The sequence below is a fragment of the Amblyomma mixtum genome, chromosome 7 (assembly GCF_055824585.1).
Source record: "Amblyomma mixtum isolate Tamu chromosome 7, ASM5582458v1, whole genome shotgun sequence".
Taxonomy (NCBI): Eukaryota; Metazoa; Arthropoda; class Arachnida; order Ixodida; family Ixodidae; genus Amblyomma; species Amblyomma mixtum.
Window position 1 is genome coordinate 45,193,358 of NC_143018.1, and position 227,994 is coordinate 45,421,351.

General features: G+C 46.0%; 3 protein-coding genes, 1 long non-coding RNA gene and 1 other non-coding gene across 13 annotated transcripts; 2 read left to right on the forward strand and 3 right to left on the reverse strand.

The window, feature by feature from the left end:
• The first annotated feature begins 21,178 nt into the window (after positions 1-21,178).
• Positions 21,179-24,444, forward strand: LOC149335881 (uncharacterized). Its single transcript, XM_089554581.1, has 2 exons — positions 21,179-21,272; positions 23,952-24,444. The coding sequence occupies exons 1-2, from the start codon at positions 21,258-21,260 to the stop codon at positions 24,288-24,290; spliced, it is 354 nt and encodes a 117-aa protein (XP_089410707.1). The 5' UTR covers positions 21,179-21,257; the 3' UTR covers positions 24,291-24,444.
• A 2,737-nt stretch (positions 24,445-27,181) lies between these two features.
• Positions 27,182-40,898, reverse strand: LOC149335882 (uncharacterized). Its single transcript, XM_089554582.1, has 5 exons — positions 40,617-40,898; positions 36,231-36,469; positions 29,148-30,615; positions 28,396-28,871; positions 27,182-27,554 (listed from the first exon to the last, which is right to left on the reverse strand). The coding sequence occupies exons 1-5, from the start codon at positions 40,896-40,898 to the stop codon at positions 27,182-27,184; spliced, it is 2,838 nt and encodes a 945-aa protein (XP_089410708.1).
• Positions 40,899-49,305: 8,407 nt separating this feature from the next.
• On the reverse strand, positions 49,306-90,462 carry LOC149335883 (uncharacterized). Of its 2 annotated transcripts, XR_016284119.1 has the most exons (4): positions 90,211-90,462; positions 53,748-53,857; positions 53,617-53,673; positions 49,306-51,680 (listed from the first exon to the last, which is right to left on the reverse strand). It is a non-coding gene; the product is annotated as an uncharacterized LOC149335883 (long non-coding RNA). The 2 variants fall into 2 exon arrangements; XR_016284118.1 differs by lacking the exon at positions 49,306-51,680 and having other exon boundaries at positions 52,706-53,673.
• axo (axotactin) lies at positions 64,457-210,228 on the forward strand. Of its 8 annotated transcripts, none has more exons than XM_089552418.1 (35): positions 64,458-65,079; positions 139,723-139,776; positions 144,092-144,429; positions 148,444-148,607; positions 149,608-149,778; positions 153,674-153,940; positions 154,621-154,727; positions 154,918-155,075; positions 156,637-156,785; positions 158,901-159,205; positions 161,379-161,515; positions 164,059-164,171; positions 165,631-165,861; positions 168,370-168,545; positions 169,574-169,716; positions 170,805-171,091; positions 173,287-173,463; positions 174,258-174,480; positions 175,384-175,488; positions 177,909-178,051; positions 179,250-179,504; positions 180,198-180,350; positions 182,298-182,483; positions 184,951-185,091; positions 185,207-185,360; positions 186,090-186,163; positions 186,219-186,316; positions 188,649-188,796; positions 191,600-191,772; positions 193,303-193,411; positions 194,518-194,703; positions 195,890-196,087; positions 196,997-197,085; positions 197,925-198,002; positions 209,812-210,228. In XM_089552418.1, the coding sequence occupies exons 3-35, from the start codon at positions 144,128-144,130 to the stop codon at positions 209,899-209,901; spliced, it is 5,490 nt and encodes a 1,829-aa protein (XP_089408544.1). In that variant the 5' UTR covers positions 64,458-65,079; positions 139,723-139,776; positions 144,092-144,127; the 3' UTR covers positions 209,902-210,228. The 8 variants fall into 8 exon arrangements, with proteins under 8 accessions (XP_089408550.1, XP_089408546.1, XP_089408551.1 ...); XM_089552422.1 differs by having other exon boundaries at positions 186,231-186,316; XM_089552421.1 differs by lacking the exon at positions 209,812-210,228 and adding an exon at positions 202,222-204,990.
• A 3,318-nt stretch (positions 210,229-213,546) lies between these two features.
• On the reverse strand, positions 213,547-213,630 carry TRNAL-CAG (transfer RNA leucine (anticodon CAG)). Its single transcript has one exon. It is a non-coding gene; the product is annotated as a tRNA-Leu (tRNA).
• Positions 213,631-227,994: the final 14,364 nt, after the last annotated feature.

Below are 227,994 nucleotides of genomic sequence, written 5' to 3' on the forward strand. Positions count from 1 at the left end.
GGAAATATATTTAATACACGTTTAAGGTAGGGAAAATGAAGGAGCCTGTCATTGTCGTGTGCCTCTTCCTGCAGGCAGCCATTAGGACATGTTAGCGACTTGCAGGTGCGCTGGTCCACTATGCGAAGCGCCTTGTAAAAGTGTGGGCGCAGAATTCAGGCGAAGACAGAACTGCTTCGAAGACGACCATGGCCTGACAGTCATGCGGAGGGCACGGAGCGGCAAGAACAGCCACGGCATGCACAACGATGTCACGGGCAAAATGTCCTCGTTTCCTACCCTCTTCCCTCTCCCCCTCAATTTAGAATCTTGTACACATGTTGCCACCACTTACACTCCGTAAAATATGCGGCTCTCTTTCCAGCCCCCTGCCTCCCGGCGAAACTTTTTTTTTATCTCTCGCTCAATCTCACCCACAACTTCTCTAAAGCGCAAGACTTACCAATAGCTGAGTCTGCCTTGAGGAACGTTTTCACTTAATTTAACTGGGTGCGACAAAATTTGTGATAAAGGTGAGATAAAATTTGCAACTATTGGTAGCAAACTTACGGGAGGACAATAAATGACTTGTGTATTGTATCAAATTGAGCCATGTGCAGGGCGCACAATTACCTGAAACCTGAAGTCAAATTGCGAAGGTATAGTTGTTTTACGTGGAAAAGAAAATGGACAAGGTTTTCGGAAAGCATGCGCGAGAAATAATGGCGCGGCAGCGGATCTATGACGGACTGCGCTTTTAAAGAGACGCAAGACGGGTTGTTTGCTGGTTCACAGAGCTAACTGCGATTACCGACAGAACAAGTTTCACAATATGTGAATAAATTATGGTTTGCTGTTTCCTCAGCATTCTTAGGAGCTTCGTAATGCTCTGGAGCATAAATGTTTTTGCTCTGAGGATATGGTGTAGACAACTGTAGCAGTACAGTTCTGGACCCTCTCCCCAACCATCTCGTCGTCAACCTCACCGTCCCACAAACTCTCCGTTGTGGGCCTTTTTACGCAGATCCTTTACTCTGCCTCGCATCATCGCACCAGGGTGTCCGCGAATGAGCGTGTGGATGATCTCTCTAAATCAAACCTCATTCGGGAGAATGACCACGCGTGTTTCGCGGCAAACTGTTGAGTCGGCGCTCAGGTAATCGCTTGGAACACACGTACACGAGAAGGAACAAAAATCGCCCTAATTCTCCACCTTCCTCCATTGCGAAGCGACAACAGGTACTGCGTCCCCCCGCGCACAACGCCCTCTCCCATTTGAGCGCCCACTAAAAGCCCTACACTGGTTGAGCTCGCATAGAAGAATAGCACAAAGGAAGAAGTCATAGAGGCTACGCGTACAATCATCGTACCATTTTCATTGACAGGAGCGGTTACCTAGTGGTTTGAGCCTCTGCATCGTATGCAGGAAGTCCGGTGTTAGATTGCCAGTGTCTCGGCCGGGTATCCATCGGTTTACCGGCGGTTACCAGCATTCTCTGGGATAAAATGATCGAGAAAAATGGATCCTGGCGCCCATCTTCTGCGCACCGTAAACACGTTAACCATGGAGCTCTTTACTCCAGCTGCCTTGAACCCATGAAAATCAAATCAGGATCAACAACAACAACAACATCGGCCGACAGGAAAACATCGGCTTTTTCGGTTGGGAAATACTACAACGCCGACACAATTCACCTCATATACAGCCGTCGTTGTGGAAAAAAAGAAAGAAAACATGATGCCATGCATCTCGTACGTAGCAACATGCCATCAAGGCCTCGGCCAGATGGGTGCCAAGATTGATCGCTTGGGTCGGGAAACGTACGAGACACACTGCATCCAGCGACGACCTCCACCTGATCGGGGACGTTCCCACCGCACACCTTGCCCCGTTCGCGGCTGCGGAAGAAAGCTGGTCAATTCTTCCACACACCTCAGGCCTTGCCTGATTGCTCGAACACCTCACTGTGTCTGTGTGCCATCGAAGAAAGCTCAGATACATCACCGGGAAAGGTGATGGTGAGCTAACGTTACTTTGTAATCCATACGTAGAGTGACAGGTTACCATAAGCTGAAGAAAGCACAGGACAGGAGCAAAATTTCCATACTTGACCTATTTCTTTTTGTTTACATCGAGACAAAGTAAACTGACTTGACCCTGTTCGGGTTAGCCATATTACATCAAGTCCGTGCGTCCTGAAAAGGCGTGGCTGTGGTAAAAACTGCCATGCATTTTCGCGTTCTCCTCCTTTCATCTTCCAGCAAGTTCTCTGTAAGCAACATTACAGGTTATATGCTTAATTCTCTGCATATTAAAAAAATGTTCTGTCTTTCATTCGATTCTTCTATTAAATTACAAAATCAAGAGCAGGAGATACGCGCTTTCTTGGCTTACTTTTCGCCCAGGCAATCACACCAGCCGCGCACTGGGATAGCGACCGGAAATGCGTCCTTTGAGAAGCCTGCACTGTCCAACCAACAACCAAAACAATCTTAAAAAATCTCTAACATTCAGCTCACGAGTATACAGATGCTCAGTCTAGTTTAAATTTGGTTTCATGCGTAGTATTTGCAGCGCTGGTCACCCAGAATCTAACTTGCTGGTCCTTAACTAGGTTGAGATGACACGCGAAAGCCGCAGAGTCCCCGTTTGCACATGGAAACTGCTCGCTTTTGAAACGCCGTCGTTTGCTCTAAACACTCATAGGGGGCGCGTATTCTCGTAATACCCCACGTACACTACAATGCACATCTGTCGCTTACACCGGTTTATTCTAAAAAAATAAGAACGCATCGGTTCTGCAGTCTGCGTGCCACTAGAAACAAGAGCCTTTCAACTGTGTTCCTGGTCACCTTTACAAAAAAATGGCGCACAAATAAAGGCGGTCTGAGCAGCCTTACAGGTTCGTAGATGCGTATAAAGCAGGTTCCAGCTCCCAGCACTCAATTAAGTCCAAATTTCCCTCCTTTCACCATGTGATAACTTTCTTTACTTAAAAGCGCATTCTGCTGCCTGCGTATACGTATGTAACTAAACATGCGTCATAAAGCGTTGCATGTTCCTGAAGGCATAAAGACCGGCAGCACATAGCATGGCGAAATGTAGTAGAGAAGGAACTTATGCATCTAAGGCTGCAAAATGTTTTTGGCGCACTTTCATGAAGACATCAAGTTTTGAGAAACATATGCTGATCAACATCGGCAAACCTGAATTTTGTCGGGCCTGAAGACAATATGAATAACTTTTAAAACTTTCAACGGACTCTCTAGTCCTGTCCCCTGCGCATAGAAGAAAGAGATAAAGCATACGGACGGCAGTTATAAGAGAATAAACACGGTACACTTGATTCACTCGTCGCTGGTGGTGATGGAAAGCCCTCTCTCCTGATATTCGCACCTTCGTGAGATGAAGGCGGTGAAACAAGTGTGCTCGGCCAAAACATCAAGAAAACGGAAGCGGTGGACTGAGCGAGAGAGTGACGGACTGTACGCGCGCGCGACACGCGTGCATCTTCTTTGCATTCCTTTTTGTTTTTGTTTTGCGTTTTTTTCGCGTCGCACGTAGCACGAGAGAGAAACGCGCGCTCGAGCGGTCATTGCGCAACCCCGGGCCGGGCCACTGCGGCGCGAAGAACGGTGGATTTCTCCTTGAGCGGATCCGTATATAACGGAGAACGCGTCGCCGAAGAGACACACAGATCCTCCCAGAGCTTCTCTCGAGCACCAGTTCGGAGCACCGCCAATCCAGTCACCATGATCAAGCTTCTGGTGAGTATGAAAGCCACTCCGATCTTATCTCCTTCGTCGTCGTTTGTTACCCTTTTAATTAGGACTTCAAAATTTTTTTTGAACACCATATTCGTACTCCTCAGGATGTTTTGCTTCTGCTTCATTGTACTTAAAGCCTCGATTCTTCAGTTACCAGTGTTCCTGACGTGCTGGTTAGAAAAAGGAAGAATATTTATGCAGCCACTTTTTAAGATAGTGTTCTCCCATTACTTGGTCGTCGTTGCAAGAATGAGAAAATGTGTAGTGCACTACTTCATCCAAGGAGCAGGTAACTGTCAGGAACACGAGAATGTAAAAGTTGTAAAAGAAAATACGAATGGAAAATTTTATGGTGCATGTCTAAGACGTGTGCTCGCGACGGAAGGAATTCTTTCTGATACCCTCTACTCTTTAATATGTAGCCTTAACTTCAAGGGAAGTTTATCAAGCTATATAATGATTGCAACTGCTGCATTTGAATTGTATGCACTAGTCGGTTAAGGGCGTTCTTAAGAATCTGTGACCGCTTAAACCCAACGCTTAGGACGGCTGCCGTGAACAATACAATACAAACTGCGAACTCCTCACCGCTTGTCGAGAGGGCTCTGTCGCCGAGTTCTATCAGATGAGAACTAGCAACTTCATGCAATGGTTCTTATGTTGTGCGACTGTAGTTTTACGTGCGAAGGTCGCACTACATGGCAGCGAAGGTGCGCCAACAGTGTGATGATTACTTTTCCGAGAGTAAATCGATAGCAGCTGATTGATTGAAACGATTACTAACCTCGTCCAGTAGACGTCTTTGAAGGCTGGCTTGTCTTAGCGGTGTGACAAACACCGCTTTCTTATTAACGCACTCTTCCGAAAATCAGATAAGGGAGTAACAAAGAGTACTCGGATATTGCACTACACCCTGTATAAATGCGTCCCATGGTTCTCCGCGCAGATCCTCCTCGTCGTCCTGGCTCTTGTGGCCATCTCGGCTTCCGTGGCTGCACCGCAATACTATCTCGCTAGCCCTTACTACGGCTACGGCTACCCCGCCGCCTACTACGGCGGCTACTACCCGCACGCCTACTACTACGGACGCTAAACGGCGCCCTGCCACCACAGCGCTGCGACAGTTCATGGTGAGTGAGCTACGAAGTAGCCTGTAAGATGCTGCAAATCGCTCCTTAGTTGCTGCACCTGAGCGTAAGTGGGCTAAAACTAAACTAACGATAGTCTGAATTAATGAGATTGAGCGTTCGCTCTAGTCCTTGCCCAGCTCCACCGACAGATGTCATAGCAAGTGCGGAACGGTGTACTTTAGTTACGTTGGCAACATTAGAGAGCTTTAGCAATGTGTTAGCATGCATATATACTGCCATCCTGTGCCTGTTCATGAGCTGTTCGCTTTAAAGGCAAGGATAACGGCGCAAGCGCAGCCGGCAGTTGGCCGGAACACTTTGCGGAAATGCTAAACTATAACTTTCTAGTTGCCATTGCCGCTGAACAGCCACATATGCGCGTCCTTACTTGGCTCCAGACTAAAATGGAAACAATGGCGATTGTCTTGTGAGTCATGCTGCAAAAAAAAAAAAGTGCCTGTTTCACGCCTCCTGTTGGGGCGTTCACATCGTTCCAGGACATTTCTCCGAAAACACGTCGGAAACCCTAACGCATCTGGTCACTGCCTCTGGCCCGCTGGAAGAAATGCCTCGTCCGCCGCGGCACTTTCATCCTCGAGCCGCCCACATTCGCCTGAGCTGTCCTGCACGCTGTTTTAACCACGAGTCTTTCTTCAACCTGGGAATTCGGTTCTGGAATAAAGCCGTTCTAACCAGTTACTTTCGACTGCGCCCTGTTCACTTGCAAATGAAAGAAAATCACCCTCATGGTCGTCATCATCATCAACTGGATCCCGTTCACTGCAGGATATAGGCCTTTACCAACACTCTCCAATTTCTCTGCATTACTCTACCCGCGGCCAATTCATCGTCAGAAATTTCCTAATTTAATTTCAACACTCGAATCTAGGCCGCTCTCGGCCAAGTTAGACTTCCGTTTTAATATATTCTGCTACCTCCTAAAAAGATGATCGGTTATTTTCATATTTCGACAAAGTTCATTTTCTCTCTCTTGATTCGCTTCAGGGTATCGTTAACTCGAGTTTATTCTCTTGTCCACTATGGCCTTTATTTTTTGTTGCCCTATTTTTTCCGTTCACCTGACATGCATTTAAAATGTCTCAAATGTTAACCTTTGTGGTATTTTAGTAGCCCACCGTGTCTTCTTCCCCTGTACTTGGTCGTTGTCTGGTTCGCTCTGTTTATAATCAATATCTGCCAAATTACCCAATTTTTCATGTTACTCCTTAAACCATACATTTCAAAAACTAGCTCCATTGGCTAGAGCCCATCTTGCATGCCCGAAGCACGGGCTGGCTGTGTATGGCTCTTACCGCCCTCGTGAGAGTGCGTAAGAAAGTGGTTCGCTGTAAGGAACTCCCAAGACTTATGTTTTGATCATACCTAAATATCAAGTGTAGGCCGTGTACTGTTTTGAGTGTTTTGACTGTAGGACGGAAACTGGGCCTCACCATTAGGACCTTTAAGGTGCATTTGAAGTAAATTCTCTAAATAAACAAGAAAATGAGTTTTTTTTCGCCCTGAAATTGTCTTATTTTTTTTGCTGCTCTAAGGCTGTCTTGCCTAAGAAATGCGAAAAAGTGGCTACGGGAATTTACGGGCCGAGGAAACCCTGCGGTCTAGGAGGAACACCGCATTGCTAACATCGCACATCACATAAGCGTCTTTTACATTTCACCGCCGTCTTATTTACATCGCTGCGGCCAGTATCGAACCCGTGACTTTGAGATCAGGAGCCGAGCGACACAGCCACCGGGCACTGCAGGGGCGGCAGGTAAGAGGCGGCGCCTGGAAGTTTAGCCCATCCTACTGCAAATGGCTGCGTAGTGCTACACATTGATTCATGTTTGAAAAATTTCAGCGAAAACTGTATTTCCAGACATGATGAACAGCAGCCTGTCACTGCGGCGTTATACTGCTTATTGGCGGCTTCTTCGTCGCACTAAATATCAGTCCGCTCTTCCAAGAAATGTCAAAAATACTCTTTATGTTTCGAAATTGAAACATATTGACGGCGGTTGCTCATTGGGTAAGGAGTTCTGCTATTGGACTCAGTGTGTACGGTTGAAGCACTGCCGCGGTGGCCACGATTAGTTGGAATCAAAATCCGAAAAAAAAAACAACCGACACGGAGATTTTTGTGCAGGGTAAATTCCCCCAGGGAGGTCAAAAGGAATTCGGAGCCGTCCCATAGCACAGTGTACCCTTAGGACGTAAAATTTTATTGATGAATTTACTGCCGGAGGGCACGGTTTGTTTCGATGTATTCAATTGTTTCGTACTTACATGTGACGCACAGAAGACGTTCGAAAAGTGTTTTCATACAGGAGAACTGCAGTGAAGCAAAGCACATTTTTGGTTCTGTTCCAGTGCTGGTTTATTGCTCAGTCATACATTAAATATGTTATGAAGAAAAACGGCTGCTTTCAGTGGAGAAATTTCTGCACAAATGCCGAACCTACCAAGTCACTTCCACCATCTGATGAGAAAAACGGGAACTCTTGTCTTGTCCAAAATTTTTGCTGGCTGGAGATTAAGCGTGCCTCTTATGGTTTCATGTGCCTTCTACTATTGTAACAAACAGTTACAAAGTGTTCGAACTAGCGCAAGAGCGCTAGCACTGTTCTTGAGGGGCAGTATTTGCAATCCGGATGACAACGTGAAGGTTCCCAAACGTTAATTGCGATCTGCAATCAAGCCATGCTGATACTAAAAGTTGAATCGTTGTTCTGTCTGCGAATTGTGTCATCTGTCCAGGCCCAACTACCGCCCTTCAGAACTGAATGTTACTACAACCAAAATATCAACTCGAATTGCAAATGCCGGCCCTAAGGTCAGTGGTTATGGCATATGGTCACGACGAATTAGCTGCAGCCTTAACTGCCTCATTACTTCCTAACGTCAAAGGGTTTAGATTTGCATCATCTCTGATGGACGCCTTGTATCTTTTGGTTTTACCTTTGAGCTGCAAAATAATTAAAATCTCTTTCTATACCTTACTGTCTCTTTCTCCTTAAATCTCTTTCTATAACTGCCGTCATTACCGCCCGACAGATTGTCAAAATTTCAAATTACACACATCTGAGAATCTGGCGCTTGCTGCCACCGCTTTCACGGCGTTTGCGCTCTGTGAATATTTTCAACCAAAGCGGTCAGCTGACGCTATATAAGACCGTGGCTGTATGCTTACAGTGGGCAATAATCAGCTGCCTGTAAAATATGAATAATTTTCGTTTATCCACTAAGACGTTTATCAATTACTCCCATAATGTCGAAGTTACCTATGCTAAATATTTCAAAATGTCACCCACTAGAGAAGGAAGGCCTGCTGGATGATCACTGTCTGCGAAAGCTAACCCTAACAGCAAAGGTAGCTAAATATTCTCTGCTGCTTGATTGTCATATTATGAAAGAGTCTTGAATTCTAGCCATTGATTTATTTCATGCACCTTAGGGACGCTTAACGTATCTTAATTCAGTGTTTTTAATAATGCAGTAATTCCAACCTTTTTCATAAATCACCTAGGTTTTAAAATTTCTGCAATGTACGGGGACTCCAAGTGACGAAGCATAGCAAACCACTAATTTTAATCCTATTTTCTTGTGCTTCGACATTACAAGGTTAATTTTTTCCACCGTATCTAACGGCTTCCCTTACGTTGTACGTGCAGAGAGGAATCCGAGCGCTTGCCGGAAGAAACAGCGTCGGTGAGCCGCGGAGTGATATCTGCGCGCCCCGACAGAGATCAGGTTTTTCCCGACTTTGCTCTGCATGCATAAAGTGTCCCCGAGGCGAGTGCTCACGCATTTGCGTAAGCTGATACGTGAGCTCCTAAGGGAGCAAGAAGAAAAAAAGAAAACAATACAAAGATAATTCAAGGCGCCGCCGACAGGAATGCCTGCTGGCAGACAGGCTGGCAGCGAATGGGTGTTTTTTTTTTTTTTTTCACGCGCTTTGCAGGTTATACTGTGGGAGCTTTTTCTCTTTCCTTTTTGCACTCAGCGTAAGATGCGTTTCGTGTACTTTTCTCCCGTACGAGGCACCTGACTTGAATATGCTTGCAATCCCTGCATGCGCACACTGAGAAAGTAGTCACGCGTGCTTACCGGCCAGCAGGGACGTCGAGTATAGCGGATGTGTACACAGCGTGGATTATACGAACGGCCAGAAGGACATCTGCGCTTTAAAACAAGTGGCCGTGACCTACGTGCCTTAGGGACGAAAAAGTTTAACTTGCGGTGTAAACAAGCCCGCCACTTTCCTAGCCTATAGGAATTGTTTATAAAAGCAGGGGAAGTGTTGAGGCGTGGAGCGGGTAAGCGAATTTTAGGTTCTCCAAACGTGCCTTCCAGGCTTACGCAGCAGAATGTCACGCGCAGCGTACATGTTGTGCTTATGAAGAGAAATTAATAGGCAGCATTAAGAACAACGCCCCTTTCACCCCGAGGAGGCAAGCAAAGATAAAGAGACAATGTTCTTTTGTAAGTTTAGGCGCGGCAAGGTTGATTTGCTTTTTAAGTACGAAGCCACGTAATATAACTCCACGTAACAATGTCATATGGCGAACACATTCAGGAGCAGGCACCCTGCTTATTAACTGGCGACGACTGAACGTGATCACCCATGTCCCAGTGTCCTTGTTTCATCGGTGCAAACGACTGCCCCATGAAAATATAGAAGCTTCAAAATGACAGCGCTGAAAAAAGTAAGAAAAAAATGACATGCTGCGAACTCTTTTGCCTCCTGCCTTCTTTTCAGACCCAACATGTTAAAAAAAAAAATCCACGGAGTGGCGCTAGTTGACTGTTCCTTGTTTGAGTGCTCTCGTAGACGCCTTCTTCCTTAGATGGCCTCACTTCCACTTCCTCTGCAGATAGCTCACAAGTTCAGTGGCCACGGAATCCTGCGCGCTTAGATATCCTGAACTTGCAGCTTAACCAGCTCTAATTAATTACATCCAGTTTCCGCGCTGCCAAGAAAGGCGTGAAGATTTGGTCGTCGACAGCTTAGTGTCCCCGAAGATGTCCTCGGCAAGCTCATCTCACAACAACGCGCTTTTGAACGAGGCTGGCTCCTTGACCTCATCCGTACGTGCTATGTGCATTTACGTGGTAGTTCGCATTACGTGTCCATTACACCTACAGTGAGGTTCTTTGCTAGTTGAAGTCGTATCGCACTTATCAAATACAACACACCCAATACGAAACATCCTCACTTATGATATAATAGCTTAAGATTCATATCTACGGCAAATTTTTAAGCGTGATAAACATTGGCGTGGCTTTATGAGCTGATTGCAGCTACCTCCGGCTTCCAAGCGGGATCTGTCTAGCGAAACTAGCGACGTGGTCTCAATTAGCGTCGAGGAAGCATAGACTTATGTTGTGCAGCTTGACTAATCCTCAATGGCAGGCGTATACTGTGTCTTCCCGCTCCTGTCTTGAGACGGAAAATGCAGTACATTGGAGGAAGTGTTTCGTCGGTGGCTACCGTGTGGGAGCTACATGCCACCAGGTCTCTCGCTTCCTTCAGGTCGCACGCTACTGCTCCCGAAAGGGCGTTCTCCATTTCTCACCCACCTGTCAACTTGTGCGTGCGCGTTCGCTGGGGCCGCGTGGTTCCCGCCAAAAGTTGCGGAACCAGGCAGATCCGACGACCGGGTGAGAAAGTTACGGATGGCGCCTGTCCGGCAATGATGCCCCGTTTTGTGAACCAGTTCCGGACCGGCCATCAATTCGTATTTCTTTCAACAGTGGCTGCATATGACTTCCAAGATTTCACTGTTAATGTTACTATATGCCTAAGCAGAAAACTAACGGTGAAACTTCACGAAAAACGAAATGTTCTTCATCACGGCGCGGCTCTCAACAAAAGCAGTTTAGAACACACATTAATCAGTGAATGAGGCCAAAACGCTCCAGAGAGCACGCTGCGACTCGAAGTTGAACAGAGTACGAACAGTAATAAGGAAATTTATTCAGGACACAGATAAAGCGTCCAGTCGGTTGGCGGCCTGTCATGTCAAAGCTATTTGGTCTTTCGATGAAGGAAGCTCGAGTCAGGTACTCCAGGAGTCAGGTTGGGGGTGAGGGTGGTGTGGGGATACGCAGAGGACGCTACAGTGCGTTAACCGATCACGCTAACTCGTGATATCCGAGGTACTGTTAAAGTAAAGCATTCATCCAACTGCACAGGAAACGAAGAGGACCTGCTTGAAAAAAAAGTATGGCATACTGACTCTTGATAGGTGCTAGGAAGAGTGGTAATGCTGCTGAAATGTGTTTCAAGCACTGGACCATAGAGTCCATTTCATAAAACCTAATGCTGCCTCGGTCAGCAGATCACTAAGGAGACCCGCATTTGAGCAACGCGAAAGCAAAACGTCCATATACTATATTGACGCCCGTGGCTGTTCTGACGTCCATGTGCTATATCGACTTCCACTGCTATTTTGACGTCTAAGTATCTTTTCGAGTTTTCGCGCGTTTAAATAATTAGATCAACCAAATTTTTCCCACGGCAATTTTCCCACACACTGTCACGATCACACTTTCACACATTTATCTTCAGAGAACGACGTAATCGTGCGGACAAAATTTGCGGACACTTTGCTGACGCGACATAACCATATAATGCTTTCGCATCAAAGGTGAAGCTTCGATGGACAAAACGAACGTATCCTATAAAACACTGCTCTGTACTTGCACTGCCTCAGCGTCAACCCCCCCCCCCCCCCCCCCCCCCCCCCGCTCAGCTGGGAGCTTCCATTTGGTGGGAGGGGTGGGGGGTGGGAGGTGGGGGGGCGCTCACCTTTTCCGGCGTGCAAGAACCGCAGCACGTTGCGTGTGCACGCTCGGCCGCTGGAGCGTGCCTGCGCACAGGTATGCGCGCACATTGCTGCCGCTTCGGTTCCTGGTCGTCCCTCGGCATCGCTCGTTCACATCGCCAAGTGGACGACGCCCACCGCTTCAGTCGCGGACGAAGTCGTCGACGACAGTGGAGGGGGGTTGAGGTTCCGCTCCAGAAGGGAGGTGCCACCCGCCCCTCCTTCCTTCCTCCGCCGCTGCCGCCTTTGGCGCTGGCTGCTTGTCTGTTTGCTCTGAGAACCTGCCCCAGGGCGACTTCTTTTTCCCCTTCCGGAAAAGAGGGGACTCACGAGAATCCGCGTTGAAGGCTCCGAACTGACAGCGTCGAGCTTTGCTGAGCGGTCTTTTTGAGACTAAAGTGGCTGTTTGGGCTTGGTCGGAGATACAGGGGCTTGTTGCTCCCTGTAGCTGCTCTTTTCTCTGAATAAATGTGTTGGTAGTCAGCGCCAGTCCTGTCCACTTCTTCGTTTGTCCTTGTCTTTTCGCGCTGCGTTATTTAAACATGGCCTTCTTTAGACTGAAGTATGTTACAAATGGGGACGAAAGCAGCTACAGATTTTTCTAGGCATACCCAACAATTCTGGACGGGAACATTTTTGAACGGGAAAGAGTTTATGAGCGCAATTTTGTCATGTATTGTAATATTTCACAATGACAATCAATGTATCCGCAGATCTCCCGTCGGCAGACTTGAATTTTTTTGCTATTAACGCTTTTGCAACCCGCCGCGGTGGCTCAGTGATTACGGCGCTCGGATGCTGACCCGAAAGACGCGGGTGCGATCCCGGCCGCGGCGGCCGAATTTCGATGGAGGCGAAATTCAAGAGGCCCGTGTACTGTGCGATGTCAGTGCACGTTAAAGAACCCCAGGTGGTCGAAATTTCCGGAGCCCTCCACTACGGCGTCCCTCATAGCCTGAGTCGCTTTGGGACGTTAAATCCTAATAAACCAACCACTAAACCATATTCTTTTTCCTATCGTCAAAAGTGTCCCCAATTAGTTTTCTATGGCAGTTTTAGTTGCTCGATGCAAGCGATGGAAACACTCCAAAAGAAGGATTCTGCTACATAATGGAAGAACGGACCAATGCTTTCAACATTTCCGTAAGAGTATTTTACATTTGTCGAATTTTTAAAATTGTTGTCCGAAAATGTTGCGCATGCATATTTATGAAGTAACCTTCGACTCGTTGCTCGTACTGCCGCGACCTGTAGCTATGAAATCGGCACACGATGAACACTCCTCTGATCTGTTTCCTCTGAGAATCATTAGCTTCATCAGGCATAAAGGGACATGCAGGAATGTAGCGTTACCGCACGAAGCCTGCGAAATCCGGACAAACGCTTTTAGTTTGCACGGCTGCCGCCATACGCCGCGTGGCGCTGAACATTTAAAATCATTGCTGTTTCGAATGTTCGGTACAATCCAATTATTTTCATAGGTCGTAGGGCTAGTCGGTGGGAGCGCAGGAAGCCTTTCATATAGGTGAAATTTCGCAGCGATGAGAAAGAGCTCGCCAAAATAATCAAGTTGTTGGCGCAGAACATCGCTGCATTTTCCAGTTTTCCCTAAATTATGTTAAAAATAGCCCCATTGACTTACACTTGTTCTCTACTGGCGGCCAATAGATGCCGCTAGTTGCTGCTGTCCGGGATAGCAGGGCATTCACTTTTTGAGAGCTTTGTAAAGTGACCAATAGTAAACCATCATTAAAACAAACTTTAAAAATAGCCATTTTTAAGGCGAATGCCTTTAATGCCTCATCGTTGTCGACAGAAGGTTGTGAGCAGAAGGTCGTCATCATAGGTGTCACGCTTTTTCTAGTCAGACCAAGAAAAGAAATATTTGTGCACGATGGGATTCGAATCATCATCCTTCCGTTCCACAGCCGAGCGCGCTAATGGCTACGCTACTTCCTGCCAACGCATGTGTAGTTCTGCTTGTCTCGGACCCTGGAAAGTGTTTGCAGAAAGGCGTCGAATCGGACGGATGCCTCCCGAACGCCTTCCAGTGTCTCCAGCATTTAAGATTCACAAACAATTGTGTACTTAATTAACATCTTAACCACACATGAGTGACACAAGCAGCAACCCCGCGCTAAAGGCTTTCGCCTCACCGCACTTCAGGTCAACAAAGTGCCCCCGTGAATTTTTTTGTTGTTGTGCCCATTGTTGCGTCATAATAACGCGGTCTTCCCGTCGGATATAAAAGGGGTAGGACTGGCAGGGGGAGAGTGAGACAGAGAGAGAGAGAAAACTTATATTTAGAGTAATTCGCAGGAGGCGGTTGGTCGGGGCCCCTAGTCCATCGCTCCACTAGCTGGATGATCCAGGCTTGGATGACCCGCTTGGATGACTAGCTGGATGATCCAGGCTTGCTGTTCCAGTTGTCGCTGGTCAATTCCTCCTCCCACGGCTCGTGCGTCAGGTGAGGCACTATTAACGTTTGATATACGGTAGGATTGGGAGGGAGCATTAAGTGGATGATCCGGGGCGATCGTATGGATGTTGAATAATACTGCATACACAACATGCTGGCCGCTCATTCATTCCTCTTATTGTTTTGCACTCTTAAAGAATATAAGTAATTATTTTTTTTTGAGAACATCGACTTCGTTCGGAGGAAGAATTAAGCACACTGGCTTCCATGCGGGAATTCAATATTTTCTGCGCTTTTTGAACACATACATACAACTTCGATATACAAAGTGTTTCAAGGAAGACTAAGTAAATTTCAATAATAAGCGTTTTGGGGTAAAAATATGGCTTTTGCGGCATAATATTACCAGTAGTTCGAGACACCGGAAAGCTGTTGAATTGTCTTAAGTAGTAAGTTGGTTAACTAACTTTTGATCATTAACTTTTTAACTATCACAGCTGGACAACTGATTGCACTTAAGAAATTTGTAGCCGGTCGTTGGTAATAGCCATATCAGTTATTAGAATTTCGAAAACGCGATTATTCTCGGTGCTGTAGCTGAACAAAATTTGGCTCCATTGTGCAAAAATACCTGCGCTTTCGAAAAGCTTGCTGCAAAGCAACCTTTCCGGTGCACGTAACTAGTCAAAAAAGCGAAATTTTGTCGAGCCACAGTGCCAATGGTAATCCCGTATTCCAAATTCTAAAAACTGATATGGAGTACTAACTACCGACTACAAAGCTCTAATTGCAATCAGCTACCCAGCTGTGATAGTTAAAAAGTAATTTATTAAAAATTAGATAACCAGCTTTCTACTGCAGACGGTTTAGAAGAACTTCTTGCGGTTAGATGGTGCATGTTGTAGCAAAAGAACTACAGCGCAACCAAGACGAACACAAGAAAGGACCACACAGGACTATCGCTAAAAAAAAACACACAGTACTTTAGCGCTAGTACTGTGTGGTCCTCTCTTGTGTACGTCTTGATTGCGCTACAGTTCTTTTGTTACTGCTATAGACGATTCACCGGTTTCGTAGTGTCCGCCAACATTGGTAATACTATATTGAAGAAACCATATTTTTACCTCAAAAAAGCTATTTTTGAGAATTACTTAGTCTTCTGTGAGACACTCTGTAACTGCCTCGTTATAATAACGAGGTCTAACGAGATAACCTTAAGGGAGCGGCTCTTTCCGTTGCTTTCTGTTCCGTGTGCGCACAGAGCTAGCTTCATTTGTTTTCACCGAGACAGCCACACGGCTTCATTCGTCGTCGTTACGCAAAATGCAAATACTTTTGCGCCCCAATAAGCACGGGTCATTAGGAATGCAGCGACACGCGACGACGCGCCTTCTCCGTCGACGTCTTTCCTCCCGGCGCACGCATTGTTTTTTTTCCTATTCTCTCTCCGTGGCTTCCGCCGTCGCCAGCGTCGGACAGGCCCGCCAACACAGGATCTCGAAGTCACGCGATTCAACTGTGAGAACGGACGCCATGGGGATACGAGGCGGCCGACCAAAGCGCGTTGCCTAACCTGTTGACGACGGGCGCGCGCTCGGTCGTTCTGTGCTTGCCCCGTGATTTCTTTGTTTCTTTTATTTTTATTCTTCGAATATATAAGGTATCATTTCACTTATGAAGCGTGGTCGGGCATTCCTGACTTTTGAGACCGTTGCGCAAAGTACTCTCGTAGATTTAAAAAAAAAATGCATCAAAAGAAAAGAAGAGTTTTTTTTTTTTGCCTCTTGGTCTCATAAGATCTTGTTCGTGGCTCGGAAATTTGAATTCTCCAATGCGAAAGGCTGGACACCCTGTTTCACCAGAAAGCGTTCCTCTGACCCGAAAGCAGCGCTGTGTGTTGAGGAGCTGGATCATTGCCAAACAGGAATTGTTTTCACCGCGGTCCTGTTGTTTACAACTGAAAATAACCGTCAATCTTCTATTGTTTTTCTGAACGACACTCATTTCTGTTGTTTGTGTCATTTATTGCCACTGAGCATGTCATTGCTGCTTGGTCACTAGTGCAAGTATCGTCTTGGACCTGCTTAATCTGCTTGGCATTCAGAGCATGCTGGTTCTTCAATCGCATAGCAATTGGGGCGCACGCGATAGCGGGGCCGACATGGGTGAACTGACCGAGATACGAGGCAAAAGTGCAGGAAACTGTATCATGTGTCCTAAATAGCACTAGATGAAATACGAAAGCAGGAAAAGAGACATGGCGTGAACGAAGTTCTCCGTTGACCTCTTTGAACTATTATTGGTCTTGGTCCCGCCCCGGAGGCTGGAAGATGGAACCGGGAAGGCTGCATTTCGATGGAAGCAAAGTGTGAACTCGTCAGTGTGCTGTGGGATGTCAGTGCACGTGTAAGAGCATCAAGTGGGCGATTTTAATATGGAGCCTATTACTGCGGCGTTTCTTATAGTCCTTGTGCCACCGCACTACACCAGACCACACCACACCACACCACACCACACCACACCAGACCAGACCAGACCACACCACACCACACCACACCACACCACACCACACCACACCACACCACACCACACCACACCACACCACACCACACCACACCAGACCAGACCAGACCAGACCAGACCAGACCAGACCAGACCAGACCACACCACACCACACCACACCACACCACACCACACCACACCACACCACACCACACCACACCATCCATACCACTGCCCACAAAACCGAACCAAACACACCACACCAAACACGCCCCACCATACCACACCGCAGCACAGCAAACCAAACACACCAAAGCACAAAACATCAAACCAAGCTCAGAACACACAGTACCGTACCACACATGCTGTACCAAGCTGAAACGAAGCTTTGTTGTTTGTTTTTGCAATGTACTTTGATAATGTGCCAATGTGTCTTGTTTATCACCGCCGGTACGCGGTGATCGTCCACCGTGAACCCACCTTCGACGCCAGGTCCAGTCATTCAGCAGAGGCACCGGGTACCTGCTACCTTCAACGGTTCGCCTGGTGAAGATTAGAAACAATGATCCTCACAGAAGTATTCGTTACGGACAACCGTTGTCTGAATAATTGTGGTTAGGTAACACGCTATACCTGTTGATAAAGAAAAGGCTGCTGCAAGCATCTGCGTTGAATCAATCAACGCCAAAAAAAATTCTTTGAAGTTTAGCAAATGCAATGGAAAACGAGACGAACAAACTCCAGGTGATCTAAAGAGGTGTTCTCTTAAGTGAAAGCTCAGAGCTGTAACCAGCAGTGAGCCACTCCCTACGAAGAACCGAAGTAACTTTCAAGTAACCCAATGGTTGCTGAAGGAATTTATTTGTCAATATTGCAAGCTCCACGCATATACTGTCTATGTCCTGAATGCGGTAATTTGCTGCTTAACTTACTTTTATGCTCGCCCTTCTCAACTTCGTAAACTTTTCGTGCTAATCTGCTATTTATGCGCCTTTCTTTTTTAGTAGCAATGCCCGCTTGACGGCAACGGCTTTAAACCTAGGTGGACACTTTATTGTCCATCTTGATGAAATTCTCGTCCTCCGAAACCCCTGAAAACGAGTTCTTATAGTACTTTTTTCCTAAGACTGGGGGTGAAGCAAGCGCACTAACCAATACTTTCGACCGCTGCTCAAGTTGTCAGCCAGATGCATAGCCACACAAAACTTCGGCATTCTGTATACGGCATTCTGTATACGGCATTCTGTATACGGCATTCTGTATACGACATTCCGTATTCGGATTGATGAAGTTTTATGCAAGTTCAAGTACGGCGTCGAAGTTTCGCGTGGGAAACCTGCTGCATGTCTGGCTGCAATGACGCATAATGACCCGTTAGCAGTACGTTAAAGGGACACTGAGGACTACTCCATACAATTTTCATTTTTGGTAAAAATTGATTTTGTAGCTCCTTCTGTGCACGTCAATGTTTGTCTGGCAGCAAAAGAAGCATCTAAAGATGAGAAAATTGCAGGTAAAAATTATTTCCCGCCAATCGATTTAAAAGGACTCCGTGATAACCGTTTTATTCAATGGAGCTAGAGCCCATCCTCCCGTATAAGAGTTGAAAAAACTGTGTGAACGCACCGAAATTCGTTTACGAGATCGGCCGGTGATGGCGACGCTTGTATTTCATTTTTATTTTTGCTTTTTCTATTTTACAAAAAAATTGTTTTCAGTTAAAGTAGCGTCTATGTTGTTAGAATGGGCTAATCTGTCGGTATAGGCCAACCTCAATTGGTCCTCAGTACCCATTTAATGTTCCCGAAATGTTCGCTGAGCTGAAAGATGCAGTTGGCTCAAACCATGACCAACCATTCTGGACAAAAGCGTTTTTGAACGAGAAAGAGTTCATGAACGCAATTTTTTCGTACATCGTAAGATTTCAATACAACATTCAATATATATCCGCCGAGCTCCCATCGACAGACTCGCAATACTTTTTTGCTATTAACGTTTTTGCTATCGCCAAAAGTGTTCCCCATTGGGTTTCTATGGAAGTCTTAACTTCTCGATGCGAGCGTTGGAGGCACTACAAAAGAAATATTTTACTTCATACCAGAAGAATGGACCATTATCTTCAAAATTTACATATGAGTACCTTACAGTTTCGAAATTTTCTGTGCATGAATGTTGGACATGCGTTCAACTGAAAGATTTTGTAATACATACAATGGTGCTTCGGCGAGTTTTTTTTTTTTTTTTTCAGCAGCGAGTTTGTTTAACTGAAAAGCTCGACCGCCACTGGGGTCCTATACCAGGGACCTCCACCTAGTGCTTGTAAGGATCAGTCCCTTAAGGGCTGATTCAAACATACCTCCTGTTCCTTCTTAATAAACGTTTTCACCACCGCCACCATTCAAGTGATCTTTCACTGTAATCTCCACAAAGGAAAGCCAGACCAATAATTCATATACGCTTATGCTCCCTGTACGCAGGATCATATACGGAGAATAAACGGGAACTGTGGCAGCACCGTGCGAACAGCACAGAGCGAAGACGAGCTCCATTCACTCTCACTTTCCCCCTTCCCTCTCCACGACGAGAGTGGTCCCCTCTGGCGAACAAGGCTGACTTGCCACAACGCGCGGCAAAGATAAATGGCCACTGCGGCTTCGGTTCCGCATGGCGGTGGTAAAGCCACGCCTAATGGAAATGGCAAACGCAGAGAAAAACGCGCGCGCGCACACACAATAACGTACCCACACACACTCATGAGCAGGCTTAGCTGTGCTGCTGGCCTTTTATTCTTACTGCCTAGACTGTGGCGGGAAAGAAAGAGAAAGCGGGCACAGGTGGTTTCCAAAAGCATACATGAGGCCCGCGTGTACCGTGATGACTCAAGTTTAAGCACCGCGCGATAGCGAACATCGCCTGACGACCGTGCTTTCTGCCCAGTGCTTTTTCCGCGAAAGACAGAGGGCTTATGTATTCCTTATAAAGAATTTACTTTTCGAAGCTAATGCTCCGGCCTTCAATGCTAATTGTATTCTATAAATAAGATCATGTGGGACTTTGGAAGACCATACCTTACGGCATCTAGAAACTACAAATTCCATAGCTTGTAGGTATGATTCAGGTGCTTGTAAATGCACGACCACACTTAAAAAAGGCATTACAGGAATGGCCCTCAACGTATAGGCGGTTCGAAGCTCGTCAAATGGAAACTTCCACTTTTTTTTCGAGCCCTACTCTTGCTCTTGTTTCTCTTGTGTAAGAAATAAATGCATTGATTGATTTATTCATCGAGTGATTCATCGATTGATTGATTGACTGCTGATTGATTGATTGACTGATCGGCTAATTGGCTGATTGATTGGTATGTAGCCCAGAATGTGTCTAAATAGTTAACTTTAAACTGCTAAAGAAAGCTTCGAGTTAATCAACCAATATTTCCTGGCTTACTAACGAGACTGCCTTCGGAATCAGCATAGTTGATCCTGATGATAAACTTCAATTCAATTCAATTCTTCCTTCTAACTGCAGAACCCAGACTTGCCCAAGTCATGAAACTTATAACAGGACACTAACACAGCACGCATTAATGGCACTTCAACAGCCGAGTGCACCGATAACAGTCGGTTAAATGTTTAAGTTTGTAAAATTTTATTTACGTAAGTGCACCCCTTCTTTTCATTTCTATTCTCTGAATTTTCGGCCTCAACCCTGAAACAACCTCGGACTTAAGGACAGCATTATTTAATAAATAAATAAATAAATGAATAAATAAATAAATAAATAAATAAATAAATAAATAAATAAATAAATATATATATATATATATATATATATATATATATATATATATATATATATATATATATATATATATATATATATATATATATATTGTTACGTGGCAGGAGACGTTCACACCCCGCAGAACACTGGTGCAGTCACACTGAACACAACACAAGCACAGGGCGCACCGGACGCCAAGACACAAGCCACCGCGCAGGATTCAGAGCCCGAGCACGCGCCAAGCGCCCTCTCACTTCGTCTGCCTCATCGTCTCTGCGTCGACCCGTAGCAATATATATATATATATATATATATATATATATATATATATATATAAATTAACTAATTGTCAGGCCAGGGCAACAGTCTGCGAGACATCGTATAGTAGCCGACAACACATATTCCTCTTTTAAGGGTAGGATGCTTAAATCCGAGTATATACAGCATATCCGACCGTTCTCCTCCGTCCTGCGCTCTGTGCACTCGCTGCTCCTCACCGGGCGAATTAAGCGTTTTGGGGCCCGCGTCTCGGCATCGCTGGTACGGAACGCTTGCTTTCCACCCCGCGGAAACAAGGGCGAAAGGTGCGCGCCCGAAATCATTGGGCTGCCCCGCCTGGCCCGCATTGGCTGGTCCTGATTCGTCATTCGCCGAGCGGGGGAGGACAAAAAAAAACAACAAAAACTTTCCGATGCTGGCGTCGGGTGTTCCCCCCGCATCTGCGTGCTGCTTTCGGGATCTGGCAGAGAAAGGCGGCGCGCGGTGACGGAAGCGCGAGGGACCGCTCCTGCTCCTGCTACCGCTGAGAAGACAATATAAGAACGACGGGTCCCAAAGGGTGCAAGTTGTATCATGAAGCTTGTTGCGGTGAGTTGGGCGTTTGTTTTGTGTTCTCGAATGATGCCGGTTATGCTCTTAATGTTTTTTGTTAGCCGCGACCACAGCGCGCTAAAAATTAACTTCATCGGGAGAACTTCCCTCGTGACAGGTTTATCCGGGACATCTTTGACTGTGACATATTTATATGGGGCTTTATTTGTTCTGAACAGTTTTGGCGCTATAATATTACGCCCACGCTCACCTGCTGTTCATAGAGAATGTTATCCTGATGGGCTATGGCCACAAGGATTAAGCGGAACAGGGAGCGGTGTCTTGTGAAAGTATAGTCCAATCTGGCACCATGCAAATCAGGTTTGTTTATTTAGAAGTGTAGCCGTTTACTTCTCCTTATGGTTCAACTACCTCCCTGATATATTCATCCCACGCGATGGCGAAGGGTCTGGCAGATTTCTTGAGAGCCGTACTTGGATGTTTTGTGGTAGCATACATACATAACGCCTTAACATTCCTTTTTTCTATATGTTACAACTATTTCGGTGATACGTGTATGGCGGACTTTCTCGGAGGCTAACAGGCCAGACGTTAAAACTGCTTGGATTATTTGCTGCCCGACTACTGTCTGGTCCTATCTTGCAGAGCTTATCGAAAGACACAACATTCCTATCAAGATGTGTAGACTGTTCCTGAGGTATGCGTAAGCAGCTAAAACAACAATGCTCCGGTGATACCGCATCGATTGCGCGCGGTAGTTTAAGATGAGGGGTTTGATTCCTGGCCACTCGATCATCTCCACCGTTTTCTCACCATGGCTTCCATAATGTGCTGCCGATTAGAGCCTTCTGCCCTCTTTAACACTGCACTAAGAATCTGCGTCCCAATTCTCTGCATTCAAATTGGCTCTTTCTCCAAATTATCCGTTTCATGCGCCTTCTGGTCCCAATTCTTTTGTATTTGATTGGTTTGAGCCCGCAATAACACTGTAAGGTGCGTCCTCCCTAAAGTTTGGTTTTTGCTTTTCTTTTTCTTCTACAACGGGCCTAAACACAGGGAGAAATGTCTGGTAATATAAAAAAAATCAGCCGATAAAAATCAGTTCTTTTTTTTTCTCGTGGTTTTACATTAATGATTGAAAGTAAGAGGCTCTAGGACGGTTATCTCGATGCAACATCTAAGCGCTCTTGAATTTTGGATTCTTTTCAAAAAAATATACTTGCGTTCAAATCTGTTTCTTTGTAAAAAAATAGATTTTATGGAGGCTGTCGTGACTGCAAGGCTGACGTTAGTTGCCTTTAAAATGGTTTGGTTTATGGGGTTTAACGTCCCAAAGCCACTCGGGCTATGAGAGACGCCGTAGTGAAGGGCTCCGGAAATTTCGACCACCCGGGGTTCTTTAACGTGCACTGACATCGCACAGCACACGGGCCTGTAGAATTTCGATGGAGGCGAAATTCAAAAATAGTGGTGCAACAGCCCAAGTTTGCGGTGTAATCGGCCAAACATGCTCCGCATCCATTCTCCTCAACATCCCAAGAACGATCTCAATATCTATATCTAATTCTTATCGCTTTTAAACCCGCAATGGCTTCATTGCCAAGGGCGGAAAAGTTTAAAACCTTGAGCGGGGCGATATTAGGGTTTATGATCTTGACGATGATGATGATGATCAGCCTGGTTATTGCCGAGGGTTAAGACTGCGGCTCTTGTTTCAGTGCATCAGGTTGGAAGGAGAGGGAGGCTGAGAAAGCAAGCCCTATTGAAAAAAATCTGCAGGTTTGAGTAGGTCAGTAAATAGGATGAGGGCACATTTGATTCGGTTTTATAGGTTCAACATCTGAAAGCGACTAAGGCTGAGGGACGCCGTAGTGGAGGGATCCGGATAAATCGGACCACCTGGGGTTCTTTAACATGCAGTGACATTGCACAGTACACGGGGCTCTAGAATTTCGCCTCCATCGAAATGCGACCGCTGTATTGGGATAGAACCCTCGACTTTCGTTTACTGTGCGATGTTAGTGCCCGTTCAAGAACCCCAGGTAGTCGAAATTATCCGGAGCCCTCCACTACGGCGTACCTCAGAGCCTGAGTCGCTCTCAAAGGTTACACCTATAAAAACAAACTAACTAAGCCATAATCTTATTTTCTCACCCATTCAAACCTATATACTTTTTTTTTTCAGGAAGGTGGGGAGATATAGAATTAAGAAAAAAAGACGCGTCTGTCTTGGGAGCGATTGGAAGTAGTAAGGACATCTAGAGGCAAAAATGGAGAATTGATACACGAATAGCAAAATGAGATCTTTGCCCAGGGAAGCTCAATAATATAGCGCAGGTTAATTTTGCTCAGAAGATCCGAAGCCGCTCCTCCAGAAGTTTTAACCAACCCCTCCTGTATTTCCTCTCCAGGAGCTAATCTCGGGTTTTTGTGTTGGCATTTCAGTTTCCTTGTTCGCGTTTCATTTGTTGCACATAGTACAGTCATGGACGAAAATATACGAGATGCGGGTTATAGGAAAAAAAAATTCTGCGTTACCTCCCTAGTCAGTCAGCTGGTGTTCGTTTCAACAGATGAAGTACACATGGCCCCTCATATTTAAGATTTTCAATCTGGCGGTCTCCATTGCTTCATATCTTGTTATCGACGCTGTACGTCTGGTGCGCAGTATTTCTTCTGATAATATTTCTGTCTTTATTGTTTCACGCACTGCAGCAGACTATAGCCTGCCTGCTGGTGCTGTTGCTGCTGACAGGCACTGTAGCGTTCAAGACGAAGAAGCTCCTGTACCTGGGCGCCCTGGGCCACGCCGGTCTAGGCGGCCTTGGCGGGCTTGGTCTCCTTGGTCTGGCAGGTCTCCACCACCACCACGGTCGCGGACACTACGGCCATGGCTACGGCCACGGCCATGGCCACGGCTACGGTCATGGCTATGGCTATGGCTACCCCTCGTACGGATATGGATATGGATACGGAGGGCCCTGGTTTGGCGGCTACGGCGGCTACGGTGGTTACGGCGGTTACGGAGGTTACGGAGGTTACGGATGGTGGTGAAACCGCATCACTGGGAAATCTGTGCTTCGCGCAAGCGATTGACTATGTAGCATACACTGTGTAATGTATCGAGGTGGACTTTACGGATGGCCTGAATTCCTAACGGTGGCACCAGGATCGGATTGCATCAGACCAGGACTTTAGGGATGCTTGCTCGTACGCCATTAGCTCTGTGTCATTTTGTTCTTTCGCAGTGCAATAAAATTATAAACTGTTTTCAAATAAAAATGAACAGTTGTAGTACAAGGTGCAGTCTCATATTAGAAGCCTGACGGAATTCCGCTGTACGCGGTCCTGGGGTCTAGGGTGTGTCTTAACTGAAACGCTCCTATATCATTGATAAACGCCACAGAGTAGGAATACTTTATATTCGCGCTTTGGCTCCAGCCTTCGGTTATTTTCAGAGCACATTGATCCCAGTAGTGCTGTGCAACGGCTTTAAAATGACTGACATACCAATTATGCCTGCTTCGCGGCAAGCTATTCCAACGCATACCTTGAGCTCAAGCTGAGTCCCTAGCGCTAGAGAGCACTTTTGCATGCGTTCGCGTTGGCCTTTAACATCTTGGCGCATTTAGCATGAATTTCCTATTAAGCTTAGGTCGTTCATTAAACGCAGCAATACCGGACAGTGCAAAACTTCGTCATTAGACGCAAGAAACTAAAAAGAATGTTTACTATATTCAAATCGGGAGCGAAAGCACGGATTTGTGCTACGTAGAAGACGACGGTGATCAGGCAGTGCCGCGGGACGGAGCAGATGGAAGTGGATTGAGACAACGCTCTCCAATGCACAGGGCGAGAGTGTGGTGCAGTTCGCAGTTTAACACGAAGTGTGTTGCCTGTGGCGATAGCCTAGTGGCCTCGCTGAGCGGTCCTTAAGAGATCTATTGGCGCAGCAGCGGGCTCGACTCCCAGTCGTTGATCATGGATATTGATTCGATTTGTTTTCCTTTTTCATGGTATGACCTCTAACTCAGCTGAAGGTCAAAACTAGGCACCCGGCGATCGAAGCGCGAGGTCCCGTAGTGAAGCTTTCGCTTCAAAAGTATCCTTGAGGCCAGCATCCTAGAAAAGCATTGCTGTTTACCATACGCGCCTCTACCGGACCTTCCATAGCAATACATTTAAATTTACGAATTACTTGTGGTTTATACCACTACGAATGACCTTTATTTATTTTTATTTATTTATTAGTACCTCAAAGGTCCACTAGGGGCATTACATGAGGGGTGGGCATACATATCATTGAAAAAAAATCAGTGATGAATGATTTGAAGTATTCCAGGCCAGGATGGATGAAAGCTTCAGCGGGGAGGTCGTTCCAGTCTCTTGCGGTCTGGGCGAAGAATGATTTTAGGTGCGCAGAAGTAGATGCTCGAGGTGTATGAACAGCTTTCGGATGACTGATGCGAAGTGAAAGGCGGTATGCAGGGGTGATAACGGATTGGCTGAAATGCGAATGATAAAACTTGTGGAAAAGGCAGAGTCTGGCTATTTTTCGACGGGATTCAAGGCTGGGGAGGTTAGCTTTTGTTTTCAATGCTGTTACGCTCGTATGATATGAGTAATCAGAATATACGAATCTTATCGCGCGGCTCTGGACGTACTCAAGGGTTTTGGCTAGGTTAATTTGTTGGGGGTCCCAGATTGAGCATGAATATTCAAGTTTAGGACGGACAAGAGTTAAATAGGCGGACTGTTTTACGGAAGCAGGTGCCAAACGCAAATTACGCTTTAGATAACCAAGAACACCTTTCTGGCGACAATTACGCAGTATTCAAAAAGTGTTCTATAAAAACACTGATTCTGCGTAGAGTGGGGGGAAAATCCGAAACGTTGTGGTTTAGAACCTTGTCCAGAGCTTTCGTCGAAGCATTAGCAAAGCCAGAGTTCACACCTCACGTAATTTTCGTGGTGGATGATGCGCATGACGATGGTGCCCGTGAAACTGTGGCATTGTGTGCACGCAGATACACGACACAGCATCCCTGGAACGTACGCCATGGATAGAGAGCGATATGAAGGTCTTTAGGAACACCCATGGAGAGGACGGAGGAAATGATTTATTGTCAAAGGGTCGCACGTTGTGTTAGAGTTCTGCAGCAGCGCTCTGTGAGCATTGTTTGCTGAATCCTCGGGTGTTGTGCACACAGTAAAATAACCCACTCACACGCACACACAAGCTACTTTTCCACTTGCAGTAAATGTCATCGCACGCAGCACAGAAAAAGAAAAACACTGTACAAACACAGTCCACGGTCCCTTCATACGTCTCGTAGTGAGTCGAAGTCCTTTTCTTGGTAGTAGCAAAGCAACACTGCCCCTGGAACCGGGGTCATCGTCATTGATCACAAGACGGCATTGAGATTACGTTAGGAGCCTCACTTGGGTTGGTCTGCGGGTTGGTCTTCCTTTCGCACGAAGTCTTACGCCTTGTGTTTTGTGTCTGCCACGGCCTTCGTGCCTTTACCATGGAGGAACACCTCGCACTTGATATTTAGGCCTTTAGAAGGAAAAAAAAACATTTTCACGATGGAGACGACGTCACAGTCCTGAGTTCCACTGCGTTGGGAACGGCAAAACCAGCGTGCAAGGCTTGTCATTGAGCAAGTGTAAGATTGGTGGCATTTTACCCTTGCTCACCGCTTAGATAGCGGGAGAAAGTTTGTCAAAGTCCTCTAGTTACGTACAGTCTTTAAACTAGTTTCCCAAGTCTGCCTGCCCAATGAACATTAAAACTACCATGGACATCCTGCGCGCGTTTGGGACGTCCACAGGGCGTCAAAGGGAGTTCCAGTGGCCATTGGGTGCATCCTTAGTCAGTTCAGACATTTCTCATTATCTAAAAATGAACCCAAGATACGTTTTTCTTCCACGAAAAACACCCTTCACTTGCACTTCTTGCGCTTCACCTTTTTCACTTTCCTCACTAGCTTCACTTTGCGCCTTGGTTTGCGGTCCTCCGAGTCACTCTCTGAAGACGTGTCGCTGGAGGACGCTTCTCTCCGGCTGCTCGTCTTTGCGGAGGCCTTTTTACTGGGCGATGACTTGTGTCGTTTTTTGGTGTTGGCTTTCTTCTTCTTTGAGGCCTTGGTGGAAACATCGCCGCGTCTTTTTGAACTGCCAGTCGGCGTAACTGGGCTCCGGTGTGACCGCTTGCACCCCTTGGCCTTGCCGCGCTTCGGAGGCGGCGATTGAGACGAGGAGGACGAACTCTCGCTCTCGTCCCCAGATGGCGAATTAATCTGGCGTCTTGAGGGCCTGCAGAAGCCGAGTGTAGGGCACTTTATGAGTTGTCTTGGACATTGTGCAAAAAAAAATCATAATAACCGCTACAACGAATATGTGTGTTCTATAAGAACATGAAAAACCTAAAAACGGCATTTTTTTTTCTTAAACTGCTGCAGAGGTTATAAATAACCAATCCAGAAACATTGACCATAAGAAGTCTGACATTGGTGAAAACAGCGCGAAAGAAGAAGCCCGAAGGCGAAACGAGGAAGTGACAGGAAAGAGCGGTTTTCACCAATGTCAGAATGGACCAACTAGCCCAGCAAAAAGTTCTGCTAGATTACCATAAGAAGGTTTGTGGCTTATGGAGGTTTAAAGTCCCAAAGCGACTCAGGCTATGAGGGACGCCGTTGTGAGGGGACCACCTAGGGTTCTTTAACATGCACTGACAGCGCACACTACACGGGCCTCTCGAATTTCCTCCATGAAATTCGACCGCCGCGGCCGGGACCGAACCCGTGTCTTTCGGGTCAGCAGCCGAGCGCCATAACCACTGAGCCACCGCGGCGTCTGATTGACCATAAAGTGATACACCTTCTTAGCATTACCATTACAATAATTGTGCATCATTGTTCACAGTTCATCGACATTGCTACCGTCTACTGCTCATATTTAGCTAGGTGTACCACCTCGAAGCAAAAAGGCAGACTTAGCAGGTTAACTAAGGAAGTAGTTCCAGAATGCGACAGTCTATTCTGGAGCCTGACTTTGCATAATATCGCGGCCCTATGATTGCATAAGCGCGCACCAAAGCTGTTACGTTTAATATAACAGTAACTGCTTTCGCAGGCGCTAAAAAAAAATCACTCACTTTCGGGTTGTCTTTGATGCGTCTGTCTTGGTAGTTTTCTCGACAGACTGCTTTGGCCTCTTAGTTGGCTTCTTCTTGGGTTTGGATGTCTCCAAGCTGCTACTGCTGGTTTCAGAACATTCACTCCCACGATGGTTTCTTGGAGTAGGTTTAGCTGGTGGCGGTGGTCGCCTCTTTTTTTTCTTCACAGCTCTCAGGGTCGCCTCCGCTAATGACTCCGCTGAAGCTTGGTACTTGACAGAGGAGCTGCTTGCAGTAGAAATATCCTGCTTAGCAATCTGCTTGCGTGATTTCCGGTCTTCCTGGCCTGTTGTCTTAGTGCCTTCTCTATCACTAGAGACCAACGACGGCGTAGCCTCAGCTTTGGCGGGTTGAACTGTCTCGGAACGAGCTTGCGAAGTCGGACGAGCGTTTGTAGATTGTTCGCTCGTTGGCGCTTTCGTGACCGTTTCGACAGGGGTGGGATTTTCGCCGGGCTGCTCTCTCTTCATTGGCTTTCGGTGCCATTGTGTAGATTGTTCGCTCGTTGGCGCTTTCGTGGCCGTTTCGACAGGGGTGAGATTTTCGCCGGGCTGCTCTCTATGCATTGGCTTTCGGTGCCATTGTGTAGATTGTTCGCTCGTTGGCGCTTTCGTGGCCGTTTCGACAGGGGTGAGATTTTCGCCGGGCTGCTCTCTATGCATTGGCTTTCGGTGCCATTGTATAGATTGTTCGCTCGTTGGCGCTTTCGTGACCGTTTCGACAGGGGTGACGTTTTCACCGGGCTTCTCTATCTTTATTGGCTTTCGGAGTCCTTGTGAAGCGTTGAACATCTTAAGGCTCGCAATATTGATGGCAGGCTTATTGATAGTAGTCAATCTCTGATTTTCACGGACGCAGAGAACCTTCGTTTTCGAAGATGTAATTTTTCTTTTAGAGGTCTTTTTGCTCTCTCCTGGTGTAATGGTCCTCGCTTTCGTTGAAATCGACGCTTTGGAACCTTCAGACGCAGAAGGTGTCTTGTTCTTTTCTGTCTTCAACTGTTCCATAGGAGCTAGCGTCACTTCCACGGATTTCATTTCACCCGAAGCACCACGATTCGCTGGCGTCTCCGCTGCTTTAGTCCTTGCAGTATCCTCATACTTCTTTTTGCTTTCATCTAAGGTCTGTTTGTGTCCTCTGATATTTGGGTAACAAGTTTGCAGCGAAAAGTCAGGTAACAAACTGTGTGGTTCTGACCTTGCTGCCTTTTCATTCCTAACTGCATCATTCTCTGCCGACTCTTTGGCCGATAGTCCAGAGACCCCAGCGTTATCATTGACAACCGTCACTTGTTGACCACCATCCTTGGAAGCAAGAGATCGCTTGGAGTCGTACTTAACACTAAGCTCGTTCGTGTTACTTTTGGGGTCACGGTACCTATCGGCAACTTTTCGTCCGCCTTCGTCATTTGAAACTTGTCTAGACGATCTTGACCTGAGTGGGCTGCTCGAACGCTGCGGCTGCTCTTCGCGGTGATGGCGATGGTCACGGTGGTCGCTCAAATGCGAGCGGCTTCGGGACCGTGACTCACGTCGGTCGGAACAACTGCGCGACCTCGACCGGCAGTGAGACCCACTGCGATGTGAACGACCAGACGAGTAGCTGCGAGACCGAGTATAGGACCTGCTGTAAGATCGGCTTCGAGAGTGGCTGTGACCGCGGCGGCTACTTGTGGACCTCGAGCGTGATCTAGACGATGACCTTGAACGCGACTTGTCCCGCGAGCGCGACCGGGACCGGCTCTCTGAGTACCGGCGAGACCTGGAGCGCGACCTGTGGCGTGACCCCGACCGGGATCGCGATGAGTAGTAGCTGCTGTAGGAGTCCGAGCTGTACGACCTTCTGCGACTTCGGCTTCTGCTGCGGCTTCGCCCGTGCCGAGACGAAGAAGACCTCGGGGAATAGCTGTGAGCCCTGGTCGATGCCAGGTCGAGGCGCGAGTTGAACCGCATCGGTAGCGCCTGCTGCTGCTGCGCAACTTCGAATCGCGCCCAGTCGCCGGGCACCTGAGCTTTTTCGAGGTTGTTGGCGAGCTCATTGATCTTGCGACGCATGGCCAGAAGCGCGTTGTGCAGCCGTCCGCTCGAGTGGTTGGCGATGCGCTGTTCGTTGTCGTCGAGGCCGATGCAGAGCTGGCACTCTTCACAGATGTTTTGCTTCTGCTCCTTGACGGGTTCGTTGGGCCTGCGGTCCAGGTACCTGGGACAAAGCGGCAAGCCACACAGCAAGGCTGTGAGAATAAATCTCAGGTGCCACTCTTGCTCATGCGGCGTTCGGCACAAGTTTAAAGCACGCAGTATCATTTTTTTTTCGGCGCCGACTCGAGGATTGTAAGCGGAGACGTGAGAAGGATGGCCAACATCCTTTGACTATTCTTTATCCCACGCAGCACAGGTAATATGCACAATATTGCGAATGGACGGCTTCACTCTGGTCTTTTGTAGGACTAGTATTTGCCAATACGTAACCAATATTGGGTCGATTATTGTGCTGCATGGGATGTGGAGAAGGCAAGCGAAATTGAAGATGCTATGTCGGATGGTACTCTAAGCTTATTGTACCGTTCGACGGTCTATGACGCGCTTTACAATGCCGTCTCACGCATTTGTTGTCCGTTTGCGTGATGGGGCGCCTCCGTTATATCCGATGGCATCGGTTACACCGTAGCTCTCAGAAGTAAGCCTACTCGCGAGCGCTAAATTTTAAGTTTGAAGGAGGGATTTGTGTGCTGCGTGCTTGAAAAAAAAAAAAAAACTTGAATACCGGCGTCCAGAAAGGGAAGCACAGCGTAGTGTTAGTATACCCTGAAGAAAGGAATTGTGGCATTTAGTTCTTTAACTAATGCTCTGAAGACAACAGAACGGCGCGATGCATGACCGCTGAGGCAGCGCGAGCAACGCCTTTGCCACGCCTATGCACCTGCTTTACACTGGTGTCCGAAATTATCTCTAATGTCTCCGCTCACTTTTCGCTGTCAAAACAAGGGAAAGCGGAATGGCTCCGAGTCTCCCGCGTTTGAGTAACAAACCCTTTATACGCGATATTATGCGAAAATCCAAAAGACCCGAGCTTTGTGAGCACGTCGCTCACAAAGCTCAAAATGCTACATTGCGGAACCAAACATTAATTTATCTCTGTTGTACTAGTGCGGTCCCAACTGTGTGCATAAAACTGACGTGCACTGCTGTTAATTCGACGCGCACGATAGCCACCTGTCGTCGAAAAGACCCAAGCCCAGTAGCTGGCGAGAGTATACTGCTGGACACATCGCTCGATTCAAACGGACACTCAATTACTGCTGGGTAGCGTCTGACGGTACTTAAAAGCGCGCTCGGCACACCATCGGACTGCGCTTTAACGTCGATTGACTCTAGACGGAGACTCCAGAAAGTGCCAAAAGAAATTTGCTGATAGGAAATAATGCTAACTATTTACACACGCAGAAGTTGTGGAACAGGGAACTCGTCAGCCACTCGTAATGAAAGCTTCTAATTACCTGCCTCAGAAGTTCTCTCTCTTCGCTCAGTACTACTGTACTGTGCTGGCCTGGGGACTCGCACGTTGGATCACGAGAATCGCGCCAGATGTTCGGCAACTGATTTGGCATTATGCTAGGTCGTTTCTCGCACCTTACGCTGCTTAGTCTCTTTTCAGTTTGCTCACTTCATGGAAAGTTTGTCGATGGGTGCGTTTTTTTTACGACGCGACAAACAGCGTGCTCAGAAAAAGAGAGAGAGAAAGCACGTGTGCAGTATCAAACGCTGGAAAGAGCCTGCAATGACGACTCAGAGACAGTTTATGAATGGAGAAGTGGATTGAGTGACGTTAGAAGTCGTAATATTGTTTGTTTTTTTTTTTTTTTTCGCCGGGTTCTTTTCATGGTCGGCGTTCTGCCCTACGAGGCTATCACCTATTGCGTGACTTCGCAGCTACGGAAAAATAGCTCGTGACTGTATTCTGAAGTCGCTTCATTAGGAGCGACTTGTCTTCCTCTATAGCTGTCAACTTGTCTCTGTGTGGTCTGCTGCACATTAACTAGCCTTTCACTTCGGCAATGGAAATATCGCGCCACTAACGCAAGAAAGGAAAGTTGAAGAAGCGTGACTGTGGTGCCTCAGTGAAGTGTTGCACGCGTGTCTACCGGCTCTATGAAGCTCATTCCTGGGACAGCCTAAGTGTCAACCGCTCCCCCAGTCTGCAGTAAATCTCTCAGTGAGTGCATGCACTTACAATTTTTTTTTTTCAGGTAGTCTACCATCTATAGCCTCTCTAGGCAGTACGTATAGACTATCGTAATTTCTTTAAGTGGTGAGCCAAAACCATCACCCTTGTTTTCATACTACTTTTTTCTCAGTCATCACGCTTCTTAATGTGTTTCTAAATGCCAATCCTTAATTTAAACTCAGTTCATGAGACGCCTGGTGGACGCCATGATGAATTGGACAGTCTTAGCACTTCCAGTGCTGTGTCGTGAATCTCAAGTTCTGTTGTAAACCTGAATCTCTAAGGAGCAACAATAAGTCTGCATAATATCTGAGTCTTCGAAGTTTCGGGAGCGGTGCAGAATACTTTGAGATAGGCGACCATAGATTTACCCAGATGTGTCAGGGGTTCTCTTGATGGCTATAATTTGGGAGCTTGACGTCCACAGCATTTCGAAAATAACCCGTCCTAAGAAGGGCTAGCTTCAGAAGACTAACATGCAGAAAATTTCCAAGCACACACCATATCCTTCAACAACCTTCAACCACGGTTTTAACGCTTACATGATCGCTTCAAGCGACCGCTTAGATGTTTAATGATGGAAAAATAAGGATTTGTTTTTTATTGCAGTAAATATTTCCTATGGCGCTCCCCAAGAGCGATATCTAAACCTCCCCAAAAAAGTCTTCGTGCATATTGGGCTGCATTCATCACACACACACAAAAAAAAAATTAAGCGGGAGTGCATTAAAATACAAGGGCAAGAAAATCACAAAAAACGTACAAACCACAGAACAATGTCCCTACTTACAAACTCTCTGGCAAGAAATAAGCATTACCGAGTGATAGGAGGTACTTACTCTGTTTATTCGAAAGTTTTCTCGCTAAAGAAGACCCGAGGTTAGTGGGTGGTACAATTAGTTCACATTCCGAAAAGAACAATCTTTATTCTATAACAACAGAAAGGTACTCATACAAACCACTGAGCGAACGGGTGCATTGTATGGGATGTCTCTACTTACCGAGGCTCACAGTTGACGCCTACGCGTGACAAGATACCAAGGCGTTTTTCACAGTCATACGAAAGTATACTACTTATTTTAGCAACAAAGAGCTAAATATACCTTGCGGCATACTATCGTACTGAACGATAACACCAGTGAATGGGTTCTCTTTCTGACCATTTTCCCTTAGCCGAGAAGTCTGATTTCTTTGTTCACGGGCTAAAACATTGGAACTTGGGTCGAAAAAAATTGCTACATTTAAAACAACCAATTAGGCCTCTTCGCCGCCATCTTACGAACTAAAAATACTCATATTTGAACAGTGCAGTGAGACATGGATGGAAGCAACAAGAATACACACAGGCGCTGCTCTTGTTGCTCTCGGTTCCTATCTTTTTGCGTGTTCAAATAAGAACTTTTTTACAACGAGGTGAGAACCCGAGTTTATCTGCAGACTTGCAGACTAACAGAGCTTTGCTATTTTTATGAAAGAACAACATAATAAAAATGCAGGTAATAATTGTTTACCTATATTTTACTTGACACCTCTGGCCCTTTCGGCAAGACTTGCACGACCCAAGGACATGTGCACTTATTCGTAGGCAGTTTTTAACACAGACCGCTGTATTTAAAGCTGCTACTTGCCCTAAACTTGCGGACATTATCTTCGAAGAGATGGCGGGCATGATAAAGAAATTAGTGAAAGAAGCTGAAGAAGGAACGCCTGAAAAGCCTGTTTGGTCGAGCGCATTTTCAGATATATATATACTTGAACTGGACTGAGGTTTACATCTCAGGAATTTTCTAGCAGGCAACAACGAATTCTATTTTGCTCTTGGATGCCGTGCTACAAATTGAGAAGTTTATGCCCTTTGTGCATTATTTGCCTGTTGTTCACCGATAGTGCCACCTCAATAATGCCGAACTTACTAGGGACTTTCAGATAGGGTGGCGCTATCGGATAGGGGCATAGGTGAATAGCGGGGGGGGGGGGGGGGGGGGGGGGGGGGCAAATGAGCAGGCTCAGGACAATAACCAGAGGGAGGGGCGTTGTTTTTCATGCATCTAAACAGAAGTTGACGCTGTTATTATTGCACAGTTTAGACAAGGGCTGCGATGGCGCGCATTTTCTTGCTCTCAGGAAAGGTTCCAATTCCGGCGTTAGTCTTCTATGCAGAGGATTTCGGCTCTATGTGTGAATAAAAGTGTTCTGCTGTGTTTTCGGCTGCTGTCTGGTGGAGTGAGCGGCTTTTGTATTTGAAACTTTTCCTCTCTGCGACATGCGAAAGTACTCCGTCGCCAAGCAATTATGCTACAAGCAGTAATTAAACGTCTTTTTTATTATTCAGACCGGATTTAAAAATGAAATAATCAGTGTATGAACTATAGACGTGAAGTTGACGTTCGAATAGAACGCAAGCAGAAAATTACATTTCTCTTTTGAGGCTTCGCTGGGAGGCGCAGTTCAGACCACCAACGGCTAAAACCATTGGGAAGGTTCAGCCCAATAATTGTTCATTAAGTTTAATGGGGTTCGGCACGGAGTTATATAGAGTATTCATTTCGTGGACGAAAATGGAAGGAGAGCTACACCTCATTCTTTTCTTTTCTTCTTCCCAGGTATTTTTTATTTATTTTTTGCTCGTACTTAGATGCCCAGTTTGATCTGAAATGCTCCTGCGACTGCGGGGAAATCAGCAGCGATGAAAGCAACGTATGCCGATAAATTGCAGGCTAAGGGAACTGTGCGTAGGCTATAAGGCGAAAAACTATGCAACCATCAATTTAAGGTCTAATGAGCAGAGGTTCCGCCCTTACAGTGCGCGATTAGGTGCAGTGATGTTATGGAGGTTCTCAATAGAAGAAAAAACAAAAGCCTGTTAGTGTAGCTGTCCAGCATGTTCCATAAAGCAATTTTTTTCGTTATAGCATGACATCAGGTCTTTATACAAAGCTAGGCCCCACATTTTCAGCTGCCGAGCCACGCCTGACTGGACTGATTAGTATCGGCGCCGCTAACAAGCCTCCTCATCACAATAATATTGACGACGTCAACTCGAGACTGTAACCGAAAACATGCTGCTTGCATTGCGTCAACATCAACGATCATCATCCCAAAGTCATCGAATGAAGCATCGTAGCAAGCTTATAAGCAAGTCTGACTGGCTATCACCGCTGTCAACGCATTGCATCGACTGAGTATGGGCAGGTAGCTGCTGTAGTGCGTTCAAACGGATGTTAAGATGAACTGACTTTTACGGCCCAGCTAACCTGCACCGAAGTCACCCAAATACAAGAAACAAGGCTTCATTTTGGGAGCCACAGCTAAAACGAAGTGTCAGTTGAAATGCTCGGCTACAACCAGCACAAAGACAACACTCAGGTTCTACTCCGGTTTAAAAAACAAGTTTTTACAAACAAACGATGCTATTGGTTTTCTTCTTACCCACATAAAAAATTTCCATCGTATAATGAGAATTAGACAACTTACAGCTTGCGGAATTTATTGGCTAGCATAACTTGCAATCTTTTCTCACGGACTAACTACAGTGGAGCTCAACTCGGGAAAGGCAAAAGGCTACAGCTAATAAAACACGAAGGACTCACTTCTCGATGCGTGTGCGACGGCGCTTGAGGCGCTCGACGTCCCTGATGACGGCCAGCGCCTCCTGCACCTTGCCCTTGTTGCCCAGCTCTTCGGCCTCGACGAGCTTCTTGTCGACCAGCTCGCCGTAGGCCTTCAGCTCGGCCTCCTTGTCGCCGATGCGGCCGTTCCAGGCGTTCGACTGGCAACGCGTCAGGCGGCCCTTCTTGGCACGGTCCATGATCTCGCACGAGCGGATCACCTGGCAGAGAAGGAAAGGAAATAGTAGTTACGTGCATTGGTGCTCTACCCATGGTCAATGCACGTCCGCAATAATTGTTTTCTTCCGTGTTACTTGATGCCAGTTATGCTCAGAGTTTGCTCTTGTGTGCTCAGCTGGATTCCTTTCGGACTCGTGCTCTTAGAGGCAGCGTTTTTCCGCATACACCGCACGTAACTACTCATTTCGTCGTCATCTGCGCCCAGACCGCCCAGAGCAACGCGTGTGTTGCTGTTGTAGTGTATATATCAGAACAGAGAGCGCGCTACACTACATAATAAATCGTGTGGTACACCATAGCTCCCGAAATGTCATGGGTGTGATCACGGGACATATTATTAGAAAACATTCGATGAAAATTTTAAAACATGCGCCGAGGCTTAATAAATTGGGCATACAGCAGCTGCGCCAATTGTTTTACGTTGTGGAGTTTTTCTTGCGAACACGAATGTGCGGGGTACAGGTCCTAAGATGCGTTCACGACCGAGAGGACACGCCTATATTTAATCGAGATGGGGCTGGAAGCCGCCTACTTAGTACCGCGTTTTGTTTAAGTTGAACGTATGACTGACTAGCAGTTTGGCGAAGGTGTGCACCTTCCATACGTTAAAGGGACACTGAGGAGAAATTGAAGTTGGCTTGTATCGACAGAATGCAAGCTCCTGATTACTAAAACGCCACTCATACTGACAACAAAGCTCTTGTAACGTAGAAAAGAGCAAGAACCAAAATACAGGTATCGCCGCCACAGGCCAAACTCGTAAGTACAAGCGTGATGACGTCATAGGACAAAACAGTGTTGCTAGAACCAATGGTTCTAGCAACACTAGACCACGAGAAGCCACGAATCACTGAGGCGCACCCAATGCATGCGCAAATCTCTTTGACGTCGCCAGATGGCGCCACGTACCCGGCAGCTACGCGCGCGCCTGCAGCATCGGGACCAATCAGCGCCTGCTCACCGGCGGTAGGCGGCCTCCCGGTATTCCGCTAACGGTAACAAGGTACACGGTATGCTAATGGTGTCTATTTGCTAGAATTTCGTTGACGACTTCGAGAACGGGATCCGTCGTAGCGCTGGCAAAACGCCGGTGCAAACGTAAACGAAGCGACGGTAGCGACGGCCGCAATAGCCGATAGATGCCTTCAACGTGCGGCCGGCAATAGCTTTCTTTTCGGCTGCTGCCAGGCCGCACTGCTGGCCGAAAGAAATCACGGAGTCTGCGTTACGTCATGTGCATGTCATGCTTCACGTCACTTAGTCCTGTGTCGTCATAAGAGAATCCCAAGTTTGAGTCAGAGCGGCGGGAAAAACTTTTTCAACTTCGAATCCAAATTTCTTAGAAATAAATGCATCTTTCGCTGCCGGCCAAGTGGCAACAAAGCCATGAAATGCCGAACTATCGGATTTTGCTGTAAAAAAACATATTAATAGAGCTCTCCTCACTGTCCCTTTAAGCGGCGATTTGCTCGTTTTTTTTTTTTTGAGAAAGAGCGGAAGAATAAACGGCAAGAAGGAAGAATTGTGTTTGGAGACATGGGGCGTGCCAGTGCATCGCCAGACGATAGACGTGCGCTGGGAGGAGAATCAACGGCGTTGTGATTTTTATCGAGAAAAAGAAGAAGCAACAAGGAGGCCTGGAGGCTGTCATTCTGCTACATCGATCACGCACATGCTTCTAAAATGTTTGCAGTGCGGTAACTCGAAATTGAGTTTATAAAGACACTGCTCTTGCGTTCTGTCGAGCCCGTTACTTTCAGTAAAAACAATACCTTCAAAAACAATTACGGATCTCTAATCGTGCGCACAGGTTGAAACCGACGACCGGCTCCTACTTTTCCGCGCACTGTTTTCAAAGCGTAACCGCTTGTACAGCAGTTTTGTTGTGTTTAACAGTTGTGAGCAGAGGTACGTACGTACGGAGGCATATGGTGCCTTCTTCCATAGGCGTGCACAGGTCTGTCGATGAGGGAGGGGGTGGCGGAGAGGATGTTTAAGGTTACGCCTGTTCATGTCCCGTGGGTAGAAGGGAACGTTACGGAACAAAATTTGCGCTCCTGCCTTGATGGTTATAGGAGGGCCGCTGCACCATTCCCCCTCTCCTCGCCCCCCCCTTCCCCCTCTCCTTTTGTGCGTGCCTATGCCTTCGTTTAAGAGGTAAAACGTAGTGATACTCTCCCTCCAGTTGTGTTCAATTCTTACCATTCACCTGCCGAAATGGTTGAGCGGGGACGTGGGCTCTTAAAAAGGAGCAAAAATGATCAAAATGAAACAGAATTTGATTAAAATATGCATTTCATCGCTTTCCATAGATGTAACTCCACATCCTAACCTAACGCATATGTCGTGATACAGACACTTATCGCTATACAGTCATGTACAGGCCTTTTCTACTCGGTGTTCATGGTTGAAATGTGCGTACTCTTAGTCACCTGAGGCGGGCGCTTGTTTGAGAACCGCACCTCTCTTATGTAGGCTCTTGGTTTTTTAAAATATTGTTTTTCCAGAAATGAGTTGCTGCATGGCAAAACTTATGCGACAAAGGTGTATGCAAGCGGAAAAGTGATTTTCAAGGGCCGAAGGCACAGCTACATGGACGTCGCAATTACGAACAATGGGTTAATATCGACCTATTCGCGCAAAGAAATATCAGTACTGGAGCATTTTTGCAGTTCGCAACCAATTATTTTGTAACATTGCAATAGTAAGCAAGAGCCTTCACCATTAGGCGACGTTAAATCATTTTCACTGTCTCTGGGCTGTGCGCCCCTCATTTCTGACAAAGGCTTGCACATCAACTGCGGTGTCTTCGTAAAAACCGAAGAGATCGACCAGTGTGACACACTCATAACATGAAGCCGATTTGCTAACCGAAATTATTCAAGCAGCAAAAACCATTTTGGGCTATCAGTGGCATGCCATTCCGTTTCAATGAATATCCTGAGAGCAATCACATAGGATCACCTCGAATGCTGGCATCAAAACATCCATGTAAAACCAGCGGTAAAAGTTAATTTTGCCGCGAAACTGACCTCATCCGAATTGTCTTTTGACTCGCTCTTCAGATTCTTCAAATTTCCTGACGGGATACAAGGCTGCAACTTGAGACTGTCGCAAGAAGAAAATATACGGTATCACTGCCATTTTAACCCGTCTCTGCATGCCATTGAACATGAACCGGATTTTCAGCTTGTACAGTGTTGTTCAAATGTTCCTGGGGCACAAGGTCTGCTTTCGAGCATTTTAGTGGAGCAATTACGAGATCCTCGAAGCTCCAAATCTCTGCAGAAGATAGGAGTAGTCTCATCAGGACTTTTGAGGACCTTAGCAGTAGCTTTACAGGCGCAGTAACTGATCGACTATACTGCTCAAAAGCAGGTCATGTTGTGACCCGGGAACTTTTGAACAAAACTGTATATCCAAAAGCTTATCGCTTGAAGCGCTTGTTTGCACACGTTTGTGCACGATACAAATAGGCTAGTTAAAAGATTGGTCGTGGGGTGCCGCCACTGTCAGCTAGCGCCTAGCTCGTCTACGGCGCTTCTAAACGCAGTTGAAAGCGACTTGGCCGCCATGCAGAACTTAATTAGCAACTCATTCTAGTTCTACGAACACTGACCGGCATGCTAATACTACGGCCGCACCACTCCACGACGGAATTTGCGTGCATGTGGGGCAGATAGGCTGACAAGTGACCCTACTTGTATTAACGGTAAGTGTGTTGACGAAGTGGAAGAAAAAGAAGTGAGAAGCATAGAGAAGAGGAATCGGTTCTCTCAGTTGTTGTTGTTCTCAGTCCACCAGCGGCCCCCAGAACTTTCATGCACAGGCTATATCGTGATAGAGGCATGTGCAGTCGCACGCCCCATGCCAGCGAGGTCACAAGTCCAGCAACCAATTCGTTTGTAGACTGTGTGCGATAAAGTGACTTGATGCATTTGAATTCAAAGGTTAATCTAACTACGGAGGAGTCTGTAGTCAGCAACTTATTATCCCTTGGAACTGAACAGAACTGTTGCATTGGCTCTCGAAATTGCGCAGCCAGGCAGGAGTGTTTGGGATACATAACCACCGCTGCAATATTGAGCCGAAAATAAAACAAACGCGAAAGGGGTAAACAAATAATACCTTTTGGAGGTAGGTGAGTACAGTGAGCTCGTAGAAACGGTGCTGGTTGGAGCGGACGGTCTTGGAGCTGCTCTCGTAGTCCGCCTTGAGCGCGTAGTTGTGGATCTTGGAGCAGGCGCCCATGGACATCTTGGTGCCGGCGAGCGCGTCGTGAGGACACAGGCCGAGCAAGAAGCAGCGACACACCTTGGGGTCCGAGTAGTGGATGGGGTTCTTGACGCCGTCCCAGCCGGTACCCATGAGCTCGTCGAGCTTCTGGCGAATCTGGTCCTTCGCCGACATGGCCGGGACGTGTCCGCCCGCGGGTACCGCGGGATGGCGGGCGCCTGAGCAGCAAGCCGCTCCCGATGCGAGAGCAGTGGGCGGAGCGAAAGCTAGGCGAGCAGTGTTCCAAGAGCGCAGAGCTGCGGACCGCTGGTCTTGAGACTGAAGGAGCCCTGTGAGCGTGCCACGTGCGGCGGCTGTCTCGTACCCGCGAGCTCCTTCTGCTTCGTCTTTTGTGCAGACGCCGTATTCGCATCATCCGGTGTGGAAAAATACCTGAACACTGCAGCCTGTGCTCGTGAACTAATGTTTGATGTAATGTTTACTGAGCTCTTCGCCGCCTAAGAATGAGCTCTTAAATACCGTTGCTTGGAGTTTGTTACCTGGTGGCGAAAACCTGGCTTTACCTGCGAGCGCTTGTCTTTACGGCGCTTACCTTTTGGGCATGACGTCAGTACTGAGCCCAGAGTTATTTGCTTAACTTCGTAACAGCAAGTCCCGTCCCGTTTTAATTAATGAGACTACTGCTTGAATATTATTGTACCTTTCTGTCCTTGATTGACACGTTTTAACAAAAAATAGCCTTTTACTGAAATAATTTTTAACGTTTACAAAGATGGTACAGCTTAAGTCAAGGACAACACAGCGAGCAATGGAAAGATTGGTATATTGGTTTATTGGGGTTTAATGTACCAAAGCGACTAAGGCTATGAGGGACGCCGTAATGAAGGCTTCAGAAATTTCGACCACCTGGGGAAAGAAAAATGATACGTGTAACGCTAAGAGATCGGAAGCGGTGAAGTAGGTGAGGGAACAAACGCGGGTTAATGACACCATAGTCGAAAATGGTGGTAAAATATTTTAATGAAATTGTTTAGGAGGTTGTAGCGGCTGTTGGAGCCCTCAGTCCGGAACCCCATTGACGTAGGCTGCTGTCCGGGCTCTTTCGATGTGTTCTTTTTCACTCGTTTCGTCCGAGCTGGAAATCAAGAGGAAGAAATGAGCTTGGGCCGGGCATGTAATGCTAAGGCAAGATAACCGTTGGTCCTTAACGGTAACGGAGTGGATTCCAAGAGAAGGCAAGCGTAGCAGGGGGCGCAGGAAGTTAGGCGGGCGAATGAGATTAAGAAGTTTGCGGGGAAAGACCGGGTTAATTGGAGATACATGAGAGAGGCCTTTCCCCCGCAGTGGGCGTAGTCAGGCTGATGATGATGATAATGAAAGATGCAGCTTTTTCGGACCTATGCGTTTCTATAGGTTACTAAAGCGTGCGCGGATTTTCGCGCCTTTGTGTTAGACTCAAAAACACAAATTACGTCCATTCTACCTGAGTACAGAGATGGATTGATTCGTTTCTTTCTAATAATTTGCAGAAATTGCGCTGCGCTCAGCAGAAAACCTGAACACCTTGTTCAAACTGGTACGTTGAATAATGTCAGCGGGTTTCTCACTTTCGAACACCTTTTAAAAAGAGGCTTCGGCTTGAGTAATTAGTCTTGTAAGGCAGGAGCTTGTATTGGTGTTTTTAAGGCTTGTGGCGCCTCATATTATGTCCATGAGTGTTCTTACTGCATACTGCGTAAATTCTCGCTAGTTTCTTCTTAGACCGCACGGCACACTATTGTGTGAGTCAAGGGGTGTGGAAAGATGAAGAAGAAGGTTGCATAATATTCCACAAGTGGAATCCGTTAAATATCTAGGGGTACCTTATCACCCAGCATTAGATTCGACCCTTCATATAACGAACAACGTGCTTAAAGCAGAACGCGCTCTATGCCGGCTGACACGAATCGCCAATAAAAAGCTTGGGATGCGCCGCGACGCATTATTGTTATTATACAAAGCTTATGTAAGACCTATACTTGACTGATTGCATTCTGTTCTCTGGTAACGCAAACTACAAGATTCAACCCTTAATCTTACTAGAAAGGCGAGCTCTACGCCTCTGCCTTGGTCTCCCAAAATCAGTTTCAAACGCCCTGCTTTATCTCGAAGCCAGTAATCTTGATCTAATTTCCAGCTTTCAAATACTCACGGTGCGAACTTTCGTCAGGTCATTGGACCTGATGACTGTTGTCAGTACTCGGCGGGTTCGATCCCGGCCGCGGCGGTTGAATTTCTTTGGAGGAGAAATTCTAGAGGCCCGTGTACTGTGCGATGTCAGTGCAGGTTAAAGAACCCCAGGTGGTCGAAATTTCCGAAGCCCTCCACTACGGCGTCTCTCATAGCCTTAGTCGCTTTGGGACGTTAAACCCCATAAACCAAACCAAACCTATTTTTGTGTCTCAGCCCGCCTTATTCTTTTATCACCATTGACCACGTTATGAAATGCTACAAATTACCTTAACGCGGAACCTTTTAACACCAATTGGTGTTGACCTCAATTCTTTGCAGTGGGTTGACGACACGCCAGCAGCAGTGGAATTCCATTTTGTCCACATCTTCCCATCTCATGCGAAACACATGCCCACGAACATTTTAAACGGTATTCTTTCTAGTTAGCGGAATACCCCCATCATGTGGTGCTTTCTGCGGATGCCTCCGTCACCTGCCAAAAAGCTGCAGTTGGCATCTTTGCGCAGGATCTGGCATGGAGCTATTCTGTCCGCATCCCAGATTATACTCCTATATTCTTTGCGGAATTTTTGGCTCTTGGAATGGCCCTGCACAAAATTTCATGTCATGTATCTCACGTTATCATCCTGGTTGATTGTTTGTCAGTTCTAGTCTCCCTTGAAACTTCACAAAAAGATTTTCTGAGCTGTTTCCTGCGATTTTTGTCCCATCCACTTTGAAGGAGGTCCGTATTGTCTGGGTTCCTGGTCATGCAGGCATTCATTCAAACTAGGTGGCTGATTACTTAGCAAGGTCAGCTCTTGACGGATCAGTGACTCATCCTGTCCCGAATTTCAGTCTGCTGGCGATTTCCAGGTATCAGCGGTTCCAACACATATCAGTCAGGTTACGCGATCCCTTACAAATACCACTGATTATCAGCACTTAGCATATAAATGGAACGTCCGTTCCTGTAAAACCAGGCTGTGTGAGGTATCATTGACGCGGTTGCTGTGCAGGATTCACAGTTTATTTATATCTATACAGACGTGGGTAGTCACCGACAAAACTATGTGACTCATGCGGGGACGTTGAATCTGTAGACCATTTCCTTCTCTACTGTCCAAAGTTCGCACTTCAAAGAAGGATTTACCTGGAGGTCCCTCTCTCCAGCTTAGGGCTCCTGATAACTCTACGAGTGTTATTATCGTTCGGTGCGAGCACCGAAGTATTTGCATTGGGTTCAATTTGTGGGAATCTCCACGATGACATAATTGCAACTGGTTGTTGTTGTTGTTGTCCTCTTTTTCTTTTCTTTTCACCAAAATGTACTTTATTATTTAACTTTAAATATTCTTCTGTTGTTTTTCATCGATACACTTTTCAAAATTCACGCTTGGCTCCTATATTCTGTCACAGTCCTACGGAAATTTCTTTGTTTACGCCACTACACCTTGGCCATCCCTCATGTGGGTATGTGCCATTATAAAGAGGAAGAAGAAGAAGAGGAAGAAGAAGAAGGACAGAGAGGCATTCAGCCTGAGGACATCATCATCATCATCATCATGGCAACTTCTTGTCTCCTTTCTGCTGAAGCGTAGTGAAACGCAGAACAAATAAAAGGCTGCATGCCAGAGAGACATACGCAAGCAGCTGTGCGGTGCGGGCTTCCTCAATTTTGGTTTAGGCTTATTGGGGTTTAACGTCCCAAAGCAACTCAGGTTATGGAGACAATTTTGCAGTGGGTTCTTGAGGATTGTGGCGAATCTAAGAATCCGCCGTAAAAGTACTGTAAACACCTGGAGCAGCGGCAAACATTTCATAGCGACCTTTTGGGAAGCCTTGGATCAGTGGGATAGCTGACGGTCCTTTTTGCCGGGTCGGGAACCACTCTTCCGAAGGAAGTTATCTGTAGCTTGGAGCTTGCGGGAAGACATGTGGACGAAGGTTTTGACGGGAGCCAAAAGGAAATATTCAAGTACTCGAGGCTGATAAGGTGGCATGCTTCCTGGAGGTCTTTGTTGCATAAAAAAGGGACCCATGTTCATCAGCCTGGGCAGCTGGTCTGAGTCCAGCAGAAGGGCTGAAGCCTACGCCCTCGAAGGGCTGCTGGTTGCGGATAGAGGGCAACGAAACAGCCAAAGCCTAGTGTTTATTCTGGTGGCTGACATCGTGAGTAGTACGCATTTAAACTATACGACCACTGACGACTCTTCATACTCACCTACAAAGGAGACAGCGCCTCATGTTAAAACTCCGCCTCTGACTCGATGCGCCCCGCCGAGGTGGCTCAGTGGTTACGGCACTCGGCCGCTGACCCGAAAGACGCGGGTTCGATCCCGGCTGCGGCGGCTAAATTTCGATGAAGGCGAGATTTTAGAGGCCCGTGTACTGTGCGATGTCAGTGCACGTTAAAGAACTCCAAGTGGTCGAAATTTCCGCAGCCCTTCACTGCGGCGTCCCTCATAGCCTGAGTCGCTTTGGTACGTTAAACCTCCCTAAAACAAAAACCATCTGACTCGATGTCCTCTATTTCTCGTCTTATTCTCAGCTTCTTTTGCAGAGTTACTACAGAGTGACACACCTGCTCTTCTCTTACGAGAATTTCTATGCAAAGTCTGGAGGACGTCTACCCACAGCCCAAAGAAATTGTAAGCATTGAGGAAAGACAAACTTGTAGAAAATGATTCCTGTTTAGCTAATCGCTGTTTGGGTGTGTCGTCTTTCAGTGTCAGTGCGGGAAATTACCTTTTCTCAAAAAAGAAAAGAAAAACCCCTTCCGCATAACACCCCTACACCAACCATTACGTTTGGCTCTAGAACAGTCTAAGCAGGTATGAATTTCCGATATCGAATACGTGTACTTTCCTACGTACAAAGTAAAAATTGACATCAAGTCTCTGATTCATGAATTTAGGCCGCTTTGCCACTTCCTGCATTACAGCAACGCTAAACCATTAAGCTTCCGTTATACTTAGAAGACTGCATCCACTCTCAGATAAGACCATAGCGTATGCTTGATTTTAAAGCGATTGCCAAGTATGAACACTTCAGAAGTCCTTCACATTTGTGCTGAAGAACTCACGCAGAGATCGCTCATTTTAATGCGTTAACGTAAGAAGCCCCGTAGTGAAGAAAAAGCGGTGTCCGCCGTTGTAGAGTTCTGTACATCTGACGAAGTGCAGAGGGGCTAATCTCCCTTTCCACTTATAGGGGAGATGACGGACATGCAGAAGGTGCTGCAAAGGGAAGAGCGCAGTGTGTGGCTACAGTGGATGGAGTAGGCTCTGACGCGGACGGAGGAATGCGCAGTAGTTAAGCACCGCAGTAATTTTTCCTTTCCATTGTGCTCTCAATCCAGGCCGGTGTTCAAAATTCCGACCAAATGGAACTGCGTGCCATCCTCCACAACGCAGGATCTCCAAAGCTCTTCTCCATCACGCCTACTTCTCACCTGCCCATCATAATTACGTAACCTTAGATCCGCAAAATAGCAGGGAAGACAAGTAGACTAATAAAAAGACACGAATACAACTATGGCGGCTTACGCTCATGAGGACTCAGAGAGCTCATGAGGGCGCCAAAAGAATGAGGATGCCTGTCCCTGCCTGTAGCTGCCTGCAAGGGTCCTATATGATAATAAGCATTTTTTGAGTTTTAGAGAGTAGTGTGTGGGTTCATGCAAGGGTTCTGCCGTAGCCGGCTTCAATAAAAACTACTGCTTCTTACCCTTAGCTTCTTACCCTTAACAAAAAAAAGGGCTTCGCTTAGAGCCCAACGTCGATTTTTTTTTCGTTACGAAATCACGACATGTTCAACATTCCCGCACAAAAAGGTTTGAAAATTGTAAAATTGTAAGTCACTGTGATGAAAATATCGAAGGTAATAGTCTATTCTTCTGATATTTACCAAATATTTCTTTTAAAGTGCTTCCATTGATTGCAACGAACAGTTATGACTGCGATAGAAAACCAACGCGGAACACTTTTAACGATAGCAGACACGTTAATAAAAAAAATGCAATACTGCCTTCGGGTTATCTGTGTATACATGGTCTGTTCTGAAAGTAGTAGGACTCATTTTTTAAACAAAATTTATTCAAGAGAATAGTACAAACAATCACAATTTTTCAAGGCAGCACCCTTCCGCACCTACACGCTGCTGCCAATGAGTTTCACAGTTTTCGTACGCCTCCAGGAACGCCTGGACCGGAGTGCTGTTTAACTCCCTCGTCACGGCCTGTTGACCCGCCTCTACCGATCCGTGATGTTTCCCCTTGAGCGTCGATTTTATTCTCGGGAATAGAAAAAAGTCTGGCGGGGCCAAGCCGAAACTGTAGGGGGGCTGAGGCAGCGTTGCCGCCTTGGGCTGGGCAAAAAATCGGGTTCCTCATTCACATGATGAAGAAGATCCACCGGTTGGCCTTTTCCTCCTCTGACAACACTCCAGGCACCAACTTCGCGCGCGCTTTCCTCATGGATAAGTTTTTTGTCACGGTCTCAAAAACTTGGGTTTGAGGAATGCTCAAGTCATCAGCAATCATTCTGATACTCATTCTACGATCACTGTTAAGTAAATGTTTCACTCGCTACACATTTTCGTTGGTCTTGCTGGTCGAAGGGCGTCTGGAGCGGTCGTCTTCCTCCACTCTTTCCTTACCTTTTCGGAAAAGCTTGTGCCCCTCAAAAAACATCTGATCTACCCATGGAAGCGTCACCGTAGGCCTCCTTAATCATGCTGTGAGTCTCTTTGCCCGTTTTACCAAGATTTACTCAAAATTTGTTCGCGTATCGCTGATCCAGTAAACGCTCGATGATTCTGCGTGACGAGACGTTTCGACAGGGGTCGACAGTACAAGCGACCTCCTCTCTTCAACGGCCGAGAGCCGACTGCCGATTTTCCCCAGCATTCCCAATATCCCTCTTCAACGATCCTGCACGCGCATACCACCTCTCGTCCGCCCGTTCGCCCAGGAAAAAACCAGTCCTACTACTTTCAGAACAGACCCTGTATTTTGACTGTTATAGTGAAATCTTACATTATATGAAAAAAGTTGTGATCATGAACAGCTTCTCTCTCAAAAATACTTTTGTCCAGAATTGTTGGGCATGATAACGAATAACTAACATACATAGATACAGAAAACAGAAGTGGACCGGCGTGGTGTTACTCGACAAATATGCGTTAGCAGTGTCGGTTTTAGGTTAAACTTTACATTTTCAATTTTACAGTGATCGCCTTCTAATTGTGTCTGTCAATTTGATTTCGTCTTTGCTTTTTCGTTCCGCTGCTACGTGGTCTTGTGCTAGGTGGAGGTGGGGGGTAAGATGGAAGGATGGGGGATATGGGGGGCGCTTTTCGAGGGTGCAGGTGAGTGGAGGCTTCGGACTTACTGACAACGGCGTTTTTGCCACTGATGTTGTGTTGTCTTTAGAGACAAGGTGATACTGCTAGCGCAACAATTCATCTGAGGAAGATAGTGCATTACGTCCCCGCTACTGGTGCCGTCATCATGATCATCATCATCATCAGCCTGACCACGCCCACTGCAGGGCAGAGGCCTCTCCCATGTCTCTCGAATTAAACCTGTCCTGTGTAGGCTGCGGCCATCCTACCCCTGCAAACTTCTTAATCTCATCTGCCCTACTAACTTCCTGCTGCCCCCTGCTACGCTTGCCTTCCCTGGGAATGCACTCCTTTACCCTTAAGGACCAGCGGTTAAAGAGTCTTCACATTACATGCCCTGCCCAAGCCCACTTCTTCCTGTTGATTTCGACTAGGATGTCATTAACCCGCGTTTGTTCCCTCACCCACTCCGCCCGCTTCCGATCTCTTAACATTGCCCCTATCATTTTCCTTTCCATAGCTCGCTGCGTCGTCCTTAAGTTAAATGGTGTTGTGGTACCAGCTGACGTATAATTAAAGAGACTCCTTCTAACTAACATCCCACCCATTCTCATCATTGCTGCGAAAAACCTGCCGACATTTGACCACGGTTGATGGTTTTTAACTCAAGCCCACACTGTATCTTGAATCGCCATAAGTGAAAGGAGGGGATGGGGTGTAACGAGGGCGCACCCGGTGAGTTGGGGGCCTTAAGAGCCTTGGAGACAAACGCTTGGACACTAGACGGAAAAATAAATGAGTGTTTATTTGCACCAGGCCCAGCTTCCTCGGTGCATCGCTTCCTTTACCGAACTGTGAAGCCAACGGCGACCGCAGCGTTTCATATTTCAATCCTCTCTGAGGGGCTGCATCCAGACTGGGTGCATTCAAATCCGTACTGGCAGTCCATGTCCAGTCCGCATGGCTTCTGTTGATGCAGAACGAAAAAAAATGCCAATTGACAGTTAGAGTGACGTGTTTTTACAGAACTGAACACTTCGAGGTAATGGCCAGCTTTTATGGAGATTGAGCAGCTAGCGCTATCCGACACCGAGTAACTCAATGGGGATATTTTAAACTTGTAATTTAGAGAAAAATAGAGAGTTCTAAGAGATTATGCGATGATCATGCCGGAGTCGTCCTCCTCGCTGCGAAATCTGACCTATAAAAAGGTTCCTCTTCTCAGGCCAACTACGTATAACTGGCAGCGATAGAAAACCAAGCCCATGTACCTAACATTCAAAATTCCTACGGTTATTCTGAGTTTTTAGCGCCACGCGGTACGTGGCGGCAGCTGTACAAACTACAAAGGCTCGAACATGAGCTAAAAATAAAAAGATTCCCTCGCTCTTTCTCTGTGCGAGCTAGAAGCTTTTGTACAGATTCCCTGGGATAGTGTGCTCAACAATGAAAAAAAATGACAATGTTTGCTTTTCTCGGGCAAATCGCGGATGTCATCACTGTCTAGCGTAAACGTTACTCTTCTTGGGCAAATCGCGGTTGTCATTGCTGTCCAGCGTAAACGTTGTCATTTTTTACAAAAAATGTTTGCCCTTTTTAACTTTCCTTAACTGTTCTTTATTTCCACGGTGTGATACACGTTTCCACCCACTGCAAGACTTCTGCCGCGCCTTTTCGCGGTAAGGGTTTTATGATGTTAGAGAGCGCTTAATGATTGCTGTGACATGTATCCATTCCTATATTTTCGGTAGTGAGGAAGTTTTATTCAGATGTTTCCAGCATAGCGCGTGCCGCTACCACTACCACTTATCGCGTACCACGAGAGTTACTGTGCATGCACAGTTTGCCCTATGGCCGTCAGGTGGCACCACAATCCCGTCAACACTAAAGCCCGTCAACATCGCGCCTGCCTGCCGTGTCGGGTCCAATCAGCGTGTCCGATGTGGCAGGGCGCGGTACGCCATAGAGCTATTATACCAGCTGTTATACCGAGCTATTATACGGTACGCTGTAAGCGGTAGCGGTACGCGCCATGCTAAATTTACTACCCAGCGAAAATTGTGAGCGAATGGGACTGTGTTGACACAAGCCACTCTTTGATCAAAGCCGTGCGTGAATGGAATATCTCGTCGTAGAGTGTTCGAAAGCTGTGCTTCAGACAAATGAAAGGCTAAATAAGATGGAGAGAACTCGACGATTTGGACTTGAGACCAGACGCTCATGTCTTGTATACATTAACGCGGCTACAATGTCGCTCATTGGGGGCCTCCAGAACCCAGATGACTCTTCGTATGGTGCGGAGCACCGTGTACGAAAGTGACACCGGTTATACTACTGTAAGCAAGAGCCAGTGCATGGCACTTCAGTAATACAATCAGTAATACGATCAGTAGTACGATTCAGTAATACGATTCAGTAATACTATCTCTGTTTCCGTGTAGCCGTCCTTGCTAAAGTTTCCTTACAAATGTTGAAATAAAACCAATTTACTTTGCTGGCAAACGGATATCAGAGCTACTACCGCATAAGTTTTGCCTTTAGATACCAGATTTGCACATAGTCACAGTAGCTGAACGCAGTGCATATTCCAGCAAACTGTCTCGGTGAAAAGTTATTTATTAGAAATTCCATCATTTTCTTACTCACCAGTGGTCTTGGCAACGAAGGGGGCATGAAAAATATAAACAGATCATGTGAGAAGAGGATCGTTTGAAACTGTTTCAGTCAGCTTGCAACTAGTGGTAGCAGCTATGCTGGCATTGCACTGCTTGGTCCCGAGCTATCGCTGACATTGTAAAACCAACCAGAAGTATTTTTATTATCGCAGTTATGTACAACGAGAAATATCTCTTTTTGTTTCGCGAAGGTATCAGTCACATAATGGACTTTGATTAATTTGTTGAATAGTCTCCATCGCACTTTTATGAATTCACCAGTTATGCTCAGCTTTCCGCCTTGACGTTTCTCTCACTTTTGGTCGGGGCCGCATTGTGCTGCGTTTGCCTAATCCTGTTAACTAATCCCTGATGTAGCCTCCAAGGAGAACTTAAGCGGTCAGCTGTTTTCGCACGCGAAATACGGTAATTAACACGTAGGTACAGCATTTGTTATCTGGGTGACTCAATATCTTATCGTTCAGTCGAGTATTTATACACAATCGCCGAATATACACTCTAAACATAAATACGCCTATGTGGGAGTACAAAAAAGTAAGCTGGGCTCTGGCACACTGAATTTTATAAAATGGAAGGCGCTCCCTTTTCATTCTTTCTGTTTAGAATGTACAGGCATCGATCCCATATACGATACACTTCACAGAGAAGAAAGGATGAATTCATGAGCAACGTTTCTTCCACTTACGATCTCTTGTCCACAGGCCACTCTGCGCTGTCGTAGTTACTCGAGGAAGATTGCCAGAAAAAAAGGAGGAATAGAGAAAAGAAATGCACGGGAGTCATTTTATTCGCTTTGTCTAAAATAAAGGATAAACTTAATTGACGTTGCATTACAGAAAACTTTCATAGCTCATTAGTCGGCAGTAGACGTATTCATCACAAACTAACAACTGTACCAGACGTCGCAAGTTGAATGCCCTGCTCTTTAAAAAGTGGTACAGCCACCGCGACAGCTTTGTGGCCTAACAGATAAAAAAAAAGCAGTGCTTTATGAATAGCCGCGTTTACACGAATGCGACAGTAGCGCATCGAATCGACTTTCTGACATATCACGTTCATGTAAACAGGGGAAATGCCCCAGGAGAGCTCGCCGCGCTAATCCGCCAGGCGAGGGTAGATCGAGAAGGGCAAGTCAACTTGAGCGGTGAATGGAAAATGGTTGAAAGCTTTCGACGGTCTCCATGCTGGATGTATCGATGGAAGATAGGATCGTCCCCTTTGAAATGGTGTGGCGGCAGTTGCCACCATGCTTGGATTTTTCCTTTACATTTCTTTGTAATGGTGCAATAAATCGGTTTGTCAATTCGGTATTTTCTTTAAACACATTTTTAATCCTATACACTTCTAACCCGATGTCACCTCCCTCCTTCTGAGCCACCATCCTTCCAATCGATTTTCGTTAACTTCCACCGCAGATTTATTTACATGGCCATTGTTATCTCTGAACTCAATGGCCTCAGGGAGAGTGACTGTGCCTGCATAGACATCCGGATGGATACCATCACATTCGAGTATAAGATGTACAATTGTTTCTGCAGATATACCACACAATGCACATGTGTTATCTTGGTTAAATCTCTTTTTGTAGCTTCACTTTCTAAGACACTCTGATCTAGCTTTAAAGAGTAGAGCACTGCCTCTTGAGCGTTCTTGAGTTATCGTAGAACAATACTTTTCTGATCTGTCTTTTTTCCAATTTCGATATGGTTCTACACTCTACTTCTTTTCCATTGAATTAATCCAGTTTTTACCCTCTGCGCTTTTTACCTGTAATTTAAAGTTCTTAATTTCTCCGTCTTTGTTTCCTGTATATTTACTGGTTCTTTTTTTGCTAGTTCGTTTCCACCATGGTGAGTAACGCTCTTTCTGTATAAGCATTTAAGTATCTTAGCCGCCCACCTGTTATCGTACAATTTCCTCGGACGTTCTTCGTGTAATATTTTACTCTGAGTTCCCGCGGCTTCGATCGAACGATGCCCAGGCCATATACCCCTGTACTGCTTCGTTTGTCCTTTTGCCCTAGGCACCTAGTGCTAATTAATGTTCCTGTATATTCTTCCGCGGGGAGCATAGTTGGGCAGCAATGTGATGTTCTTCCATAAAAGAATAATTTCTCTTGGAGACACATTGTTTTAACAAAATTTAACGAAGCTAACCAGAGCGTTGTGAAAAGTCAAAAACTTTAGTTTTTTACTCACTTCTTAAACACAAAGGCCAACTATATGCGCAAGGTCTCCGCTTTCGTGCGCGTCCAACAAGGTGGGAAGACCCTGGTGATATCTGAGGCCTTGTGTTCATTAAATGTTTGTCCTTCTTAGCCAGGAATTGACTTAAACATCAAAATAAACTTCTTTTCTGAACAGAAAACTAAGTTTGATTACCAGTAAGAAATTTAAAACTGTTGCTTCGGCGTACAGGGGCCTCCTGCCTGAACTCGCCTTGCTAGGCTCTCTGTGAAAAGTTCCACGATCGGCGATAAGGGAGGTTCCTATCCGTTTCTATGCCTTCGCTACTTTTTACTTGTTCTTAGTGCACTTCCTTCTAATTCTTCAGCTCTTCGATATCATTCAAGCGGAGCAACAGCGAGAAATCTCAGTGTGCGTCCTCAGTTACGCTGGGTCCGTGAACAAAGAAGGAATAAAGTTGTTCACTTATCGTACAATTCGCTTTGGTTGACCTTCTCTTCAGATGCCGGCTCCCAGGCGTCTTCGATGTAACTGCGATTATCAAAACACATTTATGATCTCCCTTTCTTTATTGTTTTGTCTCATACGCAACATCGTGTACTTACTCGTCATCTATCAGCAGTGGCTGCGTAACCGTGCCTGCCCGAACGTTGCCCTCCAAAGCTACCAACGCCACCAACATCACCAACGGCCGACAAAGTTCTCCGCTTGATGCCTGCACGCCATAGAAGTTGAGGTATAATAGTAAGGGGACAGGCATGAGACCAGCGACAGGAATGGCATGGTGAAGACTAAAAGAATGTGTGAAATCTTCAGTCAAAACGGCTGCAGTTGACTGTAAAAAAAGTTGAGAAAACGTTGAGAAAAAGTTCGCACAGTTGTTTTTTGTAAAAATTGTTACTCTTGCTTTTTTGTGGGTGTGCTGACATTTGTGCGCCAGCGAGATGCAAATTTAGTGCTCAGAACACAGTCGAAAAAAAAAACGGCAGAACTGTATCAAAATTACGACAAAATTTTTGTTTTTTTAAATAGTATTTGTCTGTACTACTGTAGAACTAACGGCTGTGGCACCGTCAAGAGCAGTCAAGTTAAAAGGGCTCCGCTTAATTCGTTCAGAAGTTAGACCCTGTTCGTGTTCCAAACTGAGAGAGTCAAGTGCACATTAACTATATATGTCCCTGACTTCATTACTTTAATATCTATTTTTCTAAACACCGTTTTTTCCAGTGGTAGAATGCAATATGTGGCTAGAAGTGATAATCAAACGTGGAAATGAAGGACAGCGCTGATGATAAATGGTTGTTAACGAATTACACAAACGTCAATGGACAGATCTCTTCCAATTTGCAGTAAAAGTCACTCCAGTCTGCAAAATGTACATTGCGTTTCGAGTCTAATCAAATCAAATTAAATTAAATTTTTCGTAAGAGTAATTTAATCGCGTAAGATTATCGCGTAAGGTTAAATTAATGCGTAAGAATGGTGGTGCAGACAAAGAACAGAAAACTGTTCTATCAGAACACACTTCAGTAAACATCCCTGCCTTCAATTTTCCTCTTTCTACCGTTTTCTGAAAACAAGTTCGCTTGGCGAGGTCTGCGCCCCTTTAGGTATTTAAGCACACACAGAGCGTTTCTCCTAAGACTTTGCACAAGCTTTTAAAATAGGCTTTTTTAGCGACAAGGGCGCTTTTTTGGCATAGCATTGTCAGCGATGTAGTACATCAGAACACAGCTAAGTGCTAACTAGCAGACTGGTTAACTAGTATTGACTAGTTAACATCTGAACTATAACCGTTACACTCCTCAATTATTCAGAGGCGTGTAGCCCACCGTAATTAATATCCATATCAGTTTGTAGACTTTCTAAAACGTGGTTACCCTCAGCGCTGTCGCCCAACAAATATTTGCTACATAACATCAAAATACATGCGCTTTCGAGAAGCTTGCAGGCAAAGCAACCTCTCCAGTGCGCGTAATTCGTTGAAATCCAAAATTTGTTGGTCCGCAGAGCCAAGGGTAACCGCGTTTTCAAAATTCTAAAAACTCATACGGATGGTAATTACGGTGAGCTACACGTCCCTAAATAATTAAGAAGCTTAAAAGTAATAACTCAAATGTTAATATTCAATATAAGTTAACCAGCCAGCTAGTTAGCACCATCCTAGCTGTATTCTGATGTACTACAGCGTCAACAAGGCTCTGCCGAAAAAAGCGCTCTTCTAACTTAAAAAGCCTGTTTTTAAACATTGTGAAGAGTCTTAAATAAAACAGTCTGTATAAAAGCAAGGTGTTTTGGAAACCGCAACAATAAAAGGCAGTTAAACATAAGTACGCAAAGGCAAAAAAGGCATGTAGAGTTACATACCGCAAAAAGACACTATGAGCAATAAAATACTATAGTAACATTGAGACAAGGAAACATACGCAGGATAATGTTCTGCGTTTTTCGTGCCGACAAAATTTAAGCAACGTATGCCAACAGACTGGATTTTAGTCTATTCAAGTTATCTTCAACATTTGGCTACAAAAACCCAAAAGAAAGTAGTAAATATTAGTCATAAGCAAAGCAAGTTTAAAGGAAATTTGGTTTTAATGGAGGCAGTTGTGTTCTGCAATTAACTCCATCTCATTATGACAGAGTACCGTGGCTATGATTGAATAGCGAGATGTAAAAAAACACGAAATAAGTGAAAACTTCCTTTGCTGCAGTGAAATTGGAGTCTGTATAGCGGAGTCTGTTATTTCATGGATGATGTGCACTAGTAACAATGTGAAGAATAAATAAATCCAGTAACGTCGGACTCTGATATAGGCTCAGAGAGTGAATGAATTGTCCTTGATACAAGCTCTTAGCGGACGATGTATATCCTAATTCTGGCCTCCTATACTTATAATTTCTACATAACTGCTCGCAACAAGTTTTCGAAAATTGAAGGTAGGAGACGCCGCAGTAACTGTTTGATTTCTCGGTGGACACCTCAACCATGCTCTGAGGGTAGGGGGCGAAGGAGGAGTGGCCTGTAATTTGGGTAAGAGTGTTTGGAGGGGAAGTTATATGAGATGCGAAGTTGAGCGGCGTCAGAGAGTCCACAGAAACGCTTAGTGAATTTGTGAGACAAAGTAAAATTGCCGTTTTCTGTAAACTGTCTGCAGCATGAAGCATCATATCCTCTGAATAGACGTCGTCAAAGCAAAACGAACATCAGACACTAGAAGCAAAGCTACCGACCTTCGAAAACAAAAAAAATAAAAGGCAAAAGAAGTAGGAAAAAGAAAGAATCAAAATGTCTCATTACTAAGTCCCAATTGTGGCCAAGCTTTCTGTCGGTTTGAAGAAGAACGTCTGCGAAGCACCGCAACGCATTTAAACAAGCCCTTACCGCAGCGTCCCTCGTTCGAATGGTTACTAAAGGAAACATCAGCTTTTGCGGGAACACTTTAATCCGCCTAAATTACCCAGTTCTCCTCACGCTCACTCAGTTGAGTTTCAACTTCGGCATGACACAGCTGCAGTCGTGCAGGGATCGCATGGTGCCCAGCTGCCTCGCTTGAAAAACACTTGCTCGGGGCAGTTTCGTGGTGTCTGCTTTCGCGAGCGGCTGCGTCAATAAAATGGCAAATTTAACCGCGGCTCGGCCACAGTGGAAAATTAAAGCCCGTGTGCAAGACATAAAGCTGGGTTCCTCCTGGGGATCTCCCAAAGGTGCTATTAAAGTTTGGCGCTTGTAGATGTAGAATTACCGGCCTCTATCCCATAGGTGCACGCCCTTATCAGCTTATTGCATTGTTGGCCTATGCACTTAGGGCAGCGGTCTCGAACTCACCTCGCCACGGGGTCGCACTGATAAACTTCTATATTTTACGAGCAAGTAGATGAAACGGGTCGAGGAAAAAGAAGAGTAGGGGGAGGCGAAGAAGGGAAGTAAAAATAAACAAATTAAGGAAATTTGAAGCAACAAAAAACTAAAACTGATAACTCACAAGCTCCGATAAAGAGGGCCACTCCGGAACTGAACAGTTCTCTTCTCTTTTAGTGCTTTTCCAGTTCTTTTCCTTTTTGTTTTTCTGTCGTATCCAAAGTTTATAGCCCCTTCTTCGAAATGGCAACTATTCTTGCGAGCAGGTAGGCGCGACGGCAAGGAATTGCTATTTGCGGATACACGTTATTGCAATGTAAAAAGGACGAATATGCCCAACAATTCTGGACAAAAACAGTTTTGAACCGGAGAGAAAGTTTATACGAGCTGAATTTCGCTATAACAATCAATATATCTGCATATCTCTCGTCGGCAGGCCTGCATTTTTTTGCTATTAACATTTCTGGTGTCCTCAAAAGCGGTTCCCATTGGTTTTCTATGGTAGTCTTAACCGCTCGGTGCGAGCGACAGAAACGATATAAAAGGAAGGTTTTGCTGCATATCAGAAGAATTGATCGTTACCTTCAACGTATCTATGTTATTACCTTACGGTTTTCCAGTACCCAATAATTTTTGTGGAAAAATGTTGGCCATGCGAATGACGCTTTTCTGCACAAAGCCTAAAATATTTTCAGCTATTGGGAAGCCCAACAATGCTCGGCAAAAAACTGAACGGACTGAACGAAGAACGCGGATTGAAGACCCACACCATCTAAATTGTGGCCCTGGGAGTAGAGAGGCCCGGTTTGTAGCTTGTGCGGCACTGGAAATCTCTCGAGATAAAAAGTGGCAGTGGCTTAGATCGGCTATGCCAGGATATACGTAGCGAAATCTATGGCGTAGCTTGGTTAGCCTTGGTTAATCATGATTGCAAGTCCAGGTTAGTCTTTTCAATCCTCCGACATGTTATCATGTATGCGACACAGCTGACGAAGCGAGCGGAGACGAGCGCAACGACGAGGCAAGCTGTGTGACGTCATACCAAACGGCGGCTGCGGCTCCGCGGCGTGGCGCGCGGTCTGTCGACATGTCAGATGGCGCGGCGTCCGCCAGATGCGGCGGTTGCTAGGCGACGGCTCGAGGTGCCGTCTCCTCGGAGCACCGCCACAGCGAAATCGCCAGTTCGTGGCCAATGTAGCTTTCGCTACAAAACGTCTCTTCAAGGAGCCCTACGTGGTGGGATGCCAGTACACAAGCGCTACCGGCCTTTCTGAAAGACGCAAACACCTATGATTACAAGAACACCAACGCCACACATTTTTCACTGCATCACAACTTCCTAGTATCGAAGGTGAGAATTAAAGACGCTAAACAATGCCTTTCCTCCATTTTCCGCCATATCATTTTTGGAATTCTTTAAACTTCGATATCAAATCAAGCAACACCCTTTCATTATTAAGGCGGAAGCCTTTAATGCCTCATAGTTGTAAGCAGTTGTTGTCGACAGAAATGTCACGCTTTTCAATTGGTCGAAATGGTTATGACGTCACAGTGCGCGAATTTCAAACGGGGCCAATTGTACCTTGGCTAGTAACCATGCAACCAATTAAAGGGATCGTATAGTGATGCTTCAAGTAAGTGGGAATGAGTTTAGTTAATTGGTAATAATAAGTTAATAATACTAATAAGGTAATATACAAAACCGAGTACGAAATTGGTCGAGTTCGGGTTTCGAACCCCGGTCTCCGGAGTGCGAGACGAGCACGCTAGCCACTCCGCCATGCCAGCTCGATGGTTTGGGATGAACAAAGGCGCGTCTAGTGAATACGGTGTCTTCGTTCACTCCCATCTTCCTCCCTTCCCGTTACGGCGAGGTTCAGGTGTCCACCGAGGTATGCGAGACAGATACATTTCCTTTCCTCAAAAACCAATTTACCGAAGAGCAAGGCTTAGAACCGAACGGGCGATGCCGTTCTGTGGACTCCCTGGCAGCGTTGCAAGACGCTGTCGCGTTTCGCTCTTAGTGGTGAAGCTTAATATCTTAACAACACATCAGTGAGACAAGCAGCAACACTGCGCTTAAGGCTTTCGCCTCACCGCACTTTAGGTCAACAAAGTGCCCCCCTGAATTTTTTAAAAAGGAGGAGGAGGAGGAGGAAGAACATTTATTTCCGTCGAATATGGCGCGGCAGCCACCTCCGGGTCCGCACGAAAGCGTCCGGGGAGGCAGTCTGTCGCACCGCGGCCGGAGGACATCCGACCCCGTCTAGGAGAAGAGGTCTTCAGCCTCGGCCGTCAGGCGGACGACGAAGCGCTGAGTTAAAGCTGTACTTTCTTAATATAATCCACAGTTGCTGTTTATCTACTGTGCAGTCTGCCATGGCATTCGACACTATGATGTTTTCGCTGCCTTTTGCAATATCGTGTTCGGTAGTCTATTGCTTTTCTATCTGCTTAATGCCAGCGGCATTTCATTCTTTACACTTATGTCATTTGTGTGTTGCTTTGTATTGTATTTTGAGCTGTTTTTTCTTGCTCTTTACATCGTTCATCTTGTTTGTCTTTGTTTCCTATATTAAATCCACTGATCAGTTACTCATAAAAGTTTTCTCATACCAGAATGGGAGGTCCCCGACTTGTACCATGAGATCCATTGCTATGTATTCGTTACGTGTTTTGTTCTAAACTGTCAATATGCATTGGAAAGAAAATAGGATTATGGTGCCGACGCGGTGGTTCAGTGGTTGTGATGCTCGGTTGCTGACTCGAAAGACGTGGGTTCGGTCCCTGCCGCGGTGGTCGCATTTCGATGCAGGTGAGATGCTAGAGGCCCGTGTACAGTGGGCTGGTCGAAATTACCCGGAGCTCTCAATTACAAGGTCCCTTATAGCCTGAGTCGCTTTGGGTCGTTAAACCGTGTAAAATGAAACGAAATAGGTAAATTGGGAAATTGGTTTTTGAGGAAAGGAAATGGAGCAGTATCTGTCTCACATATCTCGGCGGACACCTGAACCACGCCGTAAGGGAAGGGAGGAAGGTGGGAGTGAAAGAAGAAAGAGAGAAAGATGTGCCGTAGTGAAGGTCTCCGGAATAATTTCGACCACCTGGGGATCTTTAACGTGCACTGACATCGCGCAGCACACGGGCGCCTCTTGCGCTTCACATTTGGTTATAAGGGACGCCGTAGTGGAGCGCTACAGATAATTTCGGCCACCTGGGGTTCTTTGACGAGCGCTGACATCGCACAGTACACGAAGGTTGCGGGTTAGATCCCGCCCACTGCGGTCGCATTTCGAATGAAGGCCAATAGCTGGAGACCCGCGTACTGTGAAACGTCAGTGCACGTTAGATAACTCCAGGAAGTCGAAATTATCCGGAGCCCTGCACTGCGATGTGCCTCAAAGCTTTAGTCGCTTTGGAACGTTAAACCTGTAAAAAAAATTGTAGGGCAGATTACACCCTCGTGTAAGACTGATGACACAGCGATGCTATTTGAGTTTGGTTCGACTGAGTTAACCGTGACTATACTTGTCATTTATATCTGTTGTCGTGTATAGTACCTCCCCCCCCCCTCAAGATCAACGAACACACATCAGTATGTACCAGTGTTTATTTCAGTACCACCAACTAGTGTTCCTAACACTACCACCCACGGACGCCTGACGCCCCCAGTCGGAGCGGACAACTAATACAATAGTTGTCGTCCGCTCCGACAGGGGGCGTCACACTCCCGTGGGTGACCTCATTACCACGAACTCAGCCACCACTGCGCACGACTAACGGAACAACCTTCGGCTTAAACAGCATCGCTGTTAAAACTGACATAGTTCTATTTGCTGACCCATTAAAACCTAGACACATTTTTCATTATCAGGTTTTTATTTTTATATTCAGGTCCAGAATAATTTCTACCACCTGGTGTCTTTAACATGTACTATAGTGAACATGTACTGACATCACTCAGCACACGTATGTCTTAGGTCTTTCGCCTTCAGGCTCGAACCTGTACGCAGCGGCCGCGTTTTGATGGAGGCGAAATGCAGAAGGCGCCCGTGTGCTGTGCGATGTGGAGGTAGTGGAAATTATTCCGGAGCCCTCTGCTCTGGCACCTCTTCTTTAACTCCGTCCTTCCTCCCTTCCCTTAGGGCGCGGTTGAAACATAGAGTTAATACAACCAACTTAATACAGCCACGTTGGGCAGCTGCCCAACGTGGCCCACAGGGTGATGTCATTGGCGTACAGGGCGTGCTGCACGCCGGCGACACCATCCAGCTGTGCCGGCAGGTGCATCACGGCCAGATTGAAGAGCAGCGGCGAAAGTACCGCAACTTGGGGGTTTCCCCACGTGCCGAGCAGGTAAGGACCATGTTCTCTATCTTGGATGTGTATGTAGGATTGACGATCCATTAAAAATTGGCATATGTATCGTAATGTGCTGAGGCCACAGTCGGTCTTGCTTAGGTTGGTGAGTATGATCTCGTGTGTTGCATTGTCAAATGCCTCTTTAAGATCCAAGGCGAGTACTACCCGGCCATTATGGGGCCATTCGAGGGGGTAAAGGACTTCCCGATTAAGTTGCGGGAGGACACCCTGTGCAGATCTGTGTGGGCGGAATCCGAACATGGTGCTCGCACAGACTTGTTTGTGTTCAAGATATGCAGATAACCGATCCCGCACCATCGTCTCCATTAGTTTGCCCACACAACAGGTGAGAGAGTGGGAGAGGTGCAACCACGGCGAAAGTGCGACCATGCTGAAGAGGCGAAGCGGCTGGCGTAGCTACAGGAGTGAAGCTATCGCTATAAAACAGCAACCACGTGACAACACTATACCACATAGCAACAGCGGGCGCGTAGCGCCTCAGTTGATACCTATACTTTCCATCCGTTATATATGTGCCAGTGTAGCGGCCATCGATGTGGGACATTCCTCCATCCCCCCCCCCTCCCCCCACCGGGACCACCATTTGAAAAAAATTGGGGGGCCACCCGTTTGATGCACAATGTTCCAAGTGGTGTCCATGTTCCTGAGGGTAAAATTACTAATTTAGATGAAGCCCCAAATATGTGTGGTATTCGCAACGGTGACCTATCTGCCTTCAAATCGTGGATGATGTCAAACGATTCTTCGTATTGTTATGCACACGTTTATAAAATTTATTAACTGCTATAACAACGAGGAAATATACCGGATATACATAAGGTGGCTGTAAATCGCAATAATAGTGCAGAATGTATGGGATAGATGGCGCTGCTTGTGTGTCAGAAGGGATCCGCGGGTATTTGGATTTGGGTTTCGCCACGTTTGCTGAAAACAGCGATATAAACACTTGAAGCTCCCGTAGTTAACACTCTTAAGTCAACACTGAGACAGTGGTGGCGGAGTATATTTTTTATAACAGCTAAAACAGCATGGTGGTCACATTCATTCACCTCTTGTTCCAGCACAGGTCGAGATGTCTCAAATAGTCGAAAAGCAACACGTTCCGCTGCCACCCTGGAGTTTCGCGGTTCAATTCTTCCAGGACCTCGGATGGTGCCACTCACTAATGTGCAGGTAATGTAGATACATTTATTTCAATGTGACGCCGAACCACCCTTTATTTATTTATTTTATTTATGAATACTGCAATTCCACAAGGGATTTGAGCAGGGTGGGCATATGAATACAAAAAAGGGAAAGTTACAAGTACAAGTGTCAAAGACTCAGGAAAAAAGCTCAGAGATAAAAGTCACAACAATGAGCAACCTCTCATCGGCAATAAACAGAAAATAATACGGAGCCCAGATCTCGAAAGTGCAGGGAAAAAAAAAAGATCAGACAAAGAAGAAACAGTATTATACAACAGCTCATCGGCTGTAAACAAAGAAAATAATACGTAGTGCAACTATTACAACCAGTCTGTAACAAAAATATTTAAACATGATGAGCAAGTACTACAACGAAATGCAACAACAAATCAGAAATTAGGGAAAACTTAGACTTCTAGTAAATGATGCCAGAGATTGATGTACAATTCCGTAGTTGGTAAGCCGATTCCAGTCCGTTACTGTTCTTGGGAAAAAATAATATTTGAAGCAATTGTTACGAGGGCTAAAAGCGGTTATTGTCAGATTGCGGCGCTGCCTAGTGCTGTAACCTGAAGAAAAAAATATTTCGCCAAGGTTAATCTTGAAATGACCGTTTACATGTTGGTACAAAAATTTGAGACGAGAGACGCGATCAATTTCGGTTAATGGCGTCAAGCCAGCCTTCTGCAACAGGTTAGTCACTGATGTACGTCCATAACTGTTGTAAACAAAACGGACGGCTCTTATTTGTATTTTTTCAACTTTATCAATATTTGTTTTCGTGAACGGATGCCAAATTACGACTGCATAATGAAATATCGGGTGGACAATTGATTTGTAGGCTAGAAGCCGAACTTCGCGGGTGGAGAACTCATACCTCGCACAAGGCATAAATGCTACTATCCTTACACTTGTTTTCCTTAAAAAAAAACACCTAAAATCTTGCACTCAACTGACGTATTTTCTTTGAATTAGATTCCTTGCTGTGTGTTTTCTTTGGCTTTGTCCTCCGGATATGTATATTCTTCTATATGCACATGATTTCTGTGTACACCGGAACTTCTTTAATAGTAAGTTCGCACATGTGTGAAATCGAAGCAAACTTTTCAATGGATTTTCTTTACTACAAGGTTTTATTGGCTGATTGATTTACTTATGTTCACTGCTACCTATACATAAGTGTATGTATACATGTGTGCTCTGCCCTGTTGCCATTGTGCTAGCGTTGAGGGCTTTCAAGCAGCTCTATGCAGCTTTTACCACTACTTCCACCATTCTTCTGAATGGAAATAAATACAATACAGTACGTTAAAATACATTCATTTACCAGCAGAAGTTGTCAGAATAGAGCTAGCCACGAGAAACGTTGACATCATGGCAGTCCTAGAATGCAACCACAAACTCCTGAGTTGTGCTTTGCACTTGCATTCACGGACTGCACAATACATTGCAGTGAACTCAATGTCGGTCGTGCCTCGTGCAATTCTTTTTGTGTCTTTCGTGTCCTGAGAACTTTTGCGGGTAGGAATACCTTTCACCTTTGCGCACAATTAAAAGAAGCCTACGTGCAATCACCGTTATGACAATTTGCTCGTTGAAGACTTTTACAGAAAATGAAACGCGAGGTAAAACAAAACCATACTGGTATACAAAATTGTGAGCCGATGCGTCGAAGTTTTGCGCTATAAAAGATTCACACTGCTCTTCTCACTCGGAAATTTTCGTTCTACGCATTTCCCGCTTTAGTTGCGGTGGCGCCATCTATGAAACACTTTCGCAATCATCTTGCGCGCGCGCGCCTTTCGTCGGCGAGTTTCTTTTTTGTGTTTTTAGGCACCGCTCGTGTCGGCTCGGCAGCCGGTTCGCCGGCTATCACGTGGCGTCCGCGTCCCCTTCGCAACACGGCGCGAATTTTTCTCCGGCACCGACAGATGTTCTCCGCTTCGGCGAGCGAGGGTCGTGTGGTGGGAGCCGCGTAGAAGAGGGGCTCCACGCGGGTTTGTGTAGCAGTGTCCGCCACCGCGGCGGAGGCGCGAAGACGGGCATAACGGGCGCGTAAAAAGGAGAAAAAGCTCTTATTGGAGTTCCCGCGCGCACACCGGATACGCATCGCGCGTCTTGATAACGGCTGCTGTGTTCGCGTCGCTAGCGGCTCTCTGTGTCACCTCTGTCGCCGTCCGCAGCTCGCCTTCGCCGGAACTTTTCTGAGACCTCGTCGTCGGCTTCCGCGCAACACACTCTCACGGGACCGGCACACACATCTGAGGAGCGGCGGCTACTCACTCCGAGCTACCTCCTCGGCGCGAGCGGATACCTGTTTCATCTATTTGTTTTCGACGTTTTCTTTTTTTTTTTTTTGAACGCCCGCTCTGCGTTTTCTGTGCGGATTCCCCTTGATTTTAGTTTTTTTCGCCCCCCCCCCCCCCCCCCCCCCCCCCTTCTCCCACTCGTCGAACAACCGTTACGGGGCTGCCATCAACGAGTCCGGCCCAGTGGATGATCTAGAAGGTGAGCGCCACTTCTAATTGTTGCATCAACGATCCATAATCTTTTAAAAGCTAACCGTGTGTCGCGCTGGAGGTGAGTGTTTTTTTTTCCCTTTATTTTTTATCTTGGCGAAGTCTGGGATAACGAATTAGCGCACCTTGTTCAGGGACTACTGTTGTCAACCAGTTCACGCGATGGTGACTTAGATGACAGCATTTAAGTGATTTTGTTCACGTACAGCCGTGGTTTGACTTCACCGCAACAGAAAAACCTGTTACGCGTCTCTTACTACCCGTACCATAAAGCAATAGATCAAAACGAACTAAAAACGAGAGCACACGCTGACATCGCACAGCACACGGAAGTTCTCGCATTTCTCTCCCATTGTAAATGCGTCCTCCGAGGTCGGGGTTCGGTCACATGACTTTCCGCTCTGTAGCCGAGCGCCAAAGCCCCTGATCCACTGCGATGGGCCAAACAACCGTTGAAAATTCACAATGCAGAAGCACAAGGTTTACTGAAAGAAATTTCCGTGGGGTGATGTGCGGAATTCCAAATATGCCTCATACATCTTCAGCGTAACCGCTCGAATTTATCCTTTGTTTAATTCTTTAAAGCATCAAATGATTTTAACTCCCGTCCTCGGCAAACTCATGGCGAACGTCGTCTCGGAGCCGTGACGAATCGAAGGGAGAATATGACTCCAAACCGGAGGCAAAACATCACCTGATTTAGTTCTAAAGTTGATCCATTTTGTTAATCTTTCACCCTTCTGAATTTCGCATTAAAAGTGGGCACAACTTGAATTTCCACCCGGTATGTTAATGCAGGCGGTAAAGATCACTGCTTTAAAAAAAAACACAAAGTACAAAGACAGGCGGAATTATGAGGACAACGCAAAATATTCGCAATCATCTCCTCAGCACACATCTAAATAAAAATAGACAAATTTATGAAGACCAGAAGCATGTAGCAACAGACACAACTTCGCATTGTTATGTCCCTTCATTCTTTCTCTTCTCGTCTCTCCCACATCGCTTTCTGCACTAGCCACATACTACAGAGTGTTTAATTTTATTCAACACACTATAAATGAGAATATAAATTGCAAGTGAGCTAGAGCACGTTAGCTAGCCAGTTAGATTCACACATATGAAGTCATAACCCAGCTTCAAAAGTGGTGACGTATTTGATTTTGCGGAAAAAAGAACAATGTATTAAATACCACCAGACGCTCTGTATATATTGAAACAACGCAGAAGCGACTGCGCGTCGTACACTTTCATTTTTATTTCTTGCTCCGTACTGTTGACGCCTTTGTCGGGAGGCGCCTCTGCTACACACGCACGCTGTTTGAGCTTTCTCTTCTGCCACATTCCTTTCATTTCCTCTTCTTTTTGCGATGCACCAACCCGACCGGTTGGGCGAGCCGCTTGTATTCCCTGGGCGTACTTCTGAGGCAAAGTAAGGAAGCATCCAGACAACGCTGGGCGGAGGGAACGCGGCTTCTCGGCCGACACACTGTGAAGGCATACCCACGCCGCTTAAAAGAAAAACTTGCTGAAATAAAAGAATGGACCGACTTCGCCGGGAAAACGTAGTTTAATTCGTTGCGTGCACCGTTCTGTCAGGAATTGTGATCTTCTACTATGGTATGTAGGCTGTACATCTGCGTACCTACTCGCATACAGACATGTACTGTATGCAGTGGAATATGCAGCAAGTCCACTGTGTCCTTACAAGACACTTAACCACTATTCACAGCGTTTGGAAGCACTAACTAGAGCACCAAAAGGCTGTAGATCTTTTGACATGAGACATTCTAGGGCTCACAGAATTTTTCGAAGTTTAGTTTCGGTGGTTCCCAAACTTAAAGCACCGAGGGATTTAAAATCATGTTCGCATTAGCTATCTTAATAATTAGTGCACTCCTGGGACTTGTAAACAATGAGTTGGCTCAAACAGCGACATTGTTAACCGAACACCACATCGGACATGCCATAGACAGCTGAATATGTTCATATTTTATTTGTGCTCACTGCGTGTGAGAGCGCTTAACAGTTGTCAGGTGCTCAAAACTACAGGGACAACTGCAGGGAACTCTCATACACAAACATAAATTCTTGTTTTTTTTTGCCTTTGCAAATATCTGCACCAAATATTTTAGGGAATCTCAAAAACCTCAAAATTTGAAAGTGGGAACAAATTGACAATCACACTCTGTCTGCGGACGCAGCACGTATTGATGGGCCAAAGATTGCCGCAATATAGTTAGCACTTGACCTGCTCAAGTTCGCCTTTATTGCCGATTTCGTATCATCATGGTCGTGGCAGCCTAATTTTAACAATGAGCAACGCGATATTGGGCTTTTCTATACAGTAATTATTTAACCGAAATACCTCGCAGAAAGCGTTTTTGAAAAGATTACAGGCGTCGTGTCCAAACATCAGCTAAGTTTTAATTTGCTTGCAAAGTACATTTCGTGCCTGTTATTTTGTGGCTCCGATCTTGCACTGCCTATGCTCATTTTTGCAACCACGAAAGGTTTCGGCTGGCTATGAGAACTTGCATTACATTTTGTAAAGGATTTTCCCGTAGCTTATGCATGGCACGTGATGTATAGTATTCGCTTTGTATATTTCCTTGAATGTTGAATGATATGTCAGTAATACACACTGCCCTAGTACACCCATAAACTGCGCCGTTACAATTGCTGAATGCCTCGGCTTTCTGAGGGCACTCCTTTTCATGCGGATACAGTTGTACCCCACTTTCTGTACCATGTATCCTTCCGCTCTCCCTTTAGGTATACACACGTCACGCCACATTTGCCTAAAAGAATGGTTGTGTAACTCTGAACTGGGTCGCATTTATTCATACGTCGTTCATCACACTTAGAACACTACTATCTAGTTATTTCAAAACTGTGTTTTGTACTGTGAGAAGGATGTGATGCAGACCATAAAACAATGCGTGCAGGTTACTCAAACATGTTTCAGCGACCCTTGTTGAATGTTCATGGTTGCCAGGTATCAGTGAAATGTTGGTAAAAAAACCTAGCCGTATACAAATCATGACCCTGCCAATAAGTCAAGGTCGTAGACAACAGATATACAATTGTCACATGTGAGATTCACGGCTTCGCGATTTTTTTTTTATCCTAGCGTGAACTGTGTCACTTCTCTAGTCGGCCCATCGTGGCGCGCGCAGGGGAGACGGCACGAACCGCTCTTATAGGCTTCTTTTATCACCCTCGCTATCTTCGTGCGACGCGAGACAGTGCCACTTGAGCCGGCGAGAGCAGCGGAGATTTTTTGGACGGCAGCGCTGAGCTAAGAACAATGTCTTAACGGGTTCTCGGGGGCCTCCTCGCAGCGAGGAACAATGCGTAGCTAGCTGTCCGACATCGATCCTTTCCGATGGATTTTGGCGAAGAGGATACGCCGATAACGAGCGCCGTTCTTGCTCCGTTCATCGGCGCATTCTTCGCCCAAGGGCAGCGAAGGAAATCATAGGAGGCGCTTCTTGTAAATGACTCCTGACACATGTGCAGTGTGTGGTAGATCTGTGGAAACAATTGAACACCTCATAATCAAATGTGATGGTATCCATCCGGACGCCGATGCAGGCACAGTCACTCTTCCTGAGGCCCTAGGGTTTAAAGATAACAATGGTCATGTAAATAGATCTGCAGTGGAAGTGAGCAAAAAGCGATTGGAGGATTGGTGGCTGAAAAGCAGAGATGTGGCATAAGGTTAGAATTGTAGAAAACCGTAGGCAAAGGTGATGGAGAATCTTAATGAGAATTGCCAACACAGTGAAAAAAAAATAAAATAAATAAAGAAAAGCTGAGCATGGTGGCGGTTGCCACCGCCCCGTTTCAAAGGGGGCGCTCCTATCCATCCATCCATCCATCCATCCATCCATCCTGAGTATATCCGCACGGCACACGGGAACTGACCGGTACACTCCATCTTTTTTTTTTTTTTTGCGAAATCAACACTGCTGGAGCCCAGCTCGGCTCGTCGCGTATGCTCGTGGCGGTGCGGCTACCAAACGACCATCTTGTGCCGTTACCTAGCAACCCGAGTTACTACCCGAGCTTACACGAGTTACTCGGGTAAGCTCGGGTAAGTTCGGACGAGCGGCGTGCCATCTGCGCGACAGGTTGCTGGGGAAGAGCAACATGGGTCGCAAAATCTCGACAGGTGGCTGGAATAGAAACAGCCACCTGCCAGTGCAGTGGTGCATCGCTTAACCGCTGCGCTGGTAGTGGTACATGAAGACTCGCCGCCATCTATGAATCTTAAGTAGGAATCACCAATTCAGCATACATGGGCATTAACCCACTAAAGGTATCATGCCACACCCCTAAGGCGAAGTTTAAGTGCCCCCTCCAATTGAAGAATGAACACCTGCTTTCGCAGGTCTACTAGGTTTAACTACGTTAAGCCCGTATTAATTTTTTTTTCAGCAGCTCCTACTCCGCGCCAGCAGCTCACATTTGATTAGTGGCTTCTTTACACTGAAAAACTCAGTAAATATAACTATGGCATGGTTAGGGAACAGCTCAGGGACGAGACACAAGGAACATTGAAAGACGCACACGGGCGCCTGAATGTTCCTTGTGTCTGGCCCCTGCGCTTTTACCTAACCATGCAAAAGAACCAACTAGCCCGTCAATGCGCTCTTCTAAGCATAACTGTCCAGGCCGGACAAGATGTAAGAAGCATCTCGTCATATCTTTTGCCATTTGATCACCATAATATGGTTTGGTTTACAGGGTTTAACGTCTTAAAGGAACTCGTGCTATTAGGGATGCCGTTGTGGAATGCTCTATAATTTCGGCCACCTGGGACTCTCTAGCTTGCACTGATGTCGCACAGTACACGGGCCTCCAGCATCGACAGCCGCGGCCGGGATCGAACCCGCATATTTCGGATCAGCAGCCGAGCACCATAACCACTGAGCCACCGTGGCGGCATTATATCTGAAAATATAAATTGTTATGCAAGTACACTAAAGATAACCTTAGCAGTTATGTCCGGAGTCCTCACGTCATTGTATTTTCTTCTTTTCGTTAGGGAGTCGGTCTAGCTGAATTTAAAATGGGTTTTTACCCATTCCACCTACGTTTAACTCTTCTTGTGTCATTTAGAATTTGTAGCATTCTTCCTTGATCAGTCCCTCCATTGTAATGCCCGCAAGGGCCATTAGGTTTATTGGTTTATTGGGGTTTGACGTTCTAAAGCGACTCGGGCTATGAGGACGAGCAAAGGCCATTAGGATGCCTGGAATAAATATCGAAAAATAAATTGAGCGCTCAAACCAGTCAGACTAAAATAGACTGGAAGGAAATTCATTACTAACAGTAATCTGATAGATCACACGACCCGAACGGTGCTCAACGTGCCTTAACCACAAGAAAGAAATTATGATGCTCTAAGCACAGCACTCTACCTTTATTATGTACTGCGCCCGCGTTCTTCCTCTGTCTAGGCCACAATGCGGATAGTTAATGCTCCTAATTTGCATGCGTATACCTCACCCGGGCCGTGGGAACGTCTTCCGCATCCATACAAGTGGCTGAGAACGGCAAGGCGGAGTATCTGAGCGTTTAGCCGAGCGGTTCTTTCTATCTGTCAGCCGACGCGTGGTTCCGCGTGTAACTAAACAAGTAAGTGCCCCGCCAAGAGTAGTTAACGACCGGTCGAGGGAGCACAGGTCGTTGACTACGGCTCCGGGAGACCTGACCTGCAAGGTAACATCTGTGCACCGTCAAAAAGCTATTCCTGTTATAGCTTATTATACGCAGGACCCGAGTGACAACAGAATGTATTCCGTTTCTTTAAAATTGTGCCCGTTTTCAAAAGCTTATGAAAATGCCACCGCGAAAAAACTGTACCTTTGTCTTAACGTCGTAAGGCATACGGGTGACTTTTTTCTGAAGAAGACGGTAAGCAGGCAGCGCAAAAGCAAAATTAATAAACGCTTTTTTTTATTTTTGAGCTATCACGCGGAAACCCGAACTTCCTTTGCGTCGTATACAAAAGTGTTTTTTGTTTGTTTTTTTCGTTTTACCAAAACAAGACAGTTTGATTTCCTTAATGTCTGGATTGGCAACAACTATGTCTCACTCGCTTTTGATTTTCCCTTTCTGCACAAAAAGACATCTAGAAGAACAAGAATATCTCAGAGTTCTACGTCAGAAGTCTGATTAACGGACACATTCCTGTGAGGCGTTTAAAGCAAAAAGCTTCATAATCCACATCACATTTAGGCTATTCATCCATTATTATGCTCTTCCATATGCTGCCTTCAATGTTAACTTTATTGTTCAAAAAGTTTTTAACAGTCAGGTAGCGTTATCACGCACTAGTATCTACAGCCTTTGTCAGAAGTTTACAGCCCAGGGGGTGTTGTTTCTGGGCCGCACCGTGTGAATCGTTATGCATCCCCAGTGTTTCAAGTCTAGTCAAGAGAGGAGCTCTAGTCCTTCCCCTTACGGAGGTCAGGACATCCATGATGCTAAAGAGCCACAGTATACCTGTTAGAAGCAAACCCTAATGAGCTCTAAACTTCTGACAAAGGCTGTACCTTTGTCCCTGCTCGAATGTTTTTTTTTTTAATTTTTTAGACCAACAGGTGCATGATAGTACATGACGTTGTCGAAAAGAGTTACGTTTGCTGCATTCGAGTACTATCGAGAATGTTGCTAGCTTGATCACGGGACCCTGATGCAGGTGTAGAGAGCAACCGCTGCCGATTCTGCCCTCTGGAGAGCAAAAGCCCAGGGAATGTTTTATTTTTGTTTCCAGTACCGAAGAACATTAAGACATATTTCGAAACATGAGTAAATGAATAAACATGCACAAGGCCTCTCTTCATAAACGAAGTAAGAAACCGAACGACGACATTATACACTTCAAAACATCCATTCATGTTAGACACGCGTCGCTGTGTGGAGGTGTCCATATGAAAGATCGAATGGATCCATATAAGTGGTGCGCTTGATTCTCATTACACCAGAGAAGCACGCGCCTTTAACGTGTTGTTATCACTACAAATCTAGAAGAACCTGAAGCTTTGAGCACGCGTTTCTGGAGTCCGCTCCATGATTTCAAGATGACACCTCATGATCCAGACTCCCTCAACCGCTGCTCAGCTATAATAAACCGAGAACTTTTAACAAATGTTTACAGTAAACAATAGCTTATACACATAGAGGGCGGAAAATAGAATAGGCCACAAAGCAAAACTGATGATTCGCCCCTAGGCATGTAATCCGGTGTGAGTGAACTATCGAGGGCCTCTCACGTAGAACGACAACGTGTGGCGCTGACGTAACGTTCTGTACAGGAAACCTGCCACCGCCACATACACACCACGTGATATCGACGGACGCCATTTGGAGTAGGTGGCCGTACCGTGCGCACTAAGTGCATCTTCCTGCAGGTGGCGAGGTATTGGAATACCATCTGTTGCACAATGTCAGCTTGCAATACGAGTCACTGAGCGTGCAACCCTCAGGTACGCTTTGTTTTTAGAGGTTTAAATGCGTAGTATTTGTACTACCATATGGATTGCTCTCGTTGCATTCCTTCTATGTAGCTTTTCTAAACTAAGCGGAGTCCTAAGCTCCCCAGAGCTACTCTCACCAGCACGAAGCCTTTGGAAAATTCCAGAAAAAAGAGACGCCTTTCTCTTTGCTTTCCTTTTTTTTAATTCCACGTCCTCTTTTCGCATCTAAATGTCCTTAACGACGTTTCAAAACGAAAACACGGCCAGCTATTTGTAAACGGAACTGTTTTCGTTGTCGTCTTCTCGGAGGAAGGGGAGTACGTAGACTCCGCAAGGCCTCACACTCTTGGGCTCATAGGAGCCTCTTGCGAGCCGCTGCTCCTAGAGCGCTTATCGCCGTCCTGACAGTCCCGGCGGTAAACAGGCCGATAAGAAGCCATCGCGGCCAGACGCCGGGAGCGCGGACTCTCTCCTCTGTGTTTGCACTCCGTCTCACAAAATCCATGCAATGTTACGGACGCCGGATCCGGAATCGACCAATCAGAATACCTGACGCATTCCTGCTCCAGTGCACCATGTATTCCTTCTCGGCGCATGCATCCTAACCCTAAAAGTCGCTCTTAAGGATTAGGAGCAGAAGGCAGTTACTACGTATGCGCGGTACGAACGCACCGTAGTTTGTCACGAAGTTCGTTGAGCTATACAAACGCATTAAAGTACTACAGTCGCCGAATCTACGAACAGCTTTCAGCTGCGCATTTCGTATCGCCTCAGTGCTCCAACTATGCCTAACACAAAGCTGCACGGATTTAGGGACGTGGACTGCAGGAGGGGGCGCTGCATGCGTTTTCCCGCTCGTGCTATGCATTGCACGCGAACGTTGGGCGGTTGGTTGTCGCTGTGACGTCGGCAGCTGCGGGAGTAGGTCGCTCTTTCCGTCGGGCGGGATGACGGATCGTCGGCGCGTGGCCCTCGTATTATCGCTCCCTCCTCCTCCTCCCTCACTTTCCACCCCTCTCTCCCGCCTCGACAGTTGTTGCTAGAGGGAGTCTCCTCCCTCGCCGATATAGTACCTCCACATCCTCTGCCCCGCAGTTGATGCGAGGGATCGCTTCGCGGCTAGCGTTGATATATCTGCTGCCGCCTCAAGATGCGTTCTTCTTTTGGACCGTGTTTGTGTGTTTACGTCCTTGTTTGTTTGCGGGAGCGTGAGAGGCACTTTCGCTGAACGTCCTTCGGCGTTTGATGGCGTCGTCGCAGGCAGGCGACTTCCGGTTGAAAGCACTTAGCACTTTGTCCATCATTTGCCCGGTCAGGGGCAGCTGGCGTGGGAAGTCCCCTTTATGCAGTGGAGTGCCCTGCAAATATGACATCTTAGGGCGAGAAAAACAGGAAAAAACAAAAGATAACATTACGGACGGGATCAAAGTACTCGCAGCCAGTCGTACAATCCGTCGGGTTTTGAAAGCTTGTGCAAGAAGAATATGCCTACGTTGTTTTCGCGCAAATGCGGCAGAAATGTTTTTCGTGCGTCGGGACGAATACATAACTGTGACAGCTGCGTGCAGTAAACCGATACACCAAACTGCAAGGTACGGGCGGCTATGAAGGATTCTCAACAAGGTAGCTGTGTGGCAGTACATAACGATACATCATTCAGGTTTAAGTTTCCTGATAATGGCAGGGTCACTGTTCTTTGCATGTTTTTTTTTTGTTGCGTTTTGTAACAAAGAGCTTTGAATCCGCGCTTGAGCGCTTGCCAGAAACGACCAAGTGTCGACGTCGGCTTTTTGTGTACCTTCTTTTTCGAGCACCGTTTTTAACGCACCGACCAATGTCTGGTTATGGTAATGCACTTAAGGGATCTATGTTTGCATGCAGGGCACGAGACATTTACATTTGGGTTGTCCTTTTGATGCCCGTGCCCTTCTTCTTCCTCCTATGAGGCTTGGTTTCATTGCGATTCGGGTCCTTACGAGACTTAGTGGAATGAGTTCATTTTCGCCAAGCCCTAGTTGTGGCTCAAGTGTACCGTAGTTGCTTTTCCTGCTTCTAATCGTCTAGTTCAGAGCCCGTAATGCGTGTCTGTTTATGTGAAGCAAGCGGCTCGTTTATGAGTGCTTCTTCAAAACCGGCAACCTAATACGCGATGGACTTTTCTCTGACTACACTCTAAACTGAAAGAAGGATTACTGCGCGCTTGTAGCTAAACGTATGCCGAGTGCAAAGGGTTTCTTGTGAAATGTGTTTTAATTTATGTCGGGGCTACCCACGTCGTCGCGATTTGCACAAAGTTTTCACTTCATTACATGTATATTTCAAGAGGAAAACATACTACCTCGGTTTCACACGCTAAACTATAGCGTAACAAAACTGTACTGCAGGTTTGGTATTATTTCTACGATCTTATCCAACCTTCGTAGGCATGAAATAGTCACGCAAAAAAGCTTACAAATTTCCCCGCTAAAAGTTAAAACGATTCCCACAACTGTCATACTGGCACCTACGTTCTGAAACTGGTGATATGCGATCAAAGGTTAGAGCTACTGAAGTGACATTTTGTTATGACTGACAACCATTACTGGGCAAGTATAATAATGAAGTTTGGCAAAGCGGTGTCGTTGCACATGCTGCTGTGACTTCTGTGACTTCCTTTTTCTCTGCTGTTTGAAATTAACACGCACAGACGAGCGCTCAAGTGCGCTAGCAGTTTTAATATGCGGTGTCCAATGGTGTGTTAGGATGATTATGAGTGAATGCATGCAAATTTTGTACCTATTCGCTCTTCGCCGAAGTATCGGCTGCAGGAATGGTATCATTGAGGTAAGGGGTGATAGCCCGACTATGTATGCCATTTGCTCTAATTTCTTACTATCTGGCTGAACCCGGATAATTTGGACGCCCTACAGCATGTGGATCAGCGCCTTCAAACTCAAATGAATAGTACTTTCACGTCCAATGCGTAGCTAGTTAAGAAGTCGATTCGCATGATAGGTGTCGATTACGTATGCGCACTAAGAAGTGCGCAGGCAGACCTCATCCAGAGGGGAAAAAAAAATGTTTTCATAGCGGTTGTTAAACTGCGTCGTAGCACGCAAGGGCGCAAAAACACTATAACAAACGAAGACACTAAACGAAACAAAACCAGAGAACTCATTGAAAAAAAAAAAAAGAACCTCGTGTTTTCTTCTTGGCTACGCGTAACGTCTCCCACGAGCTCGCATTTTGCGTGCGACAGTCATGCAAGCAGCCTCGAAAGCGGGCGAGTTTTCTTTCAAGAGCGAATGACGATACTGGATCGTGATTTCTCCTCATTACTCTCCCCTTTTTCCTCTCCTTTCTTCCTCTCCTCCTTGCTTCGTTTTTTTTTTTCTGCCGCAACACTTGAACGGATGCCCAGAACTCACGTTCGCAAACCTTTCGCGCCGCTTCTACGGAGTGTGCGTGCTCTCGCGGTGTGTACGCCTTTTCTCGAGCCAGGCATATATGTATTCCGCGTACGCGTATGCATGCAAGGGCGTTTCGGTTCTCGCTCGCGAACTCCCTTCTCCTTATCAGGCGCATAGGTGTCTGGGGTGGAATTTGTCGTTCGGAGAGAGAGGCAGATATGTACACGTCTTGCATCGTCTGAACATAACCGGAGGACGCCGGTAAGCACCCGTTCCAGAACCTTGAGCTGTCGTGCGTACTTAGCCGTGATACACCACTGGTGCGGGTGAGGTTCTCTTCTATGAGCCTCAAGCTATACTGTCATGTGTAGCTAGTTTCTGTCTTGTTAATATATATATATATATATATATATATATATATATATATATATATATATATATATATATATATATATATATATATATATATATATATATATATATATATATATATATATATATATATTCACGTCGCCTACATAATGATCTTAGCTTCCAACGTCTATTCGGCCGAACACTCGCGTTTAATTCTTCTGCTTTGCCTCGTGCTATCAAGTGTTGGAATGACCTTCCGGATTGCATTGCTGCCATACGTGACCCATTAATGTTCAAAAACGAATTGACCACCTTCATGCATCCATGGTATTGTACATAAATTGTGTTCGTATGTCTTGTCAAATCCATGCAGTGCCGCTATTTGTTTGCTGTTTTTTCCTCTGTGCCAATATATTACGGTTTTCTTCAAGTACGGTGTAATAATTGTTTGCAGTCCAATGTATTTAATATTGTTTACTTTTGTTCTTTCCATTTTGTACCATCTTTTGTCTGCTAAACATTGTAACCCCTCCCCTCACACAATGTTCCAAGTGTGGAACCTGTGAGGTATTTGTATAAATAAATAAATAAATAAATAAATAAATAAATAAATAAATAAATAAATGAATAAATAAATAAATAAATAAATAAATAAATAAATAAATAAATAAATAAATAAATAAATAAATAACCGAGCGAAAAGAGAAATCTTGGCACGGTGGCACAGTATGTAGCAGCATGAACGCAGACCAACGTTTGAAACGCTTGAGACAATTGACGTTTCAACCGTGGAACGCCCTTCGTTAGAATGTCTTTCTGACGAAGGCTGTTCCACGGTCGAAACGTAAATAATTTCAAGCGTTTCAAACGTTGGTCTACGTTCTTGCTATATATATATATAAACTTGTATTTCATTATTTCCCCTGTTTTAGCTCATAAAAGCTCTGCTTCGAGTAGAAGTATAATGCCTGTCCTCAGAAGGCAGTAATAAATCGATACAGGTGACTTAAATTCGTCGTCAGTGTCCCTTTACTAACGCCATAGCTTAGTTCGCGAAGTCTTGAAACCAGGGACCCGGCCGTGTACTGTGCGATGTCAATGCACGTTAAAGAACCCCAGGTGGTCGAAATTATTCCGGAGTCCTCCACTATAGGCGTCCCTCATAGCCTGAGCCGCTTTGGGACGTTAAACCCGCATAAACCAAACCAAATCTAGCCTTGAAGCAACACCCCAAAATCTGTCATTAGGATGTTGAACCGTTGTGGGGGTATTAGAGATCATGGTGCTCACCTGATAAGCGTGAATTCAGTAGAACAAATACCGGCCATGGTGACTGGGGAAAGAAGCCCAGGTGGTCGAAATGGCTTCAAGACATGAATTAAACTCCGAATATTACGACAAGCAAGGCAATAAAGAAATAGAAAACAGAACATGGTCTAGGACTGCGGTTGGAAGAATGCTTGTCTCGGTATCAAGGGGCCAGTGCTTGATCCCCGGTTCGTGAAAGGGTTCATGGTTCCCTTTAATTTGTTATCTGATATCAGGAAACGGGCTGTGTCACGGTGATACTCTGGAATAGCTGGGTCGAAGCCTGTTTGATCCCACCTGTGCTCGTTTAGTGAGGACCACAGAGGAGGCACTGATGAAAGGGCGGGTGGACATAACTTTTATCATTATACTGCCGGTCATAACTCATATCTTATCGCCCTTTACTTCACAATCTTACTTCAGCTACTGCAAAGATCATTGGGTTCTGAGCCAGCCTGTAAAGAAATGAAAGATTTGCGGGTGTTCTCTCAGGTGAAACAATACGTGGGAGCTGGAAAAAAGAGTCGTAGCTGAGAAGACGACGTACACCCTAAACTGTCGCGTTATTATAAAAATAATAACAATAAACAGCAAGGAAACACGGCCTTCTTCGCACGATGCTTTAAATCTCGCATTATTTACTCAGAGGATCTCCTATACCTACCAGGAAAACTGCTTAGCGCGAGCAGAAACATGAAAAATGCTCGCCCAGTCCGAAGGCTATGTTTTGCTGACGTCTGCTAGTCGCAGAAGAGCGGAAAAGTACACGGAGCGCTTGCTTCAACAGGTTTCTTCCGATGGCAGAACTTTTACATTCGCAAGTAAATACAACCTGCCTGAATAACGCTGTTTTGGTTTTTAGGTAGTTGTTCGTGAGGCAGCCAGTATCCGGTGATAAAAACATGCGTGTGTTTCGCCACTGTAGGAAAGGAACCTTATCCACAGTAATACCAGTGATGGATGGATGGAAACAACTTTATTACACACACAAAAAAAAATCTTCTAGGGTGGTCCCCTACTGGCCCAGGAGTCCATGGGCTTGTGCTTCACCTAAAGCCCGATCCACCAGCCATTTCTGGCCGGCGGGCTGAGCGGTCCGTAAACCAGCTTCCCAGGAAGAATGATTGGGGATGGGGGGTACTGCCTTTGGGGAAGGACATTCCCAAAGGTAGCGGAAAAGTGTGGATCTGGGCACGCCACAGGTGGTACAATCAGGAGGAAAGGTGGGCTGGAAGCATGCCAGACTGTGGGGGGAAATAAAACAGCCTGTCTGTAATTGTCGCCATGTGGCGCTGGATGAGGGCGACAAGGTACTGTGGGGTGGTGGCAGTGTCATGCGGCTGAGTTTGTAGAATGTGGTGATTTGGTGATACGTAGAAAGGACCGATGCGGCTTCTTGTGCAGGTGATCTGATATTTTTCTGTCCACATTTGCGTTCGCAGTACCACCTAACGTTTTAGTATTACATTCAAAGCCCGAACTTTCTCACAAAAGAAATTTGAAATTTTACTTCCTCTTTCGGTACATGGTTGCAATATACGCCTTTACTACATGATCGCGATGCTTGCAAGCCGCGACCGAGCGTCGCTCCGCAGAAAAACCGGCTGTTTCCGGATTCGGCCGCATTGTCTTGAAGGCGAACAGCGGGCGGTGTTCGAGCGCCTTTTGTTAGGCCTGCGAGGCTGGCGCGCGCTTCTGCCCTCGTTGCCAGGGGATGCCCGTCAAAACGCTGTGGCCCGTCACGTCCCGTGTATTTACAACGACTCCGTAAGGCTAAGGGTGGCCCTATACGCTACGTCAGAGTGCAATGGGTCTTACAGTCGGGAACAAAGGTCTCTGAACCGCGTGTGCCGCGAACCAATCCGATAGCTCCATTATTAGCCACTGGTTGGAGGCACTGTTACGGATTCCAAAGTACCAGACTCTGTCTTTCACCTCCACAAGTGTGATTTCCAGAAGGCGGTAATAATAAAGCTATCGGCTTCGTTTACGATGTACACGACCAAGGGACTTTTGTCGCCGACTGTAAATAGTAAGCCACTCAGGACAAGAACGGCAAAGCATGATCAATCAGTTAGACATGCAGAGCAGAACGGTGGGGCTGAGAATTAACATGCAGAAAACCAAAGTAATGTTCAACAGCCTAGCAAGGGATCAGCAGTTCGCAATTGGTAGCGAGGTGCTGGAAGTAGTAAGAGAATATGTCTACTTAGGGCAGGTAGTGACCGCACATCCGGATCATGAGAGGGAAATAACTAGAAGAATAAGAATGGGGTGGAGCGCATATGGCAGGTTCTCTCAGATCATGAATGGTAGCTTACCAATATCCCTGAAGAGAAAAGTATACAACAGCTGTATCCTACTGGTACTCACCTATGGGGCAGAAACGTGGAGGCTAACAAAGAGGGTTCAGCTTAAGTTAAGAACAACGCAGCGAGCTATGGAAAGGAAAATGATAGGTGTAAGGTTAAGAGATCGGAAGCGGGCCGAGTGGGTGAGGGAACATACGCGCGTTAATGACATCTTAGTTGAAATCAAGAGGAAGAAATGGGCTTGGGCAGGGCATGTAATGCGAAGGCAAGATAACCGCTGGTCCTTAAGGGTAACGGAGTGGATTCCAAGAGAAAGCAAACGTAGCGGGGGACGGCAGAAAGTTAGGTGGGCGGATGAGATTAAGAAGTTTGCGGGGATACAGTGGCGGCAACTGACAAAGGACAGGGTTAATTGGAGAGACATGGGAGAGGCCTTTGCCCTGCAGTGGGTGTAGTCAGGCTGATGATGATGATGATGAAATGTTAAGGCCGCAAAAGCACCCATATATGCTATGAAATTTCACTTCAACGAACTTCTCGGATTTACGAACTTTCAAAATATTTCCCGCTGGAACGCAATGTGTCCGGTGCAAATAATACGTTTCGGTTCAGTGAATTTCAGCAAACTGCAAATTTGATCCATTGCGAGATTGCTTCAGTTTACCGAACTTAGCTTACGCCTAAGCGTACACATTCTTAAGGTCGTCTCAAGGTTGTATGCGGTTGAGTTCCGGGTCTTGAGTTTAAGCTCATAGTTCTTCAGCGCAACGGCACACGGCCAAAGAAAAGAAGCAGGAAGACAAAAAGGACCAACACAGCGCTGTGTTCATGTTTCTTTTCTCCCTGCTTCTTTTCTTTGGCCGCGTGCCGTTGAGCTGAAAAACTAGGAGTTTAAATCAAGTATACCAACTAGCCCAGGTACTAACTCTATCGGGTCTTGACTTTTCAGGGAAAAGGTCAGTTTCGCTACGCGCCAAGTTCACGCTATCAGCGGAAGGCGACTTGGAGCCCCTTCATAGAACGAGAGGTCCGTTCAGTGAACTGAGTTTCTCCGTTTTGAGGGCGGCTAATCACCGACGAGGAATATGGTAGAGAGAGGGTGCGGTAGATGGTCCTTGGCGATCACAAAATGAACAAGGGAGGGGAAAACCTCAGTTTGCTAGAGCCAACGTTTCGACAAGGGGACTTGTCTTCGTCTGGGCAAAGCGTTCATCATCGGCAGGGATTATATAGGGCCTTCGCTCCGAGGAGGAAGGCCCCGGGGGTGGGGAAGGAAAGTGGTGTGGGAGGGGATGCGTGTCAGGAAGGGGAGGGAGGTGAATCATCATTCGCTAGGCTACAATAGTGCAACAACCTATATCCGGGTGGTATGCAATGAACAAAAGGCTTTGAAGGGGCTGCGACGGGAGGGGGGGGAAGCGCTGGGTGAACCTGCAAAACTCAGATAAAAGGATTAGTCAGTGTGGTACAGGGACATGATAACAAGGGAAAAAAAAAAAGAAAAAAAAAAAAGGGGGGGGGGCTGGCACTGGAAGGAGAAAGGAAGGGGGGGAATTTCCCAGGAAGGACTAGGCAGGGGGGGGGGGGAATGGCTCGTGTTCAGAGAAAGCCAAAAAGTGGGGGCAGAGGGGGTAACAGGAGTGTCTTGGTTTCCGAGAACTGGTAGTAGGGGATTAGGAGAAAAAAAAAAAAAAAAAAAAAAGGAGAAAAAAAAAAAAAAAAAAAGTGAACAAAGGAAGAGGGTGACAAGGCCGGAAATGGGGTGGAAGATATGACTTGGGAAGGGTGCAAGGAGCGACAATATACTTATGTGAGGTTCTAGGAAATAGTCTGACCACGTGCAAGACATTTGTTAATTTAAAATTATGCTGAACCTGGAATGTACCTGAGAGATTCCAGGTTTCCTCTGGACATGTTGATCCCTGTTGGTTGCAGTGTTTTAAATTTGTGGATTAGGAATGCTTCTCTGTATTTTCTGTCCCTAGTCGATTTGAAGCCTGACTGAAGAATGAACAATTTGAGTTCGTCGAATTTGTGATGGCGTTGATTAAAATGGGTCGACACTGCCTTCTGTTCATTCCGTGTTGTGTCAGCCCGGTGCCCGTTTAATCTGGCACTCATTGTTTGTCCGGTTTCTCCGATATATTGTTTCTGGCAGTAGGAGCACTGGAGCATGTAGATAATATTGGACGATGTGCAGTCAAAACTGGTCTTTATATCGAAACTGAAATCGCTTGCCGTACTTTTAATCGTAGTGTCCCTTTGTAAATGTTTGCATGTCTTGCATCTGGGTCGAGAGCATGAAGTTACTGTCGGTGGTGGTTTCTTACCGAGCCTAGCATGCACCAGGATGTCCCTCAGGTTTGTGTTGCGTCTGTATGTTACCCTTGGTGCGTCGGGAAATATTTTCTTGAGACGGTCGTTACCAGTTAAAATGGGGTGGTATTTCCGCAGGATATTGTTTATGTTTGGAAGCGCGTTTGAGTATTTCGTTATAAGTGCAGGAGGTCGTTGACTGTTAGCTTTTGTTCGTTTTTTAAGAACTACATCTCGTTTCAAAGTGGTTGCTCGTTGGAACGCATTATTAAGGGTTGTCTGTGGATGGTTTCTGGTGATTAGTGTGTTTTTTAGCGAGTGGAGGTGTTTCAGGTAGTCATCGTCGTCGCTACATATTCTTCTTAGTCTCGTTGCCTGTCCTACGAATATACCTTGTTTGCAGTGTCTTGGATGATGGCTAGTGAAATCTAAGTATTGTTGTCGGTCAGTAGGCTTCCTGTAAAGTGTGGTTTTGAGCTTGCTATTTTCTAAATGGACAGTGGTGTCAAGGAAATTGACTTGCGTTTTCGAGGAGTTGAAGGTGAATTTAATGCTGGGGTGGAATGAATTGAAATGTGTGACGAATGCCTTCAGGGTCTCAGCCCCGTGCTCCCATATCATGAAAATATCGTCTATGTACCGCAGGTATATGAGTGGTTTTTTTAGAAATGAATTTAGAAGTTTAGATTCTAGTAGCCCCATAAAAATGTTCGCGTAGGTGGGTGCGAAGGGAGTGCCCATGCTTGTTCCAAATACTTGAAGGTAGTAAGAAGAATTGAATTCAAAGTAGTTGAGTGTTAGTACCAATTCAAGTAGCGTGAGGTACACTTCAGTTTCGTGCGGGTGAGGACTTTGGAATCTCTCAGGTACATTCCAGGTTCAGCATAATTTTAAATTAACAAATGTCTTGCACGTGGTCAGACTATTTCCTAGAACCTCACATAAGTATATTGTCGCTCCTTGCACCCTTCCCAAGTCATATCTTCCACCCCATTTCCGGCCTTGTCACCCTCTTCCTTTGTTCACTTTTTTTTTTTTTTTTTTCTCCTTTTTTTTTTTTTTTTTTCTCCTAATCCCCTACTACCAGTTCTCGGAAACCAAGACACTCCTGTTACCCCCTCTGCCCCCACTTTTTGGCTTTCTCTGAACACGAGCCATTCCCCCCCCCCCTGCCTAGTCCTTCCTGGGAAATTCCCCCCCTTCCTTTCTCCTTCCAGTGCCAGCCCCCCCCCCTTTTTTTTTTTTTCTTTTTTTTTTCCCTTGTTATCATGTCCCTGTACCACACTGACTAATCCTTTTATCTGAGTTTTGCAGGTTCACCCAGCGCTTCCCCCCCCTCCCGTCGCAGCCCCTTCAAAGCCTTTTGTTCATTGCATACCACCCGGATATAGGTTGTTGCACTATTGTAGCCTAGCGAATGATGATTCACCTCCCTCCCCTTCCTGACACGCATCCCCTCCCACACCACTTTCCTTCCCCACCCCCGGGGCCTTCCTCCTCGGAGCGAAGGCCCTATATAATCCCTGCCGATGATGAACGCTTTGCCCAGACGAAGACAAGTCCCCTTGTCGAAACGTTGGCTCTAGCAAACTGAGGTTTTCCCCTCCCTTGTTCATTTTGTGATCACCGACGAGGAAGGTTTCCGGAGAAGATGTAAATATTTGACGCGCACTGTGTGCGGAAAGTTTGTAAGGCTTTGAACGCGTGACGCATAGCAGTCTTTGAGGCGCCTTGGCGCTGTTTGGCCTATAGTTACCTTTGCGTAATTAAAATGAAGTTATCACTGCCATCATCATCATCATCATCGTCGTCGTCGTCGTCTTTGAGGCACGTTGACCTGCCCATATCTCAAAAAGCTCCTGAATGTGAAGCTTGTCCTTCCCATTGATGAAACTTCAATATGGAGCACTCGGGATCGTACACTTTTAACAGAATGAAGTAAAAAGGGAGTGATATGTCTTCTACAGGGGAGTGCGCTTGAGGACAGCTCTCTTTTCACCCCCATATAGGCGTATTTGATTTTACAGTAGAGTGAAAGCCACACTTAGGACAAGTAGAAGTTGACATGTATCGATAGAGTACGGCGTTCTATTCCCGAAGAGCAGTCATCAAAAACATAGCTTTTGTAATATAGAGAAGGTGAAGAAACGGAATATAAGTGGCGCCATCACCGGCCAGTTTCGTAGCTAAATTACGTGCGTCGATGTCGATTTTTGGTCGCTGATCCCAGAGGCTACGCTACACTTCCATTCAATTCAAATCAGTGCCAACCCGCCCCTTACGGCAAATGCTTCACGAGTTTGAATTGACTGGCGGAAGAGTTTTAAACCTTATTTTCTCGGCGTCTTTGAGGCCGGACAAACGGCAGCATAGCCAGGAAGAGTAAGGGAATCATTCTTTTACTAAGAACAATAATTGCACGTTTATCTTTAGGGCCCCTTTAACAACGTGCACTAACATCGCCTAGTCCACGAGCGCCATTTCATCCGTGCGCCGACAAAAGGCCTTAATCGTATAGCGGCTTCGTGGAACTGTCAGGACACATATATGTATCTTTTACAAGTACACTTATGTGTTGCAGGAAGCTCTGGAAAGAGGAGCTGTGGAAAAACAACTGGCCCATATTGGTGAAAATGGTCTGTAGATCAACTCAGCCATGAAACAATAACTTATCCACTACGCAAACATATCCATAGCGCAAAACTGCTCTGCAGACCTGTCCATCGGCTGAGGGAGATGTCGAAGCGCCTCCTTTATGGACTGTTGCAAACCTGTCCTGACCATCGTGTTAGCTTCAGGTGCGCACAGAAAAGTCGAGCGAGCAATATATCGACGCCGGAATGGTCTTTAGACCGCCTTCGCGTCATGGAAATAGAGGGAAAGAGTGTTAGAAGTGCTGACAAGAGATGCAGGAATAGTTTACAGCAGAAATGAATCTCGTATTCGTGCAAACGAATTGGTTTCTCCGCATACAAAACTGCACAGCTGCAACATACTTCCCCCTGACACCTGTTCGCCTTGAGTCCACCGTTTACTAAACATCTAGCCCGGCGTCATTGCGAATACGCAGCCAGCGTAGCAGTGCTTGCGGCTCCTTTCTTCCTCTTTTACTCGAACGTATACGCATAGTCTCCCTATCGTCGTATCTCAAGCGCGGGTGCTTCTTGCCAAAAGTCCAGGGGAGACGCACGTGACCCATTCTCGAGCTCACGTTTCTCTACTCACGTGTGGTTCCTGTTTGCACACCGACAGCTACTATACTATGTGGCTGCGGTTCTTTCTGGCTGGTCGATATGCGGTCGCCTTTTTTTTCTCTTGTTTTACCTCCGCGATGTTTGCCCTTGAGTCCGAGTGAACCTACGTGCTGTCTACCCCGAGGTCGCGTCTATCGATAAGGCCGTATCGAGGGTAAAGTGAGCGCTTCTGCTATACGCGTATACGGAGGTGATATAGTGCACTTGAGTCTATGGAAAGCCCCCTCGTACACCTGGCCGGCTACGCCAATGTGCCATACGCTTTTTGCGGCGTCTCTTCGACGGGCGAAGTCGTCGTCGAGATCTCCTTCTTTCAGTTGAAAAGAACTGAATCACTGGACGCGAAGAGCGCGTGCGCAGTATCGAACAGAAGCTGCGGTTAGGCGTTTGAGCATCTGCAACCTGCCGTTTCTTCAATAGTTACAAGCTTCCCTACTCACTGGGGCGCGGTTTCATTGGCCGGGGTGAAACCACGCCCAACAATTCTGGACAGAAACATTTTTTCAACGGGAAAGAGTTTGTGAACGCAATTTTTCAGTGTATTGTAAGATTTCGCTATAACAGTTAATATATATGCACATCTCCTGTCACCGCCGCGGTGGCCCAGTCGTTATGGTGCTCGGCTGCTGACCCGAAAGACGCGGGTTCGATCCCGGCCGCGGCGGCTAGAATTTCTTTGGAGGAGAAATTCTACAGGTCCGTGTACTGTGCGATGTCAGTGCACGTTAAAGAACCCCAGGTGGTCGAAATTTCCGGAGCCCTCCACTACGGCGTCTCTCGTAGCCTTAGTCGCTTTGGGACGTTAAACCCCATAAACCAAACCAAACATCTCCTGTCGGCGGGCTTGCATTTTTTATTTTGCTCCTAACATTCTTGCTATCGTCAACAAAGTTCTCCATTAAAAGAACGATTTTGCTGCGCATCAGAAGATTTGATCATTACCTTGAATATTTTTGTAACAGTAGCCTAAAATATTCCAGTATTCAATATTTTTGTCTAAGAATTCTGGGCATGGTTGGGAAAACAGTGATAGGGTTTTAAAGTAGCTAAACCGTGTAGACGGTACGTGCGAAAGCATGTGTTAACCATGATTGGCTCATGGATTTGCTTTGCTTGGTCGCCGGAATGTCTGACTACGATACTAGACTCAGGCTAAAATCTGATCGAGGTTAAGCTAATATGGTCTCTTACGCCGCAGATGACAGCTAATGAAGGCGGCGATGTCCGATGCACATAGCGAGAGTGTGTTGCAGCTTAACACGAGGCGTGACTGGCTGCGACAATAGCATAGTGCTTTGGTGCCGTGGCCAGCGAAGGTGACCTGTTTGCGCCGCCGCGTATTCAAAGCTCAGTCGCGGGAATATTTGTTTTATTTCTTTGCCCTCAAGTTCAGGGACGCCACAACATTCTTGGTTGTGTTTGACCTCGTGAAGTGGTACTTTCGCTCAAAAATGTCTTTCAACCTACATCGAAAACACCAAATCGCCTAACAAATGCTTTTGTCGAATTTCAACCTACCTCGTGCAGTATGAAAGCGCATTAGCCACGGCGCTTTTTGACAAAGCTGCAAGTGCCCCGTTAAAATCTTTTAATTATCATTATCTCAGGTGTCGAACCCTCTACCTCTATAGCCTAGCCGCTGAACGCCATAGCCACTGCAACGCCACGGCGCCGAATACGAGAAAGCCGGCCGACTTTGAGCAGTGGCGCGTCGTTGCGGAAGGTCGCATGTACGGGCACAGAACGGAAGAGCCCGGGAGTGCATTTTCGGTAGCGCGGAGCGTACTTACTATTCCGCCCCGTTTCCGATAGGAAGCTCTCTCGTATGCGAGTCGACGGGTCTCTTTAGAGAGAGAGCGGGTGCACGGGTGGAAGGGAGCCGGGGGTGCGGGCGAATCGAGGAGGCGACAGCCAGGCAGCATCAGGGTGCACGCATTTATCAGCGACGTGTCCTCGCATGCTGATGACGAGGGAAGAGGAATGGGCGTAGCCCCGGCTTTTTTACGCGTCTCCTGTCCCCCCCCCCCCCCCCATCACGACAGCGCGGTGGACGAGTTCGAAACGCTTTCCTTTCTTTCTTTCTTTCTTTCTCTCTTTCTTTCTTTCTATCTTTCTTTCTTTCTTTCTTTCTTTCTTTCTTTCTTTCTTTCTTTCTGTCTTTCTTTCCTTCGCTCTTTCTTCCTTTCCCTCTTCCTTTCTTTTTTCTTTCTTTCTTTCTTTCTTTCTTTCTTCTTTCCTTCTTTCTTTCTTCCTTTCCTTCTTTCTTTCTTCCTTTCTTTCTTTCTCTCTTTCTTTCTTTCTTTCTTTCTTCATTTGTTCCTTTCTTTTTTCTTTCTTTCTTTCTTTCTTTCTTCCGTTCTTTCTTTCTTTCTTTCTTTCTTTCTTCCTTTCTTTCTTCCTTTCTTTCCTTCTTTCTTCCTTTCCTTCTTTCTTCCTTTCTTTCTTTCTTTCTTTCTTTCTTTCTTTCTTTCTTTCTTTCTCTCTTTCTTTCCTTTGCTCTTTCTTCCTTTCCCTCTTCCTTTCTTTTTTCTCTCTTTCTTTCTTTCTTTCTTTCTTTCTTTCTTTCTTTCTTTCTTCTTTCCTTCTTTCTTTCTTCCTTTCCTTCTTTCTTTCTTTCTTTCTTTCTTTCTTTCTTTCTTTCTTTCTGTCTTTCTTTCCTTCGCTCTTTCTTCCTTTCCCTCTTCCTTTCTTTTTTCTCTTCCTTTCTTTCTTTCTTTCTTCTTTCCTTCTTTCTTTCTTTCTTTCCTTCTTTCTTTCTTTCTTTCTTTCTTTTTGTCTTTCTTTCCTTTGCTCTTTCTTCCTTTCCCTCTTCCTTTCTTTTTTCTCTCTTTCTTTCTTTCTTTCTTTCTTCTTTCCTTCTTTCTTTCTTCCTTTCCTTCTTTCTTTCTTCCTTTCTTTCTTTCTCTCTTTCTTTCTTTCTTTCTTTCTTCATTTGTTCCTTTCTTTTTTCTTTCTTTCTTTCTTCCGTTCTTTCTTTCTTTCTTTCTTTCTTTCTTTCTTTCTTTCTTTCTTTCTTTCTTCCTTTCTTTCTTCCTTCCTTTCTTTCTTTCCTTCTTTCTTCCTTTCTTTCTTTCTTTCTTTCTTTCTTTCTTCGCCTGTCGCGCTGGACATTTAGTCCCCGCCTAAAGAGCCAGGCGGGAGCCCTCGAAAAGCGGGCTCTTACACCCGTTATTATATGGCAGTTCGCTCTCTTCCTGCTTTTGGCGTTGTTTATTCTTTCCCGGAAATTTCGGTCGCTTTGCCCTCCTTCAACTCCACATCCCACTTTGTGCCGCTTTTGCTGTCTTTAGGGGGTTTAGGAAGAAGGACTGTTTAATATCCGATAAAAAAAAGGAGAGAGAAGCAATAGGGTGAAAGTCTGGCGCACTTATTATGCGATAACATGACGGCATCATTGGGGGTGGTGTCATATACGCCACCTACGAGGTACGTACACGAAGAGCCAGCTCAGACCTGCCGCCTTCCATGGTTGGCAGGTGGCGATGTCGTGCACGGCAGCTCACAGCGAGGTTCTTGCGCTATCACATTGTAACAGATGGTAAGTTAGGCGTCATTCAAGATTTTAATGCATTCAGGGTATTGACGTGACTTGATGGTTTGATTTGGTTTATGGGTGTTTAACTACCTAAAGCGACTCGGGCTATGACGGACGCCGTATAAGACGGTTCTGGATAATTTAGACCATCTGGATCATTGGGAGGCTCTATTGCTCAGCCCCGACCCGGAGACACAGATCAAGCTCCTCCAGCTGGATGGATAGCTGCCGTCGTTTAAGCGGGGGGCGGCTTCGGGTCGCTCCTCTGTATCCGCTGGAAATAAAGTCACCACCACCACCACTCGGGGCTCCTTAATGCGCACTAACGTCGCACAGTACACTTGGCCTCTATCATTCGGCTTTCATCGAAATGCGACCGCCGCAGCCGGGATCAAACACGCGTCTTTCGGGTGTGACATGAACTGATGTGACATGAACCGCTTGAACTTTTGAAGCGGCATGTAGCGCGTAAACAACATCAGCCTCAATCGTATCGCCCGCTGCACGCAGTACATGACTAATACCGTCTGGAAGGGGAGCGATCACACTGTCAGATGTTCAGTAGCTCCACAAGTCAGAAGAACCTATGGAGTGCAGCGCAAAATGTACTACTTATCCGGATTTAGCCGGCCGCACCAGTGCAGCAAGTGATGATCTCTGCAGTCTAAATAGACAGGAGTAAAAAGGAGAAAGCCGTCCTCTAACTCCCTTTTATAAAAGGGTGGTCTCTAGAGGACAACTTACTCCTTTTTGACTCCCGTACAGGTGTATTGTTTAGATTGTAGAAACAATAGGGGCGGCGCAAATGATTTTTTTTTTTCACATTTATTCCTTATTTTTGCCTCTAGCCAGCACCGCCTCTGATAGCAGTACCGGAGTCCTCTTCAACATCGTTATAACAAGGTTCAACTGTATCCTATTCACATGCAAATCAAGTGCGATTTTTTTTCGCCTAATGTTACTGGCTCAAGCGATGTCGTATTGTAACGAAGCGTAAGTCGGGACGGAACGGTGGCTCCGCCGCATCGAAGAAGGGAACCAGCAGGCGTCGATTAGATGCATTGGTCAACTTAGTTTATTGAAGATAGATGCGAATCACTGGTTAAACTTGGAAACTGAGACAAAAATATAAGAGATCACATAATAAAACAGTCAGTCATACCCCGGGGCGTGCAGCATCTTTGGAGCGGAGGTCCCGAGCAGCAGGACCGCAGCCGTTCCTCTCCCGAGTCCCCTCTTCGCGCCAAAACTCCGCTCTTAAATACGTTTGCCCAGGATTCTGGGGACACTTTTAGTAGCCAATCGGAAATGCTGTTGTCGGAGCCAATGACAAGGATTTCTTTAAAACAGAGCAGCCAATAGCACGCCGGTGCCCACGAGGCTGTTTACTCGAGAGCACCGCGTAAAATTCCACGAAGACGTGTGCATTTCCACTCGGCACACCGATACAAACACACAAAACGACACCCGAAACACAGGGAACGCAAACCTTGCTGTCGGTGCACCACGCGACAAGCCGTCCGCGCCTTCAGCCCTCGCGGCTCGTCTCCGGCATATCTGGTCCGCCGGGCAGTGTGCCGCCCGAGGCAATCACTTCGCGCGACTCTCCTGCAAACCACAGGGGGTCCGCGCGCCCGCTCTGGTGGCCCGGACGCGGCCTTGGGCGACCTCGTCCCCTCGCAGTTTACTGCGTTTTTCTCTAACTAAACATTCACACAACGCCGGGGAGGAGACGCACAATGCCTGCTTACAAAGAGCCCCAGATAAAACGGCTCTGCCAAATGTCGGAGTGTGAGCCCCTCTAATGGCTCCCCGCACAGCAGGGAGCACACGGACAGCAACAGTCGCACCGCGGGGAGAACACATTCAGCCTGTCAGAGAAACTGGCGCGCGAAACCTGCGAAGCTCGCTACGCGACAATATGTTCCCGCCGTACGCGTCGCAGTGGTAGGCGTCAAACATGGGTGGAATCAAAAGGAAAGTAATAATGGCGGCAAATTAAACGGACCACATCTATAGGCCAAGCACATAAGGCGCTGTTATGCCTTTCACATAGTTTGACTGCGTGCCCACTTTATGCCCTCTTACAGGGAATGAGTTTGAAAGTTGATCGTGGGTGTCCTGAAATTGTTATTTCCTGTCGGTGGGATGTAATAATAATTATAATAATGAAAAATTTTCAGCCGATCATACGATGTGATGCGGCCAATATGCGTTGGCGTCTTTGAATTTAATTTCGCCTTCGCTTCTTCGTTCCGCTGTTGCATGGAGTTCTGGGGGGGTGGAGAAGCACGTTCAATGGAGAAGCATGTTAAATAAATTAGCATCCCCCCCCCCCCCCCCCACTTCCTCTTAAGGGTGCTCCGGTCACCTTCCGGGTGATCCTTCCGATCCGCTGGGGGCGTTTCGAAGCAGAAGGACACACACACAAACATCCCCCCTTCCCCCCCCCCCCCCCCCCCCCCCCCCCCCCCCCACACACACCCTTTTTTTTTCTCCGCAGAGGTATACTGCTAAGGCAGTAAACAATCTTCCCTTAATGGTGCCTTCCGCTTCCGCAGTGTTCCGCCTGGCCGCACGTAGGTTCGTATAGAAAGGACATTATGCAGAAATGAATTCTTACAGAAATTTCTCGCCAGATTTTACAGCCCAACACTTCTGCTGGCACGGGGAATGGCTCATACGGATATCGGTAAAGGTCACCCGTGTCTTTTTAAACGCACAATGCATACACGACCACTTAAAACATACGCTACATGCATGACCATCTCCATGGTAGAAGAATAGCTGATCTTCGTAATACAGGTGATCTTGGAAGAAGATGAAGGAACGAATTACCTCGACATAATGCAAGGGCATTTTAAAGAGGATGATGAAGGAGAAGAATGCAAGGGCTTGTACAGGCAATATGGTTTATGGAGGTTTAACATCCCAAAGCGACTCGGGCTATGACGGACGTCGTAGTGAAGGGCTCCGGAAATTTCGACTACCTGGGGTTCTTTTTAACGTGCACAGACATCGCACAGTAATCGGGCCTCTAGAATTTCGCCTCCATCGAAATTCGACCGCAGCGGCCGGGATCTAACCCACTTCTTTCGGGTCAGCAGCCGAGCGCCATAACCACTGGAAAGGGTACCATAGGAATATATTTCGGTAGCAACAGCGCCTATAGCGATTTGCGCGCAAATCTGAAACACTACTATTCCTGTGATGAGCACCGAGTACTTTTCCCATTGACGGTATTCGACAAAGACGACGACGGCAGCGTCGGCTCCTTCGACACAAGGCCTTGGACGCCTTCGGCGGCAGCACCACCAGCTCCCTCCGCGTAGCATGCATACGCGCAGGAGGAAGCCAGCTCGGCTGCAGCCCGGCCGGCAGCTGCCGGGGCCGCTATCGCGTTACACCAGTCGCACGAGATACGAGCCCGAGTTATGCCGATCGCGCCCTTTCTTTCTCTTAGCTTCCTTTTTCTGTTCCTCTCTTTCTTCCTTTCTTCTTTTCTTCTTCGTCCTTCGTCGTAGACTCGCGCTGCATCCATCCGTCACGACGGGTTTCTGTGGAGACGTCTCTGTCTTTTAGCGAAGGGGGGGGGGGGGGGGGGGGGGGAGCGAGACTAAACTCTTGCGTCGTCGTTCGTGATGTTGTTTACTCTTTTATCCTTGCTGCTCGGTGGGGCAACACGACACTCGTTTGTCTGTTGTTGTGTGGCCCGCATTTGGCGACGCCTCCATCCCCTTTTTTTTTTCTCTTCTGAGGTTGTTTATTTTCTTAACGATAGGCGTTATGTCACCTAACACCGGAGCTGTCCGAAGGAGTCTCGGAACTTTCCCAGCCAGCTGTAGGCCAGTTTTCGCTCGTAACACGAACAAAACAAACCTCAAACGCGCCTTAAGGGAAGGGGTAAACAACCTGGGAAAGCACAGAATTGAAGGTGCATATGCCGTCGGTTCGAATGCCTGTCGCAAGCTAGCCTCCAACATGACTAGCACATGAAAGCCGTATGCAACGAGAAATCGTGCGACACCGGCCCTGAACGCTGTATACGACAAACGGTTGCGTCACAATTTTGTTGCGAATGTTGTCGGGAAAACTGGCGCCATATGGCGGTCGACCAGTGGTGATTATACATAGGCGAACTACATGTATACGATTGTCTGAAGTGGCGGTGCTCCGCTTGATGCGCGGGTCATACGGCCGCTTGATGATGTCATCATATTTTTCTTGCCACCGCTGGGATTTTCTGTGCCATCTTGAATACACACACGTAACCACACGCCGCCGGCTTTTCTCGTAATGGGACTAATAATGATTTCGCATAGGAAAAAAAAAATCGATTCATGGGTTCACACTCGGAGTTGAATACCAGGATCTATCATACAAGTGGACTTCTCTTGACTAGTTCTCTATTCGAAATGTTGTTTAGAGGACTTGCGCTTTTCTCCCACCGCCTTTTAATTTATTCTGGAAGTAATCCACATTCCCTGCTTTTTTTTTTTTGTTGCGAAAGCAACACTACTGGAGCCCAGCTCGGCTCGTCGCGTATGCTCGTGGCGGTGCGGCTACCAAACGACCTTGAGTCGCCGTTGCCTAGCAACCGCATCAGCTGCGCTCCAACACGAGTTACTACCCGAGCTTACCCGGGTAAGCTCGGTTAAGTTCGGTCAAGTTCGGAGCAGCGTCGCGCCAGTTGAGCGAGAGGTTGCTAGGGGAGAGCAACATGAATCGCACGATCCCTACCGGTGGCTGTAATTGAAACAGCCACATGCCATTACAGTGGCGTATCTCTTAACCGCTGCGCCACGAGGGGTATGAGGACTCCCAGGGATCTATGAAAGTTTTAACTTGGATTATCGAGAACGGTTAATCGGTTGCTTGTCCGCAACAGTGACAGCAGTGATGGCCGAGTGGTTTGAGCAGCCTCGCATGCGGGAGGAGGTGGGGGGCTCGATCCCCAGTGCTGGCGGGTACCAACCGGTGGTACAATGGGCACACGCTTTCCCCAGGCCTGTTGTACGGCTTATGAGGAGTGAAATTCTTGGAAAAATTGGTCTCCGACCTCGCCTTGTGTAGGAGAAAATACCTGGTGCCATGACGCTCTTTACCCAAAGCTACCCTTGCGCCACAACGCCACGCACAAAAAAATCACCATCACCATCATCATCATCATGGGCCCGCAGCTGAGCTACGGATGTAAAAACAGCTTCGAAAATTGCGAGTACACTTTGGCAACTGAAGTGTTGAGAGGCAAAAGCCGAGGACACTATGCCGTGACGACTTCCGGTGGACGTGACGTCACAGCGTTCCTGTGGCTATATCGATACCCAAATTATACATGTTTCGGGGATCTTAGATGTTGATTACGCTTAACTGCACATTTTGGCATCTAATTTGACACAAATCTGGCGTTTTCCCGACCATTCTGCGATAGTTTTCACTATGCGTGACGACTTCCGGTGGATGTGACGTCACATCTTTCCCGTGGCTATATCGACGTCTGCGTTATGTCGACGCAATTTTGAGATATTTGACTATAATTAATTAACTAATTGTTCTACAGATATGAAACGTGGCTTCTACGTTTATTTTTTCGCCCTCTATCTAAGGCAACCATTCGTTTTCTCCTATCTTTTCTAGTTCCCTAGTTAACACGAGTTATACGCCGCCAAAGGTGTGACACCGTCAGCTATCGGACGAGAGTATGATCCTTTAAAAAAAAACAGATTTTACCGAATACTGGGGGTTTTTCCAGCTGGTTTAGCCGTTGTGCGTTCGCGCTTTCAAGGGCTCATTCCGAACCCCTTGCCAGCGTGATAGATGAGTCGCGACGTGTACGTAATGTCCCACGCACGACTTCCCAGACACAACACACCCCCCGGCTAGATCCATCCCTTGATTGCATCGCATACCCAGTGCCGTCTCACCGCGTTCACTTCGTCTAGCTCCGTACAAATCGGAGGACCGCGCTCAGCGGGGTGCGGCAAGGTGACGGTCGTAATTAAACGTACACGGGCGGTGTGCACTATATCTATTATGTGAGCGTAGTGTACGTACGACGCGTACGGGAGAGGAGGTGGCGGCGACGCGTGGCTCAATCTCTCCACGACCCTGGAACGCCCACGTGGCCGCACTTTCCCAACCAGCACGCGTCGAGGCCTTTCTCTCGAGACGGGCATAAGAAGCGGCTTCTTGTTTCCGTCTGGAAAACAGGAAAACAGCGAAACGCCGTTGTGTGCTAAAAAGCGTGCGGCTAAGCGCATTTCGGACGCTGTCGACCTGTTCAGTGTGGTTATCCACCGCATAGGCGCGCCAAGGGAAATTTAAGAAAAGCAGTTACCCAACGCTGGTGTATTTGTCGCTTCTTCTTTCTACTAGCATCTAGAAAAGATGGCGTCGTCGCAGGCAGCATATGCTTTAGCACAGTAGTGAAAAATTATGTACAGTCTTTGTCAATAGTTTAGAGCCCAGGGGGTTTGCTTCTAAGCCTCGCAGTGGGACTCCTGTAACATTCGTGGTAGTCCTACCCATTGGAAGAGGCAGGACCAGAAATCTTCTTACCTTCAGCAAATTTGGAGCGCTAGAGATGCATTACTAACCAGACAGTGTGCTTCAGAAGCAAACCCCCTGGGCTCCAAACTTTTGACAAAGGCTGTACCTATACACGCTGCATTTGTGGCGTGAAACGCCGTAAACTTGGGCTGCGGATTATTTTTAGCGAAATGAAGATTTTTTTTTTTCTGCAATAGTGGCGACAAGAGGTTTGAAAAACTTTGAGACCATGCGGCGGCCCTCATTAGAACAATGGGAAAGCAAAAGTCCACATACTATATCGACGTCCGTGGCTGTTGTGACGTCCATTGCTACATTGACGTCCATGGCTATGATGACGTCTAAGTGTGTTTTTTCGCGTCTAATTAATGAACTAATATCTCCTCATCAACCAAATTTTTCCCACGGCAACATTTTATCGCATACTATCCATCACAATCACACTTTCACACAGTTTTCTTCAGAGAACGACGTAATTGTGCGGACAAAATTAGCGGACACGTTCGGCGGACACTTTTCGCTGACGCGACATAGCGTGCATTCGCATTAATAAACATAGCAATCTGCTTCGCCGAACGAGTGTTTTGATACTTTCTTCATTGAAGCCACAGCCTTCACAAGCGCTCTTAATAATAACAATAAAAAAAACGAGAATGCAACGTCGAATTCAAGATTGTGGTCTGAAGCGATGTATTCGCCAGACACATCTCAGACCGACCGTTGTACGTGCAGATCCATGCGTCTCCATCGCTACGCCGTCTCCTCAGCTGCCTGCCTCGACGAAACGCCTAGGAGCTCACATAGAGCGTACACGCCTTCGACCTGAGGGCTTTCTTTTTTCTTTCTGTTTTCTTCTTGCGATCGACTCGCAAAATACCGGTCTAGAAGCGCGCGGTGGGCGTATGCTGGTTCGTACAACGCGCCGAGGCACGTTAAAATCGTTACACTCGGGTGTCTTTTCCGGGTTTCTCCGGAGCGGCCGCTGACGTCTCCAGTGAGATATAGTGACGCTCACACTGCATGCAACGCGGATGAAAGTGGGCGGGAATCATGTTCCGATGCGCACTGAGCAGCTGATGGTTGTACGAGGCATGCATATAGCAAAGACGAGCGCCTAAGTTTGCTCGAGGGGAACTCGATGAATGCAACAGTAGCATCGACTTTCGTGTCTGACAGGGTAATGAGCCGCTCTTTTGCCGAGCACGAGATGTGTAATGGTTACGACGAAACCCCATCCGCCTAGCTTCGTTTGCATTTTCGTGGTCAATCGTCGCGGCGTACATTTTCATATACTTTGCCTCCTTGGCGGTCCTTTTACAAATATAGCTCTTAGTGCCACATCACTGAGTGTTTCTCGTCCTCATCGTCCTCATCGTCGTTTTCGTCGTCGTCGTCGTCGTCGTAGTAGTAGTAGTAGTAGCAGTAGTAGTTGTAGTAGTAGTAGTAGTAGTAGTAGTAGTAGTAGTAGTAGTAGTAGTAGTAGTGGTAGTAGTAGTAGTAGTAGTAGTAGCAGTCGTAGTAGTAGCAGTAGCACTAGTAGCAGTAGCAGTAGTATTAGTAGGAGTAGTAGCAATAGTAGTAGTAGTAGTAGCAGCAGTAGAAGCAGCACTAGTAGCAGTAGCAGTAGTAGTAGTAGTAGTAGTAGTAGTAGTAGTAGTAGTAGTAGTAGTAGTAGCAGTAGGAGTAGTAGCAATAGTAGTAGTAGTAGTGGGAGCAGTAGTAGTAGCAGCAGTAGAAGCTGCACTAGTAGTAGTAGTAGTAGTAGTAGTAGTAGTAGTAGGAGTGGTAGCAGTCGTAGTAGTAGCAGTAGAACTAGTAGCAGTAGCAGTAGTAGGAGTAGTAGCAATAGTAGTAGTAGTAGCAGCAGTAGAAGCAGCACTAGTAGCAGCAGTAGAAGCAGCACTAGTAGCAGTAGCAGTAGTAGTAGTAGCAGTAGTAGTAGTAGTAGTAGTAGTAGTAGTAGTAGTAGTAGCAGTAGTAGCAGTAGTAGCAGTAGCAGTAGTAGTAGCAGTAGTAGCAGTAGTAGTAGTAGTAGTAGTAGTAGTAGTAGTAGTGGTAGTAGTAGTAGTAGTAGTAGTAGTAGTAGTAGTAGTAGTAGTAGTAGTAGTAGTAGTAGTAGTAGTAGTAATAGTAGTAGCAGTAGTAGTAGTAGTAGTAGTAGTAATAGTAGTAGTAGTAGTAGTAGTAGTAGTAGTAGTAGTAGTAGTAGTAGTAGTAGTAGTAGTACTTGAAATGTGTCCACAAAGTGAGCAGAGGAAAGCGCGTTTGGGGAAAGCGTCAGGCGCATCTGGTGCGAGCCTTTCCGTCTTCGCCACTGCGGGGAGTACCCTGTGTGACTCATTCACTTCCTACGGAGGTACAGGGCTCCGTGGACGCAGAGACTTTGCGGCGGGCACCATATCTCTTACGGAAGCGCCGATTCCGCGAAAACCTCGCTCGTCGAGCAGCCAAGACCAGAAGAAATGTGAGTGGAAATGTCAGCTCTACGTGGTGGATGCAACCGATAGCAACCGTCGTGCTCGGTACGCTGCACGTGAGCGGGATTCCAGTGCTACGCAAACACGCTGCACGAAAAAATTCACTTGTAAGTGCCGCTGACATCGAAGCAAAACGACGTGTACAGGTGAATTTTCAGCACTGCTAGGCGTCAAACTGCCGATGAAATTTGCTCTAGAGACGGTAAGCATTGTGTAGATGTGTTCTTTTTGTTCTTTCCGTGGCGGGATGGTTGATCGAAAAGTGAGTGCAGTAACCTTCCCTCACAGGGCTCCTTTGCAGCCATATAATGAGTGTAAGCCAACCTGCTACTCAGAGGACAAGTGAAAGGTGGTTATGGGCGAGGGAATAAACGCGCGTCACATTAAGCGTTCAACGCCTAATTAAGCCCCATTAAATCTTTACTACGGACGCTTCCCAGGCTAACTTTGATGACGCGGACGACGCATGCAGTGCATTAGGCGTAACGATATAAAGCGCTCATTAACCTGACGTCAAGCGATGCGTGAGGGGCGCGTTTCGGGAGCGAGTAGGGGAGGGGGAAGAGCCAATTCTATTGTCTCACCATCGCATGGTTACCCAGGGGGCTGCGTTCATGGTAATGACTCGCGCGTAACACTCGTAGCATTGACGACTGCGGCGCGACTGCTTCATAAGTGAGGCAAGCCTGAGAGAGACATTGTGAAGTCGGGGCGGATGTTGCATGCTTCTGCCACGTGTCGTCTCGGCCGGATTGCTGCCGTGAGCGAACGTACTTCTGTAGGTGCCGCGCTCGCGCTGATTCGTTTGCGGAGGTGTTGTGAAACTTCGGTATAAGGCGTTGCAACGATTCGTTTCAGCCAGCGGGAAGCATTCAAAAGGACTTAGCACTTCGTTTAAAGTAAATCAGTTTTTGTTTTCTAAGTTTGTAAATTTACTCGTTTACTTTTAATGATGCTAACTCCGAAGCTATGGAAGTGGCAACAGAGAGGGGGGGGGGGGGGGGCGCCCAAAGTTCGCGTTTGGTGGTAGTGGAAAGCTGTCTGAAATGGCTTGGTATTCATTCCACTGCCGATACATTTCACACCGCTGAGATAATTTTACGCCAAGTCTCGTAAAAGCACATTGCATAAAGGTATAGGAATAAAAGACCGAACTAAGAGCTTGAAAAAGCTCTGTGCGACGCTGGCGATCTGGGTCAAGACACCAAACACGTATCTCCGAATCTCAGAGCCGCTACTATCGATCGTGTCTATATTTTGCTGGAGTCGGGTCACATCCATATGCACTCTACCCTCGCAGGCAGGACGTGCCTGACCGGATTCGGCGTGGACGGAGTTGTCGCTGTTAGAGTCGGTACTGCTGCACTTTGTGCGACAACGCAGTTCCCTTTAATTTGTACTTGGGGAGCTATAAAGCGTCCAGAGCCGTCTTATACGTACCCCTCTCACACGGGCAGTTTCAATGCCTACAAGCCTAAAAAAATATGGAGAATGGCTCTAGTTTGCACGGTTGCCACCGCGTTTCGCGTGGCGCTGAATGCTAAGAATCACCGCGGGAATTTGAATATCGAATACATCCGATTAATTTTTATGACCACCGGAAATAGTTGGTGCGAGCTGAAGAAGCATTCTAGAGCTGATATTTTTCACAAGTAGAAATAGTCGGCCACGATAATCAGCATATTTGCGCACAATTTCGCGGGACTCTATAGATTTCTCGAAATTACAAGTTTAAAATATCCTCTTCGAGTTAGGCGTGGTTAGCTAATGGCGGACAACCGAAGAAGCTAGTTGTCGACGCTGGGAACGTTGAGAGTGTTGTGTCAATTCTCATCGAGCTCGATGGCGATCGTCCGGTGTCGCACCGTGGTCGTCAATAAACATTGAATTCGATGGGGATCGCCTCAATGGAGGTTCGCGAATGGCCGTTGGAATCGCCAAGGGCCCTTGAGAACGGCCTCACACTCACCAGAAGTTTAAAAAAAAAGTATCAAATTCGAAGGCCAAAGAGAAAAATATTTGTTTTAATGATAACATTTGGAACAAAGTTCACCTGGTTTTATTCAGTACTCAAAATGGCAGCTCCGCATGCTGTAAGCGAGCCAGTTCCGTTCTTTCTTTTTATTACAACAGCATACCTTGTCCCTACGTTGCACTTGCTCCCGCCTCTTGTAAATTCACCGTGTGACAGCGGCGCATCTAAATCAGCATCGAAAATTTCGATGGAGGCACTTAGATATCTCTTAAGTGCAGGAAGGCGGAAGCCGTTTGCGGCTCATTGCACTGATTTGAATTTGCCGCGCTTGAATTCAGTTCACGACAGTGGAGAGGAGCGTGGCGAGAGGAAGCTGTGACGTCACGCCGCGCATGCGCAGCGCGTCGGCAGTTGTTGCTTGGCGGCGGATCACACTGCTTCACCGTCCTTTCGGCTGATGGGATGTCATCACCCACTTTTCCTCATTTTAGAGCTATTTTTACTCAAATTATAGATCTTTCGGTGATCTTAAGTAATAATTTCGCTTCATTACACATTTTTCAAACTAATTTAACACAAATCCGGCGTTTTTCCGCCAATTCTGTGATAATCTTTACTATGCCGTGACGACTTCCGTTGGATGTGACGTCACACCGTTCCCGTCGCTATATCGACGTCCGTGCTATATCGACGCATTTCGTTGTTTTTTTCGCTATAATTGGCTATAATTAATTAACTAATAACTCTATAGTAATTGAACTTGGCGTCGGAGTTACATTTTGTCCCTTGTATCTGATGCTACCATTCGTTTTCTCCTATCCTGATTTGTTGCTGCGTTATTCGTGGAAGACAGCGTTACACCGGACGTGACCTTGCCCGCGAGTATGAGGCATAATTTCGCCTTAAAATTTCGATGGCCATCGCCCGTGTGACAGGGGCAGGGAACTCATTCGCTATTGATGCAAAAAGTGAACAATCTACGTACAGATGTGTGCGCTCAACAACAAACCACAGCCGTATCAGCTGCCTTGTATACAAGTCGACTCGACTTATGACTGGAAAAAGAAAGAGAAAGAGAGAAAGAAAGGAAGAAGTAATAATAGGAAGAGAGAAGGAAAAAAGTCGGAGGTGAAGGGTGCGTCCGGCTGGTAGGTGCCAATTAGAAAACCGGTGCCACGCGATGGCCTCGCTTCGACTAAACCGGATGGCTGAGATGAGTGGTTCTAGGTCAGTGACAGCTAATTCTAAGGCGAATGCGGCAAGCTAACGCGTGCGGTGTTTGACCACACTGCTATCGGCAGATTGACCTTGTGAGGATGTATCTGTAGGGACACTGCGAGCCTTAATTATTGTCAGGGATCATTCTGAACTTCGATTTAATGGGATGTTCGCAGGAAGATGTTAAAATTAATAAACTCGAATAAACGTCGATGTGGACCCCACGGTTTCTATTTTCAGGTGGTTCTGGAAGTCCTGGCTTCCATGCCTTCAGCAGGCGCTTTCAGTTCAAAAGCGACAGAGAAAGTGTTCTGGTGTTCCTTAAAAAAAAAAAAAGAACGAAAGACAGGAAAAAAAGTTGAGTTGCGTATTGCGCACATTGTATTAGTTATTTGGCGACTTTATACTTGCACTCCGTTTGTTCCGACTCGTGTCGACATAAGTTTTCTTCGCACGCAAGCACCCTGCTTTTGACAACGGATACAATATGTAACCTGAACCAGGCGCTCAAAAAGTCTTATCTTTCATGTTCACAAGAGTGATAACGTTTTGTCGGGCGCTTGATTTATGTTCCCAGAGACCCCCGTCTCCGCATGCTTTCGGCGGTAGCCGTGCGATGCCTCTAGAATTTGTAATGAGGGGTCGGATGCAGCGTTCTCACCCTCGCACACCCTCGCTCCAACTTGCCCCTCAGCGATGGCGGAGTGTCGTGAACTCAGCGAACAGCGCCGAAGCGCTATACATGTATATTTGCAGATGCCTAACGGTAGTTGCTTGAGCACTGTTATTCTTTGTTCTTCTAGCGATGAGCTGGTGATCTCGCGTAGGGTCGAGTCAATCACCGTTGTTACCGCATTGCTGTTGTGCTGCCCCGCTGTTCTGGTGTATGTGGCTGCGTCCACGTATATCGTCGTTTCTTGGGGTGCTAATGTCTTTTGTAGGTATTCAGCCCTTGCCTCTCTGCGTGCTTTGTGCAGGTTGAGATCCATGTTCCTGGGTATGGGCGTTACTTTTAGTGTTTTGCGATCGATAAGTGTTCCATGTGATCCATGTTCCTGGGTATGGGCGTTACTTTTAGTGTTTTGCCCTGGACTAAGGGCAGCCGACCTTTGTACAAGCAGATGGACGAAGCCATCTGACAGCCGCAGAAAAAAGCAAATCTAGGGCTTAATAAAGTTTTTCACTCACTCACTAACTCTTTGTTCTCTTATTTGTCTACTCGCCCAGTATTGCATCAGCTGCGCTAGAAATCTGTGACTTTATATGAGTTAAACGTAATTTCTTTTTGCTACGAAAAGTGAACTGCGAACGGTTATGAAGAAACCAACATTCACTGAAACCATGGAAAGCCTATAAGGGAATATTTATACCTCTTTTTTTTTTGTAAATTTGGGTGTTGGTAATGGGAAATTAATAGTGCTACTATTTTTTACATGAAACATAATTTATTAGAAAGTAGAAGAAGAAACAACCCCGTTTCGCCGATGGTATTTGAACCTTCTTATGTGGCGTGCGGTGCTCTACAAGCTCAGCTACGAATGAGCATGGTAGGTTACTTAACTGTCTACTGACTGCCCCATCTATTGCTAGTTACATTCACGTCCGAGGTTTTAGTTTTATCCTAGCTGTCACTGCGTTATAATGTGTTTCAGCTCGTGTCTGCGTGGACATGTACGGTCGGGGTCAGAAGTTTGGTGCAGTCGGTCTCGACCCCTGGAGTCCATCATTAGGTGGCGCCTGTATACAGCGCTGCATGGTTCAGAACTTCGAGGGTGGGTCATAGACTTTTGACTCCGTCTGTACGTCATGTCGTCATGTTTTGGCCACCTCACGTTTCAAGACGTTATCTAGCCGTATATTTACTCCCTCTCTACCTTTCCATTTCTCCTGCTTCTTTTCCTGAAAATTCCTGCCGACAGTCTGCAGGCGTTTACGTGAATTGTCTGTTTAAATTATTTTAAAGGAAGCCAGAGACACGGTCTTCTAGCCGACCCCTCCTTTCTTCCTGGTACTAAACATTCCCCCTCTCTCTCAAGCTCTGTTCTCTAGCATTCGAGTCGCAACTTTCGCATTCTAGCTTTTCCGCTCTTCTTCTGTTCAATTGTATTTACAAATCCACTTTATTTCCTACCTATAAGTTGGGGGTCCCCCAGGCATAAAGCTGTCACAGACAGCTTGACTGGGCCCTGGGGGCCTACAGGCAGCATCACGCAGTGTATTTCACGGCACAATCAAAATAGATATCAACCTGAAGCTTATTATGCAAAAAAACAGCGCGAACAAACGGGGACGAGACGAAGAATACACAGGAACAAGCGCTGACTCTCAACTAAATATAATCACAGGAAACACGCTTATAAAAGGAAACAGAAAACAAAAAAACACCAAAAACAGAACGCATGTGTTACTATGTGATGTCCAGATATGCAACCTCACAGTCACGCAGGAGCAGGGATGGTTTGCTAACACACAATCTTGGTTTCTTTGCCATGTTGTAGGCCTCGATAATTTCCCTGGTCAACTGGTCGGGGTGTTTGTACAAAATGTCAGTAAAATGTAAGGACGGAAAACATGATTGACACTCTCGGCAATGATCAACTAGATTAGTGGAGCGATTAGATTCTAATGAATTGAGATGTTCTCCGAGTCGTGTGTTGATACAACGTCCCGTTTGCCCAATGTATATCTGACCACAGGATAGGGGGATTTTATAAACTACCCCTTTGGAGCACTGCACAAAACTTTTAGCGTGCTTAACACCACAGGACACTACAGATTTCTTGGGGTTGCGGGACTTATTTTCTACTGCTGAACAAATTTTACTGAGCTTATTCGGGGCCGAAAAAACCACATCAACTTTATACCTATGGGCCACATTTTTAAGACCATGAGAAAGGCGATGCACATAGGGAAGGACTGCGAACTTTTTCCGTTTCTGTTCTTGCTGTGAAGACGGCAGCAATGTCGGCGCTTTAAGCTTTTTAATTATTTTATTGCAACCCAAAGTGATAAGCTCAGCTGGATATCCTGCTTCCTTAAGTCTCTTAGCCTGATTATCAAAGCTTTCTTGCATAGCATGGTGACACGATTTTGACAACGCAGATGACAAGGATGAAACAACAATCCCACATTTCACTACCTTAGAATGATGTGACTTATAGTTCAGCAGCGGTTTGTTGGCCCGTGGCGCGTAATTCCAACACATGTGTCCCTTCCCTTCAGTCAAACATAAATCTAAAAATTGTATCTGGTTATCGACCGGTACCTCAGTGGTGAACTGTAAACCCCATGCATTAGCTTTGAATACTTCTAACACTGTAGACATGTGCTTAGCATATTCCGTTTTTTCAATGAGAATCAAAAAATCATCGACGTATCTGAAAATTCGGTACGGCATCCCACACAAATCTTTCTGGATAGCTCTATCCACGAATGACAGAAAAATGTCACTAAGCGCAGGCGCTACTCTAGACCCAATACAAACACCCGCTTTCTGGGTATAGAGTGTGCCTTCCCATTCAACAAAGGTAGATTTAACATAAAAAGACAACAGCTCAAGGAACCCAGACACAGAAATACCACAAACACTTATGAATTGTTCTTCATCATTGTCCTGTTCTTCTTGTTCTTCATCATTGTCTTCATCAATGATGAAGAACAATTCATAAGTGTTTGTGGTATTTCTGTGTCTGGGTTCCTTGAGCTGTTGTCTTTTTATGTTAAATCTACCTTTGTTGAATGGGAAGGCACACTCTATACCCATAAAGCGGGTGTTTGTATTGGGTCTAGAGTAGCGCCTGCGCTTAGTGACATTTTTCTGTCATTCGTGGATAGAGCTATCCAGAAAGATTTGTGTGGGATGCCGTACCGAATTTTCAGATACGTCGATGATTTTTTGATTCTCATTGAAAAAACGGACTATGCTAAGCACATGTCTACAGTGTTAGAAGTATTCAAAGCTAATGCATGGGGTTTACAGTTCACCACTGAGGTACCGGTCGATAACCAGATACAATTTTTAGATTTATGTTTGACTGAAGGGAAGGGACACATGTGTTGGAATTACGCGCCACGGGCCAACAAACCGCTGCTGAACTATAAGTCACATCATTCTAAGGTAGTGAAATGTGGGATTGTTGTTTCATCCTTGTCATCTGCGTTGTCAAAATCGTGTCACCATGCTATGCAAGAAAGCTTTGATAATCAGGCTAAGAGACTTAAGGAAGCAGGATATCCAGCTGAGCTTATCACTTTGGGTTGCAATAAAATAATTAAAAAGCTTAAAGCGCCGACATTGCTGCCGTCTTCACAGCAAGAACAGAAACGGAAAATGTTCGCAGTCCTTCCCTATGTGCATCGCCTTTCTCATGGTCTTAAAAATGTGGCCCATAGGTATAAAGTTGATGTGGTTTTTTCGGCCCCGAATAAGCTCAGTAAAATTTGTTCAGCAGTAGAAAATAAGTCCCGCAACCCCAAGAAATCTGTAGTGTCCTGTGGTGTTAAGCACGCTAAAAGTTTTGTGCAGTGCTCCAAAGGGGTAGTTTATAAAATCCCCCTATCCTGTGGTCAGATATACATTGGGCAAACGGGACGTTGTATCAACACACGACTCGGAGAACATCTCAATTCATTAGAATCTAATCGCTCCACTAATCTAGTTGATCATTGCCGAGAGTGTCAATCATGTTTTCCGTCCTTACATTTTACTGACATTTTGTACAAACACCCCGACCAGTTGACCAGGGAAATTATCGAGGCCTACAACATGGCAAAGAAACCAAGATTGTGTGTTAGCAAACCATCCCTGCTCCTGCGTGACTGTGAGGTTGCATATCTGGACATCACATAGTAACACATGCGTTCTGTTTTTGGTGTTTTTTTGTTTTCTGTTTCCTTTTATAAGCGTGTTTCCTGTGATTAAACTTTAGTTGAGAGTCAGCGCTTGTTCCTGTGTATTCTTCGTCTCGTCCCCGTTTGTTCGCGCTGTTTTTTTTGCATAATGTATCACCAACTCGCCCACTTAACTATCCTGCTGAAGCTTATACCTAGAGCAAATGCACTGCTTACACTTACTAAAGATTTATACACAGAGCAGATATCAAAATGAATATGAACATGAAGCTTATACGAATAACAAATGCAGTGTTTACACTTCCTGAAGAGTTATACATTGATATTTCAATATAATATATTTCATTTCAATACATTTAGGAAATCAATATACGTTAGCACATTATGATGCAAACAGAGTAAATCGATTAAAAACCAATCAGTTGTCCGTCGGTCGCGTGATGGTGTCAGTTCTTATTGGTCAGTGCCATTAATTTGGATTGCAGTAATATGCATTGCCTCATCAGAAAATTTGTTAATTCGTGTCTAAACGTGTTAAGCGGGTCAGTAAGTTCAATGTGGCTCGAGAACTGCTTCCTTGCCTGTGCCTATGAAGTGAGCAGTGGCGTCACTTGACGGGCCCGACACGCCGGGATCTAGCGCTCGTTTATACATCCACGCAGCCTCTGGCGACAGCCTAAACGTGGTTCAGTGGGTATCACTCACTTCTCGAGCCACCGCACAGTGTCGGTCGGCGCCACCGACCTTCGTTATTCCCTCCAGCATTTCTCCTGCACGGCGTTCCGTCACGCCGAGATCCGGCCGCCACTGGAAAGACGAAAATGAGGAGGGGGTAGCTTAATTGAGGTGCCGTAAATTTCGCGAGCGCGGGCTGAAGGGCAGCTCTGGCCCCGTCAACCCGTTGCGCCGTCGATTAGCAGCCCTCTCTCTCTTTTTCCTCCTCTCCTAAAGACGTCCTTTCCAAGTCCACTCACACAAGCGCACGCACGCAATGGAGTGCATTGAAGGCAGCGCGAGCACTCTTTCTTCACTTTCTTTTCCTGGAAATCGCCAGACACCGGATTCTGCGTCCCGCAACTTTCTCCCTCCCCCAGTTGCGTGTGCGCGTTCCTTTTAGGGTGCAACGGTCGCATTAAATGAAGCGGCCGCGTCTGCGGCCGCCGGTGGGACACTGGGGCACAATACATAGGCCGTGTGCCGTGCGCATACAGACGCCCGCCGCCCATGAATAGTAGCCCGCCGTGGCCTCCGGCGATTGTGATGTGGCAATCCGTGGCTGCAGCAGCAGAAGCAGCGCAGTTTAAGTCGCCTCTTCTTTCTCAGGCGGTGTCGGAGGCGTATACGAGTTTAGCGCGAAACATGTGTTCCCCGATCCGTGTGGGACGCGTGCCTTTCCCCTTTGATTAGCGTTCTCATTACTATGCCCGCTCTGTCCGTTGCCGCACACTTTCTCTTTCTCGGAACTCTCGGTCGCTAGGGGGAGTATCGTGTTACAGAGCTCTCGCGAGAAGCAGCATTGTACGACATAGCGAATGCGTAACTCTGCTGCGGCATTGGCGCGCATTTGTCTTTCTTTTCATTTTACTGCTTTTGTAGTATAGTCCTCTCTCGTAAAAAAAGTCCGGGCACCCTCTAGGCCTTAGAGGTGCCTCCTCCGGAACACCTCCCGGCACCCAGCAGTAAAAATTCACATCCCCTCCCGCAAGCCGCCACTCACCACCTATACCCACCACCTCCACCATCCAGAAGCGTGCACCCACCTGAAGGTTATGCGCAAAAGCGAGCGACGGTGAAACCAAATTCGACGTGGTCAGTGTATCACATCCTATGATCCTGTGCGCATGTCTTTTATTTCACTGATTGGATATACAGTTATACATGTTACATTACTTCGACCAGTCCTCGCTATCTGACCTATCGCCGTCCGGTTTCCAGTGCCTGTTAATTTTTGTCCGTCCGTCCTCAGAGATCCACGGCTGTACCTGTACATGCGCACCTGTACTGACGTTGTGAAACGGACAAACGTCCCTGAAACAGCTAGCAATTTTATACATGGGCTTCATTGGAAGCCCAACTCACCACTGCCGTTCTAAGCTTACATGAATAACAGCAACAGAGTACTGAGAAACGTAGATGATAGCCTCGAAGAACACATAGGCCTCTTAAGAGAACTCCGTTAAGATAACCCCAACAAAGAGGTACCCACTGCATAAATGAGTAATACAGGCGTTGCACCAATTAATAAATTAAGCTTTTTTTTTTTGTTTAAGCTTCTCGTTGACGTACCTGTAAACTCTTGGCACTTGTTTCCATCAGTCATGTTCTTCCTCGTTCTCGATGTTCTTTGTTTCATGCCTTCATTTCGGTCGTCTTTCGCTATTTAAGGTTCATCGGTCCTGGCATACATTAACGCTAGAAAGGAATTTTCGAACTGTTTTGTGTGTTGAGGCCAACGTAGTCAACATATTTTTTTTTATGTCAGTGGTAGAAGAGTGGCAATATTCGATTAGGACATATTGCACCCAAGGCCGTTTACATGCCACAGTCAGGGAAAAGAAGATCGAGATTAAGATCGTGTTGATAGCCGTTGACTACAGTGTTGGTATTAAAACGATACCTCACTAGAAAGAAGGCGCAATACAACTTCGGGCATAAGACCGAACAATTCTGGCTGAACTCTGCGTGAGGCTCGATCTTGTCACCGATCAAATAATTTACTACCGTAATATTCGACGCTATCGTCGGCATTTACGCTCAGAAACGAATCGCTCAGGTTATTTAAGTGCCCTAGTTGGGTGATCCGTCGCGCATTTATCTTACGATCGCTGCGACCGGAACGGTTAGTCGATTGCGCTGTTCACACGTTGCATGAAGGACACACGATGCGAGTCGATTCTGGAACGCGCGTCTATAAAACGCAGTCTCTGCCAGGAGTCAACCTCGCGGTCGCGAATAAAGGGACGGGAGACCGTTGGCGTGTGCAGGGGACGGGAAAGCGCGGGTCGCCAGAGCAGCTGCCGGCCCGGCCGCATGCTCAGATCGCCGGCTGCGCTCGCATGCACGGTGACGACCGTTTAACGCTTTTCCTTTATTTGCTGGCAGCGTCCCCTCACCCCTCCCCCACCCCTCCCGCCATTTTCGTCACCCTCTCTCTCTCTCTCTCTCGACACGTTCCCAGCCGTGGTTTATACGTTATTTTATTTTATTCTAGCATTTCCTCCTCTCTCGAGGACTCATAAATATCTGCCTTTGGCGGCGGACGAGGAGCAAATCAATGCTTGCGCGTCAGAGGCGCTCTAGGTCCCTAAACGCGCGAACTAAGCTCACTTTGGGTGTCGTGCAAAACCCCACCAGCAAAAAAAAAAGAAAGGAATCTCGATTAGTGCAGTACAGAAACCGCAACGAAAAAAAAAAAGAAAGAATATTCACAGGCATAAACGAAGAGGGGACAGGACTGTTACTGGAGAGGGGATCCCCTCCGTACACACTGTCGCACTATTAACACTCTTTTATGTTTTTTTATTGTTTTCTCTGTCCCCGCTTCGAAACGCTCAGCGCGTTCGGCCGTTCTCGCGCGTTTTCTCTTCTAGCCCCACCTATCGGGCAACCCATCAAACAATCATGTCTACACGCTCCTTCTTGCCTAAGCCGGGAAAGGGGAGGACGCGAGAGGGCAGTACGGTGCGACTTGCGCGCCTTCCTTTTCCCTTACTCTCTCTCTCTCTCTTTTTCATCCTCTCTTTCCGGTGGTCTTCCCCAGGCCAGGTGTTCCGGAGCCACGCTGTCTGAGCCTGAATCACGGTCTGCGGCGAACCCCTCGATTTTCCTCCTCGTGTCGTTCTTCTTTTCTCTCTTTCCTTTTCTGCAGCGTGTTACGCCTTTTCCGCTTTACCCTCTGCCGTGCTGTCTATCTCTCTCCTCTCTCCCCCCCCCCCCCCCCCTCCCTGTTCTCGACTGCGCGCTCTTCCAGTGCCTTTCGGAACGGAGGAGACCAAAGCTGCAGACAGACGTCTCGGGGGACGCGCTTTGGCAGTTGTGCGGGGGACGTTAGGCGCTGGGGTGTTCGTTGTTTTGCGCAAGTCGAGGCTGAGCGCTCGCATGAATGAACGAGCGGCAACGAGGAGAAGATTGAAAAGTTGGGTTCAGTCCAACTGCTCGGCTTCGAGGAAAAAAGCGCGAATATGCATAATGAGAGGGCAACGGCGAAACTTTTCCGCAAGAGGTGCGCGACTCTCAAGCGCCGGTGTAACATCCAGACTAGACTAGGTGACAGAGAAAGCGAAAGACAAAAAAAAAAAAGAGGGATAGATTTTAATAGAAAAAGCACAAATATTTTTATTCCACTTAAAAGCGTGTAATCTGCGATGTACCTTTCGTAGTATTTGCCGTGCATTCCTTGAAAGTCGGACTTGGCTTCAGAAATGTGCCCTCCTTGGTGTTTTAGTTGCCAATGGCACCCGGCCGCTGAGCGCTAGATCGTGGGTTCGATTCGGGCCTCTTTTAGATGTAGGGGAACTGCAGAAATGCTTTCGAAACAAAGATTTCAGATGACTTTAAAGAAACCCAGGAGGTCGGAATAGTGAAACTACGGCTTCCCTCACATTACAAATATGTTGCTTCTCGACGGTTGAATGAAATCTGCGGCGAGGTATTATACGAGTAGCTGCAAGTGATTAGTGCTTACAACTGGAACAGTATGAATGAATGAAACGCACATACATATCAGAATCACAAATATGTTCTGATATGTATGTGCGCTTCATTCAGATCACTGGCCAATGCTGAAGATACCATGCCTCCAGATTAATTTCGAACTCCTGGAATTCTTTAACATGCACTGATATCGAACTGGATTCCAAGAGAAGGCAAGCGTAGCAGGGGTCGGCAGAAAGTTAGGTGGGCGGATCAGATTAAGAAGTTTGCGGTAATACGGTGGCCGCAAATGGCAAAGGACAAGGGTAATTGGAGAGACATGGGAGAGGCTTTTGCCCTGCATTGGGTGTAGTCAGGCTGATGATGATGATGACATCGTACAACAGAAAGGCGTTTTTGCATTTAGCCTTCTTGAAGCTGACGAGAAGCAACCATGCGGAACTGCCAGGTCATCCCTCCGAATATGCGGGGAGCTGGATTCGGGGAAGCGTATACTTCTGACGCCGCGCGGGGTGAAGTGCTCGAATTTAGTTGTTAGACTTGTAGTGCGTGCCGTTTGTGACTTGGCCGCGTGTAACTGACGCAGAGCTCCTGCAGCAATAGTTACTTTTTTATTCAGAAGGAAAGCAATCGTGACACTCCCATTGTGTATATATGCACGGCACAAAGAGCAAATTACCGTCAACCTTCGCTCTCTTCGGGCACTGCATGCACGGATTCGAGGGTGAGGGCGCGGCTGACGCCCGACCGGACCGAGTTTAGCCATCGCCGCGGCCTTGATAACGGACGTGCCCTTCGAGGGAAGCACGCGCAACGCCTCCCCCCTGGCAGCTGCGATCTCCGCCCCACTCCGCCGCGCCACAATCGCCTCGGGGGCCGACGTACGGCTCATGCAGGCTCGCTTGACGTCCGTTCGTTTGACCGACCGCGTTGGTTTATTTATATTCGTATAGTCTACTTTTCTGTATTCCGCGGCTGTTTCGTCTTACGCTGCTGCGCAGATACTATACACTGTGGCCATTTCAGATGGAGTGGTGTTTCTTCTACGCGTGCAATGCCTGAGCCGGTGTGAACTGCATGCAACTCTCCATTGGCTGGGTCGATGTGTCCTTGCATGCGGCACTCCACTAGCTGGGCTCGTGTGAATTTTTTCATGCAGCACTTTACTGGCTGACCCGGGACTTTGCTTGCAGCACCTCACTATGCCGATGCTTGCTTTTATTGGCGGCCAGTCCAGGGTGCAGGTCTCTATACTTACCATACATACTCTTGCTGTTCGCGCATTAAGTGGCGGCAGTGTAATACAGGGTGGGATGTGGCTGTAAAGCAAAAATAAAAATGGAGCAAAGAAAGAGAGAGCAGCGGCTCTTTCTATCTGATGACGCGCTGGAGATGAGCGATGATCTATTATCATCTTCTGGATCGTCTTTATCGAGTTTGGATGCTCGATTCCTTCACATAGCCCGCGGCAATAGCTCATAACTGCACTTTGGTTTCACGTTCCCAACAACTTACGCGTGGAAACATTTGTATAGATGTCTACTACAGGATGACAACTTGATTTCACTACAGACCCTTCACATGGCGCGGCATGAATTAGGATTCAGGCGAGTGATCGGCGCAAGTGAGTGCTTCATGCTCACAAAAAAGAGCCGAAGAAGTTAGTATTTACATGAACTATTAAACCACATGATGCGGGACTTAGTGCATGTCCGATGCATTGGCTTATGGGAAATAGACAAAAGGTAAATTGCTCACTGTCGAGGTCTGTCCGGCAGCTGGCTGTAGGAAACAGTAACGGAGATCAAGTTGCATAGAAAGGTAGGACGACGCCAATCAAAGTTGGACCAGGTATATGCCATCTATGTATGATGATGATGATGATGTAGGCATGTTGCTCTGCCATCGTAGCAAGAGTACCTCTGCGTTGCAATCGTGATCTCTGCGCAGGAATCTATGTGTAAGCTTAAGAAAAAAACGCAAAAAAGAGAGAAATCGTATTGTCAATAAAAAACAATGGTATCGTCACAACCGAAGGTTATCGATCCAGATTCACCCCTTGACAAAATACACGAAAATAAAACAGAAAGCGATCAAAAATGAGAGTTCACTGGTCGAGGTTATTCGTCTTTCACTCCCAACATATTGGTTTCATTTATTGGGGTTTAACGTCCCAAAGCGACTGAGGCTATGAGGGACGCCTTAGTGAAGGGCTCCGGGATAATTTCGACCACCTGGGGTTCTTTAATGTGCACTGACATCGCACAGTACACGGGCCTCTAGAATTTCGCCTCCATCGGCCGGGATCGAACCCGCGTCTTTCGGGTCAGCATCCGAGCGCCATAACCACTGAGCCACCGCGGCGACACTACAAACATATTATATTACCAACATATTCGAACACCTGTCATGGGGAATTATTTTATTTAAGGAAAAGTCATTAATTTTCTGGGAGTAAGTTACGGAATTTTGTGCCATCTATATGACGAAGTACAGTCGGGGACAAAAGTCTCTGGACCGCATGATCCGCAAACGAAACCAGTAACTATATTATTAGTCTACACTTGTTATTATTGTAGTTTTATTATAGTTACTTATTATATTATTATAGTTATTAGCCTACACTTGTGGAGGTGCAAGAAAATAATTAACTATAGAACTATAGAAATAATTAAATAATAGAACTATCGGCTTCGTTTGCGGATCACGCGGTCCAGAGACTTTTATTCCCTACTGTACCTTATTTAAGCGATACATTTTGCGGCTTGCGCCGACCTCTCTGTACATGTTATAATTCAACCACGCCAATCAGCTTTGTTAAGAAATCCGAAACGCCAATTTGACACGCTCTGTCGAGCGTTCTGAAACCGGCTTGTCTTAACTCGCTGTTCGCCTTTGTAATACAAGGAGGCAGGGGCGATGTGTGACCAGCCCGGCGTGACGCATTGCGGACGTCGAACCCCTTCGTCGTCTCCCTCGGCTGGCGGCAACTCGACCGACCGCTGACCATGCGGCAAGCGTCCGAACAGGTGTGCCCTGTCGCCGTCACGCTCGGCCGACTCCACGCTGGCAGCGGCGAGGAACTCCAAGTGGATCACACCGGATGCACGTGCTGTGGCGTGTCGGTGGTCTCTCGCCTTGCTGAGACACGCCTGAATTCGGGACAGTAGCCGTGCCGCCTCTGCGTGCCTGTTAATGCGATATCATTTGTCGTCTTGCAAAAATCACCTGGTTTCTCCGTAACGAAATTCCCTGATTGGTCAAGAGTATGCTGACGTCATCAGCACCGTCAAATTTGAAAATCTGTGGACTCGAATGTTTCGAATACCTTTATTAGATTATCATATGAAATTATACTAACCCGACTCACTCTTGTTCCACCTTTGATAAAAGTAACCGGGCACAGGTGGTTTGTTTCTTAGCCGCGTAGCGAAGCATATATGGCATCCCTTAAGCTACAAATCTGTGTAGAGTAAGGTGAACCACTGTCCTCACGTTCTGCCACTTTTAGATATTTAGGGGAAGGGGGGGGGGGGGGGGGGGCGTCGTAACGGCTCCGTTATACGGTTTAGAAACAAAACCCTGTTGCTCGGTTACTTATGGCAAAGGGTGTACCTTTATCCACCCACTAATCCTCACTAGTCTCCATTAATCCGCCCACTAATTCGCTCTTATTTATTTTCTTGTGTGGGCCTACTTCCAAAATTTGGGGGGTCCTTTGGAATATTTGAACCTCGGCCAACTTCGAAATGCTTTTGCATTTCCTTCTTTAAGAATGTGGTTAAATGTGCCGCAAGTTTTTTTGGCATGAAGTGCGTCTCATTAACTGCATGGAACTCTAATTTGCAGCGAACTCTAGTTTGGAAATAAAGAATAACCCCAGAGTGGGCGTCAAGCGCCAGTGTTTTAAGTTACAAGTCTGAAAGCTGAGCGAGCTTGTATATCCGTTCGCCTTTAGGGAACCACTCTCAAGCTGCTGCTTAGCAGCTTTTCGTCTGGGGTCCCTTTCCCTTCCATTAGAACGAGAATAAAGGTTTTCTTCTTCTTCGTGGGTACGGACTCAAACTAAGAGGGATGCAAGACGAAACTTTGAATACATAGCCACACTTGAGCCTCCGTCTCTGCTATAGATTGTGGGAATCTGGCTTTCCGCCGTCGCCTTTGCGCGGCTGTGCCGGCCTACCGCGTCGTTTCTCCTCTTTCCCTTGCTCCCGCCTCAGGCGGTGGAGAGGCGGCTGGGTGACTAATCACTGTCATTTAGCCACAGCTCCGCCCCGGCTCCCCAAGGGCCTTTGCCATTGGCGCCTTTTGGCGGGAATCCGGGACCCGTTTTGGCGGCCGCGCATCCCGCGACCGTCCGAGCGGGGCCCAGAGAGAGGGAGATCCCTCCGAGACAGCGTAAGGTGCGTACGTTACTGTTTGTCCGTGCCGGCCTTTGCCGTTCGGACCAGTGCTTACTCGAGCTCGCCCGCACGTGTCCTCTGACCTGCAGCGGCTCGAGCCTGTCCAGCGGGGTCCAGCGACCTCTGACAGGCGTACCTTGCGTTGAATGCCCACTCTCTCTCGCAACCGGCCCAACGGTCGACACGAGAGAGAGATCACAGCACTGCCGCGGGGACATTCTCCTGCAGCGGCGTGTTAGCGGCGCGCATTACTCTGGTCGCTTCGTGCGCGCAGCGGAGCCTTGCTCCTCGCGCGCCCCCGGGACGGGGTGACTATTGAGTGTGTGTGTATCTGCTGAAGGACGACGTGAATAAACGTCTCCTTTGTGAACTTGGAGGCCTATTTCTTTGCGGCGAATCGCTCTCCTCCCAGCGGAGGTTGAGTGCGCCGCATCGGTGTCCCAGTGTGTGTGTGGTGACGGCTGATCGGGGCCCTTGGCTCGCGCGAAGCTCGAACCCGCGGTGGGTGGTGGCCTGTGTCCACGTAGAAACCCACAAGATGAACTGCGGACATTCCCTGGGCAGATCTTCGCGGCGAGACCCGTTATTGGGAGCCCAGCCTGGGCCGTCGTGTGAATATAGCCCGCTGTAGGTTTTGGTGCCACTTCATGCCTATCCAAGCCGATGCAAGCGGCCAAGTGGAAATAGCAAAGCAAGAATGATAAGAAGAGAAAAAAAAGAAGAAAGACGATAAAAGGAGAAGAACGGGCAGGGTCATAATTAAATAGCTTTAAGGCGCAAAAAACAGACAAGACACATAGGCAGGTGACAGGACAAAGCGCTTCGTCTTGTCACCTACCTATGTGTCTTGTCTGTTTTTTGCGCCTTAAAGCTATTTAATTATGAACCAAAAGCAACTAGCCCAGCATCAAGTGCTCTTATACGGGCAGGATGTTTACTGCGGATAAGAAGAAGAAGAAGAAGAAATGGAGGGACACCGTCGCGGAATGAGAAGTGCACATGACGACTCTGGCCAAATGTTTCAACTAAGCGGTAGGCTAGTTCAGCCTGAAATGCTTTCCCATTTTCTTTGCGACGATCATTGTTATGGCTCATGCACACGGTGTACTAGCCTTCCGTACCAAGGCAACAATGCGGACGCGGAACTCTGTAATGAATGCTTTCGGTATAATTTCCACCACCTCGGCCGGAAATCTCAGTTCACAGGTGCGTTTCCACACATCTCATCCGTTGGAACGCAGCCGCTACGGCTGGGAAACAAACCCGCAACCTCTTGCTTAGTAGTAGAACGCTATTCTACGCTACGCTATTCCGTCAGGCTCAGAGGACAGGGGCAACAACCGCCAACAATGAGACAACGAAAGGCGCGCACGTGGTGCTTCCGTACGTGAGGGGAACCAGCGAAGCACTTGCACGCATTCTGGGAAAATATGGAATCTATGTTGCTCACAAACCTGCTTCGACAATAAGCCGCTTCTTACCACGACCGAAAGACCGCGTCCCCAGAGAAAAACAACCTGGTGTCATTTACAAAATCACGTGCTCCAAGTGCCCGGCTTCATACGTCGGCGAAACAAAAAACCTTCCCAAAAGAATAAGGCAACACAAGAATGACGTCCGGCTAATGAATTCGGAAGCCAACCCCCTCGCCGAACACTGCGAGCGCGCCGACCACCCAATAGCCTTCGAGGAAGTGAGCGTCTTTGCCGTGGAGCCGAACCTGTTCAAGAGGCGACATGTGGAGTCATGGCACATCCGGCTCACAAAGGCGGCGATGAATAGAACCCCAGGAACGCTCCCCTCTGCGTACGTTAGTGGACTCCGCCACGTGCTAACAAAGCGAGAGCGAAGGCAACACCCCGCTGCTGCTGGCACACTTTAGTCACCCCTGAAGAAGGGACCGAGTTGGTCCCGAAACGTTGGGCAAAACTAAAATATTGGTTGGCGTCAGTTTTTTTTTTTCTCTTAACTATAAAAAAACCCCAACCAGACGGACCTCCGTCGGAGATGTTTTCGTTCAACGCTATTCTAGTACTGACTCCTGGCGTTCTACTACTAGGAAACTAGGAAAAATAGGTTATGTTCACTCTCAGAAAAGCATTAGACCCTTCTGCTTGTTTAGGTGTGTTTGTGTCAAGACATATTTTTCTTGTCTATCGCAGTGAAAACTTGGCTGCAACTAGAAGCCATGAAGGGGCTACATCAACCAAAATTTTCGCCGCTCCAGTTCTACCTTCAACGAGATTGTAAATCTAAACAATGAAAGGATTCGTGTAAATATGTTAAACAGTGCCGTGCACATGATGCGTACTTTGCCGAAGGCTGATTTAGAAGGTCATCGTGCGTGAAGGAAGAAAACAAAACAATCAGGGATTACATTAGCAGGGTGTCTGTGAACATGAAATGTTTCTTGAAACAATTCTAATAAAGCAGTGTCATAATTGCAGGCTTATCTGAACTAACGCAAGGCATTGATGCAGCCGGGGAAGTATATCGGTAAGAAGAAGCGCATGAAACGATGACACCAAGGCAGGCGGAGATTTGCGCGTTTTGGGTTTGTTTGTGCGCGCATCTGTCCAGGCTTCGTTCGAGCCTGATTCCTTGCCAGCGTCCGACACCTCATTTGTTAGTACGGTGTAAGAGGACCCTGACTTACCGCAGCATAGCAGCAACTGTAAGTGTGTCAAGGACGCAGTCTGACGATAAGGTATCTCCTGAGAAGGAAAACAAAAGGTGCACGACCTGAAGAGTTTGGCAAGTGTGGAAACAAAGAACGGAAGGTAGGGGACACTAGAAGTAAAATTCAGAGTAAAAAAAAAATCTGGGAAATGAGTTTAATGGTGGTTACGGGAAAAAATGAAAACGGGAAAGAGACGACAAAGAACGGCGGGAGCAGTAGAGAGGTGATGAGCTTCAAGCCGTCCTGATTTAAACTTCAATGCACTGTCTGATTAGCAGTGCAGTCAAGTTTGCAGGCAAAGATTAGCAAAGAGTCTATCTGTTTGAAAACGTAGCTATGGCGTCATCGTGATTCGACAGTTGTTCAATACACCGTTAGTGCGCCAGTTATTTTTATCTTTCTTGACCATAAGCAAGGCTTCAGGCGACCAAAAGTGCGACCACAAACACGTACACTTTCACGCACGCATTTGCAGAATTGAAAGAACAACAGCGCTAAAAATGATTCACACAAATTAATTCGTGCTGAACTTATTTCATAACGCGTGTTCTCAAAGCCCAAGGCCGTTAGCACAAAGCTTTCATGCAGAGTCAGCATCAAGGTCTATCATAAGTACAGTGGGTCGCATCACTGTAATCTTTCTTGATGTTGTAATAGTTATATATTTGTTTCATTTTGTTTGGTGACCATTTTCTTTTTTTTGCAAAGTTCATTGCAACGTCTCTATTTTCCTTTGTTTTGCCAATGTTAGCTGTCTGCCAGGCGCTGCCACTCAAGCCCTTTGAGGCTTTGGTAGGCCTGATTTATGTTGTCTGGCAATTGACGTGAATAAAAGTTCTATCTATCTATCTATCTATCTATCTATCTATCTATCTATCTATCTATCTATCTATCTATCTATCTGTCTGTCTGTCTGTCTGTCTGTCTGTCTGTCTGTCTGTCTGTCTGTCTGTCTGTCTGTCTGTCTATCTGTCTATCTGTCTATCTATCTATCTATCTATCAATCTATCAATCTATCAATCTATCAATCTATCTATCTATCTATCTATCTATCTATCTATCTATCTATCTATCTATCTATCTATCTATCTATCTATCTATCTATCTATCTATCTATCTATCTATCTATCTATCTATCTATCTATCTATCTATCTATCTATCTATCTATCTATCTATCTATCTATCTATCTATCTATCTATCTATCTATCTATCTATCTATCTATCTATCTATCTATCTATCTATCTATCTATCTATCTATCTATCTATCTATCTATCTATCTATCTATCTATCTATCTATCTATCTATCTATCTATCTATCTATCTATCTATCTATCTATCTATCTATCTATCTATCTATCTATCTATCTATCTATCTATCTATCTATCTATCTATCTATCTATCTATCTATCTATCTATCTATCTATCTATCTATCTATCTATCTATCTATCTATCTATCTATCTATCTATCTATCTATCTATCTATCTATCTATCTATCTATCTATCTATCTATCTATCTATCTATCTATCTATCTATCTATCTATCTATCTATCTATCTATCTATCTATCTATCTATCTATCTATCTATCTATCTATCTATCTATCTATCTATCTATCTATCTATCTATCTATCTATCTATCTATCTATCTATCTATCTATCTATCTATCTATCTATCTATCTATCTATCTATCTATCTATCTATCTATCTATCTATCTATCTATCTATCTATCTATCTATCTATCTATCTATCTATCTATCTATCTATCTATCTATCTATCTATCTATCTATCTATCTATCTATCTATCTATCTATCTATCTATCTATCTATCTATCTATCTATCTATCTATCTATCTATCTATCTATCTATCTATCTATCTATCTATCTATCTATCTATCTATCTATCTATCTATCTATCTATCTATCTATCTATCTATCTATCTATCTATCTATCTATCTATCTATCTATCTATCTATCTATCTATCTATCTATCTATCTATCTATCTATCTATCTATCTATCTATCTATCTATCTATCTATCTATCTATCTATCTATCTATCTATCTATCTATCTATCTATCTATCTATCTATCTATCTATCTATCTATCTATCTATCTATCTATCTATCTATCTATCTATCTATCTATCTATCTATCTATCTATCTATCTATCTATCTATCTATCTATCTATCTATCTATCTATCTATCTATCTATCTATCTATCTATCTATCTATCTATCTATCTATCTATCTATCTATCTATCTATCTATCTATCTATCTATCTATCTATCTATCTATCTATCTATCTATCTATCTATCTATCTATCTATCTATCTATCTATCTATCTATCTATCTATCTATCTATCTATCTATCTATCTATCTATCTATCTATCTATCTATCTATCTATCTATCTATCTATCTATCTATCTATCTATCTATCTATCTATCTATCTATCTATCTATCTATCTATCTATCTATCTATCTATCTATCTATCTATCTATCTATCTATCTATCTATCTATCTATCTATCTATCTATCTATCTATCTATCTATCTATCTATCTATCTATCTATCTATCTATCTATCTATCTATCTATCTATCTATCTATCTATCTATCTATCTATCTATCTATCTATCTATCTATCTATCTATCTATCTATCTATCTATCTATCTATCTATCTATCTATCTATCTATCTATCTATCTATCTATCTATCTATCTATCTATCTATCTATCTATCTATCTATCTATCTATCTATCTATCTATCTATCTATCTATCTATCTATCTATCTATCTATCTATCTATCTATCTATCTATCTATCTATCTATCTATCCAACAGTTTCATCGCGCCAAGCCTATACGAAGGAGAAAAATTGCGAGGATACTTTGGCAACTAAAGTGTTCAGAGGCGGAAACCGAGGACACTATGCCGTGATGACTTCCGGTGGATGTGACGTCACACCGTACCTGTGACTATATCGATACCCAAATTATACGATCTTCAGTATTAATTACGCTTAATTACACATTTTCGCATCTAATTGGACACAAATCTGACGTTTTTCCGACCATTCTGTGACAATTTTCGCTATACCGCGACGACTTCCGGTGGATGTGGCGTCACACCGTTCCCGTGGCTATATCGAAGTCTACGCTATTTCGACGCAGTATGGACATTTTTGCCTATAATTAATTAACTAATTAATCTACAGTCATCAAACTTGGCTTCCAGGTTCATTTTTTCCTCTTCTATCTGAAGCAACCATTGGTTTTCTTCTATCCTCTTTAGTTTCCGAGTTAAACGCGTGTCACACGCTTTGTTACTTGGCGACAGTGTGAGCCATTAAAGGCTTTCGCCTTAAAAGGAGACGAGAAGAACGTGGTTGTAACGGAGGTTTCTTGGCTCTCCCGCTGCAAGCGCGCACAGAGCAGCTGGTGAGCGGTCAACACACTTCGGCGTTAAGGTGTCAAGGGCACGGCGATACGCGCCTTGTCAGTCGGGCAGAGATATCGCTGCGCTAGCTCTCCACGGCTGCGGAATGCTAGGTGCTCACCGCCGCGCCCTTTCGTGTAGCGATCTTCTCCGCTAGACGCCAATTTACGACGGCCACGGAAAGACGCTTCGCTATAGGATGAAAACTTTGTGCGCGCCGGGAAAAAGTTGTCCAGTCAGCTGAGTGTTATCGTCTACTTTCGTGTCTGCGTATGTGTGCAAGGTGTAGATTGGCACTCTTGTAAGTATACTGGCCTTGAGCTCTTTAACCTGTGCTGTTTTCTTTTTTATTACATTGAATTCATTATACAGTCACATATTGGCTTTCCCAAGTCTGATCTCCCTCTGTCCGCGTCCCCAGTGTCCCCTGTTCGCTCACTTTAGTGCGTGCATCCGTCTGAACAGGTGAACTTGAGCAAAGGTCAGCCAACCTCTCCTTAACACCTGTGCGTGTCATGTGAACCGATGCACATGTCAGGCAGATCAACGTCCTGAAACAGGCCAGCGCCTCCCTTTAGCCGTCGCTGTAATAGGTGGTCTACAGCTGGGACCCACCTCACCAATACTAGTTTAAGCTCGCCTTTATTACAAAGGAGCATCCATCTAATGGCCAGCTGTGATGATAGCCTCGAGGAACGTCTGGGCCTCTATGGGAGCTCTATTGAGATAGGCACATCGGGAAGGGGTCTTACTGCAATTTAATGCCTAGCTCTTATGGGCGCCACGAACTACTGCCATCTGTTGGCGGCAAGTAGCGAATACCACGTAACTCAGCGGAAATACCTTCACTTGTTATTGAGAGACAACTACGGAGTGTGGTGAGATGGAGCGCGAGGATGTTGACAGTCATGCCTAACTCACCTACGCGCAGCAAAATATGATTTGTAAATGATTCCTGAGCTCGTAGCGACTAATTCGGACAGCCATAGGATATCAATTGGGAGTACCAAATAAAATTCTAGCGGTAATTTTTTGTGTGTAGCGCTATACACTACGTAATTGTACTTACGGAATCTAGAAGAGCTAGTTCAGATTTTCTGGTTTTGGTTGCATGGAAATCAGTTTAATCGAGGGCTAAATTAGTTTCACGGTGAAAAGTGTCTTGCCGTCTTCAAACGCGGAATACAAGCGAGCGTAGAAAAATGTAAAACAGCCAGAGTCCTACAGTTGGTTTTTGTAACATATGGAAACATAAACAGTGTTTAGTCGGGTTTCGGGACCGGCCCTCTTTCCGGAGCGAGAGTGAGATGCTTGAAAGAGAGAGAGAGAAAGAAAGAGAGAGGTGAGGACGATGTTCGCCCATCCGCGTCGGTCCCTCTGCAGCAGTTCCCGGGAGCTGGGTCTCCGGCAGGGTCATGACGCATGCGCATAAGAGCCCTACTTCTCCATAGTTAGGTGCAGTAAGCAACGTGCTGCAACGGCGACAGCTCCGAGTCGAACGTTTGTGGGAACACCCAGCCATTGCATGGTACTACTATGGCTTGCACTGCTTTTGTTCGGGTCATGTGTGCCTTTCGTTACGCATGAAGACCGCTTGGTGGCGACTGAAAGGGGCTACCAATCGACGTGGTGAAAGGCTGGTGCACGAATTAAACGCTGTTACTCCGCGTTAAGAAATTCACTGATTTTTAGTTTCGCATCTTGTACCTTTCTTATGACGGACATCTTGCTGTAGTGAGTGAAAAAAAGCAGGGGTACCTTGAGGGGGGGGGGGGGGGGGGGGGGGGTCGAGTTTCTCGATTCTTTGGTGCTCCTTATCATGCTTTGAGGTTCAGTGTCTTTTTATTTTCTCATTGAAATGCAGCTGCCGAGGTCGGCAATTGCGCCCGCGACCTCATAAGCTTCCCATAAAAGCACCGTAACCCCTTATTTAGCCCTACACTTCATTAAGGGTTCCTTAATGAAGGGTTACTCAGGCAGCATGTCTAAGACCTGATTTCACGTTGCGTCTTTTCACCCGCTGTTCGTCGGCACCGCTGCACTGAATTTGTGAAACGTCGCTCATTCGAACTTTCGGCACGGGAACCGTAATGCTAGTCCTTTGTGTGCCGCGTGCTGTGCAGTACAGTGTGCGCGGGAAAGTATTCCTTCGGGAGCCTTTGCCGCGATATGCTTTGTTGAACAACAAGAGCAAGAAAAATGTTGGTGGGTCGGGTGAATAGAGGGGCTGGTGGGGATTACAGGAAGAGGGGAGGCGTGGGAAAATTTTTCTCCGCGCCTGCCGAGGGCGTGGTCGTGACGTCACCAAGCGGGTGTGTTCATTTCAGCGGCCACGAAAAGGCAGCAGTCCCATTGTCAGTATTTCCCACGTTTTGTTCAGCTGGTGGCTTTGAACGTTGTGGTTCTTGTTTCCTATCTTCGAAAGTAGGCATAGGTGGCCCCGTGCAGGCGAAGAAATACAAGTACGTGTAACATAAAGGGAAACTATACATAATGCGAAAGCATCGAGTTCTTGGCAATGAGTGATGATCTAGCAAGATTTGTAGGTGAGAAATACGCGACGAAAAGGGGGTACTTCACGAACTCGGGATAAGGAAAGGGGGCTGTTCTAGCCTTCCATGTTGAAAGCTCGAGAAGGACATTTTTGCCAGTGAAGAAAAGTCTTATTCCGGAAAGAGTGGCACTAACGCTTTTCTTCTTATTCTGTCACGAGTGGTGGAGCATCACTATCGCATAACCTGAAGCTAATTTATCTTCTGCGGCCAAAACAAGGCCATGGAAAGGCAAATAAAGATATCGCATACGTTAACGAGCAATGACCAGGTCTCTAGCTATATTAGGTGCTGAGAATAAACAAGCACCCTTTTTTGGCTGAAATAAGATAGCAACAGGAATGAAACGGCAGAGCCACTGTACGGATTACCGAGAGTGCTGGTAGCAAACTAAGCGGCCAGGAACATTCGGGACGCTCTGTAGGTCATCATGACGCACTACGAGCTGTTGAGGCAAATGAACGGCAGAGACACCCCGGGTATTAACCCCCCCCCCCCCCCCTTCCCCCTTGTATACTGTTAAGGGGAATTCCCTATTACCAGTAAGCAATGACCGCAGGGGTAATGAGTCCTTCCGGTGTAGGGATTTCCCCGTGGAGTTCGCTGAGGTGACTGGATCTTTTTTCTCCTTAGAAAGGCCACAAATTACAGTTTTTTTCTCCCTCGGCACAGCTATGTAGGCTTCCTGTGGACGCCTAGGCCGACCGTTACTTGGCGTCTCAGCCAAAGGCGTGTTGCTGCCCTTGCGTTGTTATTAGCGGTCGGTATAAAGAAGCATTTTCCAAGGAGAACCTTTAGTACGCTTGGCTTTCTAGGATGGGACATATGCCGAGTATGACGGATGTCGGTCGCGTACACTCGCAGCTGACGAGGCATCTGACACCAGAGAAATAGAAATCCTATGGGCCGCTTGGAAAGCGATTCCATTTTTAGTGCGGGTCGCTGTACGCGTTTTGTGACCTTAAAGGGAATTGAGGATTATTCTATTCAATTATTTCAGTCAGTAAGGATTTGTTTCTCTGGCTCCTGGCTATTTTGATGCCTGTTCTGCCTGAAAAGACGCATTTATCGTTGAGTAAATTGGATTTAAAAATGTTCTAGCCAGTCAATTAAAATTCATAACGTGATTGCAGGAAAGGACGAGTCGTAGCCCTCCATGTCGTAGGGTTTTGCCTGCCTGTGACATATGGAAGCTTTATGAATGCGGTTCGGCACCTTGCGATCAGTCTGGATAAATGATGCAGTGCTGTGTAACGATAAATTTTAATATATATATATATATACATATATATATATATATATATATATATATATATATATATATATATATATATATATAAGCGTACTTGTAAAATTCGAAATTGAGAAACGCTTCAATTAGGTAAACATTTATTGCTAGTCCACGTTTCGTACAGAGCCTGTCCTTTAAGGACAGGCTCTTTCTGAAACGAACACTAGCAATAATTGTTTACCTAAATTAAGCGTTTTTGAATTTCGCATATATATATATATATATATATATATATATATATATATATATATATATATATATATATATATATATATATATAGCGTCAGCTGATCACCAACACAATTTACTGAGCTGTTCGCGCGCAAGCACGCTTCTTGATATGCCCGAATGTGTCCTCTAGCCAGTAACGGCGTGACAATCAGTGCGGTTGGCAAACCTGGCTACTCGTACTACATTCGACTAGCGTTATGTATTATGCTCCCGATTAAGGGACACGCCATATGTGTGCAGTTTTCACTCGCTCAACTGTCTTTTACCTACGGGTTGCTTTATTACCAGCCAATGCTTTCAGGGTGCAACAACCTTTGTTCGGTTTGGAGGCACCATTTTGTTTCCTAGCGATATTGACGTGGTCTACGAACAGAAAGCCCGTAAATTTCTTCCCGACATATGAATTCTATGGCGGGCAGCTGAATAGGGAGATTTCATTTTTCTACGTAGCCCAAAATGTGGCCTCTTTTTTTTTATTCCAGAAGTGTGCCATGAGGCATAGGTTGAGAAAGTAGGAATGGAATGTTGGAAATAGAAAGTTAAAAGAATGCAAAAATTATTGCGGCGCTGCAAAAAAAAAAAAAAATGAGCGCGGCAAGCAAAATGGCGTCGCTGTCCTCACCCTAGCCAAGAAAGCTGAACATGGAGGTTATATAGCTTTAACAAGACCATTTATTTTAGGTTGTTGCTCATTTTGTTAATGTTTAGTCCATTAATTTATACCTCACAACCTCAAACAAATAAAGCAAAAGAAATAAAAGTCCGAAACAGAAGCGGCAAAGAGCGCCAAGAAAAAGTGCGTAGCACTGAAAAAAAAAAGTTGATTTGTTCAAAGCGCACCTGTTTTCGTCGAACTATAGGAACGCTTACGCGTGTACGGGCGCACTGAATGGAGTTTGCCGTGTGTTGACCGGCGTCGCCCCGTCGCTGGGAAGCCACGCGTCGTGCCGAGCTTCCGCTCCTGGAATGCGAGCCATGGATTGGTGGGGGCCACGCGTGTCCAACTCGTACCGCGTATGCACAGCGCATAGCACTTATCTCATGCGCATACGCGTACATATACCGCATGCGCATACCGCATACCGTATACAGCGTAGTACACATGCGTACAAGTCTGTCGCTAGCTGCAGCTGGTTTCGGAGCTCGGGTTTACTCAATGGTAGTTTTAGACTCTTTTCATGGTCATGCTACTTTGCTATGGGAAACCTGTTCGTGCTTGGAGCTCTTAGCGCCTATCACAACTGCGTAAAGAGTATGCGGCCGAATTTGGATGAAGGCGAAATTCTAGAGGCCAGTGTACTGTGCGATGTCAGTGCATGTTGAAGAACCCCAGGTGGTCGAAATTTCCGGAGCCCTTCACTACGGCGTCTCTCATAGCCCGAGTTGCTTTGGGACGTTAAACCCCAATAAACTAATAAACCAACCAGTATGAAAGAGGCGTTGCGCGCAGCGCTGTTTTCTGAAGAACGACACGACAAAGTTATTATGAAGTCTGTCTTCTGCGGTTTGGTAGCCTTTCTTCCCCACCCAAGGCTTTCACTATGCGATTTCAGCCATAATAATATGCAGTTATTTGTTTTTCTCAAGTGTACGGCTCAGTGATAACATTCTGAGATAATCCTGCGATGAGAAAAGGCGTGGCGAAACGGACCCAAATGCTCGTCATGGCATCGATCTGGGCTCTGCGTTTCACTGAAGGAAAATGACATTGCTCCCATGCCCAACTTAGTGGCAAAAAAAATTTTAATATTGCAATATTGTAAGGCACTGTTATGGAAAAATTGAAGGTAACGATCCACTCTTCCGATGTTTTGCTAAACCTTTCTATTAACGTTTTTCTATCCCTCGCATCGAGCAGTTACGACTGCTATAAAAAAAAAAAAACAATAGTGAACGCTTTCGACGAGAGGAAAAAAATTAATAGCAAAACAAAAATGCAAGCCTGGAGAGGGGAGATCAGCAAGCGAAATCTTGGAATATATAAAAAATTGCGTTCATAAATTATCTCCAGTTCGAAAAGGATTTTGTCCAGAATTGTTGGGTATACTGGACTCTCTTATTTTCCGGAAGCATTTTTTTTTGTTGTTTTATAGTATAGCCCGATGGTATGGTACGTGGTCATGTAAAACGGTCCACTCATTCTGCTCAGTCTTAACTACGCTTTATAACATTGTCGTATTTAGTTTATTAGCGCTTTTTTTATTTGCATTGTTTTTCTTCCATGACTGCGTTCATTGCTGCCATTCATCAGTATATATACTGGTACTTAACGTAATGTAAACAATAGATAAATAAACGCACATGGCGTTAGCGGTCAAAGACTCCAGAAATTGATCTCACTGGGTGCACAACTGCTACTGTCGCAAGAAATCCTAGAACGGTGTTCTAGCATTGCTAGCGTCGGAGGTATCGATTTCTCGATGTTGGCCGTGTTCGATCGCGTTCTGGGCGGCGAGATATTCATCGGGAGTCAAATTGCCTGACCGATTATGCCCTATTACGTGCCCGAGCGACCTCTATTGCGTTATCGGCTGCCGATACACGTGCTAATTGCCGAGAGAAGCGGCAATGGGGGCACGGAGGAAGGCAGCGAGGTGCAGCGTCGCTCCGGGGATAGAGGAACTGTCGCGCAAGTTGCGCAAAAAACGGTGTCGTCATGAATGCCAATCGGCGGCCTTGAACGAACTGCGCAGCAGAGCACTGCACCTGTTGACGCTCGTTTAGGGTCAAAGCGCCGGCAGACGGTATTTTATGCAGAATTTATGCATTCAACAAGCTCAAGAAGGAACGAAACTTTCGTCTGCGGTGCACACAGATGTGAATCTTTAAAGTGACACAGACACAAAGCTCTAAGGTGCCCGTTTTTTGCCTTGAAAGAGGCCTACAGGCCTAGTAATCATGAAAATTAACTCGAAACACCAGTGCGCAGCGTTATTAATTAATTACGATTTTGTGCCGGAAATTCCCGCTACGCTGCAGTGCACCTTGACGTCACAGTCGACCAGACAAGCTAACTATACCACATTGCAGATGACATCGGCTTCGCCGGCAACGCGTTGGTTGTTTCTGAGAACAGACACTGGCTTCGGTGATGTCACAATGACTGGAGCATGCGCATCTTGACGTCACTCCGTTTAAGAACTCTCTGCTGCAGATAATACCGTTAAGAATCTGTGATTGGTTAGATAAATATATAGAAAAAGAAATACCGAGCACAATGGCACCTGCCACCACCAGTTTCAAAGGGGATGCTCCTAACATCTATCCATCCGAAATGAGGAAGGTCGACTAAGAGGGTGGGTGGCGTCGGCCTACGGCGAGGAAGCGTGTCGCGTGGTTCGGGTTCTTGTACGTTAGGCGTAGCTTCCAAAGAGCGTTTTGCCCCACCCGGTATGACAGCTGTAGCGTCGGCCGAACCTGGCTGACGAGGGAGCTAGCATTTCCTTTTAGCCAGCGTTGCGCCGCATTTGCAGTTGTTGCTCAGGCATGTGCAATTCTTTTCCTGATTAAAGCGAAGGATTTTTCTACCCCTACTCCTCGTCACCGGTTCCCAGTGACGGACTACACACTGACCGAGGACCGTATGAACCAAGTTCCAACAGTATATTCCTTGCTCTTAGGTTTCTTTCTAGTGTTCGTCTTGTCATCCCATTTCTTTTATCCCTGTCTTTCTTGTCTACGTCGGCACTGTTGCCAGGTTGTAAGCACAGTGAATGCCGGACCGGCCCTTGCATGTTTGGCTGTTCGTCAAGAATGTTTATCGTCTGGATATCCTTCGGCTAATACTTGGCTATGAAGTATTTCTCGGGATGCCGGGGTGGATATCACACCTAACCGTCTATACTGTTCGCGCTCTCAACGATGTCGTAAAGACGTGCATCGCTTCTGCGCGGTTGCTTCTGGCTAGTAACGGGTTTTTACAGGCCAGCCCCACACTAGACTCTGAGATAGGTCGTCTAGTGCGGGAGTTGGCATTAATTTTTTCTACTTGGGGTTCTTTATAGCGGAGTTGTTTATAACTTTAGCGTTTGCTTACCGTTTGTCTTACCTTGTAAGTTTGCGTATGGCTCATCCAACAAAAGGATACCTTCAGGCACCTCTTTCAACAGGAAGGGACTTTTATGTTGTCATATTGAATGGTGTGTAAGGACAGGTGATTTTCAACTCTGTGTAGTTACTCGGTGCATTAATGTGACGTGTAAAAGTTAGGGGCCTTCTATGTTCGCGATGCCTTTTGTGCTGAACGAACATACGAACAAACTCAAACAAACAAACAAACAAACAAACAAACAAACAAACAAACAAACAAACAAACAAACAAACAAACAAACAAACAAACAAACAAACAAACAAACAAACAAACAAACAAACAAAACAAAAAAAACAAACAAACAAACAAGCAAGCAAGCACGCAACCAAAGAAAGGGAGAAAGAAAAAGAAAGAAAGAGAGAAAGAAAGGAAGAAAGAAGGAAAGAAGGAAAGGAAGAAAGGAAGTAAAGAAAGAAAGAAAGAAAGAAAGAAAGAAAGAAAGAAAGAAAGAAAGAAAGAAAGAAAGAAAGAAAGAAAGATAGATAGAAAGGAAGAAAGGAAGAAAGAAAAAAATAAATAAAGGAATTCAAGCTAACGAACGAGCTAAACAGAAGTCCAACCAGAACTAACGAACAAGCAAGCAAACAAACAGAACAACCAGGCGAAAATGCGAACAATTAGACACAATCAAGGAAAGAAAGGAGCGTTTTAAGTGCCGCTGCATGAAGTTAGAGCATTGGCACGGTATGTATAAGTGCTTATGGGACTTGTTCTGGAATAAATAAGTTTTGCAGCCGGTAGTCAAGGCTAGCATTCTTAAGGCGAGAGTAAATGTTTTTTTTTCCCGTATTTACTTGGGACGTGCTATCTTATTCCGCGTCAGGCCAGATTCGTAAGGTTGTCTAAAGTATCGCTGCGGCTTCGAAGCACGTAAATGCGTTTTTTCCTCTCGCGTTTAATGATGTTTGTCATAGCGTGGTCGCGGACGGTGTCTGCCAGATGCACCTAAATTTATATGGTAATGAGACAGAACAAAAAGCAATACAAAAACAACCCTGGCGCGTCACCTGGGCCATAGCCAATCTGAGTTTTTTTTTTAGTTTTCTTTTGCATTCAGCCGCGGCGTACCACATGCGCGCTCATTGGAGTGCAGTGCATTAGACCAGAGTGTAGAAAGAAATGCAATGACGCATTGACTTGTCTTGTCGAACCTTATCCGTTGCCCGGTCTAGTATATTCTATATTCACAACAAAGACGAAAAACAAAAAGAATAGCAGGACTTGCAGCCGAGGTCCAGCTGTGCTCTAGCGGCTTGCCTGCAAGCAAGTGTATGAGCGCTATTGACTCTATAGTTAGGATTATCATGATTTGCCCCTTTCTAGCGCGCCTTTTTCTTGTTTATCCTGATGTTACCCAGAAGAATTGCACGGTTGTGATAGAGAGGCTGCATACTCAATAAAAATATGCAACCAACCAATGCTTTCCTGAGGCTTCCATAAACGCGCCAAAAGGTCTCGAAAGGCATCGAGGTAACCTTAAAATACATAATTTAAAGCGACTAATCTATGCGTGTTTAAAACCTGAAAACCTGCACAAACGTTGCTCGTAGCCAACAATTCTGGAGAAAAGGATTTTTGAAATAGAAAGAGTTTATGAAGGTAATTTTTTCAAATATTGTAAGGTTTCGCTATATATGGATATATTCGCAGATCTTCCTTCGACAGGTTTGCATTTTGTTTTGCTATTAGCGTTTTTGCTATCGTCAAAAGCGTTGCAAAATGGTTTTCTATGGCAGTCTTAACTGCTTGATACGGGTGATGGAAAAAGTTAAAAAAAAAGGATTTTGCTACACGTCTTAATAATGGACCATTATATTCAATATTTCCAAAAGAGTACTGTAAAATGTTCCCCTTTTCAAAATTTTCATGCAAGAATGTTGGACACGGCGTGCTGTTTGCTAGTCTTCGAACGCGAAAGATTGAAAAAAGCTGAACTGGGAGAAAGGATCTGACCTTCGCCGAGTATGCTATCCTCAAGACTACTACGCAGCTTGCGGATGAGAAAAATCGCATCTATAACAACATTCCCGGTCTTCCTCTTTATCAGCTTGTTATTGCCGTTGTTGCTTCATCGTTTCAAGCCTTTCGCACGTTTTATTTCCCACGAAACATCCCATTTACATTCGAGCCCCGCGTAGCTTCTGGAGTCTTTTCCTGGCCGCTCCGTTGGCGTGTATGCACGCACCATCTAGACAGCGAGCCTTTTTATTGGCGCGAAACTTTGGAGCATCTCTTTCCGGAGACGGAGGAGACGGAGAGAACGGGGCAGATAGCGATATCTGAGAGAAGCTCTCGAGATGGGACGCCGCGGCAAAGCGGGCACCTGTGTATGCGTCCGCGCTTGTGTTGCTGCCGCCGGCTGACGTCCTGCGATAAGGCGGGAGGTCGACGGCGATAAGCGCCGGTTACTACTAGACTCGCCGGAAGGAGCACCCAATGGCTCGAGATTAAGACGCGACTTGGCTCGCTTGCGGTCCGCCTGGCTTCGGGCGCTGTCTCCCCGCGGGGTTTCTGTGTTATACAATACCACGAAAGCGGACGCGATTAAACAAAGCTGGGCCGAGCAGAATGCTAAACGGTTGTGTGACTTGATTGTTCTTGAAAAAGCAACGTTGTTGGTCACGCTAAGCGGCTCGCCTATAGTAAGGGGCTTCTAATTACTGAGATTCATCGCAGTCACTCAAAGCCTGGTAGACTTAGTGCGACCCTCATGTAAACGTTATAGCGGGCCTGGTATCGAACTGGCGACCAAGGTCTCGGCTGAGTAGTGCCATAGCCACGGAGTCAAGGTAGCCGGTCAACGTAGTCAGTAAGTGCGATGAAAGCTCATTATTCAGCTTGAAAGTTAAAGGGTTAGCTCCAAGTCTATTTGTCTGACCGTGCACTATCTGTCATTATTCTGAACCTGCACTGTAGCAGACGTTGCAAGTTTGGCCTCCATCAAAGTAGAACTGGCTGCACTGTCTAAATTAAGAACACTGCCGATTCTAAAGGTTGTTAACTGTCACCGGCGTACTTGTCTGCGATCTCAGCAATAGAGTGTCGTTTCGAGGAGCACGTCTTGTGGAGGTACCGTAGTTACGGCGTTATCTGCTGAAAGGGAATGGGGTAGGTAGCGTTTCTTACCAAGTTTGCGGCGTAACTCCAGTGCTAGGTGGGGTCAACAACAATAACTGCGGCTCATCATCTACTCCACCTTGTTCTGAAGCTGGCTCAAAAAAAAAAAAAAGCTGGTTCAAAAACTACACGCCTGCAGCGTGTGACTCAGGCGTGTAGTATGATACAGTGATAAAAAAGCCAACATTCACACATAGACAGTTGCCTATGTTCCATGTTCCAACAATTTTCCGAGTGGTAGCTTTCGGTTTTGCCGCGTGAACAAGGTTACAAGTTTTCATGGCTCCCGATGGAGCTTAAAGCATGAAACGTATTGTGTTACCACAGGGGTAGGGCAATTTAAAGTCATGCAAACGACGGCACTCGTTTATGTGACTGACACGCGCAAATATCATATCAGGTAATACTTGTTGCTGGGCTAGTCGGGGCATAGTTCTACGTACAAAAGTTAGCGCAAAACACGAGACAATCACAAGAAAGGTGGACAGGACAACGCGCTCCATCACATCAGCTCTCTTTTTTCTTTTCCTTTTCTCTGTCCCCATCTCTTTCCACCAGCGCAGGCTAGCAATCCCGTACTTTTAATTCGATAGCATTGGGAGTGCCTTAAAGGCGGAAACTGCCCGTCATTGCGAGTCTGTTATGTGAAGCCTTCACGTCTGGTGGTGTTCAGGGGAAGTTCCTCTCTCCACCTGCTACCTTCCCTGCCACTGTTGGCAGGTGTGAGAGAAGGGAATGGAGGGAGAGGACAGCCTAGGAATGTCTCAGAGCAAAGCTGAAAATGATGAGTCAGCAAAAATGAATAAATGAACAGGGTACGACTAGACATGCATAAGAATAGAGTCAGAATGGGACTAGAATTAGGATTAGAATGGAATCTTAATTCGAATAGTATCAGAAATGGCTCCCTGACTACAGCGTAACGAACGGGGCATAGAAGAAGGAAACGCTCAGGTACACAACACGGCACTATGCTGTGTTCCTGAGTGTTACCTTTTTCTATGTCCCGTTCGTCACGCTGTAGTCATGGGATATCTCCATCAAATCGGCCGACAACTTACGGCATCAGAAATGGAATAAATGAATACACTGCTGAGTTAAATAGAATGGAATAAGAACTGGAATAGATTGGTGAGTGGCGAGTTAAAGGTCATCACATTTTCTCTGCACCAATCAAATTGACCGCCCCTAAAATTTTCTCCTGGTTAACCTCCTCGCCTTTCCTCCTCACCCTTGTTTTCCTCTGTCTCGCGCTACGCCGGCCGGCTCGTCGAGTTGTAGCGCTCGTTCCACATGCGCAAACACACTTACCTCGGAATGGATTATTCTTGTACCGCGGATAAAACGCCGACGCTTTTATCTCTGTGACCGCCGTGTGTTTCTGGTGTGCGTGCTCCTCGGCTGCTTCAGCTTCGTTTCTCTAGGCGCTGGCGGCCGATTGCATTTTAATTGGCGCGGCGCCGCTCAACTTCATGACACGCTCACTGGAGGGCGCTACGACTGCGCCATGTTTTAGCGCGATAGCGTCGGCGGCTCCGTGATAACTGCTTGGAAGTGAGTGGCATTCTAGCTTAATAATAATAATAATAATAATAGTTTATTTTTCCTCTTTTACAAAGGAAAGGAGCAGCCGCGAAAAAGCTGCTTCAGAGAGCAGCTTGACGGGGCGACTGCCCCCTTAGCCTCAGGGATTCGAGATAAGCTGTTCTGAGGCACCGCAGTTTGCTTGCAACAACGAGTGACAGTGGCGACACATATACTTAATTTTTTGACCTTTTCTAAGTTATGAAACTCCCTTTTAAGTTAATGTAACTGCTTTTTAGCTAGTATCTTAGTTAATCCTAGTTTATCCATTCATGCCACCTTCAGTGCGTTCCTAGTGGTCCTTTAACAGCCAATACTTGGTCTTTACTTCAGTATGAGATTAGGAAGCTTGCGGGGTTAAGGTGACCGCAGCTGCCACAGAATAGAGTTAACTGGATGTAAATTGGAGAGGCCTTTGTTCTAGATTGGACGTAATTAGGTCGATGATGATGATGCTGATTTACTTCAGAAATTACATCTCGTGAAATACATGCCCTGCACTGATATCACTGGCGGCCTTTTCGAAACTTCTTTCCTATGCGTCATGTGCAAACCTCTCTTCGCAAACACCGCCGCAATTCTACTTCAATGCGTCCTGTATTGCGCCATAAACGCGCGCGCAGGCCTCTACGTAGAGGTCTTATAGAACCCTGCTCGCTCATAACATTACGTATATCTACTTCACATTATCTTCCACGCTTGTTTTTCTCTGTTCCTGGCTGTCCTATTTGCTCAGCGCAGTGAACTTTCTCCAGGCACGATTCACAGCTTCACCTTTCACATTTCTGCCGTATTTAAGTTCGTACCTGCGCGTGCAGGGGACGTGCATGCTGCTTATCTGTTTACTTTCCACGCCTAACTACTTCTGGTTAACCGAGATGACTGCGCGGCGTGCATAACTGTCGTTCCTTTCTTTTTCTTCCTCTGGTCCCACCGCCGAAAGAGGCCGCGATTTGTTCCGGGGAATCAAACCCGCGACCTTGGCTCGAAATCAGCGGCGTAACGCGGGAACCGGCATTGCCATGCACGCGCAGAGCTGGGGCGATTGACGGCTTGCGGCACGGCGACATCCATACGCGCTTGAGTTGCTCCGCGCGCTGGGTTTCCGTAGTAGGATGCAGCGACGCGGGAATCGGGTGGAGGTTGCCAGGTCAGCCGGGACAGGCATCTCTGTGGGCACCAGTATGAATAGTTGCTCGCAGAAGAGCAAGGTATCTCGTTCTTAAAAGTTACAGGCATGCTTGAATAAAAGAATGAGTAGGAAGGCAGTCGTGCCGTAATATTTACGCGTTACTATACTATAGTGTCCTATGCTACGCTATACTGTACAATTAGAGGCCTTTCTCCTGCAGTGGATGTAGTCAGGCTGATGATGACTATACTATACTATACTATACTATACTATACTATACTATACTATACTATACTATACTATACTATACTATACTATACTATACTATACTATACTATACTATACTATACTATACTATACTATACTATACTATACTATACTATACTATACTATACTATACTATACTATACTATACTATACTATACATGACGGGAGACGGAAGTCACTCGTCATATATGTCATAACGAGCACCTCTATTCATCCTCTTGTGTACTGCATGCTATACTACACTATACTATACTATACTTACTATACTACAACTATATTATTTTATGCTATACTACTTTGAGAGCAAATAGCTCTCACGGATGCGGTAAAGGCGAAAGAAATCTTTGAAAGAATACTTGACAAAGTACCCCGCTGCTGATAAATCATTGACAAAGAGTCAGGCCACCTCTTGGCGCCGTCTCCAAACTTATACGTTTCCGAACCCGGTTATGTGTAGTCGTTATTATCCGGGACAATATTCAAACGAGTGTAAGCAATGTAAGGCCAAAGCGGATCTCAACCATATTCTCTGGAAATGCCCTTTTGCCCCCCTGGAGGGACAAAAAATAAAGTCACTTGAACAATGGGAGGCTCTCCTACTCAGCTCCGATCCGGAGACTCAAACAAAAGTCGTCCAACTGGCCGAAGACGCCGCCAGGAGCCAAGACCTTCTGGCCGTCGTTTAGGCGGGGGGCCTATATGCCCTTCAGACTGTTGGCAATAAACGTTTTACAATCCAAAAAAATTGTCTTGGTTGCGAGGTTAAGTTATTTAGTGACCGTTATCACAGTTCGTTGCTTTGCTTTATACTGGAGGGTTAAATTCAAAAGGACATACTTAGTTTGGATAACTGAGCTAGTTGCTGCATTCTTGAAAATACTACGGCTGTTAAAAAAAAAGACAAATAAGAAATAAAAACAGTCGGAGGTGATGCTGCATTGTAGCTGACCTTTGCACTCCAACAAAATTTCCCAACCGCTCATTCGTTGTTCAGCAATGACAGTGACGTCACTAAGCGCAGAAAGCATGATCTTGTAGGGGGGCGCCTTTTCTCGGGGCTGGTCTATAGAGCACTGTAAGGAGGAACACGTGTCTCAGTGATACTCTGACACGCTGCACCCAACAGTGTAGCTGTGCGCGTACCGTGCGACTTAGCAGGCGCGCTGTACGGTGTGGGCTGAATGCATCGGTGCCGGCAGCCGCGCATCTCGCATTCAGGGGCCCCGTTCCTGCCTGATCCGGTTTCACGCCCCAGCGGACACCGGTGCGATCGAGCTGTGCCTGTCGGACGGAGAAGCGTCGCTGTGGTGGCAAATCTGCTTGTGGCACTATCTCACCTACCCTGTCTCGGTGACGGGACATCGGTTCGCAGGGGTGTTTTTGGCGGATGCAGTACTGCGCCTGTACTAGGACTTATAATGATTTGGGAGCCTCTGACTGTGGCAGGGAAGCTTCGTTCCTTCTTGAAGAGTGGGACATTACTTTACCTCGAACCTTCGAGAACGCATGAAGCTGGATATCAGTGAACTGTTATATGTTTTAGTGCGAAAGCTTTAATCTGGAGGTTCAGAGCTAGCAAAATCGTCCAGCATTTGTCTCCCCGAGAGCAACTTGGATCGCACAGATACGACGGGGAACAGCACCTGTCATCCCAGGGTAGTGGCGCACCGCTTAACCGCTGTAGCATTGCGCCAGAAGCGGTATGAGTACTCCCAGAGATAGACGGATGTCAACTAGAGAAAGACCAATTCTGCATATATGGATACGCCGTGCTATCGGACTGTATACGAATGTTGTAAACATTCTTTCTGATTATTTTTTTTGTAAACGGTTTACTGAGAACCATGTATGGCTCTGTGCTAGGCGTAGGTTGATTGAGAAGGCCTTGAGGCCTGTAGAAGTAAAAAAAAAATGACACCTCATTAATTTATCTTGCGTTTATTCTGTTTTGCCGCTCCATTTTATGGCATACCTGATATATAGGTTCTGAGTGGTTCGAATGTGCGTAGACTAGCCATGCACGCCGTCCAAGGTTTCAGTAACAAGTGCGGTAACTATGAAACGGAAAGGGAACTGTGCCCTTGGGGCAGGTGTTGAGCCTTGCAACTGAAAGCCGGCTGTCTACTGTTTATGTATAAATACATGTATACCTACTGTTCGCGGAATGTCATGATTGGTCGCATCACCATTTTGGGCAGGCGTTAGTATGGCAAAAAAAACTCTTAACAATCCGACATAACTTCACCAGCGAAAGAACGAGACACGAGGACAAGAAGAACACAGGACAACGCTGGAAACAATCCATCTCTTTCGCAAACGCTGTTACTGCTTGATGTAAAGTCACGTGCATTTCTAACCGGTGATTTTCCGCGGTTTCATGCTCTCGTTGATTTTTTCTACCTTTTACTTTTCGCGAAAAGATCATATAAGTGAACAGTGTAGGTGGAGTACGCGCAGCTAATGAAACCTTAATGGAAAGATTATGCGAACGATTCAGCGTACATTTACCTAACGGGCCTACTTACGCCAACGGTAACGGCGTTTACGAACGTCCTATTTATTTATTTATTTACAAAACTGTTAGCCCCAAGGTAGGGGCTGCGGCCGGGTTACACACTACTATCCTAGAAGGTCGAATGCCTCAAGGACATTAATTTTTTTTTTACCTGCCATATACGGGTTAACTATCTGTGCTGAACCGTACCAAACTTCGTATTCCCGTCGGAACAGTGAAGTTTTTGGTTGGCTGCTCGGAATATTTTCTTCAAATCAGCGCAATTTGTTTCTTTGTTTTCCCCAAACATCATGCCAATGATGTTTGGGGAAAAACAACTTAAAAACAACAACTTAAAAACAAACAACTTAAAAACAAACAACTTAAAAACAGTAATTTATAATATCAGGATCAGTCAGGCTTTTAATCATGGAGTGCTAGCTGCGGAGTTCTCTAAAGAAATGTGGCCGCGACTTGTGGCAATTTTGGTGGGGAGGCGGTTCCATTCTTTGGAGCTTCGAGCTTAAAATGAGTGCATGAAAGCATCTGTTCTGTGTTAGGGAACGTCAACTTGGAGAGCATAGCATACTCGCGTTGAAATATATTGGGTAGGTAGAATGCGTTTTTCATGCAATGAGTCATATGGTACAAAAATTTGTGAAACAGACTGAAACGAGACAGATAATGAAGGAATGCAGGAGACTGAAGATTAAGAGGATTTCACGGCAGTTAGACGAGCGGATCTGTTGTATTCAGAGGCTCTAAAACCAACGAAATTGTTTTGGATCCATTCTAAACAGGGTATTTAGGTATTAGACAAGGATGCCAAATTTATTCCGCGTATTATTGTTTCGAGAGTGTCTTGTGAAGCAATATTCTCATAGACGACAGTTCTTTTAAAAAATTACGTCGTAACCATACCATTATTCGGTTAGGATTTTTGATTATGTATAGGATGCGAATGTTCCAGGTAAGATTGCTAGTGGTGCGAACGCAGAAGCATTTGTGAGCGGGTAAAGAGGCTTAGAGAACGTTATTAATGTGGTAAGCAGGTAGGCTGCTGCTATGCTCGTGTAAAACTGGATGGAAAATTGTCAAGGTACTTAAAAGTATCTATTCCTCCCATCTCCTCATCTACACAACAAATTTTTTCTGGCGTATTTTGGGACATCACAAAAAAAATCCTTGTGGTAACAACAGGATTTTCTGTTGTATTGTGCAGCCTTTGTCGTAACTACAGAACCATTTCTGTTGTGGCAACAGACATCTTCGCAAAACTACAGAAATATTTGTCGTAACGACAGAACAACAAAATGTTTTGTTGTGTGTTGGGATCCGCTCTGTTATATTTTGCTACAGGGCGGCGCACTTCAATATATTGAAATTTAAATTTTAGAATAGAAGAAAGATCATGTAAATCCTTCGCCCCCCTCCGTACTACCGCAGTAGACACTGCAATTTTTTGGGACGACCTTTCTATTTCCTTTTAAAGGTCTACAAAAAATAGCAGTCCAAGGTTAGAGCGTCAATGAAGAGAACTTCTCCTTGCGGTCTCTGCTCAGAGCGCCCCAGTTTGAGCTCTTTATTGACTTTGATTCAAAGCGACGAGAGAGAGTGAAAAGAGAACAAGGACTGACGTTCCGCTTTTCGTTTCAGGAGGAACGATGGCGTAGTCTCCGTTTGAGCGCCAAGCATTACGCTTGCTAATCGGTGAGTCTTTCTCTGTGCCTTCTGTTGTGTTTAAAACGTCTCGAATGCGTTTGTTATCCATTTCATTCAGCGAACTGATACTTCCAACGAGCTTCTATGCATTTAGAAGGCGGCACTCTGCTCCTAGCTCTGTTATTCAAGTTTGCACAATTGCATGCCACGTGTCACGTGCAAGTTCTGCGTTGGAAAACTTTTGTTTCTCTTCGCTCTTTATATGTTCTGTTGTAGCTGAAAATACCAACGGCAATTATACATATGTTACGACTGATTAAAAGGGCTATGATTCGGATTTATTACACAGGCGCATTGTGATGTAAGACGCTACAATATTCTGTTCTATTGTTCGTTGGTTTTCGATAAGATTCACTCTTATTTATTTATTTATTTATTTATTTATTTATTTATTTATTTATTTATTTATTACAGATACCTGCAGCGCCCAAGGGCATTATTGCAGGGGGGGGGGGGGGGGAACACAATAACGTCTGCTCATTTGGCCGAAAGATACACGTAATAACAGAAATATAATCACACAACTAATAGATGAGGAAAAACATGCACTGAAGGAAGACAACCACGCTCCAGAAATAAAATAACACTAATGAAATGAAAAAGACACGCGCAAGACAACTGCGCGCCACGTCACACATCAGATAAAAATGCGCGGAATTGACCTTCAGTGCAGCACTCAGTGACGCCGGCTGGTAGCCTGTTCCACTCATTGATCGTCCGTGGAAAGAACGAGGTTTTATAAACATCTGTGCGACACTTAATCTCTCGGATCTTCCACTGATGATCAACTCGTCTAGAAAAAAAATGAGGTTGAAGGAGATACCGGTCTTTGTCAATGCTCAGCTTTCCAAAATAGATGCGATGCATGATTTGTAATCTCAAATGTTTCCTACGGTTAGCTAAAGATCCCCAGCCAAGGTGGTTTTTAAGAGACGTGACACTAGTTGAGAAGCTGTAATTATTGGACACAAATCTAGCAGCATTATTTTGGACGAGCTCGAGCATATCACATAAGTAAGCAAACTGGGGGTCCCATACAGGACAGGCGTATTCAAGAATTGGTCGGATGTAAGTGAAATACAGGAGTTTTTTGACATTAGACGGTGCTTTATTGAAATTTCTTTTTAAGAAATTAAGCATCCTGCAGGCTTTGGATGTAGTGTACTCAACTTGCCTCGTCCATGTTAGGTTAGATGAAAAATAAACGCCGAGGTACTTGTATTCAAGTACTTTTTGCAAGGGAACATTATGTAGTGAGTAATTTGTTTGTAATGGGGAACGCTTTCGAGTGAAAGAGACAAATTGGCATTTTGTGGTATTCAAAGACATTTGCCATTTTAAGCACCAGGACTGGATGGAATCCAAGTTTCGCTGTAGTTTTAACGCATCAGAGGAATTTTCCACAACAGTGTAAACGACACAATCGTCAGCATAGAGCCGAACTTTGCAGGTAAGATCCAAGACAATATCATTGATATAAATCAGAAAAAGGAGGGGTCCAAGAACAGACCCCTGCGGTACACCTGAGGAAACGTTTACATAATCTGAGTGCGAACCATTAATCAAAACACGCTGCATGCGGCCCTGAAGATACGAATGAAGCCAATCGATGACACTGGGGTGCAGACCAAGACAACTTAACTTAGATTGTAGTTGCCTTTGGGAAGTATTCAAGAATAAGCTGGAATGTCTAATTGATCAGTATATCCCATCTAAAAGCCTTTCCGGAAAGCACCGCCGCGACAAACCGTGGATCACACGGCAAACCAGACAGCTTATCAGGAAAAAACATCGCCTTCTAGAATCATACAAAAAAAATCGATGCCCTGCAGTATTGCAGTCGATTCGGGCTCTTGGCGGTACACTAAAAACTGAAATTAAAGCTCTTAAGGATAGATTTTTAAATGACTTGGGATCAAAACTGCGTAATAATCCTAAGGAATTGTGGACGTTTTTGAAACACAATGGACGTGAACAAGTCGGAATACCGAATTTAGACCATGATGGTGAAGTTATTACTAATGATGGTGATAAGGCATGCTGCTTTAATGCTTTTTTGTAGTTTTCTTTTGCGCCAATGTACTGCATTGGAGAACTTCCGTTAACTCGTGAATCTGTCACTGAAACCATGTCTGAATTGGTTTTTACTCACCAAGGTGTGTCAAAATTGCTTAGTGATGTGAATTCATCTTCTGCCGGTGGTCCTGATGGTGTTCCTAACTTTGTTTTAAAGTCTTGCGCGAATGAAATATCTTACTATTTAGTCATCTTGTTCCGATCATCACTTAAGTCGGCGTCTTATTCGTCTTATTCTCTTATTCGTGTAGTTTTGCGGGCAACCTTCACGTGGAAGTCCATTTTTTACTGACGCTTTATAAGCGACACATTCCCAGCTACCCGTAGCAGACATACTGATAGAATAAAAGTACTAGCATCATAAAGTAAGAAGAAAGCAGAACCAAATAATGACAATAGAAAGAAAAGTTGTCAGCTAACGAACGCCCGGAGGCCGTTTTTTCATGTGAATAATTTCCTAAAACGGTGAAGGTTATGAAGATTATACATTTTAGTAACAATTACTGGGTCCTGGAACGCCCAATAATCTTTATCTGTGGGTTCTGAAACGCAAACTAATATTTATCTGTAGTCTGTACTTTGGTTGCGTGCATTGGTCTAAAACTAATATTCGGGAATACAGGCAGTCGAGGACGCTATCGCAAGGACATGAAGGTGGTTTAGCAGTATGTTAGCATTGTCTCAGTGTGGCTCCCGGAATCTCGTTAAAGGGACACTGTGGGCAAATTGAAGTCAGCTTGTATCGATAGATTTCTGCGTTCTAACCACAAAGAGACCATTCTCGCCAAAAACTGAGCTTTTGTAAGCTAGAAAAGTTCAAAAAACGAAATAAAGGTGTCGCCATCAGCGGCCGACGTGGCAACTAAAATGGGTGCGTCGATACGGATTCTTTTAGGTGGATCCCGTAGGCTACGCTTCCCCACCATTCGCTTTAAAACAGTGGCGACCCGTACTTTCATGTAACGACGCGTCGAGTTCGAATCGGGCGGGAAGATGTTTAACCCACTTTTCTCCGCTATAAATTCGTCTGTGCTGCTGGACGAACGTAAACGTGCCAAAAAAAAAGAGCGAACTACTAATTTTTTACTGAGAACACTAAATGCACGGATTGTCTTGAGTGGCCCTTTCGCTTTCTCTGAGACTGGCTGCAAGCCCTGCCAAATAGCCAACATGCTGCCACGTGCAGTCGTGAGCAATATTAAAGGAAACAAACTTTGAGCTTTCATTCATTGATGACTCCATAACTATTTGTAACAGGCGTAGGTTTCCTTCTGTTTTCTAACTAGTTTTCCTCTTGACGTATGATATGCCAAAGTTATTCTCAAAGTTTGTGGAGAAATAAGCAGAAAATTCGCAATTCGCAGCAAACAGTTTGTTGCCTCTCATACACTGAACACTAATACACCTATATGGGAATAAACAGGGTGTAAGTTGTCTCCCTTTTTAAAGGGTGTGCGCTAGAGGACAACTTTACTCCCTTTTTACTCCCTCCTGTTTAGAGTGCATTTTTCACGCCTGTACAGCCGGCGAAATCTTTAACTGGCGTGATTTTCGCATCAGCAATTGCTCCTTATAAAATGCCTCTCTCGGCTAAACCGCTCGCATATTCATGCTGTGATTTGACGCATGTGGTGGCACTTGGTGGTGCATTTTTTTTCATGTTATGCTTAAGTAGACTAATAGCTTGATTAAATCAAAATTATTAGTAATCTTCATAGTCTGCGGCTACGAAGAGCCAAAACAAGGGGGATAAGTAGCAGTCTTTCTGGTGGCGCAGTCGCCCTTACCCTGGGTAAACGACTTGTTTAGCATGGGAGGAAACGTAGCTTACCATGAGGAAGAAGCGAGGTGAACCAAAACCATTACTGCGTGTTTGGTTCTCGGTAGCTGCAGACGATGCGGATTTCTAATAACTTTGATCCCATCAGGCAAGTACTTCGCTCAAGCATAATATGAAAAAAAAAAAAGATATGGACCATCAAATTCCGCGACACACATCAAATTACAGCATGAATTTACTAATGGTTTAGACGCCAGAGGCCTTTTACAAGGTGCAGTTAGGGATAGAAAATCACGTCAGTGAAAGATTTGACCGGGTGTACATCTCAAAGATACTCACCTTTCTCACTTAAAACGGCATATCAAAAAATGAATTCGACCTACTGTAATCGTTTTGTTTTATTTAAACTTACAAATTCCAGTCTGTAATCATCCCATGTCATCGCAGAGAGGCGGTGCATCGAGGTTCACGCACCGTCCGGCCATGTTCCGGCACAAGTGGCCCCGGATCGTGGCGGCCGCCTGCCTCTTCGGCCTGGTGGCGGCCGAGATCGGCGTGGTGTCCCAGGACGCCGGAGGCAACGGCCTCTCTTCGGGCGACGGCGGCAACACGTCCGTCGAGAGCGAAGACGGTTCCTCCCCGGCCGGTGCTTCGGGCGGCGGCAGCAAGCGCAGGCTGCTCCTCTCTAGTCACGTGTTCACTTTCCTCAAGGAGAGCTCGTTCCTCAGGGTGGAGCCCACCCACTGGCCCCTGCAGCAGACCAGGGAGATCACCTTCTCCTTCAAGTGAGTGCCCCCCCACATGTGTCCCCCCCTTGAGGTCCCACTGATCTCTTGGGGTTTAGATTATGGACAGTATTGTCAGGGTATAGACTAAAAAGCATGTTCGGTTCATGATGTAGTGCGATTTTCTGTTCATATAGTTATGTTCCTTTGGTTTGTCTCGAAATGCTTTTTTATTTGGGGATTCCCGCTTCCCGCTTCCTGGTGACCATATACTCAGTGTCTTTGTTGTGTTTTTTATGAGTCCCTTTATGTAACACCTTATCAACTAGTCATATCATCATCATCATCATCAACGCCGTCGTCATCGTCATCATCAGTAGCCTGACTACATGTACTGCAGGGCAAAAGCCTCACCCATGTCTCTCCAATTAATCCTGCCCTTCGTCAGCTGCGTCCACCGTATCCCCGCAAACTTCTTAATCTCATCCGCCCACCTAACTTTCTGCTGCCTCCTGCTACGGTTGCCGTCTCTTGGAATCCACGCCGTTACCCTTAAGGACCAGCAGTTATCCTACCTTCGCATTACACGCCCTGCCCAAGCCCATTTATTCCTCTTAATTTTGACAAGGATGTCATTAACTTGCGTTTGCTCCCTCACCCACACTGCCCGCTTCCGGTCTCTTAACGTTACACCTACGGGGCATATAGGGGTAACATAAATGAATAAATAAATACCTAAGTGGTTGCCATTAATTAGGGGCATAAATTAATAAATAATATACAAAAGTGGCAACCATTGACCTGTTTCAGTGTACGGCCGCCATACTTTGCAACTATTTTGTTTATCGACCTCTAGCTTATTCTTGTTTCCGGCTGTCCTACACTGTGGAGAGCGGCGCTGCGCTGGGTCATTTGTGCCTTGAACTAAAGGCAAAAAAAAAAGAAAAAGAAAACTGTGGGAAACAGAGTACTTCAAAGTTCTTTGAAAAATCGCATGCGCATTTATTAATGGTCGCTCTTTAGACTTTAGCTCCCATGCGTCCGTATAGCGGGCGTGCAATATTCCTACATACGGCGGCAGCATGACTGAGATGCAAGTTAGCGCTGAGTCGGTCGAACCGGTATTGAGAGATGATACCGGTGAAATATCCGGCGCTTGACCCTATTGGAAATGTAGGGGAGAAACAGAAGCGTCTTCCGCGACTACATGCGTATCTGCTTCTACACTGTGGAGTAACATTTACACTCTAGACGCGAATTACCCTATAAGAGAGTAAAAGGGGAGTGAACGGTTCTCTAACGCATTCACCTAATAGGGGCAGGGTATGTTTCCCAAGCTATAGGCTGGATTTCCATTGATAAAAATATGGAATACTTACGGTTGGCAGTGGAAACAGATTCCCTTTTTAAAGTATTCTGAGTTTTTGCAGTTAGAGAGTTTGTAACTGAGGTTTCTCTCTTGTCTAATTGCTAACGTCAGGACCTCCAGTGCCGCGTTTAAAGCTCTCCTGCCATCACTATCTCTGCACCAAGTTACTATGTTTTCAGGTGGTAATATGCCTCTGTAGCCAACTGTAAGTATTCCGTATATTTATTGGTAAAATTACCCCTGGACTTGGGCGACATATCGTGCCCCTAAAAGGGAGCGCCCTCGAGGATGGCATGCTTGTTTTTACTCCCTTTAAGGGTCATTCGTGTTTTAAATACTTTGCTGCCATTCCCACCATGGAGTTGACAGAACCGTGCATCAACTCTAGCATTCGTCGAGGCTGAAAGAGCGAAATTTAGCTATTTAAGCTCAGCGGTAATCTCTCTTTGCGCATTCTGTGGACACGCTGAGGTGCAGTGTGGATGTCAGCTTCTTCAATCCACGCCACTGGAGTAAAGAACCACGAAAAAAAAAAACATTCAGGTCAAAAACGGCTTGCAAGGAACGAAGAACAGAAAAAACGTGTCAACTCAAACTTTATGCGGAAAGGGCTAAAGCGCATTAAAGAGAAAAAGTCTACAAAAAATAGCCCAAGAAAGGAAAGCATGCAGTCTGTGTCTCAGCGGCGCAAGGGAACACACACAGCTCCGCGTTAAACGCCCCTATACTTACGCCACCCAGGAGAATTTACGAGGCTGTCACTTGTCCCGTCTCGGCTAAGAGACAGCGCTATCGCTGCTTCCTCATGTCGGCGGTGCAGCAGTGAGCGCGTGTTCTGCTGTACTGCGTGGGCCGTGTGATAAGGGAGCACTGGCGTTCGTTAAGCCTGCATTCGCTCCTCGGGTCACGCTTGCATTTCCGGCAGTTCCGATGCGAACGCAAAAACCCTGCAGATGGCCTTGTCATGTCGTTCTATGGGGAACATCGTGTGCGGTAAGAAATAAGAAAATAAAGCGCCCTTAAACAGAACAAAGATTTTTTACTGTTTTTAATGAAGAAGCCGTGTAGTTAATATTTTCTTTATAATAAGAATATTGATTTGCATTCCATTCCAATGACGGGTCTACCGGACTTCGCCTATTGGCAACACGATTGATTCACGATGTAAGTAAGGTACAGCAGCGCTGACGGGCTTGTTCATAAAGGCGAACGTACTGCTGAAGACACCAACACAGGGGCAAAAACAGTAAAAGAGACACACGGGCGCTACCAACTGAACCTTATTTCAGAGGCACAAACAATATGTAGTCGAGCCGCCGCGGTGGCTCAGTGGCTATGGTGCTCGGCTGCTGACCCGAAAGACGTGGGTTCGATCCCGGCCGCGGCGGCTAGAATTTCTTTGGAGGAGAAATTCTAGAGGCCCGTGTGCTGTGCGATGTCAGTGCACGCTAAAGAACCCCAGGTGGTCCAAATTTCCGGAGCCCTCCACTACGGCGTCTCTCATAGCCTCAGTCGCTTTGGGACGTTAAACCCCATAAACCAAACCAATATGTAGTCGAAGAAGAGGGCGGTATATCGGGAGAGAGTGCGCGGTCACCAGAATTCAATGTGGTTACGTCAATGTCAGCGCCCGTGTCAGCGCCTGTGTGTTCCTTTCACTGTTTCTGCCAGTGACTTTGTGTCTTGCGCGGTACATTCGCCATGGTAAATGCGATCTACAAAAGTAAGCACCTGTCTTCAATGAGGCGGCGAAAAAGAAATAACCCTTGGTTGTATTTTGGGAAGATTTTTTACTCTTTCTTATTTTGAGTCATATCGAGCGCCGATGACGTCATTAACCAGAGCCAGCAAGCTGGGTCAGTGATTGGCCTGCTCCGATATGAAGGGCGGGGCTGGGTGAAGACAAGGCTGCAGTGCAGTGAATTCAGAAAAGAACATTAAAAACATGGATGACCTTCCCTTTCTAGCGGACGTACTAGTCTGTATGTATCAGCAGCGCGAACACAACACGGGAAGAAGAAGGAGAAGAAGGTAAAGAGCGCTCTTTACCTTCTTCTCCTTCTTCTTCCCGTGTTGTGTTCGCGCTGCTGATACATATGGATCGCAACCAACTAGCCCGACAGATGGTGTTATTCAAGTACTAGTCTGGCTACTAATGTGCGCGCTTGAATGTCTTTTAATTAAATATATTGATAGGTACATTGACATTCTTAGGAGCGTCAGTTCGTCTTTGCGAGAGTAATATAATAAGGACCTCTACAGTAGCACATGTTTGGAGAAAAAAACGCAGTGCTTGTTACATGAGCGTACTGCGCACTACTCCGACACTAAAGGGCAGTGCATGTTCTTACATGTTTCGCTCATTGACCACGGGAACCACCCAACCTCCCGCAAGCAAGGTTAAGCACAAGGAACGTACAATTCACTTACATAAGACACTTTCTGTTCTCATAAAGAAAACACATAACTGCAAGGCCAGTAGAAAATGCCAACACTGCCTTGTTTGTAGTTCACATTGAAAATAGAGTGCAAGCGTCTTGGAGGCGACAGAGGAGGAACACGACAATGGTTGTACACTTCTCGTACGAGGCCATGTTATTTGCTTTGTCTCTGCGCTGTATAAACCGCGCATGTTTCCAGCCCTTTCCCCAAATGTGCTTCAGACACGTGGCGCTGCGCTCACATGCATACCGCTGCGTGCGCAGGACGGAGAAGCCCCACGGGCTGCTGTTCTACCACCTGCTGGAGGAGTCGTCCGAGGTGGACAAGGTGCCAACCTATGAGCTCTACGTCATGCTCGAAAACGGACGGCTCAAGATCATACACATCCTCAACACCGAGGGAAACGAGGTCTTCTACGTCGGAAAAGGTACGCGCCATGAAGGACTTTCGGACGTACGCATATCAACTAGAAGCACCCGCCGCGGTCGCTCAGCTGATGTGGCGTTTTGCTACTGAGTGTGAGGTCGCGGGTTCGGTCCTGACCGCGTAGGCCGCAGTTCGGTGCACCAGAATTTCAGAATTTTCGCGTTTTTCAGTTTCTGATCTGGTCAGGAAACCTCACGCAATCGACATCAGTCGGGATTCCCCCAGTAGACAGTGGCCTGCTTCTCAGCTGCTCACTCGGCTTTAGCATGTAAATATCCAGCTTACTAAGAAACTAAGACGCGAAGAAATAGTTTTGTACAATACACTGTCTAAGCTCACAGTATTGCAGGCGACCTAAGACATGCAGTTAGCAGGGATCAAAACCATTTGGGCACCACCTGAAAGCCATGGGCGTAAGGGTTTTGCGGATTGGCTACTCGTGGAAAAAATATAACTAGAGAGCTGGTATGGTATGGTATAATGTGGTATGGTATGGTATTGTATGGTATGGTGTGGTATGCAGTGTTTAACTTCCCGAAGATGCAAATCGCTTATAAGAGACTACGTTGTAGAGGGCTTGGGGTAAATTTAAGCATCTGGAATTCTTCAACTTGCGCCCACATTGCACAAAAACATAAGCGTTACCGCATTTCACATCGATCGAGGTTCGCCCGTCGCTGTCAGGACTCGATCTCGCGACCCTTGCCATAGTCGCAGAGATATTGTGGAGGGTGTTATCGGCCACAGCTGGAAGGCGATGGCTAAAGGGCGTCCGGGAGCTGGGAGACCGCGGAAATGACCTACACAATGAAAATTACGCCTTAAGGAATCTACATTACACAACAATGTAGTTAATATATACTGACAGTGCCTCTGGCACAACAATCAAGCGTTCAGGAGATTTTTACCAATCCTCTCCCGACACGTGGTATTTGTGCCCTCAACCGCGACATTGGCAAGCCTGAAGTTCGTCTTTGCGTCATGAACCGTGTTCTTCGTAGGCCTGAACCGTGACCGGTGGCACACGGTGACACTACGCGTGACGCCCTCCGAAGGCGAGATGCGGGTACGTGTGGACCACGAGGACCTGCGCATCAACCTGTCGTCGCTGGTGCACCGTGGCGGGTACGACATCGGATCAGAGGCGACTCCCTCCTACCTCTACTTCGGATGTGAGTACCAGTGGGCCCGTAGCTGCCTACGATTTCCTCAGCTCTGCCCGAGGGAAATCCGCGTGCACTTGTTACCTTGAGCACTACTCCTGCGCTCCAGTAACTCTTACAGATTGAACAGGCGTTAATCCAGATGCCCAACCGGCAGAGGTACCTACAAGAGAAGCTTCTAGAATGGCCACATAGTTAGCCACCTCGTACTGACGCTGTGCTTCGGATATGAGCCCTAGGATTAAGGTGCATTTCACTCCCTAGCTCTTTTTCGGTGCGAAGAGGCTTGGCTGATCTCGATTAAACACTTCAGGCTGACAGGAATGTCGGACTATGGTACGGGGCATCGGCGTTCATCTTTTAACAGCAAGCCGGTTGAAATATCGCATAATCAAACATATATGTAACTCTAAGTAATAGGAATATTATGAAAAAGAAAGAATATATAAATCTTAAGTAATAGGAATATTATAGAAAATAAAGAAAATGGTTTTATTCGTATGATGAGTAATATAAAAAAGTACAGGCAGCGAACAGTTTCAAAATATTCGCACATGAAAACATGGACGCTTACCGGACAATGAAAACTAATCGTGCGAACTTAATGCGCGGTACTGAGTACGCTTCTTGGAGGCCTGTGCAGGCTCCGCGCTGCGCGTGTATTTGGTTAAGAAATTACAAAGTAAATAAACATCATACAATTTGGCCGGACGAAGGCGAGTGGGCTGAAAATTTTATACCCTGAATGCAAAGCTGTCCTGTGAGGCAAACCTTTGCAGCAAATCTCTAGGATACAGGCGCCAGATTGTGTAATTTTGCAATATATATATAGGGGAAGTTTTGGGCGTTTGGTGGTGTCTATACTGTCGGCGAGCTGTGCCATGTGGCCATCGATAATTCGCACGTTGACCTGACGGCTTTCGAGGATACCATCTGGGTGAATGTGTGCCATAAATGTCCGGTGAGGTGGAGAGTAGGCTTCCCATCTTTCTACGCCTTGTTACAGTCTGTGAGGGCAAGAATTAAATCTTCCCTTCCCTGCCGTTACTCGAACGATGTCTCATGGACCATTTATTACAGCTCTTAGTGGCTTGCTTGGGGTGTGAATGTTTTCGGCGTTTGACACACATCATGGAACCATCACGTGGTCACACAACCTCACGACGCGTCACCGTGAAACCATCACTGTGTTACCGGTCACGTGACCGGTGACCGCCGCGGTGGCTCAGTGGTTATGGTGCTCGGCTGCTGACCCGAAAGATGCGGGTTCAATCCCGGCCGCGGCGGTTGAATTTCTTTGGAGGAGAAATTCTAGAGGCCCGTGTACTGTGCGATGTCAGTGCACGTTAAAGAACCCCAGGTGGTCGAAATTTCCACTACGGCGTCTCTCATAACCTGAGTCACTTTGGGACGTTAAACCCCATAAAACCAAACCAATCACGTGACCGGTGAAATCTCCGGCAACGAGGAGCCGTCCGAAAGAGTTCCACGCAGGTGTTGGTGGAGTCTCTTCATTCCATCACAGATATCAAAATAGCAAACTTCTGCACTGGTGAAACACATTTGTGAGAAAGCATAATCGTAAGAATAATTTCTCCTCACACTGATGGGAACCGGCTTCGCGAGATCATCCGAAGAATAAAACGGTGGCGCGACTTGAGGCTTCAGCGCTGTCGGTCATCCGCTCGCCCTTTGCTTATCGCCTAGCTCAGTGTGGCGATTATTATCTCAAGAGCAGCGCATCGCAGGCGGTGGCCGAGTCAGCTGCGGTTTCTTTGCAATAGTTGTGCGAGCAGTTGGCTCCTTTCCAGCGGCCACGATACTAGTTCGTCAGTGGTTGAACGGACGGCGTACGCTGCCTATCGGGGCCAGTTACGACTCTCTAAATCATGGCGGCGGTGAGGGCTAAGAACTTCCAAAGTAACAGAACAGACTATGCGAAGGGTTTAGGTCGTCACCAGGCGTTGTCTATCGGATATTTATTTACAAATTCTGAATTACGTACAGAATCATCCGGCCAGCTGCTAAAGCGAGTTCTTTGTTGGCACAGTTATATATGGCCTTCTCTTGGTATCCACTCTGTTACCCTTAAGGACCAGCGGTTATCCTGCCTTCGCATTACATGCCCTGCCCAAGCCCATTTCTTCCTCTTGATTTCGGCTAGGATGTCAATAACCCGCGTTTGTTCCTTCACCCACTCCACCCGCTTCCGATCTCTTAACGTTACACCTATCATTTTTCTTTCCATAGCTCGCTGAGTTGTCCTTAACTTAGGCTGAACCCTCTTTGTTAGCCTTCACGTTTCTGCCCTATAGGTGAGTACCGGTAAGATACAGCTGTTGTACTTTTCACTTGAGAGATATTGGCAAACTGCCGTTCATGATCTGAGAGAACCTGCCATGTGCGCTCCAAACATTTTTGTTCTTCTAATTATTTCCCTCTCGTGATCCGGATCAGCGGTCACTACCTGCCCTAAGTAGACATATTCTCTCACTACTTCCAGCACCTCGCTACTAACTGCGAACTGCTGTTCCCTTGCTAGACTGTTGAACATTACTTTGGTTTGCTGCATGTTAAAGTTAGGTGGGCGGACGATATTAAGAAGTTTGCGGGGATACCGTGACCGCAACTGGCGAAGGACGAGATTAATTGGAGAGACATGGGAGAGGCCTTTGCTCTGCAGTAAGAGTAGTCATGCTGATGATGATGATGACAGTTACGACCTACTGGTATGAGCAGCACTACCTGGAGGCTAACAAATGCCTATACGCGAGGATTCGTGCTAAGAAATAAACCCTGATGTTTTATATTTTGTTTGCCATTCACTTGCTTTGTCTCTTCTTGTACTGTGTATCTTCTTGCACCAGCTCGCATGAGGTGCGCGGGTTGGTAGTTCATATTGGCAAGGTAAGTGCGCAAAATACTAGAGGCAAGACAAAGAAAACAGCAGACGTGCGTTGTCGCTGCCGCACGTTTCAGTGCACGGCTATCGCCTTCTTCATCTTGTCTCCAGCATTCAGTCGATAGCATTACAAGTCTCACCAGTGCAAAAAAAAAAAAAGAAATTTGGCGTCGGAATCTAAATTCGCTGATTGCCTGAAGGGAGTGACGTCACCAGACTGGAGCATTCCAAATGGCTTGAGAAAAGTCACCAGACAAAGTTACGTCACTTCCGTTAAAGACATCATCAGCTTTTAATGCTATCGCATGGCCAACACATGAGGTAATCAGGTGTCCCGTGAATTTTGCCGATGTTACCTTGTTAATGTAGATATATGTTCAGAGTAATGTAATAAAACACGCACAACTCAACAGCACTTTCCCTGTCCGTATTGTGAATGGCTCATGTGCTAGTACACTGACATGCGTATTGCCGACGGCAAAGTTAGTTTCTGTCGAAGCCAAGAACCCTCGAGACATGTTCTGTCTTGGCTGATCAACTGACTAATTTTATTGAGTTACTAAGGTGCATACACCTTACACTAAGCTGGAAAAAATTACCGAAGATACTTTGGAAATTCTGAAGTGTGCTTGGCGAAAGCCTTGCGGTCAACCCACTGCCGCTTCCCCGAACCGCTTGGCGCGGAATCACTGGGCCGCTTCGGAGCCATGCGTCTCACTCGACTGCAACGAGACGTCTGGCGAAGGAGCGGTGGTGCAGCTGCCACCGCCGACGCGCGCGCGCTTGTTCTACCGCTACCGTGTGACGTCACGGTTGCTAAGGAGGGGAGGAGGTTACCCCGCTGCGCGGAGGAGAGGCCACAGTTGGCACGACTCCAGCGCACGGACGGACACCGCGAGCATGAGCCATTAAAGGCTATTTCGCCTTAATTAACCCCACTCAGCGTATCATTTCCGTCATCTACTGTTTGTGCATTTTTTACTCTTCCGGTTGCCGGCGCAGCCATCGACCCGAAGAACTCGTCGGTGGACATGCACTACAACACGGACAGCTTCTTCGGCTGCATGGGGCGCGTCAGCTTCCGGCTGGAGAACGGCACCTCCGTGGACGCCGTGCTGTCCATTGAGGAGGACGTGGTCAGAGACTGCGTCGACCTGTGCGACAAGTACGACTTCTGCCTCAACGGGGGCCGCTGCGTCAACCACTACAGCTACTACGGCTGCGACTGCTACGGAACCCACTACGAGGACCACATGTGCGGATACGACAGTAAGGCGACACGCGCGCCGCATCCCTTTGGCTTAGACCGATGTCGGAGCACCGCCCCCTTTTACATCACTTTTGTCAGTGCGAATTCAGAGTAACTGTACCTCAGCTCGTGCGTACGTTTGCCTCCAAACACAACGAAAACAAAACATGCAGCATATCAGCAGCACAGAAGGGAGAGATGTAAATGATATTACAGTCGCCATCAGACTTAACACAAACCCTGTTTTCCGCAAACTGTTTCTTTAACACGAACACGTGTTTAACAAGAGCATCAGCGCGAATAGCTTCTTGACTTGTACTGCGAACAGAGACTATGTTTTTCAGGCTCTGTTAGGGAGAGGAGCTAGATAAACTGTGGTTCTCACTCAAATCTTTTCGTTTGTACCATTTAAGATGTGCATATGCTGCATAAGGACCGTCGAAGAGCACCATATACTTTCCGGCTGAGTGTAACAGCGTTTTAATGGCGTAAGCAAGTAATAGAGCTTAGGAACATAAGGTGAACAACTACGCAAAGCTGTATGCGATAAGGCTACTGCAGGATAAGAAATGAATAACGGGGAAAACAGAAGCCGTTGGAGACACTTGACAGACATTCGCGCTGGCGTTGATAGTGTTTATGGTTTCAAGGGCGAATAAAAATAGGATGCTTATTTTTTCAATTTTTCGGTGTCTTCTAGACCTGACGACAGTGACGTTGAGAGGGAACTCGTACATCACCTACCGCATATACGACTGGAAAGACCGCGTCCATTCTGACCACAACAGGATAAGCATGATGTTCAGGGTGAGTTAACGTTGTTTTGTTCTTCTGGCATGCTGGATGCTTCTTTCAGTCAGCGAATAAGTGCTGTCGTTTGTTCGAACCTGTAGTTTGGGAGCTTTATTTTTGTACGCTCAAGTGCCTTAGGGTCACATTTTACTTGGTCCTCGCATAGTGTTGTGTTTAACGGGGACGTTTTTGCTTGCTTTGACAGGTGTACGTTCCGGAAGCCGTCCTCTTCTTAGCCACGGGGGAACACGACCCTAAAAACACCGTTGCTGCCAGCATAAAGGGCGGTGCCCTCTTCTTCAGCATAGACTTCGGCCGAGGGCTATTGAACGTCACAATGGGCTCGAATCTCCACGACGAAATGTAAGTGAGGAACAACCACAAGCCTTGTTGCACTTGTGTATCTTGTACGAATTATTTTGTTCCGAAAGCAACACTACGCGAGTCGCCGAGCCATTTCGCGGAGCTGAGGAAAGGCCATACTGCGCATGCGCGAGGAGCAGTGACGTCACAGGGCGCAAAGCTGGCGCGCCGCCGCCGTCGCTGCTCGGGTGACTCAGAAGTGCCGCCGCCGCCCTCGCCAGTTGCGTATGCGCAGTAGCGGCACATAGCTAGCGTGTCAGGGCCGCCGCCGCTGCCGCGCGCTCTCCATCGCCTCTCTCCTCGTTGCTTTCGCAATTCTCCAGGTTTAAGCAGCGCTAAAACACTGCCAGTTTTTTCAAAACAAGCACTGTCATCATTGCTCGGGGGTATTCAGGGATTAATAGTTATTGTTGTTCGTGCAATTACGTCGAACATCAGTGGCATACAGAAAGACGACGCAAATGAATGAACGGAAAGACTCTAATAGTTTCCCGCCTACGTCATGAGCAGCAGAATACTGGGGCTGGCTTGCATATCCAGTCTATAATTTTTAGGCTGTTATGGAGTCTACAGTTAGCTCGTATAGCCCGGGATAGCGCCTTTTGAGAGCCAACAATCGTGACGTGAGAGGTATACTCGAAAAGAAATTGGGATCAAAACAACGGTTGAAGAAACCCTATAGTTTATCAACGGCTGGCTTCAAAAAGACCAAACATCGTGCCGGCAGCTACTGGAACACAACGTTAACAATTCGAGTTGTGCAAATCGGAGATTGCAACAAGCTTCCAATAAACCTCCAGTTCCGGTTAATGGGAGCAGAATATATTTCTTCCAGAGTATGGAAATTAACGTCTGACTTGTTCAGGTGGAGTCCTGATTGCACAATTGTCCTGATTGCACAAAAGAGGTTAATAAATTGATGAACGGTATTTTGCGTCAGCAGGTGATTTCGTTAAAGCTCTGGGTAGGATATAAAGTTTCATTGTTACATGAGATGCGGAATTCACTGCAAAGTGATGTTACGTATTGCATGACTGGACAGTGGTTTCTCCAAAACCCCGGGTATGAAGGATTTGTCATCGCCGGTGTGCTTCAAATCGTTGAGCGCTTATGTGAGAAACGTCGTGGAATCTTGTTTGCACGAGTACCGTTGCTGTCTCTGTAAACCACGTGGCTGGATTCAGTTACCCGTTCCGTAGCCACATGGAGCCACACCGTACGCAACCATACCACACCATAATATACCGTACCATTATCTTACCATGGATAACCGCGCTATGTTGGGGCCCTTCTGTCATCAGCATTAGCCACTTGTCGAGTGTACTTGAATAACAGTACTCGGAGCCATAAAAGTCACATAAGTGAAATGATGTTACTGTTCCTGCTTAAATGTTGTGGTCTGTGAACCTTGGAATTAGAAGGGACAACTGTGTATGAGTAAACAGTTCGCAACATTGCAAATGTGTCTTCACATGCACAACGCATTACCTTTGTCTCATAGTTCCGGAGACGTTACGAGCTCAAGTGAGAATTGTTCGTTTTTCACTATTGCCCTTCGCAGGTGGCACAACTTCACCATGATCCACGACGGGACACAGGTTACTCTGTACTTGGACAAGATAGTGCACTCACTGCGCATCAGCGACGAGAACTACTACCTGCACCTGGACCCGGACATTTACATCGGAGGGGTGCCCCACGAGGCTCAAGGCACGTAACACTTAGCACCTGGTCACGCTTATAGCCACTGGGTGCAGCTCGAAGCTTTAGGCGTTTTAAGGCGAAAGCCTTTAATGGCTCATACTGTCGTCCGTTAACAAAGAGTGTCACACGCGTTTACCTCGGGAACTAAAAAAGATAAAAGAAAACCAATGGTTGCTTCAGATAGAGGAGGAACAAATGAACCTAGAAGGCAGGTTTGATGAATATAGATTAATTAGTTAATTAATAATAAGCAAAAATGTCGAAATCGCGTCGAAATAGCGCGGACGTCGATATAGCCTGGGGAACGGTGCGACGTCACACCCACCGGAAGTCGTCATGGCATAGTGAAAATTGTCACAGAATGGTCGGAAAAACGTCGGATTAGTGTCAAATTAGATGGAGAAATGTGAAATTAAGCGTAATTAACCCTTAAGATCCCCGAATGATGCACAATTTGGATATCGATATAGCCACGGGAACGGTGTGACGTCACATCCACCGGAAGTCGTCACAGCATAGTGTCCTCGGCTTTCGCCTCTCAACACTTTAGTTGCCAAAGTGTCCATGCAATTTTTATAATTTTCTGATAAACAAGCAGGAAGTCTGGGTCGGGGTTAAAGGCAATGTCGCAATAAGGTGCTAGTGGGCTGTTTTTCAATGTCATGACGTGACGCTGAAGTGATGTAGAGTGATCTGTGCCCACATTGTAACACCCCGTATGAACTGCATTATGTTCCAACTGAGAGCCGTTAATGGATTGTTAGTTTTGCTTTTTTTTATGCAGTAAAACTTTTTGCACCATTTGTGTAGCAGTATCTATGACGGTAAATCTGAAATTAAAGTTTAGTTGAGAGGAACAAAAGGACATAAAAAACGAAAAGTGGCGATTATTACCATGGGAAGATTCCGCTTGCGTACCTGCACGGGGGAATATAAAAATAAAAAAAAGCGAAATAAGGAGGGAAAAAAGGTTAAATATCAAAAGTCGCAGACGAAGAGCCTGCCTCTATGTAACCTGTGATTTAAACATGAAGCCCTCAGGAAGTTAAGCAGTGCTGAGCACGCCTTCAGAGCTGGCAATCGCCGGAGCCATCATCTAAGGACAGTATTCGCGGCCAGCTGGAAGAACGAGTTTGTGCTCTTGGCCGCAGCAAAAAGGCCAATGTTAGAAAGCCACAGCCGAAACCGCCGCTGCGTTGTTATCTTTAATGCAATAGCATTAAAAGCTTCATCTGGACAAAAATCGGTCGTAGTTCATAAAAAACAATGGGGCACTTTGGCAGCCTAACGTACGCTAGGCGAGAGCCTTTGTTGCGCTGCTTCGACTGCCAATGACTGCCTATGTTTGTTACGGCTGCACCGCTTGGGAGCCATCCTCCTCCACTAGCTGCCGCACACCGACTGACGACAGAGCAGCGCTCGACGCCGCCGCGCCGACAGCTCCACCTGTCGACGAAGATGACGTCACCGTTTGGCAGCTGCGCTCGTCGATGAGTCACCCTAGGCGCTGGGTGTAACGTCGGACGGACGGACGGGAGAATGAGCCATTAAAGGCTTTCGCCTTAAAATTCGCTCATTGGCTGGAGGGAAGTAACGTAACCAGAGCGGACAATACCCATTGGCTTGAGGGAAGTGACGTCAGAAGACCATTAGTTTTGTCACTGCTAGTAAAAGCATGAAGGGCCTCTAATGTTATCTCATTGCTAACACATAAGGTAATTAGGTCTCCCTTTGTTCTTTTAGTCATAATTACATTAATTTCTCCTGTCCAAAATTATTGCACAAAAATTTTGAATATAGGAAAACTGTAAGGGTCTGGCATAGAAAAATTGAAGATAATGTTTCATTCTTCCGATAAGTAGCAAAATCTTCCTTTTAGAGCGTTTCCATCGCTCGCATCGAGCAGTTAAGACTGCCGTAGAAAAGCAATGAGGAACGCTTTTGACGATGGAGGAGACGTTAATAGCGAAAAAATCCAAGCCTGCCGGCGGAAGATCTCCGGATATATTGATTGTTTTAGTGAAATCCTCCAATATATGGAAAAAATTGCGCTCATAAACTCTCTCTTTCAAAAATGCTTTCGTCCAGAAATGTTTGTTACGTATTGCTTCTCCACTACAGAGTTGGTGACGGACCTGAAGTTCGTGGGCTGCTTTCGCGAGGTGTACTTCAACCGGGACAACTGCCTGCAGTCCCTGCGCAAGAACGAGCCCAAGGCGAGGCACAACGGCATCTTCCCCGTCGAGTACGGCTGCGCGCTGGTGGACACCATCCCGCTCACGTTCCCGTTCGCAGAGTCGAGGTTGACGCTGAATTTGCCCAGCAAGACGCGCCTCGACATCTCCGTCGACTTCAAGACCAACCAGAACGAGACGGTCATCGCCTCGAGCCTCCTGCGTTCCGACAAGGGACAAGGCTTCTGGGAGGCGAGTGAACATTGTCTGGATAACTGTGCGTGCTTGAACTCGTGACTTCGACTTGTGCTTGTGAAAGCTAGCCCTGGAAATCTGGACAAACGCTTCTAGTTTGCGCGGTTGCCACCACGGGCTGCATGGCGCTGAACATCTAAATTTAACCCAGCAATCTTCAATGTTTGGAACAAGACTATACACGGTGCTCCTCTTAAGACTTTACATGATTTATGGTTTATGGGGTTTAACCCCCCCCCCCCCCCAAAGCGACTCAGGCTATGAGGGACTCCGTAGTGAAGGGCACCGGAAATTTCGACGACCTGGGGTTATTTAACGTGCACTGACATCGCACAGTACACAGGCCTCAAGAATTTCGTCTCCATCGAAATTCGACCTCCGCGGCCGGGACCGAACCCGCGTCTTTCGGGTCAGCAGCCAAGCGCCATAACCACTGAGTCACCGCGGCGGCCTTAAGACTTTACCGAATGTTTAAAAATAGGCTTTTTGAGTTAGAAGAACGCTTTTTTCGGCATAGCATTGTCAGCTGTGTAGTAGATGATAAAACCGCTGAAAAGTGCTAAGTAGCATGCTGCTTAACTAATACTGAATAGTTATCTTTTTTAACTATTACTGTTAAGCCTCTTAATTGTTGAGAGGCCTGTGGCCCACCGTAAGTAATACCCATATCGATATTTAGAATTTCAAAAACGTGGTTACTGTCGGCGCCACTGTGTCCCATCAAATTTTAGCTTAATCGCTCCAAAATATATGATTTTTCCAGAAGCTTGCAGGCAAAGCAACCCCTCCAGTGCACGTAACTCACCGAAATAGCCAAAGTTTGTAGGGCCACAGCGCCGAGGGTAACCGCGTTTTCAAAATTCTAAAAACATTGATATGAATATTGCTTAAGGTGGGTTACAATCCTCTCAATAATTAAGGAGACTAAGAGTAATAGTTAAAAAGTCGACTATTCAATACTAGGTAACCAGCCATCCAGTTAGCACGTCTTAGCTGTATTATGATGTACTATAGCGCTAACAACGCTATGCCGAAAAACGCGGTCTTCTAATTCAAAAAGCCTATTTTTAAAAATTATGTAAAGGTTAAGGTGAAACACTCTATATAAAAGCCAGATATCTCGGCAATTATTCGGTGCTGCGGGAAAGGCGTACCTGTCATGCGTGGGAACGTTAAATATGATATACGTTTTGCAAGTTCCGGTCCGAATCTTTGCAGTTCGGTGATTTAGCCACCAAGTAAAAAATAACTTTCCGTTCTTCGCATCTGTACTTTGCTGTCTCGCGCTTAGCTCGCATCTTTTTGTTGGTAGTATCGTACAATATAAGCTTAGTATTTCAGCACAACTATTTTAAGGCGAAAGCCTTTAATGGCTCATTCTCCCGTCCGTCCGTCCGGCGTTACATCCAACGCATGGGGTGACTCATCGACGAGTGCAGCTGCCAAAAGATGACGTCATCTTCGTCGACAGGTGGAGCTGTCGGCGCGGCGGCGTCGAGCGCTGCTCCGTCGTTAGTCGGTGTGCGGCAGCTAGTGGAGGAGGATGGCTCCCAAGCGGTGCAGCCGTAACAAACATAGGCAGTCATTGGCAGTTGAAGTAGCGCGGCAAAGGCTTTAGCCTAACGCACTTTAGGCTGCCAAAGTGCCCCCATAGTTTTTGCATGGCGTCCACTGATCAGTCAAGCACACTCGAGTTGGAGAAGAGATCACCTACACTGCATTAAAAGAGCGCTTTTATTAAGTAAGTTGTTTACGCCATGCATTTGGTACCCAAAGCCAAAGCAGAGGGCCTCCGAAGTGCTTCTTTTACATTGCGGCGCACTGAATTTTCGCTCAGACAGAACATTTAAGAGCTCACACCTTTTATCGTGTAGCCTGCAAGCAGACTGGCAGACGAAACATACACCGGCTTTCTTTGTGTCAACTTGCATAGCTGGTACCCTTGGTTAACGCAAAAGCGACAACACTGAAGACCAATGAGCACTACGAGCGAAATTATATGGGCGTATTTTACTACATACTCTTATGCTGCCGATCTGATGAGTTATCCCTCTTTGATTTAAAATCTTTCCTAAACCAGTTTCTTCATAGTAGAGTGGTAGGTGAGCTGTCTGGCTGGAATCTTCATCTTATCTTCTACAAATCGTGTCTGTCACGCCCTAATCTGCAGATACGTCTCAAGAAGGGTACCGCTATCTTCACCATCGTACCAGACGAGACCAACCCGTCCCACTACTGGTTCCTCAGCAAAGGGAAGCAGCTCACCGACGGCCACTGGCACCAAGTGGGAGTGGTCTTCGAGAACGAGTAAGACCCGCTTGTCTCCTTTGAACGCATCCGCAAATACCTAATTTCAGCTTCAGTTCAGTTGCTTCAGCAGTTCGTCGCTGCGGACCTGGTGATTACTAGCAAGTTGAATAGGTTAAGAGATAAACGGACTCGTAGTTTTTATACAGAGTTTACACTGCCGGCAAGTAACATGAGAAGATTTAGTAGCAGCGCTAAATAACAGGTCTTCTCAATTTAAACACTAACTAGCCCAGCTTTCTGCCTTAAATACTAGCCCAGCTATCTGTCTTAAATATAAGTAACATGAAAACGCTTGTTTTATGATCAGTATCACTACGGAAACTCAGGCTGAAAAAATATCCATGCTGGACCCTCGCAACATGCACTGCAATCGAGGAATGCCATAGACAGCCTATGCTTGTTTTGTTCACTTTAATTTGTGACATTTTTCCTTTTTCCTTGCGGCAACCGTCGGGCTGTAATACCTCTGCACGTATAAATGGATTCGCAATACAACCACTTCCTTGTAACGTCGGCGGATCTGCCCTCTAGCTGTGTACGTTGCGAAGGAAGAATCGATATGTGGCTTTGTTTGGAACAGTAAGAAAAGGGGGGGGGGGGGGGGGGGTTGTGAAACTATGGAGGACTCCATTCAACTGACCCTTGCTCAACCGCAGCTCCCTGCCATAAACATGCAAGCCCATCGTGCGTCTGAAATAGCGCCATGTCCTTCTAATCTTCACATTAATTTCGGTCATGCAGAGGCCAGTAGTCACGCGACAGCGTTGAGAGAATCTGCTTGGCTCTTTTCGCTAACTTTTTAGATACGCCGTGCTGCTGAAGGACTCTGACATTGCTTTCTCCCTTTCTTTGCCCTGACAAGTTGCGTAGGCGGGTCATGTACGATAAAAATTCTTCTGCACACTCCTTTTTTCCATGCCTTTGCTCCTTCGGGCAATGCAAGAAGAAAGGGTGGCTCCTAGCACTTTCACGATTGCGTAACGCTGCCAATCAATGCAGCTTCCTTCCTTCACCTTCTTTTGAATAAAACAGAGTTTTTCGCCGATGCGTTCAAATACTGACGGCGTTTGTCATCTGCTAGCAATTCTCTTTGATAACACTGTCTGTTTGATCAAGCCGCTCGAAGAAATTATGCTCTTTCGCGGGAACAATGTACTGAAGAGTTGTGTTGACGATGGCTTGAAGGTCAACTCTATAGCTAGACGGGCGAGTGGGTGATACTCTCTTAGGAAAGAACGCGAAAGACGGGGTGGAAAGGTAGACATTCGCAGGACGAGCACTGCTCGTGTGTATACTTCCCCCTTTCGCCCTCGTCTTTCGCGCTCTTGACTAACGATGGCTTCAAGCGAAAGGTCCCAGGTTTCTAACGGCATTTCGGCAGCAAGATACGAGAGACGTCTTTAAAAATGAAGGCTAACTTAGAGTGCATGGAGAACAGTCCTGATTATAACGATCGGTGATAACGAAGAGAAGCTTGTCTGTTTCACTTTTTCGCTACTCTCACGATAGTTTGAGATTCCTTTCTCGGAAGTACCTTTGAATAGTATGACACATTGTATCCGGGTATTTAACATTTAACCATTTAACAGGCGGGTATTGGCGTCTGTTATTGGCTGTGCTGCTTACGTGTGCACAGCGTGCTTCGTTATTTGTTTTGGAGCAAAAACAAAGAAGGTTGTTGAGAGGGACGCAAGCCATGCGCCCTGAAATAGCAGGCACTCTCTGGTGCAACACTCACGCTGACGTGCACATACATGAAAGCACAGCTGCTGAAGAAGCCCTACTGTACCTCGATACTGAGGGCTCTATGTGACCTTCACTCTACGGAGGACACAGGATGCGGGAGCAATGCGCGGACTTCCTTCCTTAGAATTCTGTGCAGTGTTTGCACATATCGTGAACATCAACTCCTTCTGTCTTACCTGGGACCCATCCTTTGGAGGAGGGACGGACAGGATCCTGTTGCGGAGACGCAGACTTGATATCTGTCTAGACGAAAAATGAGCTGCCACAATAAATGCCGATAGCGACGGGAAGTAAGCGTCGCTAAGGAGGTCGGGAGTTGAGAAAGGAAGTACTACGCAGCAGCAGAGATGAAAAATTATTTCGGTCTTTATGACATAAACGACAAAATGAGCACTTTTTTGTAGCGAAAGCTACATTGGCCACGAACTTGCGATTTCGCTGTGGCGGTGCTCCGAGGAGGCAAAGAGACCGACCTTGAGCCGTTGCCTAGCAACCGTCGCAGCTGGCGGATGCCGCACGCTCACCGCGCCATCTGTCATGACGTCACACCGCGCGACTCGCCGCGGAGCCGCCGCCACCGTTTGGTATGACGCCACACCGCTTGCCTCGTTGTTGCGCTCGCTTTGGCTACGTATATCCTGGCATAGCGAGCTAAACCACTGCCGATTTTTTTCTACCTACGTGTTTCATTATCTTCGATTTCTTTTCATATTGTTTGGTCTGCTTCGTTTGCGTGATTTGCGAGCTGAAACAAAGTTTGCAGCTCACACCTCGCGACACTCTATTTCTCGCAGAGTTGTGGAGCTGACAATAGACTTCAGCCGCAAGCTCAAGGACAACTACCCCCGACGTGTGGAGCTGGTCGGTCCGCTTGTGATTGGAGGATTTCCCAAGCAGCACGTCATGGGTAAGACACTCCAGTAACCATTAGTTCCTATCCTATAAGGTCTTCACTTGAGCTTTCTGCAAACCTTAAGTTTTAACCACAGCTGGCGAGAACATGCGCATGAGCAGTCACATCCAATATTTCAAATTGGTCAAAATTATCTGAAGAAAAAAAAAAGAGTCTAATGCTGTTTTATGAAGTCTGCACTATTAACGTTACCTGCTGGCTTGAGTCAGCCAGTATGCTACAATTCTTGATCTGCTGAGCGCCACTTTAAATAAGATAATACGGGACATGAAATTTATTACAATATGTAAGAAAACGTGCTTCTTCAAAGAATTTGAGAGCATGGACCGGTGTGTGATTATTACGTCCAGCAAATGCACAAAGTAGAAGAATGAGCCAAAGTTCATTATTTCGAAGTTAATGTAGCTCATTGTGAACATAATCAGTCCCCAATCGCCCTGTGTTCGAAATGGCAATCGTCTATTTTTTCGCACTAAGACATTTATATTTGGGTAGACAATGTTATCTATGTGACAATTATCACTAACACCCTTCTTCAGCATTTTAATTGTGAACAGGAAGTACTATGTCAATTCATGTAGTTCGCACCTGTCAGCGCTATTATTAATGTATTTGGTAGACTGGTATTCGCCGTAGTTGTAATTGTTTACAATATGTTTTTATTCAGCGTGTACCGGTCATTCGTCAATTTTCCAAATTTCTTGTAGCTCGTGTGGCTTTTGTCCCAAATAAAAAAATTCTCTCCTTCGAAGGCTTACGACTTTTTCGGTTCACTTCAGCGCGAAATGCACAACACAGCACCGTAAAATATTTCAGCCTTTTTGTACCGGTGTCTCTTTGGGCTCAGTATACGAGCACCACGCACGAAATTTCAATCTCATCCGTGGCAACAAACAGGCTACTTTTGGTAGCCAAACCAGCTAGGCTGCTGAACTCAACTGTTTGCTCCCATCATCATCATCATCAGCCTGACTACACCCACTGCAGGGCAAAGGCTCCTTTCATGTCTCTCCAATTAACCACGTTCTTTGTCAGGTACTGCCACCGTATCCCCGCAAACTTCTTAATATCATCCGCCCACCTTACTTTCTGCCGCCCCCTGCTACGCGTGCCTTCTCTTGGAATCCACTCCGTTACCGTTAAGGAACAGCAGTTATTCTGCCCTTGCATTATACTCAAGCTCATTTCTTTCTCTTGATCTCGACTAGGATATCATTTACCCGGATTTGTTTCCTCACCCACTCCGCCCGCTTCCGGTCTCTTAACGTCACACCTATCGCTTTTCTTTTCATAGCTCGCTGCGTTGTCCTTAACTTAAGCTGAAGCCTTTTCGTTAGCCTCCACGTTTCTGCCCCATAGGTGAATACCGGTAAGATGCAGCATTCTCAGTATTTGTAAATGCAGAGCGAACAACTAATGGAAGACGTCGTTGAATGATGACTATTTTCCGCAGGCTTCGTTGGCTGCATCCGGGACATCTACGTGGAGAAGGAGTGGGTGGACCCTCGTAAGGTGGTCGGCACGGAGTACGCGCATGGCGAGGTCTCGCTGGATAACTGCCAGCTCATCAACCCCTGCAACAACCCCAACGCCTGCGAGCACGGCGGACAGTGCTACCTGGACGGCAACCGCTTCAAGTGTAATTGCAACGGGACCGGATACACGGGCAAGACGTGCCACTTCTGTGAGTGCCTCCCTTCCGGTTTACATTCGGGAGGCTTTCATTTGCGAACGACGGCAAGTAGAGCAGCGAAACGATACTTAGCTAGGAGGAGAATGGGAGGGCGTAGAGTTAGGAAACAGACGCGTTTTGTCCTTGGGCCTGAAGATTACATTTCATATGCAGGCTTAAAGAGACGGAAGCTAGGGCTACTCTCGTCTTGCCCACGTGGCGATAGTGTACGCGGAGTAACATTTGGTTGCCGTGGGAGTTTTCAGTACAAATAAATAAAAATAAAAATAATGCAATGCCAACTTACTTCATCACAACATGGAGTCCAGTTTCTCGTAAGACAGTCTCGCACACGGCGTATACTACGGCGCTTCCGGGACGATGACGTCATAAGTAGGGCTAATTTCATAGAACCATAAGCTCGACTTTATGTAAACTGAGACGATTATAAGCATCACTCTTTCGGTTTTGCGTATTTGCGGCCAGTAGAAAATAGCTAGAAAAAGCTTCAGGCATGAGAATATATTCAATCTATGCCTTTCCCGCAAAGTAGATTCAGTAGGACCTAACATTAGGTGTTTAGGTAGTAGCTTGTGACATCGAGACGTTTTCAAGTTTAGCAGAATATAGTCGTTTCCAGGTGCATAAAGGTGTAAGGGACTGCTACACTGTCTTTATAAATGTATGTTTGATTTCTATTAATGCCATTTTCATACCAAGCTGTAAGTTGCCTAAAAATCATAAAAGCCAATGTGCTGAACAAATAAAAAAAAAACAGATTAGCGTCTCTTCGATACTTGCGTACAATCCGTCCGTTACAGCCGCTGCTTGACCATAGCGTGATTTAAAACGTGACTTACTTAGAAAGCTGAGCTCACCGTTTTATACGAGCATGATAGAACTGAATCACCTATGTTAATTGCTAGACTGTCGCAGGTATTAAGCATTCTATTCTTTCTTCTCTTTCGCTGCACCCTTTCATTCTTTTATTCAGGCAAGTAGGCCTTACGACCCGTTTGACAGATAAGGGTGCACGAAAATGGAAAAGTTGTGGGCATTTCAAAGTCTTCAGCCATCAGCTAAGGTTCACTTATGAATGAGGGCGTTGCCACCGTCCATTCCTTTTCTTAAGTTGGTGGGCATGTTTAGAGAAAATAAGGGTATGTTCTTAACTAGCTCCTGTACCGACAAACGTGGCCACATCGAAGGACACTGCAGGAGCACAACACGTATCTAACAATAACCATCATCAGTCGAGCGCGTGGAGCATATATATATGCGCAGAAGTAAGACAATTGAAACTCAAGAGCATGAGCAGTGGCCAATTTAACTGCAAATCAAGTTTAGTGCATAAAATGGCACTACGACGTTACGTTCTGACTTTCCTCTGTCCTTCATCTCCCATGGCCGCTTTGTTCTGTCCGCCCGTCCTCACAGCTGCGAACCTGTGGAAAGAAATCTGTCGCTTCTATCCACCTGTGTACCTGTGCGGAAACCGGGCAGCATTTCTTGTACAGCTAGCGCTGAAGTACGGGGGCTTCAGTGGGATTTGACTTCACCAACACAGGTCTGAGCTCACCTAAGTACCACAGAAGCACCCGTGTTTTTACACGCTTATTTGAAAGCCTCGAAGAATACTTGGGCCTCTGAGGTATTTCATTAAGATGGTACTTGTTAAAAGTACTGATAAGACAGTACTCATAAAGGAAGCTACGTAATGAGATAATAAGAGTCGAAAAAATACGACAGAGTCAGTCCCAAAATAAGACAAAACTTTTTGTCGTCCTGTCGTTACGACAGCTTTTTCTGTCGTATTGCGAAATTTTCTGTTCTCGCGACAGAACTGGTTCTGTCGTTAGAACAGGTGGCTGCACGTTACGACAGAAAATCCTGTTGTCACGACAAGAATGTCTGTTGTGAGGTTCTATAACACTACAGGAAAATCTTTTGGGTAAAAAAAAAACGCTTTATTTTGTTTTTTGATTGGAATAATGAATCGTAGGAGTACTGATACGGGAGTAATTGTTCAGAGATGCGCCACGAAAAGGTGTACATGCTGCATAAAGCAGTACATAATTGCATTTCATACTGCACTGTAGTCGAGGCAGAGCATGTATCAGCAATACGCAAAGCAGTGTAAGAAACTGGGACGAGAGAAAAGACTTACAATGCACGCAGTGACACGTTCGTGTTCTTTGTGGTGCTTTGCCTATCTCTAATGAACCAACTGTCAAAAATCACCATTATTCATCAATTTATATAATAGCTTCCTACATTTTTTTTCGTTTTCAATAAGAAAACAGTTGTGCAAGGCGTCAGGCACACACAAAGATCAGCAACCGCAAAGAGAAACACAAGCGAAGACACAAAAAGAATTAGATATTACATCAGATGCGCACACAAGAACGTGGTGCCGATGCCTTTACTTGTTAGGCTTTCTGCGGTTACGAAGATGTGCGCTGTAAACTAACGGTTCCCATGTTTTTCTTCGCTTTTTGTGGATCCTTGCTACCCATCTAGCAACATACAAGCGCACCTGCCAGGAACTTTTCCTGGTGGGCTACCGCAAGTCCGGAACGTACAAGATCGACATCGACCGCAACGGCCCTCTGCCGCCGGCGCACGTCGAGTGCGACATGCAGCGCCCCGACGGATCCATCGCCACCAAAGTCAACCACAACATGCAGCGGGAGATGGTGAGCGTGTGTACTACCCGCATAAACGTCAGGAATTCTTGCTCCTTAACCCTTTAACCAGCAACAACGAGCTGCACTCGTCATGAGAGATTGCACGAAATTCTTCAATGACGAGTCACACTCGTCCGGCCTGATGTTGGGTCGCTTCTACGGCAATTGCGACGGTTACGAGTTTCAACACTAGAGGGCGGTAGTTGTCTATGAAACGCGATTTTCGAATTTAGGCCGTGTTTAAAGCCTGACAATAGTCACTTTCGGCAAAAATCGTCGAAAAAGTTTGGCGATTTCGGTACGGTTTTCGAGAATTAATTAGGAGGTTAAAAGGTTGAAAGGACCATAAATCCATCTGGTAGCTATGAGGCGCCTTGACTGTAGGGAAGCTTATGAGCGATGTCGCCCTTAATTTGTCCAAACACGAGATAGCTTCTAATGAATGAAGTGTACAGTATCCGTATGTTTTACACCTTTCCCAACTGAAACTCTCTTTTCCGCATTTCATCGACTTTCTCTTTTCGGAGCAATGCGGAGCTTGCCAACGCCGCGTCCGTGCTGTCACCCATGGCAACGTGACCACTAATACGACCTCGAGCGGCGGTGGGTGCCAGTGAGGGAGTGGCGTTGAATCCGCATGATATGCTTTCAGCGAGCTATCACGAGACAATAATGAACCGTAGAAGCCAAATCATGCCGAAACAAAGTTGTAAGTGGACTCCAGTCTGCAACGAAGACTTGTAAGCGCCGGTCTCGATACCGCGTCGGACAAAGAACTTTGCGTGCACCAGAAGTAAGCATCGCTAGACAGAATTGGTTACAGTCGGTCTACGGAGAAGGCGGCTGACTGTGCGCTCGCATTTCTTGTGTCATTTTCTGCAGTTGTGGCAATACATTGGACTGATCTGATTGCTGGTATTAGAAAAAGGTTGAAGAGCTGTCTTGTTATTACTAAACCCCTTCCCATCATCACTCTGTGGCTCGCCCTTCCTTTGCGATTGAATTTTAGGCTTCTAAACCGCGTGATCTCATCGCAGGTGGTGAGAAAATACGGCCTCGAAGGCTTCTATATGGACGTCACCTACAGGGAGTTTACGCCCGATATGCTGCAGTCGCTGATTCATGCGTCGAAGCAATGTTACCAGCATATCAGCTACGAGTGCTTCAAAGCTCCCCTGGGGTAAGCTTTACGAGGCATTTGGTTAAAATAGCGCAAAACAAAGGGACAATACACGAGGCAGGTTGGTCTCCGCTAGAAACATCAACGCTACATTTGGTCATGTGTAAATTAGAGCCCCCCCAAAGCACAGCCGGAACAGAACAATCAATGACTGTACAGTACCCAAAGTGGATATCACAATCTAAAATTTGAAATCGGAGAGAATTTCTCTGACCTTAATGCTTTCTCGCAATTACCAATACCCGCCAACGATTTTGGAACCCGAGCAATGCAGTAAATAAGGTTGTAAGAGAAAAAGCAACGAATGATTTACGGAAATTATCGTATTCGAAATAACGCATATTAGCGCCACCCGGATCAACCTACACTGCGCGCGTGTGTTTGCATAATCTCGCCAGATTCTTTTTTCGGCACATAACGTTCGTATTACGACTCACAACGTCTGCTACAAGTAACTTCGGCCGCGTGGATATGACAGTAAAAGCGCTGTAACGCAAGGCCTAACCAGCATGCCTGTCAGACATTTATAGGATATATCTCAGTACCTTCTACTCTACCGTCGAGCCACGCGATTAATATTAGTGGGAGTTCTGTCTCCTCTCTTCCACTTTCTTAGTGTCGACAGTGCCAACACCTTACATGTGTGTTGTAAAAGTTTAAAATATTCGCCTTGCAATGTACACACGTACCCTAAGCATTTGGATGAACATCAATTAACGCTACCGCGCTGTGGGACATCTATTACTCTCAATGCGGTTTTATCCACATCGCTTTATCATATTCGTCATAGTCATCATTTTGAATTTTCAACCTACGTACCTCGCACGTTTGGAGCTGGAGGCCAGGAACTTATTTCTTCGGTCTCGGTTCTGGCGCATGAATGCTTCTCTGTCCCTTCAGAATTAGTTAAGCCCGACATTCGTTAATTTATGCTCGACGTTAATTGTGCCCCTGTAAAGGAAGTGCTTTACACTTTTCTGTCCGTCTTGTCCTCTCTCTCTTTGCGTTCTCTTAACGATTAATCGACGATGCCTGTGTTGATTCTTTTATGCCGATCATCTCCGCATTGCCGCTGTCCACGTATCCAGGCTAGAAAGCTACACGTGGATGGAATCATCGGCGAACCGCCACTACGTGTCGAGCATCGGCAGTGGTCGCCCCGCCTGGTGCCAGTGCGCCGAGACCAGGAGTTGTTCGAACGCGTCGCGGCTTTGCAACTGTGACGTGGCCGACGGCCGGTGGCGGCTGGACGAGGGCATCTACGACCGGCCAGAGGACCTGGGCATCGTGCGAGTCTACATGCTGCAGCCCAAGGGTCTCGCGCACGACGCCGAGGCACGCCTGACCCTGGGACCGCTGGAGTGCACCGACACCAGTGAGAATAAGGCTTTTGCTTCGTCGTCTTGGTCGCCGTCGACCTTTTCATCGTCCCGGCAAGGGAGCACCGGAGACAGGGAGAGACGCAGAGGAAAGCTTTGATGAGTAACATTCGACTTCGTGCTTAAAGTGGGGCCAAATGTGTACTTGAGCCCAGGAAATGTGGACATACGCTTCCAGTTTGCCCGGTTACCACAATGCACCGCGTGGCGCTGAACGCTAAAAATCACCGACGGAATTTCGAATGCTCAATATATCCCATTAGTTTCATTATGCAGTCGGAAATAATTGGTTTGAGCGCAGAAAGAATTTCATTGGTCAAATTTTGCAGCGAGGAGGAAGAGTCAGCATGATAATCACCATGTTGGCGCAGAATATCTCCTGATTCTGTACATTTCCCAGAATTACAAGTCTCAAATATCTTCACTGAGTTACGCGGTCTTCGCTGCTGGAAGCCAACAGATAGCGCTAGTTTACGAATGTCCAAGAAAGCTGAACAAGTAAACGACTTAGCGAAAAATGCAGGGGACGATCACATTATGGGTGCTGCGAATGATAGCGGCAGTAGTTCGCTGATATATGGTGTTGAGAGATGTTTAAAAAAGCGTTTGTGATGTGCTTTTGAGCGATGGCTTGCAGCTGGAGATTTTGAGAGATGACACTGAGACATGCTTGTAAGGGATGCCGTGAGAGGAAATCTTTTCTGAGGGATTGTTGACACATAGTTTCGTATTATTTAGCGATTACAAGAGCGGTCTTATCATTCGTATATTATGCCTAACGTCTAGTTCTTGATGAAAGTGGGAGTGAAAATATTATAGGGACGCTTGACGTCATCGCCCTGTCGATCAATTAGCGACTTTGTGACTAACGCAGAACGCTAAATCGCCTATGTAAAACCTAACGCTGCGGTCTTAAAAGTTTGGGAGAAATAGGCACTCTAATGGAGGACTATGGAATAATTTCGACCTCCTGAGGATCTTCAACTTGCACTCACTTCGCACAGCAGATGGGCGCCTTTTGGCTCTAAAAGACGCTCCCCACAGCGGTAGCAAGACGGCGAGGAGAAGGCCGGGATCTTATTACGTGTCTTCATGCTTCGCAGCCGACTGCCACAGTAGACGCTGCCACGGCTACAAAAGAAAAAGCGAACGTGTTCCCTCGTGCGTGAAGAGGCGTTTTTTTTTTTGTCTTTTCGCACATGCGTCGTTTGTCGCCGTTTACCTTCCGTCTTCTCGCACATGCACAGTTTGCCGGAGTGTGCATATTCGAATGTGGGGAGTTGGACGCCGTGTTTGTTGATGTTGAAGGTGCTTCCATCTAATGTGACGATGAAAACTGAGGTTCAGCATTAGCTGTCTGTGTAAAGCCTGAGCTCCATGTACGCGAAAAAGTAAGCGACGCGACGAGGCGGCGCGGCGACGACGGCTGGGTGTCGCTCCGTCGCCCACCGGCCAAGCTCCATGCGCTGCGACAACGCGAACGCGAAATGGAGACGACGATCAGTGTTGCTGGCATAATACACTACAACGCCCGGCAAGAGGCCCGGTAGTGACGTACGCTGCTGGATTAGCTGCTATTGGCTAATCGCGTTAGCAACTTCCGGGCGACGATCGAAATTTTCTGAGTGCAGATACGAGCGACAGGACAAGCGTCATGGGCATTTCGCTTCGCGCGACGGCATCGCTCGTCGCTTGCCGCTGTCGCGTTCACATGAGTTTTCGCGTACATGGAGTTCAGCCTTAAATGGGAGGCGGAAGAAAGAACGTGACAAGAAATCGTGTTCGGCAATTTAGTCATATGTCCACTGGCTCACATGGTCTATGGGCCATCCGACTTGTCATGTAATGATATCATTTCATGCGACCACGAGAAGATATGCGTGGTTATAACCGCTGATTCCTTGTAGGACTCACACAGCTTACTCAGCGCTGCCAGGACATCACAGCTACTTTAATCCCTTATTTTTCTTTTACCCTTAATTAACAGGCGTTCGTTTTCATCTTGTTTTGTCAATACACTTTTGAAGTAAACCAAACCCGCCCAAAAAGTAAGCATAGAAGCCAATTTGCAAGTGTGCAGCAATGTCGCTTCTGGGTGTCTGTAAAGTCTGTAATTAAATTTAAGGTTTAACTTCACTCAGAGTTCTTTACAGAAAGCTCTATGTCGTTTTCTCGTGTTTTCCTTTGGCAGACACGCAGCAGTACGTGATCACGTTCAAGACGGCGCCGTCGTATCTTGAAGTCCAGACTGGCTGGCGCCGAGGAGATCTGGCCTTTAGCTTTCGTACGTCCAGCAAGCGGGCCGTGGTGTTGTACCAGGCGGCGCTGCATGAAAAACACGGATACCTTCTCGCCATGATCACCAGCGGTGAGTGATCCTCATTGAGCTTCATCTTTTCAGCCTCATTTTAATTCTTTGATCCACGTCGTTGTCGCTGCGTTAACGCAGAGCGACAAACACGTGGAAGGATACGAACACAGCGGTAGGGCCTGTCGCACTACGTTGAAAAATAGAGCACTAAAAATCGGTGGTATACAGGATCCAAAAGTGACACCGCGATGTGTTTGTCCCCGTCTCAAGTTTTTGTTTTTTCGTCATACAGCATCTGATCAGTACGTACAGCCATGAACAAAAGTGTACGGGACACGAATTCGTGGAAAAGAGTTTCTTCTAACGTTGCCTCGCCAGCAAGTCAGTTGGCATGTTCCAACGCACTCATGGCGTCCCAAGCTTCTATGGTCTTCATTGACGCCCCTTTTTGTGACCTGGCAGAAACAATTCTTTAGTTTTTCAGCCAAATCACATACCATATACTTTTGTCCATGCATGTACAAGCAATTAGCTCAAGAATAAACTCTGCCAGTTACTCTTGCTGTTCTTCGGAATTATTGTGGGATCATAGTTGATTAACTCAACAGAAACCATCTCAGCCGCGCTTCGTTTAAGCCACAATAACTTGCTGCCACTTTCACGGTGAGAGCTGTAATTGGGAACCCGCCGACAGCCGTCGTATTACTGAAGCCCATTGTAGCCACAGTAGCTACTCTCACTGAAGCCTAGTTCAGCCAGTAATGTTTTACATCTACGATCTTTTAGCGTAACTTAGGTGGACTAGAATTTGGCGGTCCTCGCCCTTAAGTAACGCGACTGTTGCGTCGCAGACTACGAGCTCTCCTTCGAGTACACGGTGAACGGCGAGCCGCGCATCGTGAAGCTGCTGTCGCGCAGCCGCCTCAACACGGGCGAGTGGCAGCAGGTGTGGCTGGACCACGACACGCACCACATGCGCTTCACTGTCAACCTGGACTCGGTCATGGTGGACCTGGCCAAGGACGAAGGCGTGGGACCCTTCGAAGGGCCACTCTACATCGGCGGGGCTCCCAAGTGAGTTGGCACCCCCCAACCTCTTAACCCCTTTTGTGTGGGGCAGTGGAGAAACATGAACCTTCTAGTTCACATTCCTTTAGCAGAAAAAGATTAAAACCGCCAAAACTTTTGCCCCTTAATTTGCCTTTCCTTGGGGCTAAGTCGTAGCTCCGTCTTACCGCTCTTCTAATTCGCTTTCGTTCGACCTCTCGGCCCTTCGACCTTCGCCCGGGGGAAGTAATGGCGGCTATCGATGTCGTCCCGGTCTTCCGCCTTGCCCAGCCTGTTGAAATTAATCCGAAACCTTGCCTTTACGGCTGTTCTTTCGTTTTTGTTTCCTTCAACCTCCTCCTTCATTGCCTCCCTCAGGCATGGTTCGGATGCTCTTCCCAAACGAGAGTGTTGATGCACTCTTAATTTCCTAGTAACTACTTATTATTTTTGATATTACCTCCCTTCTTAATATGCTTGCACCCGAAAATATTACCCTGGTGCTCTGAGGTGTCGATGATTTTCCCACGTAGCCGTGTGAAACTTGTACCCATGACCGATGTAAGCGATGTGGCCAATGTAATCTTGACCAACGTAGCCGGGCGGTTAATGCATGCAATGCAGGCCAATGTCGGTCAATGTTGGCCAATATAGGCAAGCTGCGAAAGTAAGCAGTCTTAAATTAATGGCGAAATGCTGTCACTGTTACTTCGCCCCTTACCCACGCCTCTTCCTCATATGCCACGGGAGTGCCTTCTCCAGATTCACTGGGGTCAATAAATAAGACGCATGTTTCTACGCCACCCGTGACGAAAGCTTTGAGAGGCATGTTTAATTTTCGAGAAAGAGGTGCACATGCTGTACCGAGTTTCCTCGAGTGCCTATGTATTAGGCGAGGTGCATGCAGAATGCTTGCTTATCATATTTCAGGGATTTGCTCACCCATCCGGATATTACCGAGGGCTTCATTGGATGCTTTAGAGGACTGATAATCAACAACCACGTGGTGAACCTTTACAACCATCTCAGCAGGAGGTAGGTGATTCTTGCTCTCTATTTTGCTGTTAAACTACGATTTGGCATGCTCATTTAGGTGGTTCCAATTAAACTTTCGGAGTAGTGCCGTTGAAAGAATTCTTCCGGTGGCGAAGGGGGTCTGTTTGAATAGTCTCTTCATTGCTATGAACAAGTTTCCACGTGTCAGTAATAATGCTGCATTACTTTATCAGCGCTTAGATGAGACTTTGATTCTGGATATGTCCTTTGTATTGAAAGATATTGTTGAGGCTGTGAAATGACGCGTAAAGACACTCCATGCGTAACGTTTATCATAACTACATACTATTTTATTTGCATATTTTACTAAAAAAAGGTCCCTCACTGTGTGGTGTGCGGATTTAGCACAGATTAAGCAGCTGTACATTTAGAAACCCTACTGAAAGTTCCCATATGACGAGTTCCACAATTCCATACGTTTCCATAAGAAGTTTTATGTAGTCAATATATTGCATATGGAGTTGGTATGAACTATATTGTTTGTTTGCGTGTTTCTTCCCCTGTCTTAGTTTTTCGCGCTGTACATAATGTTGGACTATATAGAAACGCGCATGGAATCTTACGGACACCATATAAGGTCATGTTCACAGTATGGAAATCGTATATAAATTATATGGAATGCTTAGGGACACCGTAAAGACAAGATATGGATTTTCATGTAATTTTCCTTATCTTATGGACTCCATATTCTAATAATTCCAAACGAGAGGCTCATGTGGAACGTTTTAGTAGGGAACCGCTTAACTGCTGCGGTAATTAGTCGATGCTGCGGTTTAAGATTTCTTTCACTTGCTTTTTTTCCTTATAGGACCAGGGAACGGTGAGTGTCGAGACTGCCAAATTTTAGCATGGTCACTAACAGCACTTATGCATCGGCTGTTACTCTCTCTCGCTCTCTCAGGTCTCGACTAATACTCAAACTCTGATGCTCGTCGGACTCCAGCACCTTCTCTATTGCTTGGCTTTAACGGCAAATTTGTGGCACATTCCCCTTTATTGCGGCGTTTCTCCGAGAGCATGATGAAGCGCTGTTGCTTGTGGAAGAGTTTTTCTTGTAAAAAATTCTGTCGATTTTGAAAGAATTTTTCACTGGCTAGCTGCTTTCAATATATATTGAACATCAGTGACTTTAGTCTGCACAATGTCGCCGGGCAGTGACGCAAAGTACCGTTACGCCAGTCTTTCATACAAATATGTAATGCAGTGTTGCGCACAAGCACATCTTGTATGTTTTGTATTACCAGTGCTTCGCATTGTAAGCCTCAGGGTGCGAACAACTTTACGTATTAGGACCTGCAGCAGATGTGGTTGTTTGCTGGTAACTTTGATCATGAACAAGAAAATGCGCGTCTTCATTTGCAGGGCGTTAGTCATAACATATCAGAAGTACACTTTTTCTTCCTTCATGCCAATAATTTCGAAATTGGGCGTAACACCATAGCACATAAGTTCTGAATGCTATAGTCGTGCGCTTTTATGGTATATAAACTCCGTCTAGAATGTTTGGGTGGCACAGCAGCATCTGTGTAGTAGTGATATCGGTTACTTCATCGTTTACATTAGTCTACTTTCTTTTTGGCAATGTATAGTGCTGTCCACTGATATGTTTTCAGTAAACAGAAGCGAGGGTATATTTAGTCCACTTTTATATAACCGAAAGACGCAGTGTTTAAGTTTGTTTGAATACAGCCTTAGAGCGAAGTATAGGTTTGTTAGTATGCATATTTCTACAACCCACTGTAATATACCTCTCTGGAAATCCTTCATTACCAATGCCTTGTTTCGGCCACGAGACGTAGAATGTGGTCAGATTGCCGGGTGTGTAATACTTCCTGGAAACACTAAGTTTCTATCTATTTCCATACAGTCCTTACTGATAATTATGGATTACGAAGAGTAGTGATGAAACACGGCCTGGTTTCCACGGCGTACCCGAGCTACCTTCTGAAGCAGCTACAACTGAAGGCCATAACGCTGCTTTTGAGGGCATATCAGTTAAGCCTGACTCCCGTTATATGCAGCGTGAAATGCGCGGACTTCGTCCATCGAAATAACTCTGCTTTTGAGGGCATACCAGTTAAGCGTGATTTTCGGTCGTCTATGCGCAACGTGAAAAGCGCCCTCGTCACGGAATTGCTTTACATTTGTCTCTTCGTCTCGTTACCTCTCTCATTCACCAACTCACCGACTCACTCTTTCATTTCTCTCACTCTCTTTTTCTCGCTCTATGAATACTTCACTGAAAGCTCACTGATTTTTCTGTTCCCATCGTTCTTGTTCTTTCGGGGAACGCATCGAGTTGTGCTTGGTGTAAGCGGTTCTGTTTTTTTTTTTTTCCTTCTCCGTTTTCCTTTCTTCGCTGCTCGTCGTCGTCTCGGTGACGGTGGTGGCGGTCGCAGGGTTCCCGACATTGTGATGGACTGCCAGCCGTCGTGTTCCTCCAACCCTTGCCAGAACGGAGCAACCTGCCACGAGAACTGGGGCTCGTACAACTGCGAGTGCGAGAACTCGCTGGCGCACAGCGGCTTCAACTGCGAGAACAGTTGAGTGCAGTGCAGCTATTGTTGGTCACATTCCTCTTCCCAACCTCGGGCCTTACTTCCGGGAACGACGACTAGGCCATACCCAACAATTCTGGAGGAAAGCATTCCTTCAACACGAAAGAGTTTATGAACGAAATTTTTTCATGTATTGTAAGATTTTTCTGTAACAATTAAAATATCCCCTGACCTCCCGATGGCAGGCTTACATTTGTTTTGCTGCTGACGCTTTTGCAGTCCTCAAAAATTTCCCCATTGGTTTTCTACGGAAGTCTTAAATGTTTGATGCGAGTGATGGAAACACTTGAAAAGAAAGATTTTGGTGCGCATCGGAAGAATGGACGACTACCTTTAATATTTACATAATAATTTCTTAAAATATTGCATATTCAAAACTTTTATCCAAGAATACTGGACATGATACGGCAGTCTACTCCACCTTGGTGGTTTCCCCTAAACACGACCTTACGGAAGTGCGTGGTCTACGGAGGCAGACCACACACGCGTTCGTCTGGCCGTCGCCTGATTACACGAGAACTTGGACATAGACAATATCTACATCTTGGAACCAAGCTGGCAAGATTCAGCTTGCAAGTAGCTTCGGAAAACGCAGCTTAAGTAGGTGTAGTTGAAGCGTGTGGTTAAAAAAAAAATATTAGGCAAACCGATATGTTCGAAAGCGTGCAGGTGCAGAAGTCTTAGGAGCTCAAGCCGAGACGGCTAGTTATGATGATTTCCGAGTATCTCATTTACTATTTGTGCGAAATAAATTGATTTGATTTTGATTTGGAAGTAAATGACCGCGCTACAGCCTTATACAGCAAAAAAGATGTTTTTCGAATAATGTGCGTCAGTTAACAGTATGTCATGTGAATCTTGTGAATCATGCGCATCTTATGTGAAATTCGCCTCTAGGTTTTGAGAATCACACTTAACTACCAGCATAATTGAGCAGGAAAAGAGTACGGAAATGAAGGGCTCCTTATGACCGTGGTATGTATGTGAATCATGTGGAGCAATATATTTTCAATCAGCTCATCCCTACGCTACAGGCGTTCTTGCGTTCAAAGGCAAAATAAGCTCATGCGCGTAATAGTGGCTATTGCTTCCCGCAACTATTGCTCCTTATCTGCGTGTTAATGGCATGGTTTCTAATTTTCCTCGCACCTCTACCCCACACCCCTTTCTCTTCCTAACCAGACCTGAACGAGAACTCGATGACGTTCATCACATCCAGCTCGTGCTACCACCGTGCCACCCTGGGCAACGTGTCCGACCCTGTGCTTGAAGAGGACATCCTGCTCAGCTTCCGCACCTACCAGTCCGAGGCTCTTCTGCTCTACTCGTTCAACCACCTCAACAACTTCGTCCAGCTGCATTTTGAGAAGCGAAAGCGTGTCGTCTTCACCTACAACTCGCAGCGCTCTATCGTACAGGGGTACGTCGAGGCACCCGGTGAGTGAAAACTACTACGAAGCGACCTCTATAAGCACAGCTTGTCTGAAAAGTTCATAGGTCATTTGGCGCGACTCTAGTACTGTTGCATGCTTCGTGTCACACACTTGTGTCCGTAAATTTTTTAGGGAAATCCCCCAAGGTAGTATAGAATCTACTCCACCTGACCAACCCTGTTCACACTTCGAGTTATTGATCAATTAGCTCTCGCCCTACCATAAGCTCGCCTCCCCGTTTAGCTCAGCTGGCAGAGCGACTGCTCCGGTGGAGCGGTGTAACCAGGTTCGAACCCCGGATCAGGACGAATTTTTCTTTAACTGCGAAGTTTCTGAGAAAGCTGTGAAGTTTTCCTTTATGGCTGCGCTTGGGTAGATGGCAATGAGTAATTACTCCTTCATTACTCTTATGTCTTGCACGATATTAAAGCACTCTGAATACTATTAACACAGCATGGCGGGTGTTCAGCAAAGAATAAAATATATGCCTGTCGTTGAGCCAGTTAGAGAAACAGGAAGAGTCACACATCTTTGTAAGAAAATTCTCTATTACTTATGCTCGTTTGTATCTTAGTTTCAGGCATCCTGTCGTCATAGTTCTAGTCCGCCTTTCTCCTTGGGAAATTTCTTAATGAATAGTGGCCGAACTCTAAAGCAGAATTTTTAGGAGCCACATGGCTATGCTGTCTCCTTCCAGACTTGGCCACGGGACGCATTATACAAGTGTTCGTTGACCGACATCCCGACCGCACAGTTCTCCAAGTGAACGGAAACAATGTGACCATTCCTTACCCCATGACGTTCCTCAGCACCTACTACAAGGACCCGTGGACTCTGGGAGAAGACCTTGGTAAGCGCCTTGGCTTAGCATGGCGGCTTTTGTTGCGAAAGCAACACTACGCAAGTCGCCGAGCCATTTCGCGGAGCTGAGCAAAGGCCATGCTGCGCATGCGCGCCGCCCCCGTCGCTGCGCGGGTGACTGAGGTGCCGCCGCCGCGCTCGCCAGTTGCGCAGGCGCAGTAGCGGCGCATAGCCAGCGTGCCGGGGCCGCCGCCGCTTCCGCGCGCTCTGCATCGCCTCACTCTCTCTCCTCGTTGCTTTCGCAATCCTCCAGGTTTAACCAGAGCTAAACCACTGCCATTTTTTTTTTCAAATAGGTTGCGTTGGTGTATGTGACAGTGAAATGATAGGCTGCGTACGCCACTGCTTCAGCAGGTACTGGTTTCTCCTTGCAGTTTCACCTTTCGAAAGAAAGAAACCGTGGACAGCGTCTTCATTAGGACCTCTATTAAAACCTCTTACCTCTGTTCAGTAAGGTACCGGACATAATGCACGCCAGCACAATGCTGTGCGGACATGGTGCGCATGCTTCTTAATTATTACTAGGTATCGGCCGTAGTATGCAACATACGCAATTGTGCGTGCTTACAAAGCCCTTCACACTTCTCAGACTTTTCCAAGAAGAGGTGGCAGGAACAGCTTTGTCGCACCCGACGTCGCTGTCTTATGAATGTGGCTGTCCTTATGTATCCTTGAACCAACCACGTAATCACAGGTGGCGCATTTTCGGCAACACAAACATCCCGGTTCACATTGTCTATTAACACATGTCTGCATGCTTCACATGTTCCAACGTTCTATTATATTAGCAGCTGATTGCTGGAGGGAATGGTAGCTGCGACGTTTTTGACTTCGATAAAAGTGTCCTTTGCAGCGATCGTTATGAAAAAAACGCAAAGGTTGTGAAAAATTACCCAGTATAGTTAGCCCTGTTGCGTGATCACTTTGGTCATGAATTTCAGCACCAAGATGCACAAAGGCTTTCCTGCACAAAACCATCAAGTGATTAACCGCCGGCACGGCTTTCGTATTACAGGCGATTGTGATTGTTCATTGCTCGGATGCCGGCCAGCCACATTCCTAACAACAGACCGATAGCTTCGAAAATTTGGCTTTAGGCATCCACAGCTGGAATACCAGCTCCCTGGAAAACGGCGGCCTCGAATTTTAAGCGGCCGCATAACTTTCCGGTATGCTTTTCCTCTCTTTATACCCATTTCTGATACAGCACACTTTACAAACAGCACCCGATACCCGGGACGACCTGAAGCGACATTATTAAACGGTCACTCAAGAATAACTTTCTAGTAAAGGCAACAGCTATGCAAATACTGAGAATACTGACACAAATTTCGATGGAAACGGTGATTTCAGCAACTGGATTACTGTAGCGGCACTCATTTCTTTTCGTATTTTTGAAGGCGCTCCTCGTACGCTTGAAAATTTGAACTTAAGTAACCGAATTTTTTTTTTTACTACGATCCAACGAGCTCTCTTACATTTTTGCTGCTTATTTCTTAATTGTTTGGTTATTTCTTAATTGTGGCAGCAGGGGCAGCGGCGAGCGCGCGCGGCGGGGCGCGCCAGCTGTGCGCAATGACGTCACTCTCTCGTCGCGCATGCGCAGTATGGTCGACGGAGGGAGCACGCGAAACGGCGAGACTGTGGCCAATGTAGTTCACGTTACAAAACGATTTCCTTAAGCGCCTCTAAATGTTTGCGTCACCAAAATGGCACCTGCCAAGGCACTTGTTAACATCAAGAACACTTAATGGGGTCAGGTTTGTCACTTTCGTTTCCAAAGGAATCAGCGTCGCGGGGAGGCGATGAAGACTGCAGGCGTCATGGCGCCTACAAAAGTAATAAACATTTCCAGAAAGAGTTAGCCTGTTTCTCGATGCCGTTAGTCTATTCCTTACCATAATGGGATGTACATATTTTTTTGTGTCGTGCGCAGAGCTAGTCAAGCCGGCGCGTGGCACTTTCGAGAGCGTACCCAACAGCCAGATGTACCTGGGAGGCGTCGATTTCGTTGGTGCCACGACCAACCTGCCGGGCTTGGTTGGCTGCCTGCAGGGTCTCCGCATTGGCACCACCCAGATGGACCTCATCAAGGACGTCGAGAACCAGAATGTCACCAAAGGTGAGTCTTTGTGGCACACTGGGATTCCACTGCATGTAACAACGTCGCTTAATGGGGGTTCGCACTGTGGAAGGGTTAACTCATCAACTAATTCGTGAGGTCAATGCAATTTGCTCAACGGCCTGCCCACTGGGGGCATGCGCACGAGGGTGAGAACCGCACACGACATAGTGAACGAACTTGCGGCATTACGAGCGGAGAAAATCTATACAAGAGCTTTTAATTTGGGTGGCTGTCACTACGTGCTAGATGGCGCTGAAGATTAAAAATTAGTGCAGAAATTTGTGTATTTGGTAATCCTCATTGATTTTTTTTTCATGCTTGTGGGAACTGCACTCGGATACAAGCAGAGAAGAAAGCGGCTTTTCCCCGTCAGAGGACCCCCTTCCAGCCAGTGGCGTCGGCCGATTCTCATGAACGTGTTAGCGTGATAATGCAGGGAGTGACACATGAAAGGGTATAGTCCCCTCCATACATTGTCGCGCAACTCCCTGAATTGTCTCACTGGTCACAATTAAGGGAGCGGCGTCACAATGCATGGAGGGAACTATCCCCTTTCATCTGTCACTCCCTGCATTATCACGCTAACACGTTCATGAGAATCGGCCGACGCTATTGGCTGGAAGGGGGTCCTTTGATGGTGAAAAGCCGCTTTTTTCTTGAGTTGTATTCGACTTTAGTCGCTGTGAGCGTGGGAACCAATTTAGAGGCCGGTTTTTGCAGCGGATAGGGAGAGTAGTCCATCACAACTAACATGCTCCCGTGTGATCGCACTGGACTCTGTAATTTTCTCATAAGCGAAAATGTACCCATTGAGTTACGCTGCCGTCCGCCACTGGCGGCCGAGAGATGGCACCACTTAATATCGTAGAAAACTGGGCACCAGTCACCACTAAGGTGAAACAGCACCGTCTTTCATGCGCCGTGCAACTGCTCCTCGCTTGTTCTGAGAGCAACTAACTGAAGTTCTATCGTGTCTGCGAAATTTTTATTACCGTTCGCGTTCACCTGCGTCACTCACAGAAAGAAGACCAGATTGGTTTACGGACGCAGAGCTATCTATTTACCTCATGCATACAATTCTAATGCACTGTTTGTCCGCAAACGGATTCTAAAACTAAATACGCGCCCTCCCTTTTCGTTCCCATCGCCAGTAGGCACGAATCGGTTACCGAAATACGGGGCGTTGCGCAGCTTGATACAAATCCGCAAGCTAAATTTGAGATCACATCCGCGCTGATACACCCTTGCTGTCTATATCTTTTGAAAATCGGCGTTAATTTTCACGTGAGCTTATAACGTAAAGGCGCTCTAACCTCAGGACTAATTTCCCATAAAAAGACACAGGAGAAATTCAAGTTGGCTTCTATCGATTGCTTTGAAAAAATGAAGCTTTTATAAGCGGCAAAAAAATCCAAAACTGAAGTACAGGTGCCGCCATCACTGGCCAATTTCAGAAGTAAACTGCAGCGCATCGGCACAGCTTTTGTGCGGATCCCAGAGTCCAACCCAGACCGCTATTTACTTTAAAGTTGTGCCAACGGAGTATATTTTGGTGTCGTCAAGAGCTTGAATCGATTGGCGGGAAATATTTTAAATGCAATTTTCTCATTAATAAATGTGTCTTCTGCTTCCGGACAAGCATCAACATTGACAGAAAGAGCCGTCTAATAGATTCTTACTGTGTACAAAAATTGGATGCATTTGACCTCAGTCCTTTTAGTGCAGAACCACAGGTCGGTTTGAACTGCTGTTTTTGGTTGGTTTGGTTTGGTTTATGGGGTTTAACGTCCTAAAGCGGCTAAGGCTATGAGGGAGGCCGTAGTGGAGAGCTCCGGAAATTTCGAACACCTGGGATTCTTTAACGTGCACTGACATCGCACAGTGCACGGACCTCTAGAATTTCTCCTCCATCGAAATTCGGCCGCCGCGGCTGGGATCGAACCCGCGTCTTTCGGGTCAGCAGCCGAGCACCATAACCACTGAGCCACCGCGGTGGCGAACTGCTGTTTTTGTAATGCAGATAGTATCTAAAGAAATCATTTGCAGTGGAAATAAACGAATAAATAAAGAAGAAAAGAACTACGGAAAAGAATCTGGAAATAATAAAGAATTAAGGAAAAAAATGGCTTGACTAAATCGCGCCAGGTCCTTTACGTGGGCCTCTCTCTATCAGTTTGTTCTACATCAAGACCAGCATCCGGGTTTATACTTGCACGTCCACCTAGTATCGCTTTAACGTGCACTGACGCCACACCGTTCACGGGCCTCAAACATTTCGCTTCCATTGAAATGCGACCGCCGGGGTGGGGATCGGCTTAGAAAAGAAAACATGATAGCAAGGGGCAATCAGCTTTACTGCGTACGTGTTATTGTTCGAGATATACGTCGAGCGTTAAAGAACATCATGATGCACGCTTGCGAAAAGCACCGTAAGGTAGCTTACTTTGAAAAACTTTTTTTTCAGGCCAAATACGCCCTGGCTGCAAGATGATGTGCGACTCCAAGCCCTGCCATCACAGTGGTCTCTGCATCGAAGACTGGAAAAACAACCTCACCAGTTGCGACTGCTCCATGACTTCGTATCAGGGAGACATCTGCCAGACAGGTGAGGCGTGGAAGAAGCGAAACCGTGTTGGAATGAAACATTTTAACAAAATATGGTGTTCGCTAAATGAATTTTGCTCTATTTGATGCCTTACTGGCCGCTATTTTTCGTGCAGACATTGGAGCGCAGTTTGACGGCAAGGCATGGATCGAATACATGTTCACGCCCGAGTCTACGGGGCAGGACCGCATTTCCGTCGCGTTGGCATTCTCCACGAAGGCGAAGGCCAGCGTGCGGCAAGCCATCCTGCTGGTGCAGTACGCCCAGAGGTCAGTGACTTCTCGTCGAGAGTTGTTGGAGCCGGACGTTTCTTTTAGAACAAGAAAAGGAATGGCACAGAAGCAATCGTTGTTCATTGACTCTCATGGCTGCCCTCTGGATAACGTAAATCCGTAACGGCGAATCCGTAAGAAGAAAAAATGCATTCAGGATAACTTGACTGCTTTTCTTGCAGTAATTTGATTCCATTATTTCACATTTCAACGTTAAACTACAATAAAATTTAACGTTGAGTGAGAATCATAACGCCTTGTTTAAAAAGTCTTGAAAATCTGTAGAATGGGATATTAAGGCAGAATAAAAAGACGTGCTCTAATGTAGTACTAAATAATTTGACAACTTTGAGAAATGACTCTTTAAATTATTCCCTATTCTGTCCAGGCCTAAGAAACATTGTATTTAACATAATTGGTCTACAAGACTCTTGTGTTAAGCCATATGAGAATGTCCAAAGTTGGTGACCATGTTTGGATTTGGCCCTAGAGGACGCTATCTGTTTTTAGTTTTTCTCGTGAATGAAAATAAATTGAGAAGAAATGCCAGCAAGAAAAAACAAATTGGAGGTAGTTTCAGCGACCTCCACTAGTGATATGTGCGAAGCTCGACCTCGTAAGTGGTGGTCCTATTTGGTGAAATGCCGTATTTTCTTTGTAGTTTGGCTTTGGTCTGTACTTTTTCCTCCTTTGTGAGGTTGATCCTCGGGCTCGCCTATCTCGCAGCCAACACTACGTCCTGGTGGCCGTGACGCCCGAGGGAGCCCTGCAGATTCAAGAGAACCACGCGTCGGCGAAAGGTAGTCCTTTTAAATGCATTAAGCCCAATCAGTCATTGACCATGTTCTTTACAAGCTTATGTTACAGTGTTCGGCAAGCAGATGGGAAACTTTGCCGATGGCTTCAGGCACTGGCTGCTCTACCGTCGGGTTGAAAACGACGCTCGTGTTGTGGTGAGTATGATTCCTTGCAAACGCTTCTTAAAAATCCTCGAAGATCGACCATAAGAGCAGAGCATTGGCAATGAGGGATGAGAATGAGCCCGCATGCTTTCTTTTGTATTTCCAAGAAAAACACCATAATCTTTCATCATTAGATGTGTGAGGGCTCTTAATACTTGGCTGCTTAATGTTCTACACAATCGGTGTTGGTCTCCAGAACGTCAACCATATTCTTCGGCGATTTCTAGCCACACAGATGGCTGTACTTCTTTCCGAATTATTTCCGTTTCACCAGACTGCACTGTAGGAAAGCCCGTCTGCGTATACCTGGTGGTATGTCGAGAGAGGGAAGGTAGAACAATCGGAAGAACTTAGCTTAGCGCAAATGATTTACAGTGCTTCAGAATAGAAACATGTGAAGAAAGGAGCGAGCGTAAAGTAGGTGAAGTTGCTACGGCGGGGCAGTCGGTAGCGTATCCCCTGAAATGACGCAAACTTGCTGAGCATGTGGTAGAACGAGCTTTGCCGACTGGTGTTGCCACCTATGGAAAACAGAGGGGATTAACAGATCTATAGGCATAGCTAGCGCAATATTATGCGACTCCGCAAGTTAGCTGATGTTTTAAAATTTTACTTTCGTTCGATCGTTTAAACCAAAGTCGCACGCGATATTTCAGCTTTATTTAGTGCAAAGCACATAAGAGGGAGAATCGCGATGGCTTCAGTGATGGTGGTTAGGGTGTTTACATGTATATAGGCCTCGCGGCAGGTTCGCGCCGCACTCATTCAGCGACTTCAGCGTGCTTAGCTTTTCTTGTACCGCTAGACAACCGTTGCATGTTCCATTCAACGAACTGAACTTTCAACCTCCCTGCCTTTTCGTTCTGTCTCTGTCTCACTCTCCAAACAGAAAGGAAAGCTAGGCACGTTCGAGCGCAGTTTCTCAATGAAAGCGGTTGCGATAATATGGGAGAATCAGCAACCTTTTTATATGTTCGCTTATAGCCTCAGGAGGGATCGCTTTCTTGGACAAAAATTTTGAATATTGGAAAACTGTAAGGTACTGGTATAGTAATACTGAAAGTAATGGTTCATCCTTCCGATATGTAGCAATTCTTTCTTTCATAGTGTTTCCATCACTCTTTTGAGCAATTAAAACTCTCATATAAAACCAATGGGGAACACTTTTGACGATAGCAAAACCATTAATGGCAAAAAAAATATATGCTAGCCTGCTGACCGGAGACTGCTGGTATATCTTGAGTGATACAGTGAAATCTTACAATACGAGGGGGTACCCAAAAGAAACCGGACTAATTTTTTTAATCGGCTCAGCTTCTGTGGTACCGCGTTTTGCCGCTAGGAGTGCATAGAACGAACATTTCAGAGTCAGTAAGCACAGTGCCGTCGCTGAAGGAGGTCAGACTAGTTTAGGCAGATTTTTGGAGTGACGACTGTTTTGTGTGAGTGTCGTTTTTGCAATGGCTGATTTTCGTGAACAGTGTGCGCCGGTGAAATTCTGATTTTTTCTCGGAAAAAGTGGAACGGAAACTTTTGAAATATTCAGAAAGACGTTCAAGGACGATGCTATGGAGACAACTCAAGTGTTCTTGAATTAAATCCTGAATCAAAGCAACAGTCATGCCAATGGAAAACTTCAAATTCACCTCGCCTCAAGAAAGCTCGTCAGGTGAAACCAAACCTCAAAACAATGCTGATTTGTTTTTTCGACGTGAGTCGAGTCGTCCATTCAGAATTTGTTCCGCAGGGTCAGACAGTTAACCAGGCTTTCTGCTTGGATGTTTTGAAAAGATTGGGCAACAGTGTTCGGTGGAAGCGGCCTGATTTGTGGCAGACGGGTGACTCGTTTTTCCACCATGGCAATGCCCCTGCTCACACAGCCTTGTCTCTACGACAAATTCGGACCAAAAATGGCATGACCTCTGTTCCTCAACCCTCATACTCACCCGACCTTGCCACGTGCTACTTTTTTTGTTTCGTAGAATGAAAAGACAGGTGAATGGAAAGCGTTTCGCTGATGTTGCTGAGGTGAAGAAAAAAACGACGGAGGGACTGTCAGGCATCACAAAAGATGAATTTAAACAATGTTTTGAAAAATGGAATGAAAGATTCGACAAACGTATCATTGTAAGTGGAGAGTACTTTGAAGGATATTGAAGGTCTGTGCTGAAAATGTGAACAAATAAGTTCAAACAAAAATAAGTCCGGTTTCTTTTGGGTACCCCCTCGTATATGAAAAAATGGCGTTCATAAGCTCTGTCCCGGCCAAAAATGCTTTTGTCCAGAATTGCTGGGTATGCATGCGTGCTTTCTTGGCTCTCAGGTGGATGGCAAGGAGTACGTCTTGACCAGCACCACACCGGACACGTCTGGCCCCACCGTGGACATCAGCTCGAGTCTTGTCATCGTGGGCGGAACCAAGCGCGACCCCAGGTTCGGCGACTACGGCGACTTCCAGGGCTGCGTGTCAAGTGAGTGCATTTGCTCGAACTTTGTTCACGGTGTGGTTCTTGCGCTACGCTTCCACGTAGAGTGAGCGCGTCAGTCACGGCTAGCTGGTTTGCCGTTGTGGTCATCATGACTGGATGTAGGGCGTAAGTCTTTACCAGCAGTTAGTGCCTTATAAGCTTAATTACGATAACTGCCACCCTCTCGTTAACACTGAATTCCTCCATTTTGCCAGCTATATCTCTATTGATGATGAATTCCAAACCTAACCTAACCTAACCTAACCTAGCCTAACCTAACCTAACCTAACCTAACCTAGCCTAACCTAACTTAACCTAACCTAACCTAACCTAACCTAACCTAACCAGCTCAAGACCTCAAATACTTTAGGTGGTGGTAGTGGTGTTGGTGGAATGTGGGGCTTGACGTCCCAAAGCGACATATGGGCTATGAGTGACCTCGTAGTGGAGAGAGATGAATTGCTTTAATCATCTGAGATTATTTAACGTGATCGCACGACACGTGGGCGTTTTATTTCCCTGCCTTTAGCCTCCATCTAAATGCGGCCGCCGCGGGCAGGATGCGAACCCGCGCCCTTGGGATCGGAAGCCAAACGCCAAAGTCACTGAGTCACTGCGGTGGGTGCTGAATGCATGTGACAATCTGGCCGGCTCCTGAGCATCAATGAAAGGAAGGAGGGTCCGATACAAAAGAAGCGATTCAAGCAGAATAAAACGCAGAGTGCCGCCTGTGGACAAACAACAACAAAGCTATCGAAGTCGCATTTCACTGAACAACCAGCAGTAGAGAATTCACGGATGTATCAAACTCTGCTATTGCTAATCATGATTGAAGTATACTTTACACCACGTGATTAGAGCGCTATTGAGCCGCCGCGGTGGCTCAGTGCAAGGTGCTCGGCTGCTGACCAGAAAGACGCGGGCTCGATCCCGACCACCGCGGTCACATTTCGATGCAGGCGAATTGCTAGAAGCCATGTAGTGCACGTTAAAGAGCCCCATGTGGTCGAAATTATCCGGAGCCCTCCACTACGGCGTTCTTTATAGCCGGCGTTGCTTTGGGTTGTTAAACCTTATAAAACCTAACTAAAATGCTATTTACTTTTAGAGGTTCTGTCCCTTATAAAAATGGTCTATGACAGTCTATAGAATTCCTATGGACTCTATTGCCTTCTTATAGATATTTCTTTTTGTATATTCATAGTCAATTGCATATTCATAGTCAAGGCTGTCAATTGCAAAAAGTCTATTAAAAGTGTATGGCCAAAAAATCTATAAATTGTCTATAGATTGTACATAGCATTTATATTGCCTATAGACTGTTCTCTAGAATTTGTCTATAGAGAGTTCGACTTTATAGACAGATGTCTATGAACAGTCTATAGACTGTGTAAAAAATTCTTAAGGGGTAATACTAAGCTAGAAGCCGTGAAGACAAATAAAGAAAAGACTACGAATAGTAGAGCTCGATTAGACAGTACAAAACGAAGAGGACATTACGTGCCATCTTGATACACCAACTCTCCCAAACAGTTACCCTTATCAAATAAGAAGAGGCGTGTGGTGCTATTTTCTCTACTTAGTCAATATTTTAATAGGGCGGTCTTCGCGGTCATAAGCGTTGTCGCCATCACATCGCTGGAAGTACGTAGTTGTCGTTATTTATTTGGTACGATAAGGTCAACAATAATGAACCGTGGGCTATAAATGGAAGCAAGACAAACAATTAAGTGGGCGGTAATACCGCAGTGTGAAAAGTGTGCTTGAGCTTCTGCTTGCAACCGGGCAAGGCGTGTTTGCAATAATGCACCGATGGGAGGGATAAGCGTTGCGTGCTTTTAGTGCGAAAGCAATACTAGTTGCACTTTCAGCCCGTCGCGTAGCGAGGCCGGTAGCTACCATATTAGCATATTGGATTGGATTGGATTGTATAACCGATGCATCACCACAAGTCTAACCACAAGCACCACCACCAGCTACACTACCAGCTGAATCATGGCGTAGCTACGGATATTGCTTTCGCAATTACCGGGCTTAACCAAGCTAAGCACGGCCATTTTTTATTTTGTCTTTGCATTGTAGAGCGACCAGTCATTGATTTTGTATAGCCTGCTTATTAATGTAAACCTACACTTCGAACCACACGGAGGACATCAGTCTTAGAGCCTTTTCAGTGGGCTGCGAACCACACGGATAACATAAGCCTGTTAAATGGGCGTCTGAACTCCCACCAGAACTATTTATATTTCCGGTCGTGTAAATTGCTCTTATCTGGACACGCAAATGCGGACATACAACCTGAGGCTGAACTCCTTTATTGATGTGATGTATTTCAATGGTCTTCCCTTCGCAGGATGCATTGTGTTTATCTTAGCTGTAGTTTTTGCTCTCGTTCTTTCTAATTTTTTCTTTAATTATGGTATTTTTCAATTTGTTGGTAACCTGTCACTTATGCTGTTATCACAGTTGTTTAACAACTTATGATCGTTTCCTTATTAGTACCATTGTGAACGTAGAAACTACTGTCTTCTTTCTTTTTCCTTTTTTTATTGCAAGAAGCATTTTGCGTAATCATTTCCGAAATGATGCCGTTGCTGTAGCCGTTGTAAAGGGGGCGTGGTACTTCTCAAGCCAGCATCTTTGCTGTCCTTTCCGCCACGCCTCGTGTCCCGGTGATGAATAATGAATTTGAATCTGAAGCAGTCATCACAAAAGTGACCACTGAACAAAGGTCTTATCATGTTTGCATGTTAGTTAAGGATGCTCACTTTTTCATCCTGGGCCGTGTTTACTTTCCGCAATGCAGACGTCGTTGTCGAACTGCGGACTCTCAACATTCGGCCGCTGGAGACCTACTTCGGTTACCAGAAGGGCGCACTGGAGAAAGTCAAAGTCTACGGCACCCTCAGGGAAGGCAGATGCGCGGAGTTTGCAGCGATCATAGGAGACAAAACGGAAGCCATCTTCAAACCGCCAGCTGTCAGTGCTTTCTCTTTTCCTCCCTTCTCCTCCTTGCAGATTTTTTTATGATGCGCTAGCGATCGCCTCTTTATTTCTATTTTTCTTTTTTTTTCGATTTTGAAGCCAACGGAAGCAGCTCTGCTTTTTTGTCAGTAGAGACATTTAGAACAGAAGAACCCTATCGATTAGGGGCACAGGACTATAGCGAGGCGCCAGAGTACATGCGGAGAAGAACCGTTATTATTCTGCGCATTCGCAATGGTGCTTCGCTATGCACCTAATCGATAGGGTCCTTCAGTTCTAAAAGTCTCTAATACGTTTTGTTAGCATACAACGGCTTCCAGGCGACTATTTACAATTACATAATCGATAGATAAGGCAGAAAACCTGTCCTAACTTTATGGTTCTAAACGACAGTCGATAGAAACACATTTTGCACGTGGAGATTGTGCGGCTGTATTTCTGTTTAGCGTCAAAGTTAGCGCAGTCTTATTGGACAGGATGTCATATCCCAGTAGAAAAATACGGCACACTCGGTTCCAAAATACGACACAATTTTTCCGTCGTCCTGTTTTAACGGCGAAACTTTCTGTGTTGTATTGCGCAGTTGCCTGTCGCCGCGACAAAATTGGTTCTGTTCTGACAGCAAGCGACTGCTGATTAGTACAGAAGGCTTTCTTTTTACGACATATATTACGACAAGGTCAGGTCCTAAAATATTACAAGAATATCCACTGTAACGCCAGAAAACTTTTTTCTTGTTTTTCGGTAGGGATGCCTCCTAGTAGCGCCTTATCGTACGCAAGCGCACAATGGACTATTCACACGTTATACATTTGCCTGTGTTAAGGCCTCATATAATGTCGATGCTCGAGATGGCCATCGAGATTTGCGGCATAACTTTGGGTGAATGTGTGATCAGAGTTGGACTATTAATACGGCATCAATGACTACAATATTCTTTCCTAACTGCTGCGAAAGTTTTTCATCAATTTGTTGCTACCACTAAGATAATATTAAAGGAGAGGCCTTTGTTGTGAATGTTTCAGTAGCTCGGCTCCGTTGAAACCAACGGTTGTCGCTTAAATTTTGCGCTTGCGTGGTACCTTGGATGAAAGTTAAAAATGATAGAACAGACGCCCCAGTGGCTGCAGTACTCGTGAACAGCTTCACTATCTATAGAGAGTGACATAAACTTGGTTCATATCCTGTTGGCAATAGCCACAGACGGTACACTTAATTGGCCATTCATTACGGAGCAGATTTTGGCCGTTTTTTGTAATAATGAACGTTGCCCAAGTAACCCGACACGTGGCCAATCGCTCGCAAGTTCATCTTGACAGTTTTACGATTATTAGAAAGGTGTCTGAGAATTGAAAGTCTGCCGCAAGAGGTTATCATGACCGAAATATGTGCACTACCACGGAACGCGTTATACAAGTTAATACTGTTGGAATTTAGTGCTTTTATGATCGGGAGCCAATGCTGAGCATTTGAGCCCCAGCTGCTGTGTCATAATTGTAACGTGACGAAGATTTTTTTCTGCAGGTCAATGTACCAGACTGGCACAAAACAAACCCCGTTCTCGTTCCGTATAAGCACAACTCCTTCCATCCGCAAGCGACCAAGCTTCTCTACGCCAAGGCAACAAGCACGCGTAAGTATGCCTCTATCTCTGTAGAACTCTGCTAGAAGGCTAAAGGAGATTGTCCACGCTGGGAAGATGAGCGTGTTTAGGAGGAGGAGACAACTGAAGCAGTTTTAGAATTCGATGAGTTTAAGGTTGCCGAATGTGCGAAATGTGCAGGTAAAGTCTGCGAAATCGTTTTCCTCTACCATTTGAAATGGTGGCGTAATTGCCGAATGAAGTCGTCGTCGGCGTTCAGGCTTCTCTGAAGAGCACAGCGACAGGCAGAGACCCCGATAATGACGTCACGTATGATGGCACTACGTTTCCCGCGAAGAAACGGTTATTCCATGGAAGAAAACCGACGCCATCGAAGGTGAAGCTCACGATGCATTGTTTGGCGCCATCTGACGACGCACAGCAGCATGCAGGAGTAAGCAGGGGACATCTGAAATTTCGGCAACAATGACGCCACTGCCGAGTTTCATCGCACTCCTCCAACGTAGTGAGGAGAAGGCTAAACATCGTCGCGGTTTTAATCGACGATTATGTCACCATTTTAAATGCTAGTGCAAAAATAGTTTGCATGCTTTATCTATAAGTGTGATAGATTCGATTTATCGAATAACCTCGAATTCTCAAAAAAACCGTTTAAGCTTCCTTTAATGATGACTGTGAAGGTCTGATTATTGATGTAACTAGCAAGCTACTCCAGATGGGCCAATAAGACCTGCGCGCCTACCAGGCTACTCCAGATCAGAATGATATGACATGAAATGATAAGCACATACGAAGAACACACTCTTAAAGTGGACTGCAGATGTGTGCTTGGAAGTGTACCTGGCAAGTTAATCCAGATGAGGGAGATAACACCTGGTTGCCTGCCATACTACATCAGATCAGGATGATATGAAATGAAATGATATGCACTGACACAGAACTATTGTGCAGACAGATAAGACTGTTCAGAAAAAAAAAAAAAAACATGAGTAATTTGTCACCAGAGAGACTAAAAGGCTGCACGCAGAGCTGATGCCCGCTCATCCCAAAGTCCAAAGCTTTAGCCAACTCGTATCCTCCTTATACTTTTCAACTAAGAAAGTGCATCCGGTCTGTCTGTCTTCTGTGCCCCTCAGGTGTGGCGGTCATCATGGGCGTCGTGCTCATTGTGGTGCTCATAGGGGTCTTCCTCTATGCCTGGCGTCTTCAGAAGCGTCACAGGCACCAGAAGCTTCGCGAGGACATCTCCTTCTTCCGGCAGGGATCGACGTACAACCCAGCTCGGCCACCACCAAAGCGCAAGGTCAACTCACCGGTTAAAGGTCAGTGCACTCGGAAGATCCATTGAACCCAGGTTTAGCATTCGGCGTCGCACTGAACGATATATAAGCACAGCACGGAAAGCAAGGACTGGACAGAGAGGAGCAGAAACATGGCGCTCACTTACAACTGATCTGAGTTCTAAGGCCGTTTGTGCTACGGTTGGCTTAGTACTTATTTTCTGTGCTATGTTTACTATGACACTGAACCACCCAGCCACCTGAGCTTCACAGGCCCTGGTTTCTTGAGTAGTTGTGTCGTCCTACTTTTTACCACGAAATTGCGGATTCTATTCGGGGCCGGGACGACTACATCGCGATGGGATTAAGCGAAATGCGAAATAGTTATGTGCTGAGAGTTTCGCGTGTGCCGAGCAATGAAAGATGCCATATTTCTAATTATTCATTACGATTAATTTTCTGATGCATTATTCGCCTCTTTATTCCTGCAATGTACCGCCTATGACGTCAAAGTTGATAACCAGGAAGCGATCTCACTTTCCTGCTCTGGCATAAAAAGCGGGGTTCACCAATGGTGAAGAGGCAACAGTATGGATGGAGTAAAAATTCTTACAGAATACGTTCCCCACCGCGGACAGAGTCATAGGGTCGCTCGTTCTATCGCACAAAAAAATCTATAGGATAAGTCAAGACGATCAAAGCTTCCACATTGGTGCGTTGCAGTAAAAAGAGCAACGATGCCGATGCAAGGTCTGGCGTCAGGCTATCTAGAGCCGAATTCGCGAAGTTCGCACATGTGATTGCTCGTCAGGACTTCGTTCCGCGCCCGTGCCAATGCGATAGCCCATGCGACAACCAATCGTGATTTGTACAAACGAGCAAAGTGCGTCGTTAATTCGACGTTTGAGTTTGTTGTTGCCAGCTTACAGATCATTGCTGAATCATTAATGCAAAAACATTAGGTAGCTCATCGACACAAAAAGCCGGGTTGCCCAAGAAACGGTCGCGTTACAAAACTCGAGATTTTTCGAAGAGTTGTGACGTCAACAAAGGCGGGAAAATTCGAAATGTTAACCAGTAATAATCAGTACTAGTACACAGAACTGCACCAACAACAAAATAATAGAGTAGAATAGAATTGGAATAGAACTGCAATGCTTTCAAGTTACTCGCAGATGAGTTCCCTAAGTCCGCCGACAATTTTGTTCTGCCTTTGCATCGTTTGCAGCCGTGAGCTTCAGCCGTGTGAACAACGACTACCAGCCGATCCCCCAAGCGAAGAAGGAGGTGCTGTCGTCGACACCTCGCAAGTCTCCGGACGCGACAAGGCGGAGGCCCCTGCCTCTGGCCAACGCGACGCCACCGAAGCCCATCCTGAACAACCGCAACTCGACGCCAGCGGTATCGCCCATCGTCAACGGCTTAGGTGAGAAAACGCTGCTTCGGAACACTACGTGCAGTGTGGTCGTAGCATTGTCCACATACGCCAACATTTCTGGACAAAAGCACTTTTGAAAAGGAAATAGTTTATGAATGCATTCTTTTTATGCATTGTAAGCATACCCAACAATTCTAGGAAAATCATTTTTGAGCGGGAAGCCGTTTATGAACGCATTTGTTTTGTATAATGTAAGATTTAACTATAACACTCACTATATCCGCAGATCATTCGACAGCAGTCTTACATTTTTTTCTATTAAGGTTAAATTCTATTAAGGTTCTATTAAGGTTACCCATTGGTTTTCTATGGCAGTCTTAGCTTTTCCTTGCGATCGACGGACACACTACAAAAGAAAGATTTTGCGACATATCAGAAAAACGGACCATTACCTTCAACATTTCCATAACAATATCTTGCAATTTTTGAATTTTCAAAAATTTTTCCTCCGAGAATGTTGTTCATGACTTTCACTTTAACAATCAATATATCCGCAGATCACCCGACAGCAGTCGCATATTTTTTTATTTACGTGTTTGCTATCGTCCAAAGCGTTACCCATTGGTTTTCTATGGCAGCCTTAATTGCATGATGCGAGTGATGGAAAAACTTCAAAAGAAATATTTTGCGACACATCGGAAGAATGGACCATTACCTTCAATATTCCCATAATAGAACCTTACCATCTTCCAATATTCAAAATTTCTGTCCAAGAATGTTGGGCGTAAATTAAATAAATGTACCCAAGATTTCTGAGGAAGGGCGTAAGGGCGTATTTCATTTTGACTTGCTGGCCGTTTACGCCGTCGTTGCATCATTCGATAAGTATAATACGGAGAATGAGACTGTTGTATGCGCGAAGTTTAGTTTTTGACATTTTTTTTTTTCATTTTTCAGGTCAGCTGAAATCGAAGCGGCCTGTATCAACCGCTTCTCAGGAGCTCGAATGGGATCCTGCAGCCGACCATGAGCTGCTGGGCTCGTCGGTAAGTCGCAGTGTGATGCATTACGAACCGGACAGAGTTGGGTAACTATGGTGTCTGGGTACCATACAGTTACAGTTACAGTGAAACTATTTTTATTTACATTTTTAAAACATGCCTCACTGAAATTTTTTCGTTGTGCCATTATAATATTTACTGGAGTGAACCACGCAGTAAAAAGGTTTACACTGCACTCTGGGCAAAAAGTTAATTATTAATTGCCTTTGGGACAGTGGTTACACAGTACCGAGTCCTGCAAAAAAGGATGCGCTTCGCGTGATGGTGTTTAATAAAAGGGTGAAAACGTGCATCGTCACCACATTTGTTGCACCTGAATGTTCACCTTTAGAACGTGGAAGCACTAGTGTGAGGCACTGGTCACTCCCATCGAGCTAAAACGTCAGTCGATATTCAAATTTGGCGTTTTAGTTGAAGACGTAATGTAACTGTAAAGCTCCGTGTCACGTCACTAAAATCGATTTATGGTAAAGAATGACACTCTGCAGTATACCTGGTAGCTGTTGAATCACAGTCTGCGCATGCGTTACGAAAAGCGTTACTAGCCTCACCTGTATCAAATCGGAACTGTCTTAGAAGGAAAACTCCGTCTTTGAGTTATTCCCGTATTGGTGGTGGTGTTTCCCAGCACGCTCACATCGCTTGCTGTGGTTCAGTGCAGTTTGTTTCTGTCTATCTGCTTCCCTCTATTGCGCTTGCTGGTAGCGAGCATGCCGTCCGCTGTGATTTTAAATCTCGCTCCAAAGCCCGCGAAAAACTCGCCAGTTCGCCAATGCTTCGGTAGATGGCGCCACCGACTTGAAGTACGTATCATTTCTTTGAAGGAACTGAGTGCCATGGATCTTGGAGATGACGAAGACTTTCCCGAGACGCCCAGGAAAACAAGCAATGGAGAGCCGACGGTAAAGAAGCGCCCTCTATTTTACGCTCCCATCGCGTCCACGAGTGAAGTCACCATCAACAGTTTTTAGTCCGCCACTGTACTTTTAAACTTCTTTTTGCTACAAGGCATTGCACGTAACGACGATATTTTCTTGCAGCCACGGCGCAGAAATCGGAATTAGGCTTATTTGATTGGGGCTTACTTCTTGTATTGTTTTTCTAGAAATTGACCAACAACTGATTGACAAAAAAAAAACAACTTTCTGAATAACAACTTTCGTGCATATGGGTGGCGGCAAAACTGTCTAAGAAAGCAGCAAGTTTGTTTTACGGACGCACTGTAAAGATAAAAATGCTGTTTTACGTAATGACAATGCTTGTCGTTATCAGGAAATGTCCCACGGGTGAGCAAGCAAGAAAACGGCACATGCGCAATCTTCGCGCGGCGCCGCTTTGCTGGGGCCACACAAAGTGCTATTCGCAAATTCCAGCTTGCCTACATTTCAATTCTTGTTTCATGATACCTTTGGCCACACAAACAGAGCCGTCCACTCCTCTACGTGCTGGAGATAGCATTGGTATTCTCCCATGACCTGCACAGATGGCCATAAAAGATGCTAGCTGAGGAGGTTGTCATGACTGACCTGTGCGCTCACCGTGCACAACAGCCAGAGTGACCATGACATGGGCGAATCACGACGCCGCCTCAAGCAGTCTCCAACGACTTAATTCACAACGCTCTTTGCACATTCGAGCTGCTTGTGATTGCCTGATAAAATAATATACTGTTATTGCGGAATATGTTAATCACGAATGGTTTAACATGACAACATTACCTCCAGCATCAAAGACATTACACAGGGTCAGTCTGACTGACGCAGTGCCCATTTGTAACCGCCATGCAAGATTACAATGATTAAGCCAATGTATATTGTTTGATATGTGACGTTGTGAATAATTAGAAACTAAATGCAAGATTTCTGCGCCTTGGTGGCAAGCAATGTCGGAGAGATAACGTCAGGGGAGCGAACATTGTTGGCTGGAATTTTTATGGAATTTGCGAGCCATTACTAAACTTCCCGACGCGGATATCTTGGGACGTTTTCCGGAAGTACAAAGGCCTTGTCCGCTGCGTACGTTACACACACATATATGTCCATGCCTTGATATACTTCTGTCCCGCGCTGCAGTCTCTCTATTTATGAGGCTACCTTTTGATTTATGAATAATATTGAGGGACCGACGAGAAGCGGTCAAACTGAAGGTGTCACAAATACAAAATGCGCCATATTTATTGAAATTATTTAGAGTAATGCACAGCTAAACGATGCGTGGAAATATTTCCGCCGCGTCAGCGTTGCGGTTTTTGAGGAAGTAACTCTTGTGATCAGCGGTTTGAAAATGAGGTCAGCCATTTCGGGATTATTTTTATTGTTTATAGAACACAAAGACTACCGGAGAAAGTTATGTTCCTTTCATTATGTAATCAAAACGGATCTGTAAGCAATGTATTCCAGTATATGTGATGCGGGCAGCTCCGGTTTTATACTTTGCAATTGGTTGGCTCCATTCGTACATAAACGATATGATTGGATGGAAAATCTTTTGTAAATGCGCAGCTGATTTTTAAGCTGCTTTTATAAAAGATACCTCCTTGTTAATTACCTTAAAATGCACTCTATCGCGCAAAATGAAAACGACCTCTAGGTATCTAAATTAATTACGAGAGTCTTTGTATTTTATAAGCTCGGGTGCCAGCGTATCCATTCAAAGTTATTATTATGATGGAAAATGCGTTAGACAGCCATTATGTTCTGTTCTCCATTCCGAGTTTCCTATCACCTGTGATACGGAGAGCGTTCCACCGACCAACTATAGGTTTACAGTCATCTCTGCGTTGTGTTACAAAGTCAGTTCCTTCTAGGTTGTTCCATGTGTGTGTGAGAAGCCAGATTTAAAGCTTGCCTTATAGCTTGAAAAGTAAAATATTATGATAAAGTGTTGTCCACATGCTGATGTCTGCATACTGTGCTGTGTCTGCTTACAAAGGTCTTTGTCTTTTTTTGTGAAATTCTTGCTCTGTTCTTTCCATGGTTGTGTACGTGACTGTATGTCGCAGTGTGGTGCTATGTTCTGTCTGTACGTGAAGTCTCCTATTTATGACATCGTCACACAGTTCACAGAATTATGCGCCATCACATGCTTCACTTACACGAGCTGAGAACAGAAACTATGTATATAGCCAAGTCACTATTTTTCGTGTAATGCATACCGCTGAAGAAGCTCTTGTCATGTATCGAGATAGCACCGATTTTATAAATTAAACATTCTGAAGCAAACTACCTTTGTCTGGTGTGGTTGATCTGTAATCGGGATGAACACTTTTACAGGGCGGGGCCAAACTTATGGATCTATCATGACCTGTGTGAGCCTTTCAACTACCTTTTTTTCGGCAAATGAGCCGTAGTCATAATATTCAGCAAGGCATTTCTTTATTATTATAACCCGAAGGACCATAATCTCCCACATTACACTTATATAGAGTGAGCACTTTGTTAATACTTTGCTGCTTCTGATTATTTTATGGCACTTGCCTCAAATAAACGCAAATGCCTTTGCTTGCTGGTTTGGTCCACACTGCACCCTGTGTGTGTTTGCTGCCTGGGGCTTCCTGTCAAACCATCCCTTACTAACAAACTTGTCTTTTTTTATTTCTTGAACTCTGAGAAGAAAAATATTCGGTGTAAAAATCGAACTATTCCAAGGCTCGGCTTCGTTTACATGGCTGCCACCAAATGACACAAAGAAAGAAGTGCGAAGTAGTGTAATGTATCTGGCGACTATCGCTTCGCCTTTGAGGGATATAACTCGAATGTACGTCAATATGCGCAAAGCGCGCAATAGATTCAGACAGCGGAATCAGAAACGGCCGAAATTTGACTCGTTCAAATTTTAGATCCGAAAAAAGGTCTACTGCTACATTCTGACAGTCAGGGAACGGCGTTTGTTTTATACCCTGTAATAAGTAAAAGTTCGCTGATCGCACATATTGATCATGGTGTTTAGTCCACGATGTCAGGATCACCAACAAAAAGCAACGGGGTTATGGTGTACACAAAGGGTTGGTATGTGCCTAAGGTCGGTTCGTGAACGATTAGTGCTCAGGTTATTACCATTCAGTTTCGCCAAAGCACTGGAAAGTCACTAACCGATCTTTGTAAAAAAGTTCTTGTGAACTTTGGCGAAAACCAACTTCCCAGCAAACACACGTCGCTGACAGAAATCCAGGGAGAACATAGGCATCGATATTTTCCGTGACTGCCGATTCAGGCTTGTGCAGCATTGTGAGATCACAATCCCGGGTACAAGACAGCACATGGATTGTTCTTACGAGGTAGCAACAAAACATGCTGCATCTCGAAGCCGGCTCAGTTAGAAGGGATGGAATTCAACAACCTTGGTCGTTTTCCTCTTAGATGACTGAGCAAGCTGTAATTTGAGTAGGCTGCAATATGAATAGCTAAAATTGCACCCGGCTAAGAAAAATCAGCGTAGAACTATCTTCAAAAGGACATCAGGCAAACGGCAATTTTATTTAGCCAGAAATTTGACCTCGTGTAAGCAAGAGGATAGAGGAGTGATTTCATGAAAGAACAGTAACACACAGAAACACCTAAGGTGCATGCCACTTCAGGTCATTTTGAAGCGCGAGCAAACGGTGCTAACCCGTAGAAAAGCAGCTGGCCTACAGCTATGCAGCTGAATTATAACACAAGCATGGCTCGCTTTTCTAACTGCAGTCTAGTGCAGGCACAAAAACCCAAAACTTCTGCATGTAAGCCTTGGAGAGAATTCTGTGACACAAATACAAGCCTTGAGAGCGACCATTTAGGGTTACTAAACCATTCATCAGATTTCAGCGAAGAATTCTGTGAGGGTGCTACTCACGCCCATCGCACATTTATAGAAGCTGGGCGTGGATTCAGGTAGCTGTTCTTACGTAAATTCGGCTCGTGAATGCTCAATGGCCGCAAGTTCACAGTCGCTAAAGCTATTAGTAGCCGTTGGTACGATGACCAGAACGGCAGGTTGTTGCGAACTCACCTTATGTAATATAGAGTTCGGTAATCGCCAGCATCTTGAAGGAAAGAACAGTGCCTGTCCTTAGGCAAAACTTGAGAAGATACCCCCGTGTCCCAAATGTAATCGGGCCTCTTCTGGCGTCACTTTCTCTTGCAGCCGTCGAATGCCTACACACTGGGAGCGTATAGCGGTAGCTTGATATTCACCAACGCCCCCTACGAGACTCCAACCGACTGAACGCGCCGACCAGAGCGGTTCGCGAGGCGGCTCGGCGGAACAGCGGTTGGTAAACCTCGTAGTGCGATAGGTCGGCTGCCGTCCACAAGTTGTGCCAAGACAATCCGTCCCTTCTGAACACGAGTGCCGTGAACTTTGACCTCCGTGTTCACAGTAGGGACGACCTCTGCGAAGCATGTGGCCTGTGTGCAGTGACGTGGCATTTTCGTGAGGCCAGGAAAGCCTTTCCTACTGCGTCGGACTTTCATGTGCTCAGGCCTAAGGACTTCGCCTTCAGTGCTTGTTTACGACGGTGCTTGGGGATACAGAATAGTTTTGCATGTTTTGCACACGGTAGCGTTGCCACAAAGAGAATGGATCACTTGCATCCCCCATAGGAGGCCTTTCTATTAGACCGTTCACGGTGTTTACATTTCGGGGGGATCATAAGGTCAGTTTCTTTTTTTTTGGCGACGTTGCTGCTGCCGCACACTTGCTCTGCGATTCTGTTTCCCAAAACCGCCACTAGGGTGGAACTGTAGTGTACTGTCTGACGTTGAATCAATGTGCGCTAGAATTTACAGACTCTGTCACATTTGCCTGGAACGCGTGAGGACTGTAGTGAATGCGGTATCGACCAGTAGCTGTTTGACTAAAAAATTGCTGCTAGAGTTGTCTGTCATTCAGAAGTGCCTAGGTTCCGCAGTCCTACAGACAGCGTTTTCTAGACAAGTGTGGTTGGGTACACGCTGTAGAAGTTTAGACGGTCACGGTTGCTTGTTGAAAAGCTAGATGTCTAAAGAACTAGGGCATAACCAAAGAGGCAGCACCATATTGCACATGGTGTGGTGGGAACGCTTTCAAGTGGGTTGCGCTGAAGTAAATATAGCGCAAGCCATCGACTTAAATTGAAATAAATAAAAAACAGCAGTTTTATCATGAGGAAGCTTGATGAACCTGCTTGTAAAACTTGTGCATTCCTATACTCTACGGAGAACAAATGGCAACGATTGGTGCGCTTTTGTGCACTACCTTTTCTTTAAAAGAGTCTGAAAACTTCTTCGATGTGGCTAAATTGTGCACCTGAAACTATAAAGCAGATGGAAGAACGGTTGAGCAGCAGGAGTTTGGAGTAAGGCCGAGCCTATAAAGAAAGGTGTTGTGAAGTGTTGACGTATGACTAGTCGTAGAAATGGATCGCTTTCCGAGGTCACTCTGTGTTTCAGCCTTTTATTTTGCTTCCTAAAGTTTAACTTTAGCATCAGCTTTCGTGATTTTAGCTTGCATTTTACGTCACGTGGCAAGGAAGCAAAATTTTAGTTGCTTCATGCAAGCATACATCTTAGTCTTAGATTTGTCGCTGTTAGTTTGTTCATGTGGCACCTTTAACGAAGCGTTGGTTCATGTTGCGCCTTTAACGACGCGTCTGCTCGTATGACTGATTATTTGGTGGGTAATCCCAAATTCGATGTGCTCGTTTAAACTTACATAAAGGTTATTCTAATAAGAAGGTTAAGAAGGTTACACTGACCAAGCTTTCCCTTCACTTAATCAAAGAAATTAATTTGCACTCGCTGCATTTACGATCCAACCTACAAGGGTAAGGTTTAAAACTATGAATCTGACCTGGTTGTCGGAACACATTGAATCCATCGCGTAGGAGAAAAAGAAAGACATTAGTTGGATTTTCCGAGTAGAAATAAAGTTATGTGGATTTAGAATATGTATATTGTAAAGAGGAAGACGAGCATTAAAGCTGGCTTTCTAACTGATGACGCAACATGTAGTGTGGCAGGATACTTAATTACAAATTGTTTTCTTAAACCACTTTAAGTTCCACTACTTAATTCTTCTTGGTGGCAGCACTGTCAAACTTGGCATGAGGTGATAACATTTTCGGGACATGTTGTAAAGAAATGATAGCCATTAGCTTTTTAAAATTTAGAATAGTAGTTGAACGCCCGAAGGAGCGAAACACTAGTGAAACGATGTATAAATATTCTAGTGCCATTCATTCTATAAACAGGTCGCTACATATCCTTGCATTTTGATGCTTGCTTTGGAGGAGAGCGTGAAAGTTAGATACATTCCATTGTTTTACATTTCTTAAACATGTACATTTTTAAATGTAATGATATATTTGTGTACCTAATCACGGAGCCATGACGAGAAATATCAGTTATGCGGTGATCAGTGAATGAACAATACCAGTTAGGCTTTTAGACTTTCAAAAAAATAAATTAAGGTTTTCTCTCAAAACAAAAAAGAACAGTATTTTTGACTTGTCATTTTTTTTTTCAATGGGTACATCTTTGCCGGCTCTTTGCAGTATGCAGCTACACTTCAGAGCCGTAAATTTAGGGCTCCTGTTATGGTTGTGCCATCTAGATCTCACTGCTTTTTCACATCATTCAATAACTGTGCCTGGTGATAAATGAGTAGTTTTTTGCCGGTAGAAATGAGTTAAAAGGTTAAAAGTCATGGTTCAAGAGCACATCAGGTATAGATGTGCTGCTAGCGTTAGACATTTACCTTTATTATTGTCACTTTTCTGAGTGTTTCGTGATAAACCAAAGTTTTGCAAGTGACTTTTATGCAGCTTGCATGTGAACCGTGGGGAAAGTGGCTTTACTGTGTTTGGCATTTTGAAGATGCGTGCAAGGGTATATTTGTACAGCATGATGCCTAATAAAGCATGCCATAACATTCTTTGTGCGCTTGTTGTGGTTCTGTTTGGCACCAAGCATGGCTGCTTCGGCGTCGTACTTGTGTTTGCTAACAGTTCAGGGATGACATCACCAAATGGCACAAGGGGTAAGCCGATCGTACGGAAATCCCTGTAGCCTGTTTTTCATACACTTTCCGTACAAGGTAAATATGCTGTTCGTACATGTTCGAAACAGAACCATCCACTCATCAATACCTGTGAGCGAACTTTATACTGAAGCCTCAAAAATATTTTTGAATTGCATGCCAGTCAGCAAGACTAAGATAATCTAATCCTCGCACAGCTGAGAAAGTTATATCCGTCTTTAATACATCGTGTGTATTTGTGTGTGGCGTCGTGCATATACAGGGTGTTGCACTTAACATGAAACTGGCATTTAAGAAAAAAATTCACCGCAGTGAAGCTGGGTGAGACCGAGATATTGTTTCCCGTGTGGTACTTCTCACAGTTTTTGGTAAATTCCGCTTGAACGCTTAATTATCAAAGATCAATTCTGCAAAATTTCGAATATTCTCTTTAGAGTCACGTGCCTTTCGTTAAGTTGTTGAGGGGGTCAAGGAACAACAAATGTATTTTTTTAGCAACGTATCTTCTACCTGGTCCTTTCGTCCAGCATTTGAAGAAAGTCCGCGAATTACGAAAAAAGACCACGTGATTGTGCTCTTACACTGCCGTATTGCAGCGCCCCCAAACGCGTTCTGAATGAACGAAGCGAGCGCGCTGAGATGTTCGCCTGAGAGCGGTCGACGCCGCTTTCAGCAGGAAGTGCACAATCTTTCAGAACATGGAAAGCGCGCACCATGATCTGCGTTATAGTGATGGGCAGGCCACCGACGGAGCTTTTATTGAGCCATCGCAAAGACAAAGCGAAAAAGGAAGAGAAAGCAGTGGCACTGTTTTTGTTTCAAAGTAACTTCGCTTTTTTGTTTTTGTTATTTGCAGCCCGGAGAACTGAGAACCGGCCGCTCACTTATGGCAGCGCATGAGCGCAGTCACATGGTTTTTTTTTTTTAAATTTCGCGGGCTTCTTTATAGACCTTTGCAATAAGGGCTCCCTTGGCGCTGCCATATTGCTCACTGGACTGTCATGAACACCTCGCGCTAGCACGGTGGAAGCCGCGGGGGAGCCGGTTTCCGACAGTCCAGAGAGGAGGCGTTTCGACAACCCTCTCGCCCGACGCAAAGGTCTATATGCCGAAAAAAAAAAGGGCCACGTCGGAGGTGCGTTGACAAAGAAAAAAATGCTAGATTGGTTGTTTCCTAGCCTTCTCCACAACTTAACAAAACGCACGTGACCCTAAAGTGGATAACAGAAATTTTGAATAATTAACCGTAGCTTAATAAAGAATTAAGCAGGCTTTCAAAAAAAAAAAGCCCTCTGAGGAGTATCGCATGACGGGGAACAATATATTTTGATTTCAACCAGCTCCGATGCGCCACTTTAATTCTTTTAAATGTTTGGTTCGTTATGTGAAATACACTACGTATATTAAACTTTTTTTGTAAAGGTGCCATCTAGCATAATGGAGTAGAATTTCAAATGCGCAGCAGTGGCGGTGGCTATCAAAGTAAGAAATGGTGAAGGCCAAAATGAGGATATGAATTGTACAACCAGCCGCAAAAACATTACGCTTTCATTCGTTGATACTAAGAAGGTCAGGCAGCCGTAACTTGTGAGTACTGTAACTGCATATTTATTTGCTTCTGAAACAAAATTTAATTTATTTAGCAAAAGTAAAACATTTGAATTTGAAAACGATGCAGGACTGCTCTGATTAAATTTGAAAACAGGAATCAACGAAAAGAATAGGATACATTTGAATGATCGTTGTTTCTTCACCGTTCTGCACAACCCTAGGCGGGTCATTCATAAAGGCAACAAGAACCAGCGTAATCTAGCAGATTACGAAAAAGGTTATCCATACACGTCAAAGCTCGAGGTGCGTTCAAAGTTTTCGAAGTTTGTTGAAGCAAAAAGAACAAACTGAACGCCAACAGCAGATGAAACAGGACCTTTCTTGTCATATTTCAGACGTAGCAGACGTCCGTTTTTCATTACAAGAAAGAAAAAAGAAGCTTGTTTGCTTTACGCGACTACTGGTTTCAGGCGTACGCAGGTCATAGTACCACGATCACGCCATAAACCTCTTAAAATGCAGCGATCATGCTTACTTTTCCGACTCGTTTTGCTTCGTTTTTCATGCCGCCGAAGCTTAAAAACTTTTGACAGTTGTTGTTCACCAAACAATCCAGGAATTTTCAGTGAATTGTATGGTTAAAACATATCGATCTTGAGCTTTTCGAGGAATTAACATTTCTGTTCTGACTCGATATAGAGGTCGCGAAAACTTCAGTAATTATATCAGTGAGATTCATGCGGTACGGCACAGATTGAAACACCTACAAACATGCATAGTTTCCCAGCAAACCAAAAACCTCTCAGAGACGTCTAGCTAGACGTCTATGAGAGGTTTTTGGTTTGCTGGGTTTGATCGAGAGCCTGCAGATCACAGGGCTTTGCCGCTGGACTTCCCTGTCCCACTACACTACACGGTTCCACAACACTGCTCAAGAGCAAACCATGTGACCTGAAGACTTCTGAGAAGCTCCAGGCGAATTTTTATTGCGTCGATGATGCCATAACGAGCAGTGCAATGCTTAAAACTGCCTCCGCACACCGGATAAAACACTAGTTTACACGACTCGAAGACTTGCACCGCAAGGGAGCAGCGTCGTTTCTTTGCAGGTTTGTCCGAAGCAGTGATTCTTGACTTACTCCCACATTGGTACAAGTCCCCCAAATATGAAAGAGAACAAAGTGTGAGCATATGATTGAAGATTATTCCATAATTATGTGTTACAGGCATACCTTCTCGCGTTCTCTTAACTACGCTCTGAACACGAATACGACTGTACGGGAGTAAAAAGGAAGTATTTTGTCCTCCAGCGCACACTTTCTTATAGAAGGCAGTGCGTTAGAAGACATTTTACTCCCTTTGTATTCATTTTCTGTTTAGAGTGTAGGCTTTCTCTTGGCTTATAATGTCCAAATTGTGTTGAACTGAAGTGGCGATGTAGGCCAAAAATTCGTCTTTCTGTGAAGGCTGGTTCTTACGTTTCATATTGGAGGGACCTGTACGTGCAGTCTCGTTTTGCCTGATGTTTGCATGCTTGCATGGGCGTCACTTTAGTTGGAAGGGGCTACTTTGGGTGCTTGCTCTCCGACTCGTCTTGCGTTGTTGCGTTTTGCCTGCCGCCGAACCTTACAAACTTTTGATAATTGTCCGCCAATAAATCCAGGAATTTTCAATGAATTGTACGGTTACAACACATCTATCTTGAGCTTTTCGAGGACTCAACATTCCTCTTCTTTCGTGCATCGCTACTGTGGAGCGCTGTTCGTAAGAAGTCGATGGAAGCTGTGACTGACTTCTAAGAATATTTCTTGGTAATAGCATTCATACGTTAAGGCAATTTTTCGTTGGAAATTGTGAAAACATTATATTTATATTCTTTGTTTTTGGTTGGTTTCTGTTTCAAATGAGCACCAAAAAGGCAATATTAGGAAGAGAAAGCTGTCTTTAGTGGTAAAATTGCACGTTTTATCGCCGAAAAACGTCGCACGGAGACTTCAATTCATGCTGATATATATAAATGCGATATGAAGACGTCATCGTGTCAAATACAACTTGCGTTTTTCGACTAGACGACAGAAAAGGACTGGAAGTAGAGGATATTCCAAAAAAAAATGTACACTACAAACGGTACACAAGGAATTAACAATTACAATATGCTAAACGTGGTCTTCTCTTGGAAGCGCATTGTACAAAGCACCTATTGTTGCTCTGAGCACTTGCAATCTAATTAAATGTGGTATTGTTTCAGAACTTTGTAACACGAAGTAACGGTGGTTTATTTCACAGTAGCCGAGAAGTGAAAATGTTATTATAAGCTTAAACAGACCGCATAAAAACTAGGTCTCTGTGAATAAGTCCAGCAAAAGTATCAGTGAATATTTTTATTCATTGTACCGTAGGCAGTAATACTATTTCCTTTCTGATAAAGGTACGAAGCAAATAGCTGTAGCAATCAGTATATCTTTAAGTATAGAAAAAATAGGGATGGTAGATCGAAAGCCACTAAGGTTTGTATGAATTTTCATTACCCTAAAAGAAAGTAAGTACATTTGACGCCCAGACGAGGTTAAAAGGTCTTTTAGAAAGTACGCGATGCTAAGTAAACGCTGAGTAACAGTGGTAGGCAAATATGTCTGTCAAGTCAAACAGAACGGCAGTTTGGAGGGAAGTCATGTTCATCTTCGACTTCACCGTGAAATGCCGTTAAAAAGCCACCCTGTATAAATCCTCATCCGTAAGCCCTATGGTTCACAAGTAATTAATATTATACATATAATTCATGTCGTAGCATTCATGTCTTACCCTTCAAACAGTAAAAGTTACCGCGGGCAGAGTTTAGCACAAGTATCGAGGAAGGTTGCGTTCGGAACCTTCTTTTTTAAACAATTGAGAAACGCAAACGTCATATAAGCTTTTTCGCACGGTTGCAGGTGCACCACAAAATGTATGTTTTGATCGAGAAACCTGACAGTCCTGTTGAAACACGAAAAGCAACTGAATTGCTCTTTTTCGCGAAAAGTTTTCAAGAAATTGAGCAAAATTACGGTGTGCGACTCTGAGTTGCATGCAGAAACAGGACACAGCATACTGATAGCCAACGTTCGCGAGTCTGAAACAACGATGATAAAAGTGTTTCTTCCATGTCTTTTATCTTCTTTCTTTCAGCGTCCAGCTCCGGATGACCTGAGTCGGCAACCTTCCATGCTCACTCTTCAAGGAGAATCTATGTACGGGAGTCTGTGTGCTATCATGTAGGCGTCAAACTGCACGCCTGCCTTCCCAAAGCCATGTGTTCACCTATGCGGAGGAACGCGACAAAACCTCAGTGCTTACAAGAACGAGCGTGCGGTTCTTGTTCCGAGCTTCCATTCAGCTCTTCAAGTGCGCCTCTGTATCACACTCGACGCCGTGTTATTGGCATTTTCTGTTCCGCCAAGTGACGAATGCAAGTCACGAGGAACGACAGTGTTCACCAGTCATGCATTTTTTTTTCGTGCCGGACATTACAGCCGGTTGAAAACTGTGGTGCTTCTGCAACCTGTCTCTCCAGCTTCTTTGTTTTTAATATACAAGTGACGAACAGCCTGCCTGTGCCTGTTTTGGTTACGTCTGAAGTACTGCTTTTTGAGCCACGACAGACGTTGTGGCGGTAAGCGCCCAACTAAGGCTGGGCCTCGGTACCATGACGGAAACCATATGCCGCCTTTAGAATTTAAAGACTTCATAAATGATGTGCTTTAAATATCTCTATGGCCATGGTAAGTGTACACTGGCTCTGCAAAACGTGAACCAAATAAACCGGACGAGTTCATACTGCATCGTAACGGATCGTCAGTAGAAGAGATTCTATCAGTTTCCGACCAAGAAAAGGTGCATTTGATCAAGGCTTTAATTGTTTTATGCGGCCCCGGCTCTGCTTATCTTTGTACGTTTTTTTTTTTCACATGATCTTACCGCACGCACTTATTATCCTTCGCCTTTCTATTCTGTTCAGCAATCGAGGTTGAGGTCAGGCTTTGTTGCAGACCGCATTTTTTGAAGACATGCCCAGCTATCCTGGACATCACACACTGGCGCCATCTTTCGGCGACCAGTTGCGAACACCACGTGATTGAATAGCAGTATTATATCAGATGCTTCCTGCTCTCGCACCAAACAATTTTCGCGGCCATAAAAAATCAGTGGGGTGTACCAAACATTCAAAATTCCCCCGGTAACTTTTGATGCTTGGCAACATGCAGCACACGGTGGCACCAGCATAAAATAGAAGCTTTCGTTCAGATTTTGTTAAAATCGTTGCTCTTGGCCATATAGCTATAATAATCGGTCGATTTTTATTAACTACTGCTGCCGAAAAAAAAATGGAGGATACCCTTAAGCTCCTCCTTAAGGGTATGACGCGATAGCATTAATAGGTTACAGCCCATATATGCGGAACTGGTGATACCACTCCTGGCAAAGTGATGCGGCGGTTGAGCGATGCGAAACTGCCCTGCGATGGCAGGTGCTGCCACCTAGTGAGGCTTGTGCGACCCAGGTTGCTCTTCCCGAGTGACCGTTCGCGACCGATCATTAGTTTAACTCCCACGTGTCACGGTGGGCCACTTATAATGGCCCAACTAGGTTACTTCTGGGGGGACTTTCGCTACGCGGGCTACTTAAGTATATCGCATTAAAAGGCGGCTAAGCGCAGACAGCCTCGGCAACCACTACGTCGCGCTGATTATTTGAATGCAATCGATCCACCAGGCGACAGCAAACCCGTTTAGTTTCCTTCTGGTCATGTACTTCGAGACGAAGTTAGAATGCATCGGCACCAGGATTCACGAACACGTGCGTACGAACATGCGTGGGTAGACAGTTGTGTGGGTGTTTCAGTCGTTCTAAAGGAATGCCTGCCATCGCGATTCAAACCTTCCTCCAACATCGCCCCATATGGCGTGTTCACATAGGAGCCCGCAGTTATGAAGGCGATAAAGGCCTCCAGCTTTGGACCAAAAAGTAGCAGCGTTGTTGCGATGGGGAAAATCTCGCTGACTTAAGCTTTGCTTTCTTCCTTTTAGTCATTTTTGTAACCTGCCTACTAGCGCTGTGTGGCGCTGCTTAGCGATGGTATCGAGTAAGTCTACGAGATTCTCTAATGTACATATGATTGGACAAACACTGTTAAAGCTTTTCTAGCTTTGAGGTTAGTGATTTTAATCCTAGCATGCTGCGAACAAAATACGAGAGACATTAGTCGTTCCACGTAAGTTTGAAAAGTTCTTTGGCGCAGCGACATTAGAGGAGCATGTCCTTTTCACTTCGATGTTGAGGTTAAGTTTACAGCGTATCCAACCACTCCCTTCGCGGAAAGAAAATCAATTCTCTTTACTTTTGAATTTCACGAGAAAAGCTTAGCCTTCGAAATCATTTGCTGCGCCTGTCGAAAGAGGCACTAGTTGATCACATACCCGGAATTTTGGCGTAAATGCGATGATAACTACACTTTCATGCTCTGTATTTTAGTTATTCAGCCTGATGCATATACTAGGCTAAGAATCCTGCAGGCTCACGCTGAGTCCAATGTACCGCCTTTGTCAAATGTAACCAGGCAATGAGATTTGCTTCTCAGCCGTGTGTACACTAGATCCCTTATACAGCACCCCTGACGGCCAAGAAAAGAAAAAAAAAAGGTCTCTAAAGGTGAGGACGAAAGTTCTCCTTATTTTACTCAGATTTAGAACACAAGTTCACCTCTGCATGGCTAAGGAACAAACCCCGCGCTGCCCTGGACACTTTCGGCAATGTCGTTATCGGCGGCGACATTATCACGGTGGCCGATTATAAAGAGTGTTTATGTTGCGATCGTAGCGCCATTCTTTCATGTTGCCACCGCCGTCCTCTTTTTTTTCTGACACTTAATCTCCATTTTATGCTCTCGATCCTTATTCCCTGCGTTACTTTTCTCCCTTTCATACTTGTGATTAGCCCAATGCGGCCACGTGACACAGCGCTATGCTGGCAATTATTTTTATTTTACTTCACAAAAGGTTAAACCTTCAGCGCATGGGTGAAACACTGCCGTGTTTTTACTGACTGCAAATTTCTTCCCATTGTGGGAAGTGGCATGTACATTAATGTCTCAATATCAGAGATGCGTAAAACAGTGATGAACCGTCGCATATTTTATATATGCCAAGAGGTGTGGCCCGTTCTGTGTTCGCTCACAATGAGTAAGGGAAATTAGGTTGCATTCAGAGACCAGAAGGGAGAGTGTCGGTACGGTAATAATCTAGCGGAACCTTTGCCGAATGTGCTAAACAGATAAAAAAGTGTGCAGTCATGCCCGAGAACGTTGGGTGACACTACTGCAGCATTACCATCCTGCTTTCCTCTCCTGGTAACCAATTTTTAGCACTGAGTACGACCGAGTGAGAGAACAACCACGCTTTACCTGTGTTCATCACTACCGCCTCCTAATAACTCCAAGCGCGACTAGGTGCTAGCATCTAAGCTTCACGAATGCATACGTTATATGCATTTCTGCATTGGCAAACACGTATATACTTATTAGAGTGGGAACTGTCTTCGTCTACGACATTGTCTTCCAGCTCTTTATCTTCTTCCAATCCTACCTCGCCCAGGAATTTTTGGTGCTCGCACAGAAAACTATGGCTGTGTTCGAAACAGAGGTGTACGAATCTGGACGTTAACTGCATCACGGCAATAAAGGGATGTTCTTGTAATTAAAGCCGTTAACTGCTCGACAAAATAATTTCCCATGTCGACACTCTCCGCGAATCAGGAACTTGCTGATTTCTGACGAGTACATTCTTTCTGCAAAGGCGGATTGAAATTGAGGAAAAATTGAAAAATTCAAAAACATTAGAACATAAAAAAACTGAAATAAAAAGTTATTGTCAGAAGTGGGATTCGAACCCACGCCCGGAAGACCGCACTGCGACCTGAACGCAGCGCCTTGGACCGCTCGGCCATCCTGACAGCACGATATCAGTGGGATTTGAAGTTGTGCGAAGAAAAGGCAAGCTTCTGTTTTAACAGCCCAGAGCTGTTTGCATGTCTGATACCATGATTTTCGACCTGCTAAGTGTTAGAACTTCGATTTAAGCCCTTCATAATGCACTTTGTGCTCGGCTGCACTCCAACAAACCCATATACTTGGGCTACGTTGTCACGTGTTGGATTCCCTTTGTAGAAGCCACATGTGCTTTTTAGAACACTGTCCATTTTCCTACTTTATTTTATCGCAAACTGGGGCGACAACACAAACGTTGAAGAGGAACAAATGAGTGAAAACTGTTTTTAAAGTACGTTGCGCCCTCTGTCGAGCTGCACCTCAAACTTATATATTATGCCACAGCAGCCATGCTCTCGAAAGACCCCTGGTATGAATCTGCAGTTATCTTGAAGAGGCGTCGAATTTGATATCCGAGTTTAGCTTATTGTGACAAGGTGAAACTCGATTTTAGTGCCCCGGCTTTCTCTAAAGTCCTCAAAAATGGGAATTTACTGTTAACGCAAATGCAGTGGAGACGTTTCTAGCTGACTGAAAATTGGTGCTTCATTATTTTTGCACCAAAAGGACTAAGAGGAAGTAAGAAAACAAATAAAACAAGGAAAAACGCAGAAATAAAGCACAATATTTGCCAGCTTGCCTGATAACTTTTATTTACGGAGACAGAAGCTTTAACAAAAGAATTGGTTATTGCTTCGCGACCGCTTCAGTTTTAGTGGCGTCGTAATGTAGCTTTATAGGACATTGCCAGATCGTTTAGTGCATTCTTCGCTCCCTAGTGAGACTGAGGACATTTCGGAAGCGCAACAAATTAGACACGTACAGTATTTGTCAAAAGTAACCAGGCTGCATGGTTTGCTTCTAGCTCGTACAGTAGAGCCCTTACAGCTTCCTTCAAGCTGAAATAGTCGTTAAAGGTAAGGACTGGGAGTCTTCTTACCTTCCAACACCTTTCGATCTTTAGGAAAGTCACAAGGGCTCCACTGCATGAGCTAGAAGCAAACCATGCAGCCTGGTTACTTTTGACAAAGACGGTACACTGGACGATAGGTCTAAAATACCAAACAGCACATGCTGAGGGCGAAAATTGCATCTTATATTTTTCCAGCTGACCCGTGGCAAGATGCATGTGGGACAGAATGTACGCTGTATTGACGACCACGAACACAAGAATATAGAAAAATATAGCAGTGGTTTTCTGTTACTGTGAGGTCTGTACAAATATCTCAAGGTAACAGGGCTGATTCCAAGGTACGTGAAATGGAAACGCAGCCGCATACATTCATTTGAGGAGAGGAAATTACCTAACTTGTTGGGACAAAATGATTGCGGCTGGTGCAGAGCAAGGATTGTTCAAGGATCTTCAGCGCAAGGAAGATCAATGCGGGAGGTTTTTAGCCTTCAGCGTGTGTGACCTGATCGATGGTGACGATAGCTAACGTGATTACGGTGGGGTATTTCGGGTATCAGTGCATTAAGCACTGATACTACTCGCCTTTCAGCTGTGAGCATCTGTTTCCGGATGCACCAGTAAATTTTACTTCGCTAACACAAGTTTAAAGCCATATCGGCTGTCATAATCATCATCAGCCTGACTACGCCCACTCAAGGATAAAGACTTGTTTACCGTAAAGTGTTCCGAGGCATGAATTGCGAGCAACTGAGTTGGGGATAAGAGTTGATGGAGGCTACCTAATTATTTTGCGATTCCCTGATGACAATGCCTTGCTAAGTCAGTCAGGAGATGAACATTAAAGCATGATCAATGAGTTACTCAGGCAGAGCAGAACGGTGGGTCTTAAAATTAACATTCATAAAATGCAATTAATGTTGAACAGTTTCGCAAGGGAACAGCAGTTCACGATTGGTAGCCAGGTGCTGGAAGTGATAAGCGAATACGTCTACTTAGGGCAGGTAGTGACCACTCATCCGGATCATGAAAGGGGTATAGCTAGAAGAATAAGAATGGGGTGGAGCGCATATGGTAGGTTCTGTCAGACCATGAATGGCAGTTTGCGAATATCCCTCAAGAGAAAAGTATACAACAGCTGTATCTTACCGGTACCGATCTATGGAGCCGAAACATGGAGGCTAACGGAGAGGGATCTGCTCAAGTTAACGACAATGCAGCGAGCTATGGAGTGAAAAATGATAGGTGTAACGTTAAGTGACAGGAAGGGCGCATAGTGGGTGAGGGAAGAAACGTGGGTTAATGACATCATCCTAGTCGAAATCAAGAGGAAGATATGAGCTTGGGTAGGGCATGTAATGCGAAGGCAAGATAACCGCTGATCTTTAAGAGTAATGGAGTGAATTCCAAGAGAAGGCAAGCGTAGCAGGGGGTGGCAGAAAGTTAGGTTGGCGGATGAGGTTAAGAAGTTTGTAAAGATACGTTGGCCGCAGCTGGCAAAGAACCGGGTTAACGAGAGACGTAGGAGACACATTTGCCCTGCAGTGGACGCAGACAGGCAGATGGTGATGACGATATCTCACCAGTGAACCCAATTAACTAATTAACTTGTGCTAGCTGTGGCCGCATTAATCCAGAAAATTTCTTAATTTCATCCACCCACTTGTCTTCTTGCAGCCTCCTGCTACGTTCAATTTCCCTTGAAATCAATTCTGTTTCCATAAGGAGGGGGTATACTTCGGAGCAATCGAAACACACCCGTAAAAACAACTAAATTTATAAAATTTTGAGCGCTTTTAAAACCCCGATCTCACCGCATAGCGCAACGCAGCCCATTGATCTTTTCCAACCGGCGCTGCAGTGCTAGCCCGGAGACAGTGGCGCGAAATCTCAACTCTGAGGGGAACACAAAAATCAGATAAAGAAGCCGGCCGTGAAAAACGGTCCGTGCCCACGTAGTAAGTTCCCGGCTTCGCACACGGCGACAGGCCACAAGTTAGCCGCCACTGCAGGCCACGACGCAACCGCAGACCGGGCTATAGCCTGCCGGTCTTGCGTAGCAGCACTGTATGTTCTCCTACCGGTAGGGAGAGAGGTGCAGAGAGCGAGAGAGAGAACAAGAGGCGTTCGCGAGCGAGCCATGTTTGCGCTCGGCAAACACGGTCTCTCGCCGCCGGGCAGGTTGCCTCCAAAGCCGATGCGCGCTCCGCTGTCCGCCGAACGTCGGAGCGGCGCAGAAGCCGCTTGCTGCGAAGCTGTCAGCAGCTGTCAGCCCAGCAGGCACTCCGCACCGGTGTGGCCGCGCAATTTGGCGGCCTCGCTGCGATGACGATGGCGCTTGAGAGGCGCTGTGCAATGCATCGGGTACGGGGCCACACGACGACCCGACCCCTACGAATGCTGCTTGCATCCTATACTCAGGTGGTCTGAGGAGACAGGGCAAGAGCTTTGTGACATCTCTTCGAGATTCGGTTTGGTTTGGTTTATTGGGGTTTAACGTCCCAAAGCGACTGAGGCTATGAGAGACGCCGTAGTGGAGGGCTCCGGAAATTTCGACCACCTGGGGTTCTTTAACCTGATGTGACATCGCACAGCACACGGGCCTCCAGAATTTCGCCTTCATCGAAATTCAGCCGCCGCGGCCGGGATCGAACCCGCGTCTTCCGGGTCAGCAGCCGAGCGCCGTAACCACTGAACCACCGCGGCGGGGCTCTTCAAGATTCGGTTGATAGATTAACCGCTTTGAAGAGCTTCCCAGAGGTGGAGTCGTCTTCTCTCATACGCAACACATAGTGCTGTGACGTGGCGGGCGAAAAAAAAACGTTGCGGATCTTTTCTGAAACCTTATTAGTTGAAGGGCAATTCTCCTTAGTTTGGAATGGAATCCGGAACCGTGACCCTTACTCCGCCAGGCGCTGTGCTGACCTCGCTAACTACGTTGACTAAGAAAGGGTAGTTCTAAATTAGCCAAGCGTTTTAGGACTGCCCGATAATGGGAGAGTGGTGGCAGCATCGAGCCTCTGGTAGCGCAATATCACTTATTTAAACGGAGTAGCTTTAGGGAGCCCGTGCCGCAGAAAACCGGGCGTCGGGGTAGGCGTCGTTGGAAGTGAGCGAAAAATCCACGGAAAATATTTGCAGAGAAGCAACCTAGGTGGGGGCATAGTTGGCAGATGGGCCACCTAGGTCAAGTAACCTTGTGACGTCATCACAGCCTGCCCACTGGAATGTGAGCAGACTGACCACCCTGGTAGATGGCATTTAAATAATGACACTGGTTGCGAGAGGTTGCTGGGGACAAGCAACTTGGGTCGCACAAGCCCCACCGCTGGGAGCACCTGCCATCGCAGGGCAGTGGCGCATCGCTTAATCGCTGCACCACTGCGCCAGGAGCCGTATGAGGGCTCCCCAGCAGCTATTAATATAAGGTAGACAATGACAAGTTCCACATATATGGGTATTATTAACCTTACTAGCACTATCGCGGGATACCCTTAAGGAGGAACTGAATTACCCCTCCAGTTGTTTTCTCGAAGGATAAGAATCAACAATCTGCATCGTGTTTTTTTAAAAGCTTTTAGCTGCACTACACCGCGTGTAAGCTGTCCTTTTATTTCTGTTAAAGGTGCACTGAAGGGGAATCTGAACTCGCCTTTTTGCCGCGGGAACTCGATCTACACGTTCCGAGCGTTCTTAGAAACCTCGACTTATTGCCCTGTGTGGCCGATTTTTCTAATTAAATCGAATTAACGTCCGGCTCCCGCCTTTATTTTTGAATTCTCCCTCGTACGGTGGGCGGAGTCGACCAACGCGTGATGTGCCTTTCAGCCAGCTCCGTGGATGCTTTCCTTTCGCTTTATGTTGTTTTTTAGGTTTCCGTGAATAAATAGTTTCATTCGCAGATAATATAGCCGCAAAATAAGCCCGCAGAAATAAAAATACGCGCGCACTATTTGCTTCTGCGGATTACTACGTATTACTCCGCCGTTGGCAGAGCGGCAAGCCGCGACGGGACTGGGTGAAAGGCACTCCGCGCGTTGGTCGACTCCGCCCACCGTACGAGGGAAAATTAAAAATAAAGGCGGGAGCCGGACATTAATTCGATTTAATTAGGGAAATCGGCCACACAGGTCAATAAATTGAGGTTTCTAAGAATGCTCAGAACGTGTATTTATTTATTTATTTATTTACCCTAAAGACCCAGAAGAGGGCATTACATAGGGGGGGAATGATTAAAAGAAAGCACACATAACAAATCAATTCATAACAAATGATGGTAAATATACAGAAGGCAGAGTTTGGGTAACATTTGGTTAATTGCAGTATAACACATTGAAACCGCAAAATTCAACACGTTCAAACAATAATTAGGGCAAAATAAGTAACTAAAAATACAATGGCACACAAAAGAGGCTCCGGAGCTGTTCAGCAAAAAAAAAAGGCCCGCCAAAAAGTCACGGACACGGTAAATCATCTAGCACTCTATGATGCATTTTCCGTGTTCAAAAATGTTAGTAAAGCTGTTTGAAAAGATGATAATTCAGTATGGCCGACAATGCTGGATGGCAATGAGTTCCATTCATTTATTGACAAAACCAGCGGTGACTTCTGATATTTTAGTGTGCGAGCGAAAATCGGACGTACCTTATGCGCATGATCCAGGCGAGCTGAACAATTAGGTGCAGGAAAGATATGATTTCGGGAGAATGGCGTTTGCTATAGTATAAGGTGTGAAATAATGACAACCAGGCGAACTTTCTACGTGTAGCAAGAGGTTGAAGATTCATGGCTTGCTTCATTGCTGATACGCTTTGATGACGTGAGTAGGATGACAGTATGAATCTGACGGCTTTATTTTGTACTGCTTCTAGAGCATTTGTAAGAATCGCGTGGGAGGGGTTCCATATAACAGAAGCGTATTCAATAGATGACCTGATAAGATTGAGTTCCCGCGGCAAAAAGACGAGTTCAGATTCCTCTTCAGTTCACCTTTAAGAAGTGGTGGTAATGACTTTTACAGACCGCTCACACATGGAAACTTGAGTGTCAACTGCGCCAACGATTTTTTTAGGGTACTGCGGTGCTTCCTTTAAGACGGGACGAGAAATTCATTCCCGAATTTAGCATAAAATTGTAATTGAAGTTTTACTCATAGAAAAATTGTCTGAATTTTCCGGCACCCACTAGGAGACAACGCCAAAAGCTGGCGCGGACGACGGTATGAGCGCTCAAGAAAAGAGGACGAGTGATTAATTAACGAACTGACGCAATAAGTTTTGGGAAAATAAGGTAGTAAATGTTTAGCGAGAAACTCAGCAAAAAATTTGCTTCGTCGTCTTTTGTCGGGTATTATAACCAACAATCACCACACTTCTGCATCAGATTCTTGGAACTTTTTCATGAAAGTTCTTTTACACCTAAAGAAGAAAGTGCTTGCTAGGTATCGGCAACGAATGACAAACTCCAACGCTAAGAGCTTGATTTGTAATATTAATGAAACAGGTGTTATTGTTCTGGAAGCAGCTGCAAACGTCCGCGTCACGCATCTTAAAGTTCGCAGCCCGAACAGCATGTAACACGGTCAAAAGTCACATGCATATTTCTTGCTGTGCAGTGCCTGCCTTTATCTGCGTTTGAAAAAATAACAGTGCGAAATGTCTGATCGACCAGTATTTCAAATATGTAAACAGTTGGCAAGTTCTCACGCAACAGTGCAAGCATGATCTAGAAAAAAGTATATAGCATTCTATAATATGTACCGTCCCCGTCAAAAGTATGCAATCCAAGGGGTTTGCTTCTAAGCTGTTTAGCGGGGCTCTCTGCCACATCTAGCAGTCCAAAGGTTGGGAGGACAGAGGACGCGAAGCCATTCCTCTTTAGATGGATTATGGTCGCCGAGGATGCATAACGAGACATGCTGCAGGCCTCATAACCAAGCACCTTGGGCTGTATATTTATTTATTTATTTATTATTCCTCAAAGGCACTTTCGGGACATTATATGAGGGGTGGGGATAACACGGCAAAAAAATATACATTAATAAGAAAGTGATCAAAAATTACGTTGATGAATTTATTTATTTATTATATGTATACGTTTGACGGGGGTTGTACATATATGTCCGCCACACCTTGAGTTCAGCATTGTATATTTAATGACTTTTTCACGACCTTGTTCATATACTTTTGAAGCCTTAGCTCCTATGAGAAAGTGACTTTTTCTCAAACTTACCACGATCAAGTAGGTATGCCTACTATAATATCTTGAAACTTGGAATAAAACCCCATTGGCGCAAATAATTTCACACAGATAAAAGAGACGAGGAGACAATGGACAGGCGCCTGTCCGTTGTCTCCTCGTCTCTTTTTCCTTATGTGAAATTATTTGCGCCAAGGTGGTTTCATTACAACTTTCAAGATGCTAAACCAACTAGCTCGGCAACATGCGTTACTGAGGTACAACACCTCGCTATTCAGAAAGCGAAAGCAACAATGATCATTACACTCGGATCAAAATAATCCAAACTTCAAGAACGAGCCCACGAGGTAAAAGAAACTACCGGCAATACAGAGCCACAGCTAATCTCCATCTAAGTGGAGATCAGTGCGAGTCTCTACGACGCTATTTTTGTGTCTTTGTTTCCTACTTAAAAGGGTCCTTTTTAACGCTGAGCAACAGCGATAATCTGAGTGGTCGCCGAGGCGGCTCTGGTCCATATGAAGAGTGCGGAAGCCACCGCAGCCCCCTTGAGAGCTGCCACGGACAGGGTTCCCGATGTGTGGATTATTTTGCGATCACGCATTAAGCTCACGGGCGCTTCGGGATCGGATCCGCGTTGTGGAGTTCTTCGGACGTTGCCCGTCTGGTCTTCTGAGAGCAGGCGGGCCTCCTAAACCTAAAGACGCAGGGGTGGCTACGCGCCTGTCATACAAGTGGCGACATCTAGGATTATAGTTTGCAGGTTTGTTTCCCGTTAAAAGCTGCAACACATTAAGAAGCCCGTATTTCTTGCTGGCCCATTCGACAGCTGCGCTTCGAACGGCTTCTGAGGAAGCGTACTCGGATGTATGTGCTGATTTTGTCGATTTCATTCTTGTTGCTTGAGCGTCTCCAGGCTATAAATCCCTAATAAAAATGGTCTATAGACAGTCTGTAGACTTCTTATAGACTCTGTTGCCTTCCTATAGACATTTCTACACTTTGATCTTAGCCAAAAGGCCGAGAAGCGATTTGGCGCTCGGCTGCTGACCCGAAAGACGCGGGTTAGATCCCGGCCGCGGCGGCTGAATTTCGATGAAGGTGAAATTCTGAGGCCCGTGTGCTGTGCGATGTCAGTGCACGTTAAAGAACCCCAGGTGGTCGAAATTTCCGGAGCCCTTCACTACAGCGTCCCTCATAGCCTCAGTTGCTTTGGGACGTTAAACCCAAATAAACCAAACCAAACCGAAAGACGTGGGTTCGATCCCGGCCGCGGCGGTTGAAGATCTATCGAGGCGAAATTCTTGAGGTCCGTGTACTGTGCGATGTCAGTGCACGTTAAGGAACCTCGGGTGGTCGAAATTTCCGGAGCCCTTCACTACGGCGTCTCTCATAGCCTGAGTCGCTTTGGGACGATAAACCCCATAAACCAACCAGATATTTCGTTTTTATATTCATAGTCTATAGACTGTCTATAGACAAAAGTCTACTAAAAGCGTACGGCCATAAATCTATAGATCGTCTAAGCCTTTGTTTTGCGTATAGACTGTTCTCTAAGATTTGTCTGTAGAGAGTCTAAAGAGTTTATAGACAAAAGTCAATGGACAGTCAGGCTATAGACTGTCTAAAAAATGTTGCGTCGATTTCATTGCTGTTTGTCGCTCGTCTCCAGGTCATAACACTGGCGTATGAGCAGTTTCAGACTATGTACATTACAAGGGTCATAACGTCTGCAGCCATTTGCGCAAAACAAGTCAGACCCCGTTGCACAGAGCGGCAAATTCTTTTGTATTATTCCGTGCAGTTCTCCAGTCATGTCGGGCTACCGTAAAGCAAAATAATAGCTAAAGCAACATATTCTATTCTGGCATGCCTAATTTCATTTACACCTGTATTTATACACCGTTTTGATCTTGCCAGAAAAATGCAAGAATGGTAATGAACTGGAGGGCAAATATCATGGCTGGAGTTCTTATTGACTAGACGAAAAAGAAAAGACCGTATCTCTCATCAGCGGCAAAAACGTCACATTTTCTTTTAAATAGCAAAACTAATCTGTTTGGTGCTCAATTCAGAAGAGCACCCAGCCGAAAAAAAACGACAGAACAGTGTCAAAAATACATTATCTAATGCAGTTATGTCGTGACACATTTTTCCGGTGTTTTAGTCTTTTTCTGTTGTTTTGTAGTTATTTCTGTAGTACTTTTCTCTAGCCTGTAGTTCTGTAGTACTCTTCGGTGGTAACTACACAAAATTTGTGTTGTTACTACAAGTTTTTGGTCATAAACATTACTGGAAATCTGTTATGACATCAGAAACTTTTCTGTTTTGTTTATGGAATTGGAGTGCTTAAACATACACATGAGACCACTAAAATGAAAAAAAAAAAATATTTGCTTCTTGTGGTATTATCAGTTATGCGCCTAATAGTATTGAAGAAGCGTAGCTTGCTGGGCCAGTTGGTGCATGGTAAGTAGAAAACCAGCGGAAAGGACGCGTTCACAAGCAGGAAAAGTACACAGGACAACGCTGGAAACAGAACTGCAAAATCTTTACTTGGTGGACCGCCAACATCAGAACAGGGCGCACATGCGCGGGAGCAACCACAAACGTTAACAAATACAACAAACACAAAATTGATTAAGCGACCGAAGACTGCATGTGGCAACCTATGTCCCATTCATGAAACTGTACTCTTTTGCCGTGAACCTAACAGAGCTGTCACTGACGCATTCAGTTCCTAACTGCTTGATTTTGAAGGCTTCTAAGATTTCTCATTCTATCTGGAAAATTGCTAATAGCATTGTTGAAAGTGCTACACAGAGGCCACATTCCAAATGCTGTTATAGGCGTTGCAAATTATCAGGTCACATGTTCCAAGGCGCTGAACGTTGATGCCTAGAAATTTTGATGAATACATTTCGCAGCTTATTTTGCAGCAAAAGTGCGAAGATTCCTTAGCAACACACTTACCCGCCATTTCACTATCTGGTGCATGCAGAATGTTTTACGCGAAAAGTGTTTGTCGCCTCGAAGAATTACGCTAAAAACTAACACTATTCGTTGTTATCTTTAAGCCATAGTAAGCTTCGATAGCTAGCGATGATCACACCTGTTGATCTACTCACTTCGTAGCAGAACTGCAACGTATTACAACGAAGTACTTTAAAATGCTATGATGTATCCTCAGGGGAGAGTTGTGGTCAGTTGGAACGAATAAGGCTAGCTTAATTTGCACTACCAGGGATGATCCTCTCCAACTATGACCTGTGCTTTCGACAGGTTTGACATAAATTCCTAACCTGTACTATTATTCTCATTGTTAGCTAGTGCTATTGTCAGCACAAACATGCACCTAAAATAAATGCCTAATGCAAAATTGACTAAAGCAATAAACTCGTAAAAAATTATGGCTACGCGTTTCCAGCACTTCTAGCTGTAGTTCACATAGATCGAATGGGCCGTAGCTGAGCATAGTTAAGCATATAATTTTGTTATTTTATTTTCGAGTTGCTACAAACAACCCCGACGTTGGTTGAAAGAGTAACAATGGGACAGAAAAATCATGACGTTTTCTGATCCAAGATAGAACTTGGCACAACGAAGAACATTCTGGTTAGAACGGGTGACCTTGGCCGACAGCTGTTGCCAGGCGGTCGGGACAAGGATTTCTTGGACGAAGTTGTAACATCATATTTGTACCAAATTGTTCTCCTCTCACCCCCATCCATCCAAAACATGCATTCTGGAATGAATTTCAGCGGAATTCCAACAAGTACCGCATTCAGGCATAAAATTTAGCAGTTCTTCTCCAATCTTTTTCCCCTCTAAATGCCTGAAGTCAGGAGCAGGTGGCGAATGGCACGAAGACGGCAGTCTTACCACATCCATTTCCCAACGTGTCTACTGGAACAGAAATTTTCGGTCTTGCCAGGTTCTTCGTCTAAGAACGCGCAGTTCCGCGTGCCTGCGTCCCAGGCTCGTATAGCTCGCAACGAACCCCGAATGATTAAGAAGGGCGCCAAGGCGCAAATCAGGAAACGAGGTGCGCACTAAGATGTGGAGAGCGAGCGGGGTCCAGTCTGCCCGCCTGCCTGCTGCCGTCTTTTCCCAGAGAGATGGTGTGGGGCTGCAAGAAAGCGACAAAGTTTATGGGCAGAAGGGAGCCAAGGCAGGGCCGTTTTCCCGCCACGCTGGCGTGGGCGTCTTGGAGGAGGGAGGACGCGGAGGAAACGGTAACGGGAAAACAGGAAAAAAGAAGAAGGAACTAAAGCAAAAAAAAAGGGAAGCCGCCGCCGGCGGGCGCTTCGTTCAGAGCCCGACGGCTGCAGCGGCGCTTTGGAAGAGGCATCCCACGACTTCACGAAAGGTCGGCGGGTTGGGAAGATATAGGGAGGAGGGGAAATGGGCAAAAGGCTATAGAAACGGCAAGAAAAAGAGAGAGAGACACTGAGGCTTCCTGAATAGAGAGGGAAGGGAGGGATTAGTGCAGGCACGCTCGTCCGCGAAATAACGCCGCGTGCGACCACTGGGTGGAGGGAAGAGCGCCAGCGGGGATGCAATAGGGGGGAAAAGGTGGGTTGCTGCCCGTGATCGACCAGAGGCCGTGTGGAAGCGTGAGGGAGTGCTCGGAGGAAGACCGAGAAAGAGAAGGAGAGGTGGGACCGGCACATGCCTGAGGGAAGAAAAGTGGGCGGAAAGGTGGCCGGGGAAAAGGACGCGAGTGGGAAGATGAGGACGTTTCTCGTGGATCGGGGAGGGGCAGGCAGCCGAGGAAGGAAATGGGGAGAGCCTTCTGGAAAGGGCGCGATACGTGAAAGGGGTCGATAGGAATTCGGGAGCGCTGTCAAATGAAGGCAGCGAAGGGAAAGCCGGACGGTAGAGAGGGAGTGCGGAGGGTTTGGATTTCAACCGCGCCGCCGCCACCGCTGTCGTCGAGTACGACTCTGACGGGGTTTCGGCCTGCTCTGTGTGCGTGCGTGCTGGGGAGCGGTAGGGAGCGCAGGGACGCACGAGATACGGCCGGGAGGACCGAGGGAGCTGGCGGAAGAAGGGGGGAACGGGGGTAGGAAGTGGAAACTGGTGGTGCTATGGTCTCGGTCCGGTGGTTATGAAGCGTTCGCCGGGGATTGTGGACGGAAGACGCTGCTCTGGCTGGGAGCCGAGACGATACGCGCCGCTCGCCGCCGTCGAAATGGAGGTCATCCCTACGGATCAGAGGGAGACTCGGGCGACGCTGTGCGTTGCTTTGCCTCTTCGCGAATGGGGTGAAGAGGGAGAGAAGGAAGGCCGCAGTGTTCTACCGCCACTGGGACTCTATGCCTCGCGATGCAGCCGGAGGGAATTGGGGAGGACGGAGGGAGAATTGGGGGAATAAAGGGAGAAAGAGGGAATGCGGAAAGCTTCGAGACCGTTTGATCGTGGCGGTTTTTCGCTGAAGCCCGTCGTCGTTTCAGCTGGCGGGATCTTTTTCGTTTTTTCTTCTCGCCTAGTAGGGGTTTCGAAAGGAATGCGTTTGTAGGTCTTCTCATGGTTCGTCGACGAGCCGTTTTATCAGGGCCACCGGAATATGGAAGCTCTGGACGGTTTATGACTGCATTGGCAACAAACTCCTGCGCAGAAGACTGGCAGTTGGATACGCATTCGGCAGGAGATTGGGCTCTTTTTCTTTCTCTCTATTTATGCTTGGTGCAGCTGCTAATGCGTGTTCAGGAATTCGAAATGGCTGGTTAGAGCATAGCGGACGGCAGGAACGTTTCTCTGTGCTGAGAACACCGAAACTGATGTTCGCGGGTTTTGGCACTCATGCCTTAGTGAAGTACACAGCATCAAAGATGAATCGGCGCACCAAACGGCGTTTTTGACTACATAGATGCATAAGGAATTAGTTTTAACCGGCTAAATAGCACCCCCTTAGATTTACTATCTGTGGATTAGAGTTGTCGGATCATTACTGAAAAATTTACACCGTTTTTTTCTTCTGCACAAATAACAGGCGTTTATACTGTCCTGAACCACATCCTTAACTACGAAGAATTGATCAGGGGCACCTAAACCAGAAAAAAGCCTGATCCGACACTTCTAAGAAACAATAACAAAAAATTTTGTCCAGGGGCTTCTTAAGCACCTTAGGCGCTATCATAGTCCTTCAATGTTTTTTACTCCGGCCAAAGTTTCATATAGGGACAGCGCGCGCCGCTAGTGGCGCTGCTGTCGGCGAGGGGGCACGAGTCGCTGCGCGGGCCCTGCCCGCAGCGGCGGTTTTCAGGCCAACAGGCTCAACATTCGCTTGGTAGCTGTGCTTTCTGGGGATAGGTATTTGGGCTTAGGATGGACGCTACTTTACTGGTTATCACCTGAAAGCTTGGCTGCAACATCGAGCACTAAAAACTCTGTGCGATCGACGACGGCCACTAGTAAACATTGTTAGCGGCTGTTTTCTGGCAAACAATCAACGCGCTTACTTTCTCTCGTTGCTTTTTACAAAAAAAAAAGCGAATTTTGTACATTGGTCCAGCCTTCGCATTCATTTTTACCGCAACTTGCCTACAACGTCATTCTGGAAGATATAGCGTAGCGATCAGTAACATATCTATGTGTGTCTGGGTTGCGCCTGTCTCGGCCTAGTCCTCGCTTTCATCTAAGTGCACAAGGCTGCTTAAGGCTGGAGTTTATCTTGTGAGAAATATTGCAATCTCAATAATGCTAAAAACAAGATGTTATGGCGGCGTTTTAAGAACTGGAGTGTGCGCTACAACAGCGATCACAGGACGAATGCACCGGTTGTTTGATGGTGCTATCTCAACTTTTTTTTTTCTGCCTCTTTCGGAGGTGGCAAAGTCATCTGCTGAAGGCTCTTGCTACATAAGCCATTTATTTACACTTTGTCACGCTTCGACTGCGGAGGCGCTGGCGAGTGCAAGGAAATTATGAATTTTTGTTGTTCATTGCTCTTGTGCTGGCTTCGCGCTACCAAAATAAGAGCAAGCTGTGAGCGGCCACGCAACAAGCGAAAAATGAGCAATTATAGAAATCACGGAGAAACATGTACAAAAAATAAAATGCGCTAGGTCTTTAACGTGGTTATACCCGGCAGACGTGCGAACGCATGCGTTTAGCCTGTTTGGCTCATGGTTTTGCTTTGCTGGGTCGTTGGCACGTCTGGCGACGATATTAGACTGAAGTTAAGCTCTGATCGAGGTTAAGCTGCTGTGATGTGTTC

Bases quoted from the DNA above. Each gene is read 5' to 3' on its own strand.
- LOC149335882 (XM_089554582.1), bottom strand. From the start codon at position 40,898: ATGTCGGCGAAGGACCAGATTCGCCAGAAGCTCGACGAGCTCATGGGT. The intron at 36,470-40,616 runs GTATTATTTGTT...CTTCTCTGCCAG, and splicing joins TACTCACCTACCTCCAAAAG to GTGATCCGCTCGTGCGAGAT. The intron at 28,872-29,147 runs GTCACCCCTGTC...AAGAGAGAGCAG, and splicing joins TAGAGAAGCCCGGTGAAAAC to CCCGGCGAAAATCCCACCCC.
- axo (XM_089552420.1), top strand. From the start codon at position 144,128: ATGTTCCGGCACAAGTGGCCCCGGATCGTGGCGGCCGCCTGCCTCTTC. The intron at 144,430-148,443 runs GTGAGTGCCCCC...CTGCGTGCGCAG, and splicing joins GAGATCACCTTCTCCTTCAA to GACGGAGAAGCCCCACGGGC. The intron at 168,546-169,573 runs GTGAGCGTGTGT...ATCTCATCGCAG, and splicing joins ACAACATGCAGCGGGAGATG to GTGGTGAGAAAATACGGCCT.